At 39.4% G+C, this 288,358-nt stretch overlaps 6 protein-coding genes and 1 long non-coding RNA gene across 11 annotated transcripts; 5 read left to right on the top strand and 2 right to left on the bottom strand.

The window, feature by feature from the left end:
- Positions 1 to 29,860: 29,860 nt before the first annotated feature.
- sfswap (splicing factor SWAP) lies at positions 29,861 to 81,935 on the top strand. 3 transcript variants are annotated; one of them, XM_032539477.1, is made up of 19 exons: positions 29,861 to 30,240; positions 31,866 to 32,029; positions 34,989 to 35,120; positions 38,722 to 38,798; positions 43,294 to 43,519; positions 43,729 to 43,829; positions 45,184 to 45,334; positions 49,033 to 49,294; positions 49,535 to 49,687; positions 49,838 to 49,931; positions 54,994 to 55,060; positions 55,861 to 55,964; positions 56,099 to 56,228; positions 61,289 to 61,485; positions 68,560 to 68,921; positions 71,379 to 71,504; positions 71,956 to 72,096; positions 77,004 to 77,076; positions 81,209 to 81,935. In XM_032539477.1, the coding sequence occupies exons 1-19, from the start codon at positions 30,041 to 30,043 to the stop codon at positions 81,272 to 81,274; spliced, it is 2,826 nt and encodes a 941-aa protein (XP_032395368.1). In that variant the 5' UTR covers positions 29,861 to 30,040; the 3' UTR covers positions 81,275 to 81,935. The 3 variants fall into 3 exon arrangements, with proteins under 3 accessions (XP_032395368.1, XP_032395369.1, XP_032395370.1); XM_032539479.1 differs by having other exon boundaries at positions 29,862 to 31,407; XM_032539478.1 differs by lacking the exon at positions 71,956 to 72,096.
- Positions 81,936 to 136,650: 54,715 nt separating this feature from the next.
- Positions 136,651 to 220,973, top strand: mmp17a (matrix metallopeptidase 17a). Its single transcript, XM_032539748.1, has 10 exons — positions 136,651 to 137,158; positions 185,141 to 185,273; positions 186,427 to 186,562; positions 199,102 to 199,388; positions 206,600 to 206,776; positions 207,404 to 207,506; positions 209,187 to 209,269; positions 209,967 to 210,119; positions 210,673 to 210,930; positions 218,040 to 220,973. Exons 1-10 carry the CDS (start codon positions 137,024 to 137,026, stop codon positions 218,363 to 218,365), a joined length of 1,791 nt encoding a protein of 596 aa, XP_032395639.1. The 5' UTR covers positions 136,651 to 137,023; the 3' UTR covers positions 218,366 to 220,973.
- Positions 192,769 to 195,284, bottom strand: LOC116704349 (uncharacterized). Its single transcript, XR_004335659.1, has 3 exons — positions 195,089 to 195,284; positions 194,183 to 194,189; positions 192,769 to 192,781 (listed from the first exon to the last, which is right to left on the bottom strand). It is a non-coding gene; the product is annotated as an uncharacterized LOC116704349 (long non-coding RNA).
- A 9,664-nt stretch (positions 220,974 to 230,637) lies between the features above and the next one.
- Positions 230,638 to 254,816, top strand: ulk1b (unc-51 like autophagy activating kinase 1). Of its 2 annotated transcripts, none has more exons than XM_032538964.1 (27): positions 230,638 to 231,308; positions 232,294 to 232,386; positions 233,019 to 233,060; positions 236,855 to 236,887; positions 237,698 to 237,734; positions 239,181 to 239,354; positions 240,692 to 240,765; positions 241,180 to 241,281; positions 242,359 to 242,417; positions 243,071 to 243,153; positions 244,120 to 244,170; positions 244,635 to 244,726; positions 244,929 to 245,094; positions 245,301 to 245,352; positions 245,550 to 245,636; positions 246,072 to 246,215; positions 246,337 to 246,485; positions 247,019 to 247,278; positions 247,433 to 247,638; positions 248,312 to 248,433; positions 248,699 to 248,824; positions 249,471 to 249,655; positions 250,069 to 250,253; positions 250,488 to 250,606; positions 250,735 to 250,892; positions 251,327 to 251,462; positions 251,952 to 254,816. In XM_032538964.1, the coding sequence occupies exons 1-27, from the start codon at positions 231,219 to 231,221 to the stop codon at positions 252,005 to 252,007; spliced, it is 3,081 nt and encodes a 1,026-aa protein (XP_032394855.1). In that variant the 5' UTR covers positions 230,638 to 231,218; the 3' UTR covers positions 252,008 to 254,816. The 2 variants fall into 2 exon arrangements, with proteins under 2 accessions (XP_032394855.1, XP_032394854.1); XM_032538963.1 differs by having other exon boundaries at positions 245,298 to 245,352.
- Positions 254,817 to 255,520: 704 nt separating this feature from the next.
- Positions 255,521 to 260,515, top strand: ccdc74b (coiled-coil domain containing 74B). 2 transcript variants are annotated; one of them, XM_032538966.1, is made up of 7 exons: positions 255,521 to 256,185; positions 257,009 to 257,056; positions 257,368 to 257,485; positions 258,809 to 259,001; positions 259,150 to 259,250; positions 259,359 to 259,418; positions 259,755 to 260,515. In XM_032538966.1, the coding sequence occupies exons 1-7, from the start codon at positions 255,891 to 255,893 to the stop codon at positions 259,879 to 259,881; spliced, it is 942 nt and encodes a 313-aa protein (XP_032394857.1). In that variant the 5' UTR covers positions 255,521 to 255,890; the 3' UTR covers positions 259,882 to 260,515. The 2 variants fall into 2 exon arrangements, with proteins under 2 accessions (XP_032394857.1, XP_032394856.1); XM_032538965.1 differs by having other exon boundaries at positions 255,524 to 256,185; positions 258,806 to 259,001.
- Positions 260,516 to 263,618: 3,103 nt separating this feature from the next.
- On the top strand, positions 263,619 to 274,952 carry crkl (v-crk avian sarcoma virus CT10 oncogene homolog-like). The gene is made up of 3 exons (XM_032538967.1): positions 263,619 to 264,894; positions 265,614 to 266,088; positions 272,239 to 274,952. Exons 1-3 carry the CDS (start codon positions 264,584 to 264,586, stop codon positions 272,371 to 272,373), a joined length of 921 nt encoding a protein of 306 aa, XP_032394858.1. The 5' UTR covers positions 263,619 to 264,583; the 3' UTR covers positions 272,374 to 274,952.
- A 9,397-nt stretch (positions 274,953 to 284,349) lies between these two features.
- On the bottom strand, positions 284,350 to 287,667 carry LOC116704328 (T-box-containing protein TBX6L). The gene is made up of 9 exons (XM_032539711.1): positions 287,541 to 287,667; positions 287,024 to 287,168; positions 286,754 to 286,856; positions 285,904 to 286,068; positions 285,647 to 285,793; positions 285,458 to 285,534; positions 285,030 to 285,103; positions 284,677 to 284,884; positions 284,350 to 284,554 (listed from the first exon to the last, which is right to left on the bottom strand). The coding sequence occupies exons 1-9, from the start codon at positions 287,554 to 287,556 to the stop codon at positions 284,410 to 284,412; spliced, it is 1,080 nt and encodes a 359-aa protein (XP_032395602.1). The 5' UTR covers positions 287,557 to 287,667; the 3' UTR covers positions 284,350 to 284,409.
- Between the last annotated feature and the right edge of the window lie 691 nt (positions 287,668 to 288,358).

The following is a 288,358-nucleotide window of genomic DNA, read 5'->3' as shown; positions in this document are numbered from 1 at the left end:
ATACTATCAGTAGTAATGGAAAAATATATTTTACATGAGGGAAAAGAGCTCATGTCCATGGATCAGAGATGGCAAATGTACTCACTTCCCGTATTTAAGTAGAAATACAGATACTTGTGTTAAAAATACTCTGGTAAAAGTAGAAGTACTGATTTAACTTCGTTACTCAAGTAAAAGTAATAAAGTACAGACTTGGAAATTAACTTAAAGCATAAAAGTAAAAGAAGCCATGCAAATGACAACTATTGTTTTTTGCAAAGCTACCTGGACCACACAAATGTTAATAGAGTGCATGCTGAGAAACTTAAGTGGACATGGAAAAAAAGGCTCTTTATATGCCATTGGCTACATTTGAAATGGATGTCTGCCAACAGGCCTAAAACATCACATATATGATTAATGTGACAAATACTGCGACTCCAGGTTAATATGACTGAGTAGCATGACATGAATTTAATTGTGATTCTGTGAGAATTCACGGATCAAATTCTATTTTTGAACCTTCCCCTTAACATTTAAAGGAATCTACATGTAAGTGTGTGCTCAAATATGGCTTTTGAAAGAAAATAAAGGATTAAATATGAATTACTAAACAGGTATAAATTAAGAAGTTCCCCAGCACATTGGCCAGGAGTCCTTCTTGATGCCTACTATCTCAAACATCTCTCTCAGAGAAGGACAAGGTTGATCGGGTATGTCTTGCTGCTTGTCTTCCAAATCTCTGGGATCTCCGTTTTCTTCATTTTCAATCAATGTCACCATCCACACTATGTGTTAACGTTAGCACCATCAAGCTGCACTGATTTGCCGCAAATGAATGCAGAATGTCGCCGAATCTGTTGAGTTGTCTTAGTGGTGCGTCAAGTGCAACGTGCAGCATGGTCCCATCCGATTAGATTTAATATGGTAATGAGGACGCAAACAACAGTAACTGTAACTCCAGTGAAATTATTTGAAACTTGTTAGTGAAGACAAGATTAGGACTGTGTTTAAAGCTGATTCTGGTTTCCAACTTGGCCCCAGGTGTTAAAACACGGACGGAAACCACTCTCTGTTGATGCAATGTGAAACCTAGCTAACAAGTGAAGAACACAAACAACTAAATCACTAGCTAACTTACTTTAAATATGCCAGAACTATAAACCAATTCAACAACAGACGTTGAACTAACAGCATAAATTATATGACTTACAGTTCTCAAAGACGCACACACACAATCTCAACTGATTATCCTGCGGACAGCTAGTCTCTTTTTCTTCTCTCACTTTTTTCTCTGTGAGCTGTGTGCACTCGCTCACGGTGTAAGGCGCGTCTCCGCGCTATTCTCCGACATGACGACCTCTTGTACAAAACTAAAGTAAAAAGCCAATTTTGTAAAATGGAAGGAGTAGAAAGTACCGATATCTGTGTAAGGAATAAAAGTAAAAAGTCGCCACAAAAAATAGTAAAGTAAAAATTTCAGAAAAATCTACTTATAGTAACAAAGTCTTATCAGCAATTGTGTTATCCATGGCATCTCGCTCATGGATAAGAAAATGGCCTGTGTAACGATGTTACCACATCAAGGCCTTGATGTCAAGTGGCCCATCAGAAATCAGGCCCAATCCTGACACCCTTATTACTTTTACTTTCTGTGCTCCTTCTGGGCCATACAGTACAGTTGGGATTGATAAAGTGTACTTCCACACTTATGCTGATGACACACAGCTTTACCTCAAAATTATTCCAATATGGATGTCTAGTAAACAAGTTAAAGAGGTCAAAAAGCTTTATGCAGTTTAAGTTAAGTCTAAATCCAGACAGCTAGCTAGACTATCTGTCCAATCTGAGTTTTCTGCATGACTAAAACAACTTTTGAACGTGCTTGTTCCACTAAAAAAAGTTCCTTCCCGAGGCTATTTTGCAGCGGCAGCGCTGCTTTCCCGTTTAGCACCACCCAAGACAATGGTGATTGGTTTAAACAAAATGCAAATAAACCAGAGCACGTTTTTCTCCCATCCCGGATGGCTGTGTGGACTAGCCAGACCCTCCTTTGCAGCGCCGCGGTGGAGGTAGGTGTGGCAAAGCGAGAATAATCATTCATTCATGTTCTTAATCATTTCTCTGGTACGTTTTTGTTATTTTTTCTTCAGTCCTTACACCTTTCTCTGTACAATTATTCGTATTTTCAATTCCCCGTGGCCCATATTCTCAAAGCAATTTCTGCATCTAGAGGTAACACAATTAGAGGTTACCTGTTTGTTAATAGTACCAAGAGCCACATACCTTGGGGATTAACTGTTGCTTCATGTCCCTCTACACACAAATAACCAGCAAATCTGTGCCAGACCTTTGCTGGCACACAATTCCGCCACGAATTACAGATTCCAAGATCGGTCCTCTGAAGTGGTGAATCCTACTTCAATCGTGAAAAGGATTTTCAACACTTTTATACTTTGCTTGATGGTAGGCCCAATGGTTACATGCCAGCCAAAGGTAATTTAAAAATTAGCCTAAGCTAATTATTTCATTGTGTCTGCAGGTGATCTCCCTGGGTGTTTTTGACATTTTTGTTGTTTTGGGCCATTGTTATGCTTCTCTTTCTTGCCCATATCCATGTCTTCTTGTAAGCCAACGGGATCCTGTGATGGGCTGAATGAGGTTATGCTGGCTGTGCTGTGTTGTGTCGTACTGTGCCTGGAGACATTACAAACCTACAGTGGGGCCTCAGAGTAAAAGGTTTAGCTGCGCTGCATGCCATCATGTTATTTGATCACTAACTGTTTTGGTGAATTAGTCATATTACAGCACAAATTAGTAGTGGAACCAGACCATGCCAGGCCCAGGTGCAAACCGTTCCGCTGAGCCCTTTGTCCAAACCATGTAATTCCCTATTTATAGATGGGCACTTTGTGGCCCATGCATACAACAGACTACTAATATAAAAAAAAAAAACACCTTCCTCAGCATTGTCCTACTGGAATTCATCCTAATGAAATAATCAATCATATTATAAAAGTTTTGGACAAGGTTGTATGCGTAACATTCATAAACACATGTATGTAATTGCAAAATTATGCATTCCCAAGGCATGAACACCACAGCGGCTGCAGCACAAACACATAATAAAGCAAAGAGAATGCAACATTTTTGCACACCACGATGTGCACCAGGTAATATTACGTAGCTATCAAACACTGTTCTTACTTTGCCTTATGGGTTGTTATAGTCTTAATTAATCCATTAGTAACTACTCATCAATTTGAACAGCATTGTGCGTGCCCTGCAATTTTGTCAACAATCTGCTTTGAGTACAACGTGCTTGTTCATTCTTGATGGATAATACGACCAATCCTCTAAACCTCTCATTGCGCTCAAAGATATATTTTTAGCTTAGAGAATGAGCCCTCAGCAGTCACAGTGGTGTAAAGGACCTTTTAAAACAGCAGACTTAAGGTAGAAATCCCCACTTGATGATCCATGAAGAAAATATTAGCTTGATTTCAAAGGAATCTGTTGGCTGTGGAATTACATTGTAGATCTGTTAGATTTGTGTCACCAACATGCCCACAGAGTGGTTCAATAAATAAAGGATTAATAAAGTATGTGCTACAGTATACACTTTTTGTTGCTACCCCATCTCTTAGTACATGGAGGGAGTTGTGTGTATCCTCTGATGCACATAAAGTCACCAGCAGTTTTTTCCCATTCCTTTTTCACCTTTTGGCCTGGCCACCTTAAGGGAACCTTCTGTGGTGTTGGGGTTAAAAGGTCTGGAATATAAACTGGAGCAAAGCTATTAATCATTTATATTTTGGTAGTAACATTCACGCTATCCTCAACAGATCCCCCCCATCCTACTGTAACCAACCAGTGGGAGATGCTGGTGCTGTGACAAGGACATAATCCCTCACCAGCTTCCCGTCCCGTCAGCATTGCCAGTTGTGATTGATGGTGCTGCCACAAACCTTAGCTGTGTGCCCCATATGTTAGCTTTCCATACATTAAACTGTAAAACTGTGAAATATCCCCTATTCAGTGTAGATTTAGGATTTGTTTACTCAAAAATAATCTGAAGAGAAAACGCAAAAGTGACGTTGGGTTATCATTTTTTATTAAGTTGTTAAGTAAGGGGAAATCTGCGTGCATATGGTGAGGCAAAATTGTGTGAAATTCAATGTAGTATGCACTCCAGGCAGCTAGATGGCAGTGTGAAGCACTGCAACACAAAACCACCAAGTCCGCGCGCCTGCGTACAACCATCCTTCTGCTTCTCTCCCTAGTAGCGCAAAACCAAAATATGGCAAAGTGAACAACAAAACAGTTGACAAACAACAGTGGAGCCCAACAGGCTGTCAGAAGCAAATGAAGTGACTAATTGAATTTAGCCAATAGGACATGTGGCATAGTCAATTTTTTTAAACAAGGGTTAGTTAGTTACACTTTGTTAAAGTCTGGAAAGTTAAAGTAAACAAACTACAAAAAGGCTATCCCCCCATGCTGCACACAGCCTTTGAATAGCTTTCCTCTGGCAGGTGTCTTTCCTGCCTCAGATGGAGGATTGTTTGTTGGAGCCTCAGCTTTGTTTCAAAGGCTGTCCCTCTTCTGAACCGGAGCCTTTGTCCTCTCCAGCCCTTTACTGACACTGGCTGCAACAATGAATGTGCACAATAACAACTTTAAATAGAGTAGCTGCTCAATGTGTGAAAAGGTAGCGCCAAGGAAAAACAAAAATGTGTTACTGTCACGTGTTGTGTTTTTTGTTTTTTACTTGTATTATAATTTGTGTCTACCATCCATGATCCTCATTTAATTAATTTTTTTTTTTTTTTTTTTGACAGAAGAGTAAAAAGAAATAACAAAGTCTAAATATAGGCTAGCATGTCTTGCTGCTCCAGATGTTTGTTAAAGGGCTGTTACAAGACGACAGCATTTGAAATTCATTTTTTCTAATGAATGTAATTTATGTCAAAACAATGCTGGCATCTGACAGGCCAGATTCATTTAATTGAGACTGTTGGTTTTATCTAACAGCAGTGACGTCAGCAGTACAAAAAATAAAACAAACCTGCAAACCTGCTTTTGTGGGTTCCAGACAGGCTTTTGTTTAATGAGAAAAGCACAAATAAGCAGGTAATTCTAGCCTTACAACCATGCCTTCTTCACTGTCACACTGCAGACGTTCATTAGATGTTTACAGCAGCTAAAGCCAAGGCAGACTACTGCATGTGGCTAAAAGGCTGACAAGCCAAGCAAACAGCTTCAGTAGTTGGGGACATTTAAGAACCAGGGTTGAGGAAAACAATGACTCTCACATTTAAATTCATAAAACATGACTGGAACAATAGAAGAAGCTGTGGTTTAGGCTGTGTAAACCATAGTTTGCATTTAGCAGGCAAGATACCGGTTCAGCCCCCAATGTGTTTACCGAGAGAAAGTTTGTGGTCTGTATTTTTAATGAAGCTGCTGTCTCATTTTGAAACTTAAAATTGAAACTCTGTTGGCTTGTTCTTGTACAAGTATTGACTTTTAGTGCCCAGAGTGGCCACTGGAGCCTTTTTTGAAATCCTCCAGAAAGCAAGTAAACCATGTTTGGATGTTGAGGCTGTTGCAGTTGTGTTCAAGTTAATACACTTACATCCCCTGTGGGGGAAGGACATCAATACTACTGGATCTAACCCACAACTGTCTGGCAGCCCATTGACAGATGGCAGCTAAAGTTTGTATTTTTAACTATACATTCAAAGTTCCAGGTAGAGCACCACCTTCTAAACATCAAACACTGTAACTTCTGAACATACTTCAGAAGAAAAGTGAGGACTCAAACTATTAATGCAAAAATAAAGAATACACTAAATTGGACTACTTGTATCAAGACAATCTGACATGCACCTTTTTTCTTATCACTGCAGGTTTTGCTTAGAGGAATTAAAAATGATTTAAAATAATTAGCACTGCCAAGCTGTATAAAAACACCCTGTACCGTATTGAACAGTTAATGACAACACAACAAAGACCTTGCCGTTTAAGCAATACTGAACAGCTTGTTCAGCACAACATTCATGGGTTGGAAAAAATTATTGCTTCTCCTGTTCTTTTTTGCCTACTGGCTTTTATAAAGTGTGACTGTCTCAATCTCCAGACAAGATCAGAGCTTTTGGTTGAACAGTTCTGCCTCACTGTGGGTTCCATGTGAACTTACAAAAGTGAAAACATCAGTATTTGGATTTCACAAAGCTACACAAATGGCTACCAAGGGTTTTAAGGAAGGAATTCACATTGACATTTATAGCAAATGGTTATTCAAGAATTCTGCTGAGAGAAAAAATACCATGACAAAACAAAAACAACGATAGTCAACAATACTAACTATGCGGAAGGTTGCGGTGTTGGAGGAGGCTGCAGTAGCAAATAACATTGGCTTGATTGTATTAGCAGAGTAATAGCGTGTGTCAGGTTGTAATGGCTGTGCTGTACACCCGCATGAAAACAAAAGGACGCTGCAAGTCTGCTGGTAGCCAAACAGAGGCCCATACTACGTATCAAGATCAACATGCCCTGGATTTATTTCAGGTTCTCGGCTTCACCTAACCCAACAACTGCAGTCCCGCATAAGCTGTGTCACGATGGTGGTTAACAACTAGTTCAATCAACCCAGAGTTTTCAAGAGACGCCCACAATCACATAAAAGAGGCCATGTTTGCACCCCATGACCAATCTCACACATCTACCAGAGTCACATTTCTTAAATAACAAGAGCAAACTATAATACTACATAAATATGAAGAACACAGACATGGTTTTACACGCAAAACGCAATACTCTCGCTGCTTCCTAAAACAGGAAGGAAAGCTGGCAAAAAAAATAGTCAACACTGTAATGCGTAAATCACAATGCATGTCAATACCACTTCCCCATCAGTCAGGAACAAGATCTGACCATAATTACACTTTTGCAACTGTCGTTGCTTTAGCCTTTTCTTTCAGTTGCAACCTTGGCAGTGGGAAGCGATTGTGAGAGCAAATAAAAAATATAAAAACATAATTCAAACCGATGCAACACATGGCTCAAGAAGCTGACAAATAGCCTATATGGAATTCCATCCGTTAAAAACCTAAATTTTTCATAAAGATACCCATCAGGTTATGTCAACGGGGTTGTCGGTCTCTAAATGTTTTGACTTTTCTGAGCACACCTCTGTTTCTCTGCGCACCGAGCTCCAGCGGATCGTCTAAGAACGGTGACGCCGTTATCAACCGACTATTGATTGTTCAGTAGACGGTGTTTTTACACCGGTTGATCTCTAATCTCCAACATAAACTGCCCCCGAGTAGGTTAGGAGTTCAGCATAAGTTACCAGGGCGATTCAACCCAGTAACAAGTAATCCACCGTTGTGATACAGAAAACCCTGGCTTGAACCTAAAGTTACCTTGTGAACGCCAAATCTTTCCTCGTAGTACAGGCCTCAGGTCAGCTTAGCTCAACTACAACTAAACTGCATCCTCAAATATGTTGAGTGAAACATATTTTCTCCCGGGTTAAGTTTTTTTCTAACGTATCACAATCACAAATGTCATAATCTATGTCAACGTAGAGAGGAGGTTGGGTGGATAGATGGGTCAGACAAACACGGGACCTTTAGGCAAGGCAAGGCAAGGCAGCTTTATTTGTATAGCACATTTCAGCAACAAGGCAATTCAAAGTGCTTTACACAAAATCAGTTAAACAGATAAAACACAAGTAAAAACAGTTAAAAATCACAAGCATTAAAAACCGGTAAAACACATGAATAGACAGTTAAAAACAAAGAGAAACATAAAACACAAGAATAAAATTTACAGTGCAGCATAAGAAATTTAAAGAAATGATTAGTCATTTAAAGAAAGGCAGCATCAAATAGAAAGGTCTTCAGCCTTGATTTAAAAGAACTGAGAGTAGCAGCGGATCTACAGGTTTCTGGGAGTTTATTCCAGATATGAGGAGCATAGAAACTGAAAGCTGCTTCACCCTGTTTAGTTCTGACTCTGGGGACAGAAAGCAGACCTGTCCCAGATGACCTGAGAGGTCTGGGTGGTTCATAGTGTAGTAGCAGATCAGCAATATATTTTGGACCTAAACCGTTAAGTGATTTATAAACTAGCAAGAGTACTTTGAAATCAATTCTTTGAGACACAGGAAGCCAGTGTAAAGACTTCAGAACTGGAGTGATGTGAGGACTCGAGCAGCAGCGTTCTGAATCAGCTGCAGCTGTCTGATTGATTTTTTAGGGAGACCTGTAAAGACCCCGTTACAGTAGTCAAGTCTACTGAAGATAAAGGCATGGACAAGTTTTTCCAAATCCTGTTGACACATAAGTCCTTTAACCCTTGATATATTCTTAAGGTGATAGTAGGCTGACTTTGTAATTGTCTTAATGTGGCTGTTAAAGTTCAGGTCTGAGTCCATGACTACACCAAGATTTCTGGCTTTGTCTGTTGTTTTTAACATTGTTGTTTGAAGCTGAGCGCAGACTTTTAATCGTTCCTCTCTTGCTCCAAAAACAACCACCTCAGTTTCTGGCACATCCAGCCGTTAATTTGTTCGATGCACTTAGTCAGTTTTTGTATTGGACTATAGTCCCCTGGCGATAAGGTTATGTAAATTTGTGTGTCGTCCGCATAACTATGGTAACTTATTTTGTAGCATGTAGATGTTAAACAGAAGAGGCCCCAGAATGGAGCCTTGCGGAACTCCGCACGTCATATTTGTACGCTCAGATGCATAATTACCTATAGACACAAAGTAATCCCTATTCTTTAGGTAGGATTCAAACCAGTTTAGTACTGAGCCAGAAAGGCCAACGCAGTTTTCCAACGGTCTAGTAGTATGTCATGGTCGACCGTGTCAAATGCAGCACTGAGATCAAGTAATACTAAGATTGAAATTTTGCCATTATCTGTGTTAAGGTGGATGTCATTAAAGACTTTGACAAGAGCCGTTTCAGTGCTGTGGTGTGGTCGGAAACCCGACTGAAAGGTATCAAAACTGTTGCTTAGTGACAAGAAATGGTTGAGTTGTTGAAAGACTACTTTTTCAATGATTTTACTTAAAAACGGAAGGTTTGATATTGGCCTATAGTTGCTCATTAGTGACTTGTCTAGGTTGTTCTTTTTTAAGAGTGGCTTGATTACTGCAGTTTTCAGGGCCTGTGGAAAGATACCTGAAAGAAGAGATGTGTTCACAATCTGTAGAAGATCAGAAGTCAAACAATTGGAAACATTTTTGAAAAGTCCCGTTGGTAGAACATCAAGGCAACAGGTCGAGGTTTTCAGATGTTGAATAATGTCCTCCAGGTTTGTATGGTTGATCGTGTGAAATTCTGTCATATTGGAACTATTTTTGCTTGAACACTGTGACAACACATATCCTGGACTTGATATGGAGGCACTGACTGTTTGTCTAATCTTTTGAATTTTGTCTTTGAAGAAGGAGGCAAAGTCATTGCAGGCCTTGGTAGATAAAAGTTCAGATGCTACTGGTACTGGAGGGTTTGTTAACCTATCAACAGTAGCAAACAAAGCACGGGAATTATTATTGTTTCTAGAGATAATATCAGAGAAAAAGGACCTTCTTGCATTCCTCAGTTCCAAATTATAAATGCGAAGTCTCTCTTTATAGGAGTTATAATGGACCAGGAGATTTGTTTTTCGCCACCTTCGTTCAGCTTTCCTACACTCTCTTTTTTCTGTTCTCACCAGTAGGACATTTCTCCATGGAGATCTTTTCTTACCAGATACAACTTTGACCTTAGTGGGAGCAATGGCATCAATAACATTTGTAATTTTACAGTTGAAATTATCTACAAGCTCACTGACTGATAGCCCAGAGAGGGCTGGTGTGGAGGAGAAAAGCTGTATAAATGTGTCACTGGTGTTTTCAGTGATATACCGTTTTCTGATTATCTTTGTTTGGACACTTTTGGGCACAGAGATAGTGCCGTTAAAGAAAACACAGGAATGATCTGAGAGAGCAACGTCAGTCACCACAACCTTGGAAATGTTCAGACCTTTGGAGACAATCAAGTCCAGAGTGTGCCCCTTATTGTGGGTGGGCTTTAGCCAGGAAACTGCTAAAACTGCAGCCATTTCACGTTTGCCTGTCACTGGTACGAGGACATGATGAAGCAAATGTAATAATAATACTAATAATAATTGAGAATGCAGTTTAGTTTTATGGGAACAAATTAGTTTAGGAGACAGGGATGAACAGCTGGGGAATGAGCCAGTGATTGTAAAGCATGAATGAAGCTGCTGTTCCTAACAGATAATGAGATAACTGTTCCTAATAGATAATGAAAGTATGCCATTTGTGCTCTGCTTGAATTATCCCTATGATATGTTGCTGTTCATTTACATGCACCCAAATGTCAGTTTGAGGTCTCAACTATGTGTATAAGTTGAGTAGCAGCCGTTACATTGACTGTAGACCCCAAAAAACAAAACAAAAAACACTTCCACATTTCTTCAATAGTGTCACAACTCCAACCCATATGGAGTCAAGCTTTTCATTGCCTAATTCATTGTCGACTTAATTATACACTAAACATCTGGTGCCAGTATTCCATTATTGTTCATGTCATTACTGAGTACAGTGATAACTTCTGATCATTAAATCCCAGTCAAAGACACATTAACATTTTACCACCTGCAAGTCTTAACTGTGTTTTTTATTCCAAACCTAGCTGTAATTGCTGCTTTCTGGAGCAGATCTCTGATTCTGTGAGCCATCTCACTTGGGGCTGACATCAACCCTTGTCGCAGAGGGAGTTCTGCTTTAATACCATGTGCCATAAAATAAGATGTTTATTTTGTTTTTCGGCTTCCTAGGGAGGTGAGCCTAGTGGGTGCCGCTCTCCAGCTGCGCTTCTTACTCTCACAGTGATGGGTCCTAGCTGTTTACATTTTCAAGTATAGATTGGCGGGGGTTATGGGATTTAGAAGTTGTGCAAAGAGTGTTAAGGGGTTTAGAGCTGAGAGCACAGAGCGTAGTTAGCGGTGTTCGTTTATATGAGGCTGCAAGTAAAATGAAAATTTAGAAATGTGTCTGTGAGCATCCATTTGAGAAAGGCACGGGTAGATGAGTCTGTATCCTAATGATGGGGCTTTTCGTGTGTAACAGAGCAAGGCTGTAGCTCTTGAGAAATTCTATGTTAAACAAAGACATGGCTCATTGAACAACCTGCAAATTTAGCTATGATATGAGTAGGGAGGTTCATTTTCAAAGGTTGGTACCATGAAAGATTGAAAGACAGATTGGGAATGCTAAATTTATCATATACATCCTTAAAAGTCATACCATAAGACTTTCATTTGGAAATTGAAATAACACCCGATTCCTTTCGAACAGCAGATACAACCAGTGGTAATTCAAGGCACACCCCATGAAAAAACCTTTACAGAGTTACCAGTTTATTAGATACACCTACAGCCCAATGTGACATATTGCAATAACTCTGCAAGATCTTCGTGAAGCCTGCAATGCTTAGCATTTGTTGACATTTTGTAAGATTTGTTGATTTATCTTTTGATCAAAACTGGAGCTGTAGCGCTGTAGAAGTATCTTGCAATATATAGAGAGGTGTGGGCAATGTTTGTGTGGAACTATGTTTAAAGGTATCCTGATGTTTACTTTATACAAACACCTGTCAGCCAGTCAGAAACAAGTAACCCATCGTGATGTAACTGACAATATAACTTCAGTACTTTCTCTGAGAGAACCAGTCTGACCAAGGTTTTTAAGCCTGCAGTTATAAATGTTTGATTATGCCAGCAGAAAATTTGCATTGTACTTAAAATGTAAAGATATGTTCCACCACCGACGAGCAGCAATAATCAGCACAGGTTTACAAGGAAGACGGGAACAGCTGGAAACCACATCTCCACAGCTTGATACTTTACCTCCAACTCTCTGTCTCTCTTTCTTTCTCTTTGCAAAATAGACAACCCATGCTGCACACTTTTCCCCAGGCCTTCGTTTCTTTGTTTCTTTTTTAGCACAGACGAGTGCACACACAATCAATAACTACTTTCAGCTGCTGTTCATTCTTAAGCTTGAGTTTTGCATGCTTGCAAAACTTTTTGCACACATTTTGTATGCATGAGACATTGAGGTATTTAGAACCCTTTATCTCAAATAGAAGGTAACACCACCCCACATATTTTGCTCTCACAATTAACTTTTGCATTCACCTAAAGCTTGTAATACAATGTAGTAGTAAAGTCAGGATGTGTTGCTGCTTGTTTCAACTGCGTATTTTACAGAAAGCTCATTAAAGCTCATTAAAAAGATGCTCAGGAAGATGAGCAGTTGGTTTTGATGGTTTTGACAGGGCTGGTATTTCAGGCCCAGTTGATGCATTACGGTTGGCATAGTGCCCCTCCATTAGCAGGGTGCCAGGAGAGAGTGGAAACTGTGGCTTCAAGTCCAACCTTTTTATCAGCTGACAGCCATCATCTTTCATATACAGTCTAAAGGCAGCTTTCTGCTCATTCATAGGAACTAGTGAGTTAAAGTGTGCAGTCAAGGGAACCAGAGGATGATAACCAATAGTAATGGCTGCTCCCTATGTCTATTGACTCCCCCATCGATTGATCCCCATCTACTGCAATTGATAGATTAGGGACAAGTATGCCAAACTTCATAAGCAGTTTAGCAGACTGGCAATATTTTTGCTCAGAAGCTACCTTCAGTACAGAAGGGTGCCTTTGCATTTTTCACGTACACACCAATCATGGTTTGAGGCATCATCCGAGCCTCAAAATGTGAAAGCTTCAAATTAGAGCTAAAAGTGAGCTAATTAGCAACGAAGAACCAGAGAGAAACAATCTTTAACATGACATCAAACAGATTGTTTTGAATGTGAGAACACATTTTTTTTAAATCAAAATGCTCAAAATCATACAACATGTACAGTGTTGCCAGAAACTGACTGTAGAACATGCTGAATTTGCATCATAGATGAAATCATGTCCACACGTCTTTGCTAGATTAGGAGTTGCAGGATTGAAATGTCAGAAACTTCAGTGAGGCTGTCACCATGGAAACAGAATAACGCTTAGCATGCTGACAAGTTTGCACTCATACACACATGGGTATGTGCTGCTCACGTGTACATTTGCATTTTAGGACGGTTGCACATGCTGTGCTTTTAAGTGAGTCACATTGTGTGACTTGTTAGTTACATTGTTGCAAAGTTAGTTAGTTAAAGTAATATACCCTTTTTATATATAAACCCTGCATGTGATTTGGATGCCTGAACATTCATACCAGCCACATTTGATGTCACAGAGGACATGTGAGACCTGGCTCTCCAACTGTGTGATCACATGTGCATCCCCTCATACGGTTCTCTATTAAACATTAAGAAGGAAATTGGACGATTTGAATGGGTAATTTCAAATTGTAAAAGGGCCAAATATTATCCCCCACAAGCTTCCCACCCACATACTGTGTTCACCTGATTAAACTGAAAACCACATTGCTTGGGAGTAAACATTTTGGAATTAAAGAAAATAATGATGTTTGTGTATGCACAAGTTGTTTGTTAAGACGTCTGCGGATTCCACATGCAGTTTTATAATATTAATATTAAACTGATTCATCAGTCAGCTCCATTTATAGCGTACATTTTGTGTAGCACCAGGGACAGCGACATGGTACAGGTTTAGCCCATGTACTATTGTAGCTCAGAGTAAATTCTTTCCGGGAGACCTAACTATTGATTGATGCACTCCTAAATCACTTCAGCTGTTATCCTAAAAAATGTATATTTTATCATGTGTGTATAACTCTCTCTAACTACCCTGATTGAAATGTATCTCAGCGTTAATCATTTCAGGAAGTCCCCACCCTTAATCTATGCTCTACCTAACTCGAATCAGCTGTTGGAGGCGTTCACCTTCCTGCTAAACCAATCAGAATCGTTACACAATAGCAAGGGCCAATCGCAGAGTCACAACCCTGCTTTAAATCTGTTTCTCCCTTTTGCTGTTCAGCTGTCGTTGCAGGCAAAGAGTGCAACCTACCACCTGCAGTCATCTACTCCAGCTGACCGGTCTGGAGCCTCCTTCGGTCTGGTATTCTCCTTTATTGCCACCATCGGTGTCTAGATTCCATCGGTGGGGTCTCGTGGTTCTCTACCTTTATATATAGATATACGAAAGATTTGTATAGCGATGGAGTCTAATCACCAAAGACTTTGTACATTTTATTTTAGCTGTACAATACATCTTATTTGCAAATCTGTAAACGTGTCTCTCCTGATTTAAATGGAAGATCATGTCCACATGTTCTACTTGATGGGAACATGCAGTACACTTGAACATACCTGGGTCCAGTTGCCTGGTTACCCAGAGACTTTACCTACCTCTCGCTGTAGGAGCCAAATCTCGTAGCCCTTGTGGAACACTATGGAGACCAGACATTGCAGGCAGTGGGTGAGAGCATGTTAATCAGCCAATAGCGAGAAGGTAGGAGCTTTGTGTGGTGTTACTACAATAGCTCATGGGTTGCAAATAGCAGCAAAATCACTACAGGTGGCCAGAATCACTGCTTACTCTTTCTATTTATCTTTCTTGTGTGCCTATATGTTCCAGGTTAACAACAAATGAAGTAGTAAAACATGGTTGTAAAAGCTTATAAAAGTATCCTTGTCCTCCCAAACAATAGAACAATAAAGACAATTATTCTGCGGTTTCTGCACTCCTGTTCACACACATACCACATTATGTTACTAATGTAAGAGGCGAATGTAAAGGTGGACTTAAACATGCACAGGTACAATAAATGATGTTGTTAAGCGACAAATCAGCAAACGGGAGATGTAGTGATGGAAGAACTCCTCTTGCCAATGGTGCAGCACACAAAGATGACAATGTAAATTTCCCTGAAGCAAAGCAATTTTGTCAGAGCACTACTTCAGAGATAAAATGTCATGCTTACTTTTCCTTCACAAAACCTTGAAATGGCCATCCCATAGTATCTTTTGTAAAAGCTCTGATTACTTGATACAGAACACACACAAAAACAGAAGAAGAATGGAGAGGCAGAGGAGAATGTGTTATGGAAAGGAAATGGCAAGTCACAAAGTAATAAAGTAATAAAGCAAGAAAAGTAGGAAGAATTGTGAGGCAATGTTCAGACAAGAGACAACTCCCCCCCCCCCCCCCCTCACATCCCATGTGTGGGCTTTTGTGTTTGTGCTGTGTAGTTGAGGCAAGATAGGTCCACATGTATTACTGCTATGTATGTGTGTGTATGTGAGATAGTTTTTTTTTATACTACAACAGATAATCACACTTACTTTGTGATAATGCTATGTACTTGTTTTCAGCATGGTTAGAGGCTCTTTTTCCAGTTACCAACACACTTTTCCAACAAGTAACCAAGAAAAGCTTAACATAGTTCTAATCAGATACAATATCTGTGGTTGTACAGATGTGTTTCATATATTTTCACATTTGGAGCATTTAGCAGTTTGTTCTTGTAATCTTAGCAATGGATAATGAGGAGGGTGTTTGTTTTTGTTTGTTTGTTTGTTTGTTTGTGCAAAGCCTATGTATAATTTATAAATTTTTCATGAGAGCAACAAAGCTGATATAGCAATGTATTAACGGCTCACGTTTAGAAGTACATCATCAACTGTATGTCTGTCATACTGCATCTTTTGACTTTTTTTCCCACTGCACTAATATAAAATAAGTGGCTGTATATCACATTTTCATATTGCATGGCAAGATTGAGCTGTTTATAAGACTTAATTACACCTTAAAAACAAATTAAAGTTTCCCTCTCAATCTCCAGTAATTAGAGGTGTGCCTTCCAAAAATGCATTATTGACAACAGAAGGAAAAGATTGACTCATAAATCAGCTTCTGTGTGGGGGGCTGCTGCCATGCCTCGTTGCAGGCTAGATGGTAAAAATACAACAAACATTATATGGTAATAATAACAATAACAGGACAACAGATGCCTTACATTTTTTTGCCATGCAGTATATGTCTTCATGTTGTTAGAGAACTGATTGTGAAAAACAACAGGGGAACAACATTAGAAGGCCAGTCTGGAGCCTGATGACGCCATAACTGTCTAGACTTAATCTTAACCTACATCGACAAAATATGTCCAAAACATTTTCTCTTTGTGCCCTCTTTCTGGGCCATCTATCACATCTTAGAATTATTAGGTGTCAAATACAGTGTGCTCAATCATCACTGCCAGTCTTGCTTTCTCTGTGTCAGTTTGACGAATGAAAAACGAAAAATGCACACCTTACTTCATTCCAGGTGATTAATTCCACCATTTGCTGCTTATGCTAGGCTCAGCATTTGCTGACTGATTGTCTTCCTGTAGGTAGTTGTGATTATAGTGTTTGCTCACTCATTACATGTGCATACTACAGTTTATCAAAGTGAAACTAAAATATATAAATTAAAGGTAACAAAGAGAAATAGGATATTTTACTCAGTCACTGGAGTGTTAAAATGCCTGTTCAGTGCTAATTAGTTTGCTACTTATTTAAATAAATATAAAGTGTTGTGTATCTTTAATCCCTACTATAGGAAATAGATGATGCAGGGAAATCTAGCTGCTTGCTCCATCTCCTGTAGCCCTGAGTAGATGCTGCTTCGGACAACCCCCCCCCCCCCCCCCCCCCCCCCCCCCCCTTCTCCTCCACCAACCCTTTCCCAGCACAGGTGGACTGTGGTGAAATCATGTCCTCATTGCTGGCCTGTCAATATACAGCAGCATACTGCACCAATCAACACAAATCATCATTTCTCACAAACTGCCTAGAAAGGAAAACCAAGAAAAAAGAGATTTAATAATTTTCACACATGTAACACCGGTGCCTATCCAACCTGAAAGAACAGAAGCAAAACAATATTATGCTAACTACTTTCCCACAGCAGCACCACAAACAAACAGGCACCAGTGAAATGTGGTCACACATATAATTTAAAAAGTTGCAATAACTTTTGCAGCAGCTAAGTGGTCATTTACTAGATTTTTAAGTTGTAGTTTTTCTTTTTGAGACACTTTTAAAGGTGTGGAGTTTTGATTGGAGTTGTGTTGTCATTCAACATTTTCTAACCATGTGTTTCAAGTATTCAGCACAAAAAGCCCCCGTTCATGTTGCAAGGACATTTTAATTGCATTTTTGTCTGTCAAGAGGCACAAAGGCACTCTAAAACTTGCCCCAACCACTGCCGTTTTAGCTCAGTGGAAACTCGTACACATAGCTGCAGATACTCTGTGTTTATGGCACTGATTCGGGTCTGTTTTTTTTTTTCAGTTGAAAGTACACGCATATTTAAAGCATTCAAGATTAACATAAAAATTGGCCGGAATTTTCCTTTAAGGCTTAACAAACATATTGAATGGATTTCTTACTTTATAATACATTTGCAAAGCCTTTCTTCTTTTCTTTTTAAACCTACCTTGTTTGCATCAGCTTGCAGTTATGATTTTTTCTTTTCATTGGCAAATTAAAATGCTTTACAAGTCATTACTTTTGACAACCGGCAGTCAACCGAAATATATATCACATAACCCTTCATTTCTAAAACAATGCTTTGCCATGAAAATCTCCACTTGGAGATGTAGACCTCTTGTAGCGCTCTTTTATGAGTGGATCCTCGTTTTGTTTGTCTCGTGTCTGTGCACGAGGACGCACATGACACAATATACATTACACATTCCTGCCAACACTATCACACTATTTCACTGATCTACATGCGGTGGTAAAGTCAATTAGTGCAGCAATGTGCCAACAAAGGCAGAAAAGAGAAAGGAGATCAGCAAGTAATCATTGCCAGTTTAAAAATGTAAAAAAAAAAGAAGAATGAAGAGCTATCTTTAGTATTCATTTATGCCCTAAGGTTAATCAGTGTAAGGGCCAGCCAAACATCTTAGATTACTCAAAATCAACTCAGTAATATTTGTTTAAGGCATGTCATTGATGGACAAACAAGTGAATGAACAAAAACAGATCAATCCACTGTCCCCCAATCAAATCCATCTTGGGGAAAGACAAATCACAGCAACCACTTAAAGACATGATCAAGTATAACAAAACATCTTTGCTTAATAGATGGGGTTTAAATGAGAAACAGTGTGAAATAAATTATCCAGAGACACCAAGCTCTAATTTGCTATACAGGATGACAACAAAAAAGTGGAGGGGGATGGGGACACACTGGACACAGAACAACTTGCTTTCAATTGAATGGCTTTGAACAGGGACCTCATTACATCTAACGCATGATTTGCAAAGATACAATGCAGCCAATCAACAGTTACCTTTCAGGATGTTTTACACTCAGGTACAAAACAAGCTCTCATGCATGTCACAGGCAGTCAAACCAAAGCGTTAAATTAATTCTCTGGCAAAATATTCCCTACAACAGCAGCAGTGCAGAGATAGCACATGCTGACAACTTTATACAAACAGTGTAATAGACTGTGGGTGCAAGGCAATAAATCATTTTCCGTGACACTTTCAACAGGTAGCTAGTTGTTTGTGGAGGATGCTGTTTCTTTCAGTCTTTGTGCGTCCTCAGGGAAAGTGTAGTGCTCTTTTGTATGGCGTCCAATTGCCATTACCTTCAGTGGCCGTAGACTGCTTCAGTCCATTGAAAGCCATAGTTGTGAATAGAAATCCAAAAAAACCTTTACCAGAGTTTTTATGTTACCCATGGTGGATGGGACGTTGTGTGAATTGTCTGTGTGTGTTAAATAGTTGCCACTGAAGAAACACTAAACTCTAGCGCTTCCAAATGTGCAATTGCTACCCCACAAAACCAGGATCCACACATCTGAATTGCCACCTTGAGTTCAGATTGGTTCAGAAATTCAAATAGATCTAGTGTTATATTCATGAAAAATAGTGTCCAAAAAAATGTTGGTTGGATGGATGCTTTGGCAGATAATAGTCTGCTCTTGTAGGACCCATCACTTGGACTAGCAAGCTTATTCACAAAATGTCTTCAGTTTTCCAGTGCCTTTAATATTTTTTGATGGGAGCCTGTAAAGGTACAGCAAATGCCAACAACAAAGCACCCAACTCAGCACAATAATGCACTGTATGTGTCAAAACTAACAGAGTAACTGCCTTTTAAGCTGGTTGGGCCCTTGCTTTCCCACTCAGCAATGCACCCACTTTGTGTCCATCACAGCAAGGACCAGCAGAGCAAGTCGGCAGGCTGTGATGCCCAGCTTTGCCGTTACTTACCCATGTTGATTAAGATGTAAACTGAATGACTGAACTATCTTCAGTGAGTTCCAGTATTTGAAATATGCCACCACTCTGCCCTCCAGTACTCCTTCTGTCAGAGACTGTCGGACTGCCATTTCATTAGACTCCAGCCGGGCAGATGAAGAATGAGCACTTTGCAGCAGCACTGACCAGCCCAGTCAGTACTGCTGAAGTGTCCTATTTGTCATTTGCTCAGGGAAAAGCTCACAGTTTTTGCCAGTATCTGTCTGCTGATTGTCCCAGTCTGGTGATCACCTTTTTCAATGTTCTATGTCTGTTTATCTCCCTCCCTCCCTCTCTTTATTTTTCAGCCGCTTTCTATTTAAATTAAAAGCTTTTTGTGCAGAACCAGCAGAGACAGAATGTTTCTTTTCCTTTCGTGTTCTCTTTCTTCTATTCTGTAGCTCTGTTTCTTTCTTTGAAATATATGTTACCATATGATAACACTTTATGCCCCATGACTGATTAGATTTTGCAGGGGTAATTTTATTTGCAATAATCAATACCTCTTACCAATAACTCACAGTATTAAGAAATGGCACTTCTAAGCAAAAATGAAGGCTGTAGAGTTATCAAACCTATTTGTATTACATGTCTCCTGGGTTTCATTAAAAAAAAAAAAAAATCCCCATATGAATGCAGTGCTGTTGAGCAGCTGACTTTGAGGTTATGACTGTTTAAGACTTGAAGACATAAACACAGCTTAATAGTTAGGTCAGTCAAGATGAAAATTGCCAGGGCTGAATTTAGCTCCTAGTCCAACCCTGATCCAGACCGAAGGAGTAGACTCAAAACTGACTGACAGACAAGCATTGCAGTCTTTAGATCAAAAGGATTTCTATTAAACTTACAAAGTAAATCATAGTATTTCTCTTGTGGCTGATCTGTGATCAGTGCCACCTGAGGTGTTTGGTCTCCTATGCGGTCACAGACAACTTCCTGTGATTGTATTTCTTGGACTTGCAGCTCAGCGAGTGAAATGCCAAGTCTGGGCTTTATGGAAGCATCTATATATTCTGAGACAGTGGCCAGGGCAAAATGGGTTTAAATCTCTGCACTTATTTAATCCTGCCGAGAGCTGCTGTCACACATAATATCAATTATTCATGGGAAAAGGCCACAGGAAAAGGTCAATTTACTGAAAGAAAGCCTCCATTGATTATAGAAATGTTCCCTCTAAATAGTTGATACAATGATAGGTTTTGATCAGTCCCAAAATAAAACTGTAAAGTCCATGGTTAACATATGCTGTCTAGAAGACAATCTGGATTGAGTTGATGCATCCGATTGATTTTGACTGAAGATTTAAAATTAATTGTGAGCCAGAGCCAGGTGCTCAGAGCGCAGAAGTCCAGAAGGTCACGGTGTCCGTTTTCCTTTTGTTTTGTAATTTCACTCTTTTGAGTGAATGTGACAGTGTAGGACAAAACGCATTAGGATTATTTAAGAGTCCTAGCACGCTTTGTTGGTCAAAAAAAAAAAAGAAAGATGACAATAGATTTGTGGCCTTAGGTCTCAACAATAACCTGAGTCTTCTTCACTGAGGGGGAGCAGGACTATGCACCCAATGAGGAGGCAGCTTCTAAATAAGTATCAATTTTTATTAAATCAAGCTTAACAGTAGCTTATAAAGGAATGATTTATCATTCCTACCAGAGACACACCAATCACAGCCTCCTCTTACTTTAAGGCAGGTCCAATTAAACAAGACTCCCTCGTCCCTAATCTCTGCTACTCTGACGCTGCTTCGCTCACTGCTACTCTTAGCAAAGTATTGCCTCCACCATCCCAGCCTCCACCTTCCTAGTTCGGACTCCTAACATGACTCAAAGTTTAAAATGTCTTTCAATGTTTTTCTTTTGGCTCACTCTTCTATACCCAGGGGGTTTTCTGCATAGCGCTTTGTGTTTCAGCAAAGCATGCTGCTTGGGTGGTCCAGGGATCGTTATCAAGAGCGGAGCCGTCAGCGCCAAGCATAACTGTATTTTCAATAAATGGTTAAATCTATGACGAGATGTTCCTGACTGAGCTTATAATTTCAACAAAGTGAATAAAAGGCTATGCTTTAAGCTGTTGAAAAGTTAGAGAAGAAAGACAGGAACTTGGACAAAAGAGTAAAAGACATTAAGATTAAGAGAAAAATTGAACAATGGTCCGTAAAAAAATAGTCTGATTATGAGACTGTGGAATAGAAATGAGAAGAAAAAAACCCCTACACAAACAGAAACACATCAAATTTTAATATATGAGGTTAAGCCACACCCGGATGAATTAAATAAACACACGCCATGTGTGTAATTTGACAATGAATGGGTAACTGAAAGCAATTCAGTGTCACTTGTTCCCCTTTAAGCCACATTAACCTAATCCCAATAGAGATCACATATGGAACATATTAAATACCTGGCCATTAATAATCACTGGGAACCCATGTCATTTTCATGACGGCAGCCAAACTGCATGTTCTACTGAAATGATAAACATGTGTATAAGTTGCTACGTTGCTTATGGAGAATTGTATTTACAGCACATACACGCACAAACACGACCAAGCTTAGATGCAGATGAAGATATTGATTCAGCCTCTCGAGCTTCTCATCTATTGTTTTTTTCACATTCTCCTCATGTGTGAGTTTTTGTCTGTGCACATGTACATCTTGAAACACTTGAAAACAAATCCAACACCTTTATGACAGTCCTCAGTGTCTAATAAAAGCTAACAATCGGTTAGGTAAGACTTAATTACTACATTCATCACCCAGATATTGCGAACAAATCAGATAAACAGCCCTAAAGGGGCCAAGCTCAAAATTACCTCATCTTCACAATTCACACAACAAAACTCCTGATGGATTACCCGGGCCTCATTTGAGTAGGCCATAAATATTCATAAATTAATTTCATACTTTGTTTAACCCCACCTGAAAGGGTTGTTTCTGTGTGAAATAACCATAAGAGCCCAGGGGTCCCATTAAGCCTCTGACTAATCCCAATAAATCCACCTGCCGCCGCAGTGCAATCCAACTTAACGCATCTTGCTCCTAAATAAAAGTGACAGCTGCAGCACCAAGACGTTTGTCCTTGTCGCCTCATGTCCTGTCCAACCTTTCAGTCATAGAAGGGATAACCTGGATTGATGCATGATCTTTGACGTGAAGAGCGCATGAGACATGCTGATCTCGTCTGGATGTGTGATACTGCATGAAGCAGGTGATCAGGAGAGTCAAGGGTTGGTTCCAACAGTGTTGAGTGGATTTTTCAGGTGCTGCTGGAAATTCCACCAGATGTCCCTCATTTCCAGCCGAACGTTCGTCACCTTCTGCTTTTGTTGTGTTGGAATTCTAAACTCCGGTGGATTTATGAGGACTATGGTTAACTGTTCCTCAGATCTCTGCAAGGTAAATCCAGACAGCTAGTCTCTGTTGCACCAATAAAACAACTTTTGAACGTACACATGTTCCGCGTAAAAAAGTTCCTTCCCGAAGCTGTTTTTCCGAGGCAATGTTATTACCTCTGGTGCTTAGCACCACCTAAGGCAATTGCGATTGGATTAAAGAAATGCTAATAAACCAAGTGTGGACTCGCCAGACCCTCCTTCGTAGCGCTGTGGAGGAAGGTCTGGCAACGCAAGACTAACTGATACCTGGCTGTTAAACATGAAGAACAGCTGACAGCAGTTGGCTACGATTACCGTATCAGTAACACAATCTATGCTTAGTCATACCAATTTCTTCAATATGACACCGGCTGCGCTTTGCAGCAACAATAAATTCATATGTTTTAGTGTATTTTGACACCTTGTGCAAAGCATAACACGAAAACAACAAAGTGTCTGAATGTGGAGTGGCTTGCATTTTTTATTCATGCTGTCATCCAGTCGGTTATGGATCTCACTGGGGGGAATTGGAAGATTTATATTATTCTCCACAGACGCAAATCTATCTAACATGACACTTTAATCCTCTCAGAGGACTACTCAGCAAGATCAAAGAATAGACTTAGAGCATTTAAAGTTCCTTCATGTTGTTGCTGCAGTCTAATGCCCTAATTATGAGAGCGGACTACTAAGGCATCATCATCTGCTTGTAAAAGACATTTTTATCATTGTTTTCATTCTTCAGCAGTATTAAGTTTTTTATATTTTTAGGTTTATAATTGTATTTTGAGGTTGTACCAGAATAGGTTTCCATGGTTTCATTTTCAAAAAACACAAAATTTTCATTGTACTGCACATTGCTGCAGATCCTGTTTTCACCCGGTGTGTTTAGGTCTCTGTTTTAGCTACAGAGTGAGACATCTTACTTCTATACTATCTTTGTTGGGAGTAGCACAGGCCCAGTAGCTAGGTAAGATCACATCAGCTATACTCTTTCTCCAGCTTTGGTCAGTACAAGGCAGGATTAGGCTCGGAGACTTCTTCTAAACGAGGGCGCATTTGAGGAATACCTGCAGACCCGGGAGACGGAAGTAGTTCTTTTGTTGTTAGAAATTCATAACTAACTTCGCGTTTGTTGGATCTCTGAGGAAAAGGAGGCTGAGGGTCGAATTGAGAATTAGGAAAAGGTTTAATGCAACAGCAGTGATGAAGATGATAAGACAAAGACAAACATGATACAAACAAACAAAATAACACTGCAGCTGACAGCGGACTGATCCACGCTTCTCCTGACGGAGTCACGTGAAAAGCAGTCATGAAACTTCTTAGATCACATTCATTTATGCGCTGCACCGGGGGGTTGTTCCTTTTTCCCTGGTGCACTCAAATCCTTTCTCATTGGTCCGTTGTTGTCATGACAGCATGTTGAGTGCATCGTTGCTGACCAATGAGATCCTGTCTTCTGCACCTTTGGGGGTCGCTTTTGGTTGCAGAGCAAATGGTTATGTCGTGTAAATGTGAAACTCTGACATCAACATAGTCCAATCAACATTGTATTGTTTTAGCCTAACTAGACTAAAACCCCAGGGGACAGGAGACAGGGGACCACCTTTTGTTGCATGGCAGGAAGCCCCTTTCCATATATTAATTGCCAGACTTGACCTGATCAACTCTTTACAGTCAGAAGGTGGGGGGAAAATGGGGACAGATGTACGCATAATTTTCTAACCTGGTTCCTTCAGACATTTTAACTTTTTAAAACTCAACAGTAGATTATGGTGAACTAGTGTGTGTTGTAGCAGTGTTTTGTCATTGAGAAGGAGCTAGCATGCTACCGCTAGCATGTGCTACGGTTAACCACCTCATCCGGGCTAGTGACGTAGAAAGCCGTGCAGATTTTGCAGAACAACTCAATCAGAGACTGAAGGCAGAGGACATTCAGAAACCCGTATCCCACTCAAAACAACATGGATGGTTTTTTCCCAAGTTTGTGGAAGCACCAGAGACATAAAATAACACCCCAAATCCCAGAAAAAGTTTTTCCATAATATGGGCCCTTTAAGAACAAGTAACATTTTATCTGAACAAACTACCCATGCAAGACCTATTGATATGAGACATAGTATTATTGCGAGACAACAGATAATAAATTCTTGATTCAGGATACGTTCTATGAATTTAAAAGTAATGGATCTGTGTTTTAACCATGTTTTTCTTTTTAGTGAGAAATACAGATGGCAGAATAATATAAAATGGACAATGCAGTAATTCTTTGACTGGATCATTTGAGAAAAATAAAAGACCTGTAAAGAGACTTTTTAAAGGCTTTATTGTATTCCCAGTTCTCAGCATGGACTCACTGCAAAGTATTGTTACTGAGGCTCTGTAGACCGACTATAAAGAAGAGACACTTGGCTGAATCCTGAAATCTCACTTTAATGGCTCCTTTTGAACGCTACCACAGGGTTTAATGAGACAGAATGGAGGGAATGACTTTCTGAGATGCTCCACTGTATTTTGTTATATTTACTTAAGATGATGAAGTCTAAATAGTTCAGTGGTAGTCCAGTGTATGAATATGTCAACATGTTGACATGTGTGTATGTGTGTGTGTGTGTGTGTGTGTGTGTGTGTGTGTGTGTGTGTGTGTTTGAATGGTTGAATGAGAGGATTTGGAAAACTGCATAGATAAATACACTCAATTCTACCATTCACTTCTCCCAACTTGTATTGCCTACTAATCTATGAAAAGATACATGAATATGACTGTGTAGTTTTGGTAGAAATATTCGCGTCATAATGACTATCGCCACTAGAGAGCACTGCCACTATAAACGTAAATATGGGTCAAAATTTTTAACTTGGATGGTTTGTTACCACAAAGCTCTAAGAAGTAGGGCTGCATTTTATGTAGCTACCTTACTGAACAAAGCGCCTTAAAATTTGCTTCTCATTCACCCATTCACACACACATTCATACACCAATGGTGGCGAAGCTGCCATGCAAGGTCCTGGCCTGCCATCAGGAGCATCTTGGGGTTCAGTGTCTTGCTCAAGGAAACTTCATCATGCAGACATGAGAAGCTGGGGATCAAATTGTCAACCTTGTGGTTGAAGTACGACTTGTACGACTGCATGTTTTAATTGTAAAGCCTGACAATGTAGCATTGTAATGTCCTCTACTTTGACTAACCTATTTTGGGTTATTATATATACCTATTTTGTGAGTCATGGAGTCACAGGACAGTGTCTGGGAGTCCTCAGGACACTACTAACAGGACAGGACAGTTTTGGCTGCCACTGCTTTCCTAAATAAACCAACAACTGAGTAACAAGAGAACATACAGTGAGGGGATGTGGTAAGATGTGCACCATTACAATGAAATACAATCAAAATATTACCAAAATGTGCACATTACTAAAAGTTTTACTGTAAAGTCCTGACCACTAAACTGACCTGGCTTTCTTCAGAAGTCCACATATAGTGATACAAGTGCAAAAAAGAGGGAGACAGAAGGAGACAGGCATAAATTATTTAACATAAATGCCAAAAGTGTTGGAGGGCTTTGTTGCTAAGCTAAACGTCTGCATTACAGCTTCCAGGCTCTCTTACCCTCCTGGTCGGGCCATCTGTGGATACAGCTCTTCGAGGTATTTATTTACCATCCAGTAATTAAGAATGGGTTATAACAATGAAAATATAAGGAAGCCCAGCATGGCCTACATACCAGACCTGGTGAACAACACTTAAAAAAGATCTATGTGTTACTGTTATTAAGGCCAATTTGTTTAACTCCATGGTTTCAAACCTGTGAAATGCAAGCATACTTTTAATGAGTATACCAAACAAAACATGTCAGTCTCCTTTTATGAACAACTGCATATTGATGACTGCTAAACTTAAATAGCGCATGGAAGCAAATAAAAGTACCACAATAATACTGTATAATTATTTTAATTATTTTAATGTGGAAAGATATGCAAAATAAAATGTATGTAAAAACTGTTCTGCTTTTGCTAAGAACTGTACAGCTCTCACGCACAAATTTACCCACATTACTTGTATCATTTATTTTATTTCAGTGCATATGATGCTGCATTAACTTCAAGTAAATATTGCATGTTATTGCAATGGGAACCGCAAGACCCATAACAATAATATATACTTATACTGTGTGCCATGTGTTCTAGTTACCACTGGTGAGAATATTCACTAACGAACAAAAACTTCATGAAGATCCAGGGTTTCTTTGAAGACACACAACTGTTTCCACTGCAGCAATACAAACCATTGTCTGATCAACGCAGCATTACTTTGATGGTCTCTGTCCTACTTTTTCACCCTGTTTCATCCTCTGCTTTCATGAGTGTTACTCTAAACCTGTGGACAAATTGTAACAAAACACAGCGAAGGTTGTTAATAATAGAGGGGAGAGATAAAAGCTTTGTGGCAAAGGAAAGCCAATGTGCTCTATCTCCTTTGTGCGTTCACAGTCGCCAATTCCAGCTCAGCTGTATACTTCATTAGGCTTAAAAGCTGGTCGGCTTTCATGTCTTAAATAATTTGACATTAGAACTATTGTTTGTATGCATGCATAAACCGTTAATCATAGTATATTAATCTGTGTCATCACAAAAAATGCATTACTGTCTGTCACACTTGTTAATATTCATACACCACATGGTTTACGGCCACATAAAGGTAATCAAATTCCAAGAAACTTTTACCTTTATCATTTTACATCGGCATAATGTGCTTTTTTCGGAAATTCCTTTTTATGTTTTATGGTTTTGTTAGACTAAAACTAACTCAAAAAAGCTCAAGTCTCAGGTCTTCTTGATCCATGACCGATGAAATCTAGTGGGTAACTCTCCAGTTCACCTCTCTTTTTAAACTGCTGTAATGTGCATTATTTGGGAGATGTCCCTAATGGTATCACCACTTTGTGTGCTGAAGTGTTTCTTTAAACAAGGAAAAATATTTAGCTGTTCTCCCTCCCACAATTATTATTATTATAATAAGTGTAAATGTGGGGTGGTGACCTAGACAAGGAGAGTGCATAATTCAGAGATTCAACGAGATGTCCTTGTGGCTGTGGTGGTTTTTGAAGCGTTACAACAACAAATCAATGTTTTTCACTTTCAAATATATGATGCTTAGTATGCACTGAATGCTGCTGTATACTCTGGCTTCAAGCTGAGCTGAATGGCCACTCTGTTTAGACAACTGATCTGCGTTCACCTTGAGTGTACGGTAAGTGCCCCTCACAGTCACTTGGAAAACAGAGCAGAATGGAGAGTGGGACAAATCCATAGTCAATTAAAGATTATTTTGTGCTTTGTCTGCAGTGGCAGGTTTTAAAAAATCGCATTATTCAATTTGTTTTTGTCAGAATCATAACAATTTACTTCACTCTTACAAAATTGCAATTATTCTCAAAAGCTTGGGATATATAGGCATTATGCAGTACATTTGTACAGTCACCTCTTGTTGTGATTGTGTGAGCCCTAGTGGCCGGGTTGGCTCAGTTGGTAGAGCAGGTGCACATACACACAGAGGATTATTCCTCAATGCAGAGGTCAAGGGTTCAAGTTCAAACTGTGCCTAGTCCTAGCTGTGTCCTAGCTCTTTAAGTAAATAAAATGATTATGTGGGCACTTACTCAAACCTCTCCTCCTTCTCACCACGCCTTAGGCTGTTGTAGGTCAGATGCTGTACGCAGGTTAAATATCCATGGGGGAGCTTTTGCTGATACGAAACATTTTAAGAATGAGTAAAAAATGAAACTCTGTACAGAAGCAAGTCCATTATCATATTGAGAAACAGGTTCACACAAGTCTTCTCCAGCATGCTATTTACAGTGTTCCCAAATATTTTTGTCTACAATGCGTACATTAGAAAACACAGACTGATTCAGTTCTACTGTCTGTCCAGCCAGGTTTGTGTGAAAGATGATTGGTACAGTTTTTGCATGCTTGGAAAAGACATGAATAAAACTGGGGAGGCATAACAAGTTGTTTTCCACTATTGATCTTAGTTTTCCTGTTATATATTTGGGAATTAAATGAATACTGTTTTTTTTCAGGGACACAACTAAATAACAATCTAATCAAACTTAGTACAATACCTTCAATGATGTCTGCTGGAAGAGCTACCTTTTTTAATTTTAAAAATCATAAAATCAACTAGCAGTATGGTCTGCGTTTAAAGTTAATATCGCTTAATACCTGATCAGTTCCTTTCATCTAAAACTTATTATTATTGTTCCCAAAATTTTTCCAATATTGCTGCTCTTCAATAGTCCAAAAAGGTAAGCTATACCCGGCCATTTTACTGGCTGATTAGCTCTTCTTCTCTTCACTGCACCACCCTTATCTTTCCCAGAATGCTGGAATAATCTACCCAAGTCAACCTAAATAATTCAATTTATTTATGTGGAGCATAAATAAATATATGCTAGATTCATGGCCTCAAAAAGCAGGGGCACCAACATTTTCAAGATTTAAAGGTTCAGTACTCGACATTCAGAACATTAAGGCCTAATATTGCAGCCAAAAATATTTGCTATTTAAAGATAGAGTAATTGCATCTTAAACTGAGAATGAACACATCTTTTGTGTTGTAATCTGAGTTTATCTGTTCTTCGTAAATTATACTGTAGAGTATTTTGTAGACCTACTCTAACTGTAAAGTGTCCTGACTCCTGAGATAACTCATGTTGTGATTTGACACTGTAAATAAAATTGAATTGTTTTGATACTGACACTAGCTATCGCCGAACAATGTTGCCTTTTCTGGTTGTTTGGAAGAATCATATAAAAAAACAATAAAACAATAAGGCAATCCCAACATGGTCAGCAGCAGTAGGCTAATGAAGATTTGTAGTAAACAGGTTAAAACATGCAGAGCAATATACATACTATAGTTTTTTTTTTCAATCACTACTGGTTAGACATATGGCCTACATGCCTGTTACTAGTTACTGATTTAAATAAAAAGCTCTATTTATAACATGCACTCTGTTCTCACGTCATTTTTACTATATTATCTTTACCGGGGTAATATATTTAAACCTAATCACTCTTGCCTTTGACCCCATATCCGGCTCGGACAAATTAACATACATTTGTAAATGTCATAATGCTCAAAAAGGTAAGTTTTATATGGTTTCAACAAGGCAGGCAAATTGTCGTAAGTGCGAACCGGATACACAGTTGCATTTACTTGGTTTCCAACATGGCGACGGCGTAGAATTTTATTTTGGTGTATAACATCACGGCATTTCGAAACATTTTGGCCATCTGCAAACTATTTGGTTCTCAGAAAACCTTTAATGTACCTTCATCACTATTCTGTCTTAGTTAATCTGTGTTTACGAGTAATTGGGAGATGTATCGTCGCGTAGCCGCAAAGAAGGACCACAACAACAAACCGGTGAAGAAGGATGTGAGTGACAGTGATAAATACGCCGATCTCTTGGTGTTCGGATATGCCTGCAAACTGTTTCCAGACGACGAAAGGGCTCTTTACCACGAACATGGAAAACATCTTATCCCATGGATGGGGGAAAAAAGCATCATGATTGATAGGTCGGTTGAACAAACGTAGACCGAAACATTATGCTAACCATCTAGCCTGTCCGTTAGCCTGTTTCAATATTCAAGGGACCACTTGGAGTTTGTCTTGCAGAAGCTTGGAAATACCTGCAACTGGCGACGAATGTTTTATTTCTTGTCTGCTAACTTGTCTTTGGATGTCTTGAACTGAAAGCAAATGGTATTTGAAGTTTTTAGAATAACATGTGAAGATGCAAATCGCTGCCAGTATTTGCTAACATTAGCCATAACGCTGAGCTATCAATGTACACCCAGTTGCCAATTTATCACCACACCAGCTAAAACTACTGCAGTGTAATACAACATCGACACACATGTCGTAGACAAGGTTTAATTATTACTAATGTAACAGTTTAATTAAAAAAGAAATATTGTAACCTTGATGAAGATAGGTTTTGTTGCAGAGCTGTATTTATTTGACTGCATTAGTTTGTGCTGTGTACCTCCTATAAAGGCAATGGCGTGCATTTCACAGACCAAAACAACAGTATTACAGTGTCTTTTAGGACTACAAAGATTAGCTTTTAGGTAGGCTTTGCATCTTGATATGTTGGGAGAATTTCATCTGGAAACATTTACTTCCGGCATACTTTATAGAATAAAATGACAGTCTAAATGGAGTATAACACTTTCTATTCCAATTGAATTTAGCAGAAAATGCCTATGTGTACACAAAGGAAATGACCTATGATGTGCTGATATCCACAAGGCCAGAGCAAATTCTAACCAAGACTAAGGTCACAGCAGTTAAGGTGATTCAAAATATCTCAATGCCGATTTGAAACAGCGGGGTTTGACTAACAGGTGCTTTCAGCCTTTTGCAGGCGATGAGGTAATGTTTGTTTGCCACCTTGATGCAGAACATTTAAAAAATGACTCTAATCTTAAAATAGTGCATTCTTTTGAATCACCTTGACCTGCAGTGACCCAACTTGTGTTTTATTTGTACAGCCTTTGAATGTGTGTCTTTATCACATAACCCAGTTTCTTCCCCAGTAAGGTAGGCTAAGGGGTCCTGCCAAACCCCGAATGCCAACTACAGCACCCCATTTCTTTGTCTTCATGAAGAAACTGCAACTGAGAAGTGGCGTAGAGGGACGAACCCTGGAAAATGTCGTCCATTTGGGTTCTTGCGGATAGGTATTTATGTGCTCGGGTTTGTGTGAATGGAACTCTCTTTACAGATGTAGAAGTAATGATGAGTGTTACAGGGGGGGAATTGAACCCTGTAAGGTAAGAGACGAGTTGCTTTGTTTGTTTCCCTTTTCGTTTTTTCCTTTTGATTTAAGGTTGTTCGTTTGTAAGACTTGTCCAAGAAGAAAATAGCAACAGAAAGCTGGCTAGCTATCTAAAGAGCACTGTCAACAATTAAGCCCGAGGACTTAATTAGTGCATTATCGTGTTGTCTGTATAATGAGAAATTATCACAGCTTTAAGAATTTTACAAGTATACTCCCCCATGACAGACTTTGAGAGATAGAGCTTTCTTGATGTAAAGTTTGGGTTTTAGGTCCCCCTCTCTTGGTAAGTAGGGTCCATATTGTGTATAAAAGGCTTTGTCGACTTCTTTCTCTCTAATCCTTGTTACCATCCAACAGATACGATGGACGCGGTCACTTACATGACCTTTCAGAGTACGACAGCGGGTCATGGAATACATCCTACCAGCTGTCAGAGGAGGAGGCCAGGATTGAGGCTCTGTGCGATGAGGAGAGGTACCTGGCTCTGCACACTGACCTGCTGGAAGAAGAGGCCAGACAAGGTGGGCAGGGTGCTAGTTCTGACACTTAACACACACATATGGCACATCTTAATGTGATCTGCCCGTAGTGGATCATGCTGGATGATATAGAAGTGAATATCTGCTTTTATTTCTTGAGTGAATTATGGTTGTTCACTCTTAATGAAGGCGGCTAGCTAACAGACAATATAGTATTCCTGTTGGAATGTTTTTTGAGCCCATCAATCATCAGTCACTGATCTTTTTTGTATCATTTTATGACATGACAGGGTAATGTCATTGCTGCAACATGTCTGTGTTGTTTCAGTGGTATATGATCGTAAACATTGGAATATGTTGCTACCTTTGTACTGGCATAATGATATGACACTTACTAATGGCTTGATCCACTGTTAGATATTAATTTCCATTGGCAGCAGTCCTAACCTTTGTTTTTTACTGGCAGATAATGGTCCTTGCAGGCAGCTCTCATTTTGGCTTAATAAGTTGGTGGCAGCCAAGGTTGCAATGCAAGCCATAACTAATACTACCACCATGGCACAGTGGCATGGCCTCTGTCAGATTGGAATGCTCTCTAATCTTTGACACTTAGGGGTGTTTATTTCTGCCTGTAATACTGATGTCTGGCTTTAGTTTTAAAGTTGAAATATCTTCTCAGTGTTTGAATGAGTGTCCCTAAAATGTTAAATCTCTGTGTCCTCTTTTTAACACTTTTCCCACCGACTAACACCTGTATGACAAGCCTATCTGTACAGTCCTAAAAAATTCTTATGATCGTTATATACTTTAATATAGGCTTCTTAACAAAAGATTGTTCCAGAATTGTCCACGGAGTTATATCTCCTTCTAAGGCACTCTCGGCTTTCTATCTCTTTAAAGAAGACTGGCTTTATCTCGGAGGTTAACAGCTGCCATTTCTATGGAAATCACTTTCAACTCTTGGATACTTGCATCTTAGTTGCTTTACATTATAATGAAACACACTTCTGAAAGACAGATTTAATGACTTTAATTGCCACAGTTTTATGAGAAATATGGTGTCTTATGCCCAAACCGATGGGACAGAATGAGTCAGCTAATGATTTGTGTCTCTCTCTCGCGCACGCACGCACGCACGCACGCACGCACGCACACACACACACACACACACACACTCCCTGCAGCTAGTTTGCCCTTGAATATAGCGGCCTGACCCCATTCACTTAGGCTATTACCCATCTGTCCACTGAAGGGACAGCAGGAAAGCATTAGAAATATTGACATTTTTAGTGGCAATTTTGCCCTTGCTTTCTTTATTAAAGGTATAGTTGGCCATGAATTTCAATAGAAAAGGGTTACAGTGCTGATCAATTTTTTTGCGACACAACTGAAGCGTGGTGTTGCAACGTCATGCATCCATTGATGGTTGATGCTCCCCCGGATTTGTTGCAGCTGATTGGATGAACGTGTCACGTGGGTCTGGCTGCTCAAGAATTTCAAACCACTGTCATGGCGGCTTGGACGGAATACAATGTCATATTTTACAAAAATAGTTCACTGAAACGTGTTTCTGAAAACAATTCAAGCGAGATATAGGCCATACAGGTGCTGAATCTGTCTTCATTTCAGATCGACAAAGGTTAGTTTGAAAGATTTTCATCTACTTCTACTGGGAATTTGTGTCGTGTTCAACGGATTAATTTGCATAAAGATGGGCATCAGCAAGCTTTTTGATGAGTAGCATTTTTTCAAATGCAGCGCCGCCTTCCTGGAATGCTTTGCGTGCACTTTGAAGTTGCTTGACGTCACCCATAGGAATGTAATGGAGCGCGGCCCGACAGAAGCGTCGCACAGACATATGGATCATTAGTATATGTGGCCGAGTAACCATGTATATTTGTCTAGCAACCAGTATGTAGTTCTCATTCTTTTCTATTGATCAGTGTGCATGTACAAGGAGTTATCACAATTTAGATTAGAATCTCTCAGTCACTTGTAATATTTATGGAATCAATAGCATTATTATTGTATAATAACTAATATCAGTTAATACATGAGATAATGCTGTAAAACCAACCATATAAATGTCGACAGAACACCTGGGTTTTGGTCACAATAGCAGAATAGCTTAGCTTACTATGGTAAGTTCAAACATGTTTTTTCTAAAGAGATCCTGTTTTGTTAAGTATCCAGGGTCCTCAAAGCATCAGTGTGTAATGTGATCCGACCTCGGTCTGACTCAGCTACAAGTCGTACTCTGCAAGTGTAAGCTAAAAAAAACTCTTGTAACAGGTGCGATTTACATAGTGGGATGCAGATGAGTGACATCATCTATTGAGGTCTGACCAGGACTAGGAACGTAGTACTTTTCCTCGTTGATATTTGGGTGGATGTGATTTTCTTCAGGACCTATTTCCTATGTGCATGCAAGTGTTCAGATGTACTTAACTATTCTCAGGGAGCTTCCAGGGCAGGGTCAGCATGAAGGGGACACTAGTTTGCAGGAATAGATCGGAATGTGTAAAACTATCACAAGTGTCTCACAAATAAAGAGTCGTTTTGAAGGTAACCCTGTCTCACAGAAATAGATCAACTGACCTATGCATGACAAGAAGACTATTAAAAACACAGTTATTCTGATGTTCATTGGTCACTCTTGTATAGACATCCGCGTGTGTACAGAGGCGGCTCACTGTGTCATGAAAGTTGGTTCACTGTTTGAATAAAGCTGCACATGATCTGAAATCTTTGGACTTGTCATCTTTGAAGTCTCCATCATCATCTCCTGATCTCAACCCCGATATCACTATAGGTTTAAAAATGCCATAAGAATGTCAAACATTTGGTGCCAACTTAATTATTATAATGCATACATTATTGTAAGTTGTCCAGTGCCACATTGGAATAAAAAGTCATTGCCAGTTTCTGCAATCTGATTTATAATGATCATTAACATTGTAATAAATGTTTCACCATTGTGTATTTTACTTGTTTTCCACAGAGGAGGAGTACAAACGTCTGAGTGAGGCTCTGGCTGATGAAGGCACCTACAATGCAGTGGCTTTCAAATACAGTGCCGACTACTATGACCCCTCTCAGCCCACTGAGGAGGAGGAGGCTAACAGGGAAACAGGTGAGAACACATCACTGACAGACTTGTCAAAGCAGTCAGATAGTCCCTTTTAGATACACACACACACACATTCACACATACTGTACATACACACTTTTATGTATAAACAAGGTGACAAAACCAGGCAAAGTAAAACGCACAACGCAAATTTTATAGGTAGAGCTAACAAGGCAAAGGGCAAGACCCTTCGGAATAGTTCCTTATAAATTAAACAAAGTTTTAGTTATTCAAGTTAATCACATTACTGTATGCATGAAAATGTCCTGCTTGAAAACCAGGGATCTTTATTATACCCCTTCTGTCCTTGACATGCTTATGGTGGGATCTGTGCCATGTCTACTGTTTAGCTGCGTGACTTTTAAATTTTGTCTGCAGTGAAGAACACAGCAGGTCTGTCTAATCCATTCCTCTTTTTTTCTTAGTATTGTAATCCATGAGTCTATCTGCAGATACAAACCCTCCAGGGGCCTGCTGAAGTTTTTTGCTGCAGAGCACATTATGTAATGTGTCAAACAGATTTGTTATATTTAATTCTATATTACACAATGCCGCCATACAGGTTAGGTAGAACTATTTGGAACAACCCCCTTTTGAGGCCCTATAGTTGTAGCATTAACATATTTTTAAAAGTTAAGCAATGAATGGAAGAAAGTTTGCCATTTTGACTGTTAATCACCTGTGAGCACCGGCGTCAAGTCAATTTTGGTTGTCATCCATCTATATCTGAACACACACACACACACACACACACACACACACACACACACCACACACACACACACACACACACACACACACACACACACACACACACACACACACACACACAATATCCTGCAACTTTAAATATTTGATGTAGAAATCGCTGGAAGCGATTTCTCTTGCTCTTTGTCCCAGCCAGTTAAGCAGAATACTAGATGTCTCTTTCTAGGGTGAGTGCAGAGCTTCACTTTATGAATACATCTGCCAAAACTCTAGATGACAGTATACTTTGTCCTTTGGGAATAAGTGAAGGTTAATGTCACACTGGCCGTTAATATTTCGTGCTGGTTTCAGTTGAATCCCCTCTGCACGTATAGTTTTTGTTTGTTGTCGTGTTTTCGCTTTGCATCTTCAAAGTCTTTGATATGATCACCAATGCAAAATCATGAAAAAATTTCCCACCACATGGCAAATTTGTTGCCTCAAAAGGAGTGTTTTTGCTGAGAGATATGGAGACACATAATCACAATATTAATTAAATAATTGTTAACTTAATTGTTAATTAACTGTCTGAACATGATCAATAGATAGTTGTTTTATTATTATTTATTATCCACTGGGAAAATGTGTTTTGTTTGTACAGGCACTCACAAATATACATACATACAGAAAACATCAATCACCGCTGGGAGCTTCATTTAGGGATGATATGGCAGAAGGTACAAACCTCTTACTGTAGCGGACCCCTCTCCAGTCCAAGAACCTGTATCGGCGTTCTGATGGAATCAATGTGAAGAAGGGGTAGAGGGGATGACTGGGGTCGTGTGCGATTGTTCTTTGCGTTTGGTGTTCTTTACAGATTGTAGTATATTATGCTGTTGGGGTTGGGGGTGGGAAGGCCAATTATTTTTTATGCAATCTGGGTGACTCCAGTGAGTTTGTTTCTGCTGGTGGTAGTTAACATGTTGAAAAAACAGGGGAACAGTAGAGGAGAATGGATTGGAGTATGCTCTTATACAGTCATAGTCGGTGACAACAGGATGGAGCAACAGAGAATGCTTTCAGTCTGTGGATCAAAACTCATTTTATTGCCTAGGGTGAGTTCAAGGTATTTGAAACACTCTACCATTTCAACCGCTTCGTTATGTATGTAAATCGGTTGTGAGAGATGTCCTGGGCTGTTCTGTGTGCTCTGGGGGCATTGATAAATAGCTCTTTGGTTTTACTTCTATTCAAATGGAGGTATTTGTTGGTGCACTGTAGTGTGAGGTGGGAGACCGAGTGTTGGTAGGCTGAGATAACGTTATTGTCATTGAGGAGTGCAAGTAGGGCAGTGTCATCAGAGTATTTGAAATATGTGTTGGATTTTAGTGCCTACCCTGACTGATTGCGGCATACATGTCACTGACCAACCTGTGAATCCAGTAGAGTAGGGTCGGAGGTACATGGAGGTGGTGGAGTTTCCTGATCATCTGATGGTGTTTCATTGTATTGAATGCAGAACTGAAATCTATGAAGAGGAGTCTTTCGTAACTACCAGGTGTTTCAGGAGAGAGTGAAGGAGGCATGCCCCAACATCTTCAGTCCCCCTTTTGGCTTTGTAGGCAAACCCATTTAGGTCCAGATGTGATTAGACAGCTGGAGACAGAGGTGGGTTTTGTGCATGACTTTCTCCGGCTATTTCAATTTGTGTGAGTGCAACTGGTCGGTAGTGGTTTGGTTTTGGTGTGATGGTAGCTGTTTTCCGTAAGGAGGGCGCTGAGGCAATTCTACATGATTCTGAGAAAAGTGGCTCAGAATCATGGCTTGCTCCTCCTGGCATCCTCCACGGTGAAAGGAGCAAGGTGTACTGGCTCCAGGGTGTGTAGGGTCTCCAGCACCGCCTTGCATCTATCTTAGCAGTCGACTGTGTCGAACCCTGGGTAGAAGACGTTCAGGTCCACTGCAAATGAAGTGGGGTTGGTTATTGCTGTTAACTCTAATTTTGGTTCCTGTCCTGTGAGTGTATTTATTTTTTGAAAGGCTTGTTTGGTTCATGGAGCTGTTTCTGAATTTATTTACATTTACCCACGGTCACAGAAATACCTAAATTCTACGTATTTCTACCTATTTCAGACTACTGGTTGTCCTATTCAGCTCTGTTGCCTTCTTTTTGTATAGCGCTGCTGAGTCAGTATGTGGCCATACTGTAGCTTTAAATAGAGAAAATTGGTCACAGGGTTAACAGGAAAGATGCTGGACTGCCTTTAGAAAGTGAGAGTACAGCCATGTTGATGAGTTTGTTGTAATTTGCGATAAAAATGTAGTTTTACATAATATGCCACTATAGAATTAGCAGCCAAAGACAAGCTAGTCAACCATGATATTAATCCTGTTATATAATTAAAGTGATGATTAAGATGTGTCTTCTTTTAAAATTGGTGCACTGTTTGGAAGGACATTCTATTATCACTAAATTGGAGTGAGACATAAGATGGGTTAAACACATAGACGCTGCATGGGTTTTAGGCCTTGCCAACAACAGATATTAAAAATACCAATGGCACACCTTTCACAAACAAATGAAATCTGTAGAAACGGATCAAAGGCTGGCCTTTTTCCCCCATAGATTCTATGTCTTAAGTTAAGGGGCTTGTCTCCTTCATTACTGTGCAAAATCTACACCGCAAAACACTAAAAATGTTAATCTAATTTACACGTTACCTGTGTAGATGAAGGTGAAGGATAGAGAATAAAGATTGTAGTATATTATCGTGATATCCCACTTTTTAAGACATTTTAAGACACTAAAAGGAATCCCACGTTACTCAACCAGCAGGGAATTTTTACTTTTTTGTTACAGATGACTGACAAGAGTTAATCTTTTTCTTCTTGTTCTAAACTCTCTCCACATGCATAGAAGAGGCAGAGCCTGAGGAGAGTGAAGAACCGTTTGTTGCTCCCCCAGGACTCGCTATCCCTCCTGATGTGGAACTGGTGAGCATTACATATCCAGCTGGCTTACTAATGTTGATGCTTTTGTATGCATACGTACAGCGAGTTGACACAATAACAGAACCCAGGAGAACCATTCTATAATTGGTGTGTGTTCTATGTGTGGCTCCCAAATTAACAAATTAGTATTGTTTTAGATTAGCCTAACTCTAATCCATGCACACAGTGAATGTTGGTTCTGTTCGACTTGATCTCGACTTGCTCCGATGTTGTGCAAACGTGGAGCCAAACGCTGCAATTGGTCTCCATTGACTGCGAAATATCATGGCATGATGGTAAATGCCTGGCTTTCCCAAGAGGACTGTACTGCGAAGCAAGATTTGACATTAACGAAGGAACTTCAGGTTCCACCCAGGACGGCGGATCAGTTGTCATCGGCTTCAATTGCCGTGGTAACGAATGCTGTACACCTGACCTGGTTGGGAGCAGGTTATGTTGGAGATTAGAGATCCTTTGGTGTAAAAGCACCGCCTGCTGACCAATCAATGCTTGGTTTATAACGGTGTCACCGTTCGAGAGAGAGAGCGAAAGAGAGGGAGAGAGAGAGAGAAAGAGAGAAAGAGATGCTCTAAAACATTTAGAGACCGACAACCTGTTAACGTTAACATTCCCCAACGGGTATCTTTATGAAAGATATAGATTTTAAGCGGAGGGAAATACGTATAGGTTATTTGTGTTTTACAATTGTAAAAGTACTGATTATTTAAATCGGGTCTGGTGGGTTTGGTGATGGTGACTTTGCCCTTAAATTAATAAATATAAAAACAAATTCAAATGTTGGCTGAGTGGGTTTAGCCTCAAGGGTTTCCTACAGGTCGGCTTCTTGAGCCGTGTGTTGCCAATGCGCACACGGGTTTGAATTATGTTTTTATATTTTTTTAATTTTCTCTCACAATCGCATACCACTGCCAGAGTTGCAACTGAAATAAAAGGCTTAAGCAACAACAGTTTATGAAATTATGGTCAGATCTTGTGCCTGACTGATTTTTTTGCCAGCTTTCCTTCCTGTTTTAGGAAGCAGCGACAGTATTGCGTTTTGGCTGTAAAACCGTGTCTGTGTTCTTCATATTTATGTAGTGTTATAGTTTGCTCCTCTTATGTAAAATATGCGGCTCTGGCAGATGTTTGCGATTGGTCATGCTGTGCAAACACCGCCTCCTTTTATTTGAACGCTTGCGTCGCTGATTGGGAAGCCCTGGGTTGATTGAAGTAGTTGTTAACCACCGTCGTGACACAGCTTATGCGTGACCACGGTTGTTAGGTTAACTGTTGATCTTGATACGTTTTACAGGCCTCTGATCTAGGAGCTGATGAATAACACAAAATTTGAATTAAGCTACATTTTCCATTCATTTTATTCAAGAGATTTTCTTTTTCTTTGACTGTGCTTGCTCTATGAAGGTTTCTTCTCTGAACAGAATACATTTTTATGTGGTTGATTACAACATTTTATCATTTTCACTCAGTAGCTAACTAGAGATGGATCTCATAGATCAAAGTCTATATTTGAGTCTACAATATAAACATTACTTGGCCCGCTCAAAAACTTTTGGTGACAATTGCAGTGTAAAGTTAAATACAACACCTGGGCAGATGTGAAGCCCTGACAGTCTAAATATCTGGCAGATCAATAATGAGAATTGTCTTGCATTTCAGCTTTTCCTCTTTCCTTGTATTTTGACTGTAGATATTTTTAATTGCTTACGTCTGTATTGCCTATAATAGCTACAAACTGATATGATGGCATGCCTTAAATCAGAATTCTATCAAAATGTAAAATCTATTGTAAAATAATTGATTATCACAGCCTATATATAAAGCCTATATATGTATATATGGTTTTAATAGGCTACCATGTCATACAACAGGATGTAATTAAAATAACATAATTCAATTGTAAATTCTTAAGATTTCAGTCCTGGTTGATTTGGCAACACCATATTTACTTGTGGTAACCAGTGGTGACAGCAAATGTGGTTTAATTCTGCAGGTCCCAAAATACTGGGGGCTGCAAAACAATCATTTTTGTTTTAATACAGAGTCAGGTATTTAAACAGGTATTTATCCATTATTCTGTAAGCAACCGTGATCTGAGTTTATGATACACTCGGCATGATTCTGCCGACAGCAAAAGTCCAAGTAGTTTTTTACCTTTCTTAGAAGTTGGAGGTGTTCAGTTATTTTTCTAACAGCCCACTATTTCTTTTTTCCAACAGCCTACTCTCTGCAATATTTCAAACTGATCCACTGTCATAAAAATGTCAGATTCTGATAAACGATGGCGGTCAGTGTCAAGCTCTTTGACAAACGCATTGCTTTTCCTGTGACTACTTTATGCAAAAATCCACCCCTGTTTTGCCAGTCAAATCCTTTTAATGTGTAGTTGCAGCAGAAGGAAATGTTTGGTTTGCATTAGCTGTAACTTAATACAGTATTGTTTCCAGGAATGTCCTCACAGACACCCGCTTGGTAATAGTGTAATACTATGCCAATTATTGGAAATCATTATTGTTTGAGGTGGTAAGCCGCTCAGATCCTGACACATCCCGTCATTAGATGACAGCCTAATCAATAGTAATTCAAGCATTTGCTATGTGAAATGGCACCACTTCTCCCCCCCCCCCCCCATGAAAGGTTTGAAAGTGTTAAAAGTGTATTCATTGTTATGATGTAACCACACCTCTGCTTCCAAAGGGCACATGTTCGTTGTATGTAAAAATATACTTCTATAAATATAGGCAATGCTTCACATTTACACAATGTCCAATGATAACAGACGAGAAATACTTACAGACTTAATGTTTTAAAAAGGCTTGCTGTTGCTTTGTTCTGTCTGTTTTTTTTGTGTTAGACAACCTTCCCTCAGGATCAGGCTAGTCCAAAATCAGATCCCTCTGATCCTTCAGCTCACACATAAGAGCTGCCACTTGTCATGCATGACAAGAAAGACAAGCTTTTCATGCACTGTCTGCATAATCAGTATATAGCATGCTGGGTATAAAACAGCAAAAATACCCTTGTTAATATATACAGAGCACAGCATACCGTAGCTGCTGTACATGATATGCATATAATATTAATGTCTATTCCCTAGATTGTGAAGGAATATCCTCCTCTCTCAATTTTAATTCCAGTGTTCATCGGTAATCTAATCTTATTATTTAAGGCTATTCTTACTAGATTTTTCATGTGACAAAAGGGGAATGATATGCAAGAAATGTCTCAGATTGGAAAGGATGCCCCAATTAATTGGCATGCACCTTAGTTGAAGGGGCAAGAGGGCTTTTCTTTCTGTGTGTACATGAGATAACATATGGCTGTAAACTGTACGTTATACTTTCAGGTTGCTGGCATGCTTCATGACCATTACACGTTAGTTATGTTTTACTTTGGGTCTTTGGCGTGGCAACATTGTTGCTCATTTATAGGTGTGTCAGAGGATGATTACCTTGTGTATATCATGTCAACATAAAAAAAAGTAAATCAGGGTGCAAAAGTCCCTTGGATGTCAGGTAGTCCTTGGTAGTTTAGAAAACAATAATGATCTTAGTGTTGGACACTGGCATCTTTTTTGGCCAGTGTCCTGAAAGGTAGTATTTATTATGACTTTCATCTTGATGAGATATGTGTGTTCTTTTGGAGATTGCTCCACTGCTCTGCACTCTCTAGGTAATGACAATGATTAATCATTAAAAGCACACAAGGGGAACAATAATGAATGAATAATGGAACTTTTCTTGTTTCACTGGTTTCCACCCCATGTGTATTTTAAGAAGTAATGTTATCACAATGAACATTATAGTGCCCGGCATAAAAATGCCTTTCAGTCTAAAGGGCTTGTGTTCTTGGTATGAAGAAGCCATTCATTAAACTGTGCTTTGCATCCTAATGTTATGTACAACTGTCAGGTTGACTCATTGTCATCCATCTAAAGGGTTGGTAAATTTCCGGAAAAAGCTTGGAATTCTGGAAATTATCAACCAATTTCAAAATAATAACTGTACCTTTTTATAATAGTGAACTTATTTTTGGGGGAAATTCACATTAAAAAGGAAAACTTGGACCTTTTCCCATTAGTTAATTCTCCACATGGCACATTTCACACTGTATGTGTTTTACAAATTAAAGGATTATGTCTGTTTATCATGTGGTCAAAGGTTTGCTTCTATCTGCATATGACATACAGATACAAATACAACGTGAGCAAATAACCCCTACATTTTCCTTTTTTATTCCTGTTATTTCCCATACATTTCCATAAATTCACGTTGAATGTTTCCGCCTTGAATATTTCTGGAATTCTGCAACCCTAAGTGTGGTACACATCCTTATTTTTCTCTATTTTGACTTCAAAAGTGCTTCTGCAATACATATTTCCTGTTTTCAGACACCAAGAAATTGGTCATGAAATCAGTGTCAACATTAAACATGTTCTGTTTAAAACATAAATGGCCATTATTTTTAACTTTCTTTGTAGCCGGCAACCATCAAGACCCACAACATCATCGAGAGGACAGCCAACTTTGTATCTCAGCAGGGGGCTCAGTTTGAGATAGTCTTGAAAGCTAAGCAGTCCGGAAACTCCCAGTTTGACTTTCTCCGTTTTGACCATTACCTGAACCCTTACTACAAACACATCCTGCGGGCCATGAAGGAAGGCCGCTACAACCTTGTTTCCGCCAAGAAGCAAGAGCAGCCGCAAGGTGAGTTCAGGAAAGCAGTCACTGAATCCATAGGTGTCATTTCCTCCCACAGATATTACATTTGCAGTATCAAGGAGTGTCATGTGAGTTTTGCTGTATGTGACCAAAAATGTTGTAGCCTAAAAATTGTGTGACATTGCTTAGAGCTCCTTTAACACACTAGTGCAGTAAATATAATGTTAAACATGTGTTCCTTTTTTTTGCTGTAGAATCCCATTCTGATGATTCAGATGAGGATGGAGATGGGAATTACCTCCATCCCAGCCTGTTTGCCCCAAAAAAGTGCTCTCGTCTGGAGGAGCTGGTGAAGGTATGTAAATAGAATGTAGGTCACCCATTGTGGAGCTTTACCTGTTGCTTACACTTGCTATGTTATATTGCTGTTATATTGTCCTGTGAAAACATCTCTCCAATCTCCAAAACACAGTTTTCAAGAAGTCAAGAAAAAACAGCCTGTTTTTTGCCTTTGAGCATTTTTTAGGGGTTTTAAATGTCTTATGTAGCTTGTGAAGTAGGAGAATGTTTTTTTTTTTTTTTTTGTTGAACAGTAACCATAGGCTGCTCATGTAAAGGAGTTAAATGGAAAATTTATTATAGGGTTATGAATGTATGCTGCAATTTTATCTTCTAAGCGACCACTGCGTGCCTTCTAAATTACATTTACGTACTGTTAGTGCTTTCCTAAGTCTGTTACTGCATTCTCTAATAACTATATTCTGTTTGCCTGTCTTGATGCTGTTACAGTTCTGTGTTGGTACTCTCATGTGTTTTGTCAGGACAGCCATTAGTCTTTTGACAGAGCATCAAGAATGGAAGCATGTCTTTTTAAAGGTCACATGACATGCTGCTTTTTGGATGCATTTATATAGACGTTAGTTGTCCCCTAATACCATATCTGAAGTTTCTTTCCCAAAATTCAGCCTTGGTGCAGAATTACAACCACTAGAGCCAGTCCCACAACGAGCTTTCCTTAGTATGTGTCATTTCTGTGTCTGGAGCTATTGAGGAGTGGGGGGGGGGGTGTGTGGCCTTGATCAACTGCCACTTTACTCGTTTGAAAGCCATGATGTCTCTCTCTCATAGGTGGGCCAAATTCTCTGGGCGTGCAAAGCAGAGAAAGGGGAGGGAACCTTGCTCCTTATGATCTCATACGGGGCAAGATTCCAGATCGGCCCATCTGAGCTTTCATTTTTTTTCCAAAGGCAGAGCAGGATACCTAGGGCTCGGTTTACATCTATTGCCATTTCTAGCCACTGGAGGACCATAAGCAGGCTGGGGGAACTCATATTAATGTTAAAAAGCCTCATTAAATGAAATTTTCATGCCATGGGACCTTTAAAGAAACACTGTGAGCTCCTTTTTAATAGTTTCCTCCCATCAAGAGAGCTTTTCTTTTTTAACCAGACACTTTAATTGTCTACTAAGGATGCATACTTCATATTTTATGGGGTTAACTATTACATTCTGTATGTAATCCTTAAATATTGCACTGCAATTCATGGTTTCTGATGTCATACAGCGTTGACTAATTGGTGTATCTTATATATTGTAAAATATATCTCCTTTAATATGCATGTGATCTTAATGGTTTAAGTATTTCTTTACAAAAAAAAAAAAATAGTATCATAGACTGTTTGTACCAAACTGGTCTTTTTCCTCTGCAGCCTCTCAAAGTCATGGACCCAGACCATCCTCTGGCAGCCCTTGTACGAAAAGCCAGACAGGAAAGGAATGGCACAGCAACAGAGGCTCCAAAACCAGAGGAAGTGACACTCCCAGCTGCATCCAGCACACCAGCGCAGTACACTGCTGACCGTGAGTATGCGTTTTTTTTGAGAAAAAATAATTTATGAAGACTCTTATAGTGTTCATCACATGTTGGGTATACTTTTATCTTTATCTTAGTAGGGTTGCTCTAGTTTTACTACCACTGAGTCCAGTGCCCTACTTTGCTGCTTGAGTTTGACTTCCTTATGGTTGTTCAGTACAGCTCCTCACTCCCTAATGCTGACCACTGTCTATAACTGATGTAAAGGCATTTTCAACGCCTTTCAGCAAAGTAATATTGAGTTTAAAGATCTTCCCGGGCAGATCACACATCCTGAAAACCAGAGGACCTGACCTGAACCAACTCTCAGGTCCACACTTTCTCGACCACCTGAGTTGTGGGTCAGGTTAGACTTAAATCAATTTGTGTCCTTTGTATGTGCAAAATACCAATTAGATCTTGCCACAGCCTGAGAAAGTTTAACAACACAGTGTTTCCCACACATAGACTAATTTGTGGCAGTTTGCCGCACAATCAACACCGGCCGCCACACATTGCGTTTTTATTTTTTTTAACGCTGTTTAAAGCACGCATTTGTTCAGCTGCCTTTTCTTTCCCTGTTCTCCTCTGTCTCTCTGTCACTCTACACACATACACAGCCCCTCCCCTCCATGCACATAGCGTCTGTCTCGATGAAAACAGTTTTGCCAACTTAGCGTCTTTGTTGCTAGATTTACCAACTTTTTTCCCTTTTGCCCTTAGCGACATTTTTGAACTAAATTAAAATTACATTTTTACAATGAATGACATAGAACATTAGCCCTTCCGTGACATTCCAAACAATGCCTGGCTTGTGTGTATGCACTACACTGTATTCATCACACTTCTGCTTAAGTACTTTTTCAGTTTCTTCATCCTCTCCTGAAATGGTAGCCTAAATAAACATATTCAAATGTATTCGTCCCTGAGACAATTGTGGAGTTTGTCCTTTGACATAATCTTTTATAATCTTGCTGCAGAAGTAGAGTTGACGATGTTAGTAAATTGGTTGTGGATGACCTAGCTGCATTATGCATAATGCTCTTGATATGCATTGTTAGTCAAAACGGGGGCTGTTAATGTGCCCATCCATGTAGATACGCTTGGTCTAATAAGAAAGCCTTCTCTTGCCCTTTGAATTTTTTTTTTTGCCACTTATGTTAATATAGGGTGTGGATAATAAGTTGCTCCACAGCTCTGTGTCAGCGCTGGAGTATGATCTGTCTACACCACCTATCCATTCCGGGATAAGGGAAAAACGCGCTGGCTTGTTTGTATTTAAAAAAAAAAAAATCACATTTGTCCTGGGTGGGGCCAGGCCCCGAGAGCAAAGATGTAGCGTGCAAGAGACGTGATGGTTGTCAGGCTTTATTCCAACAATGAACACCCGTTAAGCCAGACAATGTTTTTTTTAAAGATTATTTTTTGGGCATTTTTGGCATATTTTGACAAGACAACTTAATACATGAAAAGGGGGGGGGGGGGGGGGGGGATGACATCAGCAAAGGGCCACAGGTCGGATAAATATGAGCTCTACCAACTGGGCTATCCAGGTGCCCAAGCCAGACTATTTTAACCGTAACACATGTTAAGTTTTCTAAATGAAGTTCATGCTGTGGTTTTCTATTTACCTGTGTAGAGAAAATTGGATGTTGTGTCATTTAAGTCAACCAGCTCAGTGTCTAGAATGTGTTAGAATCACACTGTCTCCACTTTGACACTAACCATTTATTTTGTGTATGTCCCTATATTGCCCATCCCCCCCTCCTCTTCCCCTCTCCCTTTTCAATGAAGAGTCTTTGTTATGCAAACCCACTGATAAGGGGGAGATAGGTCACATCTTGATTTATATCCTCTGCCCTACGCTAATTTAAATTGATTACTGCGACAGACATATTACACGTAGAATAAAAACAGCTTGACAGTGAACAGGACAGCACAGCACATAAAACAGCCACAACACAAAGCATGCTTCAGCAACAAAGGGCTCATCACAGCCACATAATTCTATACCCCTTAACTCTTAAAGTCTGACCAAGAACACCAAACTGATGGGCTGCTGTCCAGTGGCCTGTTTGAATGCAGCTGCTTACACTTTTCCTCCACACTTACTTACTTACGTACTTACTCTTAATACTTTCAACTGTGTCTAAACTAACAACAGGAAATCCTAAAGCAATCTCCTGCACTAGCACCTAGTTTGATTCAGATTTATTGTTTCTTAGTTGCATGTACATTTACAGATTACATGCCAGTGTATAGAAATATTAAGATACAATACAAAGAGAAAACCCATGAGCTGGAGGTCACCTTAATGCCTCAAAGGGAAACCTTGCTGCGGTCATAAAAGGCTATATCTTTTTCCAGCTTTTCCGGCCATGAAAATGTAACTGCAACACGGGGACTGAGCACAAATGTGGTATTTTTGTTATTTATTGGCTCACTAAACAAGTCTGGTTTTGACAGTTTCTATTGCCTGTGGCGGGGGTCTTTTTCCTGACCTGTTGATGTTCTTCACCAGGTTAAAACAGAAAGATAGCCATGACAAGACTGTGAAATGAATTAATAAATCATCTCTTAGATATTGTGAACGGACCATCATTTCACATAAAGCCAAAACAATTGTTTCTTTGTACTTCTCACTTTTCAACTTATCTATACAGGGAATCAACCCAAGAGCACCGTCCTACACTATAAAGCATTACAGCACCACACAAACTATTGCCTTTGAGCTCACTATAGATTTGGATTAATAACTGTGACAACAGGGAACAGTATGATCTTCTTAAAGTGCTCATTCTATCCTCATTTTGTGGTTCATAATTGTATTTAGCGGTTATTTCAGAATAGGTTTGCATGGATGTTTAATTTTCAAAAAAATATTATATTTTTGTTGTACTGATTTGATTGATTTTTTTTGATTGATTTATTTTAGTTTCACAAAAAAAACATTAATACAGTATTATATGTTTCACAAAAAAGATGTGATGGACGATTGCCAAAAAACCCTCAACGGGCATAATAAGTGGCAATCTCCATAGAAAGAATTACATTTAACAATTTAAAAACAATGTATAAGTTATTATGTGTAAAAAAAAACAAACACAAAAAACCCATTACTTTGTATAAAACGACTTCAAATTACATTTAGAGCACAAACCCATATGGAAAATTAAGACAACTTAGAAGCAACAATTTGACTCTCTGTTTAAACTGTTCTTTAGAAACTGCACATAGCTCCAGCTCCTCTTGAGCTCATGAGCAGTAGCTAGGTCAGCACTGCTAGCCAGTCAGAAGCAGAGTATGAGGGCGTGCCATGCTAGCAGCTAGGCGAGCATTATAACGTGTGTTACAAAGTGTGTTACGCACATTCGTCACGGAAGTAAAGGCTGGACTACAATAGAGCAGTTGTGAACAGTGTTTTCTGTTGGAGATAAGTCCCTTTGGGATGGACTTTGTGCTTTTTCATTTTGTAAACCTATTACATTCGCAAAACAGATATGAAACACAATAAAGGAAAAGCCAAAAAGCATAATATGAGTACTTTATAGTTAGCATTTATTACATGGCTGTGAAAAAAAGTGACATTATATTATGCAGTTTGTGTCCACATGAAGTTACTGTAACTGTTTGTCCCTTATCAGGTACAGTCGAAGCATGTCTGGAAGGAAAATAATGTAATAATTTCCTTCTCATTTCTTTTCAGCAAATGCAGCAGCAGTGTATTATGGGTACTACATGCTTCCTGATGGAACGTTCTGCTTGGCCCCGCCTCCCCCAGGGATAGATGCCAGCGCGTACTACAACAGTATGCCCTCAGCTGTCATGGCTCCTCCAACGTCTTCTGAGGCTATGCCTAATGTAGGAACTACACCCACCCCTCCTGAAACTATCGCCATGGCACCGCCAGTTATAGCTCCCCCTCAGGTCACCAGCTCTGCTGCTCCGGTTGTTGTACCAGAAACCAGGTAGGAACTAATGTACATCCCTGTGTTATACCAATTTCACCAGTTTTAGTGACATTTAAAGTGTGATTTCATTTTTAGTGTGTGTTTTGTTAGTTGCATAGGGTATGAGGAAATAGTAACTAAAATGAAACACTGCATTCTGACAGAGCAGTTAGACCCAGGTAAGAACAGATTGCACCTGTATTAATAGCTGAAACGTTTCTCTTACCTTAACATCTTTAATTTCCCCCCCGAAAACAGTTTGAAACCAGAAGCTCAAGTTTTCACACCAGTAGCACAAGCCATCATTCCCCCACCACCTGACACCCAGCCAGTCATAGACAAGCTAGCCGAGTACGTCGCAAGGAATGGTCTTAAGTTTGAGGCCAGTGTCCGTGCCAAGAATGATCCACGGTAAGTGTTCTTACAAGAAATAAATCTTTTGCTCCGGGCACATCTTGGTTTTAGAAACTCCTATCAAGAGCTTTTGTTCCAATTTTGCAGAAGCTCTTCATCTTCCTCTGGATCTAATACATTATGTGTTCTTCCCTCTGTCTACTGTAGGTTTGACTTTCTGCAGTCTTGGAATCAGTACAACAGTTATTATGAGTTTAAGAAGAATTACTTCATGCAGAGGGAAGGAAAAGGCTTTCCAGAGGTAATACAATATATATGTGTGTGTGTGTGTGTGTGTGTGTGTGTGTGTGTGTGTGTGTGTGTGTGTGTGTGTGTGTGTGTGTGTGTGTGTGTGGTGTGTGTGTGTGGTGTGTGTGTGTGTGTGTGTGTGTGTGTGTGTGTGTGTGTGTGTGTGTGTGTGTGTGTGTGTGTGTGTGAGATGTTTTACATTAAAGTTATGTAAACTTACCAGACTGTTCTATTATTTGCCATTATATTCACGTTATTGATGGTATATTTATCAAAAATCTCATTGTTACATTTTGTGAAAGCACCAGGACAACCCTACAATATCGGCATCTGTGTATTTAGTCAAAAATATTGTGATATTAGATTTTCTCCATATAATGCAGCCCAAGGTGTAGGTATGTGTGTGAGTTTCTGTGCATCAGATTCAGATAGACCCTAACATGTCCCCATGTCAAACATTTGGTAGGTAATCAGAAGGAGTTTATTGCCTTAGTTAGTTCGGGTGGGGACAAACATCACATTTAAAATCTAACCCTAATAGAGTACGCAACAGTAACATTTCTTCAAATGAAATGACACCATTTAAGGAAATTATTGTTATATGTATTTTCTCTCTCAGTGTAATGTTCTATTCATTATTTCTTTATCATAATTTCTTAATTCTGTCGCTCCGTAAATGTTGCAGATAAAACCCCACAGATAACCTTTACACCTAGGGGACACATTATTCTCCCATTTGTCTCCTGTCATCACCCTTACTGTTCTCCACACCTGTATGTAATTATGTTTAACAGCATTTCCAGCCAACGTTCAGACATGGGGAAAGGTTGTCTAAACATTCACTGCACTTACACTCAACCTTGAAATTAACTGCTTTTTGTTGCTGATAAGCCAGGACCTGCCATGCTAAAATTAGGTATCTTGATCTAAAATATCCAGTTTCCGTTTTCCATCATCATTACTTTTAAGGCTCCAAATTCTGCCAGGGAGGTAATTCCAACTAGTGTCCCTTGTTTTGGGAAATTTCTTGTAACAAAGCAGATTTCTGCATCACTATCAACACCTATTTTTTTTTAAACAAATTGATTGGTTTGCGCATTGCAGACTTTATATTTGTTTTACTTATCCAGCCTTGCAGTCCTGTCACTGTTACTATCACTGTCTGTATGTACATAGTACAAACATATGAAACGGTATTGCAAAGACACATATCACCAACCAAACTACTGTAATTATTTTGCACTTATTTCACAGACAAACATGAAGATAAAAGTAACTTTGGTAGATGCCCGCTTTATTTATTTATTTTTATTGCTAAAGCCTAATTTTCCTTCAGGTAAAATGTAAAAACCTGTTTGGTTGCTTTATAATGAACTCTATTTAAGGGGCCACTGATTTAACTCATGAATAGATGGAAGGACAAGAGATACATCATATATCTTCTTTGGACTGGTGATAAATGTTACATAGCGCACAATTGCAAAGCAATTATGAGCTCAACTCTTTCAAAGCCCATCCTGTTTTTCTGCCAAGGTCCCTTTTAGAATCTGATCTCATGACACCATTGAAGAGGAATGGACTATGCATATTAGCATAGTAGCATAATCATCAGGTAGATCAACATTTTAGAAATGCAGTTTTTTTTGCTCAAGTTATTAACAATACAATTTCAAGGGGATTTTTTTAAATACATAACTTGGTTTGTAGTTTGGTTATACAATTGTTGATAATGCAGATATTATTGGAAAACGTCTCCAGCATGGTTTATTTAGTCTGACTCACCGAATTGAGACAGTTGGTATATGCTTGGCATTGGCTGCTATTCCCACGGAATTTTCCCCTTCCACTATCGCCGCTATCTATTCAGCAAGGGCCCCATTTCTGCATCCTGGGCTTAGGGCCGCTTATGACAACTTGTGATTGGTTAAAAGAAATACAAGCAAGCCAGAGCATCCCCTATACCAGAATGACAATGGTTGCAGCCAGACCATTCTCCAGCGCTGACACAGTGCTGTGGAGATAAGTCTGGCTGGTTTATGTGAACAGCCGGATGGCAGTTTAGCCCTCATCTTTTCAAATACATACTTTCAACAGTTCACATACGGAAGGCAAGCCTTTTCCTAACAAGAATCTTCCAGAATGTGTGTGTTTTTCAGGTCTCATAGCTGAGCTGTGGTGGTTATCTGTTAAATTTACAGTGTTCATAAGTCTAAGTTTGAGCATTCAAATAGCTAGGTGGGTAGATAGATGGACAAGTGTGTCTTACATGAATGAATGCCGTATACTTGCATATATTCAAGGTTTGTCGAGGCTGCTTTGTGTCGGAGTGAGAGAGGAAATGCGAGAAGTGAGCAAGAAAGTTTTGTAGGGAGCAGTTTGTTTACTGACGAATCAAATCCATTAGCTTGTCAGGGTGCAGAGGAGTGTGGCCCATTATGACACAGCTCAGGCTGCTCCAACAAGCAGCTGCTCGGCTTTTCTATCAAAAAACCTGCCACGTGTTTGTGATTTGTGCTGTGGGTAATGTGATGCAGATATCGCTGCTCTCAGTCAGCGCTATTATTTATAGTTTCATAGTTAATGAAAAAGTGAGAAAGGGCTAAAATCCGTCAAAGCAGACAGCCGCAGGATGTGGGGCTGCTGTTGCTTTGTATAACATCAAGACAATCTTTAAAATCTATATCATGCGGTGTGGATAAATTAAACTCATCTAAAAAGGAACATTTTGTGACTAGTGCATACCATCAAAAGACGTGTCTGCTTCCTGTGTGTAGAAAGTGTGTGATTTATGTTGTTATGCTGGGTTTAATGCAATACTTCACAACAATTCTCAAATGTGATTATCAAACACATTATTTTAATAATTCAAAAAGGCTTTCAATCTGCTCCACTTATTGGAACCCCTCCTCATTTCTTTTGTTAGCATTCAGCAGCAACCATGTGGCTTTGACAGTGTGTTTGAGGCTAATATGTGAATGGAAGCCTAAAAAGGATTGTAAGAACTAAAGTCAAATTTATAAAAAAAAAAATATATATAACGGTGAGACAAGTTTACACGTTCACTTAGGGCGTTCAAATGAAGTCTTAGGAAGACAATTCAATTTGGAAGCAGCGCAGGAGTTTTCATCCGCTCTGCTGTTAGATTATTCCCAAATGAGTCAAATATATTTAACATACCCTACTGGTGTTTGGGGTCATTCCAGTGCACTCCATTACAGACAAAATACCAGCTGAGATCAGTTGCATTGTTTAACCAGGGCAGCAGTTTTCAGATTACATTATGTGCTTACATAATTGCAAAAGGGTTGTCCAATGCTTTCTCAGTTAGTTTTTAAAAATGATATCAGATTAGTGAACAGAATGGGCCTTTGGAACATTGGATGAATGGTTGCTGATAATGGGCAATGGAGATATTGCATTTAAGATCAGCCTCCCAATCAGATCAGCTGGTATTCTGTCTATAATGGAGTGGTATGGAAATTTGTAAGTGACCCCAAACTTTTGACCAGTAGTGAGTACAGCACAATGTTCGAATTTTGGCTGGACATATTACTATAATAACAGTTTTTTGCACTAAATAAATTTATTTTTTAAAGGCAAAATGTAACATTGACTATGTTTATTGTTTAACTAATTTTTTTAAAGTGAGACACTTTAATTGGGTTGGTAGTAAATTATTTTTTATTTTTAAATCTGTGCAAGGAAGCAAAGCAAACATCTCAAACACAACAGTATAATTCAGTTGTAGATGGAATAGACTTCAATTGTCATTGTGCAGCAGAACCGTACGACATTTGCTTGTGGAGCCTCTAAAACAATACTCACTTTCATATACACAGTCACAATAAATAAAATAAGAAAAATATTTAAAAAAAACTTTATCAAGGCATCCGATATTGCACTGAGGTGGGTCAAACACAGGCTATGTGAAAGTATCCATCCGTCAACCAAAATGTGGAGCTGCTCTTGGGTCAATTATTTGTCATTTACATTTTTCATTTGCAGCCAGCATTTTTCATTTTAAATTCCTTTAAAGCTTGTGATTTCTAACCAGCACAGATTGTGCCGCCCTGCTATGAAACCCTGGTGTACGTTTTCATTCAGAGTGGAGGATTATTACCTTCTGAAATGTCTGCATGTGAACCAAATGATTCAAGGATTCTAGAGCTGTGTATGTCAGCACAATCAAATTCCTGCAAACTCCAACTGGTGAGGTCTTTCCAGAATCGTTTAGAGTGAGTTTTCCCCTTATTTGTTTTTTTACCATTCTCTGGGGTCTCGATAAAGTGCTTTGACTGTTGAAAGTGCTGTTCAATTACATTTGGGAACTGGAAGCTGCCTTTGAAGCCTTTTTCAAACATGGTAAAATGTACCTCAAGAGGTTAGTTTTTTTTGTGTTCCTCTTGTGGCATTGGCCACTTTTCCCTTTTATTCGCAGCTATTAGTACAGAGGGTTTCTGATTATGTGGCCTGAGCACACACATTAGCTATAAGGGCGTTCAAGGTTCTTTTATTGATCATGTTTCACAGCAATAAGTAATTCAATTCAATTTATAGTATCAAATCATAACAGAAGTTCATAACAAAATCATAACAAAACAAAAGTTATCTCAAGACACTTTACAGATAAAGTAGGTCTAGACCACACTAATTTACAAAGCCCCAACAATTCTAGTAATTCTCCCAAGAGCAAGCAATTAATGTGACCGTGGCAAGGAAAAACAAAATGGGGGGGACGCACAAAATGAAAGGCAGATAGACAACCAGCTCCTCCAGAAGTTTCTTCTGAAAACTGTCCAAACACCAACTTTTCCAACCCATCACAAAAGTACATTATGTTAAAATGAATGATAGCAGGTTTCAATGGACTCTCATCTTCAGCACCATTCCTCCCTGCCACAATCATAGTGGTTTACGCATAATGAAACACAGTAGAACTAGGAGATTGACTCAGATACGTTTACAGTGCATATTTTTATTCTCTCTCTCTCTCTCTCTCTCTCTCTCTCTCTCTCTCTCTCTCTCTCTCTCTCTCTCTCTCTCTCTTTCTCTGTACTCTCTTTTCCTCCATCTAGAGTGAGACAGTAGAGGATGATGATAAGCTTCAATTAGACACATCAGCCCAGGACAAGCTGACAAAAGGTAGGCCATCACCACAATAAGAATTACACACAACATAGTGATACTTTCACTTCCTCTTCTTCGGTTCATCTGTTGGTAAATGAGATGCAAAGCCTTTGGGTAAATATGTGTAGATGTCAATATGCATGCACACATTTACTGTGTGTATGTGAGTGTGTGTATGTGTCATATGTTGGTTTTCACGCACAGCTGCCTGTGAGTCCGTTGGTTTTTATGCAAGCCATCTGATTTGGTTATATTAGGCTGGAAATGTCTTTGCAAAGATGAAAGAGTCTGCGTACCACAATACTGGCGGACCCAAAGTAAACTATCCAGCCTTCCACAATAAGGATCAATGTCCTATATAACAATTATTTCTTCAGGGGACGAGACACTCTGGTGACTCCTTCATCTCTGTTAGAGCAGTCACATTTGATTACAAAATAGAAATCAATGTGACACACCATTGCAGCTTTATATTTAAATAGTTGCTTTTTCAAGTCTTGCTGTCCTGTTTCTCTTTCTACATTGTATTATTTTCCACATTTTATTTGGTTCCCCTTTTTGCCTCTTCTACCATTTATTTTTCAGTAGTTTCTTCTCTCTCTGTCCATCCCTCTCTTAATCTTTCCTCCAGCTTCACCTATCTTCCTTCCTTTCAATGTGTAATTGTCAAGAAGCCGCCTAATTGCTTTAGTCAAGGCCTTTTTCAATTTACTATGAATTTGTCAAACATACTAAGGCCAGGATGCACTTGTCTACCTGTAATGAACTGTTCTCGCTAAATCATATCTACCCTTTGTCTCTCTGTGCCATCACAGCCTCTTTTGCTCCCATCTGTTTTGCCATCAAGGCAAAAGAAAATGACATGCTGCCCCTGGAGAAGAACAGAGTTCGATTGGATGATGACTCCGACGAGGACAAGGTCTGGTTCAGCTTGGTCTATTCAATGCACGTAGATCTAGGGTTGATGTGGTATGGATAAAAAAATGGTCCTTGAAAATATATTTCCAGTACCTTAAAATTAACAATAAACGACCAAATTTCTTTTGCTTGAAGTTGGTGGAAGAGCAAAGTCTCCTAGCTGTGATTGGTGGGGTTGAGATGGTTGTCAAGGAGTCTGCTCCATTCAGTGCTCCTGAAGAGAAGAGACCCTCCCTCAGTTTGGAGGAGTTGGAGGCAAAACAAGGTAACTTTGTTAAAATGATGGTTTATGTTTGAAATTTAAAAGAACTAACCTAAAAAATATTTATCCTGAACTACTAAAGCCTCTGTTACTCTTTATACTCAGTAGTAGCAGTTCATTTTAAGGAAAGGAAAGACAAAAAGTATTTAAGTTAAAACAAACCACAACAAAAAGTATTCAAAAACATTGTTCCAATGGTCCATAAAGATGGTTGTCATGATGACATGACAACAAGAAGGCCAAAACATCCAGTCCACCCGTCCAGTTTTATGTGTGGTCTATGATTCGACAATTGACAGACAGAATGTTGATAAAACATCTTAATGAAGGTTATGATGGAGGTCTTTTTTTCCCCCTCCGCTCCATGGCTATTTAATGTGGATGTGCTGGAATTAAGTTCTTTGTGTCAGCGTATAAGTACAGGTGCTTACAAAGACATTGTCACACCCACTGGCATGCTGTTAGTTTCTGGGAGCGTTGGAATCGCAGGAAAAACAAGAGGGGAAGAGTGGTGATGAATAAATCCATTGAGTCTGAATTATACATTCTCTCAACAGGGTGTACCCTGCAGTAAGACACGAGCAGTGTGGTACAGCAAACAACAGTCCTATAGCTCTCCATCGGCCTAATGGAGATAAATTCTCTCTATTTTTATCTCTCCCTTTGGTTCAATCATGGTTATACAATATTATCTACTGGTTCTCGTCAGTCTTAAGCTAAAGAAAAGCATCAGTGACTTTGCACTCAGAAACACATTTTTGTCTACTGTACATTAGCGCATCCATGCACAGAAAGCATACCTTGTCCTGCAAGTGGTTTACACTCTGCTTGCAGGATTTTTATAGGACCTATAGCATTTAAATTTAATAACAAATCTAATTCAGCGGATCTCATGAGAAACCATTTTTTCCAGAAAGTACCAGCTTAAGGGACTGGGCAAAAAAAATTTGCCTCATGCAAGTTGCCTATTTATTTTCAAGGTTAGAGTAACATTTCGAACATATTTATATGTTCCAATGTATCACTGGCTATTCATTTCAAAAGTAATAGGCTTCTCTACTGGAAGCTGGTAGCTATTGTACTGAAGTTTTATTTTATTTTACCAGGAATAATCCCATTGAGATTCAGAATGTCTTTTACAAGGGAGTCCTGGCCAAGACAGCAGCACAATAGTTATTCATTTAAAATATGCAGTAAAAAACAGACAACATAAAACTGAAAAAGACAGTTGGTAATTTAACATTTTAACATCATCTCAACATGATCACCAGGGGCATTATGTATAAACGTACAGACGAAAAGCTTGCGTACGCTGGTTTTCACAGACACTTTGTCATGAATAAAAAATTAAGTTGACGTGAGAATGTGCGGGCCGTCCGCAAAGTCTTTTCTGGCTCTGTAACGTGGCAAAATCTAATGGAAAAGTGCCGAAAATCACCAAACATTACAAAATAATGTTTCCACTTCACTTACTGGCATATCTCTGTAATGTTGTCATTGGAAAAACATAATTGTATTTGCTGACATTCCATAAAAGTTTGATCATTTATGTGGATAATGTTACACATCTTCTACACTAATAATTCAATTCGCAGGCTACTTAACCTCTGTTAAACATGAGGAAGGGAAATTAATGAAAAATCAATTTAGGATCGTCTGTATTTTCCATGGATGAAATATCTTACTCACTGTGCAACAATAAGATCGGCACGGAAATATGCAATAGCGTCTATGAGTCTGTAGTTGTGGAGGCTCAGACATCCATGGTGTACAGGAGGAGGGACGCACGGATCCGTCTCCCCAGGAACGAACCCTGATCGATCCCGTGGATGATTTGTAGGCTATGTAAGTGAACAAGGTGCACCCGGTCCACCAAACACTGGGCCGTCTTGGCTGTGTTGATTCTGCACACATCTCTTACTGTAGTCCTATTCAATATTTCATTATTTCATCCATGCGTGGCGCAGCGGATCCGTGCACACTGTCCTGTCCTGTGTCCTGTCTTCCTCTGAGTTGGATCGCCCTCGCACTGGACTCAGTTTCACTGAGCGTACTAAAACTTGACTTCCACTTCGACATTAGACTTTAATTTTTATTTTTGCCATGGTTCGGTGCATTCACTACACATCGGTCACCATTTGCCACTCTGGGCATTTTCTTTTATTGCCTATGCAAGATGACAAACCACCAAAACACAACATTTTTTTCTTGCCTCCACCTTCGCGATCAACATCTCCAGTTTTTTTTGTCTGCAGAAGGATAACCAGTAACGATTGGACAAAGAATGACATTTGGGGCACATTTATAGCCATTTCCATATTGATTTATGGGAGGAGGTGAGGCGGGGTAGATGGCATGTTCACGTGCGCTTAATTTCACGTGGATATAAAAAGGACGCGCAGGACCTGGCGTACGCCCGGTTTTATACATGTGAATATTTCTGTGGGTAGGTACTTTTCAAGTTTCGGCCATACACCATCTTCTGGTATGAAAGCTGAAAATAGCTCAAATAGCCCTTTATCCTAATTTTAAACAACTGTGACAATGTTGGTAGGTAGTCTAATTTTAGATATCTGCTTCTCAAAGCCTTCTCCATGAATTTTCTGTATCTGATTTCTTATAGTCTCACTTTGTCTCTATTGTCAAAAAGAATTTTAAGCTAGTGTTGACTTGTACACCACCAAAATCATCTTTGTGAATTTAGTAGTTGTAGGAGTAGTAGTATTGTTAATACTTTATCATGTACTATATTAAGTAATTAATAAAGTTAAAGTTCAAAAAGCTTGGTTTGTTTCACATAAGAAATTGTATTTTATTTTTTTGTCTGGCCATAAAGTATCCTGTAATAGCCTAACTTTCACTTTAATGAGATCTTAAAGGACAGAGCAAAAGTGTAGGGATCTCCCTTAGACCAGATGGATATCTGCTAAAGTAGAACTGGAAAGACTTATTAAATACTTTTCAGCATCAAGGGGCCTGACAGGTCCAGTTTAGGTTCAGTGGAACAATCTCTGAGTGTTTTGTTCTCTTTCTGAGCTGACAGACGGCCAGAGAAAGCGGCTGGAAAAGCCTAATAAATAGCTGACTGAATTGGCTTTGCTGTGTGGCAAAGTGGCTGTCAGTCAGCAGGCCTAACTTGATCAGATAGCAGGAGAATCAGAGACAGACAGCAGAACGCTAATCTGTAGTGATGGTCTAGAAAACAGCCACACACACCAAATGTGGTTTCTAGTGATAAGTACATGAATCGTTTGGGCCGCTGCACACATTTGTGCAGTGGTTTCATAGTGGTGGTAGAAGACTTAAAATACCAGTATACCTTAAATCATTGTAGACATTTGATTCAGGGATGATGTTCGACGTCACTGTCAATATAGATATACTTTCAGCATTCCATTAGTAGAGGGTTGTTGGATATTACAAATGACAATGTGAAAACAATTAAAATGTGAAAGAGGACGCTCATCGTGATGAACCTACAGAGAATTATCACCTGAATCTGAAGCTCTCCTCGGCTTTACGAAGCTTTACAGCAAGTTTCAGCTTATTGAATAGCTGTCTGACCCACAACTTTGCTGTTTGGGTTCACTCTTCCCGGTCTCATATACCCTTTTTCAACCAAGGCATTTAGAGTTCTGGTTTGGAGCCAGTGCCTAATCTTGAAACTGTTCTTAGCGTTTCGACAGCTAAAACATTAATCTCTCTCTCTCTCTCTCTCTCTCTCTCTCTCTCTCTCTCTCGCTCTCGCTCGACGTGTGGTTTTAGGACGCTGTATTCAGTAGAAAAGCTCTAAAAATCTGCTGTACGCTCCGTGCTCAACATCAGACAGCAGCCAGACACAGTTAGCCACTAGATAGTGAACATAATGGAGCATTCAGCAGCAAAAAAACATATTTATCTTAGGAGTTGTTTAAAGCCAAAAGTAGAGCTAAATTGGTGGTGGCGATATTGCGATGTTGTGTTCAAAACTTGTTTACTCTGCCCCCATTTGGGCCAAACATAACTGGTATTGCAGGTTTGACTAATGATTATATTCATTATCAATTTGTCAATCCCTTTTTGTTCAGTTGCTTAATTGTTATTTCTTGTTTATTAAATGATTAATTAATTAGTTATTAAAATTGACTTATCACTATTTCATATGAAATATTTTTTACTGGACAATACTGCACAAAAAAAGTCAACCGAGATTGTCCTTCTGGATTGTGCCCTACTTGACTATTACACACTGTAGTCAAATAAGATTTGCCTTGGCAGCTAGCCTATTTTTAACCCTGAACAGATAACAGTAGCCCCAGCGGTTGCATAACTTAAACAACTTGTTTTCCGCAAGCATTTGCTTTATCCTTCACTGCCTTGCCATGTTTTGTCTGCCACACTCATCCTGTTTCCCTCTGTGACCCATCTCATTCTTGTGTTCTCCTTACCTATCTATCCCCCACCTGTCTCTGTCACTTCATCTTCTCTCCACATCTCTCAAAACTGTGCATATTTTTCATTTTACTCTGATGTCTGTCTCCTCTTCTCCACCCACATGTTCCCTCCTTCTTTGCTGTTTCTGTATAAACCTTGAATTGCATGTAAATCACCCACCACCGGAGACCTAGTCAGGCCTTATCATTTAGAGCAGGAATTTTGTCAATCCACAGTAGCTGGATACTCCAAACAAATACTGATCATATCACCTAAGTTAGATGTGACAGTAAGAGAGCAAAATTACTTTCAACATTCTTGATTTCTTGTCTGTCTTTCACTTTTTGTCTCGTCTGTCTCTGATATTGTTTTGGTTGTGTTTCACTCTGTTTTCACTCTTCTCCCTCTTCTCTCTCTTTTAGTTTGTTGTCTTCCAAAGACCATTTACTTGTGGTCAGGAGGAAAAAGCTGGATAAGTGAAAAGCAGAGCAAACCACTCTTTCCCTCCTTCTCTTTGTCTTTTCAATCATGTTCTCCTCCCTCATAGCATTATAACTGCGAACACAGAAAAAGGACAATGACTATAACTGTTTTCATCTTTGGCTGACCATGTCTCACCTGTTTTTACCTTCTCATCTGCCTGCCCTCAGCCAAGCAGAAGCTGGAGGACCGTCTAGCAGCTGCAGCCAGGGAGAAGCTGGCCCAGGCATCGAAGGAGTCCAAGGAGAAACAGCTACAAGCGGAAAGGAAGAGGAAGGCAGCGCTCTTCCTACAGACGCTCCGCAGCCCTTTCACTGGGGAGCCTGAGGCCAAGAGAGCTGAGCTAGACTCAACTGTACATCTTGAGGTAGGTGTATGGCTCATAAAGATGGATCCGTATTTGTCATGTGTTCATGTGTCTGTTTCAAACTAGAGGCTTAAAGGTCCCATGACATTGTGCTCTTTGGATGCTTATACTGTATATAGACCTCAGTGGTCCCCTAATACCATATCTGAAGTCTCTTTCCCAAAATTCAGCCTTGGTGCAGAATTAGAGCCACTAGAGCCAGTCCCATGATGAGCTTTCCTTAGTATGCGCCATTTCAAACTGCTACTTTGCTCGTTTGATGTAATTTCCAGATCGGCCCGTCTGAGCTTTCATTTTCTCAGAGGCAGAGCAGGATACCCAGGGCTGGGTTTACACCTATTGCCATTTCTAGCCACTGGGGGACCATAGGCTGACTGGGGGTACTCATATTAATGTTTAAAAAACTAATAAATTGAAATTGTCATGCCACGGGACCTTTAACCCAGTAACCCTGGCTCAAAGCATGAGTACGAAGGAGTTGAATCCAAATCATAAGTTCTACTGAAGTGTCAAGTCTCATGTTGGAACAGGCAAAGCATATTATACTACATTATCTCCAGAGCTAAAACAGTATAAATAAAAGAATGTGGCAATGAGAATGTATGCATTTAATGTATTTCCCATTACCATAGCTCCCTGTTAACTTTGGACCAAATGTCTGCATTCATTTAAAATACAGTCATCTTTTTGCAAGATACAATATTCAGCTTTTCTAATCATGGAAGCTTGCATTGATGAATCACATCAGGGTGTAACTTGACACTGTATGGAAAGTGTGTATAACTACGTTAAAGTATATTGTGATAGCATGTACACACTACAGTCCTATTGTGGAAAATGCCTCTTTCTATGCATAAAATATCTTGGCCCCTGATGCAATGAGCAACCAATATACATATACTGTACATATACAATCCCACATTAAAAGAATTGTTTCACACCTGGCCAATGCAAAGTCTTATCTAAAATATTATTCCATTGTAATTATTTCAATTACTAGCATATAAGAGTTGTACTGTATGGGACGTTAAGACAATACCAAACAGCTTCATGTTTGATTGCAGTGTGGGACATTGTGTCAATGTATACATAATGGTATACATAATTTTAGGCCTCTAATATCACAAATGTCAAGTCAAAGGAGACTTGTTGCTGCTAGGTGTTGTAAATTCATTTAATAAACTAACTTCAATAATTTGTCATCGGAGTAAAAGGAAGAGTAGCGGGTAATGTTAGAGGAAAGTTTCTTTGTCTACAAGAGCTGCTTTGCCAAGTTGTTTGGCCAAGTGGCAAAATGAAGTGTGTGATATGTCATAGAAGATTGTTGTGTCATTCCATTGAAATGAAATTGAGCTTATGTAGACGTGAGTTCCATTGATTGCACATTTGCATTTATTTAATCAGTTATAAACTGCCACTTGATATTCAGCTGGCATTAATGTTTCATTTTTATGTGTCAAGGTTGGCAGGCCTACTATTCCCCTCAATATGCAGAAACATTTCATTATACAATTTTAGCACATCGTCCTAAAAATAGTTTGAACCGACATGCAAACAGACTTCACAGACTTGTCAACCCACATTGACATGTCTCCCTGCACATTTTGCATAGCCTAAAACTCTGTGCTGTTTAATATTTACACGTTTGAGATTTTTGTGCCGCAGCAATCACAGCATTTTGTTTTAAAATTCTTGAACATAAACAATATAAATAGTTTGGCTGAACATTTGGCTTTTTTGTAACGTGTAGTTGGACAGATTACAACCTTTAATGCCCCAGTCGTAGTGGATACATAAGCTCAATTCTTTTTCACTACAATTGAAATATAGAGCCTGCCACATCAAATTGTTAACATCCACACCCCTGGCTAGACCTGCCCACCCTGAGGTCAGTGGCACACTTTTGTTGGCTCTGAATTTTTTCTTTTCAACCTCGTATTACATTTCTGTTGTTGAACTGGGTCAAGTCTTTGGTCATCGTAAACGTTTAGTAAATACAATATCATATTTACTACAGCTGGCTCTGTAATCCCATACTAAAATAGCCTTAATCTTTATCTCCAAGTAGAATTTAAAACATGTTGATACCAGATGGCAAAATGTGTTTTGTCTTTTCTATGATCGTTCATTATTGATTATGTGCAAATGAAGTCGCAGGCACCTACAGCTGTTGGTCTGTGGGCGGCTATTAATGGCGGTTTTCAGTTTATGTAACCATGCAATCATAGCTTAAGAGATGTATGTCTGGTAGCTGAGGGAATATCTTCATAAACATCAGCGACATATATGTGACTATTGGGAAACGGCATACATTTAAAGGTTGCGTACATACAGCCAATAAAGTATAGCCCACATTTACTGTATATTGAGCTGCTCTTGAGCTGATTCTGTGGTATGGTTCAAATTAGACTGGTTTCCATATATGAGCAGCTATGACAGCAATTCCAAACAATCATTGTTAAAAAGGGAGGTGGGATTTGTGTGCTCAACATGTTTAGCACTTTACATAATGAAGCCTAGTATCTTTTCTGTGACTTTTAATGGGCTGTTTTAAACAAAGACAGGCTCAGAGGCAGAGTGTGGAATCTTCCCCACAAATCTAAAAAGCTTTCTTTTGTCATTTTATATGTCGTCTTTTTGATTTCATACAATAGTGTGTTCATGTGAGTTTTCTTAACGCTTAAATGTTGTAGGTGTAAAATAAAACAAAATGTTTAGCTGCAAAAGGTGACTATTGTTTTTTTGTTTTATTAAAATAATTAATTAAGTGCCAACCAAAAGTTTTTGGAGCATATATAGTATAGTATAGTATAGTTTAATATTACCTGAAACTTTCAGTAATTATCAAGAAAGTACCACATACCAAGATTTCTTTGGCTAATGTAAACATACCCCAATTTGAACGTGCACTGTATTAGTTGAATCAATCGTCCGTCCACCAACTTCCCTGTTCTCTGTTTTGGTTCCCCAGAGATAATACTCTGTTTTAAAATTATTTTCTTATGAGTTTTATTGGAGTGCTGTATTTTTAAAGCTGTTCTTTTTTTTGTCATATGAGACACAGTCAAAAAAGCCTAGAATACTTTATAGTGTAAATAAGATATAAATGATAAGTGGTGATCATTTGATGTGTAGATGGCCTGTCCATTTGATAGATGTTTCATGTCAGCTCCTCATGTGAGTCCACCCGACGTATGGATAACTGGCCTATTGCCGGTTGGGCCAGATGGCAGTGGGCAGGCTTTTGTCACTATTGCGCCAGCTCTGTCACTCTTCTCCAGATGTTTGGTGACTTCTGCAGAGTGTATGTACTCTGAAGGAACTACCAACATCCAGGTCATTGTCCTACTAATGAATAAATGGATGTTGTAGTTGAACTGTATGTAGAATGCAGTTAGAGATTGTGAACTTGTGTTGGTTGGTGCCATCTACAAAGTACTATAAGTTTGGGATGAATGATATGGGAAAATAATCTGATCGTTGTTTTAGCTTTTTCTTTTAGCAATATTGTGTTCTATCTTTTGTGTTAATCACCATACACAAGCAATAAATCACTATGATATGACAAACAACATTGGACACAACCAAAAAAACTGTTCTTTCATGTAGGCTACAGTGCTCATGAGTAAAGGAACCCCTGCTTGTTGACTAAAAAGAGAAATAAAGAAATCATCTTTTGGAAATTGATCTTATAGCCTTAATTAAAAACTGAGGAAAAATCCACTATTTAAGGACACCAATTTTCTTTGTGAATGAATAACGTATCGTAAATAAATAAATGTTTTTCCTTAAAATACAGGGGGCACGAGTATAGACACCCCTATGAAATATTCCCATAGAAGCAGGCATATTTTTATTTTCAAAGGCTCGTTCTGTCATGGATCCAGGATACTATGCATCCTGATTAAGTTCCCTTGGCCTTTGGATTTAAAATAACCCAACATCATCACATACCCTTCACCATACATAGAGATTGGTATGGTTTTATTTCAGTTAGCCTAATAGCTGGTTTGATTTGCATTGAGTGATGATTTTATGGAAAGTACCCCACGCCAATCCCAATTTAAGCAGGGGTTCCTATACTCACTGTATGTGTCCCAGTAAAAATAGATGAGTTAAATGAAAAAAATAGCTTTATTAGTAGAATAGTACAACATTATACCTTGTATCTTCAAGTTCAACCCTAAAGGACTACCTACAGAGGAAGAAAATCAATTTTGTCTAATCTACATTTGTAATTGGTGAACATTGGACAGTCTACGTCAAAAAGAGATTTTCCATCAGGACAGATGGGAGTGCATATGTATGTGAAATGCGCAAAAACATGGACAATAACTTTAAAAGATTTAAGCAATTTCTTGGAGTACAATGTTATTTGTTGTTGTTTTTTTATATTATGGATATATTACAGTAAATATATTACATATTGAACCTTTACATATAGTCTTTGGTCAGTCAGGCATAGGTGACTTTCACACAAATGTTTCTGAAGTGTTCATTCAGACATGACAGGACAGTTATGGAAAGAGCCCCAGTACTCATTAAGGAAGCGGTGGCAGCGCTGAGAACAGCAATGAATTGGACAATAAGGATATAAAGGAATACGAATGTTCTCAGCTCCCACACAGGCTGCCTTCAGTGATGGGTTTTAAAACTTATTTTGCAGTCGAAAACCTTAATTAATTGCCATTGTGAGCATGCAGAAGGCTAGCCTGCTTCTCACAGTTAATCTCTTAATACATTTTGTCATCAATTTCCTTATTAGCTAGATAGAGATTTTCTGCTGCCTAGCCTATTTAAGGATGTCAGACAGTGGACAAGCATTGAATACAAAAAAAGAGTAAAGTTAAGTTGTTTATTCCTTTTTATTTATGTGCTGTATGTAAACTGAAAATATAGAAGAAGTGTCGGTTTAATTGCAACTGTGACTGTATGAGCTGTTATTTGTTAGATTTATTATGAGAAAGAATCCCACCTCACGATACAAAATTCTCTGTTTCAAAGTTATTAAACATTGAGCATGGGGGATAATAATTAAGTCAGACATTTATCAATGTGTTTTTAATCAAGCCAACATATATATATGTGTGTTCAATCTCTCTGTGTGAATTTTTCACCCTGGGGTGCTGTGTGCCCTGTGCTGTTTAATCGGTGTTGAAAATGATACGGGAATGTGGCCAAGTCCAATCTAGTTAGGATGCCCTCCTGACTTTTAGGTAAAAGGGACTCGGGTAGAAGTAGGAGTTGCAGTTATTAGTAGTTAATTGAAATGAATTCTTATAAAGTATTATTATTATTATTATTATTATTATTATTATTATTATTATTGTTTTTCTATACTGAGAGCATGTTACTGCTGTGTGTTCCTCCTCTCTTCTCCTTTCCTCAGTTTCTCCTCTCCCATCCCAGGACTATAACTTCTTATTGTTACTCCTCTTACTGTCCAAACTTCTGTATCTTGCCAGAGCAGGTGTGAGAGAGCAGACGTTTTCTCATCCTGGTGTTGGGATAAGCTTCCCATATGTCAGTCCTAATTTTAAACCAAACCTCACTTTGTATCGTTTCATTATCGCTCCCTTAGCCCAGACACTAGATAGTGTGCAAACAGAAAGGGGTAATAAATATTCCTCCTCTCTCTCTTCTTCCCTGCCTGTTTCTTAGATACTTATTGATTGTCTTCTGTCCTTAGCACTCTCTCTTTTTTCCCCACCCTGTACTTCTTTACATTTGCTTCCTACTTTCATCTTCTTTCCTCATCATCCTTTACCGCTCTACTTGCTTCTATTCCCCCCCATCTCTTTTTTTATGCTCCACCTATTTCCTACCAATTTTAGCAGATTGGTCATAGGTGGGGTGATTGAATTGGAAAAATTGAAGTCACTGCCCACATCCATATCCTTTCTGTCTTTCTTGTTCATCACTTATCACTCCGGCAGTCACTTCATTTATGTTAATGTTAGCATATAAAGTATGCCATTTGATGTATTTCTTTATCTAAATGCCCTTTTATTACCATGAATGCCTACACATGTAACATGGGTGGACTGCTTAGACTACAAGAGCAATCTCAGACCTAACCCTGGAAGATAAAATCTGACCTTGGATGATTTAGTGTTCATGTTTAATCCACTGATGGCCTGAAGCCATCTTTTCAGTGTGAATCCAACAGCAGGCCAATCTAACATGAGCAGATAGACCCACACTGGTGTAATTAGAGGCACTCTGCTGCTGACAGTTGTAACTCAGTGTGAAGCCAGAGGGCCTCACTGTGTTGTGCAACCCACACTTTTTAATCAGCTGAGTAAGGATTTTCTTTTTTTGAGGTAGGAATATGAGTAATAATTTCCCAAGAGAGTAAGGGACTTTGCCTGAGCCAGCCAGTTCTGATCCCATTTACCCTCTTTAAAAAGATCTCCTGATGTACATTTTTTCCACCACCTTCTTTTAATGTAGCTACCTCTATACTGCTTGATATTGAGAAAAAAATCAAGCACATACAAAAATGTTTTTATAATTTACTCTGTTAAACATATTTACCATTATGTGTGTAAATACATATTTTTATTTCACAAATACAGGATTAGAAGGACCACCCAAATTAATTAAAAATCCCCTAAGGAGATAAGAAAACCAGACAGTAATATTCTCTACCAGAGAACTGTGGGGAACAGTATTCCCCAGCTTCTCTGTTAACGCTGGTTATCCTTACACTCCTGTCGAGTAAATCAATGTTGTTGTTGTTTTTTTATTGGTCCAAAACCATCTGAGTTGTATTACCCTGTAACATTGACCAGGATGGACACGGGGGCATTACATTAATACATGTTCATACACAGCCAACCTTGTCCATCACCTGCTTCTCAGGAAGTAGACGGGCCCTCATATTGATTTTGTACATATGTACAGAGAGATTGAGCATTATAGATTATACAGTAAAATCTAATAAATATGTGGTTTTCTTTTCTCTTTTTTATCTTTAAACCAGTTAAAAAGTGTCCAAAATGTTTCTGTCGAACAATCCCTTCACTGACATTTTTGCTCTTTGTTTTGTTCTTGTTACCTTTTTGTTTCTAGATGCAAGAAGCCCTTTCTGTCCTGTCTGACCATGCCCCTCCTCAAGTGTCCTCTGCAGCACCTGCGTATCTTAAGGATCAAAGATCCACTGCGGAGAACAAAGGAGCCTATCGCAGCAGGGAGGCTCCATCCTCCTCATCCTCTCACACTACCTCCAGAGGAGCAGCAAGAGACCGAGACAGAGAGCGAGACCGTGACAGAGACAGAGATAGGGATAGAGAAAGAGAAAGAGACCGGAACAAAGGGAGGGACAAAGACAAAAAGAAGAAAAAACACAAGAGGAGGTCAAGATCAAAGTCGAGGTCCAGGTCGAAGAGCAAACACTCCCTCCCCAGTGCCTACAGGAGAGCCGGCAGGTCTCGGTAAGACACCTTGGCCTGGCGCTCATTCAGTCAGTGGCTGGGCTGGGAATCTCTTAAGTATCCAACAGATCAATTAGATCTTGATTCAAGGTGCTGCGATGGGATAACACGTGCATTTTCTCACTGTATGAATATGTCATATTAACTTTTCTGATTCAGCAAGGGCATTGAGTCTTTTAGGATAAAAGAGTGCTCAGTGTACTTGTCCAGCTCAGATCTACTGTATATTGGCCTCTGCTGCCGCTAACTACAGACACGGCACCTCTCTAGAAGCACTTTTAATGTCTTCTATTGTGTTGTTTTATGCTGATTTTGCTGCCTTCTTTGAACTTGATTTGTAACTGGGAAAAGACCAACACAAGCAGTCCATATTCTGCGTATTATCAGGTTTTATGCAATGCAAATTACAGTGATGTGTCAAGAAACAAAGTTATCTTTAATAAAAAGTCAACTTATTCTGGATAGATAGTTTCCCAGTTGGAGAAGCTGTGATTGGTACAGCTGCTATTAAAGATACCAGACATTTAAAGTGACAGGCTGAGAACATGATGATAAATCACTTCACCTGAACCTTTTAGTGCTTGGCACACTGCACCCACATTCACAATAGTAGAAAATAATGTGTAATTCTGTCTATCCATTTCCTGTTATCCTTTTTTTTTCTCTTTTAGTACTTTTTTTAAGAGGATAAAAAACGGTAATGTGAAGTGAAAGAAACATTTGCAGGGGTAAAAGATGAAGAAAAAGGGAGAAGTAAAAGAACGTATGAAAAAAAACATTTAAAGAATTAACTCGAGTGTGTTGTTTAGAGGAAGTGATCAGAGGCAGAGTTGAGCTGCTTTGTTCGTGCTGTTTATCCGTCAAAGAGGCAAATATTGACCAGGCAGCTTTGTTTAGCCACCCCAGCACAGGCTGACATTAACTTGTCTGTCCTTTCCTTTCTGGCTGTTTTTAGATAAGGGGTATAATTTCCTTCTCTAGCCTTGCTATTTCATGTCTGTAAATGGCATGCATGCTCTGGATTAGGGGTTTAAGAAAGAATCGATCCACTTGACTATCAATATCAGTATTTTATTTTGCAATACTGTTTTTTAGGTTGTTAGGCGGTTAACAGTATACCGCAGGGTCTTAAAAATAGCAACAGTATCAGTTTCAATACAGTCATTAAAAAAAAAATGCAATGTACTTATATAGGAGCCAAGGATTACATATTAAACATAATTTATTAAATGCCTAAAAATGCTTATGTGTGGTTGTCATCATGTGACAGTGTGGAAGAGAGAGAGAGAAAGAGAGAGAGAGATATATTGATTGCACACCGACTGACCTGGTCTCAAAGAAGAACACGACTTCTGCAGTCTGGCAGCATTTCGGGTTCCGACCTCGTGAGAAAGGAGAGGCGTTTCAGTATTTGGTATTCAGTTTCTGAATGCCGTCTGAGCCTTACGTCATCATTTTTAATTAGTCATAATCAATACCGTATACAAATAGGAGGAGGTTCGACGATATCAAAATTTACGTGCCAGCCAATTCATGTAAGACAGTGGTTCGCGTTTATGTTGTGTTTAAACCCCCTACCGCTAGATGGCTATGCTGAGACACACCGCGAGTGTTCTTGTCTAACAGTGCCTAGCAGTGCCTGACTTTTTGCTAGAAGCTAACAATGTAGCTCTTGGCCTACTTTAGCTTATACAGATTTGCTCACTAAGAACCTGTGAACCACTATCCCAAACTGGCAGTTTGATTTTCTGTGAACTGAATTGTTTATCTAAAGTTAACTTCTTGACTTTTATGCACATCTTGTCTTTTTTTATGTTTTTCTAAAATTATACTGGAATATACAGTATATATAGAATTGTGACCTGTGTATCGTGATGCGCATCATATTGCCAGATTCGTGCCAATATACAGCCCTTCTCTGCATTCTAGCAAGTGCAGAGAGTTAATCTAGTCCTCCTCTGTATGCAAACACATCTAAGAAGGGAATTAATCTCTTATATTATCCATAAATATGTAATACTGATTTCTTTTTAGAATAGTTTAGAACAACAGTATTTACATATTTGGAGTCCATGTGAAATAATGATAATAATAAATAATAAGTAATTGTAAATAATTCACAGAATTATGTTTTGTCCTGTGGCACAGTTGCACTAGATTTAGAATGTTTTTAACTGCTTTAATGGGAATTGTGCCACATTGATGTCATCCAATGGTCTAATGGACTCAAACCCTCCCTGGCTAGTCTGGCATTTTAAGTCCCTTGAAAAACCATCGTGATAGCTTGCTTTATTTCTTCCTTTTGTGCATTACCTCTGGCACTGTCTTATCACTCTCTTTTCACCCTCTGTTCTTGCTCTTCATTTCCAATGCATCACCTCGTCTACCGTGCTCCGTCTTGTGTGATTTAATGGCTTCTTCCCATCTTACACTTTCTTTGTCCTCGTGTCTGGCTAGATCCCGCTCACACTCCCCAGGGAGAAGGGACAGAAAGGGCCCCTCATCGGAGAAGAGACGTGAAGAGCGGGAGCGCCATCATCCCAGCAGCAGCTCCAGCCTGCCCAGGGGACATTCCAGATCCAGGTAAACCTAACACCAGCTTTCATTAGTCTGTGGTGAGACAAAGAATCACGTGTCTCTGCATACTGCTGTGTTTATTTTATCACTGAAAACAATACTTACTACACCTGTCGAGGCAGACATTTCCACAATAAGGTGTTTGGGCTTAATAATAATGTGTGTGTATATCTACTGTACATTGAGCAATTTTTTAGATTGTGTCTTTAAGAGTAGATTTAGCTAGAGTAGATTAATATACCTACAAGACAGGCACTTAATCCCCAAACGGCCACTGATGGAAACTGCAGTGGACAGCTTGCACTTGCATGAATTTAAAGAAGGGCGTTGCTGAATGCACAAGTGCTGCCTTCAGACAGTATCCCACGCCCTTGATATATTTTGTATTGTGTTGTGTTACTGCCTGAATCTGGAATGTTTTAGTTACTGCTCTTTCCTTCTTGCTTTTGTCTCCCAGGTCCCCTCCTGACAAAAGGAGGAGCTCCTTGTCATCCTCAGGACAACTGCAAATTGTGGGTTCCTCTCTCTCTCCATATTCCTCACCCGGCAGAGTTTTGTCCCCATCAGCTAGCCCCGCCTCCAGCCTGGCTAACTCTAGGTAACCCACTACAATCCTGTCAGTCATACAGCTAAGGACTTTCCCACCTATTTTTTAAAGTCTATTCACGAAAGAAACAAAAGGTTGTTTGGGAGGACTTAAAGCCTACGACTTACACTCCTTTTGCCTTTAAATGTGACTTATATAGACCAATAAATGGTCGCCTTCAGGTCTGTGAGGCTTCTGTGTCCCATGAAACAAACGGCACTTCTAATAGTTCAGTTCTTTAGCAGTTGGCTATTATAGCACCCTGTCCAAACTGTTCTGAGACACTCTCCAAGACCAAACTGAAAAGGAAATTAAAGTTAATTTAGACAAAGACAAAGTCTTTACTTAGAAAATGTTTTTACTGTTATTTCTGTAATTGAATCTAAAGAAGACCTTTTGTTAACCCCTCCCCAAACAATGATTGTCCTATCATAAGTAGCTACAGCTAACAACATCTGCCAGCGAAAGTTGTCATCCCAATGTTCGGATAGTCGCCGGCTAGCAATGAGAAGCCTACTATTACTATCTACCCCCGTTGGAAATCAAGCACCCATTGTTTAAAAAAAATGACAAGAGAAATAAAAAAAGAATTCTGAGAGATAAATCTGCCACCGCCTTTGAACTTTGCAAATTTGCCGTTTGCCAAAATGGAATGGTTTTCAGGTGTAGCAGCCATAACTAAGGGGTATTGGAGCTTAGCAACCAGTCAATTATTAAATACGCTGAATCATTAATACACTGCTTTCCCATCCAGAATTTCGGACACTGCTTTAGAATGATCTATTTATATAGCCCTTTAATTTCATGCCATCATTAGATACTAGTATCATCCAAAAAGAGGTCTTGACTGCAACTGTAATACTGGCTTTGTGAAAATGAAACTCCAGTGGGTAAAACAGAACTCGGGCCAAGAAATTCTAAATCCGATATGAATGTGAAAGACTTAAGTATTAAATTTAAAGAGCCCGTAATATAAAGGCTTAGAGCCCAACATCTTTCAGCTTTGAGGACCTAAGGCACAAAGGCCTTCTTGGCAACGGACACAATCTCTTCTAAGGTCTTGGGGATGTTTGTTTGCTGTTATATGTCCAATAATGACTCAATGTGACTTCAACAAAACTGCAGAACTGACGTAGTTTGCTCCATCCACACCTCTGTGCTTGTGTGTGTGCATGTGTGCATGCTCCGCTCTGTGTCACTATGCAGAGAGGACAGATAAGCTTGCTCTTACGCGCTCTCAGCTACGGAATTTGGCACCGTTTGATTTTTCATGAACCAATACGCAGTAATACCACCATGATTCGGTCGGTACTGGTAAAAGTACAAGCTCCGGTACCCAACCCTACCTTCACCTCCCTCTCTGTTCCCAAACAAAACATATGCCCAGTGTACAGTGGGAGCTGAAGTAGGGCAAGGGCATTTGCAACACAAGCAAATCATTCCTTTTGTACGCACCAACAAAGAAATGAGTCATGTTTTTAAACATGACAAGTGAAACGGTACCTATTTTACTGAAAGTGGTTGATTTTATTTCATTCTTTTTGAGTCAATTTTTTTTAGAGCTCCATTTTTTCATCCTAATCCAGCAGCATACTCTAAAGAAAAGAGCTGTGTGCAAAGACGTTTTGTACAATGTGGAATGGTGAGCAAACAGAGGAGGTGATGAGTTGGGGGCTGAAGTAGAGCTCGTCATCAGTCAGTCCAGCAAAGATCTTAACAAAGCTTGAAAGTTAACACGCTGCAGGAACATTGACATGCTACCCTTCATATTGCATTGGGTCAAATCACCGCAAGCAAATGTCGATAAATTGTGAATTCATCCAGCTCTAAAATCTTTTAACATATTGAAGCAATTAAACAGTATAAATTATTATTATTAACTTAGCCAGAGCAGCAGTATAAGATGTTATATTGGGAATGCATTTCAGTGAAATTGATTTGTAGGTGTCTAAAATCACTGATATCAGTGTCATGCATTAGGTGAAGGAGTCTCAGAACATTCATAATCACATTCTCAAAATTCTTACTGCGATTAGCAGTTTTCCATTTGGCAGTCCTAATTTTTAGAGCTCGTTTAGTTTGGCCGGTATACACCATACGGCAGGGACATTTCAGCGTATAGATAACATGAGTGCTACTGCAGCTTAACGACCTGATTTTAAATTTCTTCCCAGTGCGTGGGTGCACAAGCCCTTTTCAATCAGTGGAGTAAGAGCACTGAGCACACGGAGGTTTGGAAAGATATAGATGGACGAGACCTTTTTTTTAAAGTTGCATGCACGCCTGAGGGAAGTTAGTGGGGGTTCAGATAAGATATCCCCCATAAAAGCAACCTTTTTGTAGGACGTGCCAAGGTTTAAGTAGTGTTTGTTTTATCTGCCCAGATGCTGGAAGTTTTAGCTTTTTGTCAAAACAGGGAATGTCTATCTGTGCTCATTGCTCTCTGATAGGCTGACTCTATATGTGTAATAGGGTATCTCCTGACCTTAAAGCATTCCTTTAGTTTATCTTCATCCTCACTACAATGTCAGCATAGCCCGAGAAATAGTCCCATAGGAATGTTTTGAATGAGCTTCCATGAATTATTACTGTAGACTTCTGCCGCTTGGGTTTTTTGAAAGATGGTGATTTTCAGTTTGAGGAAAAAAAAAGGAATGACACCCAGTACCTGACTATCTATTAAAGCAATTTTTAGACAGGAATGGACATGCAGGATTGAAAATGAATGTTTCTCCCCACAAACCCATTACAAGGCAAGAGTCAGAGGGGCAAAGGGCCTTCACATGGCTGTGTATCATGACTGCAAGAAATAGTTCCTTGCATATTTTAAAGGGGTTCATGGAGAGAATAATCTCAGTCAAGGTTGGCCAAAAATCCTTGGGAGTATTAACCAGGGATTTATAAAGATGATGTGATAACGCTGTGGGGGGGGGGGGGGTGCAAGTGTACAAACTTTGTTGTCAAAAGTTGTGAGCTCATTGTCATTGCAATTCCAATCTTTTGCAATATTCAAAATGTCTGTGGTGTCACCCAGAAAAGAAGGTAATGTTGCAGCATATGTTAAGAAATAAAATGTTTTTTTGAGGTTCCATTAATACACCGTAGGTTACTTATCGAGTTCTCAAAGGAGGAATTTGGAGGGATTTATGTATTTTAGGAAAGCCATAAAAGGCTGGACAGATGGGACATTTTAAGCTAAGGAAAATTCTTTATTTGAACAAAAAAAACCTTCTTGGTGCCATCTTTCAGGTGTCAGACAAAAGGCTGTTGATTCCATTATCACATTAAGGTGGCATAATAACATCAGACCCTCCCTTTATCGGTAGAGCAAAGAACCACATCTTTTCCTTTTTTCAAGTCCATCTCGACAGGAGTACCCAAATATTTTCCAATTCATTCTCTACTAACTGGCCATAGGTGACTGTTGTCTTGATTCAAATCTCTTTTTTTGGTCCATGCCAGTCATACAGTGTATACTGCCATCAAAAAAACATCAGTGGCTACACCTTATTAAAAGCTCTTACTATAGACCGTGTGCACCAGATCTCATCTTTTTGGTCATGTCATGCATTAGCTTTTAAAAAATCACTTATACACACTGAGTGACAACAAAAATAGAAACACCGGTAGGCCAAATGCAATAGCCCTGCCATATCTTATACAATTAAAACTCTGGGACTTTCATAGTTTCCATAGTGTTGGTCATCATTCTCATATATGATACTTTTTATTTACGTGTAAGAGGGAAATAACTCCGTAAGGATCATTACTAACAGCTCTCCACAATGTGAAAGAAACTGAAAAGGCAGTTGTCAGATGTTAGAAAAGATGTGTATTACCGATGAATAATATGCTTCATCCTTCCTCTGTTCATGCACTATTCTCTCCCAAAGTTTCCAAATACAAGCTGTTAGATTTTGAGGAGCCATTTGATGTGGTTGGGAAATCAATACCAATGCCTGTTTTGATTGCTCATTTGTGGAACTGATTCAAGGAAACGTTTAGCAATTAGTTAGCAGAAGTTGTGTTTGTGAATCTTCCATTTGTGGAACCTAGAACTTTAAAATAACTTGAATGTTTTCCCAAAAAAAAAACATTTCTGAATGATGACATGACATGGAAAATGTTTTTCTTGTAAAAACAACAAAGCATCTCTTGCAAGGACAGTTTTGCTTATAACTAAGATTTTTCATCAACCACAGTTTCATTTTGTCCGACACCATCAGCACAACAGCCAGGATCAGCATTGTCAACGCCAGAATGCTTTTCCTTTTTTTTTTTTTCTTCAAAGAGCACAATTATTAGAGAGGTCACATAAGCAGAATCACTCCAGAAAGTCTGTGGCTTTTTTTTCCCTTCTTGGATGGATCTAGAGCAGCGTACCATCATAATCCCAGATTGTGTATTTAAAAGAATAAACCTTAAAATACCCAAGGTTAACTGGCATACACAGATTACCAAATTTTCCAAAGGTTTTAAGTGGACCAAAGTTGTTAGACTCCATAACAGCAGCAGCAGTCTGTTCTGCAGTTTCTTGTCACCCATGTTGAATCAACTTGATGCACATTACTTTTTCTATTTTAAAAATCTCTTGATGAATAATGAAATGTTAGACAGAAGAGAGATTAAAAGCTTTGGACAGAGCCATTAAGCTGAATCTGAGGCCTCCGATTTTGGCACTTTTGCTGTCTGACGTTGTCTATGTGTAGCTTTGGCTCAGGGTGGATTTCTTTTCTTTTTCAGGTCACATTTCATTCCTCTTTCTGTTCCCTCTTCTACAGCCCTTGATGCCTGTCCAACTTTGAACATTTTAGAAGATGATATGAATATTGTATAGCTTCTGCTGTTAACATGATTGGTTTTCTCTTTTCCAATCTCTCTCTCTCTTCTTTGTCTCTCTCCCTCCATTCTCTCTACAGGGGTGGTTCTCTGGAGAAAGACAAAGCGGTGGCCTCATCCATAGTATCCTCTGTTCAGTCCAAAATAACTCAGGTATTGTTCTTTGCTTTTAACCCAAATATGTCCACTTCTGAACTTTACAGCCTACTGAGTACTGAGTGTCTTTCCATCATGCAAAGAGGGACGGAAAGTGCTGTCTGGTTTTTGACAGGGCCTTCTCGGAAGGAAATGTTACTTGAGTTCATTGTATTGTGCATGTATTCTATCTACACATTCTGCTTTGTCATATGTTTGTACAACACATCCATACCTTATATTGTGTTAAGCTTAATTTGTTTGAACCTTGAAGATCTATCTGTCTTGTCTTTAGATTTATAATTGGTCTAGCGGTACATATTTCTCATCTGCGTCTTGTAGATTAGCCAAACTGTGATGTAAAGTCATTTTCTGCCACACGGGTGCTAAAGTTCTATCTTGTATGTCAATATGAGGAACACACTGCACCTGCGGTTAAACATCCTTAGTGAATTTAAGCTTGGCAGTTAATCATTGACCTTTGAAACCACAGTTGTCAACCCATTGACAAAGTTCCTCTTTAATCAAAGCACTTGCATAAGCCAAACCTAAATATTGTGTTACTTATCAGCCATGAAAAGCAAGCAGGCAAGAAATCCAACTAAGGCCTCCTGCACACTGCCTGCATGGCGTGAGCGTGGCGTTTCTGTTGCATGTCAGTTGCGTGGCATTGCTACTTCCATCCATAACATTGCAGCAATCACACTCCAGGCTCGGCATGCAGCCACTTTCTCACAGTTGGCATACCAACTGTCAGAACAACATGGCATTGTGCATTGTACATGCCGCATCTGAGAGACATTAACTGTAGCTAAGTGATGGTCTGTCTTTGTTTTGTTGATCCATGGAGCATCACATTCCTTATTTATGTGTTAGAGCTCAAGATAAATGGAATACTGTGTCTGAAGAAGTAATGCACACACGTTACTCCCAATGTAACCCCACACACCAATACATTCAGACCCTAGGACAGATTCTCCCTGCATGCACACACACCAGTTCTGAAGGGAAGACTATGTTAAAGGATAGGCGTAAAGCTATCAGCTGAATAGATGACAGGAAGAAAAGTGTGCATATCACTAGATTGATTTAAAAAAAAAAAAATAAAAAAAAAGGAACTCTGAGCAAAAGGCTCCAAAGTGCTGTCTATACAAGCCAATTTTAACTTCAATCACTTTTCAATCACTGTTTTCTCTTCAATTTAGTTGTTTGTTATTATTTGTCTGGCTTTGCCTTTCTCCACCAGCACTTCAGAGCAATATTGTGTATACTGTTCATTCAGGTGATTTTGACTGCTTCCCAGCAGACTAATTTCAAAATCAGTTACTCTTGATTTGTCAAAAGCCTTAAATCAATTCCAAGATGAAAGACATCCCAGTAACTGTCTCACCTCTTAAATTGTAAGTGCTTCTTTACATTTTCATCTTAGATCACCATCTTTGATTAATTATGCTGACATTTTCAGTTATTTAATTTCTGCTTGCATAAGGTGATGCAATAGGTGTCGAGTGTTGATTCTCATGCAACCTGTGTGCAACTACATGCTTTGAAGGTAAAGAGCAGGGCCCGGTGTGTATGTACGTATAGACACGTGTGGTGTTCTACCTGCAAGAAAACCAGTGTTGAATGTAGAGAGTCTAGGCCAGAATTAATGGAGGTCAATAGAGTGTGAATGGACATGCAGCCGGGACTATTCTAGGAACACTGGTAATACACAGAATTTGGAACGTTTTCTCTCCTCTGGCCGTGTCTGTCTGTCTGTCTTCGGTGTTTAATTCCCTCACGCACCACAGATACAAAGCAGCACATTTCCCATCTCTTGATGCTTCAACAAAAAACATTGTATTTCTTTCTCTCTCACATAATCAAACGCAACTTCTTCTCCTGCCTCCATCTCAACTGACTCACAAGCAAACTCGTGAAAACATGCTGTCCGTTGCTGCTGGAACACGCGCAGATTCACAACCACTAACTACTTATACCCCATCTGTGATGTTTTACAAACACAGATTGAATAATTCAGCACATTCTCATCTGCCTAATGGTCTCCTGTTCCCCGAGGGTGCCTGGTTGCTATTGGCCTCAACCCGTCAAGCCCGTCTCTCCTCCTGTTTGCCTTTTGTTCCTCCGTCTCCTCTCCGTCTCTGCTTTACATTTGCTGGTTTACTTTGTTTGGTAGATGCTTTGTGCACTTTGAGAGTAGCTTTTAGACCTGCGATGGGTCTTTTTTTAACTCTGTTGTATTTTGTTTTTGAGATTCATTTTTGATCTAGAACATTGTGTGTGTTTATTTTCTTTTCAAATGTTAAGATAACGGAAAGGCTTGGTCCAATCCACTGTAAGCTGTCTTCAAGCATGATAGCAGATAAATCGAAAAGTTGTGGAGAACTTATCCCAGGGAAGTGTGTGAATTGCGCTGTAAGATGAAGAGAAAATTGAAGATGTTGCATAGCTCCCCCGAGATATTCCAGCATATTATAGTGTTATTGTTTAACTTTGCAGTGTGGGTATGTTTGCAATTAGAAGCAAATCTGTGTGCAGCAAACCGTCTTGTGTATGTGATGCAACCTGCTTTAAAATATTCTAAAAGTTCTGTAATTTGAGCCCTGACTAAGGCTAGTTAAGTTCTCGGCAAGAGTTTCCATCACATTTAAATATTTTACTGTTAACTTGCTGTGATGCAATAGAAGATCAGTGTTGAGTATGTTGTTTCTTAGTCAGGCTGAGCAGTCTGCGATGGGTTTGGATTATTAAACAGTTTTCAAATGTAATATTGTATTTATTTTTTATACAACATTGAATGACATAAGGAATATTAAGGTCGACATCCTATGTATTGTTTATTGGAATCCGTTGTCAGTACTTCGTCCTTTTTTAGTATTATGTAACCAGAGCTGGCTATTCCCCGTGTGTGAAGGCTGTACTGTAATGTGACTTGTGACGATCTATTAATGTAATGCAATTTATATTGCACTTTCATTTGCCAAGACAAAAACTCAACAGTCGTTTGATAAACTTTTTTTTTTTTATCAGTTGTTAATAATCTGGATTACTGTTTGTTTGTCACATTCCGTGGAACACTTCTTTGTTGGTGTATATTCGGCTACACCGGGGTTTAGAGAGTCACAGGCTTTTAAGGGATTTGAAATGACAGCTCCGTTCCTCTGTGATTACAGCTGTTAATTTGTCTCGTCTGTCAGAAGAGCTCAAGGGTGGATATTTGTCCATGCGTGTATGGATCACACATGGGATGCAAATGAACACGTCCTATTCAGCAATGCAAGGATTTGCCCCCTGGTCAGCAAAATTAACATTTCTACCTGAAGAGGAAAGGAATGGAAATTGCCATTTTGGCAGCTCCCTAATTGCTACAAACTACATTTCTCTGGTTAGACCCATCTATCCACAAACAATAGTTTTTATTCCTATTAACATTGTGCAATTACTTTTGGCCACTGAGTAGGTCAGCTGCTGAAAAAGAGGATTGGGTGAATAGATATTTTGAGGACATGGGGCGGAGGTGACACATCTGTTTCTCAACACTTACGGGTATCATCCTGTACTTAAATCATGTGTTTAAAAATGTATTAAGGAATTCCTGACAGCTCGAGGGCAGGAAGCACACTCCAAAAAAGCCTTGAACGGATATAAACCCCAGGGTTTGGTGGTAAAACCAAAAGAACAAGCTAAAAGCATCTGAAAGCTGCAGAGTGAGGAGTGGATTCCCAGTTGGAACAGCATTACCAGAAGCTATTTCACACTACAGGGAGTCATTTAATTTAATTGTGATAATACAGTGAATGTTTCTTTATTAATTTGATTTCATCCAATACTTTCAATTTTGTTTGGTCCCCAGGTTAATTGTTTATTGTGGATCAATTGGAATGTTCATAGCAGTTCTTTATTGGAGTTGGAGAGATGGGTTTAAGGCCAACTGAAGCAGGGTATATGTATTGGAGCAGGATTCCACAACACACACAATCTGATAAAAATGTCCTTCAGGCCCTCATCATGCTGGCGGTTGCTGTAACACCCAATGGCGTAATGTCTCATAGATCTCGCTTTAAGTTAATTTATCAAAAGACCCAAAAGTATGTGAGATGTGTAGTACATTAAACTCATCCCTCAATTTCTTTTTGTCTGTTTTCAGGATCTGATGGCCAGAGTGCGAGCCATGCTTGCCACCTCCAAGACCTTCCAGTCTCCTAATTCCTAAAGATAGGGCATGACTTCCTACTGGCCACGGCAACCTCGGCCAATCAGCGAGCGGAACTGTTTCACCTTCCGGCGTTCATCCTCGATTTATGATTTAATCTTCATTTGAGTTTTGTCAGATTCAGTTGGGCTACGTTGTGTCTTTTGTAGTGTTGTAAGAGTGATGTAAAGGCGCTCATTAAGCTGAAATATCTGGTGTCACACCTGACCTGAGAAAAGAGCTCATCAGTTCGGAGAGCATGTCAGCAGCTGGCATGATTTGGTGCAAATATGGAAATAAATCCATATGCTATGTTGCATCCTGTTTTAAAACTCTACTTCTCTCCCACATGGTGACATGGAGTCATTCTTTGCAGCCTTACGTAAAGCTGCTGGAGGTCTGTATTCTCTCGCCTTCTATGAAGGGTTGTGTTTTGATAAATTCAATTCTCTCCTCCCTCATCTACTATTCTCTGCTGTTGTTTTCCCTCTTATTTCCGCCCCCAGCTGTCTTTGCACTCCGGCACATCACACGTCTGCTTGAGAAGCCCTTTTCATTTTCTACCCTGTCCCTCAGCTCTGGTGTGTGGTCTTTTACTTCTGTTTCTGGTTTGTTCTATAATGGAATTTAATGTAGAACACTTTATAATCTAAACTGTCAATAAAGTTTCAATTATGATTTACTTGTGGCTCTGACTTGTTTCCTTTATTCTCTCTTTTGGGTTTGGAGTTATGTGTTCAAAATCACAAGTTAAATAGTTGAAACTCTCCTCAGAGCCACAGACTCAGCTCCCAGTTCTCCTCCTCACCGTCCATTATCTGGGAAACACTGATAACATAGAAGAATGTTTACAGCCCCCAAACCTTCACCTCCATTGACTGAACTGAGTTTACCGTCGCAGCAACATTGCTGATAAACCCGACAAACATAACTGTTGATCGGCCGATATCCTTCTGGGGTCTACTGCCGCTGAGATGGCCCTTAAACCAATTTCTGTATCGGCAGTTAAACAAAGTTACAAAAATATTTTATAGACTGGTACTAGCTCATTAGGGGATTAAATGTTCAGAAAAAGAGCAATCCAGGTCTCTAAAGGCACATTAGGTCAGTGATACCCACTGTTGGACCTAATGATAGCTCAATACATCGTTATCATCGGTACTGGGCTTCTATTGAAATACTCACCCAACGTATGAACTGACCAACTACTCACCCTACAGGCAATGTGCTCCTGCCCTAAACACCTTTTTTTTTTTACATATGCAACATCAAAAGCATCCCACCTGCTCCGCTGACCCGAAAGGCTTTACAGAGGGTAGTTCAAACCTCCCACTGCAGCAATAGTCCGTTCTCCCCTTCACCATCAGAGAAACTTAACAGGAACATTAAGACCCGCACCAACAAAGGAAAGAGCTGCTTCAAGCCTCCTGCCATGAGAATGCTGAATATGCTCTCCCTCCTGACAAACATAAACAGCTGACACAAACACAGTTGGCCTCTTTCTGTTTCCACACTATTATTTTTCCCAACCTTATTCAGTTAAGCGATTCGAGGGGGGATGCAATCCTCGTTGTTAGCAAAAAGCATGCTCCTTATCAGCCTGCCATCCCCCCTCTCCATCCAGAGAGTGCAGGGGCAGAGGGGTGGTTTACTTGAATATGTCAGTTTAGTCTGCCTGACTCATTCTTTATCTGCCTGAGGTTTGTGCAAGTTAGAGTCTACGGCCCCTGACCACGGCGCTGTCTGTGGTGCTGAAGTAGCTGACAGATATGTCCTACACTACACTTTACACCTTAACGCTCCAAGAATAGTTTCTACTAGGAACAGCCCTGCGTTTGCTCCCTTTTACGGGGATCAGACGCACGTGTTAGAAGGTAGTGTGCGCGCGCGCGTGTGTGTGTGCGTGCGTGGCAACAAGGTGGTAACCTAGGAGATTAAGGGTCAGAGAGCGCAGGTCAGGCAGCAATTAGCGATTAGCAGCCGCAGCACCGATCCATAGGAATTTTAGTTTGAAAGGAAAAACAGCCGAAGTTATCTTTATTATGCTGGATGCGACAAAACTGTAAATATGATTCCAAACGAGCAAAGTGGACGCAAGTGGACATTTAAGTTGAAATAACGAGGGCATTAGTTATGTTTCCAATAGCAAGAGAGGAATAACAGAAAAACCTTGGATGCATTTTACCAACTTTCTTGTCAAGGAGAGTAGCCTACCAACATGGACAAGCACAGGAGCGATTAGGTAAGAAACAGTTTGGCTTGACAACTTGTAAATTACCCCTAATTTGTTATTAGCAATCAGCTGTCAAATCGGTGCCGATAGAGTCTGGCCCGGGTTCGGTCGAGTCTAACATCTCTCGGTTCTGCACCGATCTGGGTCACAGCTTTCAGGTTCGGTTCCGGTTAGTACGTTTTTCGAGTCTTTTGGGTTCGTGACTTTGGGCACGAATTGTCGGACCTGTGTGCCCATGCGTCAAAGATGAACTTAAGGTCACCATAAACTGCTACAAACTAATAAACACAACACAGTCAACACATGTCGACAGGTAAACCTGCTGCTTTGATGCGTGTGGTGAAGGATACAAAACTATACTGACCTTTATCAAATCAGTAGGCCTATGACATCAAAAGCTTTCCAACCATTTAGCCACCTTAAATGTTTAAAAGTCTGAATTCTCACAGCACTCAGACTGAACACAGACTCTGGTAAAAGACAAGTTATGTCTGTTCAATCTGGTTTTAGTGTAGTGTTGGCCAAAGAGCTTCTAGTTGAAAATTGGAGGTGTATGCCTTATTCTCCTAAATTGGACTACTTTGTCTCCACTGCACCAATTGGACACAACTATACTGTACATGAACATCAGAAAAAAATGTAATTGAGTTTTGTTTAAGAATATTGCAGTGTAAATGGTTGGTGAAGTATTGTATTAAACTGCATAATACTTTGTTTGGCTGGTGGATAAAATAACAGTTGAATATATCTGCACTATGCACTAGCGAGGTGTTTTTTTTTGCAGTTTATATTAAGATCATTAAACTCATTTTTTTTTGTTTTTGTTTGTTTGACAAACTACCCAAATTCCCACTGGCAATACTTTACTTTCTATTTTTACAAAGCAGTCATTCATACAAATTATTCAAGCAAAAGTGTAAATGTGTCTGTCACTCTGCTATGATTAAAAACATTTCGGTTTAGCGAGCCACTGCAATTTTACACTGGTCAAAATAGTAGTTTTTAATCACATTAGTATTGCAAAACATTGACGGCAACCATTGTCTCTTAATTCATTCTGATTCATTCATTGAAGTGCAATAATTAATATCATGAGTGTCTACTGGATATAGACATTTGCAACTAAAATGTTTATGGGGAGAAATGGATTGGAAGGAAATCAGACCTCTGCTAATGAAATGTATCCAATTGCGTAACTGATTTTTATCAGTTATGTTATGGTGATGATGTCAAATGTGGCAGCCAATATCGCCACTGTGATCCTTACAATACACCCATTGATCGCTATGGTTAAGACTGAAACTTTTACTCACATTCAACAAACGCGCGCACACACGCACACACACGCACCCGCGCACACGCACACAGCTTGTTGGAAATGCAATGATGAAGTAGAGATTTGTGCCTCCCACCAGGCAACAGCCCGTGAGGGCTGGGTGTCATGTTGTGTAGTGCTGTGCCTGACCCACTGAGGCAGGGTCACTCTATCAGACAGATAGAGCAACACTTTAGGTAACAGCAAACCTGAAAACACTTTAAAGCTGCAAGTTCTGCTGGTGATATAAGAGCCTTCACTTTACTTTGGAGGGTAAGCCATGAGCATCTTATAGAAAAGGCGGTGGTTTGAAGCCAACAGTTGTCTTACTGTACATTCGCCAGCTCTTTTTCTTTGTAAAAAGGTCCTTCGGGGCAAGCTGAACTGTTCTTTATTGATTCCACACTGGGCTGTTGGGTAACTGCGAAGCTGTATTTCAGAGGAGGTCCAAGGGGAGTCTCAAGTCATTTGACACAGGTCCAAGTCATCGACTTCAGTGTACAGAATAAGTCTCAAGTCAGGTTATAAGTCCTTGAGGGCAAGTCAGAATTCAAGTCTAAGGCCCTGTCATGCCGAGATGAAAGATCCCAGATTAAATGCATGTATTAGGTACTGTGTACCCATATCGTCAGGGCGATAATCTTTTTAAACTCAATGACACAGTAGTTGCATCTCATATGCAACGTCAGCAAAATATATGTAAAATTGGGAATGCAGGCATGGTTGCTAATGTCACAGTGTCCGTCTCAACTGTGTGAGTCCCTGCCCATTCTGCCTCTCTGACCCCCCCTCAGTGTTATTCCTTACCTGTGTGTGTGTGTGTGTGTGTGTATACCAGCCCCCTGTTCTGCTTTTTTTCAGTTGTCAGATCCTTGTAGTTTCTTTGTTTCCATGTTTCTTGGCTTTCTAGCCAACTGTACCTGCTAGTAAGCTTATTTGTATATTTGACTGGTCATTAAATTGAACTGCCCTTATCTGCCTCACAGCCACCTGCCTGACAGATAAAATAAACCTGTAAGTTTATCCAACATCAGCAAAGCAAAGATAGCCGCATAATTGCTAAGATATGCTGACTATAAAACAAGAAGAAAACCAGTGAAGCATCAATCACTACTGAATCATTTTACTTAGTTCACTGATTTTCCTAATGCGACCGCACTCTTAGATAACAGACCTAATAAACAAACAGCCGGTTGTGTGTCTTTCATTCACACTTTCATAGTGATGCCACAGGAGCTGATTGTTTTAAAGTACTGCAAAGAACCTTTAGCCTATCCATATGTTTTTTTGTGTGTTTGTTTTTTTTATCAAAGACTGCTTTGTAATGAGTTTTTAAATGTATTTCATAAGCAGGTGTTTTCCACCAGCTGTCATAAACTAAACACCTGCTTCTACATCGCTGATTATGGAGCTGCTAGATTTGCAACCCTTGAAGCTGTGGTGTGTAGTTTCTGCCACCCCCATGAGGAATTCTCAGTAATGACAACAAAACTGTCGGCACGTCCACATGATACAAGCCTTCCATGACCACAGTTTTTAAAGGGGACCCTATGGCATCACTTTTGGTTCATTTGGTACTTTATTGTTCAAGGGTTTGCTTGCATTGTTACAGATTGATAATTTTAGCACATTTGGGCAAAACCCATGAAAAAGACAGTTTCTTATTGTTCCTGGTAGAATAATAAAAAGGAATCAATCGTAATCTTTAATATTTAACAGGGAAGAGAAACAGCCCACCGCATAACAACATTGAGGAACGAGCACATAACTAAGGATTTGTCATTGGATTCATTTATATGCCAAACACGTTGTCTGTCTGAGGTTAGTCAAGTCTCAACTGTACAGCTTGGGGAAGGTAGACAGCCAAATTGACGGCATGCATTGTATTTTTGCTTGGTAATTTCGCTCTAATTGCAACAATAAAGTAGCCTGGATGCCGACCGAACGTAGCCCCGCCCACAACATTTGAGATCAGGAAGTTTGGACTTGATCCATTGTGGAGTAACTATGCTCAAACAAGAGCTGTTTGGACCAATCGAATTGTCTGGGCGGGCTTTATACGGTGATGTACAGATGATCAACAGTAACATAATCAACCCCGTCATCAAAGAGCAAAGATGAAGGTTCTCCCAAGGTCCTGTAGCTGTAATAATGGATATACCTAATTTTTTTAATTCACCATGTGTTCTATTAATACATCCATGGTATTCTCTTATGATACAGGGGATGTATGGATACTGTAAACTCTTTAATGTGGATGTAACATCATCAGCATTTTCAAACTGCCAGGGCTATCGGCTAGAAGCTAACATCAGCGGTAGCTAGAAGTTGAGTTCTGCTGACAACTATGCGTCGCTCAACATCCGTCACATACTCCGTCGCTCTGATTGGTTGTAGGTCGATCCAATTGGTTCGGTTGAAACATGTCCCATAATCATAGCCCAATGGAACATTATCAGACTCATATTCTGACTAGAATCTAAGTATGACGACATCAGGCTAACCATAAAGGCAACAACAATATAGATTTTTACCAAATTTGATGTGACATTGTGGCGTCTGGTGCCTGGGACTCTCTACCATCCGTGGAAATGATGAAGCATCTTTCATGTTGAGTTTTCTTTTGACTACATGGATGAGTGGGTTCTCCAAATGAAATATATCCATCTTTCTGTGTACGATGCACAAATCTGTTAGAACTGATAAATAAAATAAACCACATATTTTGGCATTCCTTATTTTTGTCAGCAAGTAACTTGCCTTGATACTGTGTGATGCATGGGTCAAAAATTCAGCAAGTAGTTCATCTGGCCAATGTGCGAAAAGACACTTATTTTATTATTTTTTGTCCTTTTATCTGTCTGTACAGCTGCAGTGGCTTTGATAAGGCAGGCGAGTGATGCCTTACGCAGCATTTTTTGCAACGGGTAATTGTGCACTACCACTGAGGAATATGAGTCAAACAGAGGCTAGTGAGAAAGATTTATGCACGGGACAAGCCTGTATCTCTTTATTACCCACGCAAAGACTTACACTCCTTCTAAGCACGTATGAAGTTTGTGTAACATTTAGCTCTTTTGGTCCTGTGCCAAATGTCAAATGGAGATGAGGGAAAGGTTGTCGATACAGTAGACCACTGTTTGCCTCTGCCCTTACTCATTTCCCATGTTTAGCATCTTAGTTGGTAAATGGTTGCTATAAATCAGAGTTAATGGCCTAAAAGGTTAAAACATGCTTGTCGTGTTAATTGGCATGTACTGGCACACATCTGTTAGAAATTGAGGGAAGTATATTTTAGCAATAATTAAACAAGGTAATTCTGACCTCTATTGTTCCTTTGGGAACTACTAGTAATTTTAGCCCATCTAATTAGAATGAAGAGATTACAAGAGAACAGTACGAGTCTACTTCATGACATGAGGAGTAAAGTTTGATGTGTAGCCTATCATTTCATGTGGAAGGTGTCCTTACATAAAAGTCTAGAACTTTTCTCATCTACATCTTCTAGTTCAGGGCAACTGTTTAACTGCAGGTATTCATAGCAAGAGGATCTGCAGCAGTTGACGCTAACTCAGAAAAAAGACTATTGTCATTGCTATGACCACTTTAAAATGGTTGTTTGAAATTTTTTTATAACAATGGAAAGGGGTTGCTTGTAGGGATGGATCCACAGAAAATGATCAATTGTTTAACCATCTTTTCACTCATTGTTGTGGTTTCTTAAACTGTTTTGATTTGATTTCACCTTTCTCAATTGCGTCCTTTTCATTTATCCGCAGTAAGCACCGTGTTTTCAGGTAAAAGCTAATAAAAACCTACCTAATGGAGGAAAGACAAATTTTGCAAATAGATGATGAGCATAGCACAGCATTTAGCTGCAAAACAGTTATTCTACAAGCAGAGCTGGAAGGAGAGTGAATGGTGGACTTGCATACATCCAAAGAGAGTTTAAGAAATGGGCACAGGGAAGCCATAGACTTTGACGGAAACCAGTGAAGTCAATTAGAAGCACTTTTCCGGTGATGGCTGATGTGATGTCTTCTGGAAGCTGTGCCAAGAGAAATCTCAAGCGTAGATCTGTAAATAAATAAAGGAATAATGTTAAAGGGAGGGTTCAGAATAATTTCACCCTAGGGTCCTTTGCACCATGATCTTGAGCCAAACACTCCCCCCTGAAGCTTTTTTCTCTTGGTTGAACATTGGGCAAGTTAGCGCTATTAGCTTAAAGGCTTAGTGCAGACGCTAATGTAACCAAATGTGTATCTTGTAAATTACCTCACTAATAATGTCAGGAATGGTACCAAACTTCTACAATAGTACAAATAGGTTCTGTACTCATAAATCGAGGCATCGGAAAGTTTGTAAGTACACCAGGAGTTTATTTAAATAGCACTTGCCAGATGGCTTCTATCTGCTGCTAGCGCTGCTAGCTAGATAGTTCTGTATTCGGGCTCGTGTAGGCACAGGCGACCTTTGAAATTGAGCCATCATCGTCACGTTCAATGTTAACCTCAAATTCTGCCATTTCATTGATCTCTTCTTCTGTTCTCTCGCTTCTTGCTCCTTCTTTACGTGTAGTCTCTTCCAGCAATAGACGTCATGCTCTGTTTGGGAGATCCCGCGCAGAGGAGCTACAACTAAGGGGGGACCATTGGAGAGCTAGCTAGCTAGCAGCAGAGAGTAGAAGCCATCACAATGGCACTATTTAAATAAACCTCCTGGTGTACTTACAAACTTTCCAATACATTGTTTTATGAGTAAATAACCTATTTGTGCTACTGTTAAAGTTTGGATCTATTCCTGGCATTATTAGTGGGGTAATTTATGAGATACACATTTGGTTCCATTAGCGCCTGCACTAAGCCATCCAGCTAATAGCACTAACTTGCCCAATGTTCAACTAAGGGAAAACGCTCCTAGGGGGAGTGTTTGGGTCAAGGTCATGGTGCAAAGGACCCTAGGGTGAAATTACTCCAAATCATCCCTTTAACCATGATTGACCGTGATTTTTTTTTTTTTTTTCCATTGCCTGTATAATTTCCCCATCCCCCTTTTACTGATGACGTTTTAAATAGAGCTTCTTTATTTAGCCCGGTGTAATGCACTCTGACGTTTTTGAGCATAGAAAATAACAGATTTTCCCTTTTGCTTGTCCACTATCAGGACACCTCATCCAGTTTCATCACTTACTTAACACTGAAAGCATAGATCAAAAAGACCAAACAACCAAAATAATGAAAGCAATCCAGTTAATCCTGACACCCACAAAACCTTGCGGAAACATCAAAGTTCATCCATAAATCCAAAGTTCACTGTAAGCCTTTTGTCAGATATACATACACAAAAAATCTGACTTCCAAAGCGTTAGACACACAATGGTCTTCTACTGTATTCTTATTATCTGACGCATTAATGCAAATAGCCACTCAAAAAAAACATAAACAAATAAGTCAAGTGAATAGCCACTTCTGTCTTGCCTTTTCATAGACCGTCAATGTTGACTATAATAACCACAATGCCCCAACCAAACATTAAATCACAATTTATATGTAATGAAATCAAGCTCATCACGTCTGCCCTGATTGATTCTACTCTAAATTGCTGCCTTGCATTTGCAATCTCATTAACTTACGCTGGCAAGGAGAAAGAGAGAGTGTGTGCGTGTGCGTGTGTGTGTGTCTGTGTGTGTGTGTGTGTGTGTGAGAGAGATATTGGAAGCAGAGCCGGAGAGTGTGCAGGGTGGTGGGAAAGGCAAGTAGTTAGAGAGAAACATGAGGGCAGGGGAGTGATTTGTTTGTTTTTTACGGGACCTGAATACATCGTAATTCAGTGAGACATCTGAGGAGATGCCGGGTTGGGGGGGTGGAGGGGGATAAATGAAGTTTGTGTTGAAGAGGAAGCGATCCATTCCAAACTGCAATTGATGTTTATTAAAAAAAACAATACTCTATATTCATGACTTCATATTCGAACATTAAGATGATTGAATCCTCAGTCTAACTTTCATGTGGGGAAGCTCATACTGCAAAGTCGACTGATCTAACTCAGTCGACTTTGCAGTGTCTAAGTAAGTGACAGATCCGGGGAAGGATGTGACCTCATGTTGATCTACTTTATGATTTTCAGTGTGTGGCTTTAGAAGAACTGCTTTACCTTTTAGTATGAGCATGGTTAAGGACTCTAATACATTCAGAGGGGTGCTGAATGGGCTTTGACCATGGGTGTCAGAAATGTGCTGGGTACATTTTTTTTTTTCCCTTTTGCGCAGCTCATGTTTTGAAAGATGAAAAAATGTATACAAAAAGCAAAAGGCTTAAGTTTTCAAAAAGTAGTAGACATATGACCCACTATGTTCTGCTTTATGTATCCATGTGCCTTGTTGACAATGTGATATGACATGACATCAGACTCAGAGAGAGGAGCTACAAAAGAAAAGAAGCGTGTAGTCAGCGCAGCAGCAGAACGGCTGTGTCTGTGCCTGTCCTGTGGGGATGGAGATTTTTGTGGATTTGTTGGCACCTGTCGCTTAAGAATTGTGTTATGAATTTTATTTATTTATTTAATTTTCTTACTAAATTGAGCTCAAGTTTAAAAAAAAAAAAAGTGGTGCGTAAAAAGTGACCCATGAAAAAATCTGATAAGTATGCACACCCCCCGTCCCCACCCAAATCGACGCCTATGGCTTTGACAGATGTGGTCTGACCGCTAACTAGAGGACCTACTGCACATGAAGTGAGGGCACCTTGGCCACAGACTCAGACAGAGACACAGTGGTCTAATTAGGAAATGTGGCAAGAAGGAAGAGAGCCGACTGGCAGAAGTCCCAGTGGTAAACATAGTCAAAGATGAGACAGATGTAGAGATTTCCCCTCTGTCTGTCTGTCTGTCTGTCTGTCTGTCTGTCTGTCTGTCTGTCTGTCTGTCTGTCTGTCTCATAAACTCTCTGTCTGACCCTATATGCTCTGTTCACCACTGGCGAGCCCTGGAGTCTGAGACTTCTTTACATTCCTCTCTGCCTTGTCACCACTGGTCTTAATTAGACCACTATGTCTTTGTCTCGGACAAAGGTGCCCTCCGTCTTCACTTAATTCAGTTGCTATAGTTGGTGGCTTAAAGTCCGTCCCAATCACACTGAACAGAGGAGACGATCTGCTTCATGGCCTTCCCGTCAGACCAAGTTAATGTGTTTACTGTTGTAATGCTCTTCATGCATTCAGCCCTGGTCCACTGGATTCTCCTCCATGACAGGTTGAGCTGAAAGGGCCATTTTATTTCACATGCGTTCACCTGCTACATGGTGTCCATGTTTTGTCATCATAAAGGTTTATCAAAATTCGGCCTAACTGCCATTGACAGCTCAATTGTGAACTTTTTTGAGCTGAAGGTAATTTGTAGTCTACAGTGCCTGCGCCTGTACATGGCCTCACACCAACATGCATGTTGTGAGAAGGATGGAGTGGCACAGCTGAAATTTGACATGTGTTCAGAAGTTTCAATAATCATAATGCTTGCAGAAAGCATCCCGCTTCCTTTTGGCATCCATGCCACCAATGAGATTGGACACTGACTGCTTGTGTTTTGGTGTAATTCCTCTGCCTGCCACTTTCACTTTCATTTATAGTTTATAGCTTTGTTTGTTTACTCACCTACTCCCTCTCTCGTGTGGCAGCTCAGGTTTTCTTTCTCTGTCTTCCTCTCAATCATTTTTCTACTAGGTAGCGGTTCTTATTTGTGTGTGAGGAGAAATACAGACAGAAAGATCACACCTGAACCATAACATACATACTGCAAACAAACTGCAGGTACACATGCATGCAATGTGCTACCCTGTGTTCTTTGCCTCTTCTTCAGTCTGCGACGGTTCTGGTGTCAAGGTGTAAATTACTATCGACATTGTGATATGGACCATGGCTTCAGGTAAAGTACCTTATAATAGCTTTTTGGCCTAAAACAGTCACATCCACTCAGCCCTGCCTTGTTCCCTCATCAACCTCCCACTGTAAATAGCGTGCAGTCTTAGAGTGTCTGTGATGTCTTTATGTCTTAGCATTTTAGCCACTCCTGTCTGCTATCCATTACCTGTCTAAAATCTGTTTTTTTTCTCTGTCTTAAAATGTAAGTGACCGATGAAACGGATTCAGTGAGATACACTGTATGTTATCAGTTGTTCTTTGCAAAGTCAATTTTTCTGAATTTTGAAATCTTTTGTGAATATTCGGACTATGAATTTCTGACTATGGTAGGTGCTAGAATCCAAAATAACACTGTTACACAAACATCTAAAGAGCATAGCATGTTAATTGCATATGACATTGCTTTTTTTGCATTACACTGAGATGAAGGGGCTGAAATAAACACATAGACGACACCTGTTTTCACCAGGAATGCCTAATTTTTCAACAAAAAAACTTATGATATAAAAAGTCTTAGCATGTCTTGTTAGGGTGGTGGGTTGTGTAACTTTGAGGTACATAACATTTGACTTGTTATCACTAATATTTCAGAAGAATGCACAAAAAATAGGGAAGGGGGGGGGGGGGGTTAAGGGAGTCTTATTCTGCTAAGAAACCCCCAAAACACCTCTGTGGAAGGAAGCTAGTGAAAGTGACTGGCTCCAGATTAAATGGTGGTTTGCTGGCATAGATAAAAAATTGCATTCTGCTTTCCCCAGCCAGAGATTCTGACCCACAGTGTAGCTCTGCTTTGGGATCCAAAAGCAAAAGGCCCATTACCCATTGACTCCTGGGCATTAAGTCCAAACCACGGATATGTGGCGTTATAGAGTATTCCTGTTTCTGTGAAGGTTATTGAATAGATTATGTACTTGGATACCAGCAGTATAACATGCAGCGTACTACTCCCTTACACACCTGTTGTCGGTCCATTTATATTTAGTCACATCACATCATCTCCCTGCAACAACAACAGCAGGAATAGTCCCACGGATATGAAATCAACATCATTTTTTTTTCAGATGGAAGAATCAGAAAATAGACACATGTAGAAAAAAAATTGTGTTTGCCAAGAATCTAAGTCCAAAACTATTTGTATCCTTTCAATAGGGGATTTGGAGGACTGTCATTACTGGAGTACGTGATTGTACCGCATAATTGCTATAACTTGAATCGTGTCCTGTGAACCCTGTGATTTAATCTTGGCTCCAGTGGTGCTGTACAGTTAGCAGCTATTGTCCGCAGTGACAACTGTTATCATTACAACTCTCTTGTCTGTCTTCACAGCAGGCTGAATGCAAACTGGAGCCCCCCCAAACCACATGTTATCATCCAGGTTTAGGCTGCTATCTCAAATTCTGATGAATTGGTAGCAAATGACATACATTAAAATGTGTTATTGTGCTTTTCATGAAGGTTGTATAACAAAAAACATATGTTCCGCATTGATGCACTAACCCTACTTCAAATCTGTTTTGGTTTAGACTGGTACTATATGGTAGATGATGTTACATTTTGGTGCGTTGGCCTTTGTTTGCTGCCTTATTGTTTATCAATCCTGTCATCTTTTGAGGAGAATATTAACCATGAATATGTATAATGTATATGAAAAAATAAATTGACAATTTCTTTTATGGCCCAAGTAATGCAGGTGTTTACTTCAGGTTGCTTACATCCCCAACAAGCTTTAAAGACAACTAAACCTAGGGCAAAAAAAAAAGTCAAAGAATGAAGCCCTTGCTCTACCGCTTACTTTTACTCATTACTCTCGTTGCTGAAACATACAGTATTAATTGAAGGCGACTCGGAAGATTAACGTTTCTATCACCTCAGATCCTTGCTCATCTGGACTATGGTGGAGGGACATTAAGAGATTATACATTTAAAGTATTTCTTTTTAAAACTTCAACGCATTCTCTTATGATATCATTGTTGCAGCACAACAACTCATACAACATCCCACAAAATTGCGGCAACCGCCGGCCGGTCCCATGAGTTTAGCCCTCTTTAGAGTTAATTTAAGGGACCACACCCCCGCTTGAAAGCCCTGATGCGGATCTTTGTGGTCTTTGTAGTCAATGTGGTGCATACACTAATAAATATGTGGAATACATACACATTACAGTGCATTACTTTTGTTGCTATATGTACAAACCTTATATATATGGTGTATATATATATATATACTTTGTATTTTAATGTGTTCTGACTAAATTGATCTTGAAATGAAATTGTTATGTCATCTATCTATAGAGTATTTAGTAATCCTTCACGCAGTCCTAGTAACCATGTAATAAGCCTATAGTTATAACAGAAACCTGTTTCCATTTCCCACCAAAGCTGAGCAGCATAGCTGAGTCAGTTGCAGTGTTATGGAGCCAGTTCCACTCTGGGTCACAGTGTGAGTCTTAAAGAGAAATGAGAGTAATGAAAAATCTGACTTCCAGTGAACTGAATTTTCGAAAAGGGCCGAGTCGGTCAACAGCTTTATTGTTTTCTGGACCAAATTTACATTTCAATGGGTTTGGCAGAGGTCCTAGTTTCAGAGAGGTAAGGCAGTGTTCAGAGTTGAGCAGGAGAAACACTTGAGATTTTCTTTTTCTGGTCTTTGCCCACATTTTATTGACTGCAAGCACAGGATTAATTTTGTTCAGCTGGTGTTTGACCTATTGTGATTTAATTTAGGTCTGCAAAGAAGTATCCTTTTCAGACACCGTCCAGGCTGCCATATGTGAGAGAATTCAAAGATACAAAGCAGACAGTCGCTCTCTGCTGACCAACATTCAATGCCCATCTGCTGCAGAAATAATTGAACTGGTAGAGAGCTATCGAAGAGAATTTCAGCGCCATTTGCTGCTGAAAGACACTGACAAAAAAGTCCGAAAGAATAATGGTGTTTACCGGGGAGGCTGTTTGGCGTTGGTAATGATGCTTGTAGGGAGAAGATGAAGGGTAGTCTTCTTTTCATTGCTGAGAGTTGCTGTTGGAAGCTGTCAATGAATATATAGTGTATTGTATCCTTCTGTTTGGAAGCTCAGGATAGCACAATAAGTATGAGCTTTAAGGTTGGACAACTTTCTTATTTTCTTTCTGTGATTTACTGAAAGGATGGTATGGATTTTGGCAATTTATTAAGGCTGTTGTCTTTTCCAAGCTTTTGTTGTGTTTCATGTATCAAAAGTTGGTAGGAATAATGCTGTAAAGTATGCTGTAATTTTAACAATTTGTAAATCACAACAATATGCTTATGCTGTATGTCTGGAATGTTTACTCTTTGTTTTGTGCAATACACAAGTTCAGATCCTTTATTTAAGTAAAAGTACCAATACAACAATGGAAAAATGTCTTTATCATACGCAACATTCTGCAATCAAAAACCCACTTAAGTAAAAGTGAAGGAGCATTGTCATCAAAATGTACCTAAATTATTACTTGGTACAAGTACAAGTACTTGGTATAAGTACTTGGTCTGCAGTAAATTGTCCCCTCTGACTTATTACTTGTTATGATAAGCAGCATTTTACTGTTGTAGCTGGTAGGTGGAGCTAATTTTTAACAACTTTATATACATTTAGCTAGTTTGGTCCAGTGGTTCTTGACCCAGGGTGTCAGGACCCCTCAAAAGGTCCCATGTTGAATTTGAGCGATCGTGAGCCGGTTATTGGGAGAGGAAAGATGTTTTGCTACACAAAATCTCTTTTCAATTTTTTCTTTAATCTTTAGAGAGGAAATGACTTGGTGGAACTCATAACACCTCATAGGCAACTAAAACACAACAAGGAACTCAAACCACGCAAAATGGTTGGTTTCATTTTGAACAAGGCATTTTTTATATACACAGTTTATATATATACATAAATTGCATTAGTCATGTACAGCATAGATTTTTGAATGTTTTCAAATGGAGGAGCTGATCATGTGACTCTTCCAACCTGGAGGTGGGAACCTCCAATCACACATGTATGTATTTTTATTCATGTTATACATGCAGACAACAATCATTTCAACAGAATAATAGTGTGCAAGCTGCATCCCCGTACCAATTTCAGCCCTGATTTCAGAAGGGAGTGCTGAATGCAGAGTAGCAACTAATTTCGTGTTTGGCATTGATTTCCTTTTTCTAGTAAAATAAAGATGAAGAGAGAAAAACAGAAACAGAAAGAAGGGGAAAAAAGTTAAAGAGAGAGAGGTGTGTGTGTGTGTGTGTGTGTGTGTGTGTGTGTGTGTGTGTGTGTGTGTGTGTGTGTGTGTGTGTGTGTGTGTGTGTGTGTGTGTGTGTGTGTGTGTGTGTGTGTGTGTGTGTGTGTGTGTGTGTGTGTGTGTGTGTGTGGGGGGGGGGGGTGTAATAGACACAAGACAAGGAAAGCAATGTACTAGATATGACAGAAAAGCAGACATAAAGAAAATATACTGCTCATTAGTGTTACATTAGGCTTATACTGTACCTCATTAGTCAGAATGAGCTTAATGTCTAGCAAATGTACAAGAACTTGTCTGGATGGCACTGCTCCAGTGGCATTGACCATGACGCTAGTGCTGCACCATAGGCTTCCAGAAAGAAAGGAGCAGGGTTATGTCTTTTTTAACAAGTGGTGGACAAAATAATAAGAACACCTTACGTTATCATGAAATTCAGTACAACTAGAGAACAACTTCCTAGAGTCTTGTCATCACAGGGAGGTTGCCAGGCAACCGACTCCAGCAAGTCCTGTCTTCAAACACATGGGTATATTTTTACCATGGAGGGGATATTTTTTCCTATCCTTACTCAAGAAGAAAAACTGTTGTTTGGGTCATGGGTTTAGGGACAAGAACCTGTTCTATATCCAGGTTTGCACTGTCTGCCTGCAGGTATCAGGGCATGTGTAAAGCTGTCAGGACATCTGGCTCACCTGCTATTCTCTTCCCTTACACCCTTGCCAAGGCTTTTAACCTTTACCTGCCCTGTATCTGAAACACCTCGGCTCTATTCCAACTCCTCCATGTTTGCCAAACGACTACTAAGAAATCCCAGCTCACATATTGATGTTGAAAAGTTGTTGACACAGCTGCCTGCAGGAAAAAAAAACGAGTTCTGTGAAAATATACAACAGTGATAAAATCACTATTAAGTCAGTTTGAAATAATGTGATGATATAGCATATCATATATTTCCATGGTTTAAGTATGATTTTATACTGTATAATCACATTTATAATTGTTATTTTAACCTAATTTGGGATCAACCGGATCTTGTATATGGTGTAAACCTAAACTGCTGGGCTTTTGGCTGTTGACTATTGGTCATTGTGCATCAAATCCTCATGGGGCAATACATTGAATGAGTCATACAATGCACTAAACATAGACACACATGTTGCACATCATACACACCCTGATACACTTCTTTATGAAAGTGCAGCTATGGACCTCGCTGAACTCTATCTTTTTTATTCCCTTTTCCTTCTTTCTACTTTACAGCCAGCTTGAGTGCCTTCAAGTGCATGCTTCAATTGTTTCACTCCTCTTAGTGGAGCCACACAGCAGGGAGACATCTTCCCTGGTGATGTTAAAACCACTTACCAGACTTGTGAACTCTGTACACACAGAGTGTAGTACTTGGATAGCTATTAGTTTTAGTCCGTCACACACTTCCTTTAACGCTCATTATGATTGAACGTTTATCTGTCTTAAAAAGTACCTTTTCTAACTTTCTGGTCTTTTTGACTATTTGTCTCTCTGTGGCACTCTGTCCACTTTGTATTTCCTGGTTTCATCATTCTCTCTGTTTGTGTCTTCACTGTTTTCTAGTCTAAAGGAATATGCAGCCCAATCAATCTAAATGTGATTCTGGATAGCTGCAGTGTGTGTGTTTTTTATTTTAGTTGTATTTCTCCATCTTTTATTTCTGTTTCCATGCCAGAACGCCAGTCAAACTGTGGGAGAACACAGGGGGGAGGTACACTTGGGCTTTTGCCTGACTTTGAGGACACCACAAGCAGCAGCAACAACGGTACAGTTCCTGTTTTTAGCCCACTTCTATCCTCTCCTGATGTGTGTTGCAGTCTCTTGGCTGGCTCTCACACAAAAAAACAGCCCTGCTTCTCTGGACCCCACTCGGTGTAGAGCAGCCATTGTTCCCCTAAAACATAAACTCCTTCTCATCCATCCTCTTAGGCTCCAAACTCTGGAACGTGGGCAGAGCTGTCTAAACAATGGCCCCTGAATAACCGTGACGCTGGCTGTGCGGACAGCTTCACTGTAATTGGAAAAAGTCCTCTAATGAGTGAGGCTGAATGCCTGACCACGGGCCACCAAGCCTGAAGCCTGGGAGTTTGTATTGTCTTTCTCCTCTGAAGGCTTTGGATGGGACCATTTTGGTATTGTATGTGCATGTCTGCTCGCATGTGAGGATTTGTTGTGAGAATATTCATATGGTAGAGCAGGTCATTCCCACAGTGCACATCCTATCCTTTGGTCTTGCCTGATTTGCATTCGATCTAAAGGCTATACTCCTATTCACTGATCTGCTCTCTACTCTCTCTGTGCATCCCAACCACCTCTCATGAAAATCTTTTTTTCTTTTTTACAGTTTTTATAGATTTTTTTTTTTTATTCCTTTTCTATTTCCCCCTCTCTCTCCATGAATAGACGTGGCTAAGGACAGCCTGCTGAGGTAATGCAGTTTTTTTTTAATAATGAGCTTCCAGTCAGTGGAACAGCCCAGTCACATCTAGTATCTCCTAATAAAAGAAGAGTGGTTGCTTCCCTCTCCAGGGAGTGCTATTCAGCTTAAATTTGTTGGAGTGGTGGGTGGGGAATGCCTTTTAATTAGGGGCGCTAAAACTCCACAAGGAACATTAAAGGTGCCATTTCTTCTATTGACCTCTGACCCTGAATTTTGCATCATCCTATAGATTTTCTTTTGACTGCCAAACGATTAAAGTGAAACATCAACCTTTTCTCTATCTTGCAAAATAATGTTATCCTCTCTACTTCATTGGCTTCTTTCTTTCCCAGCAGAGCAGCAGAGGTCTCCTGCTTGCAGTGATATTACACGCCAGCCTCTCCACACTGAACAAAGAGTGAGGTCGCAACCTGTCTGAGCTTCAGTGTGACTGGCAGGCATGATGGCCATGCTGGGTTTCCTCTTAATAGTATAACCTGAATTTGATCTGGCTTTTGACCAAACCAGCCATGTGTGTGTCTCTAACCCCTACCACCTACAGCTGTGATACTTAGCCCCTCTGTGTTTCTACACAGAGTAAGTTTTTTCCTTTTTCAATCTGATGACAACTGCATTGACCCGTTCCCCTGCTACACTCCATTTATATTGATATTGTAGAACTACACCGTGGTATTCACCGTTAAAATATTATGGTTGTTAAAGCTCCATTTGATAAATCATCAGCACTAATGGTGTCAGCAACTGAGATAGGTGAGCTAAAAACCAGCGTCCCATAACAAGGGAAGGCTTTCTGCGACCAACTGTGTTCCCCGGCAGACAGAACCACTGAGAGTTAAACAGCCGTGTCGGTGCTTAATTAGAAAGCCAGACCAAAGGAAACAGCTCATGTTCCTTGTTAAACATGTGGAAGGCCATAAGCTCGCAGCGCAGACTGTCTGAGGGTCAGCGGGTCAGACTGGGATGATGAGGTTTACCCGTGCGTGCTTCCTGAGTTCAAATGAGGAAAGGGTCTATGAGTACCATGTGTTTTTATTCACCGGCTGAGATTATGTCTTCATTGAATTGAGTGGGGAATTATCAATATTACACAAGACAAACGTCATCTACCTTGAAAACTGTATATTCAATTCTTTAGAGACTGTTGGAATGCTGAAAAAGAAAATGGTCTGGCATTGCCTCTGAGCCTCTGCTCAGGACGCCATTGCTCCACTATATCTTAACATAAAAAATATGTGTTTGCTGCTAAATTAATGTTCGGAGTGTCGAGTACAGCCCCTTTTGTAAATCCATCAATAAAGTCATCACTTTGCTAATCTATAAATTAATCTTTCAATTTCTCATGCCTCTTAATCAAGATCATATTAATAGATTTTGTAATATGCTGTTGTTGTGAGTCGTGCCCAGTGCGTCTTCTGTGTGCTTTTGCCTGTGTGTCCCTCCCAGAGTCATTTGTATGCAAAACAGCAAATAATTCCCGTGGCGTAGCATTAACACTATTTTGATGCTCATCTAGCTCCATGTGTGCTGCCCCGTCCAAACCTAATGACTAATTACTCGCTGCGTGAGAGCTGATGCAGCTCAGTGGTTAACTACTAATTTAACAATTTAAATACAGGTAAACAAGCACACGTGGTGTATTTTTTCCCTTTACATTTTATTTCCACAAGTATTAGAATATGAATGTACTTGGGGCTCATGTATAACAGTTTATGTGTGGTCTGAGTTTAACATGACATACCCAAGATAGTCTTTTTTAACTTTCTTTTTAGGCAACATTGTTAATGTTGAGTGTATATGCAATTTAAGTTATTAGCACAGTTTGCACAGGCTAACAGCTGCTATCATGCACACATTTTCGCTAAAGAGTGATCATGCTGCACACACACACAAGCACAAACACACACAAACACACATTTCCCTCTCTGATACTACTCCTCCACTCTAGTTCCATAGCCCACAGGACAATTGTTGTGTGTAATGACCCGCTGTCCTGTTACTCTTGGCTGATCCCTTTCTACCATCCCCGGGGTGTTTTATTTTGCCAGCCTGATCGAGCCTGTGCAGCCATTTGGATCGACCACCAGACAGACCCAGACAAAGAATCATAAAACTTTAATCTGGGATGAATTGTCATCTTGGTCTTCTCCCAAAACCACAGTTTTATTGTATGTGTTTCAGGTGGAATGGATGTTATTTAATTCATAGTTAATTTTGTAATTGAAGAAAAGCTTTGAAAACACGTCTGTTTTACTGCCTGTCTGTCTCTCTCTCTTTCTCTCTTGCTCTCTATATCCCCCCCTCTCTTTTTCTCCTTCTATCACTCCCCCCCTCTGTCTTTTACGATATTTGATGCCAGTACCATGGACTTTTTCTGCTCTCAAACCTGATGTTCCTAATTTGTTTTAAACTCACAGAGGACATTTGGTCTGTCAAAGAAACCCTTCATTATTTAATTCCTTACTGACTAACGACTTGAATGACATCCCTCATAAGATTTGGTACAGATACCCTCCAAAACAGTTTGATGGCTTGCACTTAGCTGTATTATGTAATTCATTTTGGAGTGTTGTTGTACAGGTGGGCATTTCAGAACGTAATTGCTGTGCAGCTGTGCAGCAGACCACACGCTACAGACTCATAACCTACACTTCTATACATATCTCTCTTTATTATCCAGTGACTTTAAATGAGTGAAACTGTGGAATAAGTTTAAACTGATAGAATACCAACATTATATTATCTCATGGTTGTTAAAGCGTCACATTCAAAGAAGGATTTGGACTCTGTGCGTTATATAGTTAATATAAATCCATCCTTATATTATGTTTATGTTCATATAACTCTTTAACGTCTTCTGTCGGAATATTTGGACAAATTGTATGATGACGCATTGGCAACCTTGTTATTTAAACTTTCATGAGGATAAAGCCCCTCTGAATTGATATTGAATTGAAAGATAATGTGAGACGTACAGGTTAATTTAAATAAGCCACAGATAGACAATTTACAGCTCTAACATAATTGAAAAAAAACAATTTATTTGATTTAGTATAGAAAAGAGTCATATGTGAAAACTACAAAAAATCCTTACAAGGTTAAATGAGGAGTGACTGTGCTGCTGGGTATATAGTGAAAAGGTCACCCGTCTATAGGTGAGAAAGGAGGAAGAACATTGCAGAGAAGAGGCCGACAACTGGCTGATAGTAGCAGAAGTGTTTATAACCGCATCATAGTCTGGAGGTTTGGGAATGCTTGCCAGCCCCCGAGGTCTAAACTTGAGACTAGCAGCCAGTGGAGAGAGGATGTAGTAGTATGTTACATAAGTGGGTATAAGAGGCTGACGTGCTGCAATGGTCATGAGAAATGGAAGGGGCTGAATGGATTTCACAAAGTCTTCTAGGAGGGAGTTCCACCACATATGAGAGTTAAGCAAATGATTAGAGCTTAAGAAATCGCTGGGCAGCGTGAGTGAATAACTCATTTTATCTGTAGCAGAGAGTGCAAAGGCAAAGTAATGGATCAGATTGTAGCTGAATCATATTGACAAAATGTTTAGAGGTCTTGCATTAATTGTCAAAATTAGAGACTATTTATTGGGCAGACAGAGATTCAACTGGAGATTTTAATAGACAAGGTCGGTGATATTCTATATTTTTCTTATTGTCAATAAATCCAATCAAAGAAACAAGACCAACATTATGCTAACATCAGAACACAGCAACACACACAGTAACACAGCTAGAGAATATTGACATCCTTATCCGTTAACATGGCAATTCAGGATGTGAAGTCAGTCAGAGTCAATGGACAGAAATGAAAAGGAGAATAGAGTGTTATCAGCATAGTGATGAGAAATTGAGTTATGGGACATAATGACAGATCTTCAAGTTGTGATAACACCCTGGAATAAAACTTTGGAGATGTCATGATTCATATTTTTAAAGCTATTTTCAGAATCAAAATACTTCCAGGGGTTGTGTTGTAAAATGGTAATATTCCTCTTGAAGTCACCTGGGGTCAGTACTTTTTGGATAATGATTAAATGAAAAAAAAGAAATTTTCCCATAACAATGCATTTCTGCTCACTTTGCCTAACTGAACATGTCTGATAAGGATAAAGGAAAGCATCCTTTATCATTTCTAAGCACCAGAGACAGTGTGCCTACTACTTCATATGTCGTGACTGTAATAGTAAGATTGGAAGGGAAGTTGATGTATTAAAATTGCAAAAATGAATACGTAACACATCATAGACATCTTACACATTCATTGGAAGAAGGAGACAATCGTTCTACAACTGAGTGTTAAAAAGTCATAATAAAATCTGTATATGTCTTGCATTTTTTTCTTCATTCTCTACTCCTTATTATGTCTCCATCATGAATTCTCTATTCCTCCCTATGCCCTCCTATCTCATCTTTTCTTTTTATTCTCACTCCATGGTCCTCTGTCTATAGGGACCTCAGGGGACCCAGATGGAGCCTTAACACTCAAAAGCTGGTGTCCCCTTGGGCTCCCTGATTTCTTTGACCATTTCAGCTATGACTTACACTCCATGGACATCTCAGTAAATGAGTGAGCATGTAAAGATTGCATAAAGCTAAGAGAACATTTTTTTTACCACAAAAATCAAAAGTGCGTGTTAACCAGAAATCAGTATCAATAGAATGGATGCATTATGGTGCCTGAACAACCCCAGATCTGTCTGTCGTGGTGGTTGGCAGGCAAAAGGTGTATAATTATTTCCAAATCTAAATGGATATGTAATCAAAAGATAATGAACGCATCACAAGCCTTCGTATGAATCAATCCTGTGTTCATGGTGCACTGGTTTTAACAGTGCGCTGAGAATATGTTCTTTTTGCAATTCCACTTGAGTTAAAAGATAATTTAATGAGAGCAGGACACAGTTTTCTTTAAGAACTGTGCCTCAATTAAAAGCATGTGGTGTCTCTTAAATAGAAACTTAAGTGCAAAGCCTAGGGCGGAGATTAACACCTTAGCTTTAATGCAGACAGATATGTGCATCTTTAGACGGATAGCCCTTGGAATGTCCTTGCAGATGCATAAGACAAATGAATAGCCTCTACTACAATGGCTCTTATCTGCTCTGTGGAACAGGGCTGCATGCAGAAGTCTGCTGCCACGAGACCCTCCCATAAGAATGGAGGGAAGGCACAAGCGCAGTCAAATCCTTTTCTCTGATCCCATTGATGTCTCAGCTTAACTCTAATTGAGGAGGTGCTCACTTCACAGAACATGAGTCCCTCCTATAGTACTCACTTAAGCAGTATCTCTCCTTGAGCTGGAAATAAAGATGTCCTTTACTCCCTGGTGTCCTGTGGTCAACTTTTAAAGATCAATTGTAATTTAGGCTGAATAACCTCAACTCTGATGGATTGCTCACATGGGCTCATGGGAATCAAGGGGTCGATGCATTTTAGAAAATGAAATAGGCGAATGAGCGTTCTATGTTTATTGTCATCGAGGTGAAAGTCATGCGCTGTTTGGCTAGATCTCCACTGAGGCTGGCAGTGAGTTACAGATTGATGTGTTCACTAATAGCAGGATAAAGGCATGGCTGCTTCATGTGGGGCTGTGGGAGTTTGTGTGGCAATTTGTTGATTTAGAAGTGCTGCACGTTGACATTCATGGTGATTTGGTTAGGTTGTAAAAAAGAGCAGCGGAGCTTGTTGCTGGTTGGAATTTACTGACGCTTGTGGGTTTAAATTTAGGTCCGGTACCATTGCTCAGACAGAGAGCTGCTATTCCATGTTAATGGCCTGTGAGAGATGACAATTTGACTCCAGTTACAGTAAACAAATGGACCGTATTTCTGTTGAGTGTGTGTGTGTGTGTGTGTGTATATATGTGTATATATATATATATATATATATATATATATATATATATATATATATATATATATATATATATATATATATACTACCGGTCAAAGTTTGGGGTCACATAGAAATTTCCATTGCACTCCATTATAGACAGAATACCAGCTGAGATTAGTTGCAGTTTTCAGATTACATTATGTACTTACATAATTGCAAAGGAGTTCTACTATGTTTTTCTCAGTTAGTTTTTTAAAATGATATCAGATAAGCAAACATGATGGGCCTTTGCAACATTGGATGAATGGTTGCTGATAATGGGCAATGTAGATGTTGCATTAAAGATCAGCCACCCACTCAGACCAGCTGGTATTCTGTCTATAATGGAGTGGTATGGAAATTTGTAATCAACCCCAAACTTTTGACCACACAACTTAATTAACCGTAGTTGTCCTTAAACCATAGATGTGGCAAATCAGAAAACACTCATGAATAGTTAGTGGTCATATGGTATGTGTAGGAGCGGTCAGTAAATCAACGCGCACTCGTTCGTAGTGTCACAATGATCCGTTTCTTTATTTTATAACTGCAACAGCAACATAAATAAACTTGCTATAAACAAAGCAAAAAAACGTCTGTCTCACAAAATGTGCGTTGATTTACTGACCGCACCTACAATTAAGTTGAAAAATAGTTTGTCCTTCCGCTCTCTAGTTATGCACACACACACCTGGCTTAGGTGAGGTCTAAATATAGAGTTAACACCCCCTGACGTCATCGTCATCATCACCATCGACATGATCGACAGTAATTGTAATCAGCATCATCTGAATATAGGCATCAGTATGATTATAAATGACATGCATGTGAAAAGGATAAAACTAGAATCAGTGTAATGGCTTCAACAGTATGTTTACATATGAGAACTTGGGTTGTTTGTGAGTGATGTTCATTCTCACATGCATACTGTATTCTGGCTCAAACAATGTCATGAAGACAGAACGAATCATATATCTCTGAGATTTTAAGTGAGATTATATTAGCCTTATACTGCTCATCATAACACCAATGTCCTGGGAAATAAATGAATAAAACAAAATGTTTAAAAGCCAAATTACTGTGATAAATGTAAGCAGGAGAACATGTTGTCAACTGTGTCACATATGCTTTGAAACATTCACACGACAACGAAGCATTTGAGTGCTCCTCTGTTCTGCCAGTTGAACGTGAACATGTGCAGCATAGGAACACCAAATCCCCCCACATGAGACCATTTTTACAAAGAAATGTATTTTGCTCCAAAGGTACATCATTGACATGGCTTAATTTAACAACTCCCCATCGGTGAGGGATTTTCATTGTTACCCTCAGCTGGAAAAAGAACTCCTGTAAGCAATGTACAAAAAGACACTTAATCACAGGATCAGTGGAATATGGAGTGACTGTGTGTGCTGCCAGCAGAGCCAGCATCAGGGAACGGGATAAAGGATGATGTAGTCCTCTTAGAGCCTGGCGGCAACTGATCCTTCTGGGGGAAAGGCACGGATGCAATCATGAGCTTGCTTATTTCCAGATACAGTCACAGTAATAAGGGACACATGCAGCCAAACACAAAATGGCACATGCAGCAAATCAAGTTGCTTGTCCAGTGAACCAAACTCCACCTCATCTCAGGATTAAGGGCTTAAGGGATCGAAGGTTTTTAAGTGTATATGCAACATAGCCTCACCTTAATATCTGAATCTATACATCCTTCGAGCATCTGTGGAAACAAGATGGAGCTTCTTCTCTGCTTTAGTTCTCAGCAGTTGCATCATATAGTTGGTATTGTATCTTAGATACATTCCACCCACAACCATTTATGCTGAACTAGTGGTGGAGCCACCGGCCTATCCCATCTATTATTCAAAAACACCACGTGTGAGAAGCTGTTTCCAAGCTCATTAGACAGAGATCATACAAAGATTGTGGATACAATTTCAGTTGTGATCCGACTTTCAGTCAGGCAGTATGGATGCCAAACAGCTTCTCAACCATATAACACAAACTGAGAGGGAAGGATATAAACAGATGTAGCTGTTTGCAGAGACAGTGTTTTGATTTGTCACATGCCAGAATAATCCTCTGGTGCACAAATCTCCAAATCTGTGAGGGAGTGTTTGTACAAATAACTAAAATAAAAATACTGTTTTTCCAGCGGAGACACTTTTAGTTTTAAGACAAATGACCAATGTGTAGCAGTTGTAAATTGTAAAAATGAATTGGTTAAAATCCTATTTAGAGGGCAGCAGACACAAGGCTTCTGTTGTAAGTCATTTTGTAAATTTGGAGAGAGGATTGTGATATAATCCTTTTTTATGATTTTGTTTCCATGTAATAAACAAACCAAGGCAAACACACATGCAGGATGCCATGAGGGGATGCAAGAAGATATTCAGATAATTTATTAACGCCATTTAAACTTACAGTACACATGTTGAGGGCAATTTTTGGCTGCTTTTTTCATAGTGCTTAACTAATTTTAACCTCTGGTTGCTACACTACGAAATTAATAGGACTAATTAACGTAAAATTTTGTACTGGGTTAGGTACCAAACTCTGTATTTTTTTTGGGTTCTAACCAAATTACGTCGGTACTACTGAGGACCGATTCACATTAAATCAAACGGTGCCAGATTTCTTTACCTGTGTGTAAGTGCGAGCATATCTGACCTTTGCATGTTGACCAATGACAATGACCTCTGCATTTTATTTTAGTCAAATTGAGTCACGGCAATGTCGGTAAAACGATTGCAAGTGTGGTTACAGTTTTCAAAACTCCACACAGACAGCGTTCACTGCAATTGATTCAATAGGTTGGAGGGATAGGTTTGGGAAGGGAAAATGTTCTAAATAAATAACAATGTTCAGAATGAATAGGTTTGGACTTATTTTTCACAACTGAAATATTCTTTTTGTTATTACAGAGGGAAATTACTGAAAAGAGGTACTGTTGGGTCAGCCTGTTGACTCATGAACCATTCGTTCAAAAAGCTATGAAAAGTTGAGCACTGTAATTCGTAAGCGTTCCACGTTTTTTTGCTGTATTCACTACACAGGCTGTTGGGGTGGGGTGTGTTAGGTGTTAAAATATGTGACTTTGAACCCAGAGAGCAGAGTTTGCTCTATAGGAGTATTTTAATTTATTTAACTGTGGCAAAATGCTCATATTTTGTGTTTTTTGCGCTAGTGGTGCTTTGTACCCGGCTCAAAGTCCCCTATTTTTGTGTAAATGAACCACTAATTCTACAGAGGTCTGTAGCCGGCGTCACAATGCTCTGTAGCAGCTTAAACAACTAGCAACTGCCGCTCGGAGTCATGGAGCTCTTAGCCAGCCGGCGTCACATGACCAGCCGGCGTCACATGACCAGCCGGCGTCACATGACCAGCCAAAGGTGGTCACGTGACGCCAGCTGGTCACGTGACCAGCCAAAGGTGGTCTAATTTTGTAGGATATCACATGGGTATGTACAATATCATACGGACCCGTTCATGAGAATGTGTTGGTTGGGTACAGGAACTGAATTTCAGTACTAGTATCAGTATCAATACAAATGTGAACGGTACCCAACCCTAATTATGTAGGATTCTCAATGAACACATCTTTACAAAATTTGATTTTTGATTTCCTCCTGTAGGATGATGAAGGAGGATCTTTTTGTGGAGGTGATTCTAATGATAGAGGGTGGCATACTGTATGCTTTAGAGATTGTTAAGAACCTTGAGGCAAATGTGTGATTTGTGATATTGGGCTACATAAATAAAATTGACTTTGTGGGTTAGGGTTTGTCTGATCTGCAGCTTAGGTCAACTGATCACCGCCTGGTGGTGAGTTGACAGATACATTGGTGCCTGTTGTGGTGGCAACCTGAGAACCCATGGGTGGATATTGGGTAGGAAAGAGGGCTTTCAGGGTTGGTTGACCCAGCAGACAGATAACAAAGGGCCAGAACTGCTGTACAGTTTCATTGGTCACCAAAGCAAAACCAGAGGTACCAGAAACGAGTGCAGCAACGTCAACTGTACAACCTCATCTGTCTGCCCAATCAAGACACATAGTGTTATTGCAGTTGTATGACACCATACAGGAATGTCTTTCTTAATTGGGATGGTAGTCATTTTTAAAAAGTCTTGTGGGAGGTGCTGCTGGAGGATGGGGTACTGGGATATTGCTACGAGCGAGTGAGAGATGTGTCCATATTCCCAGCAGTTAGGCAGGTTTTCAGTGGCTCAGCCAGATTTGCCCCATTGTGTTTGTAATCTTCATGGAAAAGATATCAAGCAAGCAAGTTAATTACATGTGGGCGTAGTGGCTCATGGAAATGTAAATTAATGAATTAATTATTCAAAATGGTTTAAGCACGTAACATAAGCACTAGGTATCTGTTTAGTGTTTTTTTTTCCTATACCAGTGCTAAAGCAATCATTTTAAAATGGTGCCGGAGCCTAAATTATCCCTAAAACAGTTGGTGACAATAAAGAAAAATGGCTAGGGCTACGTGGTCAAATTTAAACAATTTATTTAAAATGTATTAAAAATAAACACTAAATAGCAAAAGGGTACTTTACCACAACATTGAATGCACCATGCCCTTACAAGTTGCAATTGAACACACCCTTGAGTCCCGTTAGTGTTGTTTCCAACAACTATGACAGAGGCAGTGGCCATGGTGTCTTAAAGTGCAGCTAGTCTACACTGTGTCTTTAGCTGCAGACTGTTGTACGTCCCAGTGTTGGAATCCTTTCACCATAATGGAACCACATGTTGGTACCCAACCCTACTTCTGTTACAAGTTCAAATGTAATTCACTGTAATTTTCCCATTTGCTGATTTCTCTTGTTAGTTATAGGATACACATGTAAACTTACAGGAGCCTCTGCAAGACTGAGCAATACAGAAAAGATACAAATGATGGAGAAATTCTCAGCTTGCTGCTTGGGTTGTGTTGGTTAAGTACTTTTATTATACATGCTCTTTGATGTCCCTCCTGCCTCCTCAGACACAGGAGTTAGTGGGGCAATTAAGGAAAAAGCTCCAACCCCCCACTAGTCCTTTCTGGTAAGCTCCACCCTTCCATTTACTTATATCCAGCTGCTAATTAATGAAGTGCTATGATAGGGTCACCCAATCAAATCACTGGACACATAAATCAAAGATCTTTTCTTTTTCCTATGGGATGCCATCAATCTCATCAGAGCCACTTTTCAGCAAAGTGCTTGGTTACTTACTGTAACATGTGTTTGAATGTTCCTGGGAGTGTGCTTCAGTACAATAACGTTTCTATCTGCAAAGTGTGCACATAAGCGTGTGCATGAGCACGCATGTGTTAGTGCAAAGGGGCAGATTTGTGCTTCTCTATGTTTGCAGCTCGGTACATACATAAACATCTTTGCAGCACTTGCTCTGCTCAGTTGTACAAAGGCTAGGCTCATTACACGGATTCATTTGACTGATTGGATGAACATAAATGGATGGATGAAGGGAGAGGGGACTGAAACCATGACAGCAACGAGGGAGAGGGAGGATGAAATAGGCAAAGAAAATGACAGACAGCTGTGTGGGACAGTAAAGAGACCCGAGAGGAACAGAGAGAGAAAAATAAAGAGAGAGGAAGAGAAATAGCAAGAGAGGAGGGCAGGCTCATGGGAGACAGAAACAGAAAGAGAGAGTAAAAACAGGTAGGCGGCAGAGCACGAGTAAAAAGTGAGAAGGAAGGAAGGGGAAATGGATGTGAGATCTCCTTTTGAAGGATAATGGCCCCCCTTTTCTCTCTCCTCGATTGCTCACCGGAGGGCACATACAGTAAGTGTCTGTGGGCAACATCAGTCTGGTCAGCTTAGGAAATTGCATGGAGCTGAAGAAGATGATGATAATCCAGTTAAATTGAAAAATGGAAATGCCTATGGATCCTCGTTCATCCTGTAATTAATCCTTTCTTACATTCAAGCAGCCAGATGATTAGGATTGATAGTGAGGATAATATATGCCTCAGTGATGCCCTGCTGAAATTCTACAAGTAACCTTTTAGTGTAGAAATTAACATTTATTACAAGCTGTACATTGAACTAAATAGGCCCTCCAGTTGTTTGTCACCAGGACAGACAGGAGTGTGTTGTGGTGTGTGTGTGTGTGTGTGTGTGTGTGTGTGTGTGTGTGTGTGTGTGTGTGTGTGTGTGTGTGTGTGTGTGTGTGTGTGTGTGTGTGTGTGTGTGTGTGTGTGTGTGTGTGTGTGTGTGTGTCATATTTAAGGACCAATTTTGGACTTTAAACCATAAATTGGGAAAAATGTTGGTGGGGACTAAACTGTCCTCCCCAATTTGTTTGCACTACACTTGTATTTAGCAAACATTATACAACAATGTGTCTTAAGGGACTAAGGTAAATGTAGCCAAAGCAAATATTGGGCATTACTGGTCAAATGTATTTTAAAAATCGGTAAAAGAAACCAATAGTTGCTTTCAGAGAGTAAGAATACTAATGCATATGAGCAGTCTTCATTTTCATGAGTTAGATGAAAGGATTAACACCCTTCTCATACCTGTTTGTTAAATGTGAAGCTAGAGCCAGGAGATGGTTAGATCAGGTTAGCTTAGCTTAGTTTAGTATGAAGACTGGTAGCAGGGCAACTGCTTTATACCTAGTCTTGCATTGCTAGACCTTCCTCCGGTGCTCCAGGGGAAGGTCTGGCTACTCGACAGAGCATTCTGGAATTGTTGAAAAATGTTCATCCATCCATCTTCGTCTTCTGTCGGCTTGCGGGGGCAGCAGCCCCAGCAGGGAACCCCAAACTTCCCTTTCCCGAGCCACATTAACCAACTCTGACTGGGGGATCCCGAGGCGTTCCCAGGCCAGGTTGGAGATATAGTCTCTCCACCTAGTCATGGGTCTTCCCCGAGGCCTCCTCCCAGCTGGACGTGTCTGGAACACCGAGGTGTTCCAGGGGGGCATCCTTACTAGATGCCCAAACCACCTCAACTGGCTCCCTTAGAGCTCCGCGTATGAATGCAGTTTTAGTGAGTCAGAGATAGCAGCACTAAGAGCGAGTATGGCAAGTGGTGGCAAAGAGGTAGAGGATCTGCCGGCCTCTTTAAGATCGCAAGTTTGGGAATGCTTGGGTTTCAGTCAGTTACAGTAGTACAGACGAGAGAGTGGTGGAAAAGACTGCTGTTGAATTTTAGTATTACGTTTCCTGCGTCACAGCTACAAACTGTAACATTAGTTGGGACAGACACCTTGTTTCTTCAGGCTAACTATATTAGCTTAAGCCAGGCAGAGAGCAGCTTTCTGCTGTGAAAAATTTCCAGGAGCCACCGTGACAACGTTGAATTAATCAGGTGATTTTGTTTGTCTTTGCAGAGAACAAAGATGCTGTATTTTCACATGTTTTATAGCTGATTGTCTTATTTTGTATACAAGTTACAGATGGAGTCGGGAGATGATGTGGGGTACTTATTGTTTACTGTTTACATCTTACTTACACACTTCAGGCTGTTGCAGCTAGTTTAGGGGAGAGACCGTATGACACTAGGTGGTACAACCTGAGACATAAACGATAAAAAATTACCTTCTGCAGTTTTCTTTAGCTTTTCCCTCCATTGTACCAAACTCGTACCGATCAGTGATGTCTGAACAGAGGTAGGAACTGAACCTTGACTTCTGTGTACCGTTCCACCCTTACTCTCTACTCATTTGTGCCTCAAAGAAAGCACAGAGGACATTTTATAGATTTATGAAGGACAACAACTTTTTTGGGAAGCTGCCTAAAGATTGCCAGAGTGTTATGCTTTACTAAATCTAAGAACTGACATTTTTAAGGTCTGACCCTTCTGAAGGGTATATTTATTCTTTCCAAAGCATCACATGCTTTTGTGGAGCCACTGTGCTCTCTTTCTCTAGTCAAGTACAATAATGGAAGGCTCTTGAAAATCAAGCTTTTCTAAATGCTGTTTTTAAAGTCTTTTCAACAACGTATTGGCCATTAAATTTGAGTGCTGTTTATTTATAAGTCACCTCAGAGACTGCTTTTAGACTTATCAAATTGAGGAAAAGGTAGAGTCGGCATATTATCTAAATACCATACAGACATGAGAGTGGTACAGATCTGCTTGTTAAGAAAGTGAAAATGTAATTGTAGCAGACTTAGTCAACAAAGCCTTATTTGCCACCATTCCGCACATAATATCCATCATAAAAAGCTTTATAAGTTAATTAAATTTGCATTTCAGAGCTAAACATGTCTTGCAGTGCATGGCGTTCTTTGTAGCCCTCTGACTCAAGGCAGAGATCATCCCAAACAAAGAAAATAAAGACATTTCTAAAGTGTAAAAGGTTGTCAGGAGCAGTTTGGATTATTGAAATAATGAAGTGTTTAAAAAGGGGGGCTGAAATCTGAAATCTGAAATCACCTTGTAGAGTGCCTTTTAGTTCTGAAAAGTACAACAACAATGCTGGAGAAGCTTAGGGACAAGTCTCTAAATGCCCTAAAGTATGGACTTCTAAACTGCTAAAGCCACTCCGACAGTGGCAACAAAATAAAAAGGTAAAAAGGATCTGAATTTGGATATTTTTAAAGGAAGCTGTGGATGTGGTTGATGCCATTGAATAACTGAATCCACAAAGCAGTCAATGGGCTCCAGGATGATAAATCTCGCTATAGTTGACTAAAAATATTATTTTGTCTTTTCTCTTCATTCATTCCCATGACCAGCCTGAAACAAACAGTCACATCCATTGAACATAAACTAATGAACAAACAATATTTATAATCTGGACTTGGGGCTGAGGATAGATTGAAGAATAACTATTTATTTATCAAGAATTTCAAAATGAAAAGCTGAGTGGATGGCTGACCAGTGCTCCCGGTGTCAAAAACAAAAAATCATAAAGACTAATCAAATGAAGTTTGTTGTTTAATTAAAGCTTAAAAAACACCCTGGTCACTAAGTTGATGGAAAAACTGCAGAAAGACTGAGAACAGAGCCGCGTGCACTCAAGCAGCGCAGAGACGCTGCACTCTGTTTACTTGCACTCTGATGATTCCATTAATGTTAATTTAAGGGAGAAATCAAAAGAGGAAATGGAATATTTTAGAAAGCCCAGAGCAGGGCACATTTATCTGAACTATGTTCATTTGAATATGTATTCAGGGAAAAGGTTAAGACAGGTTATTTTTGTGTGCATGAGATGAATCTCTCACGCCAGACTGACAGATTTCTGAATTGACAATAGTATCAATGTCATGGGCCACTGTTGTTGGAAGAGTGCCTTGTATTGCCAATGAGTATGCCTTTTCTATTCATGTGCCACATTTACTTATCAATAAATAATTAGGGACAAGGTTAAACATGATTTTGATTTATTCATGGAGTGGCTTTCTGAGAGCCCAGATTGACAGACTGTATAATAGTTTTTGTATCAATCCTGACAACCTTTGTGGACCCCACTGCTGACAGACAAACCTATGAAAAATTATGTAATCTGATTTTCTACGTAAGCAGTAATATATTGTTTAAAATAAAGTAAGTGACTTTAAGTATAACGAACAAAGAATAGACCAATGCATTCTCATTAAGTGGTCCATATAATATCATACGAAAAGGTGTGCACACCAAAATGTATGATATCCTACAAAATTGGGAGACTGCCGGCTGGTCACGATCTCCATGACGCCGAGCGGCAGTTGCTAGTTGTTTAAGCTGCTACAGAGCTTGCTGGCTACAGACTTCCGTTGTATCAGCGGTAGTTACCCGGACATAGGTGACCATGATCCGGGTACAAAGCATCGCGAGCTGCAGGTCCTTTCATTGGACTTTACGGTTAATTTAGTCCACAAAATGCAAGGAGCACAATATTTGACTCTACGAAGACAACAGCCCCGACGTGCTAAAGCAACGAGCAGCGTTTAAACACTCCATGGCGGAACTTTACATGAGCGGGTACAAACCGGCTCTCCTATATCCAGCCAAGCTCCGCATCACCCTCCCCAGCAGCGAGAAGACATGGATTCAGTCTGCTTCGGAGGCTAACAAGTTTGTACAGAACTTAAACCCAAAAACGTAAGCCAGTGGACCTATACACCAATTTATGCAAACTGAACGTAACCGTTAATGCCTTTAATACGTGAGAAGGTGAGGTGTTCTCTCTCCAGTTTAGTCCTGTTCTCTGACATTATAACGTTAGTTATGCGCTAACACTGGGTGCAGCTTAGGGCGGGTAGCAATTTGGGTCTGTAGGCAGACACCTTCCGAAACGTTATCTGCAGAGTCCTATTGTAAGACATTTATGTCCTACTGTTTAATCGTATTTCCCTCAGGTGTCCAAAAGCAGAAGTGTTTAAAATAATCTCTGCAAATACTTGTTGCACTAGTTGCTGTTTTTCTGTTGGTTTATAAGATGCAATGTTCCCCTGGACGTTTATAAAGTGGGATCAGCACGATAGAATTTGGGAAGTAACAAAGTATGCTGATCAATGAATCAGTGAGTTTCATGCTGCTGGGTTTGGGGTGGGGCGGTGGGTTCTTATCACTGTTTTCTACGTTTTCTTTTATTGTGCATTTTCTTAGTGTATCTTTCTATTATTTTTGTGCTACTGCTTTGATCCACAATGTTAGACCCAGACAGGGGATCCTCTCCCCTGCACTGAGTTGTGAGCGGGAATGGGCGGGGACAGTACATAAAGGCAACATCTCCACCCACACAGTCCATCCCATCATATAATGACTAGTACAGTCTCCTCCTCTGCACCAAGTGGTGCTGTTCAATTTACTAGTTGGAATGTTAAAGGCCTCAACTCTCTTGTTAAGGGCAACAGTGTGATTAACCATCTTAAAATCCTTAACATTAAAATAGCCTTTTTAAAAGACACTCACCTTTTGCCAGTAGATCACACTAAACTTCACAGAGGTTGGGTGGGCCAACTTTATCACTCCTCATTTGCAAGCAAAGCACGCGGGGCAGCAATTCGGATTCATAAATCAATCCCCTCCCCAGTGTCCACTGTCATCTCAGACCCTAATGGACATTTTGTGATTGTTACGGGTAGAATTGGAGATAACAACCTGGTGTTGGCAAATGTATATGGCCCAAATTGGGACAATTGAGAATCTTTTTTTTTTTCCCTGTTCCTGACCTAAACTCTCACCAGCTTATCCTTGGAGGTGTCTTCAACTGCTGTCTTGACCCCTCGCTTGATCGCTCAACTAAGAGGCCCTGTGTTCCATCTAAATCATCTAAATCTATCCAGCTATTCATGGAACAGTATGCCTTCTCAGACGCCTGGCACTTTTCCCTAGCACCAAGCAGTTCTCATTCTTCTCTCCTGTCCATGGCACATTCTCACGAATAGATTTCTTTCTCATTGATAATAAACTCCTCTCCTCTGTCACGTCGTGTTCCAACAATCCCATTGTAATTTCAGACCATGCAACTGTGGTCATCGATGTTTCCATCCAAGGCAGGTCTCCCTCCCGCTCTCCTTGGCACTTTAATCTGCGGTTACTTTCTGACACCATGTTTATTAGCACAATTAACAGTCATATTGATCTTTTCATATCTACTAATGTCAATCCAGATGTATCTGCAACAGCTACATGGGAGTCATGTAAAGCTTACTTAAGAGGTGAAATAATATCTTGCTCTGCCTATCAGTCAAAGATTGCTAGGGAGAGGAAAGTCTCTCTCTCCAAGGATACAGCAGAGCTTCAGTCAAACTGTGTCGACACACCTGATGCGGATGTTTTCAAAGAACTACTCACAAAGAAGGCAGAATATGACATTCTGGTCTCAAATGAAATGGCAGAGTCCCTTTTTAAAAACGTGTCACAATTATTATGAGTTTGGAGATAAACCGAGTAAATTGCTTGCTCACAAAATTCGCAGTCCTTCTCATCAAGGCACATTAACCAGATTAACACAGATATTGGAACAACTATTAACCCCCAAACCATCAACAACCAGTTCAGAAAGTTTTATGCTTCATTATTATCCTCAGTGCCCGAATAGCAAAAACCCACTACGAACACTTTTTTAGTTCCTTGGATTTCTCTTCTATCACCTCTGAAATGGCATCTAGTCTGGACGCACCATTTACAGTACACAAACTTAAGTGTGCTTTAATGCTTATGCAAAATTGGGAAATGCCCTGGCCCTGATGGTTTCCCTGCCAAATCTTTTAAAACGTTTGCAGATATATGTTCCCACTGCTACATAACATGTTCAATTAATTGCTGCAAAGTGGCACACTTCCTCTCACTTTGCGTCAGGCGACTATCTCTCTTATACTGAAAAAGGATAAAGACCCTCTGTCCTGTGGTAATTATCACCCTATCTCTCTGCTCTGTGCAGATGTCAAAATTCTGGCTAAAATGCTGGCTAGACGCATAGAGAGTGTGTCCTTCCAAATATCATTGCTGCAGACCAAACAAGATTTGTAAAGAACAGATATTCCTTTCACAATGTCAGACGATTTCTTTATATTCTGTATTCATCCACAACCTCTCACAACCTTCAACTGGTCATCTCAATGGATGCCAAAAAGACATTTGACCATGTGAAGTGGCCCTACCTGTGTTACACACTGAAACGCTTCGGCAATACATTTATATCATGGATTAAGCTTTTGTACACATCCCCTCTTGCCTGTGTCCACACAGATAATGACTACTCTGACTATTTCTCCCTTGAACGTGGTACCCGACCGGGCTGCCCACTCTCTCCATTACTGTTTGCTATTGCCATTGAACCGCTAGCGGTGGCCCTCAGGTCCAGTAAGATGCAGGGCATCTCAAGAGGCGGCATAGAACATAAAATATCCCTGTGCGCTGATGACCTCTTGGTCTTTCTTTGCTGACCAGACAAATCTGTTCCCCTTGTACTAACTGTGTTGAAGGACTTTGTGCATATCTCAGGTTATATATTAAATCTGCATAAAAGCGGACGTATGCCAGTTAATGCAGCAGCCACAGCCTATCCCCTCTCAAAGCTACCATTCTGAACGTCCCTGGAGCACTTTAAATATCTGGGTGTCTGTGTGACAAAAACCTAATCAGAATTATTTAAATGTAATTTCTCCTCTCTTTTAGCCAGGCTATCCCAAGACATCCACCAGTGGTCACTCTTGCCTCTGTCTCTCGCTGGCCAAATAAATAAAATGAAAATGAATGTACTGCCCAAGTTCCTGTATCTTTTCCTGTGCATACCTATTTTCCTCCCTAAACCACTATCCACTCTCTTGATAGCTGAATCTCACAATTTATTTGGAATAAATGTACCCCAAGAATCAAAAAAGAAAATTTTGCAAAAACCCAAACTGTTGGGCGGCCTAGCTCTACCCAACGTTTTGCTCCACTGTTGGGCCCCAGTACATTCTAACCCTCTGTTCACTCCATCAGTTATTGACCAGGCTTTTTTGGTCTGGGGATTGTGTCAATAAAACAGCTTTACATCACATACTTACTCAGGTTTTCAGTATGAAGCCCACCCATTTCTTTAGATATCTGCAAGTCAGGGATTTTGTTTGCAATCCTTTTCCTGGCTTCCCGTCCCTCCCTTCCCGTACTCTCATTGATACCATACTTGGTGTTGACCCAAGTCTCAAAGGTTTGATTTCAACACTGTAAAATACTCTTCTTAAAAGTCAGACAACAACCTCTGATGCTTTACGTGATGCTTGGTCTTCAGAGCTTGGTGAGGACATAGTTCCTGATGCCTGAGAATACACCCTCAGTCGAGTCCACTCATTGTCAGTCTATGCTCACCTTGGAGTGTTACAGTGCAAAGTGGTTCATAGAGTTCACTGGTCTAAAAGTAGGCTTGCCCGTGTCTACCCTGACTTCAATCCAAACTGTGACAAATGTCACCAAGGCCTAGCCAATCTCGGCCACATGTTCTGGTCTTGCCCCGCCTTTGCTCCGTTCTGGTTAAGCGTTTTTGGCTCCCTCTCAGCCATCACATCTGCCAACATTCACCCCTCACCATCATTGGTCCTGTTTGGTGTCCTACCCATTGGCCTCACGCTGCCGCCCTATTTTGCTGATCTTGCTGCCTTTCTCACACTGCTAGAAAGACGTGCCATTCTCTTGGGGTGGAAAAGCTCTTGCCCCCCCTCCCGCTCTCAATGGATAAAGGATGCGCTTCATTTTAAGAGATTAGAGAAAATCAAATATTCTCTTACCTTCTCTCAATGGAAATTCCATCAAATTTGGCAACCCTTCCTAGATCATGTTAGGTCTCTCCATAAAGACATTTACCCTGATGTCTAGGCAACTAACTATACCCCCCCCCCTCCCAAGCAGTAGCTTGTAGCACAGTAGTTTTTCTTGTTTTCTTGTTTTTGTTTTTTGTTGTTGTTGCTTTTACATTCTTTCCTTATTTTATTTTACTTTTTTTTAAACTTTTTTTTATTATTATTCATTTGTTTGTCTTTGTGAGTATTTAAACATTCATGTCCTGTATGTTAGTATGTATATGTAAAGGCATACACAGCCTATATTAGACTACCACTACAACGCTTACCTGTATCAAAACCCATTTTACCCTATTTTATTTCATCTCAATGATTTCTCTTTGTAGGGGAGGGTGGGGGGTGGGAATTGGGTGTAAATCGTCTCTTTGTTAGTACCTTGTGTCACACATTGACTCTTTGTATTAATTTCATTCTATGGATGAGGTGTAATATGTATCTGTTATGTTAAAAATCCCATAAATAACATACAAAAAAAAAATATTAGTCAGAAAAAAACATGGAATGCGTACAAATTAAAGTGCTTACCTTTCCGTAGCTTTGTGAACGAACGGTTCATGAGAACAGGCTGAATAGACACATTTTTAGACTCAAGTAACAGCAGGCTGTAATTACAGAATTATGTCTCATTTTCAAAACGGAAGCAAGAACTAGAACATAGCTCGACAATAATGTGCAATAGAGAATGCATGACACTTTATCTTTGGATGTGACACAATCTATCACACATTGTGTTTTTTTTTTGTCAAACAACTTTGAACATGGGATGATTATTGGTGCCAGATGTGATGATTGCAGCATTTCAGAAACCGCTGTGATCCTGAGCTGAAAAATAAAATTAAACTGCATAATCCAAATTTAAAGTGAACTACTCAATCCTTTGAAATCGCCCTTAAAAATAAATGTAGGTTTTTCTAAAGGGAATGAGGCCATACTAAGTTCAGGTGGTAAATACTAGTAAATGTTGTATTTCACTGTCGTCTTCATCACGTTTTCTTATACTTTGTTACCGAAAGCCAATGTCATGCAAATTTGAACTTGTGATTACCACATTGTGAATCACTGGCCTTTTTCAATTAGTTAGAAATCCGCCAATCTTCAGATGGGAGCAGGTCACAGCAGGTTTAATATTCATGAGCTCTGTTCAAGATTTAATTGTACAATTATCTTGTATTCGAGAATAGATAAACGTGTATTTCCACTGAACGTCTTTTAATCTGTATTCAGCCAAATAATATAACATCACTGTATCTCACACATCAGAAAAGCAAAGACAGAAACCAATTGGTCGGGTGTGGGCTGACTAATTGTTTGTATTTTCATGAATACTCAGTGGTACTGCTTGTAATTAATTCATTCATTAACATCAAAACAGAGTACTTGTCACATTGTAGGAGGTTTATTTCTGTGTATATACCTAAAATAATTAAAACAACATCAGAGGCAATGACTGCAACCCAGAAAAGAGCCTTTCTTGATACATTTTAATATATTTAAGAACAGTATATTATCCTTCAAGGATGTCACTCCTCCAACCCTCACAGATTTGGACAAGAACACATACAGTAGTAAGGAGCTGGCAACCAATGTAGTACAGTCAGAACTTCCTGCTGTCTTTCCCCATATCAGCATTTGCGAAACTGCCAGAGGACAAGTCAAGCCTTTAACACAGCCTGCAAAACTGTCAATGCCAAACCATTTGGCATTGTAAACTCCACCACTTAAGTAATGGGCAATGCCTTATGGGCACTCTTAAAAACAATGTTTGAAGTATATCTCATTCTTTTACTTTCCAACTCTCCATGTATTATTTATATTACTCTCTTCTCATTGTATCCCATTGTTTCCCCTTCACCCTTAATCACAAGATCACTTTAAGACAGTTATTTAACTATTTGGAAAATGTTAATATATGACCAAATCTGTATCTCCTGACATCTATGCCAGGATATAGAGATAATGGATTTAATAGAATCACAGGTCTTTCCTCATGCCGCTGTGTAAACCCCGTCTCTGTAGGAAGCTGCAGGCTGGTAATTAAGCTAGATAACTAAATTGGTGTTAACCTCGCCGTTTTTACTGTTACTTGCTAATATTAGAGCCTTTAATTGGACTCCTTAGGGTGTTTCCATGGCCTACTTCTGTCTGTTCCATAGAAAGAGAGAAAGCACTTTGGTGTGGAAAGCCATGTACCAGCTACTATGCTATATAAGCATGCATTTTAGGGAAACTATGTATTTAGTTTTGTGCTAATAATAATAATAATAATAATAATAATACATTCTTCATAGATTTTTTTCTGTAGAGATTCTTTTAAGTGGGGCCTCTTCTACCAATGTCACCTAGAGAATTTCATTTTTCAAGTTTTATTTTTCAAGTATTCTTGTCAATCTACTGAGAAGTACTTCTCAGTACTTCTCAAGGCAGCAGAACTCCTTTGGTTGTTGAATAGTGTGACCTTGTAGCACCTAGGTACTGCCTCACATACATAGTGTATGCAAATGTGGCAGGATTGATCTATTCTGTGAACTGCTCTACTTGATAAACACTAGTTACCATTGTTTTTTATTGTCTTCCAGGCGAGACACAGCAGGCCTTCAAAGGCAAACGGCGTACACTGACAAATTTAAATTATGGGAATAACATGGCCGATTGAATAGCAGGATGTGCAAAGAGCGGATGAATGGGGAATATTGAGAAGAAGAAAGAGGGCAGGGGGACTAGACCAATGCTTCCATGATGCATTGTTTTGCTGCATCCCATTGTGCAGCAATTTGTTATCTGTCAGATGTCCTAGCAACATAGAACAGATGTAATGCTAACTAACTAGCACTCCCAGTGCTGGTATTATTAACATTGAGGAATGGAAGCTTAATAGACCATGTAAATTTCCAAGTAATACTAATGAGCATTTGGGGGAAAGAAGGAGCTTAAATTGCCTGCAAAGAATGAACAAGTGTATCAAAGAATGATGCATTTAGGTAAATTGGAAAAAAGGGAAGAGGTAGATTGGCAAAATAAAAGACATAAAGAAAGTGATTTGACACACTTCATGCCAAGTAGGACCACCTATCTGTCATATTTGTGAAATGTCCCAGTTTGTATAGTGCATAAGGATAACAACAAGTTTTTTAAAGTTCATCAAAAGTATTGGGTTACAGGTCATTCTAAGTTTCTGTAATGGAAAATCAAAGAGCAATCTCCTTAAGACACTAGTCTGATGCTAGATACGATTGAAATGACTTGTAGTATGCTATTTGTTTGTGTGGGGGCTTAGAATCATTATCACAGATCCTTTAGGCACAAGCACCCATCGGAATTACACTCTGCTCTGATATTAGCATGGGAAGATGAGAGATGCATATCTGCAGCTTGTAGATCTATACAACCTCCTGACCTCGCTCATTTAAGTACCCCATTCCGGCTGACGTTCATTCAGACTCAAGGGAAAAGAGAGTAAGGAAATAGTAGATATTAAACTTCAGACATTCATCTTTACGTTTTACAGCGGCAGTGTCTGCATGCACCAGCTCTCTCTCAGCCAGGATGTCAGATTTCATTACACTGGGCTGCAAATGGGCTGTAGCCACAGATTTAATCAAGCATGTAATCATACTATTGCTACTAACAACAAATGGAAATGCTTTCTGTGATCAATATGCATGTCATGAAAGCAAAATAATGTAGCCGCATATTTTGACATTATGACCACCCTCCTCCAGGCCTCTTGAGGCTGGGCCATTCATCTCTTCATCTCTGCACATGCTCAGCCAATGAGCTTTAAGTGGGATGTGTGCTTCTGCGTTAAAGCTACACCGTGGCTATGTATGTAGGTACGTGGAGGCACGGACCCTATGTCGGACCCTTCGCCAGATCCTACGCCATAGCCTGATGTGCACCTCTCGAAAAATGGAACTAGACGGAGCGGCGACGCACATCACTTGGCTGTGGCTTGATAGCGTTGCATTTCCCCCTACTAATTTCCCATTTGTCCTTCTCCATAAACAACATGAAATCAAGTCACTTTGTTTTTCTCACTATGACTCTAGAGTCGGCACTTGCTCCGAACCTAATCACCGTCACTCTCCCACTCGCTCTACCAAACACTCACAAACACGTGCCGGCCCTGCTATTTTCTTAAATGTCCCATGGCATAAAAATGTCACTTTATGAGTTTTTTTAACATTAATTTGTCCACCTGTGTTCAGAGAACTACAGTTGCACCGGATAACTAGTATCATTTTCTTTTGTAAGTGATATTTTTTCTTATACGACAGGCTTACAGTTTTTTGTCATACCTTGACAGTTTGACTGCTGACTCTGCAGTCATCTTCACAAACCAGACAACCCACTTCGCCCAGTTGTGGATAGCATAGGCTCAGTCACCTACAATCTATCCAAAGCTCTAGTAGAGCTAATAAAAACTCTGCGCGGCCCCACAAAACAACACTGCAAGAACTCAAAACAGATGGCAAAGGAGCTAAACAACATTTAGATGGAAAAGGACGAAATATTTATCTCTCATGACATAGGATCACACACAAAAAATCCCATCGATGACACACTCAACATAGTACAGGACTGTTTACAACCAGACAAAACGTTGAAAAAATGCACAAACTTAACTGTAGATTAGATAACTCAGCTGCTCACTTTTGTATCTAAATCCACATATTTCCAATTCAAGGGGACCATTTACAAACAAAAAGAGGGATTTGCTATGGGCGATCCACTGTCAGCCATCATGGAAGACCTGGAGTTCAAAGCAAAAACCCACAGTCCCTGAAAGTGTAGGTTGACACTTTGAAAGAGATGCGTGGACGACATTTTGGAGAAGGTAAAGGTCGGCCACACTCAGGAGCTGGTGGATCACCTAAACTCAATTGACAATCCGGAAAACATAAAGTTCACACATGAAGAGGAGACAGACCGAACCATTGCATTCCTCGACATGAAAGTTCAACACGGTGACTATGGCAGTGTAAAAATGAAAGTATACAGAAAACCATCACACACAGATCAATACTTACATCAGAACACCCTGCAACACATAAACTATCAGTGGTCCGAACACTATATATATACACTTTCATAACAGATAAAAAAGGCAGAGAAGAGCATATAAAAAAAAAGCGCTCACATACTGCCAATACAGGTTGGGCCATAAACAAGGAAAAAAGGGAGTTCAAAACTAACAACAAAGAAAAAGGAATAAAGAAGACGAGAAGAAGAAGAGAGAAGGCCGAGGACGGGTCACACTACCATACATCAGGGTGATGAGCAAACACCACATAAAAACACCCATAAAACCACACAAACATTGCGTCAGGTTCTTGGAGAAAAAATATAATGTGATGTATAAGATCCCATGCCTGTCATGCAATAAACACATATCATGGAAACAGGCAGACCCTATAGTGCACGCAAGAATGAACACAAAAAAAAAAAAAGAGTGTGAGAGGGAAACATCGGGAGCGGCGTACCCATGAAATCAAAGATAAGGTGGAGCAGGAGAATCTGATATCAGCCATCTCAGACCACTGCAAAAGGGAAAATCACATCATGAACTTGAAGGAGGCTAAGATCATCTGAACAAAAAGCAACAAATACTATTGCTGGATTGCTGAGGCAGTGGAGATCCGAAAGCCCCCAGAACTGTAAGCCCCATGCCTGGGACGCAGTCCTACAGAGACTCTCCCTGCCGTCTGTGGGACCATCAGGCGGTGGGGGGGCTCCCGCACCTCCGCCCGGTTCGCCATGCTATCACACGTCACACATCACACATCACATCACGTGACGCTTCTGAAGATGACTGCAGAGTCAGCAGGCAAAACTGTCAAGGTATGACAAAATAACTTTAAGCCTGTTGCATAAGAAAAGGCAAAGGTTGAGAAGGCAACAATCTCCAATTTCAGACACAAATCTGGCCTCGCTGTACAAGGAAGTCAAGCTGAACCACCACATCCTACTTATCCTGGCTGCCATGCAAAAGCTAGTGAGCTATTTCGCTGACTCAGAGCTGGGGTGCCTTAGGTTTACTTCTTGAGCTGTTTTGAAATGGAAATAGGAAAGAAAACTTCATTACCTCAATAGAAATGTATTGCACAACGTTCACGACCACATTTTGTGCTCTCCAAGATATATGGTTAATTTTGTGTGTACTTACTATAATGCAATCTGGAAACATCCCAAACATTACTGTGGCTTACACCAAAACAGAAAAGTGACATTTCCATGTGATTTTTTTTCATATAAAGTAGGTCAAAGTGGTAAATACTGTGAAAGCATTCAAACACTCAATCCACAGAGAAACGGAAAAAGCCTGTATTACGTTCTTTGAACATTAGAGCATGGACACATGCTCTAAGACAAACTCCAAATACAAGTATGAATCTGAAAATTAGCGTAATAGGGGAACTTTAAATGAAAAAAATTTAAAAAGAAACCGTTGTCTTACAATGTTTCCAGACAGAATGCAGAGCGAATTTTAAGGGAGTCCGTCAAAGGAAAGATGTGATTAGATGCAAATGTAAACGAGATGGTGCAAATTTACAAATATTTGTGTCTGTGTTCAAAATGTTTCAACTTTAATGAAAGATATGCACATATTTATGAAGCTTTATCAATCTACTTTATAAACAAAGTTCAGTCAGAAGCCGAGCTGTACACACCCCCAGAGACGCAATCAGTGAGTCTGCTGCTAGCTATGATACAGCTAATGGCTGTACGTACATTGGCTGTGTGGGGTGAATAAAAACAAAAGGACCAGTGGTGAAATTTGTGTGAATATTAATAATGGTGTTAAAAAGATGTTACACATTGTTGGGGAAGCAGAATGAGCGAGTGAAGGATTGTTGCTTGTCGTACCATTGTGCCGAAGTGGAGGAGAATTGATAATGTTTGGGTGATAAATGAGTGTCAGCACACCTGCGGATCCTGTTAAGGACAGAGTGCTGTTGATCTAAATCATTGATGGCCCTTACTGATAGCTCACACTGATGTCCTGCCGGTGAGACATACAGGTTCCTAACACAGAGCACGTTTTCTATTAGAGCCGTCACTGTAACAAGGTGGGAACAGGTGTGGGGCTCTCCTCCGACCGCTGGTACACCGACAGTATCAGACACTGTCTTTAGAGGACAAGGAGAGGAACATGTTCTGTGGACCCAAGCGTTGTTTCTCATAGAAACACACCTCATATATTTCTTCCTTTCCAATGTTTTTACATGCTGGTTGATTATTTGTCTTACTTTTTTTTGTAATCTCACATGTCTCGAATCTTATGTGTCAGTAATCTTTGGGTTTTTATAGAAGTAGAAGTAGTGTGACAATTTAGGAAACATGTTATAGGCTTCCTTGCCAAGAGTTAAAATAGTAAAAAGAAAATTTTAGAACCACTGTCAAATCTGTCCAACATGAAGATAGAGCAAGGAGATGCATGGCATAGCATAGCATGTCATATAATAGCATAAAGACTGGAAACGGGGGCAAAATGGTTCTGTCCAAAGGTCACAAAATCCCCCTACTAGCAATTCTAACACTCACTAAGTAACATTTTCCTTTGTTTTATCTGTTCAAAAGCAGTAGTGTAAACATTACAAGTTGCAGTATTTTGCGGATTGTTAATGCACTTGTGCAATTGGCATAGTATGTATTAAAGTGAAGTAACCGGAAGAGGGAGGGGCAGAGGAGAGGGATCTAAGTAAAGTAACCATGGCAACTTCACGTTGATAACAAGACTCAATCAAGTTGTAATGTCTAATGTTGCAATTTATCATTTTTAAACCTACATGTTTTTTGGCAGAGATTTAAAAAATAAATTGACTTAGTGAGATTTCAGAGGTGCCGGTAGGTTGATTTTGCGACTTTTGAACCAGGCTAGCTGTTTCCTACTGTTTCCAGTCTTTATGCATATTTAAACTACTCATCTTCTTGCTCCGGCTTTATATATTTATAACACACAGATATGACATTGGTACTGATATTCTCATCTAATTGTTATGCAAAGAAAGTGAAATAAGAGTAATTTTGAAAATAAGGAACTTTGTCTTTACATTTTTTTTTTTTTTACTTAACTAAGGAAATCCAGAAAAAGCTAAACTAAAATCTGTATTTTTCCAGACAAATTGCTTTAAACTTTGATTCTGGTTTCAATTCGGTGTACGCTTTGGAACAGGAACAGTTATTAATAAAAGCTCCAATGTTTTAATTTCATGCGAAAGCCCAACAGGTTTACCCCTTATAAAATGTAACATAAACTTAATGGATTCCCAAAGGAAGGCATTAAAAATGGCCCTCGTGTAGGACTTTGATAAATACCCTGGTATTTGCAAGGGACAAGGCTATAATTGGAGAGATAAATACTCAAACTAACAGCTTTTATGATGGTGTGAGTAATAAGGACAATGCTTTATTATTATGGTAATAGTTGTACAGCAGCTACAGCAGTTCAATAGCTCAAATCTTATTGTGGGAACTCACACTCACTGTAATCACACACTCTCATCACTGTAATATGTAAAACAATCTTATGGTGGAATTCAGCACAAGAGTGGCTTTTAAAATGAGGCCCTAAGAGGAGTGCAGCACTTCACATACTGAAGTGGCACTTCTCTAGCCATGCGTAATTTTGATTTTTCTGTCTGAATAGAGCCGTTTTTCCTGACTACAAAAACAAGTACTGCATACTGTAAGTCATACAAACACAGAACGGATTTTAAGCACATGCCACAAGAGTCCTTGGTCGTTAGATACTGATTTGGTCTTTCACTGTGTGACATTTATCATTCATCGTTCATTGATTTAGAAGCACCTTAACTGAATGTGAAAAGTTAAAATAATTTTCCAAATTCAAACATTCTCAGGGTGAAAGATGCTGGATTTGCATTTATCAAAATTGAATTTATCTCAGCTTACAATAGACCATTGACCTCTCCAATTGTTTCTCTGTATTCTGCCAAATGCATGCTGGGATGACCTGATCGATGAGTTCTGTATGGTCTTTAAAGCCAGGTGATCTGCGGAGCGTCAAACTGCGGGAATGACATGGCCTGCAGGGAGAGATTTTCACAACATGCTCAAGGAACTCTACCAGCGTGCGCAGTATGCATGTGCACTAGTCTTGATTGTGCTGTATTCTGAGTACGATGCTCATTTATTGTGTTACAAACATTTGTTCTATTCGGAGGTGTGACAAGAAAATTGTAAGTTAATTGCTGACAAATCTTATTTATTCTATGCAAGGATTTGGCCCATTTGAAGGTAGTGTACAACTTATTCTATGTGATTCTTTTTCTTATTGGAAGTCACTTTGGATAAAAGCATCACCTAAATGAAATGTAACGCAAAGCAATCATTAGAAATAGACAATTTCGAAAACAGTTGTTTTTGTTATGAACAAACTTGAGGTCGATCAGTGCCTCTGCATTAGTGGCTACACAATCACCCATAAAGAGATCCTTTAGAGCTCATGACGGTTACTTTAAGACCGAGTATATTAGTATTGTGTGACGACCCCTCCCAATCTGCCTGCCTATCATGTTCTGCTCCTTTGTTTTCAGGTACTGGGAGTGGGCAGGTAGGTGGAGCTGGGAGAGTCCTTGTCGGTACATGATCCGTCCTGCCTGCATGATCCGTCCTGCGCATGTGCAATATGTTCGCGCACGTGCAGATGATAACCATGATGTACAAGGATTTACGGCACTGCACGATCTGTTCCACAGTAGCGGTCTGCTAGCTGTTCAGCCTAAAATAACGTTACTCAAACTCTACAGTGAGAAAAACAGGCTAAATCTAAATTAAGACTTTACAGTAATAATAAAGACAAGTATTGAGTGATTGTATTTTAAATGAGCGCAAGTAAAGTAGAACTGACGTAACAGCTGGTATATATTTTAACAGTTATTTTAAGTTTTGAGGGTCTTTTACATGCTGTCTCAGCTAGTGCTTAGCCGAATTAGCTGTTAGCTAAACTAACGTTAGCTTTCCGGTGCAGGCAAACAGGCATAAAGGACTCGCCCTCTGTCTCTCAGCTGGGCTTACTGCATCCATCCACCATTTTGTTCTTTGTTTGGTTTGCTGCACTAAACAACACACATCACACTATACAGCAGTGATCATCAACTGGCGGCCCGCGGGCCGAATGCGGCCCGCCAAGCCGTTCGATCCGGCCCGCGACTGGATTCCAAAATTGTGAGGATCAAAGAGAAACTATGTAGGCCTATTCTACACTATTAAAGCAACTAAAAGCAGCAACAACTGAGTCTCTTCTCAGTAATCACCACCATTTATGACTCTATTTAGGCTACACCCCAAAATCAAACTACTCTCTCTTGATCAGTTAAAGTTCGAGTAATAACGCCACTTGCATGGGAGTAGGCAGATTTTAGTGCGGCGATTTTTCTCTGACGCGCCTCTGACTGCTCAGGATATGAAATCTTAAAATTTAAATGTTTAGTGTGGTGGTGACGGCGCAGATTGTATTCTTTTGCAACAGCAAGAGTTTCGTTGCAAATTATTTATTTATATATATATATATAATATTATATATATAAATTAGGCATACTGGTGAGGCATTCCGGAAGGTTGGCATGAAAAATGCGTACTTTTCAGTCCAGTCATCATTGAAGGACCTGTTTTCAATATCAACTTTGCGTTTCATAGCCTTTGAGAGTGCCATTTTACCTCTGTTAAGAGACCCTTCACTTCCTCAGTGTTTGTTTTTCCAAGTGCTCTATAAGTAAAATTGACTTAATTGAGTTGAGGCAAAATATCTATCACCCCTGGTGGTTGTCTGTGGTGTATAGGTGATAGGAACCTGACTCATAAAGGCCTTCAGTTTTGTAGTGAAATGGAAAAAGTATTAACAATAAACATCAATCATAATGTTATACCAAAATTTGATTTTTTATTTAATTTTTATTTAAGGGTCCGGCCCCCAAGGAGACTGTCTGGTAAAATGCTGGCCCTCTGACAAATATAGTTGATGACCCCTGCTATACAGTATATTCACCCATCCACACACGGCAAACATGACTGATGTCTTATCCACTTACACACCCTACCATTACACTTTTGTTGAATTAAGTTGTATTATTAGTCTATTTAGATAAATAAACTACTTATGACTAAATTATTCGTGTGTGACCTCACTTTTGTTGCCAGACTTGAGCCAGATGGTAACAAATGGGGGCTTGTCTGGGATTGTTAGTGTTGGGAATCTGGTAAACCTTGGAGGATTTGCAGGAACTAACTTTACTTGAACAGTTTGAAAATACTCCTGCCTGACCGTGTTGTAACTCATATAAACAGAAAGTAAGCAAGGTTACCGATGCTGCTAAATTGGCAGTCTTGACCCATAAAGGTTTTTTTTGGGGAGAACCGTGGTCGTGGAGATGCTGCCCACTCTAACAAGAGTTTGTCAGAACGGACAGAAAAGATTTCACTCAAAGCAGACAGGGGTTTCCAGGGAAAGCTGGACCCCAATCATGTCTGTAACTGCTGTTTGGGTAAGGGTCACCGGAGAAATGAGTGTCCGGCGTTGAAGAGCTAGTTGAAGCCTGGGTATTCGCCAGAAAAATCATCTGCAGCTTCTGCGTCTTTATGTGCAGAGCAAAGCTGTGTCAATGCACATTATATCACGTTATGCATACTGTTACAACATTAGGTACATTCAAAAACATTGACAAATGACTAGACAGTCTTAAGGCTGATTTGATCCCTATAAATCCCCTAGCTGTGCTTTTGTTAAACTGAAAAAAGTTGTGATACTGACTATAGGCTTATATAAAGTAGAGTTTTTCCAAAAACCGCTATCAAACTGCCACTTTTGGTGTCATAGTAACATGTAGGATCTGCCAACAATGTTTCCTCTATATTCTCAAAAAGATGATAGCATATTTACAGTTTGAGCCTCTAATCTTTGGCACAGTCTCCATACCTTTAAGCCAAATTTAAGATCTTATATCCATATATTGTTTCCTTTGGGAGCACAGAGGCCCAGAGATGAATTGGCTCGGTCGTGGGCGGCGAGCTGGTGCTGGTTCAGATCCTTGCAGCTGCAGTGACTCCTCACACTGGTTGGTCATTGCACTGCATGGCAACATGCCTTTGGACCTGATCCATTTGAATGTGTACTGTTTGTTGCTGAATCTGTTTTTGATGCCCCTTTGCAGTGTTGTAGTATACTGGAGATCGGTCTTGTTCTCGAGACGCCTACTTGAAGGTTTTGGATGAAGGGATATCACTAAATTGGCTTTGTATTATCTGATTTATGTGGAAACATCAGTAAGGTGAATGGATATAAAATGTCCTGCTTTAGATGCAAAGTGGGCTATCTTTCAACTCAGGACAGTCCGTACCCTCCTCGACTCTATTTGCCTTTTTTGGTTTTCCATCATGATAAAAAGTCCCTGGTACCAGCTAACGGGTACTTTTTTTAGTACCACCTCAGTTTAGGGTTCCAAGCGAGTTGAGGTGATACCAAAAAGTGACGTGAAAACCTGCAGACTACTGATTGGTTGGTGAGAATTGTCACTATTCACTGCGTCATCATTGCTAACGACAGACTGGGGGGGGGGGATATCCTGAACAAACCTGACGTTTTTAAGTAGTTTAGCCAGCTGTTTTTTTCTGCCTCCAGCTTCTTTTGAAACTAAATTTGTCTTCTGGCTGTGACAACAGCCTCATGCCAAGAATCAAAGCAACTCACCTTCAATGTTCCAATGTTCTGTATGTGTGTGTGTGTGTGTGTGTGTGTGTGTGTGTGTGTGTGTGTGTGTGTGTGTGTCACAGTAGTTTCCTGCTATGACAACTAGCCACGGCGGTACTAACTACACTGGAAAAAGGAGGACGGTCGAGTCGAGTGGAGCAGGTACCATTAATGGAAAAACCCCAATGGTCTTGTCTCGGTCTAGATGCACTCTGGTCTTGGTGATGAATTGGTCTGGATTTAGGGGTCTTTGATGCTTCTTTGATGATAATTATGGTTAATATACAGAACAACAGTTCTCTGGAGGAAGTTAAATAAACACAGCACATTTTAATAGTACACACATGGATTTCAACTTTCAAAGATTGTGCAGCATGTATAACAGAAAACACTTACATTCAAAGCTGCATCACAACTAAAAGTGAAACACACACACACACACACACACAAAGTAGATAAAACAAAGAGATTAATTCATATCATGTTGGTTTTAACACCACAATGTTAACTTGACTAATGGCAAAGCCCATTAAGTAGAACTGACAGTGTGAATACAAAATACATGAAGTATGAATTGTGTTATTAACAACTGCAAACACTGTCTCAAACATCCTCAGCCACACAGTGATACCACTATTCTATGATACTTCATGACATAATTCTTCCATTGAATTATGTCATGTAGTATCATTGAATAGTAGTATCAATAGAAAGATATTTGACAACATTCATTCATCCTCAGGATATTAACCTCAGCAGCACAAGAGGTCTGAGGCCAACTTGGCAACAAATACTACAATAACAATTAAAATGCATGTGTTACAATGGCAGCCAACAATCTCAATTCAGTACATGCCCACACTGGGCAATGGGTTTTCCTATTCCAATTATACTGACCCAAGAAAATGAGCTACATTTCTCTGGAAAATACTATTGGGTAAAATGTGTACAGAAGACCGCGATGAGTAAATGGAGGTTTTGACTTCTTTTTGCCAGCAGACCCAATATTCAGATGCTACAATTATCATAATGTAAATGCTATAGGACAAGTCTAACTGGGACTGGAGGCAGTAAAGTTAATAAGTTTTAAGATTTCACCACTAAGACAGCAATACTTAATGCTGCTGAGAAGAAAATGTATTTCCCATGTCTTTTCTTTCTTCTGAAACCAGTGATGAACGAGTACTGTAATGGATCTGAATACAAAATGAAGCCAACAAAGAAAGTATGTATGGCCTTTTGTGGATTGACTGACTGATGGATTGTCAAATATTCTTGAGTTAGCCAGTAAATGTTGATAATTATTAACTTAAAATATACAGCCTAAATTATTAAATAAATCTCTACTCAGAAGAGACAAAGAGAGGGCCGACAGAGCTGCATTAGCATTAACTGCTAGTGTTTTCCTCATTGTAATGTTTTCCTGCAGATTATTTCCATCAAATGGCATGCTTTTCTGTATTGTTTTCTAAGATGTGGGAAATATAGTTGTGTAACGAGGGTTGCAAAATCTTTGCATTTCAGAGACACTTTCTTCACTTCAAGCAGAGAGCCTCTGCTAATAGATGGATTTAATTGGGTGTCATTCATCCCTCAGTGTTTCCCAACACATATCCAAAAGGCTCCTGGACTTGAATAGCACAACACATCCACATCATGTAGCACCAGTTGTCTAAATATAGCATGGAGAAAAAAAGAATAACCATTAAATATTGAACAGTACATTTCAAATAAAAATGTGATAGTTCCAGCAGCAGATCAATTGGATAAGCTTAATTTGTGCATGTGGGTGCCCGTGCCCATGCACTCATTATTTCTTTGCAGTCGAGTCATGAGGCTGTGGTACAATAAAGCCGAGCTATGAATCAGTGGAGACCGGTGCACTGAGGTTGAGGAGACTGTCAGTCAACGCAGACACAGAATAGTTAAGATGCTCGCGTGTGAGTGCCTGCATGTGAGTGGGCACCGAAGTGCGCGCGTGCATCCGCATTATGATTCAAGAGTTAAACGAATAATTCACCTTGATGTTGTGGAGGCAGTTACGAGTGATTCTGGACAGCGCTAACAATAATGTTTTACTGTTTAAAATTCCTACTTGAAAATGTTCTTTTTACGTGCACCCCCGGGAAGGTCTGGGTGAGGTGGTGCAGGGTCGTCTACAGGTCAGCACTGCTAGATCTAATAAGGATTTTAGAGTCTGGTTTGAGGACATTTCTTGAGGGTGGATAATTGGCATATTGGGGGCTTGAACTTGGTTCGCCCGGGTTGAAGGATCTGACTTGTCATTAGGCTATAATGTCATAAGTTTCAAAACTGAGAAAATAAAATGTAATTACTAGTTCTTCAAGGACTCCCAACTTTAGATTTTTAATTGAAAGCAGGCCTCTTTTGACTTCAATTATTTTAAATGAGGATTTTATGGTGTTTATTTAACCTTGGGCATGGCAACCATCCGTGTAAGTAAATCATATCCAGGGAACCAAACTCCACTACTGAGCAAAACTGTTCGTCTTTGGATTGAATAAAAATAGTAACAGCAAAAGCAGCAGTTATTAATCATTGATGTATTTTTATGTATAATCTCCAGCACCATTGACTGTTTTATCTTTTTGATGAATCATGATTAAAGGACAAAGGGATTAAATAAAAGACACCCCAAGCCGAATTTAAATTCTCTCACAGCTGTTTAATAAAGTCAGACAAAAACCTCAAAAGTAGCCTACTGGAAGTTTGAAAATCGAACTTCAAAATAAAAGCATAAGAAAAAGAATTATAAATTATTATTTTATTACCAATTAATCTATCTTTGTTGAATTTAATATATTATTTAAAGTTGCTATATGTCACTTTTTTAATGTTTCTGAAACACATTTTTCATCTAATGGTCATTAATGACCTGTAACAGCAAACAAGACTGAAAAGAACGCTATTTTTATATCCTTTTTATTAATGCCTTTTGCCTGGTCCAATTTTTCCCGCAAAGTCACAAAATTGTACAGTCCAGTAACACATTATGACGGGTCACAGATTTCTTCGTAACACCATAAAAAAGCTTATGTAGCCACGTTTAAAGTAGCATGAGTTTTCTTTATACAGACCTAATTGTATTTTTATTTTATTTTAGAAGTTATCTGCTGTAGTAATGGCTGATACTGGGGCAGGCAGGGCCATCACATAAAAAAGTAAATTAAACAAAAAACAACTAAAAGGTAAAAGTGAGAGTGACAGATGACGGTCAGAAACCCGAGTCCATCTCGGTCGGGCTTTCAACAGATGGAGACAATGACGGGATTGTAAAGGATTTAAATGAAATGCGCTATACTAATCCAAGTTATCATTACATTAGTTGCTACAACAATCTCTTAATGTTTTGGCTCGTGACACAGTGATAGTGATAACGTTACCAGGTTTAGCTCACGATACATCCAACGTAGGCTAATTTACCGTTTGCAATACTGGAAATGCAACAATGCCTCTGTAACGTATTCTCTTATAAATGGAAGATTTTCTGTCAGAGCAAAACATTCATCGCTAACTTTGCAATACAGTGGGCAATACAGCTACTAAACGTATTACACTGAAATTTGAGAAATCCATAAAATAATGAACTTTTCTCATTTCAAACAATAACAGAAGATGGAAATCATTTTTTAAAACACGTTTTAGCTATATATGATTATTTGATGGCTAACATTAGCTCAAATCGCCATTCAAGTGGCAGCCTTTGTTGTGAATGATTGCTAACTTGTAACCAGCAGTGAACCAACTTCGTTATATGGGTCCATTTATACTGTATTGACATAAGTCTCTCGTTAGCATCTTGTAGGCTACTTGTCGCAAATTGACGCATGCGCAACTCACGTCTGCACTCGACTCACAACTGGTAGTGACACATCGCCGTACAGAAAAGAAGTTTACCGCAGCAGGTGTGGTAAAAACACTACCGGTTTTGTCCAAAGCGGATGCTATAATCAACACAAACTAGTAGTTGCAAATAGTCACTTTAAACAATAAAACCCAACTCACTGAATTAGACTATTTACTTAACTTAATAATTGAGTTTGTTTATTTACAGTGATATGAAATTGTGAAAAGCAGTAAATACTCGTAGTCCTACTACTACGTTTGGTATAAATCCAGTTCACACAAATTCAACAACTCTGAAAACTGCAATTATATCTATCAATTATTTTAGCATTTAAACTTTAATAACATTGGTCAAAACTTGTTTAGCCTACTATTTTAGATTTAGGGACGTAAAGCCTTAAAAGGTTTAGTGAAATTACCTACACTCATGTCACGGAGGTTATTATTTTCTCAAGTCCAGCAATATTATTTTTATTTTGGTAATTTTCTCCGGAAGTGTAACAGGTTATCGTGGCTGGCTTGAGTTTGATCTCTGCTGCTCGCGACACAACCGCGCGCAGCTGCTTACATTTCCCAGCGCTCGAGACGCTACGACGGAGAGAGCAGCTCGCGCTTCTTGTTCCAGGGATATTACCTCTGATAGACTTGGGATAAGACAAGAATACGCAGTTTATCTCTGTTTATGACCACTTAGGTGTTAGTTACGAGTGTAGTTTTGCTGGACATAAACTGCTGTAATGTTTTTAACACAACCAGTTTTAATGTGCTTCATGTGTTTGCGCTCAACAGTGAGGTAGACTTATTCGGGGACACTTTACAGGAGTGTCGGCGTGTGATTTATCCCGTGGATGCTGCTGTCGGGGTCGGTGTCTGAGCCCTGCAGGACCAGCCTCTCATAGGGCATCATGGTTTCTCTGGTTCTTCACAAGTGGATGAGGAATACTTCACCGGAGATGCTTCTGTTGGTGCCGATATTGTGGCTTTTACCTCTGACTGGAGCGGCTCCGTCTCAGACTACCGAGCAGCTGGACTCTGGGGTGGTAAGTGTTCTATCTTTTCTACCTACTTTTGGACAACGGGGGTAGAAAGTTTTATATCACCACTGCATGTGGGGGGTGTTTTTTTTTTCCTAATATACCCTAACATGAGTGTGGGGCCGTGAAGTGGCAGGTTTTTCCTCTCCTTTCCTACTTGGGCTACACTTGAACGTCCAGGAAAGAGCAAGTGCTGTCTTCTCCAAATACTTGCTCTGAATTTTAACGCCGCTCTGCAGTCTAATGCACGAGGCAGAACGGCGGTAGCCTACACACTGCATGATGAAACATCTAAATGTGTATCGGAACTTCATTTACCTGCTCAAAAATCACCGTATTCCAGACATAGATTAAGAAAACATTAAATATTCAATGTGTTAGCCAAATTGCAGCCTAATAAGTAAATAAATAAATAAATGTAGGCTATATGACGGGATTAGCCTTGGCGTTAATCGACCTCTTAGAATGCTGACATAGTGTGCTAATACGATAACTGGAGCCCACTGGGAGCTCACTGGGACACACTAGACTTATGAGGCGTTATAGGTTAGCTTATTTTATCATGGAATTTCTCGGTCATGCCTATGAAAGACCTGAAGCCAAGTTCAGGCAATTGCTGTGTTTAAAATAGAGAGGATCCCTGTAGTCTGGTGGAGCATTAAACGAAGCCACTGAAACAGGCAGCACCGTTGATAAGCTATTGGCTTGGAACAGATCACCCTAAAATAGTAGTCAGTGGCTGTACATCATCATTCCCACCACAGTCCCACAGCATGTGCCATACAGTCAAGACTGAGGTTAAGGGAGAGATGCTCCTGCATATGGACTGTATGTGTGCACATTTATACTGTATGTGTGTTTTTATTCTTGCTCTATATGAGATTTTTCAAGATTTCCTTTGAAAAAGCTGTAGTTCTTGGCTTGTAAAGATGATTATCAGCTTCATAACTTCATCTTCATTGAAGTTGCATTTTCCTACATGATTCACTTCACAGGGCAACATCACTTGTTGTTGCTGCTCATCCCAACTTCTGTCGCAATTTCTTTCAGCACTCTTTTATTTGAAAAAAACCCACGCTTGGGGATTACGTTTTTCTTAACAAAGACTAAAACATGAGCACAAAAATAGATCTGTTTCTATTTATGTACCTTATTTTTTGAAGGTTTTTTTCACCCACCTTCAGGCTGTGTACCTTATCTTTTTTGACTCACTACTTACACACACACACACACACACACACCACACACACACACACACACACACACACACACACACACACACACACACACCACACACACCTAACACAACAGAAGCTTTAGTTGTGAGATTGTATGGGCCATCATTTTTATTTAGACTGTGTGCGGGCGAGACAGAGATAATGTCAACTTAGATGAAGTTTGTACAGAAGTTACATTATCTAAAAAATAAATGTTTGGATAAGAAAAGAACACACACAATACACCCATTAAACTTACATTAACCACATTTTCTATCAGTGGGCCTCATTGCTGAGGCGGATGCCAACAACTCTGACATTAGGACCTTGGAATGACGATTTGTCCTCAGAATAAAAAAACAAACCCAAAGTCAAACGCCCACTGAGACACCAGAGGACGTTCATTGTCCAGGCAGAGATGGCATTCTGGGATGTTTATTAATCTATTTCTCGGCAAACAAACATTTCACATAAAGGAGCAATGGCGTCTCTAGGCTGTGGTAAAAAACCATCAGCCGTCCCCGGTGTCTACCTCCCACATACCTGATCACCTCTATACGTAGACCTTCACCTGGTACCTAAGGCTGCATGGAACTTTCCAAACAAAAGTACTAGCAGATACTAAAAATGACCAAAATAAAATACTAAAGATATAAACAAATGTGTGTAGCTGTATGATTCAAGCAAACCAGAAAATAAATGAATACATATTTAACTATTAAATATAACAAAAACCAATGAATAGTTCCAACAATAACAAAATAATGAATAGCTCCAACAGACATGATGTGTTGCACATATCGCTCTGAATTAATTTCTGGTCAGTTTGGCCACACATGGCAGGACTTTCATCACAACCTGTTCACACTTCTTTCATACTGTGTAGCTTTGGCCACAAACAACCACAGCCTTGAAACAGGCTATTACTAAAGCGAATAGCCCTCCTAACCTCAGACTTCTTGTCTCGTTTGGTTTTCCAGTTGCAACATAATTCTGCAGCTCACTCTGAGCACTAGCAATATTTTCCAACTTCATTTGACCATTTGGGGATTGAATGTTGCTGGAATCAACTTATCATTTTCTATTAATAAAAAAAGGCTTGTTTTCTGTTAGGTTACTTCTAGTGCGCATTGCCGGACCTTCCACCACAGCGCGCGGAGGAAGGTCTGACTAGTCTATACAACATTCTGGGATAGGAGAAAAACATGATCTGCGCTGCACGGTACCTCTGCAAAATAGTCTCGGGTAGAAACTTGTTTTTACTGTTTTTAAACTTGCGTAGGGCAGGCCTGCACGATATGAGGGGGAAAAAATCCAATATGCAAATATTGCAATAACAATATTGCAATAAATAGACATTTACTAAATTGTATTCAGTTCTGCATTTCTGATGCTGTCAGTATTCTGCTAAAATACAACAATGCTTGATGAATTTAAAACTAATTAAAGGAAACTATTTTTAACATTCTTTGATTAAACTAATTGAAAATTGAATTGAATATAAAAGGCACCCCTAAAAAAGAATGACGGTTAACTTTAAATGTGCAGTTTTCGCCTGATATTTTCTTTCAACTAACACTGAAAGCTCTGTGTGTTGGGGGCGACCTTTAGCTCAGTAAGAGCGTTCACCCCATGGAGGCTGAGTCCTGCTGGGGCCCGGGTTCAAATCCGACCTGCATGTCCTCCCCCATCTCTTTCCCTATTTCCTGGCTGTCCACTGTCACTAATATAATTATAATAATAGCGATACGGTGCAGCCTTTAGCGATGTGTATATTGCGCATGTTGATATTGCGATGACGATAAAAAAACAATATATTGTGCATCCTTAGCGTAGGGAATTTAAATGGTTAAGTGAGTGAATTTTTTTAGTCTCCCAAAAAAAAAGATTAACATCATTTGATTGTCGGTTCTAGCTTGAAGGATGCTTCTTGAATTGACCAGAGTTTAGAATGCTAACAGAAATAAAGCGAAAGCTGAGGGACATCTGGTCAAAAGTAACGGCCCTCGTTATAGATGGACACTAGGTAACTTCTATATTCTTTCTTTCTCTTATGCACATGCACAACTTTGCATCTCTTTCACTCTGAGATAAGGAGTACAGTACCACAGCAGAGGGAGAAGTTGAAGATTAAGTCTAACTGAAAGTTAAAACAAATCTGTAGCCGGTTCAGTTAATCAATGTCAGTGTCCTCCTGATCAGCCAATAATAACTAATGGTCACTAATAGCTTTCTTCTTTATTTCTAGATTTAATAAATATAACATGTTTGACTGCTGTATAGTAATTCTTGCACAAACCTTTTTTCATTCCTTTTTTTAAAAATTGGGCAGACTAACACTACAAACCCAGCGGTATCAGTAGATGAAAAGCTGCGTCTTCCATGGCAGAGAAAATAATCCTCAAGGTGGTAGCTTTCTTACATTTCTAGATAGAGCTGTATGATAAGCTCAGTCCAAAGTGGCGCTGCATTCTCCGTGCAGCCGGCAGTCTGAGGGCCATTATTCCTGTTTTGATGTCTTCGATGCCCTGTCCCACTTCAACGTAAAGCAATAGTGCCAGTCCTGTGCTGGATACAGACCTGATAATGTCCACGTCTGTTCCATGGACTTTGAGGCACTCAGTATGTTTCTTGTTGGAGGTTGCACAGTTCATGCAATAAAAGTTACCATTTCCTTGATGTTGAGCCTCTTTTCCCAGCTTATTTCGGCTGAGGAGTCCCTTTCGAATGATAAATTCTCACTTTGGCTGTAAAAATAGCAAGTAAAATTGGATAAAGGGATGTCTTCTGTCTTCTAAAGACTTAACATTACTTTGACTTTTTAACATAAAAATATCTATCTAATCTGCTAAAAAACACAATTTTTAGGATTTGAGTGAGGATTTTTGTGCCAATGCATTGAAAAATGTTGAATTTTTAGTACATCTTTATTTGAAAAGATTTCCTGTTTGAAGACTTAAAGTGATACTCAAACCAAAATCCCTGTTTTTGTTTCAAGCATTCACACCCTATAGCCTTGCATGGTGGCTTTGATGTTTGTAGTTTCTTTTTTTGTAGTAGAAGAGTAGCTTTAGTGACCGAATTAAAAATTTTTTGTGGGTGCCTAAGAAACAGGTGGAATACAGACTCTTTCTTCTGCCCTCAAGAGAAAGCACAGCAACAGGATATCTTTGTAAAATCTCCAGGGGAACTGTCCTTCTGCCTGCTATTTCAGGCAGAGCGCAACAGGTCATAGTTGTAAAGTTATTGCACTAAAATAAGTGATCACACTTTACGCTGAAAAGCCCCGTTAGAGGGGAACACCTGTGTGAAGTTGTAGAAGAGGATAAACCGGATAAATTCATTGTAAAAACAGAAATTCTCATGTTTGATCATCGATAGAAAGGTCACTTTATCTAACCAATATAACCCTACTGCAGCTCCTAGTTCATCATGAAAGACAGAGAGAAACCATCAGTGTAGACAGTTCTGATGATGATTACTTGGTGATTTCTTGTCGCTGGGGTGTGCAACAGGGAGCCACATGACACACAGAGAGCATCATTCTGCGCCACTGGAAGGCCCGGAAAGTGCGTGCGTGCGTGCGTGCGTGCTATTCACCCAGGACTTAAAACAACCAACTAACTATAAAACAACCTCTGATCTCTATTCTTTATACGGGCAGAACCATTTTCCCTTTATTTCAGTGATGCTCCATCATTTAGTTGAGATTGTGAATCTTGTTTGTGTGTGTGTGTGTGTGTGTGTGTGTGTCTTCATCCCAACCAAGCACTGAGTCCTTAAGTAAGTGAACCGCACAGATCAGAGGTATTCATTTTGATAGCGTTGTTGCTATCCAGGTTAATATATCACTTTAAAGCACCGATTTTCAATTTCAGCACCTGAGGGAACTGAGCCATAGCTAAAACTTAATACCCTCAGTTTTCAGCTCATTGTATTATGTTTCTCGTGAGGCATATTTTCTTCACTGAGATGGAACCACCCAGCTTCCCAAAAGAACATTTCACCTAAACATTCAGGGCTTCCCTTCTGATAAGCCAGAGTGATCTGAACAGATTAGCAGCTGATAAATGGCCTATATTAGGCTACTGTATATCCAGCCACCTGTGGAATTTTGTAATTTTAGACATTAAAGACGCACAGACGATAGTCATTCACAAATTTCAAGACTGTGCAAGAGTGTGTGTGCCCAGAAGTGCAAACATACCTTGCCAGTCCATTTCTCACTCTCGTTTTGCCGTTTAATTTCTTCATTGAGAACACCATCTGGCATTCTGGCGAATTCCTCTGGAGCAGTAGGCACACTCCTTCTGCTCCCAAATCTCTGCTACTCACTCTCCTTCCCTGCTAGATATCAAAATGATGAGTTCTTTAAGAAAAGCAATGTAAAACAAACATAGCTTTCAGGAATATGTGGTGGGGAGATAGGGTTTAAAAAGAGTCCCACTAGGATACTTTTTGTGATAATTCCATCCCAATAGTCTTCAATTTGTACGGGCTTTTCTGATATCATTATGATGCAATTTTCAATCCTTTTGGATTATTTTGAATGGTTCCAAACTGCAAGGTTGCTGAAAAGAGAATGAAGAAAGGGCTTACTAATACCCATAGTATGTTTAGTAATTGGGTCATTGGTGTCTTAAGCGAGCTATAACAATGATTCAAAGAGCATTCAGCACCAAAATAAAACCCTAGCTTTAAACATGCTCATGGAAGACTCTCCTCTCACTCACTGCTGTGTGAATCCCAACACTTCAAGTACCATTAATCCTCCACTTCACATTGGTTAAGGATTTTTTTTTGTGTGAAACGCAAGATGTAAAATGTTCATTTTAATCAATTCAATTTTTGTTTTGAAAGGTATATATTAGACAGTCCCTCCAGAATTTTGCAATATCGTGCCAATTCATGCGAATTCAGCCAATCACCGTGACTTTGGTGCGACTCGCAATTCTGACCAATCACCGCAACTTTTTCGCAAATTTGACCAATAACCGGAGTTTGCCGCAACTTCAACCAATCCACAAGTCCCACGTGCCAGACTTGGTATCAGTATGCGACTCTGAGAGCCAATGACCAAGCGGGAGTGAGAACGGGTTGACGTCACCCGAACGTGGCCATATTCATTTCCTTGTTTAACAAGACGTATGTGTTTCAAACATCTCACATTTACCAACAAAAAGTACAGCGAAAGTGCAAAACATTTCAGACCATCCTGCCAACCTGTATACATTTTAGCATCAATGGACGCTCTAACGTTTTTTAAGTCTGATGTTGCTGAAACGGCTGCTGTTTCAATCCTGTCGGCTCTCTGCAGTGGGCGGGGCTGCTGAGTTTCCCCCACAGCTGACACGACACACACAAACACACACACACACACACACAAACACACAACGCACATGGTGGATGCAAGAAAAACAGGAGATGAGACGCCACGATCATGACCTAAATTGAGGACAGCTACGCTTGATATTGTAAGTGCATTGATAAGTTAAAGTCCAATAAGTACTTTATCAAAACGTATGAATGTGTCTCCGGACAGGAAATTAACTAACAATGTAAAGATCAACAAGCTACTGACAGACATGTTCAAATTTGATTCATTCAATAAATTTTTATTTTTTGTCTTAAATCCACCAGCCATTTTTATATTATACCAACACTTTCAGCCTCCTGAGCCTTTTAGGTAACGTTACTAGGAAAAATAAGCCTACAGTAGTTTTATTCTTCCCAAAACAAGTTGCAACAAACATACAAAAAACATCGCAACTTTTATTGCAATTTTTTACAAAAGCTCCAGCAACATCAGGCATTTTGCAAAATCCTGGAGTGACTGAATGGGATAATCATTTAATTTGCAAGCCCCATCTCTCTGGTCGCAAACAGTACCACCACCCTCATTAGTATCGTGTTTACCTGCAATGTGTGTACATTTCTCCAGCATTGTATCCACTTCCATTTTTACTCCTGCACTTCACAGAGGAGGCTTTGTTTTCTACCTGCACATCATCGTTGTTCTGAATCACTGAGGGGCCCAGGGACAGAGGAGACTTCAAAAGAAAACAGGATGCAGGGACAGTCAAGGGAAAGATGATGGAGGGATTTCTGCGCTGAAATGACAATGTGACAAATAAGCAAATAGATAGTCGAACCTCGGGTTGAAGAGGAACAATGCGGATTCCGTCCTGGTTGTGGAACAACGGATCAGATCTTCATTCTCACAAGGATCGTAGAGGGAGCCTGGGAGTATGCCCAACCAGTCTACATGTGTTTTGTGGATCTGGAGAAGGCGTATAACCGGGTCGCCCGGGAGATACTGTGGGAGGTGCTGCGGGTGCTGGAGTGTGGGGCTTTCTCAGGGCCATCCCATCTCTGTATGGCCAAAGCGAGAGCTGTGTCCGGTTTCTCGGCAGTAAGTCGGACTCGTTTCAGGTGAAGGTTGGCCTCCGCCAGGGCTGCGCTTTGTCACCAATCCAGTTTGTAGTATTTATGGACAGGATATTGAGGCATAGTCAGGGTGGGGAGGGGTTGCAGTTGGGGGGGCTGGGGATCTCATCGCTGCTTTTTGCAGATGATGTGGTTGTGATGGCATCATTGGCTTGTGACCTTCAAGACTCACTGGATCGGTTCACAGTCGAGTGTGAAGCGGCTGGGATGAGGATCAGCACCTCTAAATCTGAGGCCATGGTTCTCAGCAGAAAACCGATGGAGTGCCTTCTTCAGGTGGAGAATGAGTCTTTACCCCAAGGGAAGTCCTTGCGTGGCTCGGGAAAGGGAGGTTTGGCGTCCCCTGCTGAAGCTGCTGCCCCCGCGACCCGATACCAGATAAGCAGACGAAGAGGGATGGATGGACATATAAGCAAAAGCATGTGCTTAATAAAGAGGAAGAAGATGTTTCGGACAAAATATGAAGTGTTTTGTCTCCGATTTTTGGATATTATAGTGATTGATTGATAAGGTGTGCAGGGATGTTAATCCACACCAGAAAACAAACTCTGGATGCAGGTTTCCATGTTGTTATGTTATTACACTCTCAGCCTGAATCATAAGGATACTTTTAGTACCGCTGTCCCACTTCCATCAAGCTGTGTGACCTTCTGTCTGTAGAAATGCACCATGGGACTCAAATTCAGGGCGAGGAGATTATTTCAGGAACAATCTCATGTGGGAGATGACTTGAACGTTGTATAGACTATATCTCTCCATAAAAATTGACAGAGAGCGAATGTTCAGCAGCATGTTATATATAATTCATTCTCAGGCAACTTCTCAGGCAGAGGGAAGCCAGTTCTTCAACCTGCTCCTAGCCAATCTGTCACCTCAGCCTTGTTAGGCATGAAAGTTCTCCAGAGACATGCACATTACTGAGGAGAATGTCAGCATTACTGTACTGAGGTTTTGATTTCCTCAGAAACCAATTCAACAAAGATCTCCAGAGCCCTGACACCTCATTGGCCGCCACTGTAGCATGGCGGTTTGGGACTTATGCGAGGCAGCTGCAAGACGTCTGCGCGACGCTTCAACACAATGACAACCCATTCATTTCCAGATCAAGTTTGACAGCATGAATTCAGAACTTGATTTACTGTAGGCAGTCCTTATGTTGACTTAGGAGTAGATCAAAATATGTTTGCAAATTGCACATCCTCTCAACTTCAAATTTCAACTTCAAAGTAAAGCAGTTTGAGGCCTGAAGAACCATTAGCAGGTCAACAGAAGCCAGATGTATAAAGGACATGTACACATAAAAACCATGCATACACTACAGTATGTCCTACACCTTAACTGGTATTTAAAACAATGCAGTTTCATCAGTTCACTCTCTGCATGTGCTTCTTAATTGTTTTATTATTTGTAAAGCATTGGGCTCTATTACTGAGTCTGCTAGAAACAAGATCATTACTTTTCCAACGTTGACTGTATGAATCAATGATAGATTGCAAGTGCATGTGTGATTGATGAATGCGTTAACGCTATGTGACAGGTGACACCAGGACTCAACAGGTGAAACACTTCAGGGTGGGGCAGACAATCACAAAAGTGGGAAAACAGGGCAGGAAGTAAAGTAAAACAAGACAGAAAAACAGACTACCAAAATAAAACGGTGAAACAAATATACACAACTATAACAAAAATAAAGATTAAAACTCATCTTTTTTTGGGGGGGGGGGCGATTGAGGGGGCGACTGTGTGTGTCTGCTGCACACACAGGCAGATCGTAGAGTTGTAAGAGATGTGTGTGGTTATTTAGTAGCAGCCCGGGTTTGTTTGTATTTGATTTGATGAAAGTAAACAATCGGAGGCTGCAGATGTATAACTTATAACTGTCCTGCTGACTTCAGATGCAGGGATCTAATGAACTCAACAAGGATGTCGAGCACAGTGTAAAGCAGCTGTAAATAATAGATGCTGCACCAACCAACTGTATTAACTTATAAATGAATGCATACTTATTTACAAGCAGTGTTGTTTACCCACATTCAAGTTTTATTTAAATGCATCTAGTTGTTGAAGATTGTTTAATTAAAGTACCTTAATTACATTTGAAGTATTTTGGTTATTTTTTGCTGCAGTAGCGTAGCCAGAAATATTAATTTAGGTTGGCATGTGGATGGAATGTGTGCAAGAACCAAAGTGACCTGTACATCAACCCTATTGTGCATTGTATTGATCGCAAGCTACTGGTTTTGTTTACTGTTCCTTAGCAACGTGCAGTAGTTTTAAGAAGTAAGATGGCAGAGGCAAACTGCAACATTATAATTTTTATCCATTTATTAAAGCAGTAATGCTGCAATGATTTCCACGACATTATAGCACAACTGTTGCATAAAAGCAATGTCAAACCTGGAGTTGTGAGTACACTAGACATCTGCAACATTACATGCAACTACAGTACATCACCTCAGATTGTCCAATAGCAAGGGGAACCACAAAACCATACGTTGTTAGGCTATGCCTATACACTATTTGTACGATGCAAATATATGGTAAAAACAAACTGACAACGTGCAAGATCAACTAAGTGGAGTTTCATTTATGAAGTATTATTATATTCATAAACCTCCAGTCAAGAAAACCATAGACTACACCAGCAGGTCCCATTATTTATTAGATAGATCTATCTATCTGTGTGTGTGTGTGTGTGTGTGTGTGTGTGTGTGTGTGTGTGTGTGTGTGTGGTGTGTGTGTGTGTGTGTGTGTGTGTGTGTGTGTGTGTGTGGTGTGTGTGTGTGTGTGTGTGTGTGTGTGTGTGTGTGTGTGGTGTGTGTGTGTGTGTGTGTGTGTGTGTGTATATATATATATATATATATTATATATATATATATATGTATTATATATGTATATATATATATATGTATATATATATATGTATATATATGATATATATATATATATATATATATGTATATATATGTATATATATATATATATATATATAAAAACTGCTACGATCAAAAGGCTCAATATAAACAAAAGCACATTAGTTTGACTTACATGTGTCAGCAAACGATTGGAGCAATGTAAGCTACATACAACAGCAACACAGTGCAGGGCTTGGTTTTGAACAATAAAATGATTTAATCAGAATCCAACTGTCTGACAGCTCCTTTTTTGAAATGAAAAAATAGATAAAGTATTCAGTCGGCCTGTGAGAATATTCGTTGCTTCTTTCGATCCGGTTAACAGTTGAAAACGGTGCAGCATGTTATCAGAAAACTAATGGGTGCCCGGAGTAAACTGTTCGTATTTGGAAAGAATGTCTTTTGAAGAGGAGTTGAGAACCTCGATTAGTGAGTCACCGACTCAGCGCAGGGCATCTTAGCAAAAAGTTCAAATGAGCGGACACAACTGGCCGGTCTGGCCCGCCTCGTCGCTGGCTCAGAGGGTACAACATGGCATAGATGGGTCTTATTATACATCCATGGGTGGGATGGATGGCATGGGAAGTCTCTCTGTCCATTAGAGCCTATTATTCCAATTTATTTCAGTAGTGTATGGAATAATAATAAGACTTTCTTTTTCCATTTACAGCTAACTCAAACATTTATTCTGATTGTGCAGAGTGTGTAACCATAATATTTAGATGGAACAGGCACACCCATGGCTAAACGCAGGATTAGCTGCAAGTGTGTAGTTTGTTTGTTATTTACAAAATCCCCTTTTGGTGACCAGATTGACTCAGAAACAGACGTGGTCTGATAAGTATCATCTCAGTGCAACATGTCACTGGGGTGGTGTGTGACTTTTAACAAGAGTTAAACATGTTTCTCTACTGGGGAGTTTGGTCGATCCAAACTACATTCAGACAGAGATTTGCTTTTTAAAACAAACTTAATCATTATAGCTAAAAGACATAATTAAGACACAGATTAAACGTCCAATAAAAGAGATAAGATAAAATGTTGTCTCTGTTATTACCCAGTCAGATTCAAAGCCACTTTCCTTGCAGCAGCTCAGCAGTCTTATCTGGCTACTTCAATGCTAAATTTCATCAGGAGTTTATAGGAGGTAAGGTAGAATCATCAATCTATACTACAACATAGGGATAAGGCAAACAAAATCTTGAAATTAAATCCACTACAAACAGAGCAAGCCACAAAAGGCAAAAGGCACAACACAAATAAAAGGCTCTCTCCCAATGATGAAGATTTATGAAAACAAACATTCACCTGCATGACTTTATAGTGTTGACAACAATAATGTGTTAATTCTGTCTACACAGGGTAGAAAGCACATGTTTGAGTAGGGGAGTGTGCAGAAGTAATGGACCGAACCGTGTAAGCAGGAATGACTGTTTTCCCCAGCTGTATATGATTCTCTCTCCCATTGGCTCTTCCTGGTTTCATGACTTACTGTAACTGTGGGTTAGAAGCAAGCTGGCTCTCTCTCAGGCTCCCCATGTAGAAAACCCCAAATTAACTCCATGTGGCAGTCCTATTTTAACTGAAGCATCCTGGCCCTTCTAGTCATTTACCCAATCAAGGTTCTGGTCAAAGCTATTTAAAGAACTGCCCAGATCTTGTAATTATGGTGGTTTCTAGAGTTGTGCTGCTTGCCTGGTAAAGTTAAAATAATTCAAAGGACCAGCCAACTGAACTGGAGGAAACCTCAAAGCAACAACAGAGCTCCTCCTGAAGTTTGTAATTACGAACTGTAATAAATACATTATGGATGTATGTATGGGTGTTTTTATACGAATGTGCGCAAGATGCATACTGATTCCCGTTGACATTGGAACAGGAGTGATGGGCTTTGCCGGCTTTTATTTTGTTTCATATCAAAGTAATGGGGGCAAAACACTTCATAATGAAGCGCTTCATGGGTCCTTCAGAATTCAATTTCAGTAACGGATGCTCTCAAAATGAACATGTGTCTGTATATCTAAGTGAAATGAAGACAGGCAGAAACACAAATTGCAACATTGTGAGGCGTTGGTTGTTTGGCCAATGTCTGTAAGTAATGTGTTTCTTAGAGTTATGATAAAAGCTTGGATGCTATAAGCATTAAGGCATAAACATCAAACGTTGCTACAGAGAGCAGAATCACTTTGTCCCAATGCACAATACACATCCCCATTAATTTGGAGAGTGACTGTTACATTCAAGATTGTATTCTTGAGGTGGCCATTAACTCAGCAACTATTCATTGCCTAATTAGCTATTTGCAGTGGGTTTTTTCTCTCTCCAGCCCATGGGAGACAAAAGAAAAGAGTTATTTCTCAGTATGCCTCTCCCTAAGTGACAATTACACTAATTACATATCCTCCACAAAAGAACAAGTTAGTTAGTGATCAGATTTATTTTCCAAATACTGTAAACTCTACAAATAAAGTAGAAGAAATTACATCAAAGTTCAGGATTATGGCTTAAGAACAGAAGTTAGCTCGGAACAAGTAACCCTCATAAATACATTGCATAAGCAACATAGATTCTTGTTTGACCTTGATCAATTATCAATAAGTTGATTATTAGACTAGAATAAAATGGCAAAATTGGAAGGGATCTCACAGTGCTGGCATTATTTGAATGGAGTTGGCTAAGCTGTGCTTTAGTTTCCCCTATACTTTGGAACCGTTCTCGGACCGGTCTCGGATTTGAGTAACATATCTCTCAGTTGCCTATTTTTAAGAGTGGGAAAAAATAATAGATTCCATGTTGTGATTTTATTTTGATTGATTGGTGCATTGGTGCAGAAAGCTGCTTAATCTGAATTCATAGCGCTGCCAAAAGCCTCGGCTGTCCAGGTAAACAGCCGACCACTCTCCTCAATTTATTTCAGTCAGTCAGTTTATTTTAATACACCATGATGAAGTCCTATTCAATGGATGTAATGTGAATGAATGTCATATTAATTAATGACAGCTATTGAGCTTGTTTAGTTTAATTAACTATTCCTGATAAGTGTTTTATGGCTTGTTTTTATTTTATTATCCTCACTGACAAAAACATCACTCTGTGCATAGGCAAAAAAACTTTTCAAGATAGATTTATTTATTTTGATGTAATTCTATATAGGCCTAGTTGGACCGAATCTATTCAGAGACTTGTACTACTCCTGTTTATTTGATCTTTTTTATGTATTATTTCAGGACAATGCACACTGATGAACATGTACAGCAGTACATGTAAAAATGCCAGATTGTAGCCCGAGGGCTAGAAGTTCCATCTGTAGTCCATTATAGGCTGGTTGGAGTTGCAATAAAAGATATACAATTGTAACATTTGGTATATAAAACCATATCACACTTTTCTCACACTGAGGGGTTTTTGATGAATTCAATTTTAAGGCTACTACAGGACAGAGTTTACAGCCATGTCTTGCTGAGTTTGAGCTGTCATTTTGGATTTTCCAGTAATCCAATTGGACACATTTTGGATTTTACACAGTGATAGGGGGAAAAGGGAGCTGGATAAGAGCCAAACATGCAAACTGGGTCATGGAAAGATCAAAATTTTTAGCAACACAACTAACATTCACATTACACATTTCCAACAGGAGCTGGATGCGTTGTTGATGCCATGCAGAGAACGCTGGAGCAAGTGTCGAAGCAGCACACATTTCTTTTGTCTGTTTGAGAATTCACACTGTTGGAGAATATACGGACGCATGCACTACGAAGTTGGCTTTTGCTTTGTTTTTTTATCCTAGCACCATGAATTGAAATCAAATGTTGTGGTACACTGTCTTCTCACAATAAATCTGAGCATTTAACACTGGGCTGTGGCTGCACATTGATTTTATTTTTGAGGCTGACATTTATTAAAACTTGTAGATCCAAAACAAACCCTTGCATCTGACAGCCTGTCTGAAATCCATTGCTACTTTGACACTCACATACATAATCGTGGGCACAGAATTAGACCTACACTCAGTGAGTAAATAGTACACAGTGGCCTGTGCAGCTTTGTATTTAGAGTAGAGAGTCTGCAGCGAGGCAGTAGAAGTGGCGAGACCAACAGATGTAAGCATATGGTAGAATATGTAGGAGCATTGTATCCAGAGAGCTTTTTTTTTAGGATTTGTACTTTGCCTCTTTAGCCGGCTCTGTGAATGCAGGCCCAGGGAGCTACAGTATACAGCGGCTACTTGTTTAAACTCGCTGATTAAATCCAATTTTGAGACAACTAGTGCTGCATTCTAATGATTATTTAATACTCAAAATTGATTTATCATCCAATTAGAATGGCTGTGATGTGTCCAAAAAACAGGACCCATGGTCTTTGCAACTCCAGGAGCCTAAGGTGGTGTTTCACTTATTTTGTCTGAACGGAGGGATTTGGTTTTTAAGGATCTAAGATAAAGAGAGGCTGCACATCAGAAAGGCTTGGAACCATAAAATATAAATGTTTGGCATTTTTAATGATAAATTACTACAAATAATTAAAAAGGTGATTCATTTTCCCTCAGCCAACTAACTGCTCAATTGACCAATCATTTCAAAGACAACTTGCCTTGGATTCCTGTGTATGCGGAAACTTTAAATGGATTTTTTTTTCTATGTAAATGTAAAATTAGAATGAAGCCGCAGAACCTACCAGATGATCTTTAAAACTGCGCTTGCTTAAAGCTGCTCTATTGTTTTGAAGTAGTGGTGATGCAATGTAAACTAAAAGTCTGTAGCTCCACAACCTACCCCATACTTCTTAGACTTAAATACGTTTCTATCTGCTCCTATGTAGTGGTCTTATCATATTTTGTCAACAGGATATACATAAGTTCATTATATCCCACTACTGTGAGGCTTTCCCTCTTCTTCATCTGGCTTTCACCATCTTTGTTCCATGAACACAGACTAAGTCTAAATCCTCACTCTTTGTTTTTTAGATATCATTTTAGATTTTTGAAATCGTAATATTGTAAACGGCGTAAGTGTTGTCCTTTCCTGGTTATAAAGGCTGTGTTACAGTAAAGAGATGTCATGTTCTGTGTTACCAGACTGTTCTAGCTCTTCTATTGTTTTTGCCTTTGCCCACTTAGTCATTATATTATTATATTATATCTACATTGCTGAGGATTATTTATCTTAAATGTCTTTGTGAAGATATTTTGTTAAAGCACCAATTGTCAACCCTTCAATACCGCCACAATATCGACATTGAGGTATTAGGGCAAGAATATCGCGATATCTGATTTTCTCGACATCGCCCAGGCCTACCTAAGGTTGTGATAGGACACTCTTCTGTTTCTTTCTGTACCGTAAATGTGTAGGCACTTGCGTATGCATGTATTGTGGTTGTTGATTGGCGGGTTCCTTTTTTAGTTGGTTTAGTTTGGCCAATTGTTTTGTGGCCTTTTTTGCCGTGGTTCATTTGGTATTATTTGATTGTTATGGTTTGGCAGCCTTTTACTGGTGGTTTTTGGTTTCTAGTGACAGTAATCAGCCGGGATGTTTCTACGTGATAATTGATCATTAACGTGCCAATTTGATATATGTTGGGATTTTTGTAAATAATATAGTTTCATCACATTGTGGGATTCTTTTGTGTGATTTCTGGTGATGTGTTTTGTTATTGGACTTTGCAGAATAGTCAGAGATTTTTGATCTATAATTTGATTTGATTTTAACTTGGACTGCTGCATAAAGTTCAATCTCTGTTGGTTTACATTAGGGCTGGGCAATATATTGATATTATATCGACATTGATATATGAGACTAGATATCGTCTTAGATTTTGGACATCGTGATATGACAAGTGGTCGTTTCCTGGTTTTAGAGGCAGCATTGCAGTAAAGTAAATAATTTTCTGAACTTACTAGATTGTTCTAGCGTTTCTATTAGTTGCCTTTACCCACTTAGTCATTGTATCCACATTATCGATGATTATTTATCAAAACTCATTGGGTTAATATTTTGTGAAAGCATCAATAGTTACACTACAATTAGAGATGGTCTGATACCATTTTTTCCTCCCCGATACCGATTCCCATACTTGAACTTGCGTATCGGCCGATAACGAGTACTGATCCGATACCAGTGTATTTTATTATGCTTTAACAACTGTATACTGCAATCCCTCTATGGATGTGATAGGATGGGATGTGATTTGTTGTCGGCCTGCTTCAGGGTTAAACTGTTAATGAAACATGAACAAACACACAAAATGAACACTGTAGAACTTTATTATTTCATCCAATTTAACAGTCAGTTATAACGGAAAAAAACATAAATAACTACTTAAACGTAGCTTTTTCTTTAGGGCTTTATTACGTGATATCGGATCGATGCATAAACTCAAGTACTTCCTGATACTGATACCAGCGTTTTAGGCAGTATCAGAGGTATCAGAACATAACTAGAACATCGTCACGATATCGACATTGAGCTATTTTGTTTTTTCATATCACCCAGCTCTAGTCTACATACACGTAAATGTGTTATTTCAGCACTGCATTTTTAGTGCCTCTACGAACATCATGAAAACAACAGTTATTAAACTGAAATACCTTGTTCCACAACCACCACACAGTCTTCTTGAGTGCAACATGAGCTTCACTTGGATTTCTTTTCTTGTACTGACTAGAATTCTCCTGGTATACAGTTTCACACTTAGCAATGCAGCTGGACTGTGCTATACTCGACAAGCATCTTATTACTATGTAGCATCACAGCATTTATCCACAGGAGGTGAGTTGAAAACACACACACACACACACACACACACACACACACACACACACACACACCTCTACCCCTCCCTGGCCTCCAGCATGGAGAAAGAGATGCTTCAGGAAGGAACACGTACAAGAGTAAGTGATAGGCGATGACATAAACTGGTTCATATTGTACACACGCCTGTGCATACGCGCATTAAGAAGCTGTCTGTGTCAGTCTGGTGGTTGGTTGTGCACCACATTTCATTCCCAGGCCAGAGGTATTGCTGGAGTTTGAACTGTGACCTCATTTTTAGTCTACAGCCGTGTCGGATAGCAAAGCAAGCAAACTCCCTCTGCACCTCATTTTGTCCAATTAAACTTCCCATTCTTCAGCCTTGAAGTTTGACTTTGTTGCGTTCTGAACTCACTACTGGAGGTTTCAGTGTCTGGCTGCGGAGGAATCTACAGCGTGGCTGTCGTTTCGTTTGCAGCAGTGTTATTAGTATACAGTAGGTGCAATATAGCTCCTCACAGCTTCTCTTCCTAATTTAACAGCATATATCCAAACAACTCATGTCTTGCTGCTGCAGCAACACACACACACACACACACACACTACCTATTCTTTTATATAAGATAAGAAAATGCTTCCTTGTGCAGTCACAATAACCGCCCATCACCAATTGTTTTTTTTTTTTCCACATCTGTGAGTTGTGAGGTCATTTAGGTAAAATGCTGACTTCCTTGTTGTCATTTGATTGATGACCTTTTTTGGAGGGGGGTGGGGGATAGGAAGCTGCACAATAGCAGCTGATGAAGTTTTTGCATGCTGGAGGGTAAAACAGCTTGTGAGTGAAAATGAACCAATTAAGGTGTGAAGCCTTGTAGGGACGAGAAGTTTGACAAGTAAGGAGCTGTTTTTTGTTTTGTTGTCAGACACACTGGCATGCTTGAGGTATCACATAGAGGGAGACAGCATACACGCATATGCAACATTAGGCTGCATTCAGAGTAGCAATACCTCAGAGTGCAGAGTTTTAATAAAAATATATATATTAAATAGGGATCGAGCGATATGGATTTTTTTAGTGCCGATACCAATTTGTTTTTCCCTTCACATTTAGCGGATGACCGATACGGGCTGCCGATTTGATTGAGCCAACATTTGGAGCCGATACTGCTTTTGTTTCCTCAACTTACATCATAAAACTGTAAAGTCTGCCACACTGGATTTGTTTTTGGAATCTGCGCTGCCATTTCTTTAAACATAATAAATAAAAACACAGATCAGTGTCACTTTTGCAACCATGTTATATTCATCACCCATTATTAATGTGTGCAATTTGCATCATATGATGCACATTGTGCATCATATGGTGCACTGCTTATGGTTAACTGTGCAAGGGTAAAGGGCTTTTATCAACAGCTACTAATGTGTTATAAAAATGCAACTATCGGCCCGATATATCGGTAGGCCAATAAAATCGGTCTATCACTAATAAGATATAAAAATATAAAATTAAAATCTGCTTCATTGGGCAAATCCATGCAAGTTTAAATTCCATGTGGATACTTTGGGCCAAATACAGTATAGTTAGTGTTACTGTTTACCAGGCAAGCTTTGAAACGGATCAGCAAATTGTTGCTGCCATTGTTTAAAAACCTAGAATTGGAACTGCCTCGAGAACCCCGTTTGCACACCAAAGGCTCATGTCCGACATTATGCGGAGCAAGGTCAATTTTTCAAATGGAGATTGAGGGTATGCTCTCCTGAGCAGCTGCATGAACATAGCGCAGTTAACTGCCTCGACATCTGTATCCCTTTGCGGCTAAAGTTAATTGAACTACAGTACAGTTTGATGGGACTGAAGAATTACTAATTTAAATTTTGATTCCAAGTATTCTGACCTCCATGACATGGCATCCTGGCATTCACGGCAGGCAGATGTAATGATGTCAAGAAGGGATGGCATCAATTTCACTGCAGAGAAAAATTGAGAGGTTTTGTTTTGTGCACCTGGTGTTTTGTAACTCTTTGTTGCCGCTGGGACTTCAGAAAGAGGATGGAAAGCCAGAATAAAAAATTAATACTGACATTCTGGCATAGTCCGTAATGCTTATGTTAATTCTAATCACTACACGCTCTACCTTGCTCAAACTTTATCTTGCACATTTGGTGTGGAGTCTCTAGCTCACCCAATAAGAGTCCTGCAGCGGCCCGGTTGGAATCCGACCAGCGGTCCTTAGCTGCGTGTCAGCCCCCATCTCTCTCCCCCTTTCATGTATATCCACTGTCACTTTAATAAATGGAAAGGCCCCCAAAAATAATCTGAAAAAAACCCATAAACTATCCTATCTTGGCAGCTGATAATCCAAAACTGGACTTTCTGGTTGGTATTTTAACTTCTTAATGGTACCCAGAGCAACATGTCCATGCCAACAGAGACATTTTTAGTTTGTATGAATTGTTTTTTGGGTTTAAGGGGAAAGACATTCCAGCATGGGAAGAGGTCTGGATTGTGTGTGTGTGTGTCTTTGTTTTTAAGACCAGTTGCCACCAGTTCTCAGTGTGTGTTGTCATGTTCTGGCCCCATGGCTAAACCCACAGGCCTATAAATTACATACATGATCCATAAATACACTCGTATATATATATTCCTACAGCTTGTTTAAACTTGGGAGCCGACAGTGATACCATCTCTCATAACTTCACACAAACGCAATACGAGCCAATAATTCTATAAATAACAGTAAACGGAACAGAAACACACCTGTCTTCATTCACTGGATTTATTTTGACTGTTGTACATACTACTTTGCACAAACTAAAATTCACTTACAAATTCACCCTCTCAGACAACCACTTAAAAGTTAAGGTTATTGTTGGCAGAGGATTGCTTTTGGGACAGTTGAGCAGATCAGTCATACATCAGGCCCTATGATTTCTGTGATGTGGAATACGCCGACGGAATCACGGAATCTTCACATGAAGACAGAATTCTCTTATACACTTGGAATTACACGGAATTTGCATGTATTTTGTTGACGTGTTAAATTAACTTTTTTTAACTTCCTTCTCATTTTTCAGTTTAAAACAATAAGCGTAGAAAGGTCTCTACCTAAACTGTGGCCAAATGGCATTGTTAAACATGTTGCCTAGTAACCATACGTCCTCACGTTCACGTTGAGTTTGTTGTGTGGTGAAAAAAATGTTAAAGGGAGTTGCTCCTGATAAGACAACTCCTCCTGATAAAAATGAATTAACTGCCAAATACCAGGCTGAACAATACCCTAACAACTACTATGAGTCTGGACAACAACTGTCTTGTAAGTGTTGTCAACATACAATAAACTGGACCCCGCGAAGACACATGCAACGACCATTTGAAATCAAAACTTCATCTCAAGAACAAAGCTAAATCCACAGCGGGAAAATCCCACCAGATTACCATTGAGGCAACGACAAAATTAATAGATGCAAGGCGGGAGTTTGTGGAAGATTATGTTGCAACGCGTGCTGGTTTTGACAGACCGCTTGAGAAACTGAAGAAGATCCGTCCGTTTCGTTTTAAACTGCAAGCAGGGAGACAGAAAACGCCAGCAGCGTCCGGCAGACCCACCTGCCGCAGGTCTTTGACCAGCACATGAAAAAAGTGCTACAAGAGATCCGTGGAAAGAAAATGTTTGTTGTTGCCGACGTACCCTCTGAAAACCGAGATCGCAGTGTCCTCAACATTTTTATAGGTGAGCATCCAATTAGCTTTTATTTAGGTAGGCTAATACAGCATATTAGCATATTTTTAACTACGCCTAGGGCCTATATTAAATTTTAACATGAAGTGAAAAGAAAAGCAAATTTAAAAAATCCGAAAGGGCTAAAAATAAATCTGAAAAACTGAATTTGCAAAAAAAAATGGATTTTGAAATACAATAAAATGGAATTGGAAAAAAAATCAAACTGATTTCATAGGGCACTACATGCATCAAGCGCACGTGTCTGTTTGAATGCATTTCTGTACGTGTTTGACTCTGAAGCTTTCTTCCTTATTGTGGCATATGGGATAAATACCACAGCGGGGATACTGGACAGGCGTTATTCAATCCAGGTGTTGGTGGGCTTTGGCTGGGTGCCATGCCACGTTACCGCCCACGGAGTGAGGAACTTCAAAGAAGGTTTGGGGGCTTTTTCCCTGAGTGGAGCCACTGAATCTTCTGCCTGTTAAAATAAACTCCAGTTAAAGGGGGTATGTCCTAATTGCCTCCAAAAGCCATCCATTTGTTTATCTTTAAACCTAGGCTGATTTATTTTTAATTTTCATGCATTTTAATTTTCATGCACTCCATTTGAATCCCCTTAGGAGCCAAATCTAAAATATGCCATTTGGTGGATCATTTTGTCCAATGTTGTTCAGAAGTCCACAACACTCTTGACAGTTGTGAAAGACTGACACCTTACTAGTGTTGTTCCTTTGCTCTCTTCTTTGATAGGACCACAAGCACTATTTATTAACCCGCACATTGCAGATCAGACATATAGAACAATGGATTCTACTTTGGTACTTCTATTCTTCTCTCTACCTAATGAGTGTTTCATTTTTTCAAGTATAAAAATGTATTCTTTTCACAATGTTAACTACGCTCTTTATTTTTAAGTAGCTTCACGGGAATGTATAGCCACTGCAGGGCTGTTTCCTACTTGGTCTTCAAAACAAACACAGATGTAATGATGTTAAAGAGGGCAAAGAGGGACATGCAGCAACATCCTCTATGGAAGCAGCAGGATTCATGAAAAATGTTGTTTTAGAAATAGAATAGCATTGTGCAATTAAATGTTTATTGTAAAAGAGGTTTTTTTTTTAAAGTCCAGACCTCAGGTTTTCCAATAAAAACAAACTGTAAAGCACTGCCTCCTGGAAACGCGTTATGACTCTCAGTGGGAAGGACTTTATCACAGTTTATAAAAGGGTTGTTTCCCGTTCACATTTGTTAGGCATTTGCACCTGGAATCGAAACATGTAATGTAATACACGGTGTTCCATGAGCTGTAATGTTTATAGTACTGCCACAATGTGCTGCCTGGTCGAGCTTTCATTTCATTTTTGTTGCTTCAGGGGATCCAGGCTCATGTTTTTTTTTTTTCTTTCTTAATCTTTTCAAATTTTTGTCGCAACATGAAATGCTTAATGCTTTGACATCACAAATGTCAATGGAAGGTGGTTATAAACTCATACAGGTGGTTACGTGTGGTTTAGGTGGTAGGTCGAAGTGACCCTTAAGCAAGAAGCTGAGCACTAAATTGCTCCCCAAGAGTAGGCTAGCACCTCTCATGGCGGGCTCCTCCACCATCGATGTGTGACTACCTGTGTGCATGGGTAAATGAAAGGCGATGTGAAATGCTGTGTAAGTGCAGTCTTTCAGTACAGTGGTACAGATGGAATGCCAACCCAACGATTACTAGTTTAAAAGGGGTAAAATGATAAACAGGACTAATATCTGTGAATATTCTTTGACTGCATCGCGATGCGGACCCAGACAATTCTGCATTAATGCAGTGACAGACCATTTGACCATTTGATTATTACCCATGAATGTTACTTGTTCATTTCCCAGCTGCATTTTGTGTTTTTGCCTTGTGTCTGCTGTGTTCAGACTCCACTATATTCACATATATATATATATATATATATATATATATATATATATATATATATATATATATATATATATGAAAACCATGCGTAGTATATTAATATTGAGGTGACACATCGTGATATCGAATCAACTTGAATTGTTGACAGGATAATTGTAATCGAATCGTGAGACCAGCGTAGATTCACACCCCTAAATCCATAGACAAATGCAATGCTGTGTGTCTCTTTAAACCCCAGTGACCACAACAGTAGGTCACCATGCCCTATGTGCACAGCTTGAGGGTCTTTACATGCGTAACATTACATTGGTGTCTCTGTCAGTTACTTCCAACACTGCTGTCTTCCCCTCTATTGCCAACTCTCCATCAATGCCTCCATCCGTACCTCTTTCTCTGCTCCATATTTAACAGGATTGAACAAATGGCAGCCTCCATTAACCAGGCATGTCTAGGTCACTTAGTGTCTAAGATCTAAGAAAGAGAGGGACCAATTTTAAATCTCTCCCTGCTTCTCCCTCACTATCTGTCTCTCTCTTTTTCTCTCCCTCAGTCAGTAGACAGCGGCATGTGTCTCAACTCTCCGTAGAACCAGCTGTCTCTAAACCAGGGGATTAAATGATTCACTTACCAGCCGTATTTTTAATCCTCACCGTCACACTCTCGCTCTCAGAGGCACATACACACACACACACACACACACACACTTTGTTGCTTCACGTGAGTCCACTAAATTGAATTATATTTGAATTATATCGGAGAGTTAGATATGTGTAATTAAACATTGACATTCGACTGTGAATGGAAACTGGGTGTTAAAACATGCAAATCCAGCAGAACGTATCCTTACAACAAGTCAGCCATGTGTTCCATTATAAGCACATTAGATGGAAGTACTTGTCTAATGAGGTGATTGAGTGCTTTAACAGACTGGGGTGTGTGCCATCTGCTTGCAGAATAGTGGGTTTGAATCCAACAGATGAATATTATTGTATGTCACTCCCTGGCTGTCGTTAATGCTTCAGTCCACTGAATGGCAAGGTTTTCCATTCAGTAACTGGACTGGATTAGGGGTGTAGGGGTTTGTGTGGGTTGCCAAGTGTATTAAAACTGAAAATGCCCGTGTATCTGAGGGAAGAAGAGACTATGCCGTTAGATGGAGCAGGACCGCGATTTTTGTTCTCTTGTTGTGCTCGTTTTGGTTTTGTTTTTTCACCTACGTTGGAGAAATGTTTTTATTGAAACAGTGTCCATGCTTGGGATGGCTGTGCCGATACACCCGCTCCTCTACCTTTTACACTTTCCACCTATCTTTGTAGGTCCAGTCTGGGTACGTAACAAGGTCATTTATGGAGGAAAAATACCAAACATTTGCTAATTTACTACTTTCATCTACTATACATCATTGTACGTTTTATATTTGTGGCTTTTTGACCATTGGTCCGGAAAAGTGTAATAGTTTACAGAATTGACAGATTCATTATTAAAATAAGTTGGCGTTGTAACCATAATGCAGTGTGAAGATGATGGTAAAATCAGGTGGACAGAACATCTTCTGACTGAATATTTTCTTGGTGAAGAGGAAGATAAACACTCAAACACTGACTCACAGTGGTTTTGGGGCCAATCTTGGCTCCTCTTGTTGGGGCTCCTGCTTATTTAACGTTTCTCTCTGTTTTTTTGGTTGTTGTTGTTTTTTAACTTCGTGCCTTGTGCTTTAACTCATTCAATATGAGCCTGTGAATGTGCCAGCTTTTGATTTGCTGTGCTGACCCAAGGATAATGTGTAACCAAACAGGAGAAGGAGAAGAAAGAATGAAATCCCTCTTTGCTGGAGGAAATGGAAATATAGATTCCTTGTGTTTTGTTTTTTTCAGATACCACATAAAGCAGCAGCCAGCTCCGCTGCACCACAGGACTACTCTTGTTTATAACCATAAACTACTGATTGTACTGTATGGCACGTCTGGTAAAAGTTGGCTGATGACCCAACCCTACTGGCGTTACAGATGTGAGGTGACTGACTTGGAAGTTGTGTGGTGCTCTGAAAGTTTAGACACTCAAGTTGAGGGTTGCATTCTGTCATCTTTCCCTGTAAATCAACAGAACAGCTGTGAATGCGGTGAACTCCTTTCCATCTCTTTGTCACGGGAGGAAACAAAGCTATACTATCATCAGTCTGCGGCTTCTCCACCTCTGTGAAAGTCCTTGTGTGCACGAGTGTGTGTGTGTCATAACCTGCACTTGCACCAAAGACAAACTACAGCGTGTACTGTACGCACAAGGCTAAGTGGTGGTCACCAACTGCTCTCCACTGCATGAGAGTCAAATCCAAGAAACAAGTGCTCGGCTGAAACCATCTGTTTCTGCAGCAAAGTATTGTTTTAAACAAATTGTAAATGATATCTAGTCTCATATCACTGTATTTATAATGAATATGCAGAATGGTAAGTTTTTTTTTTCAGTGAGGTAGTAGGTGGTCTGGTCATAATGTGGCCAGCCCCCCCATTTTCCATTTTACTTAATGGAAGGCACAGACAGTGCAGAATCCCGCTGCAGTGTTAGTGATTATTTGCTCTGGTGTACACTTGTAATGCGACATAAGAGCCTATATGTATCATCTCTGATGCCCACATTTTATTAGATAATGACTGCAATATATCAGATTCAGTGTGAGAGTGCTGTGGCTACTGGAAGTGTGTTTGTGTGTCCGCTTTCTTTGTGGCCAAACACACTCCCAACCTACTCTATGTCATTGTGTTCCAGCAAACCCATTATCAGGGTTTCTTTATGTTAATTCAGAAAGTAATAGGTTCATAGTGTTTCAGTCCACCTACAGTACATGGGAGGTGTTTTATTTATTTATATTACATTTATTTTTTATGAAGTTTGGTTTTAAAGCACAATTTTACTGACAAAGACCGCAGTGCAAAAGCAGGCAGAACACTGGTGTCCGCATTTACATAACACAGAAAGTTGATAAAACCTTGAAACGTGTTGACCCCCACTTATGACAAAAAAGAACAAATTGCAATTAGCTTCAGTACACACACTGGTAAGCCTGAATAATTGCCGCACAGGTCATTTGCATGTAGACAGTAACAAACCTGGCCACTGAACAACTAGACCACGCTGTTAATGCTGCATCAGCTGAAAACTACACAGACATGAACTAATGTATAAGGCAGGGGTGTGAATGTTCCGGATAAATCCGGAAAACCGTCTTTTCCGAACTGAAAATGAAGCTCTGGTAATTCAATTAATCTTTTTTTTTTTTGGGAGGGGGGGCTCACAAGGCATGTGTTATGTATTGGTAAACATAATGACCGCTCACCGCTTTTGTGCCTCTGATGAATGTCTTCTTGTCACTCCGCAAGTAGTCCCATAGAGTAGTCTATTAATTAGTCGCGATCTACCAAAGCGCTTGAGATTGTTGCAGAAGGTTATGGGATGTGTTCTAAGAATTTTGAATGTGTGGGGGCGAACTATTTCTTTCTTAGCTGAAGCTGACAACGGGACAATATTTTTTATTTTTTATTATATGTTGGCAATGCAAGCGGGAGCGACGTAGCAGATGGCTTTAAGAAGTTGCAGTGAGGAATATTTTAGGAGCACCATTTTTGGCTGTGCAGAGAGGTAGTGGCCCACACTAACTTCAGCTGTAAGTGTTAGCTATTTGCTTGAGCCGGGAAAAAGAGCTTTACAGTGAACAGATGTGCTGGGCAAGCAGTCAGTCGGTGGAAGCTAACAGAAACTAGCTGGCTTAAGCTGACAGATGACCAGGTGTCTCAAAGCTACTAAGTGATCGGCGGAGACAGGGAGTACATGTACTTGAAAGTGTCCAGCAGGTGTGGCAGACGAAAGTCCAGTTTGAAGTCCACTGTGGTCCGTAGGGATGATCCTTGCTAGATCAGTAGCTAGCGGTAACTGTTAGTCGGGAGGTTGACAGCTAATGTTAGTGAGCTGAAGCTAACAGTTGATTGACGGTGAGTCGCGTGCCTTACACAGGCTGGCACAGAGTCCAGAATCGATAGGTCAAAGCAGGGGCTAGAAATGTGTTGAAAATAGGGTTGGGTACCAAACCTGGAACCTTTACCAGTACCGATTGAATCATGTGGTACTACCGAGTATTGGTTCACTTAAAATCAAACAGTGCCAAATTTCGGTACCTGAGAGTAAGCTTACAGTCCCTGACAAAAGTCTTGTCACTTGTGTGCAAATTGACCTGAAGTGCCGCTGAAATATATTTCTAATCAAGATTTATTTACAAGAAATGGCTCATTTTAATCCCAACAGCTTTTGTAATAATGTTTCAGTGCAAAAAGAAACTGTCAAAAAGTATTCTAATATTCACAGCTTGGTAAAGCCCATTGAGTCAATTTTTGCAAAGACATAAGTGTTGTCGCCTTGTCATATGAGCTTCACCTGTGACTAATAATGGATCAGTTAGGTCTCAGGTGTGTATAAAAACAACCCCAGTACACTAGACCTTCACATCAACTGCAACTAGACCTCTGCAAACAGGCCTAAGATTCACCCTGAGACTAAAGTTTTGACTATCAAGAGGCTGAAGACCAGATCCACTGCACTGCTCGAGAGGACCGTTTGTTGCCTCGAAAATCCAAGGCCAGCCCATTTTCCACTGCAGCAGAGCCTCACCAGACCTGGTCCCCTGAAGTCCCTGTGTCAACCAGAACGGTTTGTCAGATTTGGTCTCAAAATGGCCTCCATGGTCAAATCAGTGCCCAGAAGCCGGCACTAAACAAAATACAATTGAAAAACCGTGTGGCATTTGCCAAGGCCCACAGCCTGCTAAAAGGATGGACGCTGGAGAAGTGGAAGAAAGTGGATTTTTCAGATGAATCTTCTGTTGAATTACACCACAGTTGCCGCAAATATTGCTGGAGACCTACTGGAGCCTGCATGGATCCAAGATTCACCCAGAAAACAGTAAAGTTTGGTGGCGGAAAAATCATGGTCTGGGGTTACATCCAGTATGGGTGTGTGCGAGAGATCTGCAGGGTGGAAGGCAACATCAATAGTCTCAAATACCAAGAAATCTTAGCTACCTCTTATATTCTCTATATATATATATATATATATATATATATATATATATATATATATATATATATATTATATATATATATATACACTATAAAAGAGGCCAAATTCTCCAGCAGGATGGTGCTCCATCGCATACTTCCATCTCCACTTCAAAGTTCCTCAAGGCGAAGAAGATCAAGATGCTCCAGGATTGGCCGGCCCAGTCACCAGACATGAACATCATGGAGCATATGTGGGGTCGGATGAAAGAGGAAGCATGGAAGACCAAACCAAAGAATATTGATGAACTCTGGGAGGCATGCAAGACTGCTTTCCTAGCTATTCCTGATGACTTCATCAATACATTGTATGAATCCTTGCCAAACCGCATGGATGCAGTCCTTCAAGCTCATGGAAGTCATACAAGATATTAAATTTGAATCTCACAGCACCACATTTAATTTGCTGACATATTTAGTATTTGTAGTAAATTTGTTCAATTTATGTATAGGCGACAAAACTTTTGTCTTGCCAAAATTTGACCTTTCTTTCTTGTTTAAATAATAAATCTTTTTTTAGTGAAACTAATTTATTTCAGTGCATTAAACATCATTTGGGAGGGTATTTAGCTTTTCATATGAACTTTTTCTTACACCAATTGATTAATAAAAATTCCGGTTAATAGCAGGTGTTTCTACAAAATAGATAAGCGACAAGACTTTTGTCAGGGACTGTATGTGTCCTCTCTGCATATTGACAGAGAGCGGAGGTCCGACACACACACACACACACACTCGAGCGCAGAGGTGCAGACGGAAAAATGTTTTAAATAAATACAAATGTTCTAAGTAAATAGGTCTTGAATTACTTTTACAACTGAAATCATTTTTTTGTAATTACAGAGGGAAAGTACCGAAAAAAAAAGCATCGTTGGGTACCGGGAACAGAATTTCAGGTATATGGACTTTTAAACATGACAATGACTAAGATAAAAAAATATAAAGCCTTGGATTAGAATTTGTATTGCTCACTTGTTTTGCACTTTACATGCCCTATTTTAAAAAAAACTATTCAAATGTCTTATTCTTTCATATGGTAAAATGGCTTTAAAAACATTGCAACATGATTTGTACTTTCGGAGGTCTTGAGGATTTAAATATGTCGTTCTTACCTATGAACACCTGGAAAGATGATAATGTAGAATGTTGCTTGAACACTTACTGTAGCATGAATCTTGGACCTCAGCTGTATGAAGTTCAGTCTGTACTAAATCTTGCAAGTGCTTTGATAAGTGTGATTATTATCATGGACATTATGAATGGATTTAATGTTTATGGGATTTCCAATCCTCTCTAATGGCTGCCTGACATTGCAGTCCATTACTCATAATTCCTCCATTAGGTTTGTCCATGGTAAAGCCAGAAGTATCTTGCCCTCAATCTGTGGATGTGCCACTCCTTTGTATTCCTTTTTTTAAACAGTTTCTTGTTTTATTGGATCTACTGTGCATTGCATTTCACATTACTCACCATGCAAAAAAGAATGTCTGGAGTACTTAGAAGTATGTTCTAAGATGTGGAAGTCTTTTTAGGATCTGCATTTACTTAGCACATTTATATAAAACTTGTTGACTCAAAAATGCCCTTGCTGTTTTGTAACGATAGTCATTCTTCATACGCTACACCGGGTCTATGTGCAAAATTGAAGGCCCATACAAATGTCTTGAATCCTACGCAGACTTTATGGTGAAACTTTCCTCAAAAACAATAGTACAAAGAAAAAGATTGGTGAATCAGAATCAGTGTGCTCATGTCAAATGCAAATGTGTCGGATGTTTATGGCCTTAAGCACAAGGGCTTTTGCACATCTGGTTGTTCATACTGACAAAGATGGAGGAGTGAAATACTTCAGTTCAAAATGGAAAAATACAGCTTTCTAGTGCAGCTTTCTAAGCATCTTAAAACATACTTTTTAAAACCGTTTGAAAAGTTTTTGAAAGCTATTCAGTTTCCAAAGAAACTGTAGGACCACATCATTGTCATAAACCTCCAATGTGTGCTTTCAAAATTGTATCTATTTTAATTTAACATCAGTCAAACATTCCTAAAATGGGCCAGTGAGACATCAAGAGAGATCAGAAGAATGATGGAAAGGTCCAAAAAGACAGATTACGTCTAGACACATATTAACACTTTTTGTTGCCTGCTTCAATTTTGTTTGTGAGTGTAAAGTGTCTCCAGGGCAGCGATCTCGCCTCGTCACCTTTTCAGACGTCGGAAACTGACACTTTTCCGTGTATATCAGTAAGATGTATATGTTGATGAGTGACATGGATTGACAGAGTGCAGTGAACAAAAATAACATGACCCACTCTTGTTTAAATGTTTAATATCCAAAAACTTTTTATATGAATTCAAGCAGAATGTATTCTTTAAAAAATTCACGTGTCAATGACATTTGTACGGACGTCTTTAAGGATGAACGGTTTTAAGTTTTGCCAAACGATCAAAAAATGGTCTGTATGAACACCACCTATAGTTATTCAACAAATGCACTTTATGTACAGTAAAGGTACGCCACTGTAAAGTACACTGTACTGTATGTGTACTATGCTGATTCGGGTATTCTGTTGTCTTCACAGTAGGAAGCTTGATACCAATTCAACTTTTATTTTTCAGCTCATACGGTATCTGACTAAATAGAGTAGTAAGCTTCAGTCATTGCACATAGTCAATTGGTCCTATGTTAATCTTGAGAATTCAAGCTTTACATTTTGGTTCTTAAAAAGAAAAAAAAATCCCATCAAAATGAAAATCAATTCAAGAGCCCCCAAAAATATTCGTCCAGCAGTTCAAAGATGTGAACTGTCTGTGCAGTACAGTCCCTCCAACCATCCTCAGCGATTCTCTTTGTGCAGCGTCTCTATCTTCTAAAGCACACATTAGATGAAGAGAGAAATGGTGTTTTTCTCTCCAAGGTTCTATTCAACTTGTCCTCCCTGACATCATTTTTGAAAGTGTTAATGCCACACACACACACACACACACACACACACACACACACACACACAGAGGCGCATGCTGTAGGAACGTCTCGGATTAAGCGGGACCGGGGGGTCAACATATGCTGTTAGTGTAGCACCACTGTTTGAGTTTGTTTGGCATGTATTTGTTTTCTAGAGATTAAAGACATTCTTATGTGAAAATGTACCTGAAGATGATCATAACAGGAAAAGCAAGAATGTAAGTATTGAAATGAAAAATGTTTGTGGAGCTGCTGTACACTTACGACATTAGAACCTTAATGAGATGTGGACCTTTGCTTTTCCAGGCTAAGCAGCTAAGCAACAAAGAACAACGACTTCCGTGCTGAGCAGACAAATGGGAGTGGGAGAAAAAAGGAGAAGAGAGAGTTTAAATTTAGGTTAAGGCCATTTATTATCATCTGCCTTACAATTATTGCAGTGCATTTCAACCCAGTGAAAAGCATGTGCCTTGACTTCTCTCAAGGACGACATACATTCATATAAAAGGTGTTTTGCACAAACCTTCGCACAAATTAAAAAGAAAGGCATTTGTCCCATGTTCCTGAGAGAGTGACTCTGTGTAGAAAATTCACAGTAATCTATCTAACAGTTGTTTAGACATTTCCCTAGCAGAGCAAAAATAGAAAACCCTTCTGTAATCAACCGTCTATTTAGAAAAGAATATCACCCGCAACAAGAAGTGAACCAAGATTTTTATATTTATTTTTCACATTTTGTCTATACTGTACCTGTCTTCTACTGTCTGTGTTTTGATGGGTGTCTTTTGTCTCCGTTCAACTTCTCCTAATTGGTGGTGTAATGTATTAATTTCTCGTCCCCTCGTCCTCCCTTGTCTCCTGATCAAACAGGTGTGGGTTGAGACAAAAAGTCAGAAACTCAATTTGCTTTTAATTATACATTTAGAGTTGCATTTTTTATGACAGAGTTATTTATTCACCCTTTTATTGAATGCAGAGTAGGTAAGTAGAGTGGTAATTTCCACTGCACATTGATTTACTGGGTCAGTCAATGATGATCTTGTTTATCGTTTTGTCGGCACTGAGAAAGAGATGATCTACACACCACTGAGATACTATTAGTCCTTCACTTCAGCCTTTTAAAGCCTCCATGTTGTAGGTCAGACCAGTCATGTGCAGGGCGTTACGTTTACAGATGTGGATGTTGTCTAGTTGGCAGAAAGTCTAGCTTGTCTTTCTTTGACTGGAGAATCTGGCTCAAAAAGACAGGCTTGTTTGTGAAAAGTGAGACAGCAGGTGGAAATACATCGAGGAAAACAGTCGATAGCTAGGCTCAGTTTAGTTCTCACATTTTACTGCCTGGTAATGTGGCAGCAATTTATTTTGTGTCCCAAAAAACATATTTCTATGGCTGTACAACCATCCATGTACATCACCTGCAATTTCTCTCTCCCGCTATTTCTTATATCCTGTGTCTTTCACCTTCTCCTTTTGCATTTCCATCTCAGGTGGGAGAAAATGTTTCATTGCTTCAGGAAATGGTGTTTGCTTTAAAAATCTTCTGTTGGTTTCAGTTTTTATGAGCTCCTCAGTCAAAACACACAAGCTTTCATTGCCAGCATGTTATATCATCCCAGTGTAATGCTTTAAGTAAACTATTTCTCAGAATAAGCCGGTGCTATAAAATGGAAAGCTGCTTCAACTGCTTATGAAAACGATAGCATCGCTGCAGCGATTGCATACACTCCCTGGGTGTTGTGGAGGGAACCGTTTTTGAGAAAACTCCTCAGCTGATAGCAGAGATTGTGTGTTGATTGATGTGCCACAGAAGGGAAAGGATTCTTTATAGACTTTTTGGTGCACTCAAAGATGTTTTTTTTTTAAACACAACAGTCAATCTTTTGTGACACCGTGTGGGTGTTTGTTTGGATATACATGTATCTCATTGTGGCATTTTTGAATAATACCATATCTATTTAGTATTTAGTTTTGGGCCTGTATTTATTAAACTTCTATAAGAAAGATACACTTAGAAATCCAAATAGTAAAGGGTATTTATCAGTTCTTTTTCTTAAGAAATACACTTCATGCCTACCATACAATAGAAGACTTTAAAAAGACTAAAGTCTGACACACTCACATTTAAAGACAATGGCCCCCATTAATGAAACCAGCTTACAACCTAAAACAGGCGTAGGATGGGCGTACGCTGATTCCTGCGCAAAGCTCGGCATTTATCAATTTCAACGTGAGCGTAGGATGCAAAAAAATCCCACGTCTGCTTTGAACTCGTGTAAGTTTTTGAGGCAGTGTAGACTCGCGGTGCAGCATGTATCAGGAGGAGGAGAAGTCATTAGTTGATCACTTATCGACCATGGCAGATCTGGCTCTTTTAGAAGACCTCTATGAGCAGAGCAACAGTGCACACATTGCCTACACACACGAGCCACGGTGGTGCGCTCTATTGGATTAATTAAGAGTAGATCAGCGGGGGAGGTGGGGGGTGATGTGATACTACTATACACGCCAGAAAAAGTCTGCCACAATGTTTTAGCCTGTGGGGTTCTGGAAAATAGGGTGCTATAAATGTAGGCCTAGTGACGGAGCCAGCTGACCCAATGCCGTGACAGCAGTGTCCAGCTCAGCCCCAACTGGGGGCTATACGGAGACAGGATATTATTCCTCGCTTTTAAATGGTATAGTTTTATGTATGACAATGATATTCAATACAGGCAACATGAAGATGCTCAACATTTTTATTTATTCTTCAGGTTTTCATTTGTCTTTTGAAGTGTTGTTAATGGCCACAAGTGAACAATGTCTTTGTGCCATTGAACAACATATTTCGGCTTGTTTTTCCAGCCCCTCTGCTGTCAGGAGACAGGGTCGGGGTGGTGGTCCAGCACGGGGGGGGTGTGGAGGACACGTGCTCTCTCTCACAGCTGTGAGTGTGTGTTTTTATTTAAATATAGGTACACCTACATGTAGGCCTAAGAGATTGCAATATAAGCCTTATATTACTATTAGAAGTATACATATGTCAAGGATGGATAAATTAAATAAACTTCAGCTGGAGTCCGATTTACTACGGCAACACTGCTGACCGCATCAGTGATCTCTTTCCATTCTGCATTCTTTCTACAGCTTTCAATACCAGTGTTCAGGTTGCTAAATAGTAGCCTACCTACGTTACTGCAAATGAACCTTAGATATCAGGTTTTCAATCTCCACCTCTGAAAAGGGCCACGTTTTAGCCGGAGTACATCTGGCCATGTCAAAACTTCTGAGGCAAGGCCTCAGTACCGAGAATATATTGGGGTGTAATATTTAAATTACCATCATTTTCCAGCTGCTGCATTTATCAATGTAAGGTTATTCTTACGCTCTGATTGGTGTGATACGAACGTTTCATGAATCACACCTGAAGCCTGTCGTAAGAGGATTTCTGCGCTCCTATCGGTGCTAGTTTCTACGTTAGGTTGATAAATGAGGGCCAGTGTGTCACAAGTTGCTTAGAGAGAGTTTTTAGACAAACAGTTTTTAGTCTCAGACAATAATGCAAAGACTGGGGATCTTGTAGGGTAACTATTTGCAAGAGTATATATATAGTATATATATATACTATATTCTATTTGAGATTATTTCCCATCCTGCTCCTGGTGGACATTTACAAGAAAAAAAACTTTCATTCACTTTGATTCACCCTGTTCACGATTTAATTTTTTTGTGACTTTGATTCTCATTTAATTTCCAAGCCGACTGCATCACAAATGCTACTACTTCCATCTGTGAGTTCTAAACATCGACTGTATAAAATAGGTTTTCAAGCACTGCAGTGCTCTCCCTTCTCTTCATTGAGGCCTCTATGTTCACAGGCTTGTGGCGATGAGCAATGTGCTATAAGTGCCAAAACAAATGTGTGTTTGGTACTGCTAATTTGTTGGGTTTTGTCATTGTCAAAAAATCGTGGCAGAGAATCGTGACATCAATTCTAAGCCAAAAAAATCATTATTCATATTTTTCCCCTTATCGTGCAGGCCTACTGCAGAATGTAGACGCAACCTCCTTTTCCACAGTCCAAGAGAACCAAGACCTGTTCACATCTTGCCTCCCCAGAGTCCCATCCATGTTTACAGTCTACCAGCTATGCTGATTCCTGTTTGGTGCTGAACAGAGCGCACATATTGGTTATTGACGATGTTTGCGTCTTTGAACTTCACTTTTTGCATGAGCCAAAATTTACAATTAAATCAAACCTAATCCAATTTATTGGAACTACAAGATGAGAAAGAGATTGACTCAAGACATCTTGGACTGAGTGTCATGACCACCTTACACCAAACAATCAAGATCACGGGAGCGCTGCACACCTCAGGCAAAACTCTCATTTTATTACAACTTGGCTATATTAGTCTGCAACAGTGAAATTGCTAAAAAAAAAGGGTTGAGTGGTGTTAGGCCAGCATCAGATTAGGCATTAGGCATTAGAGTCAGGTTAGCCCCATTGGTCAGGGGATATAGAACCTGGATGTCTGAGCATTGACACCTTAGGGCTGCACAATTAATCTAATTTTAGCCACGATCACAATTTTGGCTTTCCACAATTAAATTTGCGTTATTGAGCAATATTTTAATTGTGTCATTTTATAGAACGCTCCGGTTTTTTTTGTAAAGCCAATCTACCGCTCCTTGTTTTATCACGTGCCAGTCAGAGTTGTTCCCTGCACTGTGCAGCTTAGTTTCTAGATGGAGACAGTCACAGAGGACAGAGTCACGCGAGGAAAATTCCACAACCGCTAGCAGTCGGTCATACGTTGGTCACAAGGTTTACCAGTTTACTAGTAAACACAACATTTTGTCCCGTCTGTGTTGTTTTTCAGACAACAGCAGTGACCAGTACTAGTGTCTGTTAGCTCACAGGGCTCTAGGGTGCGACTTACATTTTTCCTCTATGTTGCATGGGTGCACCTAATGTCCTCGCATCCGCCGCCTCTCCACAAACAAAGCAGTGTGTTTATGGATATGATTTCCTTTTGCGTTACATGATCCATTTCTTCTGTGAAGCCGTGCCTGTGTTGGATCTCTCCTCTTACTCTACGCGCAGCCCCACCCCCATTAACTCACACACGACTCCCCGGCAACATGGAGAGACACAGCTGCCGCCGGTCCACACTTCTGACAATTGTCCACAGTTTTAATTGTTAATAACACAACTGTATATTGTTAAGCAGGAGATGCAAACCTGTATTTGTACCAGTGTTTCCGCTGGTAACTCTGCTATCGCGGCCGCCACGGTGAAAAATATAGAAGAAGTTATTGAATGCAACTAACTTCAGTTTGTAGAGTAATAGCGTGTGAGACGGCACCTGCTGGACCTGCAAGAGATATGACCTATGGCCAGAATATCGTAGTTCTTAAAAATGCAGCGCAGTGACAATACAGACATTTCATGCACACGACGTGCATAACTCTGCTGACCCGCCATTTGACCCGTGCTGGACCCATTCATGATGGGTCAGCCGTCTCTTTGTGAGTGGCATATACGTCCATCACACTCCCCCTCTCTCTCTAGCTCTTTTAATCAGTTGTTGTTGAAAACAAGTGAAGGAGCTTTCTCAGAGATACATTTACAACTAATTTTCATTTACATGTATTGCAGCTGTATATTTATACAACATACAACTTAAGACAGAAGAATGTTGCATAATATGGATTTGAAAGCAGTTATAAATAGCCTATGTGACTATAAAATTTGTTTTGGTTAAAATCAACAAATAATCCTGACAACTAATTGTGATCTCAATATTCATCAAAAATAATCGTGATTATCATTTTGGCCATACTCGTGCAGCCCTAGGACACCTGGTCAATCCTAGGGTGTGACTGCTGCACAGGGTGCGTCTTGCCAAGAAAAGTAGTGGGATTCATAATAATACATAATGTTTACCATGTGTTAGTTTAGTGTGTTTCTTTAGATAATATAATAATTAGCAGTAAACAGAAATGACAGCCAAGACCGATGGGATTGTCGTACGTTTTGCTGGTATATATATCAACAGTGGGGTCTTTTATGTGTATCCCTCTTTCCTCCTGTCTCCTCCATCCTGTTGAAACATTGGCAGTTCAGTTGTGGAGCCTGTTGTATTCTCCTGGAGGCTTTTCTTCAAAACAGATACTGTAAAACTGGCAGATACAATATTGCTGGCATCGATTATGTTTGCTTTTCCTGCACCTTTTGTGTTTGCACTTGTCTGGTGTATTTCCTCAGCTATCAGCAAACTTGTCTTCCAGTTTGGTTACTTGTCTGTATTTGCGTTCCTATTTCATCCCAGACTACCTTGCTATTGGTTTCATGCTATTCCCCCCCAATGCCAGTTGACGGCGGTAACGCACAAACAAACGCAGCTATGCGCCAAAAAAGGTAGCAAGTAAAAGAGATACTAGCAAGCAAACACTTCTGTAAACAAATCATTATTTAAAATACTGAAACAAGTGGCTTCCTAACTGTTTTAATGAGGAAGGAGACATGTTTTTAAGAGCGATGTCAGGGATGGAAACGTTAATTTAGTTCACTAGAAAACATCATAGGGCACCTTTTAATTGCTCATCAAGATAGTAGAAATCTCACACTTATTACATGAAGTGGTATAATATAAAGATAATATCTCCTCTGAGCAGTGTCAATTTTAGACCCTGTTTAATATCATCTCAGCCCCCCTAAAAAAATATTTTTAATCAATTTTAGTGCTTCAAGTTAGAGAATGCGAACTTGTCTGTTAGTGACAAAGGGCAAACAATTACAGGTTCAAAGAAACCGGTTTAATATCCTGTGTCGCTGTCGCCAATGCTAGGCACCTGCAACCCAGTTATTTTGTATTTATTTATTGTTTACACCTCATTATCATTTCATTTTAATCTGTTAGTCCATGAAGGGACTTTTGTAGTTTTTTCACATGTTCAATATTTTGCATTTATTCACTGTTATAATAGTAAATACACATATTCATTGTTATTCATTGAAATTGGATAAATTGAAATTGGACACTGTTGCAAGGCACTGTATCCTTGTCACATTCTCATGAGGGGCTGAGCCCCCCTAAAAGTCTGGTCCTAGAATCGCCCCTGTCTTTAAGCATGTGATTCATCATTTGATCACTTGAGAGCTGCTTTTAAAGGTTAGCCCTTTACTGTGCGCTGTAAGGAATAAGTCCTTTGATACTTTTACAAAAACAATTTTACTCAGCATAAACCGTAGTTGGATCAATAGAGTTTCCTAAATGGTGTTGTGTGTGATAGTATTAAGGAGCCATGAAAACAAATGCTGGGTTGGGACTGCATTAGTCCAGCACAACTTCAAGTTTTTACTGTAAAGCATGACTCCAGATGAACCATTGTCTGTCTGCTTTGTGGCACTTTACTGCTTCATAACCTTTCAACAGACAGGAAAGTAAAGGTCTGCATTTGTTTCTGAGGCATTAAAGTACAATGTAAACAGGAAGTGGCCACTGCTACTTTATCAGACTTAGAGAGACAGTGAGGTTGTAGGGTTGAACACATCTCTGTGACTCATTTGTTGTCAATAAGGCTGAGGTTGATGGGACTCAGCAGCTGGTCATCTGAGAAAAACAGAGGAAGGTTTTGTCGGACAAGCAGGGAGGATGAAGCAATTTGAGCTTTATATAGGGACTGAAGGAATGGCAGAGTGAACTTTGACCTTTTGGGGAAGGGAGTACGTCCCATCTGACAGGATGTGTCGCAAGATATTGGAATAACTTTAGTCAGTAACAGGAGGATGAGGGCATGTAGTTGAGTCAAATACAGAATGCTCTGTTCAAGGGCTGTTTACAGGCTGATTTTGTCTACTCCTCTGGCTTCTGTGTCGCTCTCTATGTGTCCACACTCGTTTTCTATTCTCTCATCTTTGTGATGAGTGTCACCCTCACTTGTCAGCAGAACAGGCCAGAACATTTGAAGCATTGTGCAAACAGGCAGGGAGAAAGGCTGTGAGTCCATGGAGCAACGCAAAAACATAAAACGAGAAAACTGGTATAACAATAATAAAGGGAGTTCAGGAAGACACAGAAAGATAAAACAGAACAAGAAATATGTAGCCGTTTACCTGCTGTACGCCTCACTCTATAACAGGATTACAGTGACCAGAGCTCACACATTTCAATGCAAACACATTTTATTTCACAGATATTGTAGCACAAAATAGAACAAACAAAACCTTGGATGATTTAATACCCACTTGACTATCCATTGACAATTTGTTTGAGGCTGAGAATATGTGCATGGGCTATTAAATTATAGCATGGCTAAACTGATAATATCGCATGGATATAATTTTCAACTACTATTATAAAGAAGTGTGGATGAAATACAAACTGGATTCACTGTTTACTGGAGTAGAGTGCTTTCTGAGCTTTATCAGAGAGAGAATTGTGTTATACACGCTGGTGACAGACTTGTTGCTTCACTTTTTCTAGGATGCTTAAACGGGTGGGGCCTGGACAGACACTGCATTTATTCCAGTAGTGTTCCTGGGTAGGTAGCTTAAGTGGCAATATGCTCGTATGCAGTGGTTCCTAACCTTTTTGGCTTTCCACTTTTAAGCAAAAACAATGTGTACTCACAGCCCCCTGTCACAGGCTGCATTTTGTCTAGTGATGTTTCAGACTCAAATTGTACTCAGGTTTTGAGGCTAGAAGAGGTGAAACTGTTCAGTATTTCCAAATAAAAGAAAACACTTTTTTACAACTGCATCATAATAATTGTCTTGTGACCCATTAATTTTAGTCTTGCAACCTAAAGAGACGATGTTAAGGCACTCTGAGTCCTGAATAGGATTAAAAAGCCTTTTAAAAAGTGCATTGCTGTCTCCAGACTGTTCTCATGAACCATTTGTACATAGTAGTTACTAAAAGTAATGCACTGTGAGTCATATGCATTGCACGTTTGTATTACTGTATGCCCTTCATTGGCTGCTGCTGTATTAGACTGTGAAGATTCTCATAGGGAGGAGGTCGGGGTGGGTAGGTGGGTTCTGAATCAGAGGGCTTTCAAGTGGGGGAGGGTAGTTTGTGTCCTGGAAGAAGTCAAGGGGGAAACACAAGATTTTCAGTCCAGGGAATGGGTGCTCCTGTCCCGGGAGAACTACTTAGGGGAACTGGTGTTTTAACCATAACCACGGTCAGCTAAACTTAGCCATGTGACCCACGTTGGTGGACATAATTCCGTAAAATATCATACAAATTGTTATGCACTAGTTTTTGTACATTTTGGCTAAAAGTTTTCATTATTGTTTTTAACTCATAAAAGCAGTAAAGTGTAAACAGTAAATATAGCATGCCATTTTACATTGTAAGCAATGACATCACATCTAATGCCAAAATCAGACTTCTTCTACAAGTGCTTAATGTCTTTGTCTATAGTTTAACTCCATACATTTTCTGTAAAGATTTTGACATATAATACATGACAGTATACTCTGTTTGTGTTGGTGTCACGGTGAAAGTATACTCAAAACTGCTAGTCGGACTGGTGAATAGCTTCCGAGGGGGCTAACGATTTTTGCTCTCCTCCCTCTCCATGACAACTGGCTTTTCCCTCCCCCCTTCCAGTACGGCAAGTCTGAAGAACTGTAAACACTTTGGCCATCTGACACGTTGTGCTAGTTATTTTCTACCATGAACTAGCCCTTTGTTAGTGTATGCTGTGTCTGTGTAATTACTTATTCATCATGCCTAAGGAATGATGAATCAAGGCTTGTGAAAAGCAGTGCATAATTAAAAGTTTGCCATCTTAGTAAACAGTACACAGAGTGACGGGAAATATAATGATGTTATATAATCACTGTCGTCCGTGAACAGCTGTGGTTTTTCACGCTTCCTGTTTAGAATCACTTTTTTTAAAAACCTTTTGAAATATATGGATTATTGCAACTATTACTAATGTGAGAACTAAGTGATGTGTTAATAAATATGAACATAAAGGATGATAAATTAGGGATAACAATTGTATAAAAATGTTACACAATGAAAAAGAAATTATATTATTATGTTATAATTATGTGTATTTATGTATTCCACATATTCTCATCCCCCCCCCCCGCCCCGCAACATATGCACAGCATGATGAAAGTTACATTTATTTGGATAACAGCTGAATTGATTCAGGAGTGCATAAATTAAAAGTTAGGTCTTCCTGAAAGAATTAACGCTGAGCTGCATTTAATTGGAAATTGTTGTCAATTCAACCAATTTCCACATATCTCTCACTGTGCAGGTACACAGACAGACCGACAGACAGACTCCATCTCAACATCAAGTAACATCCATCTACACTTCACCTGTCTCTGACACTTTCTTTGTTCTTGTGTAAGCTCTACTCTCTCTTTTGTCCATCTGACTCCTTGACCTGCGAGCGATAAGGAGGACCAGATGAAAAGATCTGCTTTATGCTACGTCTCTCTACTGCTCTCTTCAATCAACATCTTTTCCCACTCTGTTATTTTTCTCTTCCCCCCTCATGCCTCTGTTTTAAAGGAGCCTAAGTCAAACCATGTTCAGCAACTAACCCCATGTTGAGATGTGCAGGATCAACACTGAGTCAGTCATGAGGCAGGGAGGTATGGGATGAGGGAAGGAGCTGAGGGTGAAATAGAAAGATGAATCATCTTTGTCTTTGTAATTCAACATTTTATCACATTTGAGTGATACGGCCAGCAGCAAGACGTAATTTGATGTAGAAAAATGACCCAGTCAATGCAGGACATCAAACCAGTGATAAATTAAATAGATAATTAAATTACATTGAGCTATGTTTCAATTATGTCTTACACCAAAGAACACTGCAGATTTTGTTCTCTTTAAAATCTACTTTCTGTGCAAAGCCTTTTCTGTCTGGTCACTGGTCCACAACTATTGGTTAGTGCAAAATATGTCAAGAAATGCGGTTACTGAAAAATGTACCATTTTCTCTTGGATTACCCCTCCTATATTCTTCTGTCAAGGAATCCATCCATCACTTGATTACAATATCCTGTTAGGATGATTGGTCCCTCCATGCTACCCAAGACGCTTTTCAGTGCTTGTAAAGAAGCCAGTCCACATTGGTGGGTGCACAATAAATTATAAAGCTTTAACGTTATTATCAATACCCGTTATTCTGCCAGGACTTTCATTAATAAACTCTTCTATGAATAGACCCAAATGACCCTGAGTGAACTATAAAACCACCTTCTTATAAATTGAAACACTTTCTCAGTTTTTAATTATCCCTCCTTAATGAATACCACATTACTATTTATATTTAAGATATGGTGAATCTATTTTAGTAGAAAACCTTAAACCCTTAAATTGGTCTTTGTTGGCTTTAAAAGTGGCTGTTAAAAGGTACTTTTTTTTTTTTGTCCTTCATATAAAACAGAAGCTGTGATCAGCTTGAATTAGAAAACATGTTTTACGCTGGAAAAAAAGCAGCAAAGTGGCTCGCGGCAACTTATAAAACAAGTCGGACTCTACCCGCAACACTCCCCTTTCTTTTGATTCAAGTCTCCGTAAAAAATGTTATTAAAACACATCAGGAGATGCAGCTACCTGTCACACAATGACCCGCTGTCCCATCTCGTTCTAAAAGACTATACATTCATCTTTAGGCCGGTGGGAATCAAAGGATGCCTTGATGTGTGTGTCAATATGCACATCTGTGTCCTTTTTCTTCTTGTCCCTTTTTGGTTGATGTTGTTCATGCAGCTCATGCATGAATATCATTCTCTCCCCTCTTCTCTCTCTCTCTCTCTCTCTCTCTCCTCTCTCCTCTCTCTCTCTCTCTCTCTCTCTCTCTCTCTCTCTCTCTCTCTCTCTCTCTCTCATGGTGTGTAAAATCATAGTCAGTGGTTTGGTTTGATGTTTACAAGCCTGTACAACAGAAGGCTCCCTTGAGGATGCGCAGATCTTAAGACACAAGAAGCCTTTCACCATCTTTTCCATCTTTTTTTTTTTCTCTTCCACCCCACGTCTTCTCTCACCTTTTTTCTCTGGTGTGTGTCTCCTCTGCGTGAGGTGTTTTGTGGGGTTAAGTTCTGACTTTATTTTTGCTTTCACACACTCTCACACACACATGCATGCTGACACTCACGCTCACTGTACAGCCCTGACAGTGAGATAGATGACATAATATGGGATTCTTGACAGCGCATAGAACAACAACCTTGCTGTGCGTCCACAAATGCACACCACAATGACATACTGCTTTCTAATAAACAACCCTATCTCCGGACGGAAAGTTGATGTTGGACGGCTCTGAAAAACTCCTGATTATGTTCAATGACAAAGTTTTTAACTTTCAGTTGCCAGCCTTTTCTGTTTGGACCTTCGCACTCTTACTTTTCGCTTTGTTCAATAAAGGTCAAACTTGTTCCTGCATCAAACGCTGCCATTGGCCATGAACGGTGCACTGCAGAAATGTTAAATATAAAGATAGTTTCTAGGGTTACTAGACTTCTGAGACATTCCTGCTGTGACCAGATGATGAATTGTGGATTGTTTTAGGTGAAATACTCAGCTTTCATCTACCATATTTAAGCTCATAACATTGTTGTTTTTTAGTGAAATGTCTCAACAATTGGGTATGCACTTTCTTGTCTCCCCTCAGGATAAATTGTAATAACTGATGATAATAATTGATAAACTGAGAATTGGTGCTCCTCTGACTTTTCATCTAGCGCCATTAGCAGGTTAGAGTTTCTGACCAAATACCTATAAAAAATATTTTTTCACCAATTTCCATATGTCTCAACTGTACTTTTTGTTCAAGTACTAGGGTCGGACGATGTCTAGTGAATTGGCATGGGACAATGTCCACAGTAAAATATCATACCTAATGAGTGTGGAGCACTCGGATTGCAGCTGTGTGAGTAATCCTAATTGACACTAAATTAGTCTGTCATGTCATCTTATCAAATGTTTTAAATCACGATGTTGGGCTCAGTGACCAATGACTGTCAGCCATTGGCTATGGACGATGCCAGCGCCCATCGGCCCAGCCCTACCCTTTACTGTCTGGAAAAGGGCAGCAGGGCATTGGGACGAAAGTAAATTTAGTGATTACAACTTAGGACCCACAATGGGGTACATTATTCTTTATACACAGAGACAGGTTAACATAAACATAGTAAAATGTGTTTCCCTAAATTAGCTTTTTTTCTGCTTATTTTATCAACAAATAAATGAATAAAAACAAAAAGTGGTTAGAGGTATAAAAATTAGAGTTGGACCAATAAAGGATTTTTAAGACCGATACAAATATTTGGTTATTTAAAAATCCGATATTCCGATATATCGGCCGATATATATTTAAAAAAAAAAAAAATTTAAAAATCCAGAAACGCGTAACAAAACATAATCGGATTTAGTTATTTAGTCATTGTAGAAATTTGAGTTCTCACTTTTATTGTCACAACAAAACAGAGGAACAGCTAAATATATCAAAGTTCATATAAATCAAATGTATAAAAATACAAACTTAAGATATAAAACTTAAAGTCCTTTGAACAAAAACACAATAACAAAAAAAATAATAATCAGTGTTCCCAACAAGGATGTTGTAGTATGCCCTCTGGTGGACAAACTATGCAACACCAACACTCATGGTTGACTGTCCGTGTTTATTTTATTTTTTAAATATATATTCATTTATCAAAATCATTTACTTGTCAATATAATTGATTCTGATGAATGAATAATATCGGCTGATAATATCAGCCCGCCAATATCGGTCGGCCTCTAATAAGAATTGGCATTGTTTATACAGTGCTTGTACCAAGTGGTAATGTGTCAAGGACAATTAATAACTTCTCATTTCTATCATATAGCCATTGGAATAAATGTGACGCAAGACAAGTTTCCGAGCCAGTTGTTTACTTGTTCAAAACTTGAAAGACATTGAAAGAAACTTTTCTGCCGACCAGAGCGGAGCTGAAACATGACAGCTTACAACTGTACAAAGAAGAGATTTCATTTTTTCGCAAAAGGATCTCACTAAAGAGCCACCAGGGTTGCTTTTCTGAAAACACGCTTCTCATTCGAGGTACAAGCATGGGGAATACTGGAGGGTTAGACGTTATTCTGTGCCATCGCTTCCTATGTCTGCTTGTCTTAATAATGCATGATTAAAGAAAACTGGAGTCTCAGCCATCTGCGTCAGCCCCCTCATGCAGCAGTTAATCACAGATTTAGAGAGAATAAACTTACACAGGGTTGCTTTAGCTCTTTCATCATGTAGGGCCTTTTCTGCTTCGCATGAGGGCGAGATTTTTTTTTTCTTTGCTGAAAGTAGTGATTACCTTTAGTTCAAATGCAGGTACTGCACTTAAACTGTATTCTTTGCCCATCATTTTTTCCATTTTGCATTTTATTTCTTACTTGAACTGATTGTTTTCCATTCGGTATGTCTATAAATATTCTAATGCATTTTCATGCCTCATGTAAAGTCCCATGAATTGCCTCTGGGTTTGAAAGGTACAACACATACTGCCAGGCCTTTTACTGCTTTAAATCTCTGCTTTAAGACAGTACTCAGGATAGAAGTCTGCTTAATTGTTTCACCATGTGTGCAGAAGTTACTCAGTTGTAGTCCAAAGGTCCACTAAAAGGCCTATGTGCCTAATGTAGTTTTATAAAGTAGTACCGGTATTTCAATTATTTAGCATTTGGGTGAAGTAAAGAGTCAGATTTATGGATGTGCACACCCAAGCTGATGTCACATCAATGTTGTTCTTCCCTGTACCACATGTGGTAGAAAATATACACTTTTTTTATTTAGCAGTAGCAGGTTGGTGGAATAAAATTATCCTTCTACTAAAGGGGCTGTGTTCAAGTATTAGCAAGCTGAATCTATAGAAGCTTTAGGGCTTTTATTCTGTAGCTGACCCTGCTGCGACTGCCCTGTGGACGGGATCAATATGGCCTCATATCATCATGTTTTTCTCTACATTCTGCCAATATTTCAGTATTCTGACATACCATTCAGTTACTGAAAAGTGGGTTGGGTGGCTTTTGGACCTTAAAGTGCTTATCTTGAACCTTCAGCTCAGCAGAACCTGCCCCAGAATCCCAATGCCTTTGACCCAGACCACGTACATACAACATTTTAAACAGTATCAGGCTGAGCCTTTGATACAGTTCAGATTTCAGAATAAGCTGTTTCTTTTTTTTTTTATCTTTTCCAGTTTTCCTACAACTACCACATTTTGTTCCATCATTATTTCTTTTCATCCTTCTAACCTTTTAATGACTGGATATGTGATAATGTGCTCACAGTATGTCTCAATCATAAACCTGCCCTCGTCCGCCTTTTATATCCAAGCCAGATTTCAAACACCTGGCGTGAGCGCAGATGCTAATAGAACATCATGACATAGACAGTTATTTTAGTTTTATTAGTAAATGAAAAGAGGCTTGTCTTGCTGACTTTTATCATGGTAATAAAATAAAAGATGGTGTGTATAAACACGGGGACTAGTTTTTTTGTAGACATCAGATAGATAATATAATTTAGTGCTCATACATTGTGCTTACAGTAAACGAGAAGTTAACGCTGGTAACAACGTTTATTGTCTAAGTTGTTACATTATTCAGCCACACTTTCTTTGCCCTCCGCTTCCTATGCACTTCTTCAAGAATTGTTTTTCTTTCTTATAATCCTTGATATTGGATCATCTGTATTCTATAAACATCCCTCTTTCTATTAAGCAAAGCCATTGATGAGGAGGCAAATATCAACTGTCAACAGGCCGCAAAGTTCATTATTAAGTTAATGGAATTTTCCCAGTGTTGTCAATCGATAGCAGTTGCCTTGATATCGATCTGTGTCACTCATCTTTGATGAGTGCTGATCAAAAACCCATTAGAAAGCTGATGTGTCAGACTGGCTATCAGATCATGGAGGGGTAGAGCTCAGAAAGGTGGAGGACAGAGAGAACAAGAGACAGCAGGAGAGACTGTTTAAAAACAAATGGACCTATAATGAAAATTAATCTTTCAGGAAAGTAATAGTTTTCACAATCATTACTTAACTTTCAAATACTTTCAAGTTGACACAACTTGTAAAATATCCCAAATGGTCTTGGCAATTTAAGGAAACAAAACACTTTTGAACAAAGCTTAATATGTGTCATGTGGAACATTCCTGGGCAAAGTTAGCAAGTCACAATAACAAGCAAAAGCAATCCAACAATAATCAGAATAAGGGGAGGCAACTGAATAATAGGGCCTTTCTTTACAGAAAGCACACAGGCAAATAATGACATTTAATGATCTTACTCGGACACACCTTTGTTAATGTTATTAGTAACACCTGTTCTCTAATTACTATGCCGAAACAAAAATGTCTGCTCTGAAAAAGACTTACGGAGATCACCGACAGACCCAGATCATCTTCCATTTTCATGCAACTTTTATATTTGTTAAACTGTTAAAATAAATAAATTCAGTTCACACCCAATGCAGAAAATCCATTTGTGAAATTGGACATGTGAGTCACTGGAAAGTATAGTGTGTCTGTAATGTACTGTATATACAATATTGAATAGCATTATAGACTTACCTTAATGTTCTATTTAAATGTCCCAGTGAGCCAACATGAACAATACCAGGTTCCTTGATTTAGAGCAACTGAATGGAATGCATCCATTATTAATCATCATTATTCAGTTGGACCTGTGCTTTGCCTTTTCTTTCTGTGACATCTTTTTCAATGGTTCATTTTGTGTTAAGAGTGATGGGGGTTTAGATGGTGCTCACAGTGTCAGATTAGGAAGCATGTACAAACATTGCATTCATATGCACTTAGCCACACATTATCCACAGACAGTAAACATGAACAGGTGTCAGACCTTCTCAGCAGCTTTGGGATACTTCGAGTCCTTGAAATGCCTGGGATGACTCTTGAACTCTGTGTCTGTTGTTTCCCTTCCAGGACTGGCTGAGTAAGTTTGGCTACCTCCCGCCCCCTGACCCAGTTACTGGTCAGCTTCAGACCAAGGAGGCCCTGACCAAGGCCATCAAAGCCATGCAGAAGTACGGAGGGCTGAAGGAGACCGGAGTCTTAGGTATGTGGCTGTGCGTTATCGCGATAAAAGGGGAGGATTATATTGGCGCTTCGGATGGATGAAGGCACTATGTGTGCGTTAACTTCCTCATTACAGTATGTGGGAGTGAGAGAGGTACTAAAGTGTACCTGGGGAAGAAAATACAACCTATAATTTTACCCTATACTATCAAATACAATCCAAGCAACACAAACACAAAATGTGGCTCTAGAAACTAATACTGGGTTGAGTCAATCATTGTGACAAAAACCATTGAAACATTAGAAAGGTAAAATGTATTTCAGCTGCTTTGTATTGGATTTCATTAGATTGCTTACGCGCCTCGAGACACCTTGTGAACATAAATCATACTTCTGTGTCACACACAACCACAGTAGAATGACAATACTACATACTATGTGATTGATAATAGTGGTATTTGTAAAACAGAATAACTGTATATTGATTAGTATACCTTCTGCTACTGTCTTGCACAAATCATTTTTCGCACATACAGAACATACTGTCAGACTCACATAAACATGCACGCCACGTGGAAACACACACACACACACACACACACACACACACACACACACACACACACACACATACATACATACAAATTCTCGTCTACAAGCAGTATCCTTCTTTATCACACACACCACTTGTCTACCTCACATACACAACTGTAAAGGGTATAAAGCATGATACTGTTAAATGGTTCTATGACCGTTGTGTGTGTGTGTGTGTGTGTGTGTGTGTGTGTGTGTGTGTGTGTGTGTGTGTGTGTGTGTTTGTGTGTTTGTGTGTTTGTGTGTTTGTGTGTTTGTTTGTTTGTGTGTGAGAGAGAGTGTGAGTGTGCATTTGATAGTGTATCGTACAAAGCAAGTATGATTTATGACCAAAGTGGCCACTCATAACCTCCTGTACATGCACATACATTATGCATATGATCACACACAGTATAGTAGGAGTTACAGCTACTGAAACAGTCATTTGCAAACCGTAGTGGTGGAAGTCTCCTACTGTGTTTATGTTAAACATAATCTGTATTCATGTGTTAAGTAGCTTACGTTTTCCAGCTGTTGTAAAACTGTGTTATAACACTATTAGGTGTATTTAATGTCCCTTTATTAGTCTGTATTACAATTACATCTCCTCTCCCCTTTAGACCACGCCACACTGGGTCTGATGAAAACACCCAGATGTTCTCTGCCAGATGTTTCTGAAGCTGAGGTGACAACGGGCCGCAGGAAACGAGGCTTGAATCCTCAGAACAAATGGAGTAAGAGGCATTTATCCTGGAGGTAAGGATACATGAAATGCACATTGTGATTATGTGACTCTTCCTCAAGAAATCTTTTGGTATCTCAATCAATTTTGGCTCGGAGGCAGAGCAAAAAATGCATGAAATGGTTTTTGCACACAGAGAATTATTGCATCTCCCCGTCTATGCAGTTCTACTCCAAACTCATTAGTATGACTCCTAAAGATAAAAGGCTGCGTCATAGAGTCACTCTGCAGTTTATACTGTACATGATAAAATAAGATGTGTTAAGTGCAGCTGGACCATCTGTCAGGGATACAGCTTAGTGTTAGACAGCAGAGGAAGATGCAGGGAAACATATGGTTGACCTGAGTGGATTCACGCACACTATCAGCACTAACAAGGAGTTGATCTAATCAGGTGTGTCGCTGGTTTGTGTAACGTGTAATCTACACATTATTGCACTAGATGCAAACGAACACGCACACACAAGCACATGCAGAAAATGCACCCACACTGTCCACTTCCACGTGAGGTTGGATTTCCCATATTCTCTCTCCCTATCAGCCGTCAGTCACAAGTCATGATAATCTCACGACAACTTCTGATAAAATCTCCCCCCCGCTCTCTTTGGCCATTTGTGGGCAGTGACCTCTCCCAGATATCATCCAACACTGTTGTTGTGAGGAGTCCTGCTGCATTCAGTGGTGTTGGAATAATAGGAATTCCCCGACTGGGAAAATTCACATGAATGCCCCCTCAAGTGGGAACAACAACTTGGGAAAAAAGTTTTTTGCCTACGCAACATAATACGGAGTAACATGGCGGACGAAAATACATTTTATGTTAATTGTAAGAAGCATTTATCCAGTGACGTATTGCATATACATGTTTTGCTTACTTTTTGTTATTTGTAATATGGTATTAGGTTGTAACTGTTAGTTGCTGTCAACATAGCATGACCTAGATCAGTAAGGAACGTTTTTTATGAGCATAACGTTATAAGCCAGGTAAAGCAATATTTTAGTGGTTTTAGGGAATGTACAGGTGCAGCAACCAGTCTTAGACAATATCACTAATATAAGTATTAAATCTGGAAATAAAATGAATACTGGAAACAGCTGAACAATAAAATACAACACATCTTCTTTATAGCGTCCATGTGTTTTCCCACATTACGACTTAAAGTTCATGAACACACTGAAGTAGGGCTGGGCAATATATTGATATTTATTGATATCGTGATCTGAGACTAGATATCCTCTTAGATTAATAAGAAAATTGTAGCATGCTAACATGCTGAACTTAGATGGTGAATCTGATACAGCATAGCATTTTCACTGCCTACTGCTCCTAATTAGTTAGGATGGATTACATTCCTTGTGTAAATATACTTGGCAAATAAAAGACATCTTATTATTATCATTACATTTAGTCATACTAATGAGACATTTTGGCATCACATTTAAATTTAACCAGAGGTGGAAAAAGTATTGTACTCAAGCAAAAGTACCAATACTATGATGAAATATTACTCAAGTACTAGTGAAAACACCTATCTGAAAAATTACTCAAGTAAAGGTAGTAAGAAGTTAATTTAAAATGTACTTCAAGTAAAAGTTACTTAGGTACATTTAAAACAAAAAATGGGGCATCTCCTATATAGTAAAAATAGGACAAGGGGTAATAAAGCCAAAACTATTTATTTTATTAAAGAAAAATCTATACAAATGTATAAACATCTATACAAGTGTATACACATGTAATAACAACATAACACATGTCACACATGACATTTAAGACCCTTGGAAAGGTATAATGTAATGGAGCAATTTCAGTTCAGACTATCCCATAAAACGTTTTCAAACAATCACTGGAAAGTGAACGTACAATACATTGTTAGTTCTGAGGGCCATCCTTCTTTTCTTCACAAACATGAAGACCAGTTTTAATGGAAATCAAGGCCAAATCACGTGTTGTGACTCCATAAGTGGGTTAGACCCTAATGTCCACAGTCCTGACTAGCAACTTCTACACACCAAAGTAGCCCGTGTGAGCTAATTAGATGGATGTGAATTAATTTAGCCAAGCTCCTACATATGTTGTCCTACGGAAGGGATGTGCAATTAATTTTCCCAAGGGGCCACATGAGAAACTGGGACTGTTGTGGAGGGCCAGACCAATAGACTAAACTCAATTCTGCTTAATATTAATTCCAGTCCACCAAACACTTTTTAAACTTCCCTTCAGAAAATGGCTTACTGTTTTTGGGCGATTTTTGTGGGCGATGACAAAGCTGGTCTTGATGCTTAGTTTAAAAAAAAAAAAAAAAAAAAAAAAGCCTTGTTGCGTTTGCAGCTTAACTAGCAAAGCTTCAGATGTCCATGCCCATTCTGCATCAGTCAAGTTGTATTTCTCTGCGTGGTGTTTAGTAGTAGTGGCGATTGTAATTATAATCCTTTAACACGCCGATCTGTTCTCCACAAACTAAGCACACGGCTTTACATCAGTAAATAATTACTTAGAAGTCCATGTTCAGTGAAAAACTCGGCACTCTGTATCAACATTTCTTTCTTTCCCATGATCTGACATTTTTGAGGGATAACAGCTCATTCACGTCTCCCGCACACAGTTTGGGGCTTGCCAACGCAGGGGTCCGACAAATTGCAGTTCTTCTTCTACATGCTTTTTAATTGCGACTTAAAACCAGTGAAAAAGAAGCTGCATACATTTGCATAAAAAAGAATGCCCAGTTCTGGTTAAGCTGTTCCGGGCGTTCTTCTTTTTAATTTTATTCTTCTCTTCTCATTAATTGCCAGTGTTGAGCCATTTTTCATGAGTGTAAGTGGTTAAACTGCTTAAGTTTAGATGAGGATCAGGTTGTTTACTGCTGACAGGTCAGTACGGCATCTCTGCTCAGTGGCGTGTTGCTTTGCCAGGAGCTGCAGTGTGTACTTGACAGCAGGAACACACTGAAAAAGACAGGCAGGCTGTGAAAGACCTGGCTATGCTTTCAGAATATGTGATGCTGAGATATTGTTTATCAAGAAAGTAAATTTGGTTTGGCAAGTGGTATACACAGCACTGAGAATGCATGTGAGTGCAAAGCAAAATGTAGCCGTGATCGGTTTGGTGGACAGGGGTTGGGCAATATATTGATATTATATCGATATCATGAGACTAGATGTCATCTTAGATTTTGGATATTGTAATTTGGCTTAAGTTTGGTCTTTTCCTGGTTTTAAAGGCAGACAGTAAAGTGATGTAATCTTCTAAACTTACTAGACTATTCTAGCTGTTCGATTATTTGCCTTTAACCACTTGGCCACATATCTACATCCACAATATTAATGAATTTTTATCTAAAATGTAATTGTGAACATATTTAGTTAAAGCACCAATAGTCAACCCTATAATATGGTTGCAATATCAACATTGGGGTATTTGGTCAAGAATAAGAATTATATCTGATTTTCTCCACATCACCCAGCGCTGTAGCAGACAAGTACCAGTTAAACGAGCATTTATGTACATGAGGAAAGCCTTTCTTTCAACCATTGCAGCCCAAGTTAAGGAGAGTAAGTATATGGGCCAAGGCAACTTGCAGAGGAGCGATGACCTGAGGAGGCTAATAGATCTACGATAGGAAACAAGAACAGCAAAATGAAGCGAGATGCGGAGAGGAAAGCAGGACATCAGGGCACTGGAGGATTGAAGAAACAGGTCGATAAGCAAGAACGATGGGAAGGCTGTGGCAGCAAGAGGGAGTGAGAGGGGCTGCTGTAGTTACTGCAAAAGCAGGACAGAACATAAAGTAGAGCTCTGCTGAGAGAAGATGGTAAAGATGATGAGGCAGCAGGATGAGGATGAGTTGCATAATATTGTTTTGAGCTCATTTCAAAGACATAAAGACCTAAAAAAAAAACATCTGTCTGCTTATTTACTGAGTTCCCTGCCCAACACTGTCTTGCAGCGGCAGAAGCAACAGATCAGACTGTGAGAGGGATGAGTTCAGAGGGATGAATCACTTGTCACCGGGGGCAGGGTGGCTATGGCTTATTGATAATACCAAATTACCTGGTGACTTTGTCCCTCTGGCATTGCCTTGTTGAAATAATCCCCCACATCCACCCACAGGAGGCTTTCTGTCAGAGAGACACACATTTCTTTGGGGTCAAGATATGATTGCATGGGGGCTCTTGTGCGGTCTCAGCTGACCTAGAAAACTGAGTGGCAGCAATCCAGCATCTCACTGCTGCGAAGCAGTTGCACAGAGTCTGCTTCGGGGGGAACCAGCATGCACACTGCTGTGAAGACCTGCTGTTTTATGACTGGAACATTTTGCTTTTTCTCATCACTGGCTCTCTCTTTACTCTCTGCTTCTCTCCGTCTTACTGCTGCCCATCACACGCCTCGCAAAGCTCTTCTGGCCCCACACATCTTTGTGAAATAAGGCAGCATGTCTTTTCAGTCCATTGAAGCCACCTTTTGACTCCCAGCTCTTACATTTGCGTGCAAAGAAGCCAAGTTTTACTGGAAATTGAGACATACAGTACGGAGCTTGTGTCTTTTGTAGATTTCTTTTCTGCCTGGAGCTCCTGCCAAGAAACAGATGGTAAACTTATAGTGCTTTTATTACAAACACTTGTGGATTACTTGTTGGTTTCAAATTCAGTCACATTTTGAGAGGTCACCATATGGTGTGGCTTCTCAATAGAGCAACATAGGAAAGCATGGATATTCTATACAGATTCACAGCCGCCCTTGGGTGTGTTTGGATGTAATTTAATGAAAGCATTTCTTTTCATCCAGCGGTTTTGTTTATTGTGGTAGATTTATCGTTGCTTGCATGCTTCTTTATTAGATAAATATTTACTGTAATGTTCTGATGCTTAATTTGTGAGGTGCAAAATCATTAGTTACACACTCAAACACTCAAAAGCATCTACTGTTACACACATACAGAGTTAGACCTTTTGCCTTGTATTGTATCCCGTGTCTTTATTCAGCTCCAAGGTCCGTGTATTGTTGATGCCACGCAGAGAACATTTATCTGCAATAGATAAAGTACTGAGGTACTGAATTGTGCTGAAATACTTTAACATCAGTTTGGGAAATCACCCACCTAGACTATTGAATAGGTATTCACTTAGGACTGTATGTGTGGCTTGAATAGTGATGTTAACCTTAGAATGGCAGTCAGAACAGATAGATCTCTTTTTACTTACTTTATTTTAACATAACAGCACATTATTTGCAAGCAATGATGCTCAGAGGTGTTGAGTTGAAAAAATATGAACAAATAAAAATGCCAACTATAATGAGAATTCACATAAGCAGATGACTTAAATGGGTTATTACTAGAAGTACTAATGAATTTGTGTGATCAAGCTACCAGTGTGCATATGCTTCATAAGCTTAATCAACAGATAAACAGTGAAGTTATATTTATCCAGTTTCAAATGCACACAAGAAATAAATTATACTTACTGCTCCATTAAGTTGCAATGCAAAAAGACTTCCATTCCATTTACATACCAGAATGCCAACATTGTCCAAATCCGCTTAACTAACACCGGCATAAGCAAGCCGCGCTATAAGTACATTAGCTCGTCTTCTGTAAAACAGCTTTCATAAAAATCAATCAATGTGCAGAGAAAGACTCAATAAAAGTCGCGTTCAGTCAGAAATAACTGGTTTTGCTCGCGGTAAGTCAGAGACAAACACAACTCCCACTGTTTGGGGTGGCAGTAGCTCAGTCCATAGGGAGTTGGGTCACTGGGAACCGGAGGGTCACTGGTTCAAGTCCCCATATGGACCAAAAAGAAGGGAGTGTGGATTGGTGGCTGGAGAGATGCCACTTCACCTCCTGGGCACTGCCAGGTGCTGTTGAGCAAGGCACCGTACCCCCCCCACCCGCTCAGGGCGCTGGTTCGGCTGGCAGCCCACTCACTCTGACATCTCTCATTAGTGCATGTATAGATCCTGAGCGTGTGTGTGTGTGTGTGTAGTTCAGGACTGTGTGTGACTACTAACAAGTGTGGACACAGAGTGTAAATTGTAATTTTCCCATTGGGGATTAATAAACAGATTAAAAATTAAAAAAAAAAAATTAAAAATTTAAGTTGGGTGCAGTAAAGTGCACTTTGAGCTCTGTTCTGCTGACATGCCTCTTGCTATGTCTTTGTACTGTTTTACTGACTGCACAGCTCAATAGCTGTGCTGAATAGCACAATGCATAGTTTGCCAAAAGAGGGCACTTGTACATATTCTACAGGTGTGTTAAAGCAGTACCTCAATATAAAAAGCAACATAATGGATTCCTGAGATAACATTTCGTAATGGCAAATCTAATTAGAACTATTAATTATAACAGAATTTGGCTAAAGAGATGGTTTCATAAACATTTAACTGTCAGATTAGATGTAAAACCTCTATAAGCTCATACTGCAGTCACTCTACAACTGTAAAAAAGAACGTCCCACAGCCATTTTATTTACCTGGTGTCTAGAAGGTTCATTAGGTTTACTTGCAACAACTTAGTTCATTTTGCTCATTTTCATGTCCTCACACCCATTATCTTGACTGTTGGGAAATTAATCTCTCTCTGTTTGAGTGCAAGAGAAATCCAGCCTATTAAAATTATATATTGCAATGTGGATTATTAAATATTTATATATTTATTACTTATTTATTTATTTATTTATTACTGCCCCGCCATGGCATCATTACTTTTATAAGGGGCATATGAGTAGGCTGTGTCATGGCGGATAGACATTCATTTGCCGTGTAAAGCATTATACACGTAAATTACATTGCAAAACATTGCATCCTTTTCAGACAAGGGAAGTTTAGTGAGACTAACATGTTCATAAATTAAATTTCTCAGAAACCAGCCTACCCTGCTTCAAAATAAGTCAAGTACTTTATTACTTTCAAATTAAAAGCATGTTATTATCCACATTCTGATTTACCTTTTTCAGCATGATTTTTGCAACACTGATTTCAGTATCAGACTTGATACACATTTTTATGAGTATCAAGTCTGAGATAAATGTTACTACTGTGTTGTTGTTGTTTTTTTTAATTACAGACCTCGTTATACTTCTACCTTTTTTATACATTTCTTTGATTCTTTGTAAAAGCACTCGCAAAGCTAGTTTCACTTAAAAAGCATCCAACTCAAATACAATAACTGGAGTATTTCTTTGTATAAAACAAATGATAAAAAATAAACCAGTTAACAAGATTACAAATATTAATTTTCGTTTTTTGTCAATCAAGGCTGTAGTTAATAGTCAGATTTAGATAGATATTATTATTATTATTAAAATCATGAATAAGTGGTTAATCGTCATGAATACTGCATATTGCATCTTTTAGCTTGCTTACTCTCATCCCTCCTTCATTCCCATCCACCTCTAACAATGCCCCTTTCTCTTCTCCTTCCTCGTGCTATTTCCTCCTCTTCCATCTTCTGTTTGTCAGCTAAGCACCATAGCGAAAGATTCACAGTCCGTCCAGGACTGCCTGCTCAGTAGTGTCAGGGTGTGCTTTGATGTAAGCAGTTCTTTATGGAGGTATTATATTTGATTGATGTGGAAACGTCTGACGGTACACTCTGTTCTCAGATATTTATTTGTGAGTCAATGATGCTCACTCAGAAGCTCTGCTGCTGCTAAACAGCCCTCAGCCACTGAGGCAATGATGACTCCTGCTCTATGCTGCAGCTAAAAACTGACATCTGCACTTTCTTTTTCCTTAAATCTCTGCTGGCTCACGTGCTTATCACTTCCTAACTGCTCATCAGTAACGGCCATTAAATTTGAAGAAAATAAACATTCACGCCGTGATCACACAGCCATCAGCTTTGACCAGCCACAAGTTTATTCTTATAGGGCTGAACTGAGAAATCCATGCAATGAAATGACTTGACCACAACTTTTGCCTATTGACATTGTTTTCACCTGGAGATAATTACAATTTGACAGCTATTGTGATAACCTGGTTATGAGAGCAAACATTGTGTGTTGTCTTTAAAACCCTTGTGACCACATCAAAGGAATGCACTAAAATGTATGCCCCTACCTTATAATAGCAGAAGAAAAAAACTGGAATGTCCACTTGATCGTCCACAAGATTTGACTAATATCTTTAAAATATCTTCCTTATTGAGAATTCTTAATCCAACAAAAATCCCCTCCCAAAAATACTTGGCTTGATTCGCTGCTCAATCTTTAGGGTCCTCAGTACACACTTGTTTCCCTGTTGTCTTTAGTTGCACAAGGCACCACCATAAAAGGGAGCTGAATGTGTTTTTTATAGCGGGAGGCTACCTGGCTCCAACATCTCTCCTCTGCCTCTCCTCACAAACAAATTCAAAGATTCCAACAGTTGCGTAAATAAAACCATTCCAGTCATGACCAAAAGAACAAGATCCATGCTACAAGCCGCCGAAATGGGTTTCCTCAGGAGGGTGGCTGGCTTCTCCCACAAGGCTCTGACACACCAACCCAATGGCAGACCGTTGGACTGCCTGCTACTGAGTTGATCAAAAAAGTGTCACACATCTAAGCGACGCCGACTTGAGTGTACGTTCTGAGCATGCACGAGACGTAATACGTCTTCATTACAGCAGGCGGCGCTAATCTGTATTGTCGCCCAAAAAAATGAAAACCGGCAGCTGATTGGAAAAACGTGTCACGTGGGTCTGGCTTCTCCGGAATTTCATAGCCAGATTTTCATGGTGGCTCGTTTTGGAATACAATCTCATCATAGACAGTTAAAAAAATAGACCAGCAGATCCCGTTGATCTGGGCAGAGTCCAGTGAAGGCTATTAGAAGCACTTTTCCGGTGAGTGCTGAGCATTACTGCACTTCCTCCAACTGAGCTTGACGACGTAGATGTGATGTGAGCAACCTGTCTGAAAGTTGGAAGTCTTCTGGGAGCTGTACCCCCCTTGGATCTCAAATTTACGAAAATAGTTCACCAAAACGCATTTCTGAAAATATTTTAACCAAGAAATAAGCATTGCAGTTGCATTTTCATTCCAGATCGACAAAGGTCAGTTTAAAAGATTTTTGTTTTCGTCAGATTGATCATTGATCACTGCCCAGCTTCCAATTCAGCAGCCCAGATGAAGGTCTACGCCACCTCCAACTGACGACGGCACAGAACACACCAAACCGACTCAAGTCTGCGCCTTTTCTGAGTAGAGCGGCTGCTCCTTTGCATCAAAAGGAGCCAGTTGAAGTGGTTCAGGTATCTGTTAAGGATGCCACTTGGGCGCCGCCCTAGGGAGGTGTCCCTCGGGACAGCAAAGTTTGGGGTCCCCCACTGGAGCTGCTTCCCCCGCGACCCGACACCGGATAAGTGGACGATAATGGATGGATTGTAAATAAAACACTACCGGCAAAGAGGTCGCCCCGGTTAATCATTTTCTTGCCGATAGATAGACGAGAGGATCAATAAAACTCACATGTTTGTAAGCTATGAAGCAAGAACCAGCATGCAATTAGCTTAGCTTAGCATAAAGTCTGAAAGCAGAGCCGGACTCGGTCCACAAACTATACCAGCATCTCTAAATCTCCCAATCTCTCACATTATATCTAGTTGTTTAAACTGTACAAAAACTGAGAAAGCTGTGGTTTTATGAAGAGGTACATGCTAAACGTACTTCTTGGCCAGATGCAGTGACCTCCTGGAGTGTTGTCATCTCAGTAATGTTGCCAGGCAACTAGTAATAACTGGAATAAGTCATTACTGGAAGGACAATTTAATCTTGTTTATGTGTTAGAGCATTTTTATGTCATCATAATCTCAGTCTTGACTTGTCTTTGTCAAACATATCCTTGAGGAACAATGTTGTCATATTTTGGTCATGACATACAGTATTAATTCCATTTGATTACTCCCTGAAAAAATATCTTATTGTGTCAAGTAAAATAAGATAATAATTAAGTTTGACACATGGTAAATATATCTGCTTAGTTCACATGTAGCTCAATTGTAAATATTGTTATTAGGAGGAACACAATACAAAACTAAATAATGGGCAAACAGTTTATCTAAGCATCAGCAATGACTGCAGGTCGGTCGCTTAATTAAAACATAATCAATAAGTTTGTTAAAATCAAGGTGTATTATTGACAAACTGACAAGATCCCAGCCATGCTCCATGAGGTTAACCAAATGTAAAGGAGGGACCACAGGGATATGACACCTGGTTTATTTACTATACATCTAAATTGTCCTTATGTAAACAAATGCACTTCCCCTGGGCTGCTCACTTCATCTGAGATGCAGGGCAGGAATATTCTCCCCTTGGCTGACTTACCGTCAATTACTCACACACACACACACACACACACACACACACACACACACTCACAATCTGACACGCATAATGGATGCACATACATACTCGTACAGTGACAAACCCATGCACTCTGCCTCTCCATCTTTATCTCTCCCAAACACCCAAACACACAGACGTACACAATCGCCCACCCTCGTCCGTCTGAATTAGGACTAATAAGCAGCTGAGTTGTCCTTGGAGGTTGAGCCATTTGCACTGACCTTGGCTAACTGTAGTTTGCTCAGGCAGTATGAATAACGGACTGTGTAGCACATTTTGTGTGAACAAATCCACCTAAGAACAAAATCATACTCTCCGCACACCATAGTTCTCCCCACAGAATAGGCAATCTAATTAGATTTTGAAGTGACTAGTTGCATACATTTTAATCTTAATGAGGTAAAAACTCCTCTTCAGACTACTACCACCTTATTGCTTCAAGCTGAAGTTGCTAATGCTGCCCATGTGTTTTGTGACAACATGTTGACGTAGACATATTTGCTAATTAATACATTAATTAGCCGCATTAATGAAACTCATTCGCATCACCGGATGTGTTAAAGACACCGCGGTAACGGCAGAACAGGCAGCTCATGTGTTGACTGCAGTGGGGAGCAGGAGAAAATATCAGCTTATTTAGGCAGAAACTATGGAGAGAGGTGACTGTTTCTGTTTTTATAATAAAAGGCTGATTATGCCCAAACCCTTTCCTTTACTGTTTTTTTGCATGCATATACTGAATCCTAAAAGAGTGTTCATAAAACTCCTCTTTAATGCTTTCTTACACAATACTGACATATTATCACTTATGTGCACATCCAGCAGCCACACAGTACAATTAGCATTCATTTGGAGTTATGTTTCTGTTTTTCTCCATGGAGAATCTAAGTCCAATATTCTTTTATTATAGCCGCTAACGCAGAAAACGGAAGTGAACAAGAAAGAAAATGTGTTCACACTTATAGGGCTTGGAGCTCTAAAAGAAAATCAATGATATGCTGTATACACATACATCATGTGGCCTCACAAGATGAAATAGGGATTGACTTCATTCCAAAAAGAAGAAAATTGAGAATGGTGATGAAAAGAATAACTGTCTGTCTGCCTGGCTGTATATAGTACGTATATACTGTGATAGTGTGTGTATATGTGTACCAAGAAGATCACTGAACACAAGAGTAGATTAAAAACTAAACAGCGATGAATGAGAACAAAACTGAAAGATAAAACAGAACGAGCTGACTTCTATGAGTGTGCCTTGAAAAGTGATTTCAGAGATTAAAGAGACTTCGCTGGTGTGAGCTCCTCTGGCAGGTGTTCAGAAGTTTGACTTTGACAGTAAAGGTCTCGGCTACAAGCGGAGTCGCTGAAACAGCTGCTGCCCTGGCTCATGTGTGGATGAAAGGTCTGAAATGTAGCTAGTGGCCAAAGTTGTTTCGAGTCAGAAGATATCAGTAAAATATACTGACAGGAACAATTTATTCCACTCAAAACCTGAGTCGGTGAGCCTAAGACGGTGATCGAGGCAAATTGTTGTCATCAATGGAAAGAGTCAACTTATGTAACTCTATCCCATTTGAATACATTTCTACAAAGGGCACCACATTCTTAACAATACAGACACAGATTCAGTTCAATTCACTATGTCATATGTATGTTTAACATTAAAACATGATTTATAAAATCATGCAAACAATCATTAGGCTTTTTTTTATGGCTTAGGATACTATGCAAAAAAGGTATGTATGAAGGCTCTAAGCCGCCATACACGTTATTTTAGTCTCAGTTTAATACACAACTTTTCATACAATATGTAGTTCCTTCTCTTTCTCTCTTTCAGTTAAGGGGTCCTTGGTTTAAAAAACGTTGAAGACCCCTTCTATAAACTATTAAAAATATCTGAAAGAAGACACGCTTTTTGGTAGTTTGGCTTTTGGTTTAAAGATTAAGTTTGAGGATGAAAAAACAATTTTCCATAAATTCCAGTAACGCTTGGACAATGTAACTAAAAGGGGTTAAAGATAGGTATAGTACTTTAAATACTTGGTATGTACAGAGAATGTTTTGCTTCAGTGTAAAGAGTGTGTTTATTTAGAAAGGTGAATTTGCTGAAAACTGCTAAAACAGGCCTGAGAGTGAAAATACGGCTCCTAATAATCTCCACATCTTCCCTTTATGTCCTCCCACATGTAACATACTTGCCTCCTTCCTTTATTCTCAGAGTGAGGACCTTCCCTAAGGACTCAGCCTTACTGGGCAGGGACACTGTTCGAGCCCTGATGTACTACGCCCTAAAGGTCTGGAGTGACATCGCCCCACTAAACTTCCATGAGGTGGCCGGCAGTGATGCAGACATTCAAATCGACTTCACTAAGGCCGACCACAATGATGGATATCCCTTTGATGGGCCAGGCGGCACCGTGGCGCATGCATTTTTCCCCGGAGAGAGGTTCACAGCTGGGGATACACACTTTGATGATGATGAGGCCTGGACCTTCAGATCTCCAGGTGAGGAACTGTTGGTGTCAGTGTGTATGCATACATGTGAATATGCATGTTAAATAGGGAAAGTTGGTATGTGTTTTGAATCAAAAGAAGGGTAGAAGATGGATGATAGGGGGAGAAGGGATATGGACTCGTATTCTGGGAAACCAGCATTTCTTAGAGACTCCCAGTGTACTTTAAAATGAGATTGAAACAGTCAGTGTTGAGGAAACTTAAAGAAAAGGAAAAAAGAGTCTGGAAACTGTTTTGAATGTCCATGCTCACTAAAACGTCTATAAACAAAACTGAAACACTGAATGCATTTTAAAGCCAAGCTGTGCTTCAATTCCTTGTTCAGGCACTTGATTCTTTAATTCAGATTAATGTGTTAGTATTAATATAACATAGAATGGCTTCAGACACAGGACTCAGAGTAGTAATTAAAGCAGTGGTTGTTATCACAAGTTTATTAGGAGGCATAAATGGTGTCCTTTTAATTTCCTTCAACTGTCATAACGAACAATCTACTCTAATACGCCTCTGATAGCTGTGAACTATTTTTTTTTGTAATACTTACTTATATGGATCCCACTTGATTGTTCAAGCAAGCCATGGGGTTTTCACAAGAATTGAGGGCTTCACATTTGTTAACAGGTGATTGGGGAGAAAGAAAATAGACAAAAGCAGCATGTTTTGAGTGATCATAAAATATTTCCTTTTGATTTTTAGCAATAAAGAGCTACAAGGAATATGTCTCTACTAGACCTCAAAGTAGCACTATTATCTGTGATGTCAACTAACGGCTCCTCCAATGACAATCGATAAAAGAGTGATTTGGACACAATGACACAGTGATGAGATTTTCAGGGCTGTGGACACACTCTTTACTTCTGTAAGAAGTAAGAATTAAAGTGCTTGTGTATTTATTGCACATTGCTCTATTGCACTAAGGTTTAGCATTAGAGTTCAACAGCTCAATGGAGGCTGGAACAAACGATAGCTTCAAGCGGTTTGATTTGCACGTTGGCACACAGTCTTCTTTTGGATGGCAGAGGTTCATATTCACAGATGTGGGGATGTTGAGACTCTGTAATGATTTTTGTTGCTTGTTCCATGACTGCCTGCCCGTACAGGCTCTGTATGGGCTCATATTCCGTCTTCCCTGGTACCTTTTTATAGCTGTTTTATGCATGCTGGCAAGTCAGATTTTTGTTAGGTTGCCAAACCATGCTGTAATTCTGCATCTAATGATGCTGAATAGGATTGCCTGGTACAACATCAGCATGCTTTGGCTGCTCGCTCCTTACAGCCTCAATAAATCGCCTTTGAAAGTAAAGTCTCTGCTACAGTCTTTTGCACAGGTTATCAATGTGTGTATTCTATGTGACATTTAGAATGGGACAGTTAGTGTCACACCACTATCAGGATCCGTTCCACAGCTGGTGAAGTTATTACTTACATAGCCCATGCTGATCAAGCACTGATGCTTATGTGATAAATACCATGATGATCCCTTGCCTTTAGACAGATAACACACTTCTTCTTGACGCATGCTCCTCTCATGATTGTGTATAAAACCTCAGGCTGAAAAAGAATAAGCTCCTCGAATGTTACAGGCTCACTATCCTCTCCCACTCCCCTGAGATGGAGCTTAAAGCTTGTAGCGGGGGTGTAGATGACACTGGCTGCACCAGCTGCTGAGTCTATGATGCAGCCAGGACCTCTGTTCATTTCCATTCTTTTACTTTTGCCCTCCTAAAGCTGGGAACCATATGTTAGAGCAGCTTAATCCGCTCCAATTAGACCTCACTGCAGGCCCCAGCAGGGGCAGGACATGATGGCATGATGCTGTAGTAGTTCACAGAATCATCTTCACACATAGGGGGTTAATGGGAGCAGGGCGCTGAAGGAGGGAGGGGTCAGAGGTGGTTTCTTGTCCTGACCCCAATCTACTTCTCTATTCAAATTGTTCAACAATGATTTAAACTGAGAGATTAAACAAAGAAAATGATCTGTGCGAAGAATTGTGTTTCCGGTCATAAATGAAATTGTGAGATGGAAGACAGCCATGGTGTTATAAATGGCGTAAGACAGCCTTCACTGGGAGCGAGAGTGAACAGGTGCTGGCTGTGAATCATCGTACCTTGTTAGATGTTCCTGCTTTCAAGGTGCCTTCATTCACTCAATGAAAGGTAAAGTGTACATCAAATAAAACACATCAGACTTTTTCATTTGTAAATCATGCATCTGCCTCTTCCCATTTGGCTGGAGTCTGTAATAGCACTTAAGCCCTCTGTTTCTTATGGCTAATCCATGCTAATGAAAAACAACATTGCCAATGTAAACTGCTGCCTTTGATTTTGTAACATTTTTCTTAATACATAATTAGGGTTTATGTGATTTTAGATAGAGCTACCGTACCAGGGACATTATTTGTATGCCATAAAAAACAGATATTGATCTCTCCTTTCCTTTTGCCCTTGCGATATTTGTTATAGTCTTTCCTTTAAGAAAGTCTACTCCAACACCTTTAGCAATTTAAGACTTATCTTAAGGCCAAGATCCTTGCTAATTACACAATTTAAAATTGTCTCTTTCTTTCCAATGAACTAGAAAGGATAATAGCTAACCAATAAACTCTAAACCAACGTAAAAAATGTTGTACACCTGGGGGCAGTGCAGAACTAACTTGTAAATACAAGATTGACATATGATGATGTTAGGAAAGTTGATATGGCGAATATGTTAGGAAACAGTTCCGTACTTACACATCCTGCAAACAGAGCAGCGTTATCATTCCTTCAAAGTCATGTTTTACACTCCCGGATGAATGCAAATCCAAAATTCAATGTCCTTTTTTGGGTACATTTTTTAGATAAATTCTCCACTATGATAGTTTCTAAATTTGTCAGTGTGCTGGGCAGGTATTACACGGTGGATTTTTACAGCTTTTTTGCTGAAAACCGGTGCCCGCTCCAGCTAAAAACTAGACTGAAGAGAGCATTGGAAGTGTTACAAAACTGTAAAACCAAAACTATGTAAATGGGTGATGCGATACACCTTCCTACTAATAGAGTCATAATATTTCACTGATCTACATGTGGTTGTAATGTGCCATGCTATGTAGAAATACCCCAACAAATGCAGAGAAGAAGACTGCTAGCTAGTAAAAAGGGATGTTAACAATACAGGAAGGAAGGAAATACATTCAACACTTGTGTTAGACCTTGAGGATACACTCTATGTGGTTTTATTCAGAATCACTCAATGTTAACACTTAATCACTTAATGTTAAGTTTGTTTATTACCAAAGGGTGCATTTAATATGAAAATATTGATTATAGCAGTTTTAAAGACATGTTAAAATTGTTATTTCATATTGAGACAGTTTTGGTCAATTCTGGGTACTTTTATAATACTAGACCCTGAAAAACAGTTTATTGATTCTAGATCCTTAAAAAAGAGGCTGGGTCAGGAAAAGCAACAGGTTGCATCCTCTCGTCTTCCTCAGTGTTTACCCACTGATGGCTTTGAGCCAGATGTGCCTGCATGTTGATTGTTGCTCATTGTTGCAAACTGAAATGTATTAATTCAATCTGGACCCTTGATGTGACAGTCCCACATCTCCTGTTTTGTATAGCTGCCATCCAGTCGGTTCAGTAGCTTGAAGGATTGTTACTCTAGAGCTGCCAACTTGCCTAAATAAAAAACACTAAGTATTCACAAAAGAAGTCGATGAAGTCTTACATTCCTCTCAATTAATTTTTGACATGACATAATAGCTTTTTGCCTGGGAAGGCCAAAATCACAGAGAGGGGAAGTGTCTCCAAACACATAGGCTACAAACCAGCTGAAAGTCAATAACAGAGTCAGACCAAAACATTGTGATGTGGGATATTATGAGCCAACTATCTGCCTATTTCCCTAAGTAACAACTTACCAGTATAGACATGCCAAAATACAGCAATGAAAACATTCTGTAAATTGTATTGCATATTTGGAAGAATCTTGATTACAGCAAACAATCCATAATATAATAATAGCTATGTAGTGGGATCAACACAGTTCTTGTGAGTTACAAAAGCAGAAAACTGCTACAATTAATCCCATTTAATTATTTGGCTCCCCTAAATTGTTTATGCTAATATGTGTTATGAGTGAACACATAATAATGTTTAATACAGTCTCCAGTATAGGATTGAGATCATTTGGAAACAGGGCTGCCATTACGCAGTTTGTCCACCAGAGAGCACTGAGAAGTCCATTCAACATAAAATGTTACTCATAACATATTGTGGACAACGTTCTCTGATTTACAAATTGAAGTTACTGTAACACCTAACATAAATAAGAGTTCAAGAATCTTGCTTTAATTTTAGTTTCCCTTCTTCCCTTCTCTGTGATTAATATTTAAAATTGCAGAAGTGTAATTTTCATTTTGTCTGGACACCTTTTTCATATATTTCCAGGATTGAAGTCTAATCCCCACCCCAGAATTATTAATATCATGATCAGCCTGCCATATGAGTTTTAGCGATTTAAGGGTTAGAGGAAGTAAGGCTTAAGGCTGTGCTCGAGCATGGATTACAAATAAGCCTTTACTGTACTTTCCAATGATCTAGAATATAGTATGGGTAATGGCATCCTCACTTTCAGGGTAAAAAAGTTGGAAGGAAATATGTGGGTCAACTGGGGCTGCAGATATTACTAGAATTGATTTTTAGGGAGCTTGTGAAATAATTTCAGTCTCACAAAAAAAGATCAACCGCTACAGCAATTCTTCTGCTTGAGCAACTCTTCCATTGGAATTGATACCGCTTAATGTTTATCCTCGGCCAGTTGCACTATGTCAGACTCTTAGAACCGATGTTCCTTATCGATGACTGTCGGTTGAAACGGCCATCTCTCATCTCATGTCACTGCAAAATGGAGAGTGCACAAAAGTTAACTTTTCCATGACTGTGTTTGCATGCAAATTTCCTCGTATTAAGCTTTGTTTAATCATTTCAATGCTGAAAGACCAACTTATTTTCAGAACTGTGATTTAAACTGCACAAGTGGGGGGGGGCGGGAGCTGCTGCAATTGCTGTATCATCCTCCTTTGTGAATTTCACCGACATGAACAAATTACATGAACAGTCAATTCTCCCATTGTCTTTAGCATGTTTTTTCCCCTGCTTTGAACATCTAAAAAGGTATTATATACTTCAAATGTCCTGATAAAAATACTGACTCTCAAGAGGCACAAGGTAATGCAAGGCACAGTGATTCACACCAAATGAAAAGAATAGCCCTTGGCTAGTTGTGCTCTTGCGTCTTTCCATCTAACATATGGTATACTGTCCTTATTAAACTTTTAAAGTTTAAATGCTGCAGGCTGTTTGTAGCATTCTGGAAATATCATGCTGTGTCCAAGGTAGAGGTACTCCAGTGTCTTTACTGTGCGTCAAAGTAATACCATTTTTAAAACAATATCGTACAATGGTTTTGTTAGTTTGATATATGTTACTGATTATGCAGTAATATCATTCTGCGTCTGTTTGTTTACTCTGAACTTCTTTCTCTTTCCTGCGCTCTGTCTTTCTACTACGGATGTCTAACTCAATGAGTCCCGCTCATCCACCCAGATCTCTCTGCTCTGACTTTGTCCACAGGCATTAGGATTTCTTTCTGTCAACCTCAGAGGGACTGTAAATACGATGACATGGTACCTACTTTGTTCTGAGTCCCTGTTCTCTCCCCCTCAATCCCTCCTTTTATCCACCTTTCCTCTCTGCGCCATGTGCTCATGTAGATTAGAATTGGCATTTGGCTTTGGAATACCCCAGGTGTTGTAAACACAAGTGCATGTCTCCAATTGTCCTTTGTCTTTTGACAGAGCACAGCACTGAGGTGTTCCCAAGCTGAGGCCAACATAAGGTTAACAGAATGCAGACTTCAGCCTAGCCACCAAGGAATTCTAAGCTAGCTTGGCTCGACACGCTAGCACTCACATTTTTGCAAATCTAAATCTCTAAACCCCAGTTTTTGTCTTGCTTAGCAGAGCCAGACAAGGAGTTTTTGGAGGCTTTGCCTTTTCTTTTTTAGTTGAACATCGAGGGAAATGTGCTTTAATAGCCTGCAGCGTCTTTAGGTGTCTTTCCGCACTCAGGTTTTGATTGGCAGGCCAGGAGCTCAGGCAGTATTACCATAGTTATCTCACTACACCACATGCCTAACAGCACTCACAGCCACCAGAGCTGTCTGTCATGCCTCTTAACTTGCAACCTATGGAGTTCACTCATAAAAAGAGATAAACATGCAAACAGGGGCTGTGTTGGTTCGACAAAAGTCACAAACTCTAAGCCGGAAGGTGATCTCTGTAAAAGCTGAAGCTGAGATTATAGCGGTTAAAATAAAAATAATTGATGATTTATAGTCATAGTCATGAGTACTGATAATGCCTGTTTTGTGACACTTTTATTATGAATCTCTCATTATGTCCTATACAAAATATTTCTGTTGTTTCCTCTCACTGCCTGACAAGGCTGCTGAATTATTTTGAAATCTTGAGAGCGAGGAAAGAAAAGCGGTGCCTAAAATTTTGAGTGTGTTCTTGTTAAGTCATTAACTACTATGCTGGACAACAATGATTGTAGGGAAGTAAAATAAGCTGTGTGCAGCAATCTGTAGCTGCTTCTTTAATTGAATTGACTGCTCACCTAAATAACTCCAGTTTAGAAGAACATGTTTTCAGAACAAATTGCCTAATGCGGCATAGCATAACTTTTACATCTAACAAAAAAGCAAGGAATCTCTGTCATTTGCATAATTTGGTAACTGTTGATCAGCTCTACTGCACACGGGGGTATTGCTTGGCAGGTGTATTGCTGGGGACTTAAAGACATGCAATGTCAAATGTGGTGCAATTTGGCAGAATCTATCTAAATAAGCCACGCCCATTTGCTCCTCCAAAAAGTTTGTCAGTTTTTTTGCTTTCCATACAGTTTTGCTACAGGGCAGTGTTGAGTGTGAAGTCGATAAAATGCACTGCACTAGTAGAGCTGAACTAAAACAACACAAACAATATCAAATAAAGTTACTTTAAACCCATAATCAAAGTCATCTAATCACCTTTTTGACAGTTTGAACATTTTAGCGGGTAAGGAGTTCAATATTTCGATATTAGATGTATAAAAACATGCGTGGTGATGATTTAAATGTATCTCTCTCTCTCTCTTCCCTGTCTCCTTTAGACTCTCATGGGATGGATCTGTTTGCAGTAGCAGTCCATGAGTTTGGTCACGCCATCGGCCTGGTGCACACCTCAGCCATAGAGTCCATCATGAGACCGTACTACCAGGGACCTGTAGGAGACCCTCTGAAATACGACCTACCTTACGAAGACAAGGTCCGCGTCTGGCAGCTCTACGGTACAGTAGCTCTACATCCTTTCGTGTGTGTGTGTGTGTGTGTGTGTGTGTGTGTGTGTGTGTGTGTGTGTGTGTGTGTGTGTGTGTGTGTGTGTGTGTGTGTGTGTGTGTGTGTGTGTGTGTGTGTGTGTGTGTGTGTGTGTGTGTGTGTGGTGTTGTGTGTGTGTGTGCACAATTGCTATGTAGTGCAAGGTTATTGATTAATGAAAGCACGGATTGAGTTAATTGGACCTCTTTATGCCGTATGACCTTATCACACCACTGACTGATATAGAGAGTAGCAGTGTGCGGGGGAAGAGACTAATGATCATGAAGACTAGAATGAAATGCAGGAAAGATTGCTGAAGGCCAGGACTGTGAAGGAGGGAGATAAATTAAAAAGAAAATTAAACACAGATACTAAGACTAAACTAAGAGCAAGCATCATATAGGCTACTGTATATTTTATGTCATACCGTGGTGTAATGAAATAAATGCATAATAAAAAGGAGGAGGAACTGAGCCAACAAATCAAAATCAGCAGACTGTCTATAGGTTAGTTTTTTGAATAGATAAATTGTTTGCAGAGATAACAAGTAATGTCTTCTCTTTTGAAAATGTTCATCTTTAATCCCTTATCCTCTATAGGTGTCCGAGACTCAGTGTCCCACACAATCCGGCCAGGCAACCCCTCCCAGACGGCTGAACCTCCTGTCCTGCTGGACCTTCCTGAAAACAGATCCACTCTCCTGTAAGTAGAAGATCTGTTGTCCATTTAATGCAACACAATGAACTCAACTATTCTGGTTGTCAAACTTCATCAATGCATCTCTTTATCCATCCATTAACGAGAGACATAATGTAATAGTCAAAACTGTCAGTAGTAGTTAATATATATATACAGGTGCTATGTTGGCTGAGGAGTGGTGTCTAATCAAATCATCAGAGGGGTCATTGTAAAATGTAAAACAAGGTCCAGTTGACAACTTGATGTGAGGGTGGCAATCATCAACTAAGGACCATTAATATCAACTGCAATCTGTTCAGTAGTTTTAAGAAATCTCACTTTGACAGACCAACAGACCCACCGTAAATGCCCAGCAGTGCAGCCTGTCAGTGAGACTGCACCGCACATGTTGCACATGCTGTTAATTATTAACAAGCATAAACGGAGGCTGGTTGCTTTGTAAGTGAGTTAACTGGTCTCTCGAATTAATAGGATCAAGAGAGGGCAGCTCTTTTTGGGAGTGATCAAACTGTGTTTCAAACTACTCTGACAACTACACCCAACGCTTGCTAACGTCCATGCATTGCATACACATACAAAGTAGAGGCCAACCGATACAAATACCGAAACAAGTAACAAAACATAAACAAATTTCCCTAACATTAGTTATTTGTAGGTATTTATGAGTTCTCACTAATAAATAATAATATGATAATAATTAGTTTTATTTAACAGAACAAAGGAACATATAAATATATTAAAGTTCTGATAAATAAAATGTATAAAAATAAAAAAATCTTAAGATATGAAACTTAAAGTCTTTTGAACAAAAACACAATAACAAAAAAAATACACAGTGTTGCAAACGGGGACGTTGTCGAGTGCCCTCTGGTGGAAAAACTTGCAACGCCAAAGCTCATAACATGGTTGACCGTCCGTTTTTATTTACATGAATCATGAATGAATAGTTACATTTTAATTTTTTTTTGGCGGCCAATATAACTGCCAATACCGATAGTTCAGGAAATGCAAAAACTATACAGCAGTTCTAAACTAAACATGCATACAGTATGCCTCTTTCTCTCACTGGTACTGGCCTTCCACTGCCCTCATTACTCATTTTGCAGCACCTCCATCTGGTCGTGATGCGTAGAAAAGCTGGATTATGCTTGACAAGGGTCACAAATGCTGACCACTAGGCAGCAATTTCGTGTTAATAGACCTTTGAATGGAGATCTTTGTTGATAATGTGAGGGCTGGCAGCCTCCCACTCACAGTGGCAGCCCTGTGATCCTAATGGCTTCATCTTTGGCAGGCCGGTCACGTCACTGTTTTAAATCGCTTATTAGCCCAGAGGATAAATGAACTGGGGGACCCCATCGTGTCAGCGTGATAGCATTTCACCTAATGTTTAGCCTATTTAATTGAAGGAAATGCGTGCACATTCTTGCACACAGTCAAACTCTCTCAGTAGGTGGGTGCAATTATCCCACAATTGTTTTTTTATGCAAATGGTTTAATTGGTTTGGGTGTTTTTTATTGAACTGCATACCTTACAATAAGTGAGGTTGTTTTATGTAAAGAGTATGTAGGTATGCATTTAGCCGCAAGCACTCGGTTTTCAGAATATCAATTTGAATGTAATTTCTTCCTTTTCTTTCCGAACAAACACAACTTTTCTTTCCTCCAACTTTCCTCTCTCAGGCTGACACAAGATGCCCCAGACAGATGCACCAGTCACTTTGACGCCGTCGCCCAAATACGAGGGGAGGCCTTCTTTTTCAAAGGTATTCAGGTCTAAATGGAGAAAGTGAACAAGAGAGACTGACGTACAGACAGATAAGTAGAGAGGGGCTGTGAGAGAGAAAAAGGGGGTGAATGGAGAGGAGATAAAGTGAAAGAGTAAGAGACGGGCTGGGCAGAGTGGTGGCTCCAGCGATCAATAGAAAGCCAAGTCATGTGTGGCTCCCAGGGCTCGTATCACAGGCTTACACACCATCACATATTCTGCTGTCTAAACAAAATGGTCCTTTAGGGCCCAGACTGTTGCTGCATACTTGTTATCTCCTCAGCTTGAAATTGATCTTTTTTGGCTTATTGGCCTGCAGGTTAGGAGAGCTTTTGTTAGCCCAAACATGTTAAATATAGTCATATTGAAAAATAATTTCTTAAAACATAAAAAGTACATGATGTGTATTGGCTACTGTTTCTCCCCTCTTGCTAATAAGTTACACCCCTCCTCATAAGCACAAGCCCAAAAAGTAACAAAATTATAATTTAAAGCTTTTAAATAGACATTTGAATTCACTTTAATGTTAATTGTTGGAGTTTTACTTTAACCATTAGCCCTGTGGATGTGAAGGAGGGGTAGGACCTGCAATACACAGCACACTGTGTCGGACTGAACACAGCATTACTTTTCATAGACTCCTATAGTATATTGTAAAGACGTTCTTATCTCTAACTTATTTCTGTCTGTCATAGGGAAGTACTTTTGGCGACTAACTCGAGAGAAGCACCTGGTGTCTCTGCGTCCCGCTCAGATCCACCGCTTCTGGAGGGGCCTCCCACCCAATCTGGACAGTGTGGATGCTGTGTATGAGAGGCCCGGGGACCACAAAATAGTCTTTTTTAGAGGTAGATATTGGATTTTAACTTGGGTATGTGTGGTTTTAGTTGACTGACTATACACATCATTCCCTTTTTGCTACTCCTTAACACGCACAAATGATGTTGATGCATTTTTAATGCATACATTCCCATATATGAATGGTTTTTTTCTAGGGATAGGTCATTTTTTGCATCAGCATTTTATTTTCCTGATGACGATAAAGTTCATTAATTAAAAGGTGCGCTACTTTGGCTCTGCTACAGCTCTGTGTCTGTCCTTCTGCTTCAGTTTCACTCACTGACTTAATGTCCTGCCCAAAACACTATATGACCATCTTTTACTATGTATTATGTTGAAATTTTCTAATTTATTAAATAATTGCTTAACACATTTAAACAAAGTTTTGTGTTGGATTTTGTAACATTCCAAAATCTTAATTTTGATTTAAAGATTTTCATTTACAGTGTACATGCAGTTCCAAATATCGGTTATCGGTTTTATTAACTACCAACAATCGGGATCGGTCGATCCTTAGTTATTTCTCCCTTTAATTATAATCTCTGTGTCCACCCTCTTTAGGTCTAAAGTACTGGGTATTTAAAGACAATAATGTGGAGGAGGGCTACCCTCGACCAATCAGTGACTTTGGCCTACCCTTGGAAGGAGTGGATGCAGCCTTTGTTTGGCTACACAACGACAAAACCTACTTCTTCAAGGACAACCACTACTGGCGCTACGATGACCACCTGAGACGTATGGACCTGGGCTACCCCAAAGACAGCTCGCTTTGGAAGGGGCTGCCGCCACAACTGGACGACGCCATGAGGTGGTCTGATGGTGAGTAGCCGTAAAAATAACGCTTTTTTTTTGTTTACCTGCCTTTGTTTTTTTTAACCTATTGTTTTATTTCAGGTAAATGACTTAGTTGGTTATCTGCTTGATGTAATTGCATAATAAGATTCAGTAACTGAATGCCACAGAGTGTCTTTTTGTTCGCTACCTAAAAAAGTTATGCAAGTTTTCAAATTAACCAACATTTAAACACAACTATAAACATGAGGAGTGGAAAATTACAGGAGTGGAAAATCACTCAAAACAGGAACACAGGTTTATAAAGTCTTATGTGGCTCTAAAGAGAACTGTAAACATTTAAGGAAAATGTTATGCTATGTTGTAATCCTGAATTGGACTTGGAAACAACACATTTTGTATGGAAAAAATATGCTTAATAAAACTGTTTGGCAGACGTCACAGTATTTGGGCCTGTAACAGTAGCTGGCTCACTGCTTCTAAAGGCTACAACCAATTAGCTTAGCTCAGTAGAGCATAAATATTTATATCATAGTTGTAGCAAGATATTGGTTGGAAGCGAATGATAATTTTTATCAGTCTTAACAAATACCTGCGTCTGTGAAGTATTTTATCATGCAAGTAAACACTATACACAGACATACACTTACATACACACAGTAACTCATGTAGATACTGTATATACTTTAGGCTCTTGGTTGTATGATGTGTACATACACAATAACAAATAACCGATAACCCATAAAAAGTGAGCTGTGGTTATGGAGAATGTACAGCTGTATGTTTGCCTTTAGGGTCCAAGTTTTTAGACAACAAACTTTTTAGATTACAGATATTGAGTCAGTCTACCCGAAAGAGGTTGTAAAACTGGCATCTCAGCTTGCCAACGACAGCCCTGACCTTTACACTGCAAACATAGTGGAGAGCTGTGTTGGCTGTTGTGAATCCACAAGCCCGTCTCCCCTAATTAATTCGTGCTGCCACTATGAGCTCAGTAGAGTCAGTCAGATTCATGCGGAGCACGTGTTTCGAAAAACACTAAGGCTACGCTCACACTGCAGGCAAAACTGACCCAAATCTGATTTTGTTTTTGCTAATTTGTTTTTTTCATAACAGTGTGAACAGCTTAAATTACATTGAATCAGATTGTTTAATTTCTGATTTGGGCCACTTGTATGTTAAATTTTATACCGGTCTAATTTTTTTTTGCAATGCGTCCTCAGTCTGAACTGTCATATCAGAATTCATGAGACTTTTACGTTACACTAGATCGACATTCGTCACAATTGTGCACTGGCGGGAGTCTCTGAGGTTTCGATTCCACCTCTCCTGGCTCCAACTCCGCATCCACACAGGCAACTCAGTACACACTACACACAGTACAAAAATCCATTATTAAAAATGTGGCTGTCTAGATCATCATTCTCGTCCTTGGTATCATTTTCTCACAAATTCGCTGGCTTCCACTGCACAACAACTTATTATTGAGACTGTAAACGCTGACTTTAGCAGCCTCCGTGTTCATTTCAGTATGATAGAGTGCTGCATGTGACGTCTTTGTAAATTTATTAAATATCAGGCAAGTCATGCTTCCAGTTTGGCTTTTAACCACCACATGTAGAAACGCCAATGTTAAAAATTGATAAACATTGAAAATACAGTCAATAAATGACTTTACAAACACAATTTCAGCTTGGTACAGAACTGGGTGTTTGCGTGTTTGTGTGTTAGTGTCTGTCTGTGTTTGGTTGAACCACAGGATTTCTCTGGCATATTACCATTGACTGTGACTGAAAAAGAAGAAGCTAATATGGTCATTTAAAAATCCGTTAACATAATCAAAAATAGGTGCAGACAATACTCAAAAGATGCATTCACAGGCCCAGATAAAATCATGTGATCTATTGTTTCAAGTGGAACACAAAAATGCTTAATCAAAAGTATACAATATTTATATGTTTCAAGCATTATGACAGAAATTCAAGTAACTGTTTTAGTAGTTTAGTTAAACACTTTTCTCCTCTCCATGCTGCCCCCAGCATTGGCATTCTCTCCTTTGTAGCTACGCTGGGAAGCACAGGTATTTTATCAGGCTCCCTACTTGTCTCTCTCTGCTTATCTCCACTTTCAGGCAGAACTTTTAAAGTTAAATGTGTGAGTATCATCCTCACATACTGCAGTATTTGAGCTGATTGTGGCTCTCAGTGACCACAGCCAATACTTCATTCTTTCTGAGAGTGTTGTACTCATCTGTTGTTGCTGAGTGATCACACATGAGAAATGTTTCACTGTTGCAGCATGGCCACTGCCGTCTGTTCATAATTAAACTGCTTCCAGAATATGGTCGAGAAATTTCTGAAACACATCAGGGAGGAAGTGGCAGTGGCAGATGGACGACACAAGTATTATTCTCTGCTAACTGTCTTAAATTGGCTCATGGCTTTTATGACATATGGCCAACCACTGACCCGGCAAGGAACTATACCTTGAAAAAGTCAACACTGATCAATAAACACTCAAACAAAAATCAGCCAATTAGGATCTTTGATCCATCAGTGTAGCCTCAGTGTTCACTTCAAGTCAACTTTTTTCCAAAACACTTATGCAAAGTTGGCACAAACCCCAATATACAGTAACACAAAAAGATTGAAAATAGTTTTTGGGTTTTGTGAGACACTGTATGGAACGTACTGGAAGCAATACATTTGCAGTCATGTTACTGATTTAAATGGATGTCTAATCCGTGTCACACACAGAGTACATCAGCAGGATATTAATAGTAGGGCTCAGAGCTGTGATGCGTACGTATGACACATGTTTTACCTGCCTTTGTTGAATGTTTCTAATTAACAAGCTGAGGTGGCTGGAAGGAAGTGGTTTGATCTAGGACAAGAAACATGCATACAACATAGAATATTCCTGCATGTCAATATAATTATAATAAGCAACTTTCCAACTGGAGGGATTTTTGCGGTTCCTAGAACATAACGTTCCTAGAACCCTTTTTTTCTCGTTTTCCGACTGGACCAATTTGGGGATTTTTAAGTTCCTCCGACCGCAGTTCCTGTAACTCTTTCAGCTCCTACTTCAGGGCAGAGTCTTTTCCCTTTTCCGCATATGCCTCTTTCACACCAAGTACTTACAGGAACTTAGTCATAAGAACAGTCCACTTCTAAACAGTTCTAATGTTCAACTACTTTCCCCCAAAACCGGTTTCTCCATTTGCGTTTGCACTGGCCAAGTGGCCAAAGGAACTAACCTTTTGCTATTATAACACAGCCATCTAACCACCATGATGCGGAAAAGGGAAAAGACCCTGCCCTGGAGTCGGAGCTGAAAGAGTTAAAGGAGCTGTTGGCAGAGGAACTTAATAATCCCCAAATTAGTCCAGTCGGAACACGAGAAATAAAGGGAACTGTTCTAGGAACTCCAAAAATCCCTCAGCAACTATAGTGGTGGTTAGATGGCTGTCTTATAATAACAAAAGATCTGTTCCTGTGGCCACTTGGCCAGTTTGAATTCAAATGGAAATCCGGTTTTGGGGGAGAGTAGTTAGAAGAACTGCTTAGAAGTAGACTATACCTATAACTACCTTCCTGCAACTACTTGGTCGGAAAGAGGCTATAGACAAAGTAGCTTATGAAAGAATGGTTTCCATACATTTAAGCTATGTCTTTTTTTAATGTCCTCCATGTACAAATAATGTCCAACTCGTCAAATTGGCTCATTAAAGAAAGCCCAAGGTGATACTCACGTGCAACAATTTCAATTAACAACTGATGCACCAATTAAATGTGTTAGCTTAAATCCATGTATAGTTTATATTATTCAATTACTGTGTGTGTTGATGCGTGTGTTCCTTTCTTCCTATCTCTCTCCTGCACCTCCCTTTTACACCTTCTCCTAACCCCCCCTCCCTCCCCTTTTACTCCTCTTTGTTTTCAGCTTTAAACATGTAGGAAGAGGTGGGGTAATGTGATCATTATTGGAGCATGTCACAACTGAGTCTGCCATTTCAGTAATCTTGGCAGACTGGGTGCATCTGGGCCAGTAAAACATTCTGGTCTTTTTACCTTCTATAAAATGTTCATAGTGCCTTCTATAAAACCTGAGCACATACGTAAGAGAGGGTACAAATCTGTGTGTGTGTGTGTGTGTGTGTGTGTGTGGTGTGTGTGTGTGTGTGTGTGTGTGTGTGTGTGTGTGTGTGTGTGTGTGTGTGTGTGTGTGTGTGGTGTGTGTGTGTGTGTGTGTGTGTGTGTGTGTGTGTGTGTGTGTGTGTGTGTGTGTGTGTGTGTGTGTGTGTGGCCAGCAGTTATACGGTCAGTGAAAGTCTTTATTAAAGAAGTATATTAACACTGATGCACACTAATGCCATTTTCACACCAAAAGATATTTTTTCATTGCTTTTAGATTTTATTATTTTTAAATAAATCCATTCAGCTTTATCATATGGGGATACATTACATAGGTTCTGAATAAAAACCTGTCAGTCCCAGTATGCCAGTGTTAAGTGCACTGTTGCACATGAACCAATTGGTATTGGTGTTGATCTTGCTGTCAATCAACATATTATAGCTCTGGCCCTATTTTAACGATCTAAGCGCACGGCGTGAAGCGCATGGCGCAGGTGCGTTTTGGGCGTGTCCAAATCTTTTGCTAGTTTCACGGTGGAAAAAAGGGTCTGTGCGCAGGGCGCATGGTTCAAAAGGGTTGTACTTAGTGTCTTAATTAATCATAGGTGTGTTTTGGGCGTAACATGCAATAAACCAATCAGAGTGTCATCTCCCATTCCCTTTAAAAGCCAGCCTTGATTGTACCTTGGTGCATTGTTAATATTATGGCTGATTTGCACTGTAATATTTTTATATTTAATCTTTTGCATGTTTGTGTACTGCTGTGCTTCCCTGTGAGTGTAATAAGCATAGTCTGCGTGCGCGCTGTGCATAAGCCTAGGCACATTTTACTAATGTGCTGTTAAAATAACAATCAAATGCTGCGCGATTGACTTTAGAGCAGGATTTTGTTGGTCAATGGCACAATCACTTCCCGCTGCCTCAAAGTGGCAAAAATGGGTGCATGTGCATTTGTTATTTAAACAACTTGGGCGTTGGACGGTCTTAAAATAGCAAATACACTTGCGTCTGGCAAGTTAGGGCCCTAAGAGTTAGTGCTTGGTTGTCACATGCTTGGTTGTAACCGCATGTCCTCATGGATATCCAAGTAACATCTGCCAATTTGGTTGTTTCCCGTTTTCCCTAAAAAGGTGAGAGGATTTTACCAAGTTATAAGACTGGTTATGTTAATAACATACTTTTTTATAGGCACATAGATAGGAAAACGACAGAAATGCAATTTTGGGCCTAAAAACTGAAACGGTTAAAAAGAGTTAAGTTTAAGAGGTAATGTATTATTCCATTGTTATGACTAAACAATAGGCTCTTTCTGACTGGAGGGATTTTTGCAGTTCCTAGAACCTTTTTTTTCCTCGTGTTCCAACTGGACCAATTTGGCGATTATTAAGTTCCTCTGGCCACAGTTCCTGTAACTCTTTCAGCTCTTACTTCAGGGCAGAGTCTTTCCCCTTTTTCTGCACAGGAACCCTTAGTGACCTAGCAACGTCCAAAACACAAACTGTACATAAGCTTCACTTGCCTATGTATGCTAACTTATAAGACAAACATCACGCATTTAACCAGATAATTGTTATGCTATTGTTATGTAATGCTAGTTCAACTTACCCGTTGTTTCATGTGCTTGTTGCGCTTCTTCTAGCCTTCGTCTTCTGTGTTTCTCTGTTAAGTACTCCAGCCTAGTCTTTAAAAACCACCGTGGTTTGATGTTGTATGTGGCACTAAGGACTGTTGCCGTGCTTGCGTCTCTCCCTTACCCCTCCTACCAGCTCCTATGGCCACTTGGCCAGTGCGATTGTAAATGGAGAAACTGTTTTTTGGAGGAGAGTAGTGAATAGAACTGTTTAGAAGTGGACTGTTCCTATAGCTACGTTTCTGTAACTACTTGGCGGTAAAGAGGCTAATGTCAGAGATATTCTCATATATTTTGGATTCTGGCTAAGAAAATGACCCTTTAAAATGATGATAGTGGCTTGGTCCTGGCATTTCCTTTGACTAGACAAGCTTTAGATCTGGAGTCGGTCCCCTGATGCTGGAGAAAGGTTTCCTGCTGTTCCTTGCAATTACAATAGGTCAGATGCTGAGGACATATTGCCTACCCATGGGGATTAATAATGTTTACTTTAACTTGCACTGTTTTTGGAAACCTTTACCTAGCAAATTCTATTTAAGCAATGCCTCCAACAGTTGGCTGTACAGATTAGGCTTTGATAAAGCACATGTAGATGTTTAAAACTGGCACAAAAACAACAAATTAGCAGCAGGCACTCATTCCTTGTTTCAGGCTACTCTCAAAAGGAGCAAGCAACGTCACCTCTTTTCCCTGCAGCAACTCCCAGCTGAATGTGTGGAAGCTCTTTTTCCTATCAGGTGTTTATAGGGCTGTGTTGTGAGTCAGCTTTTGCCAGCTTCAGGGGTCCTGCTCTTAAGATCTTTGATGTGTGTGCAGGTTTGTGTGTGTGTGCTGGTCTACCGCTGCCTTGATCAGTTAGTTTGTTTTATTTTGTGACTTTGGTGATCAACTAAGCCTGTAAAAACACCCACAATGAAACAAAAAAACTAATCATCAATATAGCGTGCGTCTAAACCAATATAAATGGTTTTTTTTTAGGTGGGCCTTTTTTAGGTGGTTATTATGCATTTTGGTCCTGCCCCCCTCAACAGCACTACATTGCTTAGCTTCCATGTACTATAATAAGATTAAAAGTAAGTAAGCAGGAGGGAGGATGGGAATGTTATGAGGAGAACACTGCCGCAGGGAAAGCAACAATAAGTTTTAGGAAGCAGCAAAAAAACATCCATATTGTTAGTTTTACATTTGTCCGTCTCAATAATCCTGCTAATATATTTGTTTTCTGTATTTTAATACTTAATTTGCTTCCTTGCACTTTCATGTGCCTTAAGGGCAAATACAATGTACAGTTAGTAATTACTTCTGTTCTTGTATTTCACTCTATTTTAAAACTTACACCAATAGCCACCCTTTGCTCTTTCTCTTCGAAGGCTCGTCCTATTTCTTCAAGGGGAAGGAGTACTGGCGAGTGCCGAGCAGCGACATGGAGGTGGAGGCAGGGTACCCCCGCCTCATCGCTAAAGACTGGCTGCTGTGCACCGAGATGCAGTCGGACTCTCCAGACACGGAGCCCAAAAGCACGGAAACAAGAGTCAACGTGCACCATCACCCAGACCACGCAGAGAATGGATACGAGGTGTGCTCCTGCACCTCTGACACCGCCTCGCCTTTGGGTGCCCGCCCCTCCCCATCTCCCCTGTGGCTGCTGCCACCTCTCTGGACGCTCTCGCTGGCCCTCCGCTCTGAACTGCTATGATGCCAAAGCATGGGACAAAGTTGTTGAACTGGGTGCCGGAAAGAAACTCTTTGGTGGAGGGCCAGTCACTCAGACACTCAGTCTAAATACAAACTGAAACATTTTGTTCATATTAATATCAATTGGTATGTTTTTGCTATTTTTTTTTTTTTTGCTGTTATTTATTTCACTTACCATTGAATGGGGTCAACTGAAGCGCCTTGCAGTATGAGTAGTACCATACCACTGATTGTACTAGGGTATATCTAGTGGGCATCAATTCACTGACATTGAAAATGCTTGTACCGTGCTACACAGAACCATAAGTTCTATCTCTTAGTTTCTTCTTAAATGGCCAAACTATCTCAACTTTGCAAGGAATTGAGTGGGACTGTTCAGAATTATCTTCACATGAAATGCACCAGGATTCCAACAGCACTCATAAAATACTTTTTTTTTTTAAATGTAAAACAAGTTTACAGCAATAATGAATGGCATCCTGGGATGTAGGCATGTCAGTCCCCCCCCCTCCCCCCTTCAGTGTTTATGCTAAGCTAAACTAACCAAGCCCTAGCTGTAGCCTAATATTTTTCGTACAGATATGTCAGTGAAATCAATCTTTTTACCTAAATCTCGGCAAAAAAAACCAGCTTATTTCCCAAAATGTCTGAACTATTGCTTTAAATAGTGCGTGGCAAGTAGAACTTCCTACCAGGCTGATTACTGCCTTGCAGCACTCTCCATCAATCAATAATGGTTATGTTTATGTTTATGTTTGTCACTGTTAAGGTTCCGGCTATGACCATGGCTGGGGTTTGAGTCCACCAATGCCTAGAGAAAGAGACACTGTTTTAACTCAACCTGAGGCCTGTAAAACATATCAAGATCAACACGCCCTGGATTTATTTCAGTTAACCTAACAACCGTGGTCACGCATAAGCTGTGTCACAACGGTGGTTAACAACTAGTTCAATCAACCCAGGGCTTCCCAATCGGTGTTTGCACAGCATGACCAATCTCAAACATCTACCAGAGCCGCATATTTTACATAACAAGAGCAAACTATAATACTACATAAATATGAAGAACACAGACACGGGTTTACACACAAAATGCAATACAATCGCTGCTTCCTAAAACAGGAAGGAAAGTTGGCAAAAAAGCGTAAATCACAACGCTTATCAAGATCACTTCCCCATCCGTCAGGCACAAGATCTGACCATAATTACACTTGTCCTTTCCATAAACTGTTTTTGTTTTTGCAACTCTGGCAGTGGTAAGCAATTGTGAGAGCAAATAAAAAATATAAAAACATAATCCAAGCCGATGTGCGCATTGGCAACACACGGCTCAAGAAGCCGACCTGTAGGAAATCACGTAGTCTAAACTCACTCAGCCAACATTTGAATGTCTTTTTTATATTTATTCATTTAAGGGGCAGTATCACCATCACCAAACCCACCAGACTCCATTTAAATAATCTTTTATAGTACTTTTTTCATTGGAAAACACAAATAACCTATACGTATTTCCCTCCGCTTAAAATCTATATCTTTCATAAAGATACCCGTTGGGGAATGTTAACGGGGTTGTCGGTCGTTATCAACCAACTATTGATTAGGTTAGGTGTTCAGCATAAGTTACCATGGCGATTTAACCAGGTAACAAGTGATCCACCGTTGTGACACAGTAAACCCTGGCTAGAACCTGAAGTTACCTCGTTAACGCCAAATCTTGCGTCGTAGCACAGGCCTCTGACAAGAAGAGCTGCCTGCTAGAATTGAACAGAGGTAAAAAACTAAAATAAAAAAAATGACATCTGGGATATAGATACGGAAGTTAGACAGGTGACTGACGCCCCGGCATGTATCTAGGCAGACAGGTGAAAAGTACCCTGAAATGTAGTGCAGATAGATAGTTAGGTTTACAGATGAATGGCCCCATGGGATGTTGACAGGAATCCAAATGAATGGCATGCTGGGATGTCGACGGGTAGATTGATGGCATCCAGGGCTGTAAGCAGATAGACAGGTGAATACCATCCAGTACAGCTACGTGAAGAAAAGGGCAACCTGTGCTGTGGAAAGGACAAAAGAAAACTTCCTTTAAGACAGAAAGTACAAATTTTAAGAGTTTCTCAGCATTGCATAACCCCATTATCCTAGCTTACCACACTCACCTGTACTCCTTCGCTCTTTGAGGAACTGCTCCTCATGTTTCTCCATGAAACTCATCATTTTCAACCCTAGTACGGAAGCATTCCCTGCCTTTATAAGAGGCATATTGGTTTTGTTGTATTGTTTGATATAAATATGGATAGATTGTGATTCCATATTGCTTGGATCAGATTATACTTCATGGAGCCTTTTTTCCTCCCAGCTGGACAAATTTCCTCCATCAGTCCAAGCTCCTTCTGGTGACGCCGTTAGCAGACCTCACAAGATAGCAACCGGATTTCTTCTTGCTGATATATTTACCTTCAGTTTAAATATAGACACAGATATATTTGAGTTGAGATGTTCCATGGTTACTTCTAAACCAAGTGGACTGTGTATATTTCAAGGTGTGTTTTCTAATGTAAAATATTTTTGTAGAAAAATAAAAGAATATGAATGTCTTTATTGCCTAACTGACATGGATATGTTTGCAGACCGAATATGTTAGTAGTCAGTGTTTACGGCGGTTTGGGCGTGTGTAATTGTTTAGTGTCATTAAAAAAGGAGCCCGGCCCTTGAAGACGAAGATGAAGGTAACGTGACAGCTTGCAGACACCAGCTGTGAGATGTCTCTCTGATCTTTAGGTTTCCTCGTGTAATGGTCACTGCTGTTCATCGGGAATGTAAACCACATTGTGTCAGTCACACCACACACTCACTATGAGTGGCTTCATGATCAGATTTGCTGGCAGAGGATTATATATCAGCACTTCTTTCAGGGAAGTACATCAGAGGAGTGATGCCACCTGATCCAAAAGATATTCAGCAGCTCAGACGCTGCTTAGGTGGAGATCAAACCGAGCTGAATTGGGGGTAAACAACTAAGAAAGTGCTTAGTTGCATTGCGTACCACAAGAACCCCATGTCAGTCACAGGAAAGCACCTGAATTATCTTAAAGAGGCTATAGAGACAACCTCCACCCAACTTCACCATAACTTCTGCTACACTATGGCTCGGTTGTTTAGTATTCTGTTTACAATTGCGTTTGCTATTCTGCATTCCGAGGTTAAATGCACACACACAATTGTGTTTTGTTGTAATAGGTTGTACTGTTGTGCTTTTCGATATCCTTTTTTTTTCTTTTTTTTTTAATTTGTGTAATTTATTATCATGTTAGTTTAAAAATGAATCCATTGTTATTCCCCCTGCACCCCCCTTTTGTCACGCCTTGCAGGCCGGGGGTGTGACACCACCAACAGCAGCAATTTTTCTTCCCTCCTCTTGACACACTCGAGTGGTGTTAATTAACTGGTGTGGCTTGGCAGCCACCGGGACAGCCCCTAGTCCCTGGGGGGGCGAATGCAGCACGGAGGGGTCACTTTTCAGCAGTTGGTCCAACTTCTTTTGGAGCTAGTACTCTAACAGAACTGAATTGCTAAAAATGTAAATATCTGTTAACAGGTATTTGATCAGGGAAGTGTACTGAGCATTATATCAACTTTCTTTCTTTCTTTTTTTTTAAATGGAGCGGTTCAATTTAAAGTTACTGCTTTTTCAGAAAGCCTTTTTATTTTAATCAGCAGTTCCACATTCCCTGGATTTAATGTCAGAACCTGACTTATCTGCATTGGCACTGCAGTCTAACAGCTGTGTTAAATATTTCCAGCCAGGCAGGTTTGCATCATTAAAATTAAGACTTAAATTTCTCCGGAGGCCGTGAACTGTGATTGTTTTGGGTTTTAGGGCCTACAGCATAATCCAAACTGACTCCAAATATTACACATACACACAGAATATACAAATAAGATATTAGGCGTTTTACTTGTATCCTGGTACACTTAAAAAAAATGAGCCATAATCATCTTGTTATGCAATGAACATATTCAAACTGCTGATACAGCTCTGATGATGACCGTTGTGTTTTAGCATAAAATACAGAAAAATAAAACTAACGACAAACATGTTTAAAAATTTGGACAGCTATGGCAAACATCTGAAGGAAAGTAAGTCACTGCGGTGTATTATTGTTATTTTTCTTATGTAATTACAAAAGAATTGATGACCGGAAACAGAGGAAAAGTTTATATAACGACAACAATATGCGTCTGATGTCTACGATCCCTTGGCAGAAACATGCCCAACTCACAAACTTACCAGTACCACGCAGAACAAGATGAGATGTAATACTAATAACCACTGCACTGTAGAGAGCTGATGCTGTTAAGAGCCTGCTCTCAAATGCATGCATGGCAGTGAGTTTGAGAGGAGGGTCTGCGGAAGGAGCCGATTTGAGCTTGCACGGCGAGACAATCATTTGGCAGACTTGTCAGACTGGACTCTGGCAGCCCTCTGCCGTCACAGTCCTCACATAGTGATGGTGAATTCAACTCTTGCCCGCGCATGCCGGGCGATTCGGCAGGAAGGAAGGAAGGAAGGAAGGAAGGGTGCACCCTATCGTTTCTACTCAGTCCAAAGTTTAAGCAGAAGCATTTCCTCCACTCTTGACGTCTGGTGTGACAAATTGACAATGTTGGACACGGGAAGGCTCACCGTGATGGCAAATGCACTAATATTGCAAAAAATTACACATAGGGTACAGCTACCATGTAATGTGGGCAGTCAAAGCACAAGTAAAACATGTGAGTATGTGTATCAGGTAGACTGTCAAATTAAACAGTATAGCTTACTTCTAAGTTCATTATTATTCTGCTACAGCCACACTGAAGAGTAGAGTGGTTGATGTTATTATGACACACAGGCAAAGTGAGCAACAGAATTTAAAATTAAAAAAAAAGCAGCACACAGCACAATTGATGAGAGCAGGGACTTCTGATCTTGCTGGACTGTCAGTCTGGCCTTATCTGGCGAATAAACTGACACATTTTATTAGGTGATAACTGTGAAATGCCCCAGAGGCCCCTAATCCGGTTGAGATAAAACGGCAACGAGTGAATTTCCAAAGCCTACTGTTCTCATTTCATATCCACAAGGTAACAAGTTGAACGCAACTCTTTAATGCATTCAAATCAAGCAAGGGGTGCTGCTTAGCATGCAAACAATTTATAGATATGCAAGCATGTAGATCCATGTTGCTTCAGTTTGAAATTATACTTTTCAGCTCTTACGGAGTGTACTACTGCATGTGTAAAACAAAAAGTTGTATACAGCCTAGTAGGACTCCAGAGAGAGCTGCTCCAAATCTTATAAAAATTGCCTTGAGTGATGTCACTTGAGTCAGCATCGGTTTGGGCTGAAGACTACAAGTTTGAAAACAAAAAACAATCTGGGGGTTTGATAGAAGAAATCATAATAGAGTTAATGATATAGGCTTCAGTAGCCATCAGGCTACTTAAATGACTCACCCGAATCTTCAAACAAACAGTCGGCGGTTGAGCTGCATTATGGGTAAGGTAGGTGCCATGTTTTGAAAAGGAAGAAATTGTGTGGAAAAGAACAAAAAAGATGTGTTTTGTTCAGCTTCAATGATTTTGATCTTTTTCCTTTGAAACTGTCCATCTTGAGCCTGTCATCGTCACGCGAGTGCAATGCGAAATCTGTGAAGTACTCTTTTACTTTCTTTGTGCAGCCCTTAAAATGAGCCTTCAAACTGAATCAATCGGTGATATTGAGAATATTTGCTTCAGGTAGGTAATGAGTCCTTATCCCAAGTGAAGGAGTTTAAATACCTTGCGGTCCTGTTTGCGAGTGAGGGGACAATGGAGCGGGAGATGGAGGCCGGAGAATCGGCGCAGCGGCGGTGGTGTTACAATCAATTTCAATATCGCACCAATATTGAGGCAAAGCTCTCGATCTAACAGTCAATTTTCGTTCCTACCCTCACCTACCAAAAGTTAAGAAGAATGGATCATGACAGAAAGAACGAGATCCAGGGTACAAGCGGCCTAAATGGGTTTCCTCAGGAGGGGGGGCTGCAGACTCCCTTAGAGATCGGGGAAGACCCAGGACTAGGTGGAGGGATCATATCTCCACCCTGGCCTGGGAACGCTTCGAGGTCCCTCAGTCGGAGCTGGTTAATGTCACTTGGGAAAGGGAAGTTTGGGGTAACCTGTTGGATCTACTCCCCCCCCCCCACGACCTGACACCTGATAAGCGGACAAAGATGGATGGATGGATGAGAATATTTGACACAGGTCCTTAATACTGTTGAACATGACCGCATCCCTGACTCCACAAGAAAAGCACTAGCTGCTTTCATCCTCCAGTAGCAGAATACTGAAGAAATGAAGCCTTATTTACAGTCATTGAAATTACAGTAGATTAAGGCTTGACAAGGAATTTTTAGAAGTTTTTGATTTTTATGAATGTATATGTACTGGTCTGTAATGTGACATCAGGACTTGTGTTTCCAGCGGGAGTTAGAGATGCTCGATGCTTTAGAAAAGCTTCAGATCCAGTCTCTGAATACCAATGCCTCCCCCTGAGACCAAGGCTCCCTCAGTTGTAATAGAGCGTAGGCCTATTGTATTTTCCTCAGCTTAGCAGTTTAATTATCTGGCATGACCTATTGGCGAGGATCACACGCTTGAGCATTGCAATGCAGTATGCAGACAAAACTATTATGCTGATCAAGTCAAAGTTTAATTCAGTGCGGGGATGGATTTGGAAAATCAGTGACCTTCATCAAAAGATTTATAGCTATCCATCTACATGAAAAAGTTGGCCACCATTCAGCTGTGCAACTTTTTTTCACCAAGTGGGTAATGAAAGGCTTATGTCGGCAGAACAGATGAGCAAGGCACAATGCCACAACACTTGATATTAGCTAAGTGGAAACTAGTGCCACTGTCGCACTGTTGCTTGCTCTGGAGGAGACTTCTAGAACTGTTGGGTCCTTGTAAATTCTGGAGTGTGGTCTATCTGTATAGTGTCTTGAGATAACTCTTGTTATGAATTGATACTATAAATAAAATTGAATTGAATTGAATTGAATTGGAGGAGGCAACTGCCCTGGAGTCTTTGGTCAAGGAGATAAAGTTCTTTACATTAAGTGTGGTTTAAAGTATGCAAGGTGTGTAGCTTGAAGGGGTTTACAAGGGGGAGAAACAAGAAAATAGAGCTATAAAGAAAAGAATGTGTTTGTGCATTAAATATTATAGAATTGTTGCATTGGTTTGTCTGAAAAAGAAAAAGTAAATGGACAGAATATGATCAGATGGCTTAAAATTAAAGCCGCATGAGAAGCCAAGATAAATAGTAGGAGAGAGTGGGGACGGTTGCAACGTGTGGAAGTTGCAACATTGTTGATTTCTCCAATCAGGAATGAGCTAGAGTCATGACACTCATAATGCACATGCTCAGTAGGCCCCTCCTTCCTTCTGGAAGCCATATGTCATTACACCGGTCCAATTGAACACGGCCACGCATCATACAGATGTCCTTTTAACATTTATTTCCACATTTCCATCGTAAGACACCGTGAAAACTACAAAGAAAATAAACAAAAGAAATACAATGAGTCAAATATACTTCTTTCAGTCATTTTACAGTCTCTTAAACACATTTCCTTAACCAGACGGGCCCCACACTGTTAGCGTCACAACCGTACAGAAAGTGCATTAAATGCGAAGAAATTACGACCAATATTAAACAAATATAACTAGGCTGAAATACAAAATCACAATAACCGCGTGCGCCTCTTGGACCGTGCAAAATCTTAGTTTGAGCCTGTGTATTTTTCCTCTGCAGCCACGTTGACTCTCTCTGTATACCTTTTTACCCACAATGCAACAGGTGTGGCCTTCACAAAACTCTGATCAATTGACCTTTGACTTCAACATAAAAAAATAGCATTTGTGATAAAGAACAAAATGTAAACAAAAAATAGTTTTAATGTAAAATATTTTGGCACAATTTTAGATGAAACATCCCTTTTTAAACTCTTATCTATTACATTTTTAAGGTTTTTAATTACCGTATGAATTCACACACTAATGGAATTATCAAAAATATAGACTAACATGTAATCTAGGTAGCACTGTCCCTCAAAAGGTTACACCATACGTCATCATTCCTTCTGGAAGAACTGAAATTCAAGGTGAAAAAGTATTTACTGTTTTAAAAGCAGATTTTTTTTGTCATCTAAACTGTTTAAGTATTGGTCATTATAGTTATTTAGTTTGAATATGCAGTTTCTTAGCTCTTAACAGACTTAGGTACCATGTGTTAGGCTAGTCCTCACTAGTTGTTTGTTGTTGTTTTTTTTGGGGGGGGGAGGGGCAGTTGCAACGCCACGTGCAACACTCCACACATGTTGTTGCAACTGTCCCTCATGGTATTAATAATGACAATTAGATCAAATTGATATAAACGAAAATTCAGTGGTTTGAAAACTCTGGTTTCAAATAAACTAAAAAAAGATCTGAAAGAATGATGCCGAAGTATGAGTTTTATTAGATCTAAATCACTGTTGCAACTGCCCCTCTGTACGTGGGGACAGTTGCAACACTTTTCAGAGTCCATTTAAGTACAAATGACTTCCATATTATCATATGTACATGTTGCAGCAGTATGCACAGGTAGGTGACATATATGGGTTTAATATATAAGTTCTTTGTCTTTCTAATATAAACGGTCGCTAAGAAACTAAAGGAAATGTAAAACGTGTTGCAACTGCCCCCTCTCTCTCCTATTTAGAAAAATGCAAACACACAAAAACCCAATCTCATTCATCCATTTATTCATTGCATGGATGGCTAATTACATATACTGAAGTCGTAGGTAATATTTCATATGTTGTGTGTTGTGATATGCCATTTAAACTGATATTCAACAGACAACTTACATTAAATTTGTATGCGGTCATAAGTATATTTTTGTATTGTTTATTTATTTGTTTCACACACATAGATACAAATCATGTGAAATATTTATAAAGTCTGGTAGAAAACCAATGGTTTATACAAAACATATTTTTTTAAAACACCCAAGGACATGCAAAAGATGAAATGTACACATACACATGCATTACATAACATTTTACAAATTAGGTGGTGTAAAACATTTCACATAAAGTAAGTGCAAAGGCACAAACAAATCCTGGATCACCTCTTTTAACTAGTGGAATAACTTAAACCATATTTAAGTAAGAAGGTATAATTCCAGTTTCCATGGATATTGCAAAAATGAATGCTAAAGTCTTGATAATAGGCGTTATGACCTCTTTGATGAGGGAGGTACAAATTCCATCCTGACTGGAGGAGATTCTTTCTTTTATTCAAATACAATATGATTCACCTCCTTAATGTCAGGCCGATCAAAAATACCAAAAGATGGAAAAGAACACATTATATAATCCAATCTAATGGATTCACTTTTGCATCAACTTTCTTTTTGGCAAGAGATGCACCAACACTTGAAAATAAATTATTAAACCCTCAAGCTATATCAAAGGGATCAGTGAAAGAAGAATTTCCATCTGTAAAGGTCGAAGAAAGTTGGGAGAGGCCTTTTTTTTCTTCTTTGAAGTAACTGATTAATAATTTTCACTTAATATTGCTTTCAGAATTTGTTAACTGTTCACCGAAGAACTTTTTCTCTTGGCTGCGCTGAGGATATCTTGGGACACTGCTGGCTATGGAGTCTTATCCTCAAACTAGAGTGAAAACATAAAGGCATTTTGTACCAACAGTCACCAGCAGACATCTAATGTGGGCCTGGTAAGAAGCAATCAATCATTTTGAGGGAACCACAGAGCAGAGCTAAAATATTAAAAAGCAGAGCAAACCCCATGCAGAGTGCACACCTGTGATGGTGGCTGCTGGGCTTACAGCGGATCACACCAACTGCCCTATTTAGCCAAACGTTCTGACACGGTGAAACACACCCAAGAGTAGTAAAGTAAAAGCTCCATTTTGTTTTATGTACATGAACACATCACAGCATCAACCGAGCTGTCTTTGGTCAGCAGTGCATCATCGTGAAGCCTGGCCCAGCGCTGGGAATGTAGTCAGATTCTTGGCTCAGGAAAACTACTATGACTAATTCATCATAGCAAGCACCAGGATTGTTGGACAACACTGCACCAGCATTATACAACAAATAACTGCCGTCTCGCTGGTTATCAGATAAGATACAATAGCAATTTGATGTGAGATTGACGGTGAGGGTGGGCTGGGAGTGGGATGTTTTATTGTGATTTTACTGGTCCTTCCACGTTGTCTCCAAACATCTGGAAAATGTAATTCTTAAAAGGTCATCTTCCTCAAAAAACTGATATATGACAATGCTTCCCCACTACAACTCACATTCTCTGCACTCACATGTGAATTTTTACAGTTTACTGTCATTATTTGCCTCAAGTGGTGAAGATGTTTTGTTTTTTAAAATAATTTCCGACAATGTTTCCAGGTAAACTTTTTATGATACTGTCACTGATTACATTATTATTACCTGAGTGAACAGTGTTGTGGATTATTCCATGCCAAGACATTTTCAAACCAGTGCTAAAAAACGGTGAAGAACGTGATCCCACTCTTTCACGGTCCTCTACCGCCCTCCTCAGGTGCAGAAAGTGTTGAAGGAAGTGGAAACAGAAGAACAGCCTTATGTTTCATGAAGTTCTGAGCACATTTATCATATGTACCTGAACGTGCAAAGACGTTTCTCTTATTCAAATAGAAACAGAAATACCTAGTAACATTAGATTTAGCCTTTTCTTAGAAATCCATAAAATTAAAGAAGTGTTCTGTGTTTATAACAGGCTTGTGATCTGGGTGGTTGCACTGGAATTAGGAGTTGCATTTAATCTCATTGTACATGTGTATAAGGACAATAAAAGGCATTGTATATTCTATAGTATATTACTGCAACATACAGTGATGTTGTAAGCATGACGCTAGCAATGATTTAACAGTCTCTTTATTCACTACTGCTATGCCTGTTTAAAACCGACTCACACATTGGCTGCCATCTTCAATGAGGAAATGTTAATGCACTTGTCTAAATATGTCTATGATCAAGACAAAGGGAAGTAAAATATTGTAATAAGCAGTTACATTCCGTCTTTTGTGAGTTTTTTTTCGTTGGTTGCATTTTTTTTTAATTTCCTTCACAGACGGCAGTGATCCCATCATTTTGACAATTTAGACACGTCAGAGGTTTCTCGAACATCAGCCTTTTTCTTCTTTTCTGCCTTGCTTTAAAGGGCCTCAACATGTAATATTCACTCAGATGTTCTCCAGCCTTAAAAGAGCCCTTGAAAGGTTGTCAATAAGTTGACTAAAAGGTCATTACGTATAATGGTGGACACCTTTTGATCAATTGCTTATTCTCTTCCATCCCTTTCACCTCTACTCTTCTGTGTTCTACTGCTTTTATTTCACAGCGAGACAAATTACACAATAGTTGTGTGATGTTGACACTCCTTTAGCCTTCATAGCGACGTAACAAACAAGGAGGATTTTTTTTACCTGGTGTTGGAAACTTCCTCTCACAGGCTGACGACAATGATGATGATGAATATGGTCCTAGTCACACAGTTGGTTGTTTACATTAATTAATTATGTTGTGATTATTTATTTAATTGTGATGTCACCAAAAATGTAGGAATTATTTCCTCCCATTAAAAGGTGATTGGCTTTTATTAATATTGTGGGATGAACTAATTTAAAACCATTTTAAATGCTACTTTCTGTCAATTGCTTCATTGCATATATTATTTATAGAAAGCAGTGGTGAAAATGTCAAGGCTGTCTAAAACACATAGACATTGTATAGGCCTACTGCCAAATGTCTCTGTATTATTTTATACATAGGCCCTTTATTGTATTTGTCATGTTTTCACAAAATTATAAAATTGTCATGGAATTCTGAGGACATTACCATGTTGTTTCTATTGAATATTCTCGATCACTGCACTGCATTTACTGTTAGTTTTTTTAAATATGTTTTTTTCCCACGTTAGCTTGCACTCAAATACACATTGCCCACATGCAAATATACAGCCTCATAATGTATTGTGTTTCACATTTCATATTAAGACACAAATTCTCATTTTCAGGTCTAAACTGGACTCTTTTAACAAAGCCGAAACAGGTGTTGTGACGTCTAAGCACTTTCATTTTATGACCAAGGACCCTGGTCCTCTGACGTCATCTACAGCTGTAGTTGCTCTGCGCATGCGCTTTGTTTCAGAGGCTAGACGCCAGTCTGCTTTGTTGGGACTGACGGGACCATCGATGCAGCGACTTTCGGAGAGTCAGCTGCGAATTGCAACAGATTCAGGGGGATATTTACAGCATTTTCCGGTTATTAGCCGTTGTTAGCTTGTTTTAAATTCCCAGTCAGCGCTTGGGTCGCCTTGTGTACGCGTCAGACAACAGAAGCGAGGAGTCCCAACCCCTGTAAATAAACAAAACGCAGCGAGCAGCTTTTTAAGGTGGCACGAGACAGCTGCAACAACAAGACTCAGCCGATCCTCCTTTGTTGAGTTAGCTAACTTTTGTGTTGGCGGCGTTGTTAGCGATGGACATCACCATACAGCTTTGTTAGGAGTTAAACTCCAAAACGTGTGCGTGCGAACATGAGAGAAGAGGACAGTTTGTTGTCAGGAAGGCAGCCCATGGCAAGTGAAAGAGGGGGTGAACGTCCCTGCTGCTGTCCCTACTTGACAGAGGAGAAAGGAGCACTTGCTGTCCAGAAGAGTGACCTGAGGCCTCCTGGTCATTTGTCCGCCTAGAAAATCTGACTTTGGCCCGATATGGAGACGGTGGGGAAATTTGAGTTCAGTCGGAAGGACCTGATAGGACATGGCGCATTTGCTGTCGTCTTCAAAGGCAGACACCGAGAGGTGAGTATTTTCCACGTCTACTATGTGTTACTTTAAAAAAAATATATACTGTTGCAAAAAATAGACCAAATTAAATGTCGCATAAATGGTTTAGGTGCATTGTTATGCACGAATCGCCTTTTATTGCCCATCTGGTGCATTTGTTTTCATTGTACGGCCTTAAGGGGCCCGGAGCACAAACAGGAGTTCCTTAAAATAACAGGCAGTTAATGGATTAAATACTCAAGTATTTTTTTTAAATGCATGTGACACCTTTTATTAATGCATGGAAAGTGACTTTGTGAGGGTCTTTATTTTTTGGCTGGCTTGGCAGATGATGCACGTCCACAATCCTGGCGACTTTAAATGTAGAGCAGCAGACATGTATCGTTTCCATTAGAAGGCTCCATACTGACACCATTAATGAACATGTTGAAACATGTCCTGCACCAGGAATGAAAGAGTATGAATTATAAATGGCTTTGCAGTAATTTGATTACACTTCAGTGATACAATGTAACACATCTGCTGATACAAATAATATCCTAGGCGTAAGGTAATGTGGGCCTTTAGCATCTTTGTTGCCTCATTTGTAAATTGGCAAATAGATCAATTTCATCTATCTATAATAGACGATTATGGCCTCCAATACATTAAAATATGCTGTAAATTCAGAAAAATGCCCTGAAAAGGAAATGTTGCTCATCAAATCTACCTTAGTAACCAGTCCTGGCTGGTTAAAGTCTTAGCAGGTGACCAGTAGACCTAATCTCTACCAAATTGCATTAGGAAACCTGTGTAACCAACAGGGGGAAGCATATTATGGACCATCAGTTAGTGTGTCACCTAATAAAACATGTTATAAATGTGCTAGAATCTGTGTTTTGACAAATAGACCATGCGGAGGCATGTTGAAAATGGAACAAATTTGCTTTTCATATAACATACAGTATTACTACACTTGCTGTGTTGCATTTGTTTTATCTGCTTATTTGTTTCCTTCTAGAAACATGACTGGGAGGTGGCAGTGAAGTGCATCAACAAGAAGAACTTGGCCAAGTCCCAGACACTGTTGGGGAAAGAGATCAAAATACTCAAGGTAAATCCAGCTCTCAGGAAAGTACTATTTTCCATGAGTAATTACATTATTATTTGTACATAAAACATTATTACACATTTCTTTATTGCTTTATGTATATCTTATATTTGTGCAATAACAATTCTGCAGTGGTAAATCTCAGAATTACTCAGCTGGTTTCTCTGTTAAAATGTGTCACCTTGACGTTTTTAAAGTCTTATAAAGTATTTATTATATCATCTTGCTGAATATGTTTGCTGTGGTGAACATTTCAGTATAAAGAGCTGGAAAGGTGCCATATGTTAGAGTGAAATATAAGCAAGGATTATCTGAAGATGATCAACTAGGTCTGTTTTATGGTATTGTACGGTATCTGTTGTGTTACATGCTGTCCGTGTTTGTTTGTTTTTACTATGGCTGCAGCATGGGTTAAGTATCCAAGACAAATTTCCCACGATGTGGGACAATAAAGTTATTCTTGATCTTGCTGATCATCTCGTGGAACATGGAGATGTCATAGTGAAAGTAAAAAAGGTTAACTTTCCTGCAGATGACAGGGGGCCTTAGTTGGAAATCTGTTTAAAGTTCAAATATGTAAAAATAAATCCAGCATATACCATCCAAATATTGCTTATCTCTTGTCATATCTGCAGGAACTGAAACATGAGAACATCGTTGCATTACTGGACTTTCAGGTATGTAATACTACACCCGCAGATGGTATGTTGATCGTGGTAGGAACAGAATGATTGTACTATGTCAGGGCCCCGTAAACGTACATACTTATCACACCTCTCATTGTCCCAGTTTCCTCCATCAGTCTCGACATGCAAAATAGAGCAGATGGGTTGTTGGATGTGTCTGTTCTACATGACCCACTTCTGTTTCATACAGCTTAAACACTTTTGTTTTCCTTACTTGTTAAATGAGGCTTTGCCACATTTGTTTGTTCAAAAAATGTTTCTCTTTCTGCTGGTTCAGGTGTGTTTTTCTCTGCTTTTCCATGTACAACAAATCTTTGTATATTTTCAGTAAATACTTCTGCCTTTGTGTTCTGTTGAGTTTTGTCATCTCTTTTGATTGCAAAAATGCATAAGTCTACAGTCAAATGGGCTGTTCCTGCTACTTAATTAAAGCGTAACTATGGATGTTTTTTTTAGCTTAATTTACGTCAACTCAATAGCTTCGGAGTCATTGGATTGGTTATATGACTGTTTTGAGTTGAATGGTAGTTGTCTCGCGACCCTCTAGCGCCTGTGAGCGGAAAAACCACCCTTTTGGGTGGCGAGCCGCCGGCCTTAGCATCACGAAGAATCGCTTAATATCAGGTCTTGCGATGTAACGAATTGCTTCACCGGAACTGCCTTACTTGTGCCTGAGGAGTCAGACACAAGTAAACAGAGGAGCTGCCAAATATCTATTCTGAAGCTATAGGGGGAGCTCTATAGAGAAACCTGCGAGCCAAAAGCGGGTAAACAACAAAGAAATGGCCAGAACTCCATAGCACTTCAAGGCTTTCTGGGAAGTTTAGTGTCCTTTTAAGTCCGTAGCACATAAACTTCAGAATGCTCTGCCTCCACCTTTAAGGTTGGCTGTTCCTGTGGACTGTTAAAAAAAAAAAAAAAAACTACCTTTTTCGTCAGGCGTTTGGTTGGCCTGTCTGGACTTTATGTATCATAATGTTATTTTAATTGTGTATGGTGTCTTAATATGTATTGTGTTCTCTTGTATGTTTTTTATGCAAAGTACTTTGTGATTTTATTTGTGAAAAGCACTCTATAACTACATTTTACGTTGTTTTTTTATATTTAACTACTTCACTTTTTGCTTGCCTCAAGTAGCTCTGCTTATTACAAGAGATGTGTTGCCATCTTTTCAAGATGCAGGCCTGATTCCTAGGGTGTAGACTAGGTGTTATGCTCCCATACAGTCTGTGCATGTAAACCTCATGTGCAGATAGAAATACCAGCACTTAGCTCAGTGCCAAACTGGACAGTTGTTGAATTGTAAGGTGATGAATAATAGTTCACAGTCACAGCGATGGTCTTGCCTGTAGCTTATTAACCAGCCTGAAGGTCACTGTGACAACAACTGCCTTCCCCGACACAAAAATAGCCCAACTTACTTTTGTCTTTCTGGTTCGAAGATAACACTTCCATCGGATATAAACATTTCATGTGCACATTATTCTTATTGTAACATCTGACAAGACTACTTTATTGCACAATGACGTGTGTTGAAGGAATGTTAACACACATCCTGTTGCATTACTGTGTTTCTTGTCATAAATCCACAGACCTGTTTCTGGACTCACTGTGCTCTTTAGTTTTGAGGCATTGCTTTTATCCCATATGGAATCTCATATATGAGAAATGCATATTAAGTCTGATAAGAGCACTGTAGGCTTTATTACCTGAGCTTGATTAGTTTCTTTTACTTAAGTTGAGCTAACATCCCCTTATTCAATATCAGGGTTCTTAGTCATTATGCAAAACAAGTTACAAAACAGTCCAGGCAAATGAAGCATGCTGTCATATGTTGGGCACTGCTGCTGCTCATAGCCCAGCACAGTAACTTTGTTGTTTTGATGGCAAATATGGATTTAACTTCTTTGCTCAAGAGCTCTTTATCAGTAGCTTTAATAAATGTATTTGAGACTGGTTACAATGCTTCAGCCTAGGTAGAATTCGAAAATATTGTCTCTCTTATCTTTACATTGACACACAGTGGCACCTCCCTCTGTGCATTGAGAAAAGTCCAAGCTGGGCTCTAAGATTACCGGTTTGTTGTTGCACAGCAGACAGTGTATATGTTCTGAGCAGGGGATCCTACCGTCCAGCTATCTGATTAGGTCAGGAGGAAACTGAAACCAAAGCAGACACTGGACACCAGAGAATGCATTTACTTTGCTTTTCACATTATATCTGATTGTCTTATCCTAAGTTACTTAAAAAATTAGTTTGAGAGTTGAATGATCATTCTAGGTTCTAGATTGTCCTAGAGTTATTGGCATATACTGGTGGTTTAGTCACAGCACCAACATATTTCTATATATTATATTTATTAAATAATATATTTATTTCTATTTCTTACCAGGTTTTGAGCAAGAGCAAATAGTAGATTTGATAGATTGACCAGAGATGGTAATTGATTAATGATCAAAGTCATTTTCCAAGAAAAAACAAACAAACATTCTCTTCACAAATGTAAGGATTTGCTGCTTTTCTCTTATATCACTGTAAATTGTAAAGCACATTTACATTTAATGACACCTCAGAAAGTAATTGGCAGATTAAATGCAAATATAATGCAAGTAATCACTAGTTGTTTTACTCTGAGATAAATGGGGGATGCCTGTGCTGTCTATTGGAAAATCCACTTTGGGAATGGGAAATAGTTACCACGACAGAAGTGACTCTGTATTTTATGGCAAGTCATAGCATGAGCTGAAGATAAACCTTTAATGCAACGGCAAACTTTATATCTAAGAGAAGTTTGGTGCTGCAGTTCTACACTTCTGTCTGAGAGACAGCCGGTAGAAACCGGATGGTTGTCTCTCCAAATGAAACCCGCTGGTTGGTTGCCATACAGCTTCAACAAAGCCAAAGACAACCAATTTTAAAAGGCCTGACTCATCTGAACTATAGAAAACAGCCTGACCTTTGACTGGTGAATTCAACAAGACACTGAGATGATGTCAGAGTGAAAGACTGCAGTCATCTTTTTCCGTGTGAGGAAAAGGGCTTTTTCAAGCAGGCAGCACTATGTTTTCTTTTTTTTAACAACTGGTTGTCTGAGAGAGAGGGTAGTTGAGGGAAAGTAGATAACAGATAATAACTCTAATGGAACTCTAAGTCTCACAAATGTGCAATATAAAAAAAAAAAAATCCAAGTGGTTGTTTAATAGCTGGAATAGTGGAAATTAATAGCTATATATTGTTGATTGGTGTTGTTGTTGTATGAGCTTATGAGTTCAAAGTTTTAGACAGTTTGCACGTGATTAGCCCATTGTTTTTTGATGCTTTTGGCAGCAGAGCAAACCATCTGATTCACATATTGTTTTTGGCTCATTATTAATGTTGCAGAGTAAATTGTTTTCATAATTTCTCACTGATGCCAAGCACTCCTTTTACTTTTTTTATTAGCTGTTATTCAAATGTATGAAAGAGCAGGTCACACAGTCCAGTGGAGTCTGGGATAGATCCAGTTCTACTAAATGAATGTGTTCAAGTAGACTACTACTAACCGCTTCGATTTGTTCTTTTTTTTGTTCCATGTCCTTCTTTCTCAAGACTCAAACTGTTTTTTGTCTTAGCAGATAGTCCTCAATTTTTTTAGCAACTCTTTAAGCGATTATGTATTTCTCAAGCCCAAATTACCAGCTTAGCTTGCTCGAACATTATGGGTGAGCACAAGAACCAACTTGTTCTTTCCTTTTTCTGTCGCTGACATGTTTGTTTACTCCAACTCTTATCTCTTTTCTCTTTAGGAAACTGCCAGCTCAGTGTACCTGGTAATGGAGGTAAGCTCGCTGTGATGTTTGGCTTTGTTTGATCAGCGCTGTATTGTCTCAGCCTTTGCAGGCAGCTCTGACTGAGCCTAGGCTATAATTAGCTGTGTCCTCAGAAGGTGTAATTGCTGCCAGTCAACATCCAAATGTTGCTAGTTTATTGCTGTGGCTTGATACTATTCCCTTGATGAAGAGCCACAGGTAGAATAATGTTGGCGAATCTTGTAACTACAACTTTAAGAAGACTTTGGCCCTTTTTTAGGTTGTTCATCTAGGTAGATAGACACAGAACTCAGATTGTTCAGGAAGGTTTCACAGTGTTAGTGTTTTATAATGGTTTAGTTCAGTGTTACAGTGTTCAGTGTTACAGAAGCAGAACGCAGATGTGAAGTAGCTTTAAAGGGGACAGCCAATACATTTCTCGAACTTGTTTGATTCATTATTATCTTCATTGTTTCCTGCTTATCTCTTATCTGTGTGTCAGAAAAGGAAATTACTTGTGAGGCACCCTTTCAGAGCCCCACCTTTCAGAGCACACCTTGCCTTTTCCCGGGTTCATTCATAATTGATGCTAGGAATGAGAGCAAGGTGATAAATCTGTAAACACATCACTCTTCAGAAAATCACTGCTCTGATCTCATTTGCCTTCTAGTCTCTTTAGAGGCCAGGTGATGTCAGACACTCCATGCACTATAGTTACAGATCAGCCCTTCATGTAAACTGTGTTTCCTAATATTCCTTTTCATCTCCCTCTCTTTCATTTCCTCTCTCTCTCTTTCTCTCTCTCTCTCTCTCCTTTCCTGTCTCTCTTTCTAATCCCAGTACTGCAATGGGGGCGACCTTGCTGACTACTTACACTGTAAGTGCAACATTTCATCTACTGAAAGCTCCAGGTGGTTCTCAATAGAAAAATCAATTGAGTTGGTGAAATGTCATCTTTGTTGCTTGATGACAAGAAAGTGGGAGTTCTTGCTCTATGAAAAACTGTCTGTCAATGGCTCTCTCTATTGTCTAAAAGCAAAGACCATAAATCATAACATGCACAATGTTCAACAGTAGAATCATTGCTACAAGCAACCAATAAAAGCGTCTAAATCCCAAGATTGACTCGGAAAAGAATTTGCAAATATTCTTGGGAGTCCTAAAATAATGACTTTTGGATAGGAACTGCCAGTTAACAGAGTAGAACAATTAGAAGAATTATTTTTCCACTGTGTTAGACATGCCAAGAAAACCAAAAGAGTGCAAATAAAAGGTAACAACTTTACAGTCAATTATATGCCCCACAACTACCATTCAGGTCACAACTCAGTTTTTTTTTCCCCGGCTCCCTTTATGACCACTGGAACCTGCCATTTTATCTGAAACCCTGAAGACAGAGAGACACATTTGGGGCTTCTAAGAACAGCTTCGAAAGACCTAAGGCTTAAAATAGACTTTGGCATGCAACGTTATCAAACCACATTGAAAAGTCCCTGCTGTATTCTTCTGTCATCACACAAACAGTGTGACAAACATCACATCATACACATACAGTACAGCAACTTCTACAAATATGCTTTTGAGTCAACACTATGATAACAAACTGGGAGCATCACGTCATTAACATAAAGTATACAATTCTACAATTTTGCCACATCTCAAAATTGCAGGGCTCTCAATTGCCAGAGCACTCCAGTCGTCTGAGGTGGGCCTTTGTCTGGCAGGGTGGGAAATAAGACATCAACCTCTAGACGTTTGCAGTATAGCTCTGGCGGCTAACTTTGTCTGCCAGGTTCCCAGAGGATGAATAGAGGACCTATTCCAATAATATAGTCTTTGCCTGCCTGGTTAAAAAAGGGGTTTTGGATCACTACCAACTGTGGTCAATGAATAAACCTTTTTTCCTGGCCCAAGCCAAGCCTGAGTCTGGCTTTTAAAAATCTGTTAGGTGGAGCCAGAGAGAAATTCAAGACAAGGGAGGAACTCTCACATAGAACCATGCTGTACCACCGTGAGATGAGGGAGATGATTGGAGGGAAGGAAAAGACGGGGATCAGGAGGTGGCAGTGGGGAGATTTGAGAGAACAGAGAGGAAAAAAATGTATTGCACATATTTTTTAAGGTGAAATGAGATTATGTTGTGCAATATGATCTGACTCCAGATTTGTTTGGAAAACTAGTATGATTTGCATAGATCAGTAAATCTAGATAGGAAGGGTCATTCAGTTTCTATCTGTCTACTATACCTCCACCTCAGTCAGTAATCATGTTTACACCCAGCATGCCAAAGTTAACTTGTAGTCACAACCTTGTTTCTCTGCAGCCAAAGGCACCCTGAGTGAGGACACTATTCGGGTTTTCCTGCAGCAGATTGCAGGAGCCATGAGGGTCTTACAGGGCAAAGGCATAATCCACAGGGACCTCAAGCCCCAGAACATTCTGCTCTCCTACCCACCAGGACGCAAGTCACACTCTAACAACACCTGCATCAAGATTGGTAGGTTCAATGGTGTGAAGGTCTGCAGGCATGTTGCTAGATTTGTTAACTATTTGAGATTGTTTGTACATGTAACCATGCTTGGTCTAACCCAGTAGTATTTATAAACTAATGTGGACAAACATGTGTTTAAAGATAGTCCGAAATAAAAAGAGCAAAAACATTTCAGACATGAGATCACAGCTTGACCACATTGGGACTTAAGAGAAAAGCACTAGAACCCTCTACAGGAGCAAGAAACTAACTGAATCTCATGAAGCAGCTCATGGAAATCCCTAAGCTCTTTACAGACAGTTATATTTCAACAGGACCTAATAAGGATTTCCCAAAGGTAATTGATTCCATCAAGATAATAAGACTAAACTGCTTACAGGAAATTGATTAGATTAAATATAGAATTTCACATTTTTCCCTCAGCAATGTTGGTTGTCTTCCTCTAAATAAAACACTGAACATAAAATACCAAGAAAGAAAAAAAACGATATTCACAGATACATGATGTGTGTGTGTCTCATCCGTTTCAAGTTTGGCTGATATGACCATAAACAATAACTTATGTTAACCAACAAATATTTGTCTTAATGGAAAGTGTCATGATGACCAAGTACAGACAGCGAGTGTGTGTTGTTTAGCTGTTTGGAAACTCTGCTAATCCTTAAGCCTGTTAATTTGTGTTCCTCTGGAGAGAAGTTATTGCTTGAGGTTCCCAGTCACTGCAGAATGTTATTATCCTCACTATTCTGGGAAAACTCGCACAGTCACACTAACAGGCACACTGTTCACACACACATACACTCATCGTGCCTACATAGATGGAGTAACTGACACACAAGCACATGCAGGGTGACAAAGGGATTACTGAAATATAATTTGTTGACTTGTTAAATTGGCTGTGTGCTCAAGGATAGCAGGTATCATTTGTGGAGTTGTTTTAAAATGTAATAACTTGAGCAATATAATGAGCTGCACAGACATTGTTTAGACTATTTTTTAATTATCTATGTGCTCTACTCTAGAGAAAACTCAACAGTACTTTTAACGCCAATGTGATAATGCTGCATTGTCCTCATACTCACAGTGACATGGTAATCTCACAGTGAAGATGGTGAAGATCTCCCTCTCTGCCATTATTGGTATAAAAATGTATGGTTTTATTGGTTTTAAAAATAGGTTGAGTGTTCAGTTGGGAATATGAAGCAGAGAAAAATGTATTTTTGAGCTCACTATAGATTTGTTTTGCAACCATCTGCAGTTTTTCTTTGAGAAGTTCTTTTCTGTTTTTCCCTCTAATTTATTCAGTTTATGAGTCTCAGCATCTGCACAATTTCTCTCCACAGCGGACTTTGGCTTTGCCAGGTACCTCCAGAACAACATGATGGCAGCAACACTCTGCGGGTCCCCTATGTACATGGTAAGCACTTTTTCATAGATATGATGGTAAATAATAGGCAGCATACTCAAATGTTTTGCCACCACAAATCAGATTTGATGACTACTGTTTTTTAAACTCAGACCAAAGGTTATAAGAAAGAGAAGGTAAATAATTAAGTATGCTTTGATGAGGTCTGAGAAGGTGTCATTTAATAAAACAACAACACCATATTACACCATAGATTATTATTGGTTGAACTTGGATGATGGCTCGGTTGCTTCTGTGATCATTGTTCATGTGAAAAAGCAGAGGTCAGAGCTAGTGGTTTGAGTTTCACAGTGTTAGCTGAACATGGTCTCAAAAACATGACACATCATGTGTAACTTAATCATCTCATTAACTGTTCATCAAAGAGTTTCACCGAAGTAATCTCAATCATTTTTTCCTCACCAGGCTCCTGAGGTCATTATGTCCCAAAGCTATGATGCCAAGGCTGACTTGTGGAGTATAGGAACCATAGTGTTTCAGTGCCTGACTGGGAAGGCTCCTTTTCAGGTAAACACACGCTTACAATTCATGTTTTTTTTAGTTACCTACACTGCCATTTAGGGATGAGCCATATCAAAACTCTACCATTTTTATAAGCCCAAATTAACAACAATTATTATGTTATGTAAGATTTTCTGTTGTCACTGGCTTTTAGATGAGTCATAAGTGTGTCTACAGAAAAGTGAAAAGTATGTATATGTATTCATCAACAGCCTCATTCTCCCTGCTGGCTTTAGTACTGCAGTACTTCCTCTCCACTAAGTTCCTCATCTCTCTCTTGACTTTTCTTAAACCCTGCCACACACTGTTTGCTGTGTTTTCAGATTGGCTTCAGGCTAAAGACTGTGTAAATGTGCCTTTAACCTTCATCTCTGTGAAAAATAACTTTTTAAATATTCACAGTTTTGTAATGGTTGTATTTGTTGTATCTACCTCATTTTCTGCTGCTTATCTTTATATTTTACATATTTATTTTACCGAAATAAGAGTATGTGAACACAGTATGCACAGACATTGGCGTGTTATTTTGCACAAGAGAATGAACTTAAGGCAAATATTTTAATGTAACTAAAGTGATGGAAAACCTATGTAGAAATTTAACAGAAACAGAAATAGTAACACAATGACGTGCATTAACACATTTTGATAACACTATGTTGAATGATCTTTTAAAATATTTTCATTCTTGTCCAGAAAATACACTTGAGTCTATTTGTTGAAGGTTTTTAAACAGACTGTCTCTGGATCATGTGAAAAATGAGCATAAACCCTGAAATTAGCCATGGCTAATTTAACTGATGCAATGAAAGATGAAACACATAACATCTTACAAAGTACCTTATTTAAATTGGTCCAACAGCATTTCTGACACTATCCGAGTAGCTTCATTCTTTGCTTCATTAACAAGCTTGTTAAGACATGTGGTATTGTGGTGTTACACACGTGATTAAAGCAGCCGGCTTAAGGTTTAATGTGTGCAATGTCCAGCATACTGTGCCATAAATGTGTATGACTGTGTGTACACACATACATTTGCAGACATTTACATGTTTTTAACTATTTCTCTGACCCTGTCATCCTTAGGCTAGCAGTCCCCAGGAACTCCGGCTCTTCTATGAAAAACACAAAACCCTCAGCCCAAAGTAAGGAGTTGCAGTGAGATGACAGCATGTTTATTTTTTATGTGATTAAAAGATGTTCTAGCAAAAGACAATATACATAGTGAAGTTGATTTGTTTTTTTTGCATTTGCTTTTTATAAATGTTGCTTACAAGAAATGAGAAACTTTGCTATCATACATCTTTAGGATAGAATAACCAATGAAAAGTGAAGCTCTGACCTAGACTTTTTTAGAAAGGCCCCTTTGTCTTTGAAATGTGTCTGTGTTGCTACAGGGCTGTTAAAAAAACACGTCATCTACAAGGATTCTGCCAGTTACAGCAATGCCAGCTGGGTCATTTTTTCACAGTTGAACAGCAGTTGATTTACAAAATTATTAGAAATGACAAGTCCCTTGCAAATCTCCAACAACCCAGTCTTACAGCACAATGTATGTAAAGGTTTTACATTTCATTTTATCACAGCTGCCGAATGAAACCACACTAACTATGAAAGATACCATGTTTTCTGAAAAGCTGTTAATTACATTGTCTTTAGATAAAACAGATCGTTTTTGGCAGTATCACTAAAAGTGCTGTATCTGTATTTAAGTTTTCTTTTGTGTTATTTAACCTTTAATTTAATTTTTTTTTCCTGCACAGCAGTACACACTGATGTTGGTATTATTTATTTGCAGCATCCCCAGAGAGACGTCAAGCCATCTGAGGCACCTGCTGCTGGGTCTGCTGCAGCGCAACCACAAGGACCGCATGGACTTTGGTTAGTGAACATTGAGTCCAGCAGAATGAATGAAATAGACTATATGGTGTGGTTGCAGACCTACACTAGTAACCTACTAATATAGCATTTCATAAATACTTAACTCAGGGCTGTAGAACATAAGTCTGGACTCAAGACGCTTTTCTGTAGTCTCAGACTTGTCTTGGACTTGTTGGTATTTGGACTCTGACTTGTCACGGACTTGGCCATTGGACAATGTTGTAGTTGGTCTTGACCAAGTCCAACACTATATGCTTTTTTTTTTTTTGAAGTAACTTCCTTCTTAAAAACAAAACCATTGATGAAGTGCACTCATTCAGAAAACTACTTCTATTATTAGTTGAATTAAAAATCCATCTAAAACACGCAGTGACATTGGTCACCTTGTTTATGCCTGGCTGCATTATATACAGTAGGCTACCTCAATCATTAGACATTAATCATTTTCATTTAGGTCACACACACAATGTCAGTAAGCACTTTGTATTATGGATTCTTCAGGACAAGCAATAAGTTCAAGAGTGGGAGCATTTCCATTTTATACTTACAGTAAATGATATGGCCTAATTTGATCCTATAATGTGTTACTCTGCACTTTTTGATTTTTACACCTAATCAAGCAAAAGTATCATCTTAAAGTAGAAGATATAAAGTTTCTCACATCACACAGCCTACATTATGAACAAGCAAGTAAGTGGTCTTGAAGAGGATTCTTTTTTTCTGTCTTGATCTTGACTTGGACTTGAACCTCTTTGGACTTTGGCTCAACAAGTCCTGGTCTTAGATTTGTCTTGGACTCAACAAAGTTGGACTTGACTACAGCCCTGACTTAGCTAGTCACATTACCCAAAGAACAGATGTCCAGATATCCCTGTGTATGTTTGTATCTATGTGCTGTATGCTGCTGAAACGTTGCCATGCTTCACTATCTCCTATTAATTGTAATTCATCTTGTGTTTTTGGTAGATGAGTTTTTTTGTCATCCTTTCCTGGAGGCTAGCTCATCCATGAAAAAGAGTAAGTAAGAATAAATAATGCAATTCTTAATAGAGCTTGGTTGGATAACCATCAGTAACACAAGTGCATGACTACGTTAGTATTACATGATGTATATACATCAAAATGTCTCTCACCTGTTACCTGGACTGTAATAAACATTACACATTTTCTGAAACCATATATCCACATTTTCTTAAAGCAGTAAGTGCAAAACTTCACGTCCCTTTTTTAATGCATAAAATAATGCAAGGTTGAAATTATGTCAAAACTGACCTTTTCATCCAAATTATACTTTTATTTCATTCCAGGACTAGATGTAGTAATAAAGCCAGCCACATAGTGACACCAACATAAGAGAAAAAAGCAATTATTTGTCAGCAAAACTCCAAAAAGTTATGCCATAATATGTGACCAAGTTTCTCAACAAACTACCATGTGGGATCCTTCGGTTTGTCTAAGAAATGTGTTGCATTTTGTTACAGCAACTCCTACTGTGTCCATGACCTGCTTCCCAAGCTCTGCATCAGCCAGCTCTTGTAGCAGCTCTTCCACCTCTCACCTCGCCTCACCACCGGTTTGCATTTATTATTCCTGTATTATTTCCTCTTTGTTTCTCTGTCTGCACCGAAGTATAGACGCTGTGTTTTTATGTGCAGTCATAGAAACCAACCAAGTCAACACCTATTTGGCCTTCATACACAGTTTGCTCCTTCATGGTTTATTTTGGTCTTTCTTTCTTAGTTGATGTACTAGTTTCTGTCTCCCTGTCTCTGCAGCAGTCTCTTGCTGAGGTTCAGCATTTGCGTGCCAAAGCTCTGGCCTCCCCTACCCAGGAGGCCACTGGTTTTCTCCTCAAGGACTCGTCTGGAGGGGGCGGCAGCAGCAAGAACTCCTCCTCCTGTGACACAGATGACTTTGTCATGGTGCCTGCTCAATTCACCAGTAAGACTTTTTTATTCTAAATGGGATCCCTACCTAAATGTCTAATGCAGCTGTGCATCACCCTAGCCTTGGTTCCAGCTCTATAGTATTACTGCTGAAGTATTTTAAGTAATATTGTATTTATTCTTCATAGAATGGAGCCTAACTCTATCTAGATATCAATTCTTTAATTTCTGTTCTTAATGTTTTTGCTCTTTTTCCAGCAGGTGAGCTGACATGTGAGGGCAAAGTGCTGCAGGACAGCCTGATGAACAGCGGGTAAGATGCAAGGATTGGTTCTTCATAGTCACCTATATGACACTGCTTAAATGTACAGTAGTTGTCGACAGTGTTGCAGAATATAACAGCATAATTGACTATTCCTACTGGAATTTAAATCAAAGTGAGAGCATATGTTGTATTCCTTATTCAAAATAGCACCTTGATAAAGTCTTCCTGTGTCCCTTTTATTTCAGCTCTCTTCTGGCTTCTGCTGGTCTGTGTAGCCAAGCCAAAAGTCCTCCACACTCACCTTCCTGCAGTGGGTCTCCAAGTCCTGTCAGGTAACAGCATAGAGCTAGATGTTTGGGTGTGGCGGTAAGATATGGAAATGGTTAATGGTAGAAGAAGAAGAAGAAGAAGAAGAAGAAGAAGAAGCAACAGCAATTGCCAAATAAGCGGGGGGAGTAGATTAAATTACCTATTATCTGGTATTAATGAATTTCTTTATATAACACCATTTCATGTCATCCTTGAACACAATGTAATTTTTGTTTTTAACATTAAATATATTGTACAAGATTGGTAGCCTTGTCATTAAGAGAATCTCTTCTCAAAAATATTTGGTCTCATTCCTGTTAAAAGTGTTAAACATGTCTGTGTACACACACACACACACACACACACACACTCACACTCACACTCACACTCACACTTTTACTCTTATTTATTGTCTGTTTCCCTCTGCACTCTCTGTTCTTCTCACTGTTGTTTGGCAGACCCAGTGAGTTCTTGGGAAGTAACTATATTGGTAGTGATGGAAACCATGGTCAGTCATTACCTATCCCAGTCCCCACCCAGGTCCAGAACTACCAGCGCATGGAGCAGAACCTCCATTCCACCAAACAGGATTGCTCACCACGGTCTGTATCCACAAAGACAAACACACATACACATGTGTGGGACATGTGTATGCTTCTTATGTAAATTTCTTATTACATATCTTAAACTGACTAAAGAGACTCATGAACTTTGTATTATTAGGATGTCAACACCAGTGCGTCGTTGCAGCAGTGGAAGCTTGCTGGGTTTTGCTCGAACCGGGCCTTCACCACCATACGGGCAAGGAGCAGTCACCACCAATCGCAGATTTTCTCTGGGAGGTGCCAGACCTTTCCAGCTCTCCCCTCAAGGTATCTCAGAGGCTTTGCTTTGTTTTGTGTACCACTTTCCCAGTATTCTCTAAACTACTTTCTATATATACATTTTTATTTTTTTATAGACTGCTAAAATTGATTTATCAATAAAATAACAGAGCAGTTTATTATAAGGTTATTAATAGGTGTAACCCTATAAAGGCGATTGGCTTGTTGCATGCGATTGTTGCCCATATAATTAGCTGCAGATAAAGGGAAATACAGTTGTGGTTAGCATTTGCCAATGTTTTTTCCGAGGCAACCTGGTCCGTTTTGAGAGTTGTTGGTTGAGAAAATGAACAAATCTCCTATGTACACAAACACTCTCCTTCTCACCACCAGTTGGTCATGCTGGCACAGTCCCTTATCTGTCTGGATATCCAACTTGGCTGCGGGGCAGTTAGGCAAGCTTTGTCCATCTCTGCTGTCTCTTGGTGGTTTTCTTGTTTTGCTGTCCCTTTTTTTTTTTTTGCGATGCCACCTGCCGTCTAAAAGCAGAAACATTCTGACCCCCTTCTTCTGTCCTACAGCTCTTCAGCACATTGAACCCCGGCCGACTTCTCAGCAACACCCACAGACGACAGGACTGGGCACACGGCTCCACAGTGCCCCCTGTTTGTTGGAATGTGCCAGTGGTGGTGTCCGGCAAAAGATCAGGAAGCAGCACTCAGACCCGATGGTGGCACCCTCGACAGGTCTGATGACTGTCCGCCCTCTACACTCGTCCCCCAGACTCAGTGAGCTGATGCAGCGTAGCCCCCTCCCCACCATCCTGGGCTCCCCTTCGAGGGTGAGTCAGCTCTGTGTGTGTGTGTGTGTGTGTGTGTTAGAGAGAGAGACAAACTAATGTGTGTGTTTAATTCTGTGGTGATACACAGGTCAAGAAAAGACTACCAACCAAACTTCTGGTACCTCCACCCTCTCCCTCTTGTTTCTCTCCTCAGGCCATCCCTCCTTTTGAATTTCCCAAGCCTCCAAGCTCTACAAACCTCGTGACCTTCCTGACACAACAGGGTTTGATCATGGGCTCCCCGTGCAGCAGGACTGTCCCAGCAGAGCCCAGAGACACAGGGCAACAAGCGCTTGCACAGGTCACCCAGCCTGCCCACTGCATCCACAGACTGAATGATGATACCAAAGGCTTTGGAAGGTTAGATTTTTATTTTTATTATTCCCACGCAGGAGATGTGTATCTAGGAGGAATTGCTTATCTACAGATACAGGATAGACAGCAGTGCTTCTGAAGTTTAAAACAAACTACTTTTAAGTAGTAGTAGTAGTAGTATCTTCTTCCTTCTTGAACTAATAAGATTATATATATATATACACTATATATTTTATTTTTTGCAATACATCAATTACATTACATTGTAGAAGCAGGAGATCTGCAGTATTTATAATAGCCCCTTTCATTCATTCTTCTCATATATGGAGAAAAAAGATTGGGATAATATACCTAATTAAGTGCATAAAAGGACTGTTAAACGTACTGTAGCTAGCAGGGAAGAAGTAAGTAAATGAAGGAAGGAAATAGGCGGCTGTGAAAAACATGTATCATTTATGAGCGCCCGGAGGGCTCAGTTGGTGGTGTGGGCGCCCATATATAGAGGTTTACTCCTCAACGCCGCAGGCCCAGGTTGGACTCCGGCCTGCGGCCCTTTGCTGCATGTCATTCTCCTCTCTCTCCCCTTTCAGTCTTCAGCTGGCCTGTCAAACAAAGGCCTAAAATGCCAACAACAAAAAAATACATGTATAATTCAGATTACTTTCTTTCCTTCCATGTTTCCCTCTCTGATTCCCTGTCTGTTGTCTGTCTGGTGCAGGTCTCAGAGTGCAGGTCGTCTGTCTGACATGCTGCTGATGGCTGCATTTGGACCAGGTGGACCTGTGGGTGACCGAGGAAGCACAGAGAACCTAACCTCTGAAAAAGCCATAGACATAACTGGTAGGAACTCTTGTCCATTCACATTTACAAACATCTGTATGTAATGTAACACTTCTTTTATTTACGTGGCTCATTCAAAAGTGTGTTTATAATATATTGCAAAATAATAGAATGTGATAAAATGCTATTCTAATTCAATCTTTTAACTCTTTAATTTACAGGGTGAGCTTTTTTGAAATACAGTTTTTAGTATTTATTGGAAAATGAAAATGGTCTATTATATACCCAGCCCTACCTTCAATCATTGCTTTGTTTTGCCATCTAGTGCCCCCCGGTGGTGGGGGAGTCCTTGCACCCGGCTCCATCAGCCCAGCACAGGTGGTTTTCACTGTGGGCTCTCCTCCCAGTGGCAACACCCCACCTCATGCATCCAGACAGAGGAAATACTCAGGTAGTGCATGCACCTCCAAAACCGCTAAAGAACTTTTTCTCCACATCCCTTCTACATCTAGCGGGAATTAAAATTCCACTTGCGCAACAGCATTAGTATTATGCCCTGCACAGCATACAACATAGAGCACTGGCAAGCTATTACTTTCATTTTCCAGGATGTGGAAACTTAATTAAATATCATGGAGGTAAGCATTAAAGGTTGATTTTATTTTATTTTTCATTAAGCCCAACTTTGGAGAGATTTAAACACATTTAGAGAGGAATAACCCAAATGAAAAACACACTATTTTACAAATGGTAATTGGCACTTAGTATTAGTATTCAGGAAGAGAAAAATTAATGTAGCTGCTGGCATGATCCTTGGCTGGCTTGATCATTAACGTGAATGCATCTCCACTCAATACAGTGGTCAGCAAAAAGTGTGAATGCCAAAAACAACAAGCAGTATAGTTGGTAGAAATGTAATCCACACACTGCCATTACAATGTGTTTATAAATTCTTGTCTTGGTAGATTTTGCTGTTTATTGTACAGCAATAAAAATGCATTTGGAATGCAATTGGCATTTGATGAAAAAATATGTATTTATTTAAATAAAATGAGATACATTTTTTTTTTTGCCATCACTTTTTCTGACTCATGCAGGCTCCTTCACTTCAATCAGCCCCGCTGGCTCCTTCACAAGCCGCTACCCCCAGACAGGAACCTATCTGGATGGCTTTGAGGCTCCTTCCAGTCCTCGCTACAGTTTCACAGATCCTATCACAGCTAACATGGGCGGTCATGTAACTTTTGAAGCTCCTGAGCTGCCCGAGGAGACGCTGATGGAGGTGAGAAGCGGGTTTTATACACATCTCTGGAAAGTAGGAAAAAAGGAGTCATCCCTTAGATCCTGTGTGTTCTTTGTATTTACGCAGCAATGACTACTTATGTTTTGTACATTAATCAGGGGTTCATTCTCACAAACCTTTCGAATTAATACTCCCTCTAGAAAGTGTGTCAGTGAGAAAAATGGTGAGCGTAGTGTAGTTGAAGTGTCTTTAGCTCAGGTCATCATGGCAAAGTAACCTAAGGTTGAGTCTGAAAATGGAATAATGAAATGGATTGAATGATCTGTCTCCTGTTAATGCTTGGGTTCATTAACCCAATGCAGACTGAATGTGAAATTTGCCTCTGTTTAAAATTCTATCACACAATCATTTGTTTTCTGTCTCTCTTTTCTCACGTCTCTGTCGGAGTGCAGCAGGAGCATACAGACACTGTGCAAAGCCTGCGTTTCACTTTGGATTTCACCCGCTGTCTGATGGAGGTGGCTGGAGCCCGTGGGGTTGCGGTGTGGGGGGAGCAGGGCCAAATTTCTCATCCCTCCCTCCTTCAGCAGCAGAGCCTGGTAGCAGATCAGATAAGCTCACTGAGCCGAGAGTGGAGGTAAGGCCGGATCAACTACAGCTGCAAGTTTTGTTGATTGCGGTGATACTGTTTATCCAGTTTGGACAGAAAATAGAAAGTAATTTTAACACGGCTATCCTGCCTCGGCACCATGTTTTGTGAGAAGTCAGACTTCAATGTTGCAGTTTGTGGATTTTTAGGGCCTACTCAGGAGTATTGACTTACATATGCCAAAATGTGTTTGTGTGTTTGTGTGTTTGTGTGTGTGTGTAGTCATGCAGAACAGCTGGTTCTCTTCCTGAAGACTGCAGAACTCTTGTCCACTGCCTTACACACAGCCATGGAGCGAGTTAAACAGGGCAAACTCTACCCATCGTCTACAGTCAAACAAAGTATGAGCTGATATTTTTATTTTGTAAGGGGGAGGGTCTTGTTAAGGCGTCTGATATGTATTATTATTAAACAGAATGTACAGTGAGCATCTTAGCAGCATATTAAAATAATTTCTGTCCATATACAGTAGTGAGGAGGCTGAATGAGCTGTACAAGTCCAGTGTGGCGTCCTGTCGCTCACTCAGCACCCGTCTGGAGCGCTTCTTCTCCAGGAAGCACCGTCTAATGGACCAAATCACCTCCATCACAGCTGAGCGCCTGCTTTTCAGCCACACTGTGCAGATGGTAAGCCAGGGGGGAATTAGGCAGTTGGTAAGCAAAGAAGGAGATGGGGGCTATTGACCAGCAGGCCACAGCATAATCACTCAGATACTGTATGTGTGGGCATCCAAGAAATAGTTAACCCTAACGTATGTTACAAACATAAGTGCATGTATGGCCAAATAACACACACAGGATTCAAGTATGTACTCTAAAATGATTGCTTTATGGTCACATGAATATTTTAAAGCCACTTAAGTAACTGGATGCTCATTAGAGTGTCATATAAATGGCTAAAAGGCAATGCCATATGTATATGTTTGTATATTTGCTCGGGAAAGAATAACGAAACAAATGTTGGTAAAGGACAGCATTACTGTTTTTTTGCATGTCCCATATTCATAGTTTAATCAAGGCTAAAATCTAAAGTATATTAAGCATCTTTGTTTTTGTATCAGGTTCAGACTGCCGCGCTGGACGAGATGTTCCACCAGGGGGAAGCATCAGTCTTGCGCTACCATAAAGCTCTCCTGCTGATGGAGGGCCTGTCTCTGCTGCTAACTGAACAGGACGACATCCTCAGTGTTAGCAAATGTAAGAATGTCTGTCAGCTCCTCACACAAAGAACAGGGATGTCTCCACTCAGCATCAGCACCATAGTTTGTTGTGTGGTGTCCATGCACATATATATATGTAATGTAATACATATATAATAACATAATACTGTTTATTCCAGCATCCTTTGCACTATGCTCCATAATTAAAATAATAGCTATCATAATTATAATTTACTCCTACATACTTTGCACTCTTCATTAGTACTATTGCCTCAACCTGTCTATATTGTTTCTGTTTATAGTGTGTATTATTATTTTTGTTTGTTTTGTTGTTTGTTTGTATGAGTGAAGAAATGTGAGCAATACAATACAGATACAGATACAAACAAGTACAATCAATGTTATTGATTATATTTTTAAAACAATTTTCTATTTAGATCATCCCTTCATTTTGAATGTCTCATCTATAAACTGAAAAACTAACCCTTTTGACACAATTACTGTCTTTTTTTCTCTGTGTCTGCAGGTAAGGAATGCATTGAACGGCGCCTCACAGCTTTGCAGTCAGGACTCTGTGTTTGAGAGCCCTGCACTGCCTCTTGGACTGTGCATATGATGTCATTTGCACCCTGCACATCACCAATGAACCAAACCTCATGTTCTTCAATTAGGAATGCTTTCGTTTTCACAAGAAAACCACAAGGCTTTAGTTTTCACTGAACCTCAAGGGTTTGTGCTTTTTAAATGGCTTGTCATTCATCTCAAGTCCGGGAGAATGTCTGCTCTCGAAACTATGTGAGAGGACATAGCTTCTGGCACAGATAATGGTATGTGTTGCCAGAAAGAAGAACCCCTTTACTAGGAGTAACACCTGCAGGAGCAATTTTTGCTAAGTAGTCACATACCCATATACATGACTTATCTATACATAAACAGATAGCGTTTTATGATGGACAAATATTCGTGCTACGAATTTGCAATAGACTTTATAGACAAAATGTTGTCTTTTACCAAGATCAGTAGCTGGATGGAAAGCACAGTATCTGCTGTACACCTACTAATACAGTAAGGATGTGTTCTGATGAAGATAGGGAACGGCCAAGTATCATTCTCATCAAATGTATGTTTGTGCTTTCCTGGGTTTATTTTTCTGGTATTTATCTAATTGTTACTTGCTCTGCTGAAGGAAAGTTTCAATAGCAATGCTACAGTGGGTGGCTAGAAGCGCATACAAGCACTATTACAAAACTGTTGCCAAAATGACTTGTGTTACATTTTATTTTAAACTCACTGCAGGTAACTATGCTGGTTTGGAGAAGAAGAAAACATGTCTGATGTTTAATCATTGAAACAATAATGTAATAGGGATTTACTTTTTTATAAATGGCAGCACCAACAGACAGAAAATGGGTCCAGGAAACAGTCATTACCCCACTTCTACATGCCAAATATAGCATTTAAATCAAGAGGGACTGAAACTGGCCTGTTAACATCCTTGATCCCAATCATGGTATAGATGCTGCAATAACCTGGGATGTATTCTTCAGCTTATGTACTGATGTTGCTGGTTATTTCTTCACCAATTCCATATTCTGTCTGATAATATGTCGTCAGTCAGTCACGTCAAAGTTTAGCAAGTTTAATCAAATTTGAGGGCTGACAGGAGGGAAACAGCGCTAATATTAGCCAAATGTTAATCAAATTGAGGGTCCTCCCAGGGTTAACATCTGAATGTTTTTGCACTGTTGAAGTACTGTATAGAACGATCATGGGTGGAACATGCTGAACATGTCCAGTTTTTGTAGATACCTAGAAAGGTAAGCTTACTTAGAGATTTCTATTACATGCTTTTATTGCAGTTTTAGTTGTATTACAGTTGCTGTCAAAATGTGTGTTAGATGTGAGAATGCTGACAAAGAGATGGTATAAGCTATGAAACCTTAGAAAGATTGTTTTTCTTTACACTGAAATATTATTTGCTTCGGTTGTGTTGTGTTCTGTTTCAGAGTAGTCAGCGAGTGGCAATTGTGTTTGAATTTGAAAAGTGACTTGTTGATTTGGAGTGCTAGTTAAAAATGTGTATTTTACCTGAAAAGTTTGTGTATTATCAATATTGATCTTAATTGGTCTGGAATAAGGTCAACGGGAAGGGTCAACTTCTGCTCTGGTTGCTTTCCAAGAGAAGTTTGTGTGCATGCATGTGTGAGGTGATGGTGATTGATGTTTTAATGGATAGTGGGATTTGTTTGGTTCAGAACTAATGATTTTCACTCCAGGTGTGGATGTAGTTCAACAACATCCACGGAAAATCAAGGGTTCCTCTGGAATAACCCTCTGCCAGGACCCAGTACAACTTTCTTTTTTTCCTAAGGTGTATTTTCCTCTGCCTTTTTATTTTAAGTAATAAGGATGGTTTAGAAAGGGTGTTGATGTATGGTCAGTGTTGAAAATAGTTTACACTGATATTTTTGAAGGCTATAGTAGCACTGTCAGCAGAACAGAATGGAGGGATGGTTTTGTCTCAGTGAAGATTTCTCTAAATATACATAATGTGCATTTGCTTCGTGGCCTTTTGTCTATTGTCAGATAACTTTTTCAGACATTTCCGTAGGTATCTCTACCTAGAGCATTCTGCATGTGTAATGTGATGTTTGTTTGTACATTCCTAATATCAACTCATTCACAGCCTCTCTGTCTCTCACACATGCTGTTCTGTTCCGTCAGTAAGTAGTCTCAAAGGAGATACAGATAGCAGAAAGCAATGACATCTTACTTTTATAAAACTGATGCATGTGTCACTTTTAATTGTTCCCAACAATCATTGCTATCGGCCATCCTAATAATGAGTATCTGGGGTAGGAGTCATAAAATAATGTGTGTAGCAGTTGAAGTAATGAAAGAGTACAGCAGGATGGTGTAGGAAGTGTGGAGACGGCGCCCTTTGACAAGCTGGTATCCACTCTGCTGAAGTGTCCTTGAGCACAGCTTTAGTGCAACTGTTCTGATCCCATAAAGATCAAATGAAGTATGTGTGCACTCACATAACAGATCTGTCGTTGATTTGGATTATTCTTTTTGTTTGCTAAGAACATACCCGAATGTTTTCATTTTGTGTTTTGACTTTACAAATTCTGTATTACCTGTGAATATTGTAAATTAAGTTATTGTTGTTATTGTATATATTACGCTGCAGGCATGGAGAAAACAGTACCATACCACCTATACATTTCCAAAGAATAAGTCTCTATTGCTGATCTTCCATTTTGTCTCTCACTGTTGCAAAAGCATTTTAATGTTGTCATATCTATGACAGATACACTATCTCAGTGTCCCTGTGTGTGATGTAACCTTTACTGTTTGAGTTGCAACATGAATAAAGTGAAAGGAAAGGTAGTTTGTCTTTAGATGATATTAGTTTTCTCTGCTGTACTGACACCTCGGTTATGGAGGTAGACGTTTTATTATCCCACATGCCTGAGCCTGAATTTACTCATCATAATACTGACCATACTGAGTCAGTTTGGCTTTTTAAGAACGCAGATTACAATTTAACAACCACATTTCTCATTAGTCCCCATAGCTATGGAATAGTTGTAGGTAGAAGTCGGCTAACATTAATGCGGTTACCTAGTAAACTCGCCAATTAACCAATTAAACTTGGGGATTTAACGTTAATTCTCATTAAAGGAGCATGCCAGTGTGTTTGGCATAGTTTAGAAAATTCATTAAAAGTCACATGTACTCACCATTACAGCTGGTCATTTCCTTTTCCTAAAACAAACTGTTGTGTGTTTTGTTTCTCACAATAAGTGAGTGATTTCCATTTATTTCATATAACAAATTGTATGTACAGTAATGAAAATGGTGGCCTCCAACATGTGTGGCTATTGGGGAATATCTGAGAACCCCTAGTACTGGGACCGTTCCCCGTTTTCCGACTGGATTGTTTACATTTTTATACACTTTCTCTTTTAGTTGTGAAACCACTGAAATCTTAAATTGACCTATCAAGCTCCACCAATCAAACGGCTATGTTTAAATGGTTCGTCCATGTCGCAGCCAATCCTAACCAAGAAGGCGGGACTTTTACGGCAGCTCACTGAGTTTGAGCTTCATCAACTCTGGGCGAAAAATAGCATCGTTAAATGTTGGTTGTCACGGCAACGTTGTGTGTGTGTGTGGAGCGCATGTCAAACGAGTGCTAAGGTTATATAGTACTTGAGCTGTTTACAAGCCCCGGGCCGGACTAGCAAACTAGTCAGTCGGCTTATGTAGGATAACAATGTGATGTTAGGTTGACCTGTCTTTACTGGAATACAACGGTAAGATAAAAAAAACAGTTAGCTAATGGTGCTAGTTTGTTAGCTAGCTAGTAAACAGTGAGTTTGTGCGGAAACAATTCGTCGCCTGCTTGCTAGCAGATGAGGCTAGAATGGTTCGTTAGCTAGCTGAACGAACCAAAGCAATGTCAAGTCATAACCTTCCACCGGTGCGGCATTTGCCACAATGGACACGGGTTGGGCGCCTCGGGAAGCCCTGCTCCCCTCGGCGTTTACCGGCGGCAAACCATCTGCAGCCGCTGTCCGTCGCCCCGCCAGCAGACACAGGAGTGTGGAGAGCAGCAGAGGTGTCCTTTCTCAGCGACATGGACCCCCGCGTCGCATCACTGCAGAGGAATATCCAGTTCCTTCAGCAACAACACAAGGAAACTCTTGAGAAACTCCATGCAGAGATAGAGTATCTCAGGCGGGATAATAAAGGTGAAGGAACCAGTATGGTAGCTTAAAAAAATGCCATTATTGTTAGAGAATGAACGTCATTTCTAACGTTACCCAGTAACTTAATGAAGACTATAATTGAGGTCACCTGAATTGTAATGATTTGGATTAATACAAGCTATAACATGCTCATATCAGAAAAGTACAAAGTAAAGAATTAAGTTAAAAACTGTAGTAACAAAGTACGTTACAGAAGGGTAGAAAAGGAAAAACTGAAATGAAAGAAAATTCCTAAAAAAACACACTATATGAAAGTTTAAAAATGAGATCTGATTTGGCCTCTCGCTTTGCAGGAGGTTTTTTTTTTTTTTAATTGAGGAGTAAAACAGCAAAGAATGCTTAGTGGTCAATATTCTGTTCCATAGATTGAGTTATGGTGTTCATCAATTAATTGGGTACTGTATGGAATCCATAAAGGGTGAACTTCGTAACCTGTTGTGTCCACACCCTTTATGTAATAAATTTAAATTAATGACAAAGACCTGACTGTCCATGACTGGTGCTGAAAAGAGAGACATTCAATCTACCGTGGTCTCATAGCAACTACAGGGTTCTGATGGTTTCTCAGTGGGAGGTGGACAGAGATCCAGTGTCACTTTACTGAACAGGTCACATGCTGTTTCATATAAATGCATCTCACCACCCACCAGGAGACTCCCCAGTCATCTGTCTTCGCGCCGTCACTGCAGTCAGGCCCCAATGGAAACATGGGCTGTTTGTCGGGACTGTGTTACAAGAATGTACCTCTTTTGTGCTTCCCTACAGTGTGTCGCACACTAAAATTCTCTTATTATGGATGTTGCAGAGTTGCAGTATAAGCTGATAATGGAGCCTCCCAAGTCAAATAGGAAAGGTAAGATGCAATCCTGATTTACTGTTGTTGATTTTTTCGTCCTGCTATGCACATCCAATGTTCTTTTTAGAGCGGGATAATTTAGTAGTGGACAATATTAATACAATCTTACATCACGGTATATGCAATTTTATTTCATGATATTGATACTGAGATAAAACAACCAGTCATTAAAGCAATGCTACCTTGGTATAGATAGTGTGGCAAAGTCTCTGAAAGGTGACAGTTCTCACAATGTACAGTATATCATTAAATTGCCCAACCTTAGTTCAAAGGCATCTATCTAAAGTCTCGGATCCTCTTTCTTCTAGGAATGACACACAGTCGACGAGGCATCAGACCACCTACTCAGGGAAGTGAAGCCCGTACAGGGCTCTACCTGGAGGAGCCACTACAGGACACGCGGCCCGCACAGGACCAAGCAAAAAGGTGGATTTCCGTGCAACCTTCACCTGCCTTACTACCTCAATACTGACATAGTATGATTAGATTTTAGGAATGCTTTTTTTTAGAAGATATTAACACAAAAATAATTGAAAGACAAAATCATTTGTAACATGGATATGATGACAAAACAGGTAGCATCATTATTTCACGCAGCTAGGTCAGTCAGATAAGCTCAGACATTTGTGTCACTCAACTGTAATTCAGACTTAAGAAAATAGTAACCTGAGTTGTGTTATGATCTTACAAATAATTGAGACAATATCTCATCTCAAGATATTACTGTTCAGCTGTGAATGAAATTATAGCAAAACAGTGATAGGAATTAATATGTTGGTTAAGATATGTGAGATGGGAAAATTCAGCAACATTAAGCACATTTTAGATGAAACATACTGTGCAGTACTGAATAATATACTGTGGCACATAACGCAAGTGTAATGTTCATGTAAAATGATATTGACAATAATCACACTAAGAAGATATGAAGAAAACACACAGTAATAACTACATGCAGTGATATACCACAGCTACAGCATGCAAAGAAGCAAAAGACACGTTCACCACGTGTGGAGCATATTGTTTTCATGTTGATAAAATCTATAGATAGAAATTGACAGAAGTTTTATGTTTTCAATGTAAAGATGGCAAGTACATTTTTAATTCTTTGTCAGTCCTAACCTTGTTGCCCCTCTGATTATATACTAATGGGTGCCTTGCCTTCTTATTTTAACAAAAGGGGCATATGGAAGGACTCATACCATGTGTTATTTCATAAAAAAGATACTACATTATTATTTAAAGACTTAATTGGGTGTTCCCAGCTCAAAGAGTTCTAATGTTTACCTTGTGTCTTTGTGTGTTTATGCAAAGACCCAACTGGTTTTACAGTAGTGTAGGTAGTTTTGTAAAACAGTCATGCAAAGAGTACATTCGATTTGTCAGCATTGAAATGTTGGACCACTTTCCAGCAACATTTCCTCATGTGGCTTGAAGAAATGTCACAATCTTTTTTTTTTTCTCAGTGCAAAATATGAGAAATTTTGTGTACAGTTGCTTAAGTCACACAATCAACAATTGCCGCCTTAGTGAAATTTTTGTCGTTGGTTGATCAAGTTTACATTGTAAGTTTTTACTATTCCCAAAGCTCAGTGGAGCCCGGGCAGGAAAAAGTATATTGCACAGCTTGTCTTGTTTTAAAAACCACATACCGATTTCTTGGTACATGCCTGTAGGTGTAGCACCTAGGCATTTACAACCAAAACTAACAGTTTGTATGTTCCTCACTGACTGCTGGGGGAAAAGCATTGAAGAGGACAACAACATTCTGGGATCTGCCAGACAGGACCATGGCCCAGAGGGGAAGGGGGGCCTGATCACCTCGTTGCAGCCTCTACGAATTCACAGCAATCCCTCCCACCCACCGCGTGCCCCCACACTACAGGAGTGTGAGGTCATCATCCGGCAGCTCTACAATGCTAACAGTTTACAGTCTCGAGAAGTAAGTGCCCAACATTAGAAAATATTACTCTAAATACATTTGCTTCACAAAGTTATGGAATTTGGAAATACGGGATATATTAATTTCTGTGGAAATATTTTATTACTTTATGACTCTGTACCCTAACCTTAACTTTTTTGTCATTTAGATTATACGTGTTAAGGCATTGCTGAGAGATATTGTTTTGAGCAAGAAAATCACCCCAGAAAACTACATTCTGACCAAGGCTTATCTTGTTGATGGCACCCGGTAAAGTAACTCAATTTGTTTATCATTTTTATTGTCACCAATATACAGTGTTTCTTGAAACAACTAGCACTGTTGTGATGAGGGTTTCTCTTTTTTGTTACTCCTCAGCAAATCTTCAGAAGAAAACAAATTTCCAAAACTTGGTCTTCAAACATTTCCAGAAAGAATGTATGTAAATCTGTCTCTCCCTGTGCCTCTATGTAAAAGATTGCTGAAACCTCAATAATATCGCATTAACACCTCAAGATACATGTTTTTAGACAAGCTTTTAACTAGCAATAGGGCTTAGTATTTTATGTGTTGCGGTTTTATTTGTTTTTACTGTAAAGCACTTTGTGACCCTTCTTGTCTGTAAAAGGTGCTATATAAATAAAGTTTACTTACTTACTTACTTACTTACTTACTGTCTCTTGTAACCAACGCAGAGGCTTTTCAGGATGCTTTCCATGTCGAAATAGCTATCTTGGTCCTCTCAGTTAAATCTACACATATATCATTTCCCAGGTCTGGACCCTCTCAGTCTGGGGTGGTCCTCCCAGCCCTCAAACAGAGCCTCAGCTCCACCATTGCGGAGAGACAGAGGAGGACCCGTGCTGTGCAGAGAGACCGTTTTAAAAGGACGGTGCATTGACAGAATCAAAACTACCACACAGCTTTTCACAATTGTTCTGAAAAACCTTAGTCACAAAAACTGGGTGTGCAGGTATGGATATCCATATAAAATATTTATATCCTATGACTTGATTTTTGTTCTTCTTTTATGAAAAAGATCTATAGACATCTCAAATCTAGCTTCGTACTGTGAATGGTAAGTGTATTTATTTATTTTTTACCAAACAATGCATTTTAGGACAGTTAAAGTTCAACATCTCTAACTTAACACTGGCTGCTTATTTCCACCAAACTGAGTCAGATTTGAGTGAGTTTTAGTTTAGTTTTCACTGCACATTTGTCATTGTCATTCTGCCAAAATGATGGTGGAATTGTTGTATTTCATATAACTGTAAAGAACTAGACACCTGTTACTTTTAAAACAGCTCGGTATTCAACACTTTTGTCAGTGCAAATAACAAAAGGTAATCCCTTTTTAAAAGCACATGCAATCAATGAGACAGAAGAAACTACCTGGCTAATGTCTCAGGCACTTTTTTGTATTGGTTTGTATTTACATTGTATGGAACAGTGTCATGTTAACTGGCCAGTGAACCTACAGGTAAACTAAGTGCAACAATACAAAACTTGATTAAATTGTCTTGACACAAAATAGTTCTGTCCTATTTTCTTTCCTCCTGATGCCTTTTACTTTTTTTTTTTTTTTTTTTAACCAAATAACTTCAGCTTTGGCAATCGTGAAAACATTTATCAGTTACATGGTACACGACCATGTAAATGCAGCTGGTTTATTTTCATTACATGAATCAAAACTTAGCTTGTAGTTGTGCAACAATGTAGGGCAGGATAAGAACTGCACGCAGCCAGGCGGGGCAGACAAATCCCGGAATTAACCTGAAGTAGCATAGCCTGGTCCTACCAGACTCTCGTACACAGAAGGAAAATGAAAATTGTGCGGAAGTGCGTAGGAGGGCGGAGCCAGGCTGGAAGTAGCATACTCCCCTCTAAAAGCTTTCAGAGAAAATCCATAATCCAATGACTTTACTGCAATCAGGTGCATCCATACAATGAATAAGATGGAAGTTACTGAATTCAGTTCTTGACAAGGCTCCACAGTAAACCATATCTCAAACTAAATCTCACAATGCCTCCTATGTTCATCTACATGTTGTCATCAACATCTCGTGCAGTAACTCTGAGTGTACCATTAGCTCAGCAATAATAGAGTAGGGATGGCTGATCCAGCAGGTTTAAGTAACTCAGTTCAAAGATCAGCTTCCACACATTCTACAAATCCACTTAGTGAAGCATCCAGGAGGTGAACCCCTAGCTTTACTTTACCTTTCAAATGAAGTTCTTCAACTGTCATGTCATGTGCCTTGCACAATTTAGGAACATTAAACGACACGTGTTTCATTAAGTGGGAAACAAAATGATAAAAAGCTACATTTGCCATTATTTATTTTCCCTCTGAAATATAAAGAATAACTTCTAAAGAAAGTATAGTATTATGGTCTTTGCCAACACATATTTAACATTGATAAATAATATTCCAATTAAGAAAAATGGTTTTACATGCAGAAAAATTCATCGTTGCAATTCCTGAGAGGGCGTGTGCTATCTGGTGGATAGATACATACCATGAGTCATATTAATACAGCCGTGACAGCCAGGGGAGAATGGTTAGAAAAGCAATCCTGTGCCTGGGGGCACTGATTCTGCTCCTAGACATTATTTAAATCAGAGAAGTGAGTCAGATACCCTTATGTAGCCATACCCATTACCTTTGTATTCTTTTGTGCTCAAGGCTTCCATTGTGCTCGACAGCTCTGTGTTTGTCAATTTGTAAAACATTTTCATCTCCTTGCAACAGTCTGAAACGAGAAAAACAATTGTAATACTGTATGTTTTGTTTAAAAAAAAAAAAAAAGATTCTCTTGCATTCACCCACTAGATGGTGGTGTTTCTGGAAAACTCAGTGAGCGTCCATTCAGTCAAAGCCTATGTTTGACATCAGCTTACATGCAGGTATGACATAACTTACCTTAGCCTCTTTTCAAAAAATGCCATTATATATATATGTCCAAATTATGACCTCCCAAAAAATCTATTTTAATGAATGGCTGGTATTACCTTGAGGTAACAAAATCAGAATATATGGCTACGGCAAAGGTACTTTGTGAAAATACATAACAGCAGTTGAAGTTCAGCAGCATGTGTTGTTCTAAATATTCACATGTTTTACTCCTGAGGAGGAAAAAGCTCTGTTTGTTTTGGTCTTTCCAATTTGTTGCATCACTGCGTCTTTGTGGAAATGTGGGAATTGGCAGGCATTAGCTATAAAGACCCAGTTGGTGCGAATCTATTAACATTCAGACAGAGCTGCAGTGATGAGGGCTGGTATGTGCCATCTGCACCCTCTATGGAATGGTCATTAAAACCTCAATAACCAAAGGAACAGGACTACATCTTCATATATTTTACTTTCATTAATGAGCAGTATTCGGCTCGCCACATTGGACAGCTTTTCATGCTGAACCAGTGTTTTCTGTCCTATTCTTTGGATCGTATCTTTTTTTCAGGTTTCTTTTTAGACACTACCCCCCTCCATTGAAATGATTTCTTTCCCTTTCTACATATTTTGTTGTAAGTTGGGGAGCTCCAAATCAATGTGTACCAGTTCTGTGCCAGATACTACTTAATATGAGATTAAATGGAAGGGAAGTTAAAGAACAACAGGAAATTAGAAATGTCAAAACCTATGGCATTAACTAGCATTAAATAAGTGTTGACTGAGCAAATATACTGTACCTCGAACATACAGTAAGACCTACTAATGAAACCACAGTACACTACAGTTATACAATATAATAGGCTACAAAGAAATTTTTTTAGGACAGATACAGACAGTACAGTTTTGGCATAGTCTACTTATTTTCATGTTGTACACCTTTTGTCTGCACACTGAGTACTTATACATTTAGCTTTTACTTATTTATTGGGCCGATAATACTTGTTTTTACTTCAGGACTATAAATGCAGGACTTTTATTTGTACATTGTGGTATTGCTACTTTTATTTCTTCAACCATCACTTATTATTATTTAAGCAGTTGCACATTTTTGTTTTCCCATCCTGTACATATTCAAATATTTCATGTATATTGTATGTATGTATATTTTTCCTAGTATTTCATTTATAGGCTATTTATATTCTGTGCTTTGTGACTGATTTTGCTGCTGTAACACCGGAATTTCCCATTTTTCTTGGGATCAATAAACATCTATCTATCTATCTATCTATCTATCTATCTATCTATCTATCTATTATTCTGACTGGGATGTACAGGATATGGATCATGTACAAGATACTTTGAGATTTACCCACTCGTATGTTCATGATAAAGTTCGTTATACAATAAGCGTGTTTGCACATTTTTAAACTGCGTTTACACACTGTTTAAAAAAAGCAGAAGACTAAAAAACAAAAAAAACAGCAACAATATAGAGTCGTGCTACTGTTACAAATAGGCCTGTAATGTATTTTCTTCTGTTGCTGCTTGTTTGCCCTGTGATGATGACATTGCTGCTAAAAACTTATCCTTTTGTCTTACAAAATGTTCTGTAGTTGTGTCACGGAAAGATGATTGACACTTTGCGGTGGGGGGAGAGGGGGGGACGGGGACGTGGACTCGTCACCCAACCGCCCCCTTTCTTCCTCCCACCTCCCCCCTCCAGGCGTGACGTGCGGATAGAAAGCGGGACCTGCCCTCCCGTCGCCATTTTTCGGTCTCGTACTCGCACTTCTAGTGGCTCGGGTGAGGGGGGGGAAGAGCAGAGATAAGGGAAAGTATAACATTTAGAATCGGTAAAACGGGATCCCTCTTAAGAAGTCAGGAATGCACGCGAGAGCTACAGCATAACGTACTGGCACCTGAGATGCACGCGCAGGTCGCGGCTGTTAAAATAATTGTTGGTGTGTGAAGACGTGTTGCGGGCCGCCATTTTTTTGCTGTGCTGCCTCAAAAGTCTGCTCCGACTCGAGAAAGGGGATTCAAAAACGCATTTCCATGACGTGTGCCTCACCGTAAGATAAAGAAGATACAAACTATCATTTCATTTCCGACCCGCGGCTACTGGCGGCCTCTTTGCAGACAATCAGATGAAAAACTGAGGCCACCTTTTCCGTTCTCATTACTGGCACTGACTGGAGGAGATACATTATTTGAAGAGAAGCCCGGTGTTTTTCTCGGAAGGCGGAACGAAAAAGGGAAGCTTCATTGATCAGTTGTTGCTCCGCTCTCCGTCGATGGTTGTCTGTCGTAAGTTTTTAGTTTTTCTATTTTGGCCGCTCAAACAATCACTCAGCTATTGACTGCTGAACACAGGAACCACATTATGTTCCAAAGTTGGATCAAGCCTGTCGCAGCCTGTCTCTGAAAACGTCAGGTTGTTTTTGTTTTCTGTTTTTTTTTATTTTTTTTATTTCTTTTATTTTTTATTATCAGAGGTCTCCGGAGCCTGCAGCGTTTGTGCAGCAATCACTCGAAAACCTCACTGGACGACGAATGCCCTACCCTGCATCTTCCAAACCCTTCTATTTGCTGTGATTGGCCCATTCCAACCAGCATACACGTTTTAACTTATTGTCTTGACTTTTTTTGTAATTTTTTTTATTATTATTTGTAACGTTAGACTAATATTAACTTATTTTGAACGGAAATGTCAACTGCTCGGTTTGATTCAGCTGATCGGTCCGCCTGGTATTTTGGACCCGTGTCACGACAAGAGGCACAGAATAGGTTACAAGGACAGAGACATGGCATGTTTCTTGTTCGAGACTCTTCGACTTGCCCTGGCGACTACGTGCTGTCAGTATCGGAAAACTCCAAAGTATCTCACTATATCATCAACTCTTTGCCCAGCAAGAGGTTTAAGATAGGTGACCAAGAGTTTGAGCACCTCCCTGCTCTCCTGGAGTTCTACAAAATCCACTACCTGGATACGACCACGCTGATAGAGCCAGCCCCCAGGTAGGAATGTCTCCACTAACTGCCATCTTTGTAAGAAGTATAGCCTACACCATGACAAAATGCCATTTGGGCCTCATGGATATGTATTGCCACGAAACTGGGTGATCTAGGTTAAGTAGCTCGGTTGTCTATTTTTATCAGAACTAACCCACTCTCAGTCAGACTTCAGTGCCCTGCTGATATGTCATGAGGCATTCTGACAAAACTCAAATTTGAAACTGGTGGGAACACTAGCGCTATCACTACACATCCAGTTTACAGCTTTTAGTTAATGTTGAGTAAGCCAAGTTGCTGGTTAAGTTTGTGTTTTGCATATTTATGGACTTCTATTAGCAATATTTGCTTAAACAGAGTTATTTTGCGGCTTCCGTCCAGATGAGTGTTTTTAAATCACTCTAAATGTGGCAGTTTCTCATTGGATATTAATACCTCGGATATTCTATTTCAATATTTTTGCTTCTACTTATATACTATACGTTAGTAAACTTTCATGTGCAAGTGTTTCTTGGAGATGCCCATGTTGATTACCTTATCAGAAATGTAAAATGTGCCCTTTCACCTAAAATCAGCTTTTATAGAACAAAAATATCTGTTATGCTAGAGGGCACCATTTCATAATAGCCACTTGAGAGTGGTCGTCTTTTAATGGTAACCTTGTGTCTCCTTACATTGCCTCATTATTATTATTATTATTATTATTATTATTATAATCTTTCAAGGTATCCAAGCACAGTGAGCGGTCCCATCCAGCCTGTGGGTGGCCCAGAGGAGAACCTGGAGTATGTGCGGACTCTATATGACTTCACTGGCAGCGATGCAGAGGACCTTCCCTTCAAGAAGGGGGAGATCCTTATTATCCTGGAGAAGCCTGAGGAGCAGTGGTGGAGTGCCAAGAGTAAAGAGGGACGTGTTGGGATGATCCCTGTGCCCTATGTGGAAAAATTGGTACGACCATCACCTCATCCTGGCCAGCCTTCCTATGGATCTCGCAACTCCAACAGCTATGGGATCCCTGAGCCCTCCCACGCCCTCGTCCACGCCTATGCCCAGCCCCAGACACCATCGCCATTGCCCCCTGGCACACCTGGAGCAGTTATTGCCCCTCTACCGTCCCTGCAGAACGGCCCCGCCATGGCAAAGGCCATCCAGAAACGAGTGCCATGTGCCTACGACAAAACAGCTCTTGCTTTAGAGGTATTGTAAAAAAATTCACTAATCTAAAAATGAGTTTTGTCTTTTTGTGCTTTTTTTCTCTTCCTCCCTGCCTTTGTAGGAGATACCATTGATTTTATCAGCTGTTTTAAAAGTATGCTTTATTGGATTTTCATGTTTTGTTAACAACACTTGTACACACCATAATAACAACACTTATTAACACTTATAGCCTTTATAAAGTAGGTCAAATAATAAATTCTGGGGACAAATTACAAGTAGTTAGAATACAAGACGTGAGAAGTCTAGTTTGTTTTTCACATAGCCAGTATATCAGATATTTCTTTGACCGATACCTTTTTAAATTAAAATGCAACATTGTGCAGTAAATCTCTCTGCCAAGTTGCAGTAGGCTACTCAGCATCTCTTAACAGCAGGCTGACAAGCAGTGTTTTGCTGCATTCTCTGGTTAAAAGATTCAGGCCTGTTTTTGCCTCAGACCTCTATCATTGGATGTGGTCAGAAGTATGCTGTTTTGAACCAACAGTGATGTTACAGGGCCTTAGAATCCACCTGTACATCACTGTAGCAAGGCGAGAATTCAAACCACAGGAGGCCAGAAAAAAACAAGCTTTTCAGGAGGTGTTAAGTTAACAATATTTCTGTTTGACAGACTAAAGTTTGAAAGTTTTTTTTGTTCTTCAAATCATCACATCCTGACTGGCATCTCTAGTAAGAGAAGCTGTTAGATGCCCAGGTCAAACATGTAGCCATTGTTGACAGTACTAAGCAGTATGCTTTGGCTTGGACAAAATCAACCCAAGATATAATAATAGATAATGGGGCAACATCATTTATTTTTGCTCTATAATTTTTTTTATTACCAGAAAACGTCTCAAATTTTGACAGTCCTCAAAGAACACATGCGTTATAACATAGGAAAAATATATACATTTTCGATTTTACTCCTAAAGCAGAATATTTATAGCACTGCACCATTTCTTGTTAAGTTTAACCACATTCTGCATCGCAATTGTAGGAGTATGTAGCTAGTAATGACAAGAGGGGGAAACACCAGTGCTGCATACAGTTACCACAGCAATCTTGTTGGTTATATGTGTGGAAGTGCCTTAAGATCGCTTGCGGCTCTTCTGCAATACACCTTACATTTAAGGCTGTGCTCTTCATCCTGGTCACATCAAAAGGTTTGTAACAGGTAGGTTCTAGCCTCTCTAGACCCTACCTGCCGGTTGATCTCTGGTCAACTTACACTTGTTGCTCTGGGCACTGGCGTCATTCTGCATGCTGATTCAGTGGTGGTGGGATGATACTTGTTGATTGCCTCAACTCGGGCTCAGACTCAATCTTCCTGCTAGCCAACCAGCTGCTAAATGGTCAGCAGCTCAAGCAGCGGTAATGTTCGATTGCATTTCTCAGCAGTGCACTCTGGCTAATACAAATTGGCTTTGACTCTGGTTACATTTACATGTTGGCGCATGTAATTTTGCATAATGTGCACTTCAGGAATATTCGGGGCTCCAAAATGCTCCACTTTGATAGCAGACTGAACTGTAGTGTTGCCCACAAGGGAGAGATGAAAAAAGAAGGCCTACTTCTGCTGCCATTCACTGGCATCAGTGTGTCAGGGACAACGTGTATCCTTGTACCCAGCAGTAGCGGCCTTCCTACATTCACTATGACTCTGAAGTGAGGTGTAAATTTGGAACATGAGTAAACCTAGTGAATGGTATTCATGCTAAAGGTTAGACAGATCTCTCTAACATTAGGTTTGACTTCTCTACTCTGTTCCCTGTGTTCTTTTTTACAATTGATATCAACAATCCTATCAGAAAAAGCCTAATACATCATTCAGACTGACGCTGTGACATGAGTTGAATGGGTCAACAAGACATGTCAGCTGGCCTGGTCAACAGGTTAAATTAACCAAACGTTAATTTAACCAACTCCACAAAAAGACAGACAGTGCTCACAAATGGTGAGCATTTGAGAACTGAAACTAACACATGACTTGTTTGGCACTAATGCAATTCAGTGTAATTGTATGGTGTATAGAGCGGCTAGAGTTGCAGATTGGATTCTGTTTACGGGCAACTAACGATTAACCCGTGACTGCGGTTTCTTACTGTATGAATGGGTCATAGGGAAGTTGAATGTGTATTTATTTTTATTTTTTGGCATTTTCATTCATTTGCTAATTAAGTCCAAAAACATAATACATTACACACAGCCCTGTTCATTGCATCTTCAGTAGACTTGTGTAAAAAGTGTCAACTTGTGGGGGGGGAAAAGTAGAAGTTTTACTCCAAAGGAAAGACTATTCTGAATACTGTTTCACGTTAACATTTATAATTGCCACACCAGGGACATGTTATTTTGATCAACTCTGATGCCTGCTCCAGTTAGTTAGTGATGGTGAAGTTCCCCATAGTGTTTTTTAGTGGATTTAAGATATTTATTAACGTAATCCCTAATAATCAGAGTGAGTAAGTAAGCCCAGTTAATTTAAAATATGTCTTTGTTAACCATTACACCCTGGCTAAGCTAGCTGGCAAAAAAGGCCCACTATTCCGTTCCATCACTAATGCCCATTCTTAATATGAGAGCAAACAATTCCAGCCCGTCAGTGTTCATCTGTGACCAGAGCTGCAGTGAGATAAGAGTATTCACATTGTCTCTTTTTCGTCATTTTTCAGACCTGCATTACCACATCTCTGCACCACTACTTGTGCTGCTGTTGTGAAAACTGTATCTGAACTTCCATAATCTGCTAGTCCAGGGAATGGAGAGGGGCTGCTAATAGGCTACTACTTCATCCACAGGAACGAAAAAAAAAAAGACTATCGGAGGCATCTGAAGGAAAACTGTAACGCAAAGTCTTTGCTCGCACACTGTTAATAGGGGACATGATTGATTTTAAATTGTTCATTTTGATTCTAAAAATCTTTCTTTTTAGGTCTTAAGGGTTCATCCACAGTACTACGTTTTCATTTTAAACTGCCGTTTTAAAACAAAAGCAATCTCCATACTGACATGCCTGAAGACGCGTATCACAGACCATCAGAATCACAGAAGGAATCAGCAAGGCCACATTATGATTGATGAGACCCAATCGGGGAGCTAATGTGGTGTCTGCGTCATCGTTTCCAAACGTGTCTGTTTTAGCCCGTCTAGACTACAATGCAACCCCAGAGTTTTTAAGCAGCTTTTCTAAATGTCTCCATTTCAGGGGCTCTGAAACGAAGGAGTAGTGTGGACGCGATGCACTAACATAGCAAAAGATAGGGTTTTTAAAACAAAAATATAGTAGGGTGGATGTAGCCAAAGATGGTCCTCTCGATGTGTCTCTCTCATTGTCAATGTTTGTCACTCCTCATAATCAACCCAACTGTCAGGCTACAGTTCTGCTTTTTAGCCCTATCTTTCCTTCCAGCAGAAGCAATGTTAGCTCTAATTAGGGGTGGAACGGTTTATATTTAAAACTGTACGGGCGTCACGGTTTGGCACATGAATTTACATAAAGATTACACGGTATGAAAATAAATAAAACTTAAGTGCAAATTAACTAATGACATGCAGAACTAATGTAATGTGGAACTACTGTTAGATAGGCGGGTTCTTCAGGGACAGCTAATCTGTAGCCCCGCCTTAGCGCTGAAGCTCTAATTGGCGTGCCGTATGTAGCCGATTTTTGCGTATGTATGCAGTTTTAGTGAGTCAGAGATGGCAGCACTAAGGGTGAGTGATGGAAGAGTTAGAGGACCTGCCGGCCTCTTTAAGATCGCAAGTTTGGGAATGCTTGGGGTTTCCAGTCAGTTTCTGTAGTACAGACGAGAGAGTGGTGGAAAAGACTGCTGTTGAATATTAGTGTTACGTTTCCTGCGTCACAGCTACAAACTGTAACATTAGTTGGGACAGACACCTTGTTTCTTCAGGCTAACTATATTAGCTTAAGCCAGGCAGGGAGCAGCTTTCTGCTGTGAAAAATTGGCCGGGAGACATTGTGATAACGTTCCATTAATGGGGTGATTTAGTTTGTCTTTGCAGAGAACAAAGATGCTGTGGGGTACTTATTTTTTACTGTTTATATTTTACTTTACATACTTCAGGCTGTTGCAGCTAGCTCAGGGGAGAGACTGTATGTCACTAGGTGGTACAGCCTGAGACATAAACAATAAAAAAAATATTGCATTATTAATTTTTTCTTTAGCTTTTCCCTCCATTGTACCAAACTCGTACTGAACCTTGACCTCTGTGTACCGTTCCACCCCTAGTTCTAATACTACCTTTGCAGCTCAAAGATAGGCAGACCTTCCCACAACCTTTGGCAGGTTTCAATTAGTTGAGATTAATTAATGCTAAAGGTCCCTAAAGACTAGGAAACATATACTATAGGCATTTGTAGGGGTTTTCTAAATGCGCAAGTACTGAATTTCAGTGCAGGTACTATTGCTGCTCTTCTGGGATGCCTATATTCCTCACTTCCCTTCACAGGAGCTCTAAGGACACTCCTTACTCTGTATTAACCAACACTGCACTTAATATTGAGTAATCGGTGTCGTAATTACAATTATTTACGAATAAGAAACCCTAGACACCAGTCACTAAAAAGAAACTAGCAGATTTCCTATCATTTCCTCTGGTATTTTTTTACTTACTGGTGCCTTGCACTGAAGACACATACCTAACTGCGTCTCATCATGTCTCTTCTGTCCGTCTCTGCATCAAAATAGGTCATGGCTTATGACTATTTTGGAGCCCCTGTAGCTCAAGAAGGGTTTTGTTTGTGTCCTTGTTGTTTTAAGGGTTTGATATTAAGACTGTTTTTTAGTTTAATTGCATAGCACCAGTCTGCTTTTTCATTACTGCATTCTTAAGAATTAGATATGATTTTTTTTTTTATTAAGCTGTACCTAATTTTATACCGCACGCTTCTGTGTTGTCACAGTAATTTTGATAATGTAAGATTTGTTGTAATTCTAGTTACAAAAAATAAATCTAAGTACTAGGTTGACTAACTGATAGTAATCTAGTTTCACTACATCCTGATTTGTTCAAACAGGCAGATTGAAGATGTTTATAATTCTTTGCCCAACAGATTCCATGGAAGCTTTTTATGACTAAGCTTAATGTGACTAAGTAGCATTCTTGTCATTCCTGGCCGGCGTAAAAGATTTGTGTTACAGATGATGTCTCGGACTAGATGTCCTTGAAGCCTCATTCTCAAGTTAAAGCTACAAATGCCCTCCCATTCATGTTTTAATCATGGTTTTGACTATGGCGACTTTTCCCTTCTAATCCAGATAAAGAACAGATTGGGGTCATGTTCAGTGTCATAAGCCCAGCGACTGGTCTGTGCTTCTGTCTTCTGTTTAAACCACAGTGTTCTAAACCGTTTTTGTAAAGCGTGTATTAATAAATCAGTTGTGCTGGATGTTGTTGAAGCTCATACACACATACAGTGTAGTTGGAGCAGCTTTGAAAACTAAGCATTGGCCATGTGTTGAATACATTTAGTTTTTTATTTGGGCTATTGCTATATTTTTCTTTTTTTTTCTCTGCGTCTTTAAGTAGAATCTGGTGCAGCACTTAATCACTAGCTCGAAATTGAAATTAACCCTTTGACTTGACATTTTTTCTGCAGATAGCAGTGTTAAACAGTACACTTACCAAATAAGACACATAATCTAACTTCATTGATTATGTCATAGCAAATGCTGTAGTGTAGCACGTTGAGCAGTTGCGTATTCATCTTAAAGTAGAAATTGTGATATTTGATAAGTGGCTATGCGGAATTGAGTTTTTTGGTCATTGTGTTCTAATTTACACCAAAATAGTCATGTGTCCTGGGTTTTCAAGAGGTTTTAGTAAGTTGTCGTACAGATATTGCACAGCGATAACCTTGGCTGGTTGAAGTACATGCACATCATGAACAAGAAGTAGATGCACTCATTGCACTGTGAGGCATTGAATGTGGTCTTTGGTTGTTGTAAAGCCGTTGTGGTATGGAAATCTCCACTCTAAAACTACATTTCTTTTAGAAAGTAATGAATCAAATGTATTTTAATTTTGACTACAGTGCATTTTTTATGTAATAAAATCTAACTCACTTAGATTCTATGCTGACAAGCCCTCCTCCTCCTGTAACTCAGCCTCCTGTCTTTCTGTCCTCAGGTTGGTGACATCGTCAAGGTTCTACGGATGAACATCAGCGGTCAGTGGGAGGGCGAGGTGAATGGACGCAGGGGCCTCTTCCCATTCACCCATGTCAAAATCATAGACCCCCAGAATCCAGATGAGAGTGACTGACCCGAGAGTTCGACTGCACCTTCTTGCCAGAATCAACCTGTACCTGAATCCGCTGGCTGTCTCCACCTTTCCCGCCAGTGTCACCACGGTTACGTGCTTGCCTGCTTGGGGCTGTACCATGATAGCAACCCTTCTGTTGTTGCCAACCGTTGCAAGGCTTTCTGACTGTTTACAGCTTTGGACTTTGGCTCCAAACTAAAAACCTGACCCTGCTTCTCCCAGTTCCCTTTCCTATGACTTGGTTCCAGACTGGGCAGGATTGTTTGCATTTGTGTCCTTTTCCTTTCCAGATCACTGGGCATCAGTGTGAGTGTGTATGTGTGTGTGTATGTAAATGTATAAGTGCATGTGTGTTCACAATAGATATTTACCACGAAACACACAAAATGTCTTTTTTTTTTTTATTATTATTTGAATTCTCTGGATATTTGTTACGATTGAAGTCTTGGGGACATAAAGTGTTGGTGTGTGTTTGTTTTGTTGATGTGAGTACTTTTGTACGAAGTGGGGATCAGCAATATCCCCATGGAGTTGGAAGAGCACTGAGGCAATGAGGAGCTAACCGTGTGTTCCATTTACCTCAGAAGCCAGAGCAGGGAGTTACATCACACCCGAGTTAAACGCATTTTTCATTTATCATTTACAAGGAAGATTTTTCATTGTGGGGTTAGCTCTAGCCAGGTTAGCCATTGTTAGCGATACCATTTGATAACAGCACATTACGCTGTTTTTGCATACAAACAGCTTAATGTCCACCGAAAGAAGTTGGACAGGACTGTGTGCACGACTCATTTAGTGAGACACTAATGAGACAGAAGTGCTAATGACTGTATGTTACTACAGCTTTCACAACTGTTGATGCACAAAGCAACCATGTTGGATTTTGACCTCTAGGTAGTGTGAGGTTGTCGGAATTCCGAGCTTGGAAATCCGAGGTCAGGGGCTTGTTTCTGACTTTGACCTTGAAAAATCTGACTTCCGAGTACAAATAGAACGCATTATAACCAGCCAGTCCAATGTTATTTCTCCAAACAATCAAGTCACTGGTGTACTTAAACCATCTCTCTCACGCACACACACACACACACACACACACACACACTGGCCATGACTTTTTCAGGTTGACGATTCTTTTTTGTGTGATGTGTGACTGGAGTCAGGAAAAAGCAGGAGAGATGGGTTTGTGGAGGATCTAGGTTGTACTGTGACATTAGAGATCCCATGATCCCATCCACTCTTCAAAATTATTTATCTCTTAATTAGACATGGCCATATGTGATTTCATTTTTTTCTTATTTTTGCCACATGATCAACAGTAGTGTTTTTTTTTTATTTGTGGCTTGGAGAAGATGTATGGTAGAGGGATAACTTTGCATGTCCACTTGGTACCTCTTTACTCTCCTTTTACATTATTTTGAACTAAAAGGACATTGCTTAGAGATTAGCAGGTTTTTAATGCCAACAGCACCGAGCACTAGACAGTATATTTCAACTTTCTGCATTGTAGTGCCAAGCTTTGAACAGGTTTTCAAAAGTCAAATAGCAACGCCTGTTGCCTTGGCCCTTGCTTCCCACAAGCATTTGACCATAAGGCTAGCTGAAAATGCATTGTCACAGTGTGGGCATGGGGAACTGAAGGCTTTCCACTGAGGTGAGAAACTCCCATTTCAGTGGCATAGGTCAGGGAAGGAGGAAGTGTTTCAGCAAGTCCGTAAAAATCCCAACAATGCCTTTTTCAGAGAGTAAGCTAAATGCATATTTTAGCGCATGCAATCCCCTCTCTCACCTAATATTTGGTCTGTGCACAATTGTTGTCTCTCTTTATGCAAACAGGCTCTATCAGATTTGTGGAAAGCATCTTTGTTCCTACTGTGATGCAAACCGTGCTGACCCATAGATTTCTGCTGTAAAAATTGGGGTGTAATAACCATTTCACACCGTGTCTCAGCCTATTGCTTTCCAGTTAAATCAATGTTCAGCCGTTCACTCAGAGTAATATTGTGCAGTTTTTTTTAGTTGTATCCCTTTTTTATTTTGTCAGTTTATAGTCTGCAAGTAAATCAAGCTTTTCTGTTAAAATTAATAATGTTATTAAATAAAAAAAAGTACCTACGGTGACATTTACAAAAGGGAAAATGCCTGCTGGTTGCCTCTGTGCATGGCCTCTTGGCCAGGGAGATGGTTCTACCTGGCCAAATGCTGCTTAATGTCATTTATTTCCTTATTAAATAAAGGTTTCTCTTATTTTAATCCCTCCTGGTTTGTGCAAACAAACCAGTGTTGGTTTTCCTCATCAAACTTGATGAAATTACTAATTAAGCAATACACCCCGATTATTTCCTTTCTTGAGGTGAACTTGCTTTTCTCGTGCTTTAGTTGTTTTGTAATGGCATTAACAGTATTACTGTGCTCTCTTCTCATATTCTAGGAAAGCCTGTCTTTTACTTAAGAATTGAAAATTGTGCCTTTTATTTTCTTATACCATTTACATGTGTTAATATTCCCATGGTTAACACCTGTGCTGGTATTGACCCTTTATGTACAGAACAAGTAAATAAAATTTACGTCTACTTCTTTAACTTGCTCTGTCTGGTGTCTTTGTCCTCTGCATGTTGTCTTTTTAACAGATGGGTGGGTGTGGAGATGTTTGCAGCAGCTTGGCGTCACAGGTTGTGTATCTAGAGCATAGGACAGTTGCTCGTGCTCTAATTTTTGACAGTTCCAGTTTTGATTCTGGCTGCGCCCAGGAGAAAGGAAGCAATTAATGAATTTTAATGAAGTGCTAATAAAAGAAAGTCAGCCAACCTTGATATGGGGAATGGGAAACTTTTCAAGGGCATGTCAGATGGGCATATTCTGTGACCGTTAAGCACTTTTGAAACCAGGAACAAATAAGTATAACCCAATAGGTCCTAATATGTATGTATGCAAGAAGTAATATGTAAGACCTGGTGACGTGTACTGAAATATAGCTGAGGTTGTCTTGCATTGTTATGGGGAAAGCCTTATTGCCTCACTGTCATGCCTTACAAGGTAATGGACTCCAGATCATATGCTTCTGGTGATGAAAAAGGTGACTTGTATAAATGGGAAATGGGGCTTTAGCTAAATATAAGAGGATTCAAACCATTCACAGTGATGGGGAAGTTGTTGAAGCATATGCTAGGTTATGCTACTGTTCCCTAGTGTAGTAGCCATGAGCATACATGCATCTATAATGCCTGTAGAATGCTACCATTCCATACAGATAGCAATGGTTCTAATGCCATAAAGCATATCTTCATCATACACAACATGTCTGCAACTAGTCACTCACTGAGCAGCCTAGAAATGCTTCCGTATCCATCAGCACCATTCTGTATCAAGACCTGGCTTTACTATTGGCTTTTATAACAATGTAAATTACTGAACTATGGACAAAGTATGTTAAGTCACAGAAACATACAATCACGTTTAAATCACAGCTAACGCTCATGATGGCGGTACAAACAGAAAAAAAGTATGCCTTAAATTGTGCCTTTTACAGCTCTTCCATGATTAGGGATACTGTGTATTTGATTCACTCTCTGGCCCCTGGATGCTTTGTGTGCATGTGCCATGTTAAATTGTCATTAAAGCCAATCGATGTCTTGCGGCGGACTGTATTAGGCGGTGGCTGCAGTGGGAATGACCATAATGAATCAAACAGGCTGAGTCTGACCTCTCCTCGGGGCACTGTGTGAGCGTGTGTGTGTGTGTGTGTGTGTGTGTGTACGTATGTGTGTGCGCGTGTGTGTGTGGCATGGACGATGAAAGCCTTCCTACAATCCATCACCACCGCCAGCGCCCCCCAACTATGTGATGGCAGCTGCCCTGCTGTAGTGAATCTTTGCTGTTTAAAAATAGGGAATAAATGATTTACATTAAAAAGGAAGATAACAATTATTTACTTCAGACCTCGGTGAATAATATTGCCGATTTAAATGCAGAACAAATATTTAGTATACATTATTAATTTTAAATGTACTCTTAAAAAGTATCAAAAGTTGTTAAATCAATTTTGTAATCAACGGTGCTAGCGGAAAAAAAAAGCCACTATGGGATGCGAAAAGACTGGAAGGGCCATAATAATAAAACTGTAGATTCATGACTAAAACAGTGTCTATACAAAAAGACAGATGTATGCATGCTTTTTTTGTCCAAAGCACGTCGTTTTTTTCTGTTCATATTATATTAATTTTGTATGACATCATTAGTAGGACTTTTTATGATTTATGTTTTTATGATATGCAATCATGACATTTCTGTGACATACTATACAATGACTTAATTGTCATTTTTTATGACAGTCCCTGACTTCTTTAAGCACTTTCTTTACGGTCATCTATACGATGACTTTCACTTACAACTGTGTTTTCTCTTCAATTGATTTTACAGCAAAGCAGACACTAGCAAGGCCATTTCAATGGCAAATTATATTGATTTTCTTTCTGACACATTTTTATGCCATACTATACTATGGATTTGTTATGACATAATTTTATGGCATACTATACTATGACATTTTTTACTGACATTTCTATGACATACTTTCACAAAACGTTTATGACATGTTATACCATGTTTTTTTACGACTTTCCTATGGCATACTATACATGACAATTTTATGACACTTAATTTTAATATGATTTTTTATCACTTTTTTCAACATGACTTATTTCAACACACTATACAATTACTTTATCCCTTTTTCAACATACTTTATTGTGACTTTTTTATCAATATTTTCAACATACTATACTATGACTTTTTTATCATATTTTTAACATACTATGCTATGACTTTTTTATCATATTTTTAACATACTATGCTATGACTTTTTTATCATATTTTTAACATACTATGCTATGACGTATTTCAACGTACATTTTCATCACTTTTTTCGACATACTGTACTACTGACTGTTTAATCGCCTTTTTCAATGTACTATACTACGACTTATTTGGACATCTATACTTTGACTATTTTATCACTTTTTTCGACATACTATTCTATGACTTTATCATCATTTTTTTCAACATACTACACTATAACTTTTGTAACATACTATACTGTGATTGTTTCATCCCTGTTTTTTGACATGCTGTACTATGACTGTTTCATTGCTTTTTTGACATTCTATACTATGGCCTTTTTTGAGATACTTTACAATGATTTTTTTATTGTTTCTTAACATACTATGCTATGACATATTTAAACATACATTTTCTTCAGTTTCTTAGACATACTATGGCTTTTTTGAAATGTACTATATTATGACTTTTTTATCATTATTTTTTACGCACTATACTGTGACTTATTTTGACATACAATACTATGACTTTTTGATGCCTTTTTTAGACATACTGTACTATGAATTATTTCGACACACTATACTGTCTTTTTTATCATTATTTTTGACATACTATACTATGACTATTTTGAAACACTATACTATGACTTTTTGATGCCTTTTTTAGACATACTATACTATGACTTTTTTCTCAATTTCTTATCACTTTTTCGACATACTATACTATGACTTTTATGACATACTATACTATGACTTTTTTATCACATTTTTCAACAAACTATACTATGACTTTTTTGACATACTATACTATGACTTTTATGAAATATACTATTTTACGTCTTTTTTATCATTATTTTTGACATACTATACTATGACTTATTTGACAAACTATACTATGACTTTTTGATGCCTTTATTAGACATACTATACTTTGATTTTTTTATCACTTTTTTCGACATACTATACCATCACTTTTTCATCACTTTTTCAACATACAGTCCCTGACAAAAGTATTGTCGCTTGTGTACAAATTGACCTGAAGTGCCGCTGAAATATATTTCTAATCAAGATTTATTTACAAGAAATGGCTCATTTTAATCCCAACAGCTTTTGTAATAATGTTTCAGTGCAAAAAGAAACTGTCAAAAAGTATTCTAATATTCACAGCTTGGTAAAGCCCACTGAGTCAATTTGTGCAAAGACATAAGTGTTGTCGCCTTGTCATATGAGCTTCACCTGTGACTAATAATGGATCAGTTAGGTCTCAGGTGTGTATAAAAACAACCCCAGTACACTAGACCTTCACATCAACATCACATCAAGGGTGGAAGGCAACATCAATTGTCTCAAATACCAAGAAATCTTAGCAACTCTTATATTCCCAACCATAAAAGAGGCCAAATTCTCCAGCAGGATGGTGCTCCATCGCATACTTCCATCTCCACTTCAAAGTTCCTCAAGGCGGAGAAGATCAAGATGCTCCAGGATTGGCCGGCCCAGTCACCAGACATGAACATCATTGAGCATATGTGGGGTGGGATGAAAGAGGAAGCATGGAAGACCAAACCAAAGAATATTGATGAACTCTGGGAGGCATGCAAGACTGCTGTCCTAGCTATTCCTGATGACTTCATCAATACATTGTATGAATCCTTGCCAAACCGCATGGATGCAGTCCTTCAAGCTCATGGAAGTCATACAAGATATTAAATTTGAATCTCACAGCACCACTATTTAATTTGCTGACATATTTTAGTATTTGTAGTAAATTTGTTCAATTTCTGTATAGGCGACAAAACTTTTGTCTTGCCAAAATTTGACCTTCTGTCTTGTTTAAATACTAAATCTTTTTTTAGTGAAATTAATTTAATTCAGTGCATTAAACATCATTTGGGAGGGTTTTAGCTTTTCATATATGCTATTTCTTACACCAATTGATTAATTAAAAGTCAGTTTAATAGCAGGTGTTTCTACAAAATAGATAAGCGACAAGACTTTTGTCAGGGACTGTACTATACTATGACTATTTTGACATACTATACTATGAATTTTTTGAAATACTATACTATGACTTTTTCATCACTTTTTGTAACATACTATACTATGACTTTTTTATCAATTTTTTCGACTTACTATACTTAGACTTTTTCATTACTTTTTTCAACATACTATACTATGACTATTTTGACACACTATACTATGACTATTTTGACACACTATACTATGACTATTTTGACACACTATACTATGACTATTTTGACACACTATACTATGACTATTTTGACACACTATACTATGACTATTTTGACACACTATACTATGACTTTTTTGAAATATACTATATTATGTCTTTTTTATCATTATTTTTGACACACTATACTATGACTTTTTGATGCCTTTTTCAGACATACTATACTATGAATTTTTTTTATCATTTTTTAACACTTTTTTTGACATACTGTAACATTGCTTTTTTCGACATACTATACTATGACTTTTCTATCAGTTTCTTTGACATACTTTAACATGGCTTTTTTTAAAGATTTTTTCGACACACTGAACTATGATTTTTTAATCACTTTTTTCGACATACTATGACTTTTTTATCACTTTTTTCGACATACTATTCTATGACTTTTTTATCACTTTTATTGACACACTGTACTATGACTTTTTCATCACTGTTTTCAACATACTATACTATGACTTTTTTGACATACTATACTATGACTTTTTCATCACTTTTTGTAACATACTATACTATGTCTTTTATATCACTATTTTTGACACATTAAACAATGACTTATTTTGACACACTATACTAAGACTTATTTTGACATACTATACAATGACTTTTTGATGCCTTTTTTAGACATCTATACTATGACTTTTTTATCAATTGTTTTCACTTTTTTAACATACTATACCATGACTTTTTTATCACTTCTTTCGACAAACTACACTATTACTTTTTGATCACTGTTTTCGACATACTATACTATGACTTTTTGATGCCTTTTTTAGACGTACTATGATTTTTTTATCACTTTTTTGACGTACTATACTATGACATTTTTGACATACTATACTATGACTTTTTCATCACTTTTTTTAACATACTGTACTACGACTTTTTTATCACTTTTTTTGACATACTATACTATCACTTTTTCATCACTTTTTTCAACATACTATACTATTACTATTTTGACACTATACTATGACTTTTTGATGCCTTTTTTCGACATACTGTACCATGACTTTTTTATCTTTTTTTTTCGACATACAATACTATGACTTTTTACATATTATACTATGACCTTTTTGAAATATACTATATTATGACTTTTTATCATTATTTCTGACACACTGTACTATGAATTATTTTGACATACTATACTATGACTTTTTCATCACTTTTTTTAACATACTATACTATGACTTTTTTATCACTTTTTTCGAAATACTGTACTAAGACTTTTTTATCACTTTTTTCGACATACTACGACTTTTTGATGCCTTTTTTAGACATACTGGACTATGACTTTTTTATCAATTTCTTTGACATACCATTCTATGAATTATTTTGACATACCATACTATGACTTTTCATCACTTTTTTCGACGTACTGTACTATGACTGTTTCATTGTTTTTTTTGGCATTCTATACTGTGGCTTTTTTGGACATACTATACTATGACATATTTCAACATACTTTTTCATCAGTTTCTTAGACATAATATACTATGGCATTTTTTAGATATATACCATATTTGTTGTGGTCTGCTGCAATTCCCCAACCTGTGTTTTCCTCTTCCTCTGTGTGTCTTGTCTGTGTTGTCTGTCTTGCCGTGAGGGCGTTCCGAGGGATTTAAACCCCGGCTGACCACCTCTTCAGCGCCAAATCGTTACATACACTCTTGTGGTAACTTGGCTCCTAGTTCTTTGCTCTCGTGTCTGTTTTTGTGATTCAAGCACTAACTCTGACTCTCCTCGTGGATCCATCCGTTTCCCTCCGAGCTGCCTTCCACTCTCACGCTGACCAGCCACCTGTCTACACCGGTGTTGGAATCCCTCTGCATTCATTAAACCACCTGAACGTTATCCTGTCTGCATTGCCTTTTGTATGTCTGTGGTTCTGGGTCTTACTAACCGTAACAATATCATGACTTTTTATCATTATTTTTGACATACTATACTATGACTTTTTTATTACTTTTTCGACATACTATGACTGTTTCATCGCTTTTTTCGATGTAATATGCTACAACTTTTTTATCATTATTTTCGACATACTATACTGTGACTTTTTTGACATACTATACCATGACTTTTTCATCACTTTTTTTTAACATACTATACTATGACTTTTTGATGCCTTTTGTAGACAAAATATTCTATGACATTTTTAACACTTTTTTTGACGTACTGTAATATTGCTTTTTTTGACATGCTCTTATTTCCACATTCTGTACAATGACTTTTTCATCACTTTTTTCAACATACTATACCATGACTTTTTTATCACTTTTTTGACATACTGTACAATGACTATTGTAACATACTATACTGTCATTGTTTCATCACTTTTTCGACATACTGTACTATGACTGTTTCATTGCTTTTTTGACATTCCATACTATGGCTTTTTTTTTAAATACTATGACTTTTTGATTCTTAACATATTATAGTATGACATATTTCAACGGCTTTTTTGAAATATGCTTTATTATGATCTTCTTGTCATTATGTTTGACCTACTATACTATGACTTTTTTCGACATACTATACTATGACTTTTTTATAATTTTTTTCAACATGCTAAGCTATGACTGTTTCATCACTTTTTTCGACATACTATACTATGACTTATTTCGACATAATATGGTATAACTTTTTTTATCAATTTTTTCGACACGCTATACTACGACATATTTAACACTTTTTTGACATACTGTAATATTGCTTTTTCTACATACTATACTATGGCTTTATTTGAAATATACCAATTTTTTCTTCTTTTTTATCACTTTTTTGACATGCTATACTTATTTTGACAACCCATACAATTTTGTTTTTATCACTTTTTTTGACCTACTATTTTATCATTTGATGACTTTTTCAACATACTAAATGACAGCTTTTTCTTACTATTCTATGACTTTTTATCACGTCTTTGACATACTATACTATGACTTTTCAGTCATGTACTATGGCTTTTTTGACATACTATGAGCATCAGTGTCTTTAATGCACTATACTATGTTTTTTATTGATATACTCTACTATGACTTTTTTATCACTTTTTTAAAACATTATTATGACTTTTTTATTACTTTTTTAAACATACTATACTATCACCTTTTTGATAATACATACTATGGCTTTTTTTTACATTCTATACAAGGAATTTTTAATCACTTCTTTCAACGTACTATACAATGGCTTTTTTTTTACATACTATACTATGACTTTCATAAATTTTTCGACATACTATACTAAGACTTTTTTAATCCCTTTTTTGAAAATAACATACTATGAGTTTTTTCAACAACTATACTATGAGTTTTGTTGACTATGATTTTTTTGTTAACAGTTCCTCATGACTTTTTGTGATTTTTTTTGGGACAAAATATACAGTGACTTTTTTTGACAACTAAGTATTGCTTTTACAGTGATGTTGTCAATAAAAAGTATATCACACAAAAAACGCAAAAGTGGAAGTGGTCTAGATTTTTTTTTTTGCATGCTTGCTCCCTGAAGCTTTAGAAATGTCCCTAGACATGACTTCTCTCTCTCGCTGTCTCATAAAACATTTAGAGCACAGAAGTTTCTGCCTTCTGCTGCGGAAGCCATGCCAGACCATGATTGGAATCCCACACTGGCTGTCTTCATGGCTTTAACATGCTCATTGTTCTTGTGCTCTTTTTCTCCCCTAAATGTTTTTGTTGTGTAATGCTTGTTAATGCTTGCTCAAAAGAATACAGTCTTTAAAGACATCCCTTGTGTGTTTATGACATTTAATTTCCAAACTCATATAGCATTTCCAGGACATTTTAACGTCACATATTGCATCCATGTATTGGATGCATTGACATGAATCTTTGTACAGGCATTTTGGTCCGTACAGGATGAATCCTAATGACATTTGTGATCTCTTGAGTTTTCCTCTAGCTCCAACAGCAGATCAACTTATTCACACATTCAATGGAATGTCTCAACATCTACAAGATGGAGTTTCACAGTTCACAGAAAATGAGCAACTTGTTTCTCTATTGCCACCATAACGGATGATATGTGGTTTTGAGTCAAGTACATTTGAATACATTGCCATGAAGTTTGGCACAGACATTCACAGTCCCCACAGGAGGAATTTTAAGAACACTGGAGATTGTAGTATTTACAGGTCAAATTTTCAATTGTGATCAAAACTTTGTTTTTTGACAAAACTAATGGCATTCATGTATTCCTCAGCTGTAGCTTGTGTTTAATGGTCAATATCGAATATTAGCATGCTTACACCCTAATCTAAGATGGAAAACACAGTAAACATTACACCTGCATGTTAGTATTGTTGTTGTGATGCATTTTGCCCAAAGCACCGCTGTGCCCCATTACAGTCTCACAATGAGGCTGTTTACTTCAGATGTGTCAGAAGTTAAACCATGTACAATTCTGTCATTTTTTTGACTCAGATACTGATTCTGACACAATATGATATGATATGATATGATGCTGCAGTGTCTCTAAAACGATTTATTGTTTCAGTTTGGTGTTGAATAAAAGCAAATATTTTATGCATTACATTCTGGTCATTTAAATATTATAAGCAATTCCATCTGTTGGCTGTAGATGAGTGGAAAACTTTTTGAAGCTTTTCAACAAAAACTTTGATGCCTCAATATGATACCATAACAGTATTATTTAAGGTGCGTTCTAGTACAGACAAACATGCATACTGAACTACCATATGTGTCAAATCATGAGCCCACAGTGAATCAGACAAAACATTAAGTTACCCCCACATACAGTACAAGCCCAGTTGAAATACATGACACATTGTACACAACTATACACTTTAAACATGAACTGCTGGAGTGGCCTGTCAGTCAGTTGCTGGTCCACATATAATAACTACAATCCTTCAAAGCTTTAGTAGTGTTATCCTCCATCAATGATGAGAATATTTCAGTGGGTCAAAGTTCACCAACAGGAGTAGGGGAAGAGTGGGTACTGGCTCCAATCTGTGGCATGGCTGTGGTGGTGAGGATGAGGTGGAGGGTGAACGAGGTTGTGCGCTCCATCTACGTCATTAGAAGGCAGTGGATATCTGGAATACTCTTGAGCTCTATAGAAATGTAAGAGTGACGTGGAGGTTAAATTTTGTGGATCATCAGTTTGAATTTTATCTTTTCTGTACTGTCCAAGAGTCATTGGATTTGACCTCATCCTGGGTATGTTAAATCATACCTGTAGGGCTGATGTGGCACAGATGCAGGCACCATCTGTTCTTCACAACTGTAGTCATACTCGTGCAGCTCCAATGGCTCAGCGTGTAGACTCTCAGAAGGGTCCAGCTCCACGGCTGAGAGGTTACCCCGCTTGAATGGCTGCTGTGTGGAAGCATGATCTTTCCCTGCTTCCACTGACTGAGAGAGGGAGGGCATCCTCTGCAGGTCTAAAAGGGAAATACAATGTGTAATAGGTCTGGCACATTGACCCAAAGTTTGCATACAACCTGGGAATTTAACTGTGTTGTAGTATGATTTCATACAAGCTGTATCAGTAAAAACTTAAAAACAACTTAATAATTACAAACTTACCTTGATGACTGATGCAAAGAGATTTTCTATCCAGTGCAGTTCTTTTTGCAGGAGGACTTCTATTTGAATGACACCTATAGAAAAAATTAGACCATTTAATTTTTATTACACTTTTCTGCCAAATCTGGTTTAAATTTTTTTTTTAATGTCATATTATAGTATGTCAAAAAGACATAGTATACTATGATGAAAAAAATAATAACACAATGTTGTAAGAAACATCTGAAAGAAGTCATAGTTGGTCAAAAAAAGTCATTGTAAACTATGTCTAAAAAAAGTCTGAAAAAACCTGTATAGTACTTGGACAAAATCCATAGTAAACTATGACAACAAAATTCATAGTATATTGTTTTTTAAAAAGGGATAAAAAGTCTTAGTATAGTACATCGGAAAAAAATAGTATTTATTTTTATTCACAGTATTCTTACCTTTTGCTGTGGGAATGGGTTCCTCCCTCTCTGAATCCCTTGGCAAAGGGGTTATGGTCGATCTTCAATTTGGTGATCTTAAAAAGCAAAAAGAAATTGTTTTCAAACTGTTGATATTGCAGTTCTCATCAAGCCCATCACATTTGTGTTGGATTAATGTTTGGTAAAACTGCTGTAGAGTTTTATTACCTTTGGGTTTTGGTAAGCGGTCACTGCCGTGAACGTTGTCTCTGGGAAGGAGAAGGTCTGAAATGGGCCCCAGCGGACAGTGTAAGGACTGTCTGCCTGGGTGATGTGAAACCTGGGGTAGTAGCGATGCATGGAGTGCAGGATGATCTGATGGGTAAGAAGAGCAAAACTGAGTTCAGTAAAAAAACAAACATATAGAAAAACATAGCATTATATTTGAATCATCATTTAACTCTATATGTAAGATTATGTCTCACATGGCCATGCTGGTCCAAGGTGTTGTTGGTGAGCTTCATCTTAAGAAAAGACAATGACTGCTTCATCCAGTGACATCCTGGGGCCGGGGAGTCTGGGTGCACGTATATCCGACAAGGCGGCTGAGGCTCTGACTTACCTGCCACCTCCCACTGCTCCGTTTTCCACTACAGAGAAATGGGGGGATGCAAGGTTAACAAAAGTGTAAGAGACCTGAGGACATGTCTGGTTCATTAGAAGTCTTCATGAAGCATGAAATACCTCCTTTTTTCATCTCATAATGACGGAGGCAATGCAAGAGAGCAGTGGTGCATAACAAATTGTTGTTTGCAGAATTGATTAGGCTACAGGGTTATTATTCACATTGTTACAATATACAGAGGGGTTCTATCTTTCTGATCATGTAAATGATCATAGAATAAAGTAAAATAGTAAAAAAAAAAAACAATTCAAAAAAATTCACCACCACCCAAACTCTCTCAATGTACTGTATCAATTAAAGTACTTTCCCTTCATTGTGTGTTTCTTTTTTTTACCAAGCCTGTGCTAAAAGCAATAGCTGTGACCAAATGGGCCACAGCAGTAGGTGTAAGAGCCATTGAATGTATGGATGGCTGACTGCTCCTCATTCACTCATTCTGAATAAGGAGGGATGCTAATTGATTGGGCCTCCAGCCGAGAGTGCACAAACAGGAAGCAATGAAAGGCTTTGATATGCAGCGGGGAACAGCCTAGAGTGGGCAGTCCAGTGCCTGGCTGCATTTTAGATGCTGCAATCTGCTGGATTCAATCCCCAAATGTTGTCAACAACAGTGCATACAGTATTCAGTGTGTGTTGAATTATGAATTTACCTTGTATTTGAAGCTGTCTGCAGGCACCATATCCATCATAATCACGTAATAGGCAAAAGGTTGGAGCCCGGACAGACTGATGCTGCAGTGTGGAAACATTCTCCTGAAACAAATACACAAATTCACAATGAGTCATTGAAGGGTTGTTACGTGTTTTTACAACATTTCGTAAAATATGTGAAGTTACAGTCTGCAACGTTAGCATAAGCAAATTCTTGTAGGTTTTGGTCTACGTGACTACTGAAACAAAGCAGTGGCCAGCGCTGTTACCTTCCATGCTTTGTTATAATCATCTCTGTCCCCATGCTGTGAAAGGACTTCCAGAGATCAGCGTTCTCTAAGGTCATCCTGATGCAGCCCTGCTGGTATGAGTCAGCTGCTGGGGACCGGGGCATGCTCAGATGCGATTTGGAATCTGTGGAGAAAATACACACGAAACAGTTTGTCAAAATCAGACATGGATATCAAGACTGGTTTACAGCAGTAAGGGGTTTAAACTTAAAATAGGAACAATCTCACAAAGTATGCAGAACTTGCTACAACATATCACAGGTCAGGATAGTTTTGCACACGCTATTTCAATTCTTAATTCAAATTAGTTACACATTATTGAAGAAGTGTTTTTTGTGGTTGAAAGTAAAGTACACAAAATCAAACACCTATTTTATACTGCATGGCATCTGGGACAATTTAATTTCAAACCAAAGCAAACAAATCATTAGAGCACAGTTTAACATTGCACTTGCATGTTTATACATAATAGTTAATCTGACGAGCTCAAACTTACCAGAGATGTGTTGCATGGTACTGTATCCTGTTATCAACACCTACGCAGAAGTCTTAAGACAATGTGCTGCATTCAGATGATCTAACACTGAAGTCAAATACACCAGGGGTCCCTACCCATGAAAAGTCTGAGCATTGAACTTGATTGGTCACCAAAGAAAGGGTGGGGTCTGAACAGCCAAGGGGTGTGTAGTTGGAGCAGACTGAGGGGGCAGGTAAGAATATTACCTGATGTTGTTCAGTTGCCATTTAATGGGACTTTGTAGATTTCATTATAAAACTATCTTTATGGAGATGTCAAAGATAACCCCTTAAATTGGAACATAGACTGCAATATTGCCATGGTTGTTGTATGTTATATCTTGAACAGACTTCTAGGGACTTAAAAACACATTTTTTTTTGTTGCTTCCTACTGCCAAAGACATACTTATCTACCTAGGACTCGGTATGGTAATGGTAGAATAGATAAATTGAACATCTTTATTATCATTGTGCAAGTATGTGTGATGTATAAAATGTTCTCTCTCTCTTTCAGTCCAAGTTGAAGGACAGTGTGCTGAATTTCAAAGTGCCAGGGGGGATGGAAGAGCAGACAAACAGGTCCCGTCCTGGCAGCTCTGGTTGTGTATTGAGAACCAATCAGGAGATTACAGAGGCGATTGGAGTTGCGACTATGCTGGTAATCCTATGAGGCAATTTGGCCCTACCCCCCTCCTCGGCCTCTCCACCCCATATTACCTCCTGTACCCTGGGAGGAGAGTGGGCCTTATGATGGAGCCAGCAGTTAGCAGCCCGTTAACATGAAAGACTGATGGGAG

The sequence above is a fragment of the Etheostoma spectabile genome, chromosome 16, assembly GCF_008692095.1.
Source record: "Etheostoma spectabile isolate EspeVRDwgs_2016 chromosome 16, UIUC_Espe_1.0, whole genome shotgun sequence".
NCBI lineage: Eukaryota > Metazoa > Chordata > Actinopteri > Perciformes > Percidae > Etheostoma > Etheostoma spectabile.
This window is presented reverse-complemented; position numbering and strand designations above follow the sequence as displayed.

What these genes read in the sequence shown, in the direction of transcription:
- mmp17a (XM_032539748.1), top strand. Translation starts at nt 137,024, where the DNA reads ATGGTTTCTCTGGTTCTTCACAAGTGGATGAGGAATACTTCACCGGAG. An exon ending in AAGAGGCATTTATCCTGGAG is followed by an intron (nt 186,563 to 199,101) that starts GTAAGGATACAT and finishes CTTTATTCTCAG; the next exon opens with AGTGAGGACCTTCCCTAAGG. An exon ending in CAAAATAGTCTTTTTTAGAG is followed by an intron (nt 210,120 to 210,672) that starts GTAGATATTGGA and finishes CACCCTCTTTAG; the next exon opens with GTCTAAAGTACTGGGTATTT.
- crkl (XM_032538967.1), top strand. Translation starts at nt 264,584, where the DNA reads ATGTCAACTGCTCGGTTTGATTCAGCTGATCGGTCCGCCTGGTATTTT. An exon ending in CTGATAGAGCCAGCCCCCAG is followed by an intron (nt 264,895 to 265,613) that starts GTAGGAATGTCT and finishes TAATCTTTCAAG; the next exon opens with GTATCCAAGCACAGTGAGCG. An exon ending in AAACAGCTCTTGCTTTAGAG is followed by an intron (nt 266,089 to 272,238) that starts GTATTGTAAAAA and finishes TTCTGTCCTCAG; the next exon opens with GTTGGTGACATCGTCAAGGT.
- ulk1b (XM_032538963.1), top strand. Translation starts at nt 231,219, where the DNA reads ATGGAGACGGTGGGGAAATTTGAGTTCAGTCGGAAGGACCTGATAGGA. An exon ending in CACAAAACCCTCAGCCCAAA is followed by an intron (nt 242,418 to 243,070) that starts GTAAGGAGTTGC and finishes ATTTATTTGCAG; the next exon opens with CATCCCCAGAGAGACGTCAA. An exon ending in TTTCCAGCTCTCCCCTCAAG is followed by an intron (nt 246,486 to 247,018) that starts GTATCTCAGAGG and finishes TCTGTCCTACAG; the next exon opens with CTCTTCAGCACATTGAACCC.
- LOC116704328 (XM_032539711.1), bottom strand. An exon ending in ATTATAACAAAGCATGGAAG is followed by an intron (nt 286,857 to 287,023) that starts GTAACAGCGCTG and finishes TATTTGTTTCAG; the next exon opens with GAGAATGTTTCCACACTGCA. An exon ending in CAGACAGCTTCAAATACAAG is followed by an intron (nt 286,069 to 286,753) that starts GTAAATTCATAA and finishes ATTTCTCTGTAG; the next exon opens with TGGAAAACGGAGCAGTGGGA.
- ccdc74b (XM_032538965.1), top strand. Translation starts at nt 255,891, where the DNA reads ATGTCAAGTCATAACCTTCCACCGGTGCGGCATTTGCCACAATGGACA. An exon ending in TCTCAGGCGGGATAATAAAG is followed by an intron (nt 256,186 to 257,008) that starts GTGAAGGAACCA and finishes TGGATGTTGCAG; the next exon opens with AGTTGCAGTATAAGCTGATA. An exon ending in ACAGTTTACAGTCTCGAGAA is followed by an intron (nt 259,002 to 259,149) that starts GTAAGTGCCCAA and finishes TTTGTCATTTAG; the next exon opens with ATTATACGTGTTAAGGCATT.
- sfswap (XM_032539477.1), top strand. Translation starts at nt 30,041, where the DNA reads ATGTATCGTCGCGTAGCCGCAAAGAAGGACCACAACAACAAACCGGTG. An exon ending in GAAGCAAGAGCAGCCGCAAG is followed by an intron (nt 43,520 to 43,728) that starts GTGAGTTCAGGA and finishes TTTTTGCTGTAG; the next exon opens with AATCCCATTCTGATGATTCA. An exon ending in ACTCAACTGTACATCTTGAG is followed by an intron (nt 61,486 to 68,559) that starts GTAGGTGTATGG and finishes TTTTGTTTCTAG; the next exon opens with ATGCAAGAAGCCCTTTCTGT.